At 36.0% G+C, this 252,378-nt stretch overlaps 2 protein-coding genes and 3 pseudogenes across 12 annotated transcripts; 2 read left to right on the forward strand and 3 right to left on the reverse strand.

Moving 5' to 3' along the window:
• The first annotated feature begins 16,803 nt into the window (after positions 1–16,803).
• LOC140599703 (elongation factor 1-alpha 1 pseudogene) lies at positions 16,804–18,410 on the forward strand (annotated as a pseudogene).
• A 3,519-nt stretch (positions 18,411–21,929) lies between these two features.
• On the reverse strand, positions 21,930–22,598 carry LOC140599704 (protein BUD31 homolog pseudogene; annotated as a pseudogene).
• A 217-nt stretch (positions 22,599–22,815) lies between these two features.
• HEPACAM2 (HEPACAM family member 2) lies at positions 22,816–71,630 on the reverse strand. Of its 6 annotated transcripts, none has more exons than XM_072764279.1 (10): positions 71,572–71,630; positions 57,316–57,669; positions 53,676–53,960; positions 45,009–45,305; positions 35,704–35,829; positions 35,590–35,614; positions 35,461–35,498; positions 34,081–34,154; positions 29,140–29,249; positions 22,816–26,044 (listed from the first exon to the last, which is right to left on the reverse strand). In XM_072764279.1, the coding sequence occupies exons 2-10, from the start codon at positions 57,518–57,520 to the stop codon at positions 26,041–26,043; spliced, it is 1,164 nt and encodes a 387-aa protein (XP_072620380.1). In that variant the 5' UTR covers positions 57,521–57,669; positions 71,572–71,630; the 3' UTR covers positions 22,816–26,040. The 6 variants fall into 6 exon arrangements, with proteins under 6 accessions (XP_072620380.1, XP_072620378.1, XP_025859551.2 ...); XM_072764277.1 differs by lacking the exon at positions 71,572–71,630 and adding an exon at positions 64,978–65,118 and having other exon boundaries at positions 57,316–57,666; XM_026003766.2 differs by lacking the exon at positions 71,572–71,630 and adding an exon at positions 64,978–65,118.
• On the forward strand, positions 71,623–204,866 carry VPS50 (VPS50 subunit of EARP/GARPII complex). 6 transcript variants are annotated; one of them, XM_026003769.2, is made up of 28 exons: positions 71,623–71,917; positions 79,158–79,226; positions 94,124–94,246; positions 95,325–95,396; positions 97,377–97,430; positions 98,459–98,529; positions 99,211–99,328; positions 99,409–99,444; positions 100,637–100,719; positions 114,187–114,229; positions 115,543–115,641; positions 117,263–117,403; positions 133,497–133,629; positions 136,525–136,613; positions 144,232–144,326; positions 144,655–144,753; positions 159,073–159,163; positions 162,181–162,357; positions 165,222–165,340; positions 167,236–167,342; positions 176,427–176,548; positions 185,354–185,434; positions 193,340–193,488; positions 194,496–194,592; positions 195,655–195,813; positions 199,753–199,874; positions 201,660–201,849; positions 204,155–204,866. In XM_026003769.2, the coding sequence occupies exons 1-28, from the start codon at positions 71,885–71,887 to the stop codon at positions 204,272–204,274; spliced, it is 2,892 nt and encodes a 963-aa protein (XP_025859554.1). In that variant the 5' UTR covers positions 71,623–71,884; the 3' UTR covers positions 204,275–204,866. The 6 variants fall into 6 exon arrangements, with proteins under 6 accessions (XP_025859554.1, XP_072620377.1, XP_072620373.1 ...); XM_072764276.1 differs by having other exon boundaries at positions 71,729–71,917; positions 79,158–79,242; XM_072764272.1 differs by having other exon boundaries at positions 71,729–71,917; positions 94,127–94,246.
• Positions 204,867–228,795: 23,929 nt separating this feature from the next.
• On the reverse strand, positions 228,796–229,216 carry LOC112923832 (ATP synthase F(0) complex subunit C2, mitochondrial pseudogene; annotated as a pseudogene).
• Between the last annotated feature and the right edge of the window lie 23,162 nt (positions 229,217–252,378).

A 252,378-nucleotide genomic window follows, 5' to 3' on the forward strand; every position in this document is an offset into this window, starting at 1 on the left:
GAATACACATTGAGCAGGAAAATTAGAGTTTGGGAATATATACCCCCCCAAAATATCTGTCCTATTTACCATCAGAAACTAGGGTAACACATGTGATAATAGATCTTAAGGGCATTGCATAGTGGTGTGAGAATGGCAGAATGTAAGCCTGACTGGGGAAATTCATTGCCAAGGGGACACTTTCCTGACTCTAGATTTAATGTCCTGGCCAAGATACAACGTTAAGTTACACTGTAGTAAAACAAGTAGAAATGATGGAATTACCTTAGAGGAATATTGAAAAAGAGATCACAAAGCTCATGGAGGAAATACATTTATTATATGATCCCATAGAACCCACTATTTGTTTATTTTCCCTGGCAACTTGCCAGAGGACACTCCTTTGCTTAAGGCAATATGGAATGCACTGATAAAAGTGGAACCAGCATCTTAAGAAACTGGGAGTCCTGGGATCGAGTCCCACATTGAGCTCCCCGCATGGAGCCTGCTTCTGCTGCCTGCTGTCTGCTGAAAGCCAGCACTGATAGGAGGAGATACAGCCATAGAACTAGGCTCAAGAAGGATGATGGTGTTCTGGAATGGCAGTGTCCTAGGGGCAGCACTTATATGGAGAGGCAAGGTGGAAAAAATAATAGCAAGCAGCAAAAACAGGAGGGTAACTAGGGTCTGTTGTTTGTTTAAGAGATCACAGTGTGTTCCTAGGAAGAAGACATATGAGCAACCCAAAACTATGAAAACTATGACAAATATAACCAGACTTGCATAATCCAGAAGATTAGCAGCTGGAGCACAGATGTCAGTCACCATATTCGATAATTATATTCTTAGAGCCAGTTTTGAGATCTAAATAAACTTTCTCTTCCTAAAGGCCCTGCAATACTACAGCAAATAAGCATGATAAATATTTCCTCAGTTCTCCACACAGGGACCTGCACACATTTACCTGAAAGTGCAGAGAAGAAGGGGAGATTACATAATCTTCTTGAGGATTGTTGGTTATCAATTCTGAGCTGACACTGATTCCAAAGATCCTAAACGTCATTGTGGTACTCTGGTTAGACTGGGGGCTTATGGAGAAAACAGATTAAAAGAGTCATGGGACAAGTCCATCTCACAGGTGGGTCCAATGCATTTGCAAACTCACACCAGTTATTTCTCCAGTAACCAAGTACATAACTTTGATAAATATTCTTATCAGCTCGCAAAAGTCTTACATTGGTTTCATGACCTATTGAACAAGAGCCATTACAGTAGAATGGACTAAGTCATGGGATGCCTGGGTGGCTCAGCAGTTGGACGCCTGCTTTTGGCTCAGGTCATGATCCTGGGATCAGGGATCGAGTCCCACATCAGGCACCCTCTGAGGAGCCTGCTTCTCCCTCTGCCTATGTCTCTGCCTCTCTCTCTCTCAGTCTGTGTATCTCATGAATAAATAAATCAATCTTTAAAAATAAAAAGAATGGATCAAGTCGAAGCTCCTAAAATTGCCATGTATCCTCCTGCGAAGACAGTGTAGAAGCAATATGTCATCCTGAGGAGAGTTGCAGAGATTAGCACTCGTATAAAAAACTTAATGAAAGAATGAGTAGCAGTCCTCATTTCTCCATTCAAATATCCTATATGACCTTTTCGAAAGTTGATAAATCAAGCATATGGTGGTGGACTATTGTAAATTTAACTAAATGGTAGTCCCAACCATAGCTGCTCTGCCAGATTTGGTATCTTTACTGCAATGGATCAACACAATCTCTGTGACTTGATATACAACTATTGATCTGGTTAATGTATTTATTTAGATTTCTATCAGTAATGACAATCAAAACTAGTTTGCTTTTACACTGGAACAAGAGCAGTACATATGTTTGCAGTTGCTCCAGGGTTACAGTAAGTCTCTTAATATTATTTTAATATGGCCTGCAAGAACCCAGATCATGCTGCTATTTCATAGAACATCACATTTGTCCACTATGTTGGTAACATCATGCTATTTAGACTTAGTGTATGATAAATAGCAAGTATTCTGGATTTCTTAGTAAGACAAATACATGCCAGAGGTGGAAGATATAATACACAAATTCAGAGCCCTGTCACATCAACATTTTTAAGGGATTATATGGTCTATTTAGTGTAGAAGAAGAAGAAGGAGTTCTGCCGAAGATCCAAACTGTGGTGTGAGCTGTTCTGCTGTTTAAGTCATGTGGCCCAGGGATGCCTGGGTGGCTCAGTGGTTAAGTGTCTGCCTTTGTCCCAGGGCATGATCCCAGGCGGCACTAAACCGCTGAGCCACCCGGGCTGCCCCACAATGGGAATCTTGAATGCCCAGTGTAGGCAACTGCAAATCTGGCAAACTGAGACTGATAAACTAGTGAAGAGAGAAGAAATATTCAGAACAAGGGAGAAAGAGAATGAGTCCACTTGAAATGAGTTCATAAACCCAAGCAGCTAAGTCAAAAAAATAGACCACAAATTTGATTATGAATTCATTTCAAACAAAGTAACTACAATTTTGATGAGCATCTTTAGGATTGTTAAAGAGATAAATGTAGAAATACTGCCCATAAATGCAACAAGAAATTATGAAAAAGATAGAGAGGAAATAGTTAATTGAAAATCTTGAGGGGATCCTGGGTGGCTCAGTGGTTTAGAGCCTGTTTTCAGCCCAGGGCGTGGTCCTGGAGTCCAGGCATCGAGTCCACATTGGGCTCCCTGCGTGGAGCCTGCTTCTCCCTTTGCCTGTGTCTCTGTCTCTCCCTCTCTCTCTCTCTCTCTGGGTCTCTCATGCATAAATAAATAAAATCTTTAAAAAAAATTAAAAAAAGAAAATCTTGTAAATTGTACACACACATATATTATAATACTTACATATTATATAAGTAAATACATAAATGCAAAACATATGTAAATTTTGTTGCATAGGTATGCTATACATGATCTATGCATATGTAATGTATGTATTAGGCATAATCGAATATGCACATACATTTAATATGTATATTATGTATATATATGTGTATATTCAATAAACATGATAAATTATGATTATACATAAAGAGAAAATTTGCGCATTGAAAGATACTTTTGAGAAATTTCTTCAAATGAAGCACAGAGAAAACAAAAATATATGAAAGAACCATTAAATACATGGTGAATAGTTGGGGAGAGACTTCAACATATGTCTAATGATTCCAGAAATAGTGAAGAGAGAAAATAATGACAACGTAATATTTATTGAGATAATGGTAGATACTTTCCAGGTTTGGAGAAAAAGATGAAATCTTTGGTTGAAAAGGAAAGAGAAATAACAAATAAAAGCAGAAGAAACAAAAATAAATCCATAGCTGGACATAACATAAAAAAACTAAAAAACATTAAGTTTAGATACAAAAAACTTAAATTCCCAAGGGAATTTAAGGAAAGGAAAAGGAAAAGTCCTAAATAACCTATAAAAGACTGGGGACAGAACCATCAACAGAAACATCTGATGAGAAAAGACAATGGGGTAACATATTCAATATTTTGAGAGAAAGTAGACATCAGGCTGGAAATGCACACTTGGGTAAACCATAAATCAAAAGAAAAATGAAATTAAGACATTTTTCAGACATAAAATTTCTGGAGGAAATGTCACCAATTAATTCTTCTTGAAAAAAATGATTACATGGTGAATTGTAATAGCAGTAGAAGTAAACCTAGAGGGAACACACATGACTTAAAAAATTGGAGACACATAGGACCTTGAGAAAAATATGGAGGCACACAAATTAATGAAATATCCCAAAAACTTAATTCTCTAACTAAAACTCTAAGCATCAATAAAAGGATGTGTGTGTATGTGTGTATTTGTGAAGGAATATTAAAGCATTGTATTTTTCAAGGAAGGCTATAAAGATATGGATTAACTTCAATTTTTTAAAAAGTGATTGAAAAAATATAAGGACCACTAAAGAAAGAGAAATACAGTCTACAGCTACTATGAGAGTAGAAGATATAAGTAATGTAGAAAACTTTATCAATTTAATGGGCGACAGGAAAACAAACAAACAAAAAAGAAACAAGAGAAAGGATGATAAACAGAAAACAAAATATGAAGAGAAAATGAAAATATATACTGGTCTCAAGAGAAAATGCACATATATACTGATCACAGTGAAAATAAATGGATTAACCTCACTTAGTGAAATTCAGTCTGTCATGTTAACTATCTGCAGCTTACAAGAGACTCAACTAAAATAAAAATCACACAGATTGAAAACAAAGTACTTACAGGTATACCAAGCAATTAATCAAAGGATATATCAATGTTAATATCAAATCAAATAAAACAGGATATAAGACAAAAGACTTTGATAAGAATGAAGGACATTCTACCAAGAAAATATAATAATGAATTTGAGGGCATTTAAAAACATAAATGCTTGAAACATATAAAGCAAAAACTAAATTACATGGTGAAATTAACAAGACACAATGTAGTTGAATTAAAAACCTAAACATGACATGAAAAAGATTCCAGAGAAATATTGAAAACCTGAGACTTGAAAAAGGACTTTTGTCACAAGGCACAAAAACACAAAGTATAAAGGAAAATATTACATATTTTTACATTAAAAAAGCATTGTTGTAACAGAAGAAATAACCAAACTCAAGAGTTCACCACTTGGGGTGCACTAAATTGAACACTACTTGAAAAAACTACTGAAAGTAAAGAAATTTTTTAGTACTTATTACAAGTAAGGGGACAGGGAGCTAGCTCTCAAAGTACTGTCTCCCATGGGATTAGTACTGGGAGCTTTTATTCAGTGTATTAATTTTTTTTTTAATTTATTTATTTATGATAGTCACAGAGAGAGAGATAGAGGCAGAGACACAGGCAGAGGCAGAAGCAGGCTCCATGCACCGGGAGCCCGATGTGGGATTCAATCCCGCGTCTCCAGGATCGTGCCCTGGGCCAAAGGCAGGCGCTAAACCGCTGCACCACCCAGGGATCCCTATTCAGTGTATTAGATGGTAGGTGTAGGGAGTTTGCACAAGCACTTTGGTTTAACTGTGCATGCCTAGCATGTCAACATTGCATATTTAAAAAAAAATGGCAGAAAACTCTGCCCACAGGAGGAGATCTTAGTATTATGATAAACTAAAGGTAACTTCAGGACAACTCAGTAAGGCTTCTGCACAGGTCCTAAGCTCCAATCTGGCTCAAACTGGCTTATGTAAGGGGCTATCGGGGGATGCATACCTAGCAAGGGGTGATCAGATGAAACACCTAGTTGAGGTCTCCTCTGCTGCAACTATTGGTTCTGCAAAACAAAACACAGTCCTTCCATTCTCTTGTCCCTTCCTCTTTCTTCTGCTTAAAGTTTTCAGCCCTCTTATTTGAGTAACTTCCCACTGCATACTAGGTAAAAAAATATCATATAAGACAAAAAAACACGAGTCATATAACTAAAATAGGATTACAAAATCAAGAAAGGATTAATATCCAGTATGCAAAAACCTTCTGCAAATCAATAAAAATGACAACTTACTAGAAAAACAGACAAAAGATGTGAAAAAGAGAAAATCTGAATGGCCAATAAACATAAGAAAAGATTTCATCCTCACTAGTAATCAGGGAAATATATATCAAAACTATTTCATATCCTTATATAGGGAAAATAATATGAAGAGTTGGTGCAACAAAACACTCATAGGTTCTTGGTAGGAATACAAATTGTAAGGGGAGCAATTAGTATTACAGAAGCTGAAGATTTCTATGCAATTATGCAAGATTTCATGCAATTTAATATTACACAACAATTAAGATGGATGAACTAGGCCTACCTGTATCAGCATGAATAAATCTCCAAAATTTATTAATTCATGATAAAAGTGAGTTGGAAAGTATCTATAATATGGCACCATTTATTTAAAATTTTAAAACTTGAAAACAATATAAATTGCTTATGATTACTGTCAAGTAACAAAAATCCAACTGAATAAATTTTAAGTATATACTTGGCTTTATTAGTTGATTCATGCATGAATCAGGCAGTATCCCATCTAGCAAGTAAAGGGGAGGGTCTTATCATGCAGATTACTTCATCTTCCTTTGGGGAATGAAAAGGCCCATGTGATAAACTCATTGGCACCATCTGAAAATTTCTGACTGACCATTTAAGACTAGATTTTGGGGGGAGGCTGAAATTGAAATCACATTAACTATTAAGCCCCAGTTTGAGGACTCAGCCTAAGAGACACCATTTTGAATCTGCGGTTTTCTTTTTAACATTATAATTTTAAATGAATGTAAAAGAAATTTTAGGTGGGGTGCCTGGATGGCTCAGTTGGTTAAGCATTTAACTTTGGTCTCAATATCAGGATTGTGAGTTCAAGCCCAATGTTGGGCTCCATGCATAGCATGGAGCCTACTCAAAAAAAAAAAATTAGGTGTTATATATTTTTTAAAAAGTAACTCTGACTCCTGGTTTAGTATCCACATGTATAAGGCTCTAAAGTAGTTGTTCCCACCCTTATAATAAAAAAGTGTGTTGAATGAAATAAAAATCAGTGATTTTTTTCTTGGACCCCTCAAAGAACTGAGGCCATAAGACAAATTGCTAAACTGAAATCTGGACACACAGGCAAACGTGGAGAATCGTAGTTGAGATCTGCTTACCTGGAGCAGAAGCCAATGAAGTCATAAAATGATGAGGACACTCAAGTGGTGATTTTGATGAATTGCTGGAGGCTGAGTGTGGACTAACATGAGAATGAGAAACTCTTAGTCTTAGGAGGGACCTACATTTTCATAGGTTTTACCTCTAGGTAAAGAGCCAAGAAAATTCTGTTTCCCAGCTCTGGCCAGGGGAGAAGAAAAGTAACCATTTTGAAATATACCTAGAGCATTCTTCATAACAAAGGCCTACTCTCTAGTGGGAAAGAATTACCCAGTGTTTTACTCCACCCACTAAGAAGGGCCTTTACCCAGCTCCAGCTCACTTTGCCTTAAGTAAGAGGGAGAAGTTAAGAAATAGTTGTGAAAATCACAGCCAAGGAACACAGACTCACTAAAAGCCTGAGATTTAATTACAGAATTATAGAACTTTTTCCCTCCCCCACACCTTAGCACCCATTAACAGGACTCTAGTATAATCACTGTGGATTATAGCTAAAAGAACTTCAAAATACAGACTTAATTTAAGGAGGATGCAAAATCAAGGATACTAGGGGAATTTAAAGTCTTTGAAATCTATAGTTTATGCATTTCCAGGGCCCAGTATATCTGGGCCACTGAAACAAATTACTACAAACTGGGTGTCTTATAAACAACAGAAACTTATTATCGCACAGTTCTGGAGGCCAGAGGTCCAAGATGGGAGTGTTGGCAGGGTTGGTTTCTTTTGAGGGCTGTGAGGAGAAATCTGTTCCATGCCTCCCATCTAACTTCTGTGGCTTCAGGTGTTCCTTGGTTTGTACATGGAGTTCTTCTTGTGTCTTCACATAGTCTTCCCTCTATGTGTCTCTCCCTCCTCACGAGGTCACCAATCATATTGGATTAGAAGCCCACTCATCTTAACAAATTATATCTGCAATGATCTTATATCCAAAGAGGTAACATTCCTACATACTAGGAATTAGGACTTAAACATATGAATTTTGGAGGTACACAATTCAACCTATTATACAGACTAACAAAATAATAAAGAAAACATAAATTGATAATATCAGAAATAAAAGAGAGGTCATCATACACTGTGTTAACTAACTGGAATTAAAATAAAAGTTTAAAAATAAATAAAGAAAAAAAGAACAGTGAACAACAACAAAAAAGAAAGAAGTCATCACAACTTATTCCACTGACATTAAAAAGCTAATAGAAGAATACCGTGAACAACTCTTTTGTTACAAATTTGGGATCTTTAATGAAATGGACCAATTTCTTGCAAGATACAAACTATCAAAACTCACACAAGGAAAATTAGATAATCAGAATAGGCTTATATTTTTTAAGATATCAAATCAATGATTAATAATCTTCCAAAAAAGAAAGCACCAGATCTAGGTGGGTTTACTGGTGATCTCTACCAGATATTTAAAAAAGAAACAATACTGGTGGTAATGCAATCTTTTCCAGAAAACAGAGGTTGAGGGAACACATCCTAACTCATTCTATGAGGCTAGTAGCGTCACTCTAATATCAAAACCTAAAAAAGACATCATTAGAAAAGAAAATTACAGATCACTATCTTTCATGAACATACATGCAAAAATTCTCAACAAGGTATTTGCAAATCAAATCAAAGAGTATTTAAAGAGTTATACATCTGAACCAAGTGGAATTATTCCAGGTATGGAAGTATGGAAGGCTGTTTCAACATTTGAAAAATAATTAATGTAATCCACCACATCAATGAGCTAGAAAAGAAAAATCATACAATCATATCAACTGATACAGTAAAACATCTACAACTAACATCATACTTTATGGTGAGAAACTAGACGCTTTTCCTCTGAGATCAGAACAAGGCAAAGGCGAAGATGTCCTTTCTTACCACTCCTACTTGACATTGTACTAGAAGCCCTAAATAGTGCATTTAGACGAAAACAAATGTACCGATTGAGAATAAGGAAATAAAACTATGAAGATCATTAAAACTAATAAAACTATTGGAGTAATTCAGATAAGAAGTATTGGTGACCTGAATCTATATGTAGTAAAGATGGAGAGAAGAAAATAGATTTAAGAGGTAGGAAATCGAAGTGAAGGAGATTAAAGATAGATTAAGTGTGCATGGTGAGGGAGGTAGAAGCATCAAGGATGACTTTTATTTTTTTATTTTTTTTAAAGATTTTATTTATTCATGAGAGACACACAGAGAGAGAGAGAGAGGTAGAGACACAGGCAGAGGGAGAAGCAGGCTCCATGCAGGGAGCCCGATGCAGGACTTGATCCCCGGACTCCAGGATCACACCCTGGGCTGAAGGCAGGCGCCAAACCGCTGAGCCACCCTGGGATCCCCAAGGATGACTTTTAGAATTTGGTTTGCATAGCTAGATCCGTGGTGGGGCCATTTATAGATCTGAAAGAGGAAATTTGGAAGGAAAATCATGAGTTAGGTTTTTTTTTATATAGATTTTATTTATTGAGAGAGAGAGAGAGAGAGAGAGAGAGAGAGAGAGAGACACAGGCAGAGGGAGAAGCAGGCATCAGACAGAGGAGCCTGATGTGGGACCCGATCCAGGGTCTCCAGGATCACGCCCTGGGCTACTGGCGGCGCTAAACCGCTGCGCCGCTGGGGCTGCCCATGAGCTAGGTTTTGTCAAAGAGAGACTGGGATGCCTTAAAGAATTCTAAGAAGTGAAGAAACATATGTGCTTTTATATGTGTTTCTGGAGTTCAGAGAAGCACTGGACTAGAAATTAGAGTTTGAATCATTTGTGTATAAATGGTAATTGAAACAATGAATAAGAAGAAATTGCCTAGAAGACATTATAGATTGAGAAGAAGGCTAAAGACTGAACCATGATATTTAATGACCAATGGGAAGAGGAGGTGGAATGAAGGAGACGGAGGAGTGGCTAGAAAAGAGGAGAAAATCAGGGGTAGTGAATGTGTGACCAACACAGTGGTCAAGAGTATTGAGTATGGTAAGATACTGCAATGAGCACTGAAAAAAGCCATGAGTTTGGCAACATAGAGGCCATTAGTGGCTTAACAGGTGTTTTAATGGAATGATGGGGTCATATGCCAAACTGGAATGAGTTTAGGGTTAAGCAGAAAGTGTGAAAATTGTGAAAATAGAAATAGAAAATTAAGACCACTGTGAAGTCAGAGAGAGAAGACTGTAGTTTGCTAGAAATTGTGAGGTAGAAGAGATGAGTTTGAGTGAGGAATTATTATTTTAAATAACAGACACTTGTGTATACTTTAACGCTGGGGGAAAACGAAAACATTCAATTGAAAGAAGAGGTTAACTGTACTAATTATAATAAAAGGGATCATGGATAGTGTAAAGTTTTTGAGTAGGAGAGGGGAAAGAAGAGTTGGAGAGATTAGGTTCCTCTAATAACTGGAGAGATGCAGCCCAGGACAGAAACACAAGGTAGGTATGTATTTTTATTTTAGAAAGCTGAAGAAGTTTCCCATCTGGTGACGTCTGTTTTTTCTACAAAGTAGAGACTTTGCCTCATTTATCTTGACTGGTATATATGTATAATAAAATAATATTTCCCAGCATTCAACTTTTTTAGGTAAATAGTAGTTTAGTTTTGTGGGTTATGGATTATATTATTTTGGGGATACTATCACACACTGTAGAGTTACGTACCTCTTTAGGCTTTTATTTTTTTTTATTTTTATTTTTTTCTCTTTAGGCTTTTAATAGTTTATGCAAGACCTAAAATCTTTCTATAAGGAGAAAATTATAAACTAATATAAAACTAATTATAAAATTATAAACTAATATAAATTATAAACTAATTATAAAACTAAGGGTGATTTTTTGGCATATTTTTAAGTGGCTGCCTCATGTTCCATCTTATATATGCATTATAATCATTTGAACATTAATTTCTCTTAAATAAATGCCATAATAAATATTCTTATATGTGTGTCTTTGTCTCTCATCATTTCCCAAACATGAAATTACTGTTAGAGTCTAAACATTTTAAAATCTCATTATGAATATTGTCAAATTACCCTCCAGAAAGATATTCAGTTCATTTAGTCAAACCCAAAAGGCAAAATGCAATTGAGTGATAAGTATGCTAATTTAAAACCAGGTCTGTTTATAGTTTCTAGAATTTATGTTTTAAACGAACACTTTCTAACTTGGAACCATAGGTGGCACTAAAGCATCAAGGAATAGAATCACTTCCAGAATCCTAAATTGGCAGAGATTATGAATGGACATCCCAGCCACTCTTTTATAGGAGGCAAGCTATATTTCTAGAAAAAGAATTCTTTCTGTTCTTAACACTATCTAAAAACCACCTCCTAATCTTATACTTTTAGTTTTAAGTGGCATACTTGAGACTTCATAATAATATAAGCCTATTGGCGTGTATCTCTTCCACTAAGCTGTGGAATACACTTCACCATGCTATTTGCAAACTATTCCTTAAAATACCAATTGTCTTATGCAGAACTTTTCAGTCTTCTACTTCTATAACTTTTGTTTTTTTCCAAGAAGAAAAGATAGGTCATGGGTCAGAAAAGCAAAGAAATCTCACATGATCTGATCATAAAGGTTAGCACTCTATCACTGTGAACGTGACTTCAAGTGACGTATTTAATTTGCTAAATTGTATAGTAGCCTCCTAGTTTTGCATGTGAAAATTGTGTTTTAAACAAAACATATAAATACCAAATGCATGTGTTCTGGTAGAAATGGTTTTTTTGCGTGTTCCCACTGTCCACTGTTTATACTGGTAGCTATTCTCAGCTATTCTCGCCATCCATGTGAGTTCTGACCCAACACATTCTAGATTTCAATAGGCTAATGACTGAGAAGCAAACAGGCTTGCAGAGCACCTGCTTTTCTTACAAAACCAAAAGGCTCCTACTGATACAGACAGAGCATACATTAAATACAGCTAGCCTTGACTTAGTTTGAAATGAAAATCTGGTAGTTGGCTTTCTCTCTCAGTAACTTCCTTCAGCAACGACAGTAGAAAATGGTTTTATCATCCCCAAATTATGGCTGGAAGATAGGAAGGGAAGAGAAGCAGCAGGAAGCATTTGTGTTAGTTCCTTTCGGAAGATAATGTCACAAAATGCTAATCCTTACTACCTTGCCACTTACAAGAATACATTAGATTCAGAGGACACAGGAACTGAGTCTATCCATTAAAACTACTTTATACTAGTTTAAACAATTATACACTGCTTAAGAGATCTTCCAGAATCACATTAAATACACACGCACATACACACAAACACATATCCTTTAGCTGGGCCTTCTTGTTTCTATACAAATAAAGATCTTACAATATTCTGGGAGCAGCTCAGTATCATAGATACGAGTTAAAATTCTAGGTACCCAATTCTAGAACTTTCAAGAACACTGCCTTATCTTTTTCTTTCTGCAGATAAAGTAGTTTACAGGTCTGCTTCACTGTAATGAGAACCTTGCCTGAATACATATAAATACGTACATAGATGTTTAGATGTATAAAAATAAATATATTTATATGTATGTATGTGTATGTATTATATACATAACAAGAGAGACATACTGCTTTTGATTATAGTTTGCTGATTCTGCTCTAAAAATTTTCCACTTTATCTAGTTTCCTTCTGAAAAACGAAAACCTGAGCACTGAACAAATTAAACAGATGATTAAATGGTTGTGGAACTGTTTAATTCCAGAGGGCTTAGAGGCTTTAGCTGGGGACATTGTAAATTAAACACATGGCTTCATGAAGCCTCTCATACAATTTTACAAAGCAGTCTTTGCTGGATTGGCTGAGAGAGCCACAATAGACATTTACTCATCAGTTAATGCCATTGGATGGGTGACCTAACTTCTCTGAAACTCAGTTTGTTCATCTAAAAAGTAGAAATAATACTTCAAGAAGTTATTCTGTTGATTAAGGGAGAAAACTTATATGTTTAAAAATATATATTACATAATATATAACATATATATTTGCCTTCTTAAAATTGAAGTATAATCGACACACAATGTTGTATTAGTTTCTTTCAGGTATACAACATAGTGATTTGACAACTCTGTAGGTTATGCTGTGCTCACCACAAGTGTAGCTACCATCTGTCACCATATAACACTATTGCAATATCATTGACTCTTTTCCTTATGCTGTGCCTTTCACTCTTGTGACTTATTCATTCCCCTTCACTTCTTTTTGCCCATCCTCTCTCCCAAAAAACTTCAGCTTTGTTTGTTCATTCATTTTGGTTTTTAGATTTTACATATAAGTGAAATCATATAGAATTTGTCTTTTTTTTTGTTATTTCACTTACCATAATACCCTGTAGGTCCATCCATTTTGTTGCAAATTGCAGGATCTCATTCTTTTTCAACTGAATAATATACATATACATACCTATATAAATATATACACTATATATAACACACACACATACATATGTATATACACAGACACACACATGCCCCATGTCTTTTTTATCCATTCATCTACAGATGGACACTTTATCCATTCATCTATAGGTTGCTTCCATATCTTTGCTATTATAAATAATGCTGCAAAATATAGGGATACATATATCTTGTAGTGTTTTCATTTTCTTTGGGTAAATTACCTACTGATTTCCACAGTGGCTGCACCAATTTACATTCTTACCAACAGGAAATAAACATAGGGATACATATATTTTATAGTGTTTTCATTTTCTTTCGGTAAATCACTACTGATTTCCACAGTGGGCTGCACCAATTTACATTCTTACCAATAGGGCATGAGGGTTCCTTTTGCTCCACATCATCTCCAACACTTGTTATTTCTTATCTCTCTGATACTAGCCATTCTGACAGGTATGAGGTGATATCTCACTGTGATTTTGATTTGAATTGGGGTGTGTGTGAATATATTGTAAGTACCTAGTAGAGGTTGGCATCTATTGTACCAATAAATTAAATGGATCTATGAAAGGTTTCTTCCTCAGATTGTCTTGTGGGTTCCAATTCAATGTGTTTCAGTTCAATTCCAATTCAATTCAGTTCAATTCATTTCAATAACATAAACTTTTTCCATAAGAAGCAAGACCACAGTGGTTTTTTTATCTTTCACTAACCCTCTGACTAACCTTGCCGTTGCCATGGTAGCCAACAGCCCATACTCTCTTGTTGACAGAGGCTTCTTTACTATACAAATATCTATACACTCTGATGAAGAAAGAAAATTCTGGGTTTCATCAATAAAATTTTGTTTTAAATGGCTTATTGCTGTGCTCTGAATCTTGATGCCCTTCTCTGTCTTGGGCACAGCTCCTATCAGGTGGAGAACCACATAGTTCAGAATCCATTTGGGGATCTCTCCATGCCCAGAGCCACCAGCTGACACAAGTGTCCCTTATTCACACTCTCTGGTTTCTACCTTTCTGGGATCCAGTTTAGGGTCAGGGAGAAAGGAATTAAAGGCAGGAATTAAAACAAGGAGAAACAAAATCAGAAAACAAACAAACCAAGAAACAACAACAACAACAAGCCAGAAAACCAGAAAGAAAATGACAAGGAAGATGGAGAAAAAGAAAAGAAGTTAAAAGAAAGGTCATAACAATGTTGAACAAATGAAATTTTAGTCAGATATATAATTTGGAGTGTTATGTTATCCCTATATAAATGTATTTGTCTTTAATGTTATTATCGTAAACATATATATCAAGTAGTACAAATTTATGTAAAGTAAAAAAAAAATGTAAGCCTTTCCACCCACTACTTCTTCCTTCTTTCCAGTGGTTGCTAACCATTCATAGTTTAGTATGTTTCCTACTGAATATTCTTTTTGCATAAAGAAAAAATTTTCTTTTTTTAATAATAAATTTATTTTTTTGGTGTTCAATTTGCCAACATACAGAATAACACCCAGTGCTCATCCCGTCAAGTGCCCCCTCAGTGCCCATCAACCATTCACCCTCACCCCCCGCCCTTCTCCCCTTCCACCACCCCTAGTTCGTTTCCCAGAGTTCGAAGTCTTCATGTTCTGTCTCCCTTTCTGATATTTCCTACCCATTTCTTCTCCCGTCCCTTCTATTCCCTTTCACTATTATTTATATTCCCCAAATGAATGAGACCATATAATGTTTGTCCTTCTCCGATTGATTTAATTCACTCAGCATAATACTATCCAGTTCCATCCACGTTGAAGCAAATGGTGGGTATTTGTCATTTCTAATGGCTGAGTAATAGTCCATTGTATACATAAACCACATCTTCTTTATCCATTCATCTTTCGATGGACACCAAGGCTCCTTCCACAGTTTGGCTATTGTGGACATTGCTGCTAGAAACATCGGGGTGCAGGTGTCCCGGTGTTTCATTGCATCTGTATCTTTGAGGTAAATCCCCAGCAGTGCAATTGCTGGGTCATAGGGCAGGTCTATTTTTAACTTTTTGAGGAACCTCCACACAGTTTTCCAGAGTGGCTGCACCAGTTCACATTCCCACCAACAGTGTAAGAGGGTTCCCTTTTCTCCGCATCCTCTCCAACATTTGTGGTTTCCTGCCTTGTTCATTTTTCCCATTCTCACTGGTGTGAGGTGGTATCTCATTGTGGTTTTGATTTGTATTTCCCTGATGGCAAGTGATGCAGAGCATTTTCTCATGTGCGTGTTGGCCATGTCTATGTCTTCTTCTGTGAGATTTCTGTTCATGTCTTTTGCCCATTTCATGATTGGATTGTTTGTTTCTTTGGTGTTGAGTTTAATAAGTTCTTTATAGATCTTGGATACTAGCCCTTTATCTGATACGTCATTTGCAAATCTCTTCTCCCATTCTGTAGGTTGTCTTTTAGTTTTGTTGACTGTATCCTTTGCTGTACAAAAGCTTCTTATCTTGATGAAGTCCCAATAGTTCATTTTTGCTTTTGTTTCTTTTGCCTTCATGGAAGTATCTTGCAAGAAGTTACTGTAGCCGAGTTCAAAAAGGGTGTTTCCTGTGTTCTCCTCTAGGATTTTGATGGATTCCTGTCTCACGCTTAGGCCTTTCATCCATTTTGAGTTTATCTTTGTGTATGGTGTAAGAGAGGGTCCAGTTTCATTCTTCTGCATGTGGATGTCCAATTTTCCCAGCACCATTTATTGAAGAGCTGTCTTTCTTCCAGTGGATAGTCTTTCCTCCTTTATCGAATATTAGTTGACCGTAAGTTGAGGGTCCACTTCTGGATTCTCTATTCTGTTCCATTGATCTATGTGTCTGTTTTTGTGCCAGTACCACACTGTTTTGATGACCACAGCTTTGTAGTACAACCTGAAATCTCTCACCACTGCTATTCAACATAGTACTAGAAGTCCTAGCCTCAGCAATCAGACAACAAAAAGACATTAAAGGCATTCAAATTGGCAAAGAAGAAGTCAAACTCTCCCTCTTCGCCGATGACATGATACTTTACATAGAAAACCCAAAAGACTGCACCCCAAGATTGCTAGAACTCATACAGCAATCTGGCAGTGTGGCAGGATACAAAATCAATGCCCAGAAGTCAGTGGCATTTCTATACACTAACAACGAGACTAAGAAAGAGAAATTAAGGAGTCAATCCCATTTATAATTGCACCCAAAAACATAAGATACCTAGGAATAAACCTAACCACAGAGGTAAAGGATTTTTACCCTAAAAACTATGGAACACTTCTGAAAGAAATTGAGGAAGACACAAAGAGATGGAAAAATATTCCATGCTCATGGATTGGCAGAATTAATATTGTGAAAATGTCAATGTTACCCAGGGCAATTTACACGTTTAATGCAATCCCTATCAAAATACCATGGACTTTCTTCAGAGAGTTAGAACAAATTATTTTAAGATTTGTGTGGAATCAGAAAAGACCCCGAATAGCCAGGGGAATTTAAAAAAAAAAAACCCATAGCTGGGGGCATCACAATGCAAGAAAAAAATTTCATTCATATAAAGAACCATAGCATAAAACTGACCTGTGACATGTTGTTTTTCAGCTAATAATAAGTACAGGACTTTCTCCCATGGATTACATACAGATTTATCTCTTGCCTTTTAATAGTCACAGAGTGCCCTAACTCTCTTTGACCAGTATTTACCTGGTCACCCGTTGATAAGTATCTAGGCTGGTTTTTTGTTCTCTTCCTTTAAATAAATAATTTAGCTTTTTTTCGCAACGGGTTTGCCGCCAGAACACAGGTGTCGTGAAAACCACCGCTAAACCTAAACCAAAATGGGAAAGGAGAAGACTCACATCAACATCGTCGTCATTGGACACGTAGATTCGGGCAAGTCTACCACTACTGGCCATCTGATCTACAAATGTGGTGGAATCGACAAAAGAACTATCGAGAAATTTGAGAAGGAGGCTGCTGAGATGGGAAAAGGCTCCTTCAAGTATGCCTGGGTCTTGGATAAACTGAAAGCTGAACGTGAACGTGGTATCACCATTGATATCTCCCTGTGGAAATTCGAGACCAGCAAGTATTATGTGACCATCATTGATGCCCCAGGACACAGAGACTTTATCAAAAACATGATTACAGGCACATCTCAGGCTGACTGTGCTGTCCTGATTGTTGCTGCTGGTGTTGGTGAATTTGAAGCAGGTATCTCCAAGAATGGGCAGACCCATGAGCATGCCCTTCTGGCTTACACACTGGGTGTAAAACAACTAATTGTTGGTGTTAACAAAATGGATTCCACTGAACCACCTTACAGCCAGAAGAGATACGAGGATATTGTTAAGGAAGTCAGCACCTACATTAAGAAAATTGGCTACAACCCTGACACAGTAGCATTTGTGCCAATTTCTGGTTGGAATGGTGACAACATGCTGGAGCCAAGTGCTAACATGCCTTGGTTCAAGGGATGGAAAGTCACCCGTAAAGATGGGAATGCCAGCGGAACCACACTGCTTGAAGCCCTGGATTGCATTCTGCCACCAACTCGTCCAACTGATAAGCCCCTGCGTCTGCCTCTCCAAGACGTCTACAAGATTGGTGGTATTGGAACTGTCCCAGTGGGTCGAGTGGAGACTGGTGTTCTTAAGCCTGGTATGGTGGTCACCTTTGCTCCAGTCAATGTTACAACTGAAGTAAAGTCTGTTGAAATGCACCATGAAGCTTTGAGTGAGGCTCTTCCTGGGGACAATGTGGGCTTCAATGTCAAGAACGTATCTGTCAAAGATGTTCGTCGTGGCAACGTGGCTGGTGACAGCAAAAATGACCCACCAATGGAAGCAGCTGGCTTCACAGCTCAGGTGATTATCCTGAACCATCCAGGCCAAATCAGTGCTGGATATGCACCTGTGCTGGATTGTCACACAGCTCACATTGCTTGCAAGTTTGCTGAGCTGAAGGAAAAGATAGATCGTCGTTCCGGAAAGAAGCTGGAAGATGGTCCCAAGTTCTTGAAATCTGGGGATGCTGCCATTGTTGATATGGTTCCTGGCAAACCTATGTGTGTTGAGAGCTTCTCTGACTATCCTCCTCTGGGTCATTTTGCTGTTCGTGACATGAGACAGACGGTTGCTGTGGGTGTCATCAAAGCAGTGGACAAGAAGGCAGCTGGAGCTGGCAAAGTCACCAAGTCTGCCCAGAAAGCTCAGAAGGCTAAATGAATATTATCCCCAATACCTGCCACCCTAGTCTTAATCAGTGGTGGAAGAACGGTCTCAGAACTGTTTGTGTCAATTGGCCATTTAAGTTTAATAGTAAAAGACTGGTTAATGATAACAATGCATCGTAAAACCTTCAGAAGGAAAGGAGAATGTTTTGTGGACCATTTTTTTTTTTTTTGTGCGTGTGTGGCAGTTTTAAGTTATTAGTTTTTAAAATCAGTACTTTTTAATGGAAACAACTTGACCAAAAATCTGTCACAGAATTTTGAGACCCATTAAAACAAAAGTTTAATGAGAAAAAAAAAATAATTTAAAAAAGAGAAAAAAATCCAGAAATGTTCTAGAAACTGTGTGAACATTTTATTGACATAGTAAGTTTTTGGTAACACTATAGTGTGTACAATAACTTATCAGTGCTTCCACTAAGTTAGTGCTGCATAAAAATGATAAGGGTATAAGTGAGGTGACATGCTGAGTTCTCAAATAAGAAAGCAGACCTTTTATATCTAGTTCCTGGTTCAGTTATTTAAGCAAAGGTAGAGCTTGGTTAAGATTTGGATCTGACAATATGTGTCTGCTAAGAAGATATAGATATTTTTAGTAAGTTAATAAAAACCTAGGCTATGGAATTTAAAGAAATTAAAGAGCTTGTTTGGTCCTACCCTCTTACATTACAGATTAGACAACTGTGGCTGGGCACAAGAAAATGGTGTTTAGTTTTGCGTGGATATATACACTAGTATTTTGATAATATCATGCCTAGGTTTGTAACCTAGTAACTAAATGTTATTTCATTTATTTAATTATTTCATCCATTGTCTTGTAGGGGTAAATAGACATGACAGGGCTCCAACAGAGTTTTGTGGGTAGCACTATGGGCTTACATAAGAGTCTTGGATGTTATTGGGGTAGCTGCATAGCAGAGGTAATATTGGCACTGATAATTTTGAAAAGTAAACAAGAATTTCCAGAAGGACAAGGAGACAGATCATGGAGGTTTTCTATATACAGTCATGATGTATTTTATTGTTCCAACTGGGACATTTTTGAGAGTAGATGGCTTAAAACAATGTAGTTTTAAGTGTGTACGTTGGAACAGTGGGGTGTTGATGAATAATCTCCTTCATGATATGGAAAAATAAATCAAGGTTAGAAATTAATTGATGGATATGGAATCAAGCGAGTGTCTTTGTCTATCAATACCCAATTATGACTACTTGGCAGGTTAGTGTCTTCTACTGAGGGCTTGAAACTAGGAATCAGAACTCCCAGTTAGTAAATTTCTTAATATGAAAAATCATAAAGTTAAAAAATTTAAAAACATATTGAGTTATATGTTAATTAGACTAGTAATATTTCACTAAAATAGAACTGTCTGAGAAAATGTGGTTTTAGGTGGTCATCATTGTAAACCCAGGAACCGTCTTCACTAGGGACAAAAATATATAGGACCACCCTCTTTCTTAGATATTTATGGATACACAATGATAACATTTGTGTTCAATTTCCCTCTCTTGCTGCCTTTTTAAAATGTGCCCAGATTAAAGTTTAAAGTTTCTTTCCAAGTTCTCTTGCTTCTTAACCTTCCTTGGCTTCTCTCTAATTTCCTAAAGTTGATGTTTCAAAATGTTTCCCTCTTTGTTTGCTCTCTATCTCACTCTCTTGCATCCATTTCCACTTGTTTCTCATTTCTATTTAAAAACTTCAATTTTATTCAGATGTCCACTCTTCTTCCACACAACCATGTGCTTCTGGGAGTGTTGACTTCATCTCCATCTCCAGGGGAGTGAATTCTGAGTATTGTATCAATCTAATCTCATATCTCTTGTTAGTAATTCCTTTAGGAGAGGACATGTGGTATAGCCAAGGAAACGCTACTGGAATTCTGGTGGAGGCTGCTAGGAAAGGTTTCCTTACACATAAGAAAACAATCTAGGAAAAAGGTGGTTTTTCCATGTTCTTGATTTTGTGGTGTCTAGATGTAATTTCCGTAATTGATGCAGCCATCTATAACCATGAAGGCAGAGTGGAGAAATGGAAGAGAACTTGGGTTTTTGATGATATTGTTGAGTCGTTAAATTAACCAATCCTGGAGTCTACCTTGCATTTGAACTTTCAATCACTTGGGATATAATAAATTATTCTAAGTCAGTTTTATTCAGAGTTTTCTGTTATTTGCTACAAAAGACATTATAAGTATATAAAAATGATTCAAATTTATTTCTTAAACCCAGGCCTCTCCTTAAAGTTCTCATGTTGGATATACAGCTGTTTATCAGGCATTTCTATTTGGAATCTTAAACTAGTCCTGACAAGTGATCTGTGGGTCACAAACTAGTTATTTTATGAGTGATTATGATAAAATTTTGTAGATACAGTCAGACCCTGATAATTCTCCTTTCTGAAGAACAGTTTGATAAGGTTTTAGTGAACTGCAGGAAAAATAGCTCCCAAAGTTATCAATACCCATGAGAATCAGTCTTAGAGGAACTTGGTTATTGGAAACACAGTAATTTATTTGCCTCTAATAAATGTAGTCTTCATTAAATATACAATGGGCAGTTAATCTAATTGAGTACAGTTCAAAAAACATTTATTGTTGGTGTTCCAAAGTATATACACTGGGATGGATGCCTTAGGGCATACTCAGAAGAGCATGCTATCATGGGTGTCTCTGAAATCCTCACCTCCTGGGATAACTGCTTTATGTAGAATTTAAAGAACTGACTGCTCTGAAGCTTCAGAAACCTTTTGTCATTAAACTAAGGGGGAATTCTGCTGCAGGGAAGAAGCAATCTGTGAGTTTATGCCCTATTGTATAGCAAGCAATTGAACTGTCATCTTCCTTAGGAGCATATTCAAGTGAGAAAGTTCTCAGACACAAAAAACAAATAACCTGTTTGCTGGAGGCCCAATGGTATTTGAAACTAATGAAGTTCTTATAGGAGGGCTAAGAAGAAAATTGGTGTGTACTCCACTCTAGGATGCTGCCCTGTTCAGAGAAATCATGTGATACCTTGGAATAGACCCTGGACTTGGAGCCAGAAGTGCAGTTGGGGATCTGCTCTGCCACTCATTGGTTTGGTGATTTTCAGTCTTTTCACTTCTGAGTCTGTTTCTTCATCTATAAAATGGGCATGCTTGTTTTAGTCACAAGGTTCTCGCGAAAGTCAGCAATGGATAAGAAAGTGTAAACCTCAAGGTTAACATGATAATGCTAATAAACACTATCTTGGACATGAGGAGGAAGGAGAGTAACAGTGTAAAATCCAAGTGCTATGTTTGATTTCCATGTCTGCTCATGAGAAGAAACCTTTGTTTTCTTACTGCCTTATGAAACTAAAACGTACACATTCACATATTTTTGAACATGAACTTTAGAGGAATACATAAGAATTACATGAGAATTCACAGGGATATACAGCAATACAGAAATAGAAAATAAAAACTTTCTAAAAATAAATTAAATCTTTAATAATATAAACTATTACCCATATGTCATGTGCTGTGTTCCCACTCAATTTTATTATCATTATTATTATTATTATTAATTATTATTATTATTATTATTATTATTATTAAAGGTTTAAAGCTTTATTTCTACAAATCACTGGTAAACACTAAAGCCTTTACATATAGAGACCATGCTCCAAATCAGGCCAGGAGCACTGCTCTGCAGGAAGAGCTGCTCCTAGGAAAGAGGGTGGTACCATGGTCAGAAACCCAAGAAGTCCAAAGTTCAGGGTGAAGAGGGGTCAGGGCCTGAGGACCTCAGCCAGAGCAGCCCTGGCAGCTGCAGTGTGTGCACTCGATGATCCAGCCCACTTCCAGCTTGCTTTTGGGGACCCAGTAAATGCAGTTCATCCCAAAATTGGTGTCCCATGTCTGAATGCAGTGCAGACAGCATAAATTCTCATACCCCTGCTTTTTTTTTTTTTTTGCAATCAGGTTTTTATCAGCATAGCCTTCTTTAATACAATATTCATACAGTTCTCTGCTTAAGGCTTTCCGCTTATAAAAGAAGTCAAAAATATAGCGGATTTTCTGGTGGTAGATCCTGAAGATAGGCTGAGATTCCACTTTCCTCTTTCCCTCATGAGGTTCTGTTTCAGCTTCTCTCATCTTTTGATCTAATTCATCCAGTGTTGGCTCCATCAACTCCCAACCATCTGGGGGAGCTTTCCGGCTTCTTTTGACTTTAGGCATTTTTCTCACGAGATAATTTGCAAAGATCGTCTGCTTCCCAAGAATGTAACATAAAGACCTCTGGTCTCTTCAGTTACAGGCTTAGGTTCTTGTCCAGCTCTACCAATTACTATGTGACTTTGGGGGTGTCACATTCCCTTTCTGGTCCTCAGTCTTGTCTGAACCACCATCACCGTCAGGCACCATTTCTCTCAGATTTTATTATTTTAACAAAACTTTATAAGGTGCTATGATCTTGTAAAACTGAGTGATCACATGGACTATCTTTGAATGTATGTATGCAGTTTGTTTTAACTGAAATTGTCTTATTAACATGAGAGCACAAATGTTAGAAAAAGAAGGGAAACTCTTTTATTCACAAGTATTTTATTTTTGTTTAAAAGTCTTATCAGTAGGATATATTCTTTAATCAACGCTAGGAATACAATTCTATTCCAAATTAGAAGCAGCAATAGAAAGTTAAAAATTTTAACAAGAGCTCAGCTAAGATTATGTTTAGTTAATAAGGAAAAAATTTTAGGGTGGTTTTTAAAGATTAATTTGTTTATTAGATAAACATCTGGGTTTGGTTCATCGTTCATTCCCTTGGCAACCTTGATTAATTTATGAGATTTTCATCCCCGTATACTAAAAAAGCAGTGAGTTATCCGGTGTTACACACCATTGACAGCAAGTTAATGGGATTCTAGATCCTTTCACATTTCTCCCTTTAGCAATTCCTTGTTGCTTTGAGAGGAACCATGCTCCAAGAGTGTATCTATGTGTGAGAGAGCAATACAGAAATGAGAAGAATTACAAGTGATTGGAAAGTGATTCTGAAAAAATGAAAATATGTGTTTGTATTTCCTTTGGTTTGTGATAAGATACTCTGGAGGGATACACACAATTAGCCAAACCAAAAACGCAAACCAAAAACTAATATGACTTTTGTCCTGATATATACTCTTTACAGGATTTAAATTTGTGAACCATGTGAATGCATTATTACCTGTTCATGAAAAGGCTGTATAATATTGTCTGTGATTTAAAGTGTTCCAGGGTTGGGTCTTGTAAGGGGGGTGGGGACACAGAGATACAGCTAAAGCTTATTGTGATTAATCTGCTCTCAAGTAAGAAATGCAAGGGCATTAGGGAGGGAATTTGGATTGAAGGGGAGGAGAGGCAGATGGAACTTGGGCAAGTGGTGCCTGGGAAAGCTGACCGGTTCTCTTCCAGCCCTGTGATGGGACTGCAACCTTTCTTTGGCTCTGACAGTTACAAATTGCATTCAGTTTAGAAGTTCCTCCTTAGACATCCACCTGTATATGCCGTGTGATCTCGGTGTTATAAAACAATACTGAGAGGTGAAGGGGAATTCATCATACTGGTTATTAACCTCATTTCTGCTTTCAACTTATCTTTGTAAACTCTCATTGTTCCTTCATCTTGTTTTATCAACTTTATTTTTTGGGCGTATTTTATCTTGTTATATTATGCATTTATGTGAGCTACCATAAATTCTTTCTGGAACTAGAAGGTGTATGAAAGATTACATGCATAACTAACCTAGGGAAACGTTAACATATTATTTCTGTGGAGGTTAGAATACAAGTGATTTTGTATTATTTTTCTAGCCTTATGAGATATAATTGACATATAACATTGTGTAAGTTTAAGGTGTGATGATTTGGTACATGTACATACTGTAAAATAATTTACCACAATAAGGTTAGTTAGCACAACCATCACCTCACATGATTGCAATTTTCTGTTTTGCTGTTGTAAGAATCCTTAAGATCTACTCTCTACAGGTGATTTTAACTATCTTATGGTTAGCCTTATGCATTTCCGAGTATGTAGGTATGCATATCATATATTTATTTACAGAGGGTATTAATTCCTTTTCAAATTAGACTATGTACATATATTTTACCAAATGCAAAAGAAAATGTTTGTGAAAAAAAAGAAAGAAAACGTTTGTGGTAGGACTGGTGGACTTTTCTAGCAGAAAAATACATAAGGTGGTAGAGAAAGAAACCAGAAAGGGGCTGTGGGACTTAATTTTCCTTTCACCATGTTCTTCTGTGAAAAGATGGGAAGAAACAATGTAAATACAGTGGTTCATTTGAAACACTGAAAAAGAAATGCTATTCTTTCAATTTCTTCCTTGTGTATAAAATAACAAGTCATGAGACATAGTTTAAAGTCAGTAAATACAGGTGTGTATCTTTTTTTTTTTTAATAGTTGCAGTGCAACCACTGTATGGATCTAATGTCATTTAAAATTCCCCTACTGTTGAATATTTGGGTTGTTTCTACTTTTATTTGGCCAAAATGAAATCTTACAGTATAGCACTGTCAGGTCAGAGTGTTTGTAGCCAATGTAATTATACATATTCATCTTTCATTTTGAAGATCTACAACACTCAGATGATCATTCTGTCCCCACTCCCTGGGCCTCTTGTGCCCTACACAATTGCCTTGTGCTACTTTGTATACCTGCTTCTCTCTAGGTCTCTGACCACCTTCCTTTCACAGACTTTCTGCAACTTGATCCTTGGTCATCTTGTTTTATCTGGTACCATTTATTTAGAAGTCTTGGCTAATGACGATTGTTATCTGAATCAGTTATTTCACTTAGAGGTTATAAAATGGAATTTTCTAATTCTACCACTTGGTCTCTAACTGATTTTTTAAAAATACAGCAATATACAAGGAGGGAGACCATTTCCAGAATCAGCAATTCAGTCAAGTAAAAATTTTAAGCCTGAAAAAAAAATAGCCATGAAAGAGCAAGATTCTTATTTTTAGTAGTTCTCTGTAATCTACACTTAATTGCACACTGGGAAATAAGGATAAAAAATCTAATTGTACAATTTGACTTTTCTGTAAAATTTTTGACAAAGAGTCAAGGCCATATGAAAATCAAAACCAGAATAATTTATTTGAATCTATCTTTCCATGAACAAAAATAAAAATAAGACTTTAGTATGTCATTTCCTTCAGTGTTTTACATCTTTCAAAAAAAGTTATTAGTAATTGACAACCTAGGAGAAGGGAAGTCTTGCTGTTGTGACAGCCATCCTTATTGTGTGGTACAAATAGCAGGAAGGAAGTCTGGGAATAAAATTATAAAAATTAATATAGTAATTTAACAGTAATGAGAATTAATAAAACAAAGCCTGTTGGAAATTTTACAAATATAAAGTTTCCACATTTGGAAATTAGATAGAAGTGTCAGTGTTGATGAAAGTGAAAGTATAGATTAGAAGTAATTGAGCTTTTTAGAGAAACTTGATATGAAAAGAGTAAGTGGAAAGTCCCATCCTTTTTCTTCTCTCAGTCACTATGATAAACTGTCCACTGAGGACTATTTCCCCACCATGTTTCTCCGTAGCACAATGCATTGTGTATATGCTGGAAAACGTTCAGTACAATTTTTATAAATGACTATTCTGCATTTAAAAGGAATAATGAGTAAGAGGTATTAGGCTTGGTTTCTTCACTGATTCCAGATGAATATACATTTCCACTGTTTTTCCTCAAAATGTTCCTTCATTATTTCACTCCAATGCACTGCTTTACCCATGAATGCTCACCTGGCAAAGAGATGTTACAAGATATATAAAATATTCTACAGATTTCCAGTTCCACAGGTAGAAGAACCTTAAAATCTTTTATTCTTTTCAATAGCTGCAATAAGAATGTTTTGAACTAGTCAAGAAAATTACATTTACAAACAAATAAGTATAAGGAGTAAGCAATCAGTAAATTTTGTAGAAATTTTCCTTTTGAAAGTAGAGGTTTACTTACTCAAATGTCCGGATTTTAAAATACTAACAGCCAGCCAAGGGTTTAAAACAAACAGTGCCAGGAGCATTTAATGAGGTCAACAGATGGCATTTAAATGAATGTAGCCATAAGTTCAATAAGCAAATAACTGGGTAGAGTACTAAAATATGAAAACAGGTTGACTTACCTATTTATTAAACACCAGTCCAATTAGGTAACAGACACATGCAGCAGTGAAAACAACACTGCTAGAATAGTCTAAGAGCCAAAGAGAAGAATTTTTTGGCTGTCTTTCCTATCTCAGAAGCAACTGTCAAACAGTATTACAAGAAGGCAGAAAGTTATTATTCTTTACCCAGAGCTCCCACATTCACTTTGGGAAGGAGGGAGGAAAGAGATTCACCAGCCACCTGTAATACTGCATTATTCATAAAATTGATCTTTGAGTTTAATTGGACTTAAAGAATAAAGCCATGGGCAATCAGGAGGGTAATATGGCCTTTGCATGTTTAGGGAATATTTATTTTATTGAGGAATATTTATTCTATTAAGGACTGCTGCTAGTCTTTGTTACAATAGCAAACAAGAACACACCAAACTATGGGGTCCTTAAAAGACTCAGGCTTTCTTAACCTCTATCCCTAGCAGATAATGTTCTGGAAATGTTTGTAGACTGACTGTAAATAAAATAAGTATAAAACACTTTCTGAAGAAAATAAAATACTCTACTTGTTCATTTTTAGTATATGTGCTGCCAAAGCGAGCACTCTACTTGTTCATTTTTTAAATTTAGGTAAAATAAATCTGTATTCAAGGAAAATTCCACTTTAAAAAATGTTGGCTCTCCTTTAGGATGAGTTGGGGGGAGAGAGGGAGAGAGAGAGAGAGAGAGAGAGAGAGAGAGAGAGAGAGAGAGAGAAGGAAAATTTTAAGAGAGAGAAGAAAGAAGGGAAGATTCAGAGAAGTCAGATATCAAAGGATGGAGGTAAAAGAAGAGAGAATCCTTGGAAGATAAAGATACACAAAGAGAAGCAAAGAAAGACTAGAAAGACAGGAAAGTTGGTGAGCCCAGTCCATGGAGACAGAGGACTGGGAGTGTGAACTGGGGTTGTTACCCCTAGAGGGAGCATGTCCTGAATAGCAGTTTTGAATAGTCCTTTATGGACTTGAAAAAGAACATTTCTGCTTTACTTTCAACCTTCCAAGTTTACTTCTAAAATAGAGTTTTGTATTCCCAAGAAACTCTAAAGATATTGCTTATGTCTGAGAGGACTCTAGTTTCAGAGAGTGATTTTCTTTTTTAGCTTAGAGAATCATGGTTTTTTTTTTTAACAAGTGAAACCAACCTGATCACTCTGTTCTGAAATTGTAGCTGCTATATTCTACAACTTTATAAACAAATCAACACTTATTTTATTATTGGGAGCTTTAAAACATAAACCTAAAGTTTTCATCTGGTTTGTTTGCATTCTAAATAAAAAATAGATAATGCAGAACAAAGGACATATAGAAAACCACGTGAATTTAAGTAGGATAAAAATCTTAATTGGATACAATCTTAAAATTGGGAAGCAGACACACTCTCAAAATTCTTTCTGTTCTTTACATCTAACAACAAAAACAAATCCCTTAATTTTCTATTCCAGAAGTAAAGAGAGTCAGGTGTCATTTGAGAAGAGGTTTATTCATTTGTGAGAGAAAGAGAGACAGAGAGGCACAAAGGGGAGAAGGACAAAGAAGGGGAGGGAGAGAGACAAGCAGACTCAGAGACACGATGAGCAGGGAGCCCTACCTGGGGCTCCTTCCTAAGACCCTGAAATCGTGACCTGAGCCAAAATCAACAGTAGGACACTAAACTGATTTAGGCGCCCAGGTGCCCAGTAATATAAACATTTTCTTTTCTTTTCAAGCCAGAAGTTCCTAGCTCTGTCAAGGTCTGCTCCTTTTCTCACAGTTCCCTGGGTCAAGAAGCAATGCAGTGATGGGGTCCTCTAAGGTATCCTGCCACTTAGCCCTTAAATGACTGCATAGTCCACTGTCCCCACCCCCCAGGACTGGGTCTCATTCCCCTACAATAATTTCCCATGCACTCATCCACTGCTGGCTGTTATTTTTGGTATTTATCCAGAGGTGTGCATGAATTACTTCGCTAGAACTGTTTCTTTTGCCAGAGGGGAAGTTCCTGTGTGTGGTTATTGATGTTCTTTTCAAAGTCAATAAATGACAAATAAAGAAATGATGGAAGATGATTTGTGGCAGTTATGCCTGCAGGAACAGCATGAAAAGGGGAAGTTCATTTCATTATTTCAAAAGGCTGTAGGCTTAATTTCTCCATGGCCAAGAAGGCAGGGCAAATCCTTAGTGTCAGCCCTGGGGTTAACTGGTAAGTAGTTTCCTGGCTTTGGCCTCAGCTCAGATTTTATCCTCTCTGGGTGTGAGGCCAGTGATTTTGTTCATTTGAGAGTAGAGTAGACTGCTTTGAATCTGTAATAGGCTGGGCATTTGATGATAACAGTGCTGTGCATATTTTGTCGGGTTTTTTTTTTTTCCTGGTCCCAATTGTAATGACAGATCATGGGCTCTAAAACCACCACAGTCATTGGAAAATCATCAAGATGACCAAGATGGCTTGAGAACTGGCCTGAAAATCTCTTTCATACCCAGACTCATTGGGGGAAATGCTGGATTCCAAAGCTCTGCATTCTAGACCAGTGGCCCAAGTATGTAACTCTAGAAAATACTTTTGTGTTTGTCTATTTTTTCTCTAAAATTATTTTCTAGTGGGGAAGTGTGTTCAAATGTATAGGAGCTATAATTTCCTGTTTTAATATTTTTCTTCTGAGCCTTCCAATACATTTTGGGGAAAGCAAAGTAGCATCACCAAGTGCAGGTTCATACTTACTCTGGATGGTCGTGCTGTTGGGCAGGGATGTGCTGAATAACTTCATATATTGTACTGTGAAAATCTTGTCCTGATACACCATCAGAGGCTGGAACAGACCTACTTGGCATCTAGAAAATGTGGCACACACAAAAAATTAGCAGACTAATAAATAGTATGACTACTCTGCTGCATAGCTGAAAACAACTGGAAGTAGCGATGATTAGAGAAGTAGATCTGTTTATCTTCCCTATGATATCCATTTTCTCCTTGCTATGGTTTCCTGCACTTACCCTATGGTAGTTTGTGCAGCAGCATAGCTATGAAGTCAGAAGAGGACTTGCTTGACAATACTATCACTTTTTTTTTCTTCATTTAAGAAAAAAGCTGGCAGTACTGTAAAGGAACTATAATAGAAAGAAAAATAGCAAAAGAGTAGATATCAGGACAGTTTAGAATCAGAGCATATACTATTATCTTTTATATTACATCTCAATTAGCTTTTTGACATTATTTGCCAATTATATGTGCAAAGATGGTTGAGAAGAAAGAATAACGTATAGATAAAAGCCCTCATCACACTGCAAGTTGATACAGAGTGTACCCAAAAATACAGAACACATGAAGAGATATGTTTTGGATTGAATGCAGTCACGGGCTCTAACAGAAGGCTTGGAAGAGTGTGGAAGTACTGCAGTATATTTCTGCCTGGTAAAAACCAACATGTGTTTTACTGAAACTGGCACTCATGTTTTATTAACTCCCATTCCTTATATCTGATCATTTTCTTCTTCCAGAAACACTGCTTTCCAATTAGTTAACTGAAGTCTGGTTCCCCTTCTCATCCCAAGCTCTTCCAATTTTCATCACACTTCCAATGGATCACTTTCAGTCCTTTATATTTATAGAGCATCACCTAGAGAACTCTTTGTCCTTAATAAATCATCTGAAGAGTTTGTTATCTCATTCCAATTTAATATGCTATGTTGTATTGGAATATCTTAGCTTTGTGTTTTCTTTGAAAACTATTTCCATTCCATTTGCAAAAGTTCTCACGTGCAGCCTTAGAATATGTAATTCATCCTTGCATTTTTGTGCCATGGAGATTTTTTTTTAATTTAAAAAATTTTTAAATTTATTATAATTATTATTATTTTTTGGAGTTCAATTTACCAACATATAGCATAACACCCAGTGCACATCCCATCAAGTCCCCCCTTAGTGCCCATCACCCAGTAACCCCCTACCCCCCGCCCAACTCCCTTTACACTACCCCGTTGTTCGTTTCCCAGAGTTAGGAGTCTCTCATGTTCTGTCTCCTTCTCTGATATTTCTCACTCTTTTTTTTCTCCTTTCCCAATTATTCCCTTTCACTAGTTTTTATATTCCCCAAATGAATGAGACCATATAATGATTGTCCTTCTCCGATTGACTTATTTCACTCAACATAATACTCTCCAGTTCCATCCACGTCGAAGCAAATCGTGGGTATTTGTCATTTCTAATGGCTGAGGAATATTCCATTGTATACATAGACCACATCTTCTTTATCCATTCATCTTTCGATGGACACTGAGGCTCCTTCCACAGTTTGGCTATTGTGGACATTGCTCCTAGAAACATCAGAGGGCAGGTGTCCTGGCGTTTCATTGAATCTGTATCTTTGGTGTAAATCCCCAGCAGTGCAATTGCTGGGTCATAGGGCAGATCTATTTTTAACTCTTTGAGGAACCTCCACACAGTTTTCCAGAGTGGCTGCACCAGTTCACATTCCCACCAACAGTGCAGGAGGGTTCCCCTTTCTCCACATCCTCTCCAACATTTGTGGTTTCCTGTCTTGTTAATTTTCCCCATTCTCACTGGTGTGAGGTGGTATCTCGTTGTGGTTTTGATTTGTATTTCCCTGATGGTAAGTGATGTAGAGCATTTTCTCATGTGCGTGTTGGCCATGTCTATGTCTTCCTCTGTGAGATTTCTGTTCATGTCTTTTGCCCATTTCATGATTGGATTGTTTGTTTCTTTGGTGTTGAGTTTAATAAGTTCTTTATAGATCTTGGATACTAGCCCTTTATCTGATATGTCATTTGCAAATATCCTCTCCCATTCTGTAGGTTGTCTTTTAGTTTTGTTGACTGTTTCTTTTGCTGTGCAAAAGCTTCTTATCTTGATGAAGTCCTAATAGTTCATTTTTGCTTTTGTTTCTTTTGCCTTTGTGGAAGTATCTTGCAAGAAGTTACTGTAGCCGAGTTCAAAAAGGGTGTTTCCTGTGTTCTCCTCTAGGATTTTGATGGAATCTTGTCTCACATTTAGATCTTTCATCCATTTTGAGTTTATCTTTGTGTATGGTGTAAGAGAGGGTCCAGTTTCATTCTTCTGCATGTGGATGTCCAATTTTCCCAGCACCATTTATTGAAGAGATTGTCTTTTTTCCAGTGGATAGCCTTTCCTCTTTTGTCGAATATTAGTTGACCATAAAGTTGAAGGTCCACTTCTGGATTCTCTATTCTGTTCCATTGATCTATGTGTCTGTTTTTGTGCCAGTACCACACTGTCTTGATGACCACAGCTTTGTAGTACAACCTGAAATCTGTGTGCCAAGGAGATTTTGGTTTACAGTTTGTACAGTTGACTCTTGAACAAATTGGGTTTGAACTGCACAGTTCCACTTATACATGGATATTTTTTGATAAATAAAGGACAATACTATAAATGTATCTTCTCTTCCTTATGCTTTTCTTAGCATTTTCTTTTCTCTAGCTTACTTTATTGTAAGAATATAATGTATAATACAAATATGCATTAGCTAACCGTTAATGTTATTGGTAGACTTTGGCCTCCAACAGTAGGCTAATTGTAGTTAAGTTTTGGAGGAGTCAAAAGTTATAGGCAGATTTTTGACTTGGTAGTGTTAGCATCCCTTATTCCCATGTTGTTCTAGGGTCAAGTGTATTTGAGATCAACTGTTGAGTTTCTTTGGTATGGGGGTGTCAAGAGCTATGATAAAAGCAATCTATAGGTAATAACTAACATATTGACCTAGGCTCATATTGGAGCTAGTGATCAGTAATAAATTTGTTCATTTCATGCCATTGCTTTCTGTCCAATTCCACAAAGAGGTGCTAAATGGACAGTAAAATGAAAATGTACAGCAAGTAGAGAGAGGAGGATTCCACATGTCCATGTATCACAAGCTGAGAGAAGATTCTGATTTTTAAAAACTCAAAAAGTTAGTAATTTAATGTATTTCCCTCTTCCATTTTGAGATCTTGGTTTTATTATTATTTTTCCTTTTCTTCTCAAAGTCATTGCATTTGGCTGCTAATCTTTACACATAACTGCCACGCTGGCTTCTAACGCAGATTATCCTACACATATCCTGTTCCTCATCCTTTTCCTTCCATTGTTGGTATTGATTTCTCACTCCTTCCAGAAGCACCTGTCACTATCAATGAAGAACCTTAGCTGACTCCTCAGGGTTTTTCAGCTTTGAATATGGACATGGATCCAAATTAAGTTATTCTACTTATGACAGAAATAAGTGGGGCTTCTGATCTATAATTAAAGCGTTCATTTCTCTCCCCCAAGTTCTTGGGGATTATAGCATTTTGCACAAATACAGTCCCTCCCAAAACATTTTGAAACTGAGTGCTAATTAATCACAAGGCTAAATTTAAAGTTTATTACATAGATCTCACTCCTTTCTAATGAATTCCTAAGAACAAAAACTGCATTATTTTAACAAAAGAAACCCCCAGCTTCAAAAACTCAATACTAAGTTTTACTGGCTCTTCAGTTTCCTGCTTTTCTGTTTAAAAGCCATACTTGAGAGGGGGCTTTCTGCTGTGGTGAGAAGCTACTTGAAACAATAGATCTACAAATATTTATTTTTGTCTTTTTGGTTGTAGAAGTGAAAGGTGAGCCAATGCTGTCTGAGACTGAATAGGGCAGTGGAAAGCTTTGCAATGCAGTCTCGCCCTTCATTTGTGATGATGGTGTTACCCACTTGCCCTTAGGAGGATGAAATCCAATCAGTCTCCCTCTATTACTTTATTTATTTTTTTTAGTATATGCACTGCCGAGACAAGCATCTTCTTTTACTCACATAGCATTTGCAAAGTAAAGTCTGTATCTAGGAAAATTACTGGATGAATCTTACACATGGACAGAATTCACTAACAGATGAGGTAACCTATCCCTAAGGACAGATAGTTCCTTAAAAAAAAAAAAAAAAGGAAATGAAAATGCCTTGAAGCAAGCAGTCTGTTTATGGCCCCTTCCCTAAGTGAACTATCAGAGGGGAAAAGGAAGCAGAAGTAAAACTGGCCCTACAGGAATCTATAAAGATGCTAACAAGCTGATTAGCTCAGAGAACATTCTTTATGTCTGTTAAACAAAACGGATTGTTTTAAAAGACCTTGTCTTTGCAGACTGAAAAAAATGTTTCAGTGATGTAAAAGCTCCTCTTCTCACATCTCAGGCACCTTTAGGGTAAAAAATAAAGATGTGCACTTGCATACTTTGGGTTTATATGGTACCTTTCTTCTGAAGAGCAGAAGGGTATGATTGTCTTTGCAAGCTATGAGGGGAAAGGAAGGGGAAGCTGAGGAACACAGAGGGAATTCAGTGACATTACAGTCTGTAAACCATCGAGGTGATGCAGAATGTTTTAAATCAAGGTCCCCTGATCCACTATTTGTTTAGATTCTTGAACATCAACCTAGTTCTCTTTTCACTGAGCTTACCAGAGAAAGAATGTTTACGAATTAGTGTAACTTCCTAATTGGTGTTAGCCTTACTTATAAAGGCCAAGAAAGATGCTTTAGCTCCTCAGATCTGGCAACATCATTCATTATAGAACGAGTAAACTCTGCTGAGAGTAGCACAGCCATTTGACCACACTGCCTGAGTGCTTAACTGAATGCTGCTTACACCTGTGGTTAATCAGCCACTAGGAAAACCAACCCTGGGAACACCGGAAGCATCTGGAAAAGCAACAAATTCATATATTCCAAAGTCATCCAGAGCATCTTCATGGCCTGAAATGTAAAACAAATACTACTTACAAACCAAACACCTCAAATTGGTATTGTAGTTTTTTTTTTTAAAGTCTTAACTTACCTTTATTGTTTGCTTCAAGTGCTGTGTGTATAAAACCAATGTAAGGTTTCCTAATCCCCTACCGTCACATTGCTGCTAAGCAGTGTTGGAAGTCATTCCTTCTGAAGCTGAATTGGGACGATTATTCTTAAAGCTTGATGTGGGAGTTGTGTATTCTATATTCAAATGAATATATGGGCAGGCTTGTCCTCTGTAACTCTCAGATATCAAAGAGCACACCAAGGTTTCAACCTGGGAGTCATAGCATAATTTACACATAATATGTACTACACCCTGCCAGATCTAAAACAGAGACCATTAAAACTAATAAGAACATATACTTAAATAGAGCTGCCCATGTGTCCAAAATATAATACAAGGCAATATCAAAATCACCCAAACTATCATCTATAAAATGGTGTGAATGGGGTGGTTGGGAGGAGCCAGATGGTCTCTGGGGCTTGATAAGGGGAAGTAGACCCACATTCACTAAGCGTCCAGGCATATTAGGTACTCTACCTACATCATTGTATTTAATTCTCATAGCAACCCTGGTGTGTGTGTGATGGGGGGGAGGTGTGGATGGGGGAGTTATTATCTCTTTCATATAAATGAGGAAGTCGAGGTCAAGAAAAATTAATTTTCTCAAGGTGACATTGGGGAAAAGTGGCATATATGGCACTGAAACCCAGCTCCATGTGACTCCAAGGCCTGAGCTAAAGCCCTATTGCTAACTTATAACAACTCTGCAGGGAATCAGTAGAGAATGGCAATGAGGGCCAATGGTAGGGACAAGAAGCTGAAAGCCAGTCAAATCTCCCTTTCCTCCTCTCCCTGGGATGGAGCTGCCAGCATTTATCTGCTTTAAGAATGAATAAATTGAGAGGGCCCTGGGCATTTTCAAAATAATGCAAGGATCAATGGATTAGGATTCAAAAGAACTCAGTGACAGTGGACAAGTGACTTAATATCTGAGCCTTGGTTCTCTTGCCTCTAAAACAGAGTTGAGTGCCTTTCAGGCTTATTTTACAGATTTGCATGACTTTCATAAAACCAATAATACAAGGGATAGCACTTTGTAAAGTGAAGGCACTATTCAAAGGCAAGGGATTGTTAGTATTATATTAATCTTAGCTTATGTGAATTCTATTATATTAACAGTAGATTATATATAATAATGAATATCAGTCATATGAATTAATATACATTAACACTGATAGTAGTCCCTTTCAGCATGGCCATTACCTGAAAGTGTTTGAGCTTTTCGGTATTCTGTTTCTGGCCTGAAAAGACAAATAGATGTTTCTGTTAGTAATAATAATTGAGGAAAAATAATTCAAGAAAAAATTATTTTTGTAGAAACATATGCATTACCTGCCTTCTAGCTTCTGTTTTATAACTAAAATCAAGAGAGAAAAAAACATAGTAAGGTACTTTGTCATACATATATACAACAATTTGTAAATTTTCTTTCTAATTTTAACCTACCTTTGTAGGGTTGATATTTTTTCCATAGGAAGAGAAGACACATGGATATAATCAAAAAGAGTGATACTCCTGTTATACTTGCTAAAGGGGACAATGATTTCCCTTTCTGTGCAAGCTTCTCCAGTCCTAAATAAAAAAGACATACTTTAAATAATTTTATTAAAGATCAATAATAAATTACTATATAATTTGAGTTGTTTATGCTTTATCTGGGGACATTACTGCACTTATATATTATTTCTTGTGTGTATGTATGTTTCTACATATATATATACACATATATATGTATATATAGAGAGAGATAGAGAGAGATTGAGAGAGAAAGAGAGAGAGAGAGAGAGAGTGCATTAGCAAGCAAGTGAGAATGATAAAGTCCAAGCAGAAGGAATTTTAGAGTACACAGCCATTTGGCCACAATGGCCTAAACTCTCTAAGAATATTTGTGATTGGAAATGTGGTAAACTGCCTAGGATAATATGGATGTGTTGGACTAGATGTAGCAAATAGCTTATGCCATACTTTCCAGTAGGGTTTACTGTGTTCACTGCCATTAACTTAGATCTGTTTGACCTCATTGTATAAAACATCCGCAGATGGGATCCCTGGGTGGCGCAGCGGTTTGGCGCCTGCCTTTGGCCCGGGGCGCGATCCTGGAGACCCAGGATCGAATCCCACGTCGGGCTCCCGGTGCATGGAGCCTGCTTCTCCCTCTGCCTGTGTCTCTGCCTCTCTCTCTCTGTGACTATCATAAATAAATAAAAATAAATCTTTAAAAAAAAAAAACATCCGCAGATACTGAGTTGTTCTCTTTCCTTCCATCTCACTCTTTCAGTATAATTAGGGTACATGGATTTTCTAGGCAGGTGGTGTGTGATTAAAGGGCCAGAGGGGAGGTGTGTATTTCAAATACACTCTACTAATTTTTGATCAATAAAGAAATTTTAATTCCTAAAATAGAATCTATGTGATTGTCAATAAAATATTCGAAGTCTCACATTGTAACTAAGATTCACTTTGTTTTGCAAGTCATTCCTTTTATTAATATTCCTATGTAAAATATGGGGTAGTAGGTAACATCTGCTGAGTGCTTATAATACATCAGGCTCTGTTCTAAGAGTATATGATATATATTAACCCATTGAATATTCACAGTGATCAATAAGGAAGTGTTATTATTATCCACCTCTTATAGATGAGGAAGCTGAATAATAATTTTTGATGCTGGATGAATATGTCCTCAATTTTTGTGCCATACATAATGTAATGGCTAGGGGCACAATATACTTTTAAATTTGATCTGTATTATTTTCTCCATCACTTTAAGTGTAGACAATTTTACTATAGAACAGCATCCTGTGAGTTTTTAAAAGTAGTATTTTCATGATAATTAAGTTCAAAATATTTTATAATTTTCATTGAGATTTCTTATTTGACCTATGGGCTATTTAGAAGCATGCTGCTTAACTTCCTTTAAGTCCGGGAGTTTTCTAGTTTTGTATTCTGTTGTTGATTTTTGAAAAGTTGAAGTCCACTCTAGAGTGTAGACTCTGTTTGATTTTGATCCTTTGAATGCCAAGATTTTAGAAAAATGACCATACACATGGTTATATGAACACAGAGTGTGTTCTAGAATTGTTGCATGTTATATTCTTTATTATTTCAATTAGGTCAGATTATTTTTCTCTATTCCTACTAAGTTTTTGTCTATTTGTTCTATCAGTTACCAAGAGAGATATGCTAAAATCTCTCACTCTGATTATGGATTTTTCTACTTCATTAATATTTGCTATTACATACACTTTGAAGCAATGCTAGTAGATACATACAGATTCAGAATTTTTAAATCCTCCTGCTGGATAGACCACTTTAATCTTATGAAATGTCCATTTTTTATCTAAAGTAATACTTATCTTTTTTTTCCTTTTTTTAAAAGATTTTATTTATTCATGAGAGACACAGAGAAAGAGAGAGAGGCAGAGAGACACAGGCAGAGGGAGAAGAAGGCTCCATGCAGGGAGCCCGATGTGGGACTCGATCCTGGGTCTTCAGGATCACGCCCTGGGCGGATGGTGGGCGCTAAACTGCTGAGCCACCCAGGGATCCCTAAAGTAATACTTATCTTAAAAAATTATCTAATTCTTATCTAATTTGCCTGATATTAGAGTAGCTATATAAGCTTTCTTGCCTTTTTTTTTTTAAAAGATTTTATTTATTTATTCATGAGAGACACAGACACACACACACACGGAGGCAGAGACACAGGCAGAGGGAGAAGCAGGCCCCACGCAGGAGCCCTATGTGGGACTGACTTGATCCTGGGACTCGATCCTGGGACTCCAGGATCATGCCCTGGGCCAAAGGCAGGCGCTAAACTGCTGAGCCATCCAGGGATCCCTTATATAAGCTTTCTTTTGGCTATTTGTATGGTTTATCTGTTCGGCCTTTTACTTTCAGTCTTTCAGTATACTTACACATAAGATGTATATTTTTATAAGCATCCAATTGTATCTTTTGTATCAAATAGTATTTTTTAAACCAGTTTGACCATATTTGTCTTTTAGTTGGAATATTTAGTACATTTAATGGAATTACTAATATATTTGGCTTAGATCTACAATCTTATTACTTTTTATATATTTCCTCCCTTTTTATGTCTCTTTTCTTGTCTTAATTTGGATTAATCAGGATTTCATTTTATTCCTCTTTTCTTGTCTAGTTACTTGTTAGTTGTACATTTTTCTTTGTCTCTTAGACTTTGAAGATTAAAAAAAGTTAACCAAAACTAATACTTTCACTGCTTACCACTTCCACTGGCCTCCAAAATATGAGAATAAGTTCCATATAAAAGATGAGAAAGCTAAGACTGCAGGAGCTAACAGGGGCTAACAGGGGCCAAGGGGGAAAAGAGGCAAGAGAGCAATAAGGAAGGAGTCTGAAGAGATAAGGAAGTAGAAGTGCCTAGCTGGCTCAGTTGGTGGAGCCTGGAACTCTTGATCTCAGGATCATGGTTTTGAGCCTCATCTTAGATGTGGAGATTACTTAAAAATAAATAAGTTAATTAATTAAAGAGATAAAAGAGAATAGGAAGCGATGGTAAAAGTAACAAGTGGGATCCTCTGTAGGATAGAATATGCAAATTCAATCATTTTAGGAAACAAATTAAAAGGAACAAAAAGTTAAAAACGAAGGAGAGGCAAGAAGATGTCTTATTTAAATATAACATGTCCAATCTGCATGTTAAACTAACTGTCAAGCTTCAGGATCACGGAAGTACCCGGCAAAGAGCTGATGTATGCAAGAATGTAACTTCACCATTAGAATGAGAAGTACTTGAAGTAATAATTATTAGCATATAGGCAAAGAAATAGTCTCAGAGAAACTACAATATTTTCCATAGTCAATAAGTCATAGAACTAAGACTGGAACATAGTCCTAATTTTTTCCATAGTCGAATGGTTTTGTAATGCAGGTAGGCTCCTATATATTTGGCTTTACCTCTAATCTTTTCTAACACCATACTTGATGTGTTTCAGCTCTCTCACTTCTTGACAGACTGCCTTCACCAAAATTTCCCTAACCCCTCACAAAAGTATTGAATTCTAATTTATTCTTGTCAGGTTTCTGCTATGTGTTTACCATGAGAAAAATTGCAGAAAGACATTTTGGTATAGTCTCAGTTGTTTTTCCCTCTCAAGATTGGCCCCTGTTAGTCCTACATTGGAGAACTACCCTGTAGTGACCAGTGTCTGTACCCCAAAACCTTTGCTATAGCAAAGGCCAACCATCATTTTCCTGGAGAATGAGGAATAGGGATAGTATTTATTCTCAAAACAAATGATCTTCCCTGTAGGCCCCCTTCTTCTCTAGAGCATCCTGAGTCTCTCCTCTCAAGATTCTCTGTCCCAGAACATGAAATTTGCTCCCTTTCATAGAATAAAATATGCCAAATATGTCAAGGATCAAACCAAGGGGCACAGTTGCTACAGTCTCAGCTCCAGGCAAGTGTGTTTTGGAGAGATGGACTTCCAGACCCCAACTTGAAAATAAGGCAGCAGGGAAATTCTGATTCTATTGCTACAGAGAATGTACAGGAATTCTGAATGCAGTTCTGGACACTCACAGGAGCCTCATTTTTTCTTCCAGAGAGTTTTCTACTGTTCAGCTTATAGCATACCATTCTCTTCATTATTTAAATGTGACTGACTCATTTACCAAAGCCCTAGTGCAAATGCTATTTGCCCCCTCCTTAGGCAAACACATAAAATGAAATAACATATTAAGTGCAAATATGGGCAAGAGGTGTGGTATCCATGGTATCACAGCCCTGCTGTTTGAGAGACTGCACCCAGAACAGGACAGCCATATGCTCCCAGTCTGCATGTCTATTCCTAGATCAGAATGGAATTCTGAGATCTCTCTCATCCAATCTGTTTGCTGATTATGGTAGCTGTATGGATGTCAGGGTTGTAGTTCTTTCTCAGCCATTTTCTCCAGTGGCCCAAAGTGAAATACATCTCCTTAAGATCTTAACATGAGAAATTTCTAGACAGAAAAAATCGGTCAATTCATTTTACTGTTTTGGATCCTTTTTTTCCTTCTATATTAAAATACGTACGATAGAAATAAATACAAAAATGATAAACTTCTCAGAATCACATGCAAATTTGAGACATTTCTGTTATACCTAAATCTCAAACTACAGCCACATGGCTCTTAGGAACTCCAGTAATTTATATATTTGAATGTCTTCATTAAATGTCTTCATTAAATTTAGAACACTTGAATTTTGATCATAAACATCTTCATTCTAAAGAAGTCCTTAATCAAAAAAAATCATTGATTTTTTTCAAAATACAAGTGGTAATTTTATTTTTTTATTTTCATTTTTTAAAACGATTTTATTTATTTATTCATGAGAGACAGAGACAGAGAGAAAAAGAGAGAGAGAGAGAGAGAGAGAGAGAGAGAGGCAGAGACACAGGCAGAAGGAGAAGCAGACTCCATGCATGGAGCCTGATGCGGAACTCAATCCCGAGACTCCAGGATCACGCCCTGGGCCAAGGGCAGGCGCTAAACTGCTGAGCCACCCAGGGATCCCCAAGTAATTTATTATTCTAATTATTATTCTTCCCTTGAAACTTATATTCTAGATATGATTTTCAGTCATAGGTTTTCATAATTTCCCATTAATATGAAGCATACACATGCCATGAACAAACTAGAGTATCTCTTTTTATATGGCACAAAATTAGTTAAGGGAATGAGAAAATACACACTATCCCATATATGTGATCTATTTTCTATTTTTTTATTTTTATTTTTTGTGATCTATCTTTTAGAAAGACCATAGTCTTATTGATATTCTTAGTCGAGAATGTCAAGGGAGGCAGTTTATATAGTGATTAAAACAAGGGATGTGAATTCAGATATTTTATCACTTACTAGCTGTGCAACTTTGGCCATTGCTCCTGTTTTCTTTAGTGTACCTCCACTGAGACAGAAAGGTCAATTAGTATTTCAAATTAGATGTGAATCATAGCCCATGAGGTGGAAGGCACCATCTAGTCAAGTCCTACCCAGACAAGAAACATGGAGCCCATCATCATGTTCTCCAGGTTTCCTCTTTCCAACTAAAAGAACCTAATAAAACTTTTGATTATTTCCTAACCCTGTTATTTCCTTTCCATATTTGTGGTCTTGGAGTCATTTCTAACTCCTTTGTTGCCCTCTATGGCTCATTGCTGAGACTTTCTGTTTGGCCACATTATTTGCCTCAGTAAAAACAAAGTAGATCATCTATTTTTTACTACTGGCCTCTGGTTGTACCAAATACAACTTGGTTCTGAAAATATTTCAGAGGCTAGTATCTTATCCGTTAAAATTATTTCGAATTCTCCACCGATCCTTTTTTTAAAAAAACATTTTATTTATTTATTTGAAAGAGAGAGAGAGAGCACACAAGTGAGTGGGTGGGGGGTGGAGAGAGGCAGAGGGAGGAGCAGATTTCCCCATTGAGCGGAGAGACGACATGGGGCTCAATCCCAGGACCCTGGGATCATGACCTGAACTGAAGACAGATGCTTAATCAATTGAGCTACCCAGGTGCCCCATTTCCACTGATCTTAACATAGATTGCTTATCACAGTGGATGGTCAGTCAGCGATCAATTGGTAGCTACAAATGATGTTCATTTTTTTCACTTTAGGTTAGTATACACTTTATTGCAGAGATTTGTTAATTTGGAAAACCTTTTTAAAAATCAAATATTTAAAACATATCAATACTACTCACTTTGCCATTTGCTGCCGTCTGAGTTAAAGTTCTGTGGACATATGGGGGTTGAAAAATAGCTCTAAAAACCAAAAAGAGGTCACTAATGTTGACAACTCTGAATCCCTCTAAAAAATAAGCACCTGCTCTTCTTATTTACTATAATAACAAATACCTGGTCTTTGTACAGGTCAAACAGGTTTTTTTTTTTTTATATTTTGCAAAAGGCAATTATTTGATATAAAGACTGTAGCTGTCTTTGGGCTTTGGTAATAAGATCTTAATCAAATATTGGGGGCTCCTGATATTATGAAAATACTTTGGCTAAATATTAATGGAGAAAGTTCAGGCAGTGTGAAAGGTTTCAATGCAGTATAAAACTACATATTGTAGTCATGTTTTCACTTGCAATGAGAATGAGGAAGAAGGCTAAGATGACAACCAGTTTGCTATTAAACGATTTAATATGCTTAATTACAGCTTGCTTTAAAATTATGCTTTGGTTATCTACTGAGGTAAAAATCTGGGTAAGCATATTAAAAGTTTAGTAAAATAGAAAGCAAAGGATGCACCTTAGCTGTTTATATGCTTGCTATTCATATTAGGTTGTAGTCATTTTGTTAGCAGGGATTTTTTTTTTAATTGGCATTCTCAATGCTTACCACATTATTTGGCCCATAACAGGTGCTAAATAATGAATAAATGAGTTTCTGATTTATAGCACTCTAAACACATATATGCTTTGGGGAACTATAAGGGAAATATCCATTGCCCAAATGACACATAATTCAAGTAAAAATTCTAGAATTGCACTGTCCAATATGGTAGCTACCAGACACATATGGCTATTTAAGTTATAATGAATAAAATAAATTCAGTACCACAGTTGCATAGCTAAATTTAAATGTTCAAAAGCCAGATGAAGGCAGTGGTTACCATACTGGCTAGTGCAGATATCAAATATTTCCTTCATTGAAAAAAATTCTGTTGGATAGCACTTTTCTTTAAAAATTTTTTAAAAAAATTTATTTATTTGAGAGAGAGAGAGAGAAATTGAGCATGAATAGGGGGCAGAGGGAGAAGGAGAGGGGTAGCAGGCTCCTGGCTAAGCAGGGAGCCCGACACAGGGCTCAATTCAAAGACCCTGGAATTATGACCTGAGCTAAACGCAGATGTTTAACTAACTGAGCCACCCAGATGCCCCTAGATAGCACTTTTCTAGAAAGTGTGATATTTTCTTCATATAAAAAAAGCACCTCAGAGTGCCAATATATAAATTCATATGATTTCACAAATATGAATACTCTCAACTTTAAGGAATTCTGGAAGGATTCTATCCACTATATATTTCTTCATCAATTTGTAGTTTGTTATGGTCTTAAGAATTCTTGGTGGCTTTTTAATAAGTTCAAAAGACTATAGAGGGAAAAAAACTTAAACACATAATTATCATACTTGTGCATGTTAAATATTCAGATTTCTAGATCCTACCTTCAAGATCTGACTCAACCGGTCTGAGAGGTCTTAATAAAAATACATTATTAGGCCTATCCAGATGATTTTGATGCACATGGCCCAAGGGCCACATATTAAAAAATTTAGCCTAAGAATTGGAAGGATTATTTTCTTGTTTCATTTACTCAACAAAATGTATTGACCCTTTCTATATTATGAGCCCTAATCTAGGCATAAGGGCTGTAAAGATAGAGAAAGAGAAGATATCAACAGAGAAAGTATTGATGGGTGGTACTTTTTGCACACTTGTTGCTACAAACAACACCAGACACCACTCCCTGTCCAAACCTGCTCTTGGGTGTACCCCAGGTGGATACTGGCTTGTCTTTATGTGTAAAGTTGTGTCCAGGAAGGACTTGATATTAGCAGTAGAAGTAGTAGTAGAGGAAGAAGCAAAAGGAGAAAAAGGTGGAGGGTGAGGACAAGGTGGAAGAGGGGGATGAGGAAGAGGATGGGGAGAGGGGAAAGGAGAGGGAGAGGAGAAGAAATTTAAGAAAGAAGGAGAAGAAGGAGAAAAGAAAGGGTTTGAGAGGTAGGAATGAAGTACAATGGATAAATTTGGTGATTGGATGTTAGGGCAATAAGTAAGAGAAAGAGGTGTAGAGTAGCATTTAGCTATCTGGTTCAGGTTGGTAGATAGTAGGGCGGTCATTCACTTAAATAGGGAATACAGAAGGAATAGTAAGGGGGAAAAGAGATGGTTCAGTTTTGATATGTTTGATTTATTTGCTGGCTCTGGCATTTCAAATTGGAGATATCCAGAAGGTAACTGGATATACAGTTTTAGAGCTTTAAAGATAGAGATTTGGGAGACACCAGTGTTAAAATGAAACCATGGGAGTGAATGAAATCATATAGGAAAGTAAAGTTATACTATAGAGAGAGAAGAGAAAGCTCAAAAGGATGGGAATTTGGCAGAAATACATTTTTAGGTAGTGATATTTAACTTTCTGTGGATTGATGAGCTTTGCGAAAAATCAGATGATTTCTAGAGAATGTCAAAGTTCACAGACTTAAAAAATGTTGTAGTTTCCAAGATGTTGAGACTCCTGTTGAGAACTTCCAGATTTTACGTGTTTAAATGATGAAAGAGGAAGAAAGGTCCATGACGGACAGTTAGGAGTCAAATTAGATAATAGGAAAACCAGATTTCCAACTTATAGAGATTTATTCACCTGAACTAATGTAATAGCAGATATAAACCAGTTTAAATGAGTAGCATGTTTCTATTATATTCCTGATTTTAAAATCAGGAAAATATAAACACATATTTAGAAATCATTTATTGAATTGTCTTTTTCTTCATAGTCCCTCAGAGTTAGCAATTGAATTCTCCCTCCATTTTGTTTTGAGCTTTCTTTCTTTGACTCATAGAAGCCATGGATTAGTTAACTCAGGAAAGAGTTTCTTAGAGCTTATAACAATCCACAGTAGTTTTCTTTGCACATAAGTGTAAAATAGGGCTAGGACAGCTTGTATTTGTATTTCCTTGGGATCCTCGCCTTTTATGTCATACTTACCTACAGAGGTGATGATGACTGTGAAATGAGCTTCATCTCGCCGTCCAGTTACATTGTTGTAAGCACAGCACACATAATCAGTTGTCTTCTGGGCTACTTTTTCTGATGCAACTTCCAAGTGAGGCCCGTGCTTAATGACATATGTTGTATTGTCAGTCCTCTGGATCCAGGAGTAGGTGTTGGGGGGATAAGAATCAGCAGAGCAATAAAACAAGATGGCCTCTCCAATATCAACAGTAAACACTTCTCCTACTTTAAGCCCTTTGTCAGAATTAACTCGAAGTCCATAAGGTCCATCTGCATTAATTAAAAAAAAAGAAATAAAGAGGTGGCATAAATAATCACAACACAGTTACAGAGTTTGGGAAAGCTTGGCAGCATTTTATTTTCTATGAAAGTCTTCATGTTAAACCTTGGCAAACAGGTCCTCATTTAGATTCCCAATAAATCATGAGGACCTAAAAATGTGTTATTCTGATATCCATGACAATGGAAATTATCTGAGATGTGATTGAGCTTATCTGAGATAGTGAAAGCCTTGAAACTTAGTATATAATTTTAGAGACACTATTAACTGTGTGTTAAGCTTTTGAGTAATTAATGTATTGATAAATCTCCAATCATGTTAGACAAGATTGTGTTCAGTTTTCAACTGATCATCATCAACCAACATCAATTGGCTACTTTCTATATGAAGTCACTTTAAGTGCTTACACAGACAACCACATTTAATCTTTAAAGCAACCACATGAGGTAAATGCTATTATTTCCATTATAAGATGAAGGAAAAACATTTAAAAAATTAGTTTTCCCATGGTCCATAGCTTTTATATAGCAGAGTTGGAACTCTATAATACATGCATTTGATCATTCTAATTACCTCCCCCAAAATGTATGTGGTATAATTTTCTATATTAGAATAGTTCCTTATTGTGTAACTATAGTATTAGCTCTACAATAAAATTGTCTAATTATATATTAATTCTGTACTCAGTCAAGTAATAAATAAAAAAATTCTTGTTTGAGAGATACTATTAGACAATATACTTAATATGAGCGAAAAATGTGTAAGATACAGTTCCTCCTCTCAAGGAATTAATAAAATGGAAAAGGCTATGGATGATTTGCTCAGTAATAACCTGATCTCAAAGGTTCTGATTTTCTTTTTAAAGTACTGATGAGGGGCACCTGGGTGGCTCAGTGGTTGAGTTTCTAACTTTGGCTTAAGTTGTGATCCCAGGGTCCTGGGATGGAGTCCTGTATCAGGCTCCCTGCAGGGAGTCTGCTTCTCCATCTGCCTATGTCTCTGCCTTTCTCTGTGTGTCTCTCATAAATAAATAAATAAAATCTTAAAAAAATAAAAAAAATAAAAGTACTGATAATTCATTGTTCATTATATGGAATAATAAGATGTAATGATTACATAGTAGTCATTATCAGTTATAACTACATTAAATCCTGATTTTGTCAGTAATTAGTCAAGTGTTCTTCAGAAGTCATTCAAACTTTTAGGTCTCACTTTCCTCACCTTTACTATAAAAAGGTTGACCACAGGAATGGTTGCCAAAGTTCTTTCTCCCTTTGAAATACGTTTGAAAGATTGATGCCATGCTAAAGCTATTTTGGATACTGGCAAGCCAACCTTAAATTTGTTCCCAGAGTTTTCTTTTATGTCAGCATTTTCTGACTAATCTACCATTGCGGAAACACATTTCCTAAGATGAAGCAGAAACTGAGATACAAAACAATAAATGATATTTAACAAGGGAACATGAACATTACGCATATTTGCTTCCTAAAGACACAAACATCTACAGGAAACCTATAGATTTACATTAATATGTATACAGGAGATGATCCTGATTTCAGAAGGCAAATATAGAAGTTAGTACCTTCAAATTTGAAGTATTCAAGAACAGGAGATAGAAGATTAAAGTGAAATAAATGCCCTATCCAGCACTTTATTAGCTGTACTAGAACCCTGTCATATGGCTCTCTCATTCCAGGCTATGATACATTCTCTGGGAAAAACCACTCTTTCAGAGTTGTGTGCTACTTGGAACCCTCTTATTCTGAATTCCACTAAGCCAACCAAAATCAATACTGAGATGTTACTGTGTGCAAAATAGTGTTCTAGGCATCATGAGGGAATCCGAGTGTCATAGACATGATTTCTGTGGCTGTTCTCCCAGGGAGCAGTGGGGTCCTTTCAAGTTGTCAGCATTGACAGAAGCTGACAGAACATTTAAGGAAGCAAAGACCACCAACTGCCAGGTACAAGTTATGGTTCACATAGTGGGAAACCAAAAGAAGGAATCAACTGAAGTTTGGAACAACAAGAGATCTGAGTCTGTGCACAAAAATTAAAGTCTGAGAGAGCTTTTCTGCAAGTAGTGATAAACAAGAGAAGTGTGGTCATAAAAATACAGTCATTCAGTTTAAGTCTCTGTCTTTCACTGGATTTACAGAATGTGACTATAAAAACAAATTGCTTGATAATTTGATACATATTAAAATAAGTAATATTCTTTTCAGTCTGCTGACCTTATTCAAAACTTTTTGAGAACTCCTCAATTGGAATTGCCTTAGGACCCTGCAACATGATGGAGTATTCTCAAAAGTAGTAATTCTTCCATTTTGGAATTTTTAAAGTAAGCCCACAGTCACAGCCAAGCTTGGTGAATAAGGTTGATTACCTAAGTTAGTAATATTGCTCTTGTTAAAAATAAAACGTGCTTCTAAAGAAAGGAGTCTTAGCTTATCTTCCCTATATGTATGCATATTTTGATTTTGCTACTTCCCTATTTGTTGAGTTTCATAATGGGCATAAACTTTTCTCCTCCATCTTAATTATGTGGAAATCTGGCTCTTCAGAGTTAGCCTCAATATCCCTCAAACTTTCACAGCCGCTGTGGGAAACATTTCTTCCAGGTCTTGGAGCCTAACACCTTGAAGCATTTAAGTTCCTCGCTTCTGATATGATTTCTTAAAATGTAACACACTTTATCTGATTATGTAAGAAATACATGTTCATTGCAGGAAACCATGAAATTTAGAGAATCACGAAGATGGAAAGAAAACTCTTGTATTTTTACCATTTGAAGAACTGAATATCTGTATTTCAGTATATGGTCTTTCAATTTTCTATACTACTCTCTTCCTCTCACACACATCTATCTCCTTCTTTCCTTTATTTCTACTTTCTCTCTCTCTCTCTCTCTCTACTGCTTACAATGTTTTTTTTTCTTACTACACTATGATGTTTCCTTTGTAGCAATCCAGTCGGACCCTCTTTTACTTTGAGGTGCAGCCTAACGCGTTATTCATGAGAATGCGCAATCCAATTGAAGACATTTGGAGTGATTCACTAGTGTGGCCTCTTACATTAAAAATGAAAGCAGAAGGATGTTTCTACTTTAACTTTGGATTTTGGTCCAGTTTCTTTCCTGTGGTAAGAAAACTCCCAATTGAAATAAACCCTTTGCCTCAGAAATGGCTGTTTACTATGTGACTTGTAAAATCACATATCATCTGTTCTCTTTAACAATTTATGGCTGGGCGGGAACAGTACCGAAATTTCCATCATGATGCTGCTTGCCACCCTGCTTGGGAGCAGATGGTAAGTATTTACTGTGAATGACCTTTTTTTTTCTTTAATTTTTATCACTTAGAGTACTTCCCTGCAGCAGTACCATATGTTGCACACAAAATGCAGTGGTTACTGGGTTATTATTTACAACGGAGCTAGAAGGCATATACATTTCATGGATTATAAGTAGGAATTTGTCTGAATTACCAACTTGATGTTATATTCCAAACAAGTCCATAACTAGGTTATGACATCATAACCTCAAACATACATGACCAGTCTTGATAGATTCTGTTAAACTTTTTCTGCCAAAATAAAAAAAAAATAATTCCTGCTTTCATGAAGGAAGCTATCACAGAAACAGTGCCTTAGGAAAACAGAATTGTTGATTTATGCTGAAATTCTAAATTATGATGTGGACCTCCATGGAGGAATATTGGAATATGACATTTTTATTGAGGAACTCTGCTAAAGAGCAGAAACTAAAACAAAAACAAAAAATAAAACTAAAGGCCAAAGTACTATAATTAAGAAACTGTCATCTTATAATAGGAATTTAACATCACTATAGCATCACTAAGTAACACTGGAATCTGAAAGGGATATGAAGATCATCTGTTCCATTTTAGTCAAGTTCAAGAAACCTGTATTGAACTCTTAATCCGTGTCAAGTATTGCTCTAGGGATACAAAGATGAATGATGTAGAGCTTCAATTTGGGGTTGAGATGCTTATGAGTAGAAAGACTCTAGTGCAGATAGTACTAGGAAAGAAGGTATATAGGAGCACAGCAAACCTCTTAGTCATACTGAAGAGCTGAGACAAGGTAGGGATAGATAAGCTTCCTGGAGAAGATGATACTATGAAGGAAGAGGAGGGTGTTGCCAGGTGAAGAAAGAGAAGTGGGAACATCAACCAAGGCACAAATGCCCAATTTGTATAGAATGATAAAGATTGCAAAAATGTTGATGCCACATCATAGGATAAATGACCAATTTTCACATTATATATTTTATTTAATTATTATAACCCCAAATTAAACCAAACCCAAACCCAAACCCAAACCCAAACCAAGAACAAACAACAGGGCTAAAATAGCAATAGAATGAAAAATGTAAAAATCAATGAGTCTGAAAAAACTTAATGAGTCTGGGTTATGCTTCTGTATGCTATGTGATAAATAATTGTTTAGCACAAACCAGACCATGATGTTTGATTTTTGAATCAAATAAACTATGAGTGAATAAGTGAATGAATGAAGGTAAGATGAGATTGTTGACTAAAAGCTTTGCATTTGAATGTAAAAATAGTCAAGAATGTAAATTAATACTATATTCACAATTACCACTTTGTAAGAGTAACAGTCGTTGTTAAACTGTCTACATAATTCATCTTTACAATGAGTAAATGGAACATAAATTTGTAAATTTTCTAAATGTTCTTCTTCCTACTATCTACCATTAGTCTTTACTCATGACTGATGTTTCTCTGTAAGACTGCCATAGACTATTTCTAAAAGAATGTAAAGAAAAATGTTTAGTCGATGATAGAAGACATATTCTGTGAAATCTGAATTTATTCAGATGAGGATATTTTCATTCTTTAAAATAACACTGGATAAGAAAGAAGACTTAGGAATTTAAAGGTTTAACATTTAACATTTATATTATTTAACATTTATAGGTGTGGTTATGGTTTTTTCCCTCATTTTTATTCTTTACATACTGTGTATCACCACATTCTATGATAATAATGATATTGGGGCTTGAACTTGTGCATGTTAAAAGAAAAATTAGGGGTGCCTAGGTGGCTCAGTCAGTTAAGTGTTTAACTTGACTTAAGCTCAGGTCATGTTCTCGGGGTTGTGACACTGAGCCCCTAGTCAGGCTCTGTGCTAGGCATGGAGTCTGCTTAAGATTCTCCCTCTCCCTGTCCCTCTGCCCCTCCCCCTCCCTCTTGTGCACACACACATGCATACACGCTCTCTCTCTAAAAAGAAAGAAAGAAAGAAAGAAAGAAAGAAAGAAAGAAAGAAAGAAAAAAAAGAAAGGCATAAAGAGAAAGGAAGAAAGAGAGAAAAGTCTTATTCTCACTTTGTCCAATTAAAATAAACTATATAGCCAAATAAAAGTATATTTAAAGATGCAAATGATACTCTCATGTACCTGTATTTGTTCATGCAATTTCCCCCAGGAATTTTTTGTTTAAATCTATGGCTAGAGTTTAAAGATAGGCAAATAGATGTAGAGACAGAGAGATATAAAAAAGAATTCATGTAAAGAAAGTATTTTCAAGTAAACAAAATAAAGTATGTTAACTACTGATTGTGTTCGGGAAGTAAAATGTTCTTCTCAAGGCATTCTTTCAGTTTTCATTTTGCAGTCATCTTCTAAATGATCCAGGCTCTCCATAATTTCTTGCTGCCATATTCCCAATTATATCAGTCTAGATTTGGCTCACAGGAAAAAAAGCAAGCAAGAAAAAAAAAAGGTGTATGGCGGGGGAGGGAAGAACTAAGATCATTGAGTTCTTCCTATGTGCCACTCACTGGCTTCTTTATTCATAAATCTCACCTAATCCTCCCCAGGGCTCTTTTTTTTAAAAAGATTTTATTTATTTATTCATGAGAGACACAGAGGGAGAAGCAGGCTCCATGCAGGGAGCCCGATGTGGGACTCGATCCCAGAACCCCAGGATCACGCCCTGGGCTGAAGGCAGGCCCTAAACCACTGAGCCACCCAGGGATCCCCTGCCCAGCCCTCTTGAGACAGGCATGAACCTTATACCAAGGACAGTGGAGATAAGGAGATGACGACATTGATGCACAAAAAGGGGGTCTCTTGCATATACTGCTAAAGGCAGAACCAAAGCTTTAGCTCAGGCAGTCTCAATTTTCAACTCATGCTAATAACCACTGTGTTCTCCACTGCATTCCCCAAATGACATGATATTAACTAGAATTTAATGTTGTTAAAACAAAAGATCATCACTTAATAAGGCATGCTCCAGCACAAGCTCCCTTCCTGCTGTCTCTCACCATACTGAATGATGGTTCCTTTGGCTTAATATTCAGGAGATGATATCCGGCTGCTTTAATACCTTGTTTTGCGTTTTGTCCCTTCTATGTGAACGTAAACCATTTAGACCAAGTAATAAAGAATAACGTAAAGATGTATCTACATAGCCCTAGGTTTGATTCACTTTGCCTGCTCATTTTTTTTTTCACTGTTTCAATAACTTCAATGCTTAGGTCTTGTGCTACTTGCAGTTGAATGGAAGTGTTAATTCATGTCAGAATAAACTTATTCAGTCAAGAAGATAACTACACTTATAAAAAGACTGCACCAAATCTGAATATTTCACTCCAATACAATGTTAGTCATGCAGATAGACACAGTTTATACTCTCTTTGTGAATCTGTTTCTCAGTCTGTGCATTAAGGCAGTATTTTCATAATGTCATCTGAATATAAAATTACATTAAACTATAAAAATATAGCTAAAAATTCTGCTATAAAAATAATGACATTGTTAAACACAGTGTAATTAATGACTGTAAGAAATCTCAAGTAAATTGCTTGCAGTGTGTGATGTTTTTGGTGTTTCTTGGTGAAAAACTGTAATTTCCTCCTTCTATGGCACTTTTTCATACAATTTCTTCTGTTTCTACATGAAGGGAATGGTTCATCTCTGAGACAATGAATTCTGGACTACGTTGGACTAGGAATTAATCCTCTTTGGTTCCCCTACACCAAAAAATGAATTATACAACATATGAAGTCTTTTTTATGTGGAGGATTAATTTTCAGAACAAAATATTCTCAAATTGCTCTTAAATATGTTTAATCACTGTATATAGTTCAAAATTGGTGACTTTTCCTTTCTGTATTGTTGGTTAATAAAATAAATATTACTTCCCTTTTTCCCTCTCTTATATATACCATTTCTATATCTGTATGACGTTTGTGATCTATCTTGAAAACGTGCTCTCTTGACAAACATTTTTTTATTTAGCCTAGACTATGTGTGTACAAGTATTAGCTTATAAAAGACTAGACTTTTTTATTTGAACTTTTGTTTAAAAAAACAATTTTTCCTCATTGTTTACCACATAATGCTTGGTGTTTAAAGTTCTCCATGATTCACCTCAAATGTATCTATCTGACTATCTAGTCTACCACATCCCTTGCTGTATCCTACACTCTAACTAAACTGGACCATTGGCCTAAACTTTGACCTCTGCTTTGTGTTTGGGTTCCTGCTGTCCCTATTGCCTGAAATGGTTTTTCTGGACATTGCTACTTGCCCCAATAATACTCATTGTTCAAGATTCATCTCAAATATTACTTTCTGCAATAATGCAAGAAGTAATGTTTTCCTTCTCTGAATTTCCATAGCTTTATAACATTATAGTGATAATAATGGCAAACAGTTATAGAGTACTTACTATGGGTCAGTCACTGTTCTGGGCAATTTACATGTAGTAACAGATTTACTCCTCACAGTAACTCTATGAAGTAGGTATTATCTGGTATTATAATGGTATTATAACCACTATATGGATGGAAAAACCGAGGCACAGAGAGGTAAGATTTGAACCCAGGCCCCCCTGGCTCTGGAATTCTTGTTCCTAGCCACTATGGTCCTTTGTTCACTTCCCTATGGTATTTATGACATTGTATTTCATACATTTTATTGGGCACATATTCTCACTTCTGTTTAACTATAGAATAGCTTCTAGTTTCAAGATTCAATGAAAGGTTAGTGCCTTTGCATGGTTCTGGGTTCTTAAAATTGAGGTTCCTACTTTCCACTGGATATAAGGTCACACAACTGACCAAGTCAGAAGATGTATCCTAAAAGGCCCATGGCTGGTATTTCAACTTATTCTTCAAGAAATAGGATTGTGCTACTAGTTACATTTCATGACAAAGACAGTGTGTAGGAAGCATAATTGCAACTAATACTGTACTACAATAATGTAAAAACAAATGAGTTTGTGTTGATATTATCTGTGAACACCCTTGTGTAAATTTCCCAGAACAAAAGTCATGAATATATATATATTTTAAAAACTTACAATATATGGTAGGCATAATGATGTCACTTTCCATCTCACTGACAGGATTCTTCACCAGGCAACTGTAATTCCCTATGTCTTCTTTGGTCACTGGAGCAATATGAAGGGTATTGTTTTGCAGAGAAAAAGAGGTGGTGGAGCTGGAGTGGACAGGCCTTTCGTTTTTTAGCCACTGATAAACCAGCCGGGTCCCTCCTTCTACGAGGCATGTCAGGGTCATGTTCCCCACATACTCCACAGCTCCAGAGGAAGGCTGAGTCTGTACCACTGGTTTTGTGACAGGATCTGCAATATCAAAAGAGATAGAAATGATTTTTGCTACCATGGAATTATAATACAAGTCTGTGTGGTCTTTCACATATCAAAACCTGGGGAAATGACTCTAAAATTTTACATTTTTATAGATGTAGACAGTTCAGAAAATAATTAAATACCAATAAAAAATAATTAATGGAAAATGCAAAATAACAAAATATAAAAATATCATTTATATTCTAGAATGTATTCTTCAAGGATTTTCTAATGAAAACCTTTAGTTTATAGATAATGCAGTTAGTGTATTATCTTATTTCCTGTTTATTGTACTTTCTCCCACACCATAAAGGTATATGCTCATGGGCAAAGTTTACATGGTATTCCCCTCTCTTGATTTGTTTTAATGTCCCAAGAATAGCTGTTTGGGTTAGATGAACCTAAATTTTTATCCACCATCTGTAAAATATATAGCTCATATATATTATACTCAGGAAATATTAAGGGAAAGTTTTAGATAATCACATTTTCACCACTTACATTTCTTTTTCTATATAAATGAACTAGTGATATGTTTCAATTGCCATGCAACATTATGTTAGTCACTTTACAAACCAAGGTCTACATTTCAACACTGACTCAATTTCAAAACAGGATAAATGTGTCATTGCAGCTTTATCCCATTGGAGATATAAAAGACAAACCCAGTAGTAATTCCTGTTGGAACTTCAAGTCATGGAAAAATAGTTTTATGTCATGAATCTGGCACATGATGTTATCTGTCAAATGAACAAATTTACAAGAATGAGTAAATATTTCTTCCCTGAGCCTTAAATGTAAAATTATTGGGTCGTAGTTGGAATTATATAAGTATCCACAAATATTTTCAGGAAACTTCATTAATCTTTGAAGTTCTTGGCTTTGTTTGATAAAGAGTTACACAGCAGTCAGTGATAAAATGAAGAGGGCTTTATATCTAGCAATGTTTCTCTGCTGCATTTTGGAGAGATATATGTTTAATAATCTTCTATGCATCTTCACAGGACTCAGAGAGGGTGAGATGATATATAAGTGAGAAATGATTGGTTCCAATATTTAGATTTCAATTTCCTATTGAGCTTTAAATTGGGGTTGATGCTTCTCTGAGGTAAATTCCTCTTGACTCATGCACACATTTTCTCACATGGAAATATGTGCATTGGGAAATAAACAGATCCAGTCCTTCAGCCCAGAGACTATAGAAGAGAATGAAAAGTAAGGAGAAAGTAAATTGAAATAATTTGCAAGGGACCTAAGTAGTTCTGAAGCCTCCAGTTTTTTCTTAAGATGGGTATAATCAACTTGTCCATTCAATTTAATCCTTTAGAGTCCCTGGCAAGAACAAAGGATGTGTAGCTTTTGTGTATATTATTGTGATTTAAAAAGAAAAATAAGTTGTGTACATTTATTACACAGGAAAAGCTTATGTTTCAAATATCTCTGTGTAGAAACAGATGTGGTATGAGATAAGTCAAATAAGTAATGTCAAAGGTCTTCTATGGGGAGAACCAATCAGAACAGGCTGCCTTAAACAGTGTGACTCACATGTGGAAGTTTCCCAGGAAGATATTTTGCATAGGCCCTAAACACCTATTAAAACATTTTAGTTGCATTTCCCCAAACAGATCCAATTTTACGATATATTAACCTGCAATGGAATATTCCAGTTAGTTTTGGGGAGAGGTAGGATACTACCTGGGAGAAATTCATTAACATTTTCTCCTTTTCTCTTTTCATAGTTGCTGTGTAGGCATCTGCTTCCACATCCTGTGCTTTTGCTCCTCTCAGTCTTTCTGCTGTCTACTCATTTACTCCACACACACACTGAATGCCTACTAAAGTTCAGCATCAGCTTTTAAGTGCTGAGGACAAAGCAGTAAACAATACAAAGTCCCTGCTCCCACGAAACTCTTATTCTAAGTGGGGGAGAGAAAAATAATCAAATAAAAATATATGATACCTTGGTGGAAATAAGTTCTGTGAAAAGAATAAAGCAGAACTCAAGATAGATAGTAACTCTCTTTTTTTTCCCTCTCTCTCTCTCTTTCTGTTTGGGGGAATCTCTCTCTCCATGTCTCTCTCTCTCTCTCTTTCTTTCTCTCTCTGTTTTTGGGGGATTGAGGTTATACTTTATAAGGCAATCAGGAAGACTTTGGTAGATAAAGTGACATTTTGTCTGAGACCTAAAGGAAATAGGGGAGGAAACAATGCTACTATCTAGGAGAAAAGGAGTCTAGGTAGACTTAATCAAAGGCCCTGAGGTATAAGTGTGTTTGATCTGTTGTAGGAAAAGCCAGGAGGGCAGTATGGTCAGAACAGAATGAGTGAGGGGGAAGGGAGGTAGGAAACGGAGTCAGACAGATGCTGGGTATGCCGAAAGGGATCATGTGGGGCCTTGTAGGACATTGTTAGTACTCTGGCTAACAGAGTACTAAATGGGATAGAAAGCAATCGCAGAATTTAAGGCTGCGGGAGGCAGGAGTAGAAGCAGGGAGGTCAGGTGGTGGCTACTAGGGATAGTCCAGGCCAGAGCTGGTGGTAGGGTTGAGACGGGCAGTAGAGGGAGTGGAAAGAAGTGCCTGAACTCTGCATTTTGAAGGTAAAGCTGACAGTGATAACCTGTGAACTGGATGGGGTGTGAGAGAGGGTCAATGGTAATGGCAAAGTTTTGCCCTGAGCAACTGATGGAATGGAGTTGGTATCTGCTAAATTGGAGGAAATTTTAAGTAGTAACCTGTTAAATAGTCAGGCTTTAGGGGAAAAATCAGATGTTGGGATTTGGACATAATACATTGCAGGAATGCTACTTATATACCTCAATAAGGAAAATAAATGTATGAAATTCAGCTGACTCCATATTCCCCCAGAGGACATTTCCAGCAACTTCCATGGCTCCTTCAGTACAGTCCTGGAGCAAGTCTCATCCTCCCCCAAACAGTGTATCAAAATAAAAGTATTCATGTGACAAAAACAGGGCTCTTCCCAAGGTATGTTCTGATATTGAGAAAATAAAATTTCTTCTATCTTATTGTATCAGCAACTTTATCCTTGATAGTTTCCAGGAAAACAAATAATAAGTTCTGCTTATTGCTTGATTATCTTTAGTTGGGCACTATGCATATACTTTTTTTTTTTTACTATGCATATACTTTACATGTGTGTATTATTTAATCTTCAGAAAGCCTCATGAGATAGATAATGTATTTGTGCCTTGAGACACTTAGGCTTTGGGTTAGTTAATCTGCCCAAAGTTACAGAGCCAGTACCTAAAGCCCAGGTGGTTTAATCTCCTGAGCTGTTACTAATTGCCATGCTACCCAGCTGTCCATGTCACTTATAGTGGACTCACCATCAACGGTCACTTGGATCTTCTGGCTAGCTGATAGAGTTCCATTTCCCTGAATGTTGACCTTCACAATGTAATTGCCTTCATCAGTGAACTGCAGTGGGTTGATGAGCAGAGATGCATTGGGTGGCATCATGGTGAACTTGTGTTGGTATTCCAAATCAGGAACCACAGACTTGTTCACGGAGCTCAGTAAGTATTTGGGCATCGTGTGGGTTCTCTCAAACAGCCATATGATCTGGATGTCTGATGCTGGAGTGTGGAATCCATAGTGCACGGGAAGGTAGAGGGCCTGACCCCTGATACCATGAACGGTATGTGAGGGCACTGCCACTTTCAGCCCTGAGCAAGCACCTGCTATGAAGGAAAGGAAAGTCATAATGACCCTGAGCCACATTTCACAACCTAAGGGGCAATAAAGACAGAATTTGATCTGGCGATAATGCTTGCAAAGAAGAGAGGCTTCTAGGTACTGACCATTCTAGGACCTGTACAGGTAAATATTTGTCTCTGAAACCTTCTGTATTTTAAAAACTCCACCCAAAGACTATGTTGATTCAATGGCTTCTTTAAAGTCAAGATGAAAAGGAAAAGCAGAAGTTATTATCTATGACTGTTAAAGAATAATGGGAAAAGGAGAACTGGGAAAGATTATTAGTTCTAAAGTCCAATGAAACCTAAAAATTATGAAATTGTGTTTGAATCATATCGTATCCTAATTAAACTCTGTGATTCTAGAAACTTGAGAAGCTACTTCCTCTTCAGAATATCCCTCCAAAGTCTTCTGCAATGGCTTACTAGTCCATTATTAGAAGTTTTCCCCTTTAGCCAAAGGCTTGTCACATGGAAATATCCCAAGGAGAGTGGCATTAGATCATTAGGATTCATGATCAGTCATTCTTGCCCAGAAACGTGAATCTGGTTGGTGTGTTTGAGGAATAGCAAGAGGCAGAAGTAGAGGGAGCAGAGGGGAGGAGGGGGAAGAGAGTGTTAAGACATGAGGTCAGCAAGGTGGCTGGGGAGAGATGAGGCAATATCTTAGGATCATGGCAAATCTTTTGGCAGTTTTACACTGAGTGATATGGGGGGTGAAACTGGAGTTTTGTGAGCAGAGAGGGATATAATCTTTCTTCTTAATTTTTTTTTTTTTTTGTATAATCTAGCAACTGTGAGAATAGAACTTAGGGACAAAAGCAGGAGCAGGGAGACCACTGAGGAGGTGACTGCAGTAAAGTAGGCAAGAGATGTTTGTACTATAGACCAGTGTGGTAGTAAAGATATTATGAGAAAGGCTGAGATGCTAATAGGATTTGATGACACACTCACGTGAAATACAAGAATCAAAGAAGAGTCAAGAATGATTCCAAGGTTGTTAACGTGATCAACTGGAAGAATGGATGCCAACTAAGAAATTAACCATGGGGAAGCCTGGGAACAATATATTTTTGTGAGGCAGAGTAGGAGTTAATTTTGGACATGTTCATTTGAGTGCCCATTTGACATCAAAGAGGTAATATTGAAAAGATATACTGGGGATGAAAGCCTGATTAATGTGGGTTTAGGAGAGAATGAGAGCCAGGAGGGCCTTAGGGCATAGAGCTCTGCTCAAAGCATGGCCCTGGCTCCCAGCCTCCTACCTACCTGTGTTGTTTGGGCCCATGTAGTCACTGCTATGTATGCAGGTTTCTTCTTATTCTCTGGCCCCTGGAGATTTCCACACTTTTACCTTGAGCCATGATACATATATTAAAATTTTATTTAGCACTTCTAGTATTTGCAATTAAGAAGAGGATCTTCCTTAGTTCAGACTACCATGTTGCTGGAATCCTAAATTAAAAGCTATGTGTTTTGATATCTTCATTTTAAAAGGGAGCAATATACTACTGACAGCATATGAACATTTGAAATAGTGAAGGAAAGAATGGCAGGAATTTAAATGTGAAGTATTTTGAACAGTGAGGGAAAAAAGAAAGAACAGAAACTATATTCAGTGAGTATTGATAATTCTTCTGGGAAGTTTTGTTGTAAATGGGAACTAGAAAAATGTTCTTTTCTTTTTTTTAAACTTCATTTATTTATTCATAAGAGACACATACACACACACACACAGAGAGAGAGAGAGAGAGAGAGAGAGAGAGAGGCAGAGACATAGGCAGAGGGTGAAGGAGGCTCCATGCAGGGAGCCTGATGTGGGACTCAATCCCGGGACTCCAAGATCATGCCCTGAGCCGAAGGCAGATGCTCAACTGTTGAGCCACCTAGGCATCCCAAAATGTTCTTTTCTTTCTTCTCTGTTCCTTTGGATGGATGCTGAACATTATGTTTGTAGCTACTAAAATGATCCACTAGAAAGAGAAAACTTGATGAAGCTGAATATGGAATAAAATCCTAGATAAGAAAAGAGATTTGGGCATAAATAGAGATATCTTACAATTTCAATTTTCCCATATAAAAATGGTTATTTTCTTTGATTGCTTTTCCTTTTCATCCCTACTAGAAAGAAGGTCTTTAAGCTTTGTCTAAGTGATGTTATAAAAGGCCATCAATAGGGGTGTCTGGGTGGCTCAGTCAGTTAAGTGTCTGCCTTCGGCTCAGGTTATAATCCCAGGGTCCTCAGGTCAGGATCTCAGGGTCCTGGGAGGGAGCCCCATGTCTGTAGGCTCCCTGCTCAGTGAGGAGCCTGCTTCTCCCTCTCCCTCTGCAGCTCCTCCTGCTTGTGCGCGTGCTCTCTCTCTCTCAAATAAATAAATAAAAATCTTAGGGGAAAAAAAGGCCATCAATATTAGGAAAGGAAAGGTAAAAAAGTCTGTGTGAATGATTTCTTTGGAGAAACTAAAAGAGGTAGGTCTGCTACTATGAGGAACCAAGTTCTACCAAAAGTAAATCTCTCTCTTACTTCCCAGGGTGGAGATGAGGGTAAAGATTTCCATCATTTTGGTCCTTAGTTAGCTGTCGGTAGAGAGTGAGACCTGGGTCTGGCAGACAAGTTAGAAAACTTAGGAGAAAGCACAAAGATGAAGATCACAGGAAGTGAGTAGGAGAAGGAACTCCCAGGTGCTAACCTGAGACTGACTATATGAATTGAGAATTAGGTAACTCTATGGGCAAAATGAATATGTGCCTTATAGTCTCCTTGGACTCTGTATTTGTGATGGATTTTATAATTTATTTTTCTGATAATGGGTTGTACCTGCACATTCATTTTAGTGATTTGGTCCATAACAAAGGAGTTACAAAGGTATGAGGATTTACTTCTGTTTTCTTTTCTGGCAAGTGTAAGAATGTTATATTTGTAGTTGGTCCTAGTTTGAATCATTAGAAAAAGAAGGAACTGGTGCTGGGAATTCTAAAGAGGAGGGAAAGTAGATTATGAAAACGAGTAGTGGTTTCTGCAAGGAAATCATTAAGAGAAAAAAAGAGAAAGTAAATCTAGGACCTAGACCTAGTAATGCCTGTGATATGTGAAATAGGGACCAATAGAAGAAAGTGAAGTTCTTCAAGTCACAGATTGAGAAAGACACTGGGCATTTAGATGGGGGACCAGAAAAGGAAAATATTCCTCTTAACATATGTGTTACCTGTACAAAACAACATGCATCTATATGTTTTTCATTGAAGTTGGGGGTAGGAAGTGCCTGACATAATCCTGGTAAGCGAGAAACAAAAACATTTTTTTAATACCCAGGATCAGTAACTTGAGATACATCAAATGTAATTTTCACTGTACTTATAAAGTGTGTTGCTGTCTCCTTTTATACCAGTGAATATGAAAGTATTTATGAGGTTTCATGGTTCACTCTTGGGTTTGGACTTCCTTGTCCTACTCTCAACATTCAGTCATAAATTCATCACTTGCAAATTGCTTTGAAATAAGAGATTTTAGGAACCTAATCTTTAAATTTGCAGAGAAATTTCTGTATTTGACACTTTGATAAAGTTAAAAATCAGCTGAAATGCAAGGTTTTAGTAAAAGTTTACACACTAGGGATAAAATAGCAATTGGCCAGGTAAATGGCCTTAGATAAGTCATTTTAATTCTCTGGACCTCAGTTTTCTCATGTGTGAAAGGAGGGTAATATTAGATGAGGTCTAAGTGTCTTCCTACTCTTTACATTTTGTTCTTGACATCCTTAGATGCTTTTCTCAGGGTAGCAGCTATCTTACATTTGAAGGTGAAGGACCCATTTTTAATTGAGAGGGCCCAGAGAATTTTGAAGTATTGACTCTCAGGTTTTGGTCTGCTTACGTTACAATCCCTGGATGTCCTTTAGTAAGGTGGAAATTCTGTGTTTTTTTGCTCAGGAACTCTGAGGGATGGTGGGAATCCACATCATTGTCTTGAGAATGCACTGGAAAAAGCTGCATGGCTGCTGCCTTAAAACTCGGTAGTTGACTTTGACAGTGAGTTGTAGTTATAGATCGCCTGAATGCAATTCTGGCCAATCAGTTCTTGTTTGGGAAAGTCAGAAGTCCTTATTTATGTCTCTCCCCCCCCCCCCCTTTTATTTTGCTTTGTTTTTTGGAAAAGGGGAAGAACTGTTTTTCCTCTACTCTTTTTTTTTTTTTTTTTGTAGTTGTAGTTTAAAGTATAACTGAGATTTTATTAGTCAGAAAATTGTTGGGAGGCTCTTTACTACTATGGGGGGCTAGCACGACTAGAATAGAAAATGTTGGTGACTTTGGGATCTTGAATCAGAATATTGAGTCTTAAGTATGAAAAGACTAATTGGAGAGTCTATGACTGAAGTTATGGGAAGCTAATTTTATTTAATAAATGGTTAAATACAATACAAATATGGCAGCCCAGGAATAATGAAACTATTTTAGAAGAAAATAACATTTTATATGTCATAATAATTGTCTACGGGGTGTGAACTAGTTCTTTGGGCTATTTTAGAAATTGTGTCATGTAATTGTGCCTTAAATAATACACCACTACCAATATCTCTGAATGCATTCAATATATATGACATCAAATCATATGAAATCATATCATTTAATTTTTTCAAATATATGTAGTTTTTCAAATATACATATGACAGAGATAGTGCAGCTATTACAATAGCTTTTTCCTTAGATTGCCTATACCATTTTATCAGATAAATTATAGATAGCAAGTTATAAGAATATCAGCAAAGAATGTAATTTTCTTTATACAGTGTCTTATCTCAGCTACTAAAATATTTTCATTTTGTAGGAAAGAACCTATTGATATGATGTAATCCTTACTTGTAGTGAACTTTAGTGAATAAACAGATAATTGGATACCTTCTGTACATCTTAAGAACACACTCTTTTGCCATTGCTGTATTTTGCACTATTGATGTGATGAAGCTATGCTGTCATACAGTAGTGTATTAACTTAAAAAAATTACCTTCATTTTGAGAATTTTTCAAGCTTTCTTTTCTAGCTGTATGAGAAAACCTAAAGAACTAAAGCTATTGATTTTAGAAAGTCAACCTCTGAATGAACAAATAAACCTTAGGAAAATAAATGATCAAAAATGGATGAAATTTAATTTCTTTTTGATATTCCAAATAATTGGACTCAAATAAAATTCAATTTTATTATTAGATTCACTAACACCTACTTTTTAAATATAAAAAAGAACCCCCTCCCCAAAAAAGAAAAACCCTTATAGACTTTTTGCATATAAGGCATTATGTTAACTTGGAGGAACATTAATAATCTGAAGTACAACATTATAGCAATAATCTCCCTTTTAGAGACTTCCTTAAACTGTTTAACAATAGCACTATAAAGGAATGTCTGGTGTTAGGAAACACTTGAAGTCATATTGTAAAATTTATCTATATTCCAGCAACAAAAGACTCCCTAGACCAGTTTCACTGTATTGAATATAAACATCAAACTTCACAAAGTGACCTCTAGCTGTACCTCAAGATAGTTGGCATTTACTTCCCCTTTATCATGTATGATATTAGCAAGCATAACACAACTATTGTTGACTGAAAATAAACTCCTGTATCCTTAGGGAAAATAGAAATTATGTTGTGCTTTGAATACACTTTAAAAACTATATTTTGGGCTTCAAAAATTTTAAGATTTTTTTCAAAAAAAAAGAAAAACAGTCAGGTTTCTAATATTCTAAAGACAAAAAGATTTCCACATCACATACGGTCTTTACAACATACTATCAATGGAGAAAAGCGAATTTGCGTAAGAAAGACTTAAGGGATAACTTAAGGAATATGCTATTTCTATGTACTTTTGTACATTTTATTTTAGTCAAATTCCTCAAATAAATTGTCTTTAAGTTCTTCTTAAAGCCAATTTCAAAAATATTACTTATTAAATGACAGCATTCCCGTTGTTATAAAATTAAAAATAAGTGGGGACACTGACACAGAATACTTTCAGAGCCCAGAAAAATGCTCAAAGATAAAACATCAGTTATGGTGATTGTTGATTTTTTCTAAAAACTCAAAAACTAAAAATCTATATAGGTTTGAATTTGACAACATCAACTCTGGGGCAATCATAACTATGGGAAACTCAAACACTTTCTAGAAAAATTTACAAACTGAACACCTCAAAATACGTGGGATATATAGTTACATATAATTTGAATAATAATCGCATTTACAATGAAAACTATAACAAAAGATAGTGAAAGCGAGGCTCTAAACTGCAAAAGGCTAAGACAAATTGCTTAGTTAATCCATTCTTAAAATTTAAAGAATAAAGTCTTTTTTGAGTCCCTATCTGTTGATTATAGACAAAGCAAGAAAGGAACTTGATTTTTAAAACTGATCAATAAGAAGAATGAGAAAGGGAACACCTGGTGAAAAAAAAAAGATGACATTAAAACAATGGGAATGTTAGAGAAAGACTCTTAAACTCTAAGAATGAAAAGACGAATAAAAGGAAAACAGTAAAGTTAAGAAAAAAATAGTTAATAGGACTAGCCACTGGGCAAAGAGAAAGGCTAACGATATTTTGGAGAAATAATATTTTAACACATTTTCTCCCTATTGTGTATAAAATGTTTTTTGTAACTTTGAAACCTCACCTTTCCTCACATTTCATGATAGGTAATTTAAAATGAAGCAGTTTATCATAATAACTTTAATTAAAATCATTTTTATAAATTGTTATGAGTTTCACTAAAAACGGTCACAAATTCATGACCTATGTGAATATTTGCCAAAATAAAATGCATTAGAGGCTATGAAATCTATATGTAAAGTTTGTAAAAAGAAGAAATTCATTAGTTTTTTTTTTTTTAAGGATTTTTTTATTCATTCATGAGAGACACAGAGACACAGGCAGAGGAAGAAGCAGTCTCCATGCAGGGAGCCTGTTGCAGGACTCGATCCCAGGACCCCAGGATCACACCCTGGGCTAAACCCCTGAGTCTCCCAGGGATCCCCCTCACTAGGTTTTTAGAAGGTCTTAATGAGTGCTGTTGACAATAATTGCTGTTCTAAGAAAACCACAATCATCTGTTTATCAAACCTCATTTCTCCTAAATGTTCTTGCTCTTTGCTGGAACAAAGTGTGTTATTGTTTAAAAGGTTCTGAGCTGTTCTTCAATTATCTGAGTGAATCTACAGCTTAGAGCAAATATTTACCTTATGCTCACAATTAAAAACAAAACAAAACAAACAACAAGCTGAAACACAATTCATGCTGTGCCTTACCTAAGAGAAGGAAAGCCCCCAACTGTGCTGCTGAAGGACTCCATGAAAGCATCCTGTCCCTGCATATAATGCCCTGTTCCTGGTGGCAACGTGGTTCATGGACCAGCAGCTGCTGGTTTATTTGCTAGGGAAATTAGCAGTGAGGTAACAGACCCTATCCTGTCTCTTGCTTCTGTGATTTGAATACAGAATGAATGTGTATACAAAGGACACAGGGAGTGGGAACACCTGTTACATGCTCTGCAAGAATAGAGGCTTATGACTTTAGAACAGCTTCTTAGCGGTTATCAGACTATCAGTAATTGTCAGTATATGTCGTGAATCATTCTTGGTTATTAATCACGTGAAGGAAAATATCCTTTTGGGTGACTTTACTGAAAAACTGTATGCTTTCATAATGAGAGCATATTGTGAAATTTCCTGGAAAAGGTAAATTGGTTTCCTATCATGCAAAATTGTGCCATTATTTTTAAATTAAAATTCTTTTTCTGTGAACATTGAAGTATTTCATGTATCTCCTAAGGTATTATAAATCATCATGATGTCATTGAGTAACATGTAAAAGTTATACCAAAGTGTCAAAACAGAGCACCTGAGTATTCTTTTAAAATGTATTTTTTAATGTATTGTTTTCCATTATAAACATCTGGCATGGTTTTATTCAATCTATGGATTCATGCTATTTTTAAAAGCAAACCGCAGGTGTGTTTCCAAGTGACAGTGAATCATGGACCATGCATAATTATAATGAAAACAGATAATATCTGAAGCCACATTTTCACAGCTAAAGCATAGAGGAAGTAAACCAATGGCCCAGAGAAGCTCTTGTCTCTACTGAGGTGTCTGGGCTACAGCTTTTCAGCCTGACTTCTTCATTGCCATGGGAGCAGGAAGTCTTAGCACTTTCACTTAATTTACTAAGTTATAAGTTAACTCCCATTTAATTTCATTTATTGCAAGAAGGCTCTAGTCTAAAGGTTCCACTACATAAAGTATATAGCAAACGTATGTAACATGAAGCATGTAACATAAAGTATGTAACCAAATTTGCATGAAATCAAGCAAAATTCTTTGCATAAATCATTTTTAACAGTAAAGGCTCACTATAGGAGTTCAATGATAATAGGAAAAAAGACTATTCCTCAAGTATATAAAGGTAAAAAAAAAAGGAATAATAGTTATTTTATAATCTAAGTTTGCAAACAGTTTTTGCATTAAGGCTCCCAACTTTTCCAGAAGTGCTCCTATAGGTAAAGAGAGTCAGTGACTTGGAAAACCTGAGGCCTCTTCAGAGTTCATTTTATAATTTCTCCACGATTCAGAAAAACAGCAAGAGCTTCCTCCCAGGTGATTATATCACAAATTTCTCTGTGCTATCTCTAAATCTTGGACATACATCTACTGTAGCACTTATCTCATTAACCTCATTAATTTTGCTGCATGTTTATTTTACTCTGGGCAACTCAAATACAGAAACCATTTTAATTAATTATGGATGCTTAGCACCTTGCTGGTGCGTAACTAGTATTTTTGTTAAGTTGTTCCCCTCGAAACAAACCCCAAATGCTCCTTGGCCACTGTCTTCTGATTCTCAGTTGATGTTAAGAAATGCATATTGGTTTGCACAAAATACAATTCGGAAATACAGACGTTCTACAGATACCACATAGATTCTCCTCACATCTTTTAAATCAATATTAATCTCTAATTGCCTTCTTTAAAATAAGCTCTTTCCAGGGTTTTTTTCAAAAGCAATGCTGACTAATGATGAAGCTTTTTGGCTCGTAGGCAAATGAGAGAAGTAAAGACAACGTAGTGAGTTTTTCTTAATGCTAGGTTTACTCAAATTAAAGGACTGATTTTTATTTTAAGATTTTTTTTTGTTTTCTTTCGTGTTATATTTTAAAATGTCCTTTATTTTATGACATGGTTGATAACAGCCACTACATAAATAAATGCCAAAGTGAATCATAGTTGTGATCTTTTCATGTCACGGCAAACATTAAAAATGACCATACTTGTACCAAACGCCTTGGGAAAGTGCTACGTGGCATATCCTCGACAAAGCCCCCTCTAGTGGCAGGTGGTAGGCATAAAGTCTTACCTGCCAGAGCAATTTCTGAATTCAGGATGTTTACACAGGAAGCCATAGAAGGTAACACTAAAATAGAACTTCAACTGTTGTCAGTTTTTACATGATTGCTAAAAATGATTTAAATGTTTTACTATTATATGAGAAATTTCCCACCATCAATATCTCACATCTGACTTGTAGCCTACAGAGGGGTTCTGCTCTACAATACTGTTCAGGGGACTGTTTATTAATGTTAGTTATATTTACATTTAAAGTGAAAAGTCTGATTAATTTAAGCAATCCATATCCATGGTGATTAAATTTCAGGCAATGAAAGGAGCTGCTGTGTGTGTGTGTGTGGGGGGGCTAGTTTTCTTGGGGGTGGGCTTTTTTGTCACTTCAAAGTTTTTATTTATTTTGTTATTTATTTATCTAGTTTGTTTAAATTGTAAGGTTGGTCTCATTTTGTAAGGCAAGCAGTCACTACACACATTTTATTTTATTTTAAGATTTTATTTATTTATTTGACAGAGGGAGAGAGAGAACACAAGCAGGGGGAGCGGCAGGCAGGGAGAGAGGAAGCAGGCTCTCTGCTCTGCAGTCAGATGTGGGGCTCCATCCCAGGACACAGGATTATGACCTGAGCCAAAGGCATATGCTTAACTAACTGAGCCACCCAGGCCCCCAGCTACATGCATTTTAAACACCTGCATTCATTATTTGTTGGTAGATATGAATATTTTGGAACGGTAAGAATTGGAAAGGTGGTAAAATGCCAGTGCCAAGGTCAATGTAGAATAGTGGAGACTAAGAATGGGGGAAAGAAAGCACTGTCTTATGTCATAATTAGATAGATCCTAGGAAAGGTTATAGTTTACAGGTTACCGGGAAGAGTTGGCTGCTAGAGGACCATCTCATGGTCCTATGCCTCTGCTGGTATTCACTCCTTTACAGTTACATCTACAGTGCTGCCTCTCAGAAGCCTGGATTTACTGATGTGGCTGCTAAATAGCTATGCAGCAGCCTTCCTTCCTGGGCTCCTCTCCAGGTCACCGATTTACCTTCATCAACTGTTTGTTTTCTGCTACTGCTTGCTTAGAAAGTGTAGTTACCTAATCCTGGAGAGGCCACAACTTTGTCCTGCTTTGGTATTTATTTATTTATAGGATGATGTGAAATGTATCTTCTTAATCAAACCAGCTTTTATTTAAGTTTCCAAAGGCTCTTCTGGTTTGGGCCATCAGGAATATGCCCTTATCCTACTTTACTGCTAAAGCTGCTGCCTTGAATCAGAATAACTGAAACTCAGCCCTGATGTTCCAATCTGCAAAAATGGGGCTGGCACTCCTTTACCAAGGGCCTATCATGCAGTAAGCTTTCCTCAAGACTTGTTGGCAGGCCATCCAAACTTTCTGCTAGTTGCCCTGGCCTATCAATAACAACCTTTGCAAATGTAAAAGTCATAAATAAGCCTTACATGCATTTTTGAAAAATGGAAATGAAATAATATGCTTCCCTTTTAAAAAGTATTCTTTAGGGCTATAGGATTTTGTTGTTGTTGTTGTTTGTTTTTTAGTTTAATTTAGGAAGGTAAAAATGCATCCTGTATGTCTCCATTATTTTCTATAATGTCAGGATATATTGGATTAGAAAATCAAGTTTTTTAGACAACAGCACTGATTTACATGTTTTCAATATTATAATTTGAACTTTTAGCAGACTGGATTGTTTATCTATTTTTAGGTTATAATAAATAAGCTAAAACTTAGAATATTAGAGTAAAACAAAGTTTTAATGCTTTCTTGACTTTTAAGCGTCAAATAGACACATAAAATATTAATTTTCCCAATTAGGGTGATAGAAAAAGACAAAGTATACATGGAATAAAAAAGATTTTTGTTTTGTCACTTGTAATTTCATGTATTGTATGAGGGAGAAATTTTGGGTTTGGATCTGGGTTGCAGTTTTGATTCAAGCTCTGATTTTAAGATGTGTGACCTTGAAATCATACATGTATCAATTTTCTTATTTCTTAAGAATGGATTTGAAATGCTAGAGCTGGTTGCCTGTAAGAATCACTGAAGATCTGAAACAAAGAACCTAAAAGAAAACAATAACAATGGCATTCTCTTCAGGTGCATTTGAATGGTTAGGTTTGAGAACTATATGCTTTTCAACTAAATTATAAACTCCTTGAGGACCAAAACTCTATGTTAACTAACTAAAATGCTTAGGATATAGTGTTGCCTAGTGTCTAACAATCAAAAACTGAATTGGGTTTCATTTTACATGCTAATATAGTCAGCAGTTTCTGTTTCTTTTGATGCTTTCAGGGACTTATTATTTTAAAGATTTTATTTATTTATTTATTTATTTATTTATTTATTTATTTATTTATTTATTTATGAGAGAGCGGCAGAGAGGGAGAGAGAGAGAGGGAGGAAGAAAGAATCTCAAGCACACTCCGCACTGATTGAGAAGCCTGACATAGGGCTTGATCCCATGACCCCGCCATCATGACCTGAGCCATAACCAAGAGTCCCCATGCTTAACTGAGCCACCTAGGCGGCCCTTCAGGGACTTCTAAATACTGAATATTTTCACTTAATAAGAACTGCCTGGCAATAAAGACTAGTGTAGGTAAGGAATGGACTAAACCAGAGTTGCCCAAAAGTGCCTGGAATTTTTTTATGGGCTTAGAAATAACAGAGAAGCATATAGGCAAACATAATTTCAAAAGCAATTGTTAAGCCCAATGATAGAAGTATGTACAAAATGATTCTGTTGGAGCAGTGAACTGGGCAGATTTGTGAGTATAATTCTTCATAATTGTAAGGTGCTTAACAATTTATAAATTGCATTCACCTACATCACCTCATTTATCCTTACAAAAATCTTAGGTCAAATATTACAACCTCATTTGTAAAAAATGAGACAAAGACAAACGACAACTCAGAGGTCAAATGACAGAATTTCAGAACTGGAAATAACCTCTATATTGTGGCTTCCAAATTTCAGTCCTTTGCAAACCACTTTTATTATTTTGCTATATCTTACTACCACTCATTATTGTTTACCTAATATTTTTGATTACTTTGGCACACTTTAACACTTTTTCAGTTGTCCTAAGAAATATCTTTGAAATCATGGGCTTTCTAATAAACATTAATTAAATGTAAATTCAAAAAAAATATTGGTACTTCAGGACTCACTCTTCAAAACCATACATGAAACTCTTACTTAAAACAACATCTGGATAATCAGTCCTTCAGTTTCTGTTTGCATGTCTGCAGTAATGTTAGGCAAGTTAGTTTCTCCATTACTTAGTTTCCTCATCTTTAAAATGAAGATAAGTGCAGAGAGAGAGAAAATAAATTGGGGAAAATTGTATAACCCTATAGAATGTTTATGTGGATAACTAGGGTAATATATGTAAAGCTATTAGCAGAGTTCTTTTTGGCAGAAGGAGAAGCAGGCTCCATGCAGGGAGCCCAACGTGGGACTCGATTCCGGGTCTCCAGGATCACACCCTGGGCTGAAGGTGGTGCTAAACCGCTGAGCCACCCAGGCTGCCCCAGAGTTCCTGACATGTGGTAAGCTCATAAATGCTACCTGTTGTTAGCTCTGGATTGCTTTCCGTCCCCTAGTAGTCTCATAATCGGAAAATTCTTCCTCTGGACGCCTGGGTGGCTCAGTGGTTTAGCGCTGCCTGCAGCCCGGGGCGTGATCCTGGAGACCAGGGATGGAGTCCCACGTTAGGCTCCCTGCATGGAGCCTGCTTCTCCCTCTGCCTGTGTCTCTGCCTCTCTCTCTCTCTCTGTGTTTCTCATGAATAGATTAAAAAGATAATAAGAATAGTAAAATAATTTTCTTTTTTTTCTAGAGGTTTTATTTTTTAAATAACCTCTACACATGAAACTCAAACTCACAACCCTGAGATCCAGAGTGACAGGCTCCACCAACTGAGCCAGCCAGGCACCTTTGGGAAGTTCTTTCTCTTTTTTTTTGGGGGGGGGGGGGGCAGTTCTTTCTTTTAAACTCTGAACATCTCTCCTATCACTTTCCTCACTTTAAACGGCTAAAAGTGGAAATGAGAACTTCAAAGTGGCATGTAGACGACGACTATCATTATTGTTAGGCAGGTAGTGAAACGATAGGTGGGGGCTAAATCCTTGGGCTTTAGAGTTGTTTTTTTTTTTGTTTGTTTGTTTGTTTTTTCAGAGATCCCGAGACTGAGGAAGAACAGCCCTAACCCTGGACAGCTGCCTATTAGACCACGCCTTTCGTCAGGCCGAAGTCCAGAGCCGGACGGAGAGTCCCAGCTTCGCAGGTCCCTTCTGGGACAGACGGCGCCTTTCCTAGAGTTCTCGCGTCCTCCCACCCGCCCTCTAGACTAGGTCGGGTTTCCTCCACTACACTCTTAGCGGGAAGTCACGTCAGGCCGCCTTACATACTGTCTTTTCAATGCTTGTTTCTGTCGCTTAGTGCCTGGCCACCTAAGAGCTAAGGTTTCGCCTTACCGAAACGGGGTGACCAAGACCAAGTACCTCCGTAAAGACAGGCGGCCGCCGTGGTCAGAGCAACAAGATTTGCAAGCTAACTGAAGCATCTCGGGAAATGTAGTACCTGAACTGTCCTCGTCGCCTCATTGCCGGTGTCCGTCGCACCCGGAAGACTACAGTTCCCAGCATGCTCAGCTCAGGAAAGGATGACCCGGGTTGGCAGCTCCACGTGACCACTCACTATGGCTTCCTTGTGTCCTGGCCAGCTGTCTGGTGGTTCGGCGTGATTTGTTAGTTCTTTGCTGTAGGGTACCACTTTCACGATTTCGACATGCAAAAAATCAAATCTCTTATGACCCGACAGGTAAGTCTCGAAGGCTGAAACAAAGGCCTCTTTCGTCTCTGCTGGTGGAGGAGCCTAGATAGTCTGTTTCTGGGCTGGGGCGGGTGGAGACCTAGGGTATGGCTTGGTGGCAGGTGTCAGGGGCACTGGGAAGTCGGGGGCTACCTGGAAAACTCTCCTGAGCCACCGTGATTGGAGCCCTGCTCAGGCGGGCTGTCGCGTTCCTTTAGATAAGGTCAATGAATGAGTTTCAATGAGGGCTATCTTTTGTCTCCCTTCCTTTCCTTTTGGCATCTTTCCGGTGACAGCCCCAGACCCTGCAAGCCTCCCTTTATCTAAGCTGTGTGTCGTCTGTGAGCAGATGGCCTGGGTAGGGAGGTGAGGTCTGTGTAATAGAGATGACCTGGAAAGAGTGGAAAAAACGGATGAGTTGAAGACAGAATTGCTAGCTTCATGACTTTGGGCAAGTTCCCAAACCTTGTAGCATAAATTTCCAGATGTGAGCATGAGAAATAATTATTTTTGTTAACCTTATCTTACAGTTCTGACAGTCACAAGTAAGTTAATGCATGTGAAATGATACTTTAAAAAATCTTTGTTATGGCAAAATAGTGGCCTTTTATTTATTTTTTTTGTCACAATGATAATTCATGAATAAAAGCTTTGGCTGTTTTTATTTAATTATTCATATATGTTAGGGACTTCAAATAATGTCTCAGTTTCCTTCAAGGAAGAAGAGGCAGAATTTCCGTTTACATTCTTATTGGTTATAAGTTGGTTTTAGAAGTCAATTATTTATTCAACCCTAATATTTCACCAGAATTGGCCATTCTTTATTATCTTTATATGAAAGAAGTAGAATGTAAAGTTTTGAATCAGAGAATTTTGAGAACTCTGGAGAATATGGAGAGTAGTCATTTAGTGAAAGGTTCATTTGTGAGTTTCGTTGTTGTTGATTAGAAGGAGATTACAAATTCCAAATTAAACTCTTATTTGAAAGGTAATATGAATAGGTTACAAATGGTAGATATCTTGTGAAGAATACATGAGTCCTACATGATTGTTTTACTCCTTTTAAATGATATTGTTAATGTCATGAAAATAAAATTTTACAGATCTATGAATGATAAAGTATTTCAGTAAGTGACGATCCCTCACATTTGTTGAGTACTGGTGTTATGTATGGTTCATACCACTTATTACTTGAGAATATTTGGGTCCTGCTTCATTTTGCAGTAGCTATGTGACCTTGAGGAAGTCACCAAACTTTTTAGAGCATTTGTTTTCACATCTTTAAAATAGGAATAACAACATGTATCTCATGGGTTCAGCCTGGTGGTGATGTTCATATAATATGATGAAGATTAAGAGATATGGGAGGTAAAACATCTTCTGGGTCTTATCAAGGAAGTGCTTGATCACAGAGGTCATCTCAGCAGCTGTGCGGATGCTGGAAAGCAGGAAAGCTGGAAGCAGGCTGTTGCAGTAACAACAATAGATGATTTCAGACTGACTTTTGGTATCTGTTTGATTTGGAGGGGCATCTTTTTGATTTTTAAAACAATATACACTTTTGAACATTTTACCACTACTACCCCCTAACCTGACTTTAGAATGCTGAATTTGGACTTTTGTACAACAGTAAAGTTTGGTCTTCTCTCATGTTGCACACTATGCATTTCTGTGTAATCATCACTGTACAGCAACTTTGGTGTTTTGTTGTTTTTAACCTTATTTTGTGATAATGAACAGTAAGAAAAAATACACAAGTCCAGATACCAGTGATAATACGTTTTTATCTTCTAAATGTAGTGGAATTGTTGTGAAAATGGTGACTCTTCAGCCTCAATCCGTTGCTTATTGGACTTGAGCAGGTCAAATCATTGCTTAATTGGTATAGAAAAAAACTAAGAACACATACAAAAAGCTGGAACTATATTGTGTAAAATGTGAGGTAAAATTAAGAGTTTTATACAGATTTTTGAAAAGATTTTATTTATTTATTTAGAGAGAGAGCATGCGAGGGCAAGAGCGCAAGCAGGGGGCAAAACAGAGGAAGAGGGAAAGAATCTCAAGCAGACTCCATGCTGAGTGTAGAGCCTGACATCGGGCTTGTTCTCAGGATCCCATGATCATGACCTGAGCCGAAACAAAGAGTTGGGCACTTAACTGACTGAGCTACCCAGACGCCCCTACACAGATTTTATTTTATTTTATTTTATTTTATTTTATTTTATTTTATTTTATTTTATTTTATTTTATTTATTTTATTTTATTTTATTTATTTTATTTTATTTTATTTATTTTATTATTTTATTTTAATTTTCCTACACAGATTTTAAAAGTCATCCTTATTATTTATGACTTGACTTCCACATATTTAATCATAACTAATACACGTTTCATGAATCTTTGAGATATGAAAGTAGGGTGCTGCCTGAAGTTACACTGGAGATTTTTAATTAGTACTGTTTATCATTGGGTTAAATATAGTAGTATTACAAATAAATATACACAAAGATGTTTCTTTTTTGTGAGGCTAAAGAATATATTGATAGTATCATTAAAGTGAAGAGATATGAAGGGTCTATGAAACTTAGGTATTTTGGCATTTCAGCTGTAAGGATCTTGGGTTTGGAAAAGAGAGGCTGGGTTTTGTTAGCACTCTTTATTTAGATGAGGTCTGTTGTTCAGCTTTCTCTATTATGCTGGCCTCTGTTCTTTCAATTCATTCAACAAATGTTTACGGATCACTATGTGACAGGCACCATTCTAAGTTTGGGGGTGCAGCAGTGAACAAAACAGACAAGTGCTCAGGCAGACGTAGTGATTAATGTTTGGGAGGAATAGAGGATAGGGAGGCCTGGGAGTTGGCAGTTTGGGATCACTTATAATTTTAGATAGTGTGGCCATGAAAGGCCTCATTGAGAAGGTGACGTTTGAGTTAAAAACCCGAAGGACATGAGGAAGTGAACCATGTGGATATTTGTGAAGAAGCATTCTGGGTGAAAGGAAGAGCAAATGCAGAGGCCTTCAGGCAGGAGCATGGCTGAGCAACAGCCAGAGGCCAGTGTGGCTGACATAAAGTGAGTGAAAACAGTAGGAGATGAGGTATGGGTGAGGTCAGAGAGCTAAGGGCAGGAAGCCAGATCACCCAGGACCTCATCTTGACCTCATCTCCTATTACTTTTTCTAAAAGCAAAGCCATGCTTCTATTTTGATTGAAATAGCAAGCAGAAGATTGATGTCATTTTACGTATATGGACTTCAGAAAGATCTTTCTGGCCTTTTAAAAGAATAGATTGAAGAGGGAAAAAGAGCAAAAACAGGGAGAACAATAAGGATGCTATTGCAGTAATCCAAATGAGAGACAGTATGGGCCTTAACCAGAGTGTTAGTGGTAGAAGGGTTGAGAAGAGCTTGATGGTGGTACACTGTAGATATAGAGTTAACATGATTTCTTGACAAATCGGACTTGGGCTGTGAGAGAAGGAGAAGCATCAGGGTTGATTCCAGATGGCTTGGCCTCAGCAATTGGAATTGCCATTTAACGAAGTGGGTAAGATCGAGGGAGGAACAGATTCAGGGAATGCAGAAAGGTTTTAGACTTGCTCATTTGAAAGCCTCTTTTGAATATTTAAGTGACAAGATAAAGTAGGCACTTGGCTAAGAGTCTGAATTTCTGAGGACAAACGCAGGGATATAGATAAAAATTTGGGACTTATGAATGCATATAAGGTGTAGAACTGGCTAAGATCACCAATGGAATGAGTGTAGTTATAAAACAGGAGTCCACAGTTGGAGCTTTTGAGATTTCAATGTTGAAAGATGAGGGGAAGGAATGCCTGGGTTGCTCAGTGGTTAAGCGTCTGCCTTCAGGTCAGGTATGATCCCGGGGTCCTGGGATCAAGTCCCACATTGGGCTCTCTGAATGGAGCCTCCTTCTCCCTCTGCCTATGTCTCTGCCTCTCCCTCTCTCTGTCTCTCATGAATAAATAAATAAAATCTAAAAAAAAAAAAAAAACATAAGGGGAAGAGGCAGGTTAAGGTGGATCTAGTGAGGCAGATTGAGGAGCAGCCAGTGAGGTAAAACTGCAGCATCTCAAAGACCACCTCACCTGTCCCATATCAGATCCTCAATAAATATTTGTTGGATACATGGTGGATAAAAAGAACAACTAAGTAGAGTGAAGTCCAGAAGCCAAGTAAAGAATTTAAAAGAGGAGGGAGTGATCATCTGTGCTAAATGCTGAAGATGAATGACAGAAGATGAGAATGAGCTTTTGGACTGAGCAGCATAGAGGTTATCAGGTACCTGACAACAGCACTTTTCATGAAGTGATGGGGAGGAAGGCCTGTTTAGAGTGGGTCTGAGAGGAATCGAGGACTAAGTATAACCTCTATGTTGAATTTTACTGAAAAGAGGAGGAAGAAATCACCTCACTTGATTTTTGATCTTTGGGACATTAAGTTGCTGGTCTCGTAAATGGAAATAGAAGATTGATGTAGATGTAACAGAAGTAGTCTGAAGTGTTAATCTGCTTTGGCCAAAGAAATAAAGTACAGAGGCAGGTATTATGTATGCTGAATTTTGTATAAATTTAAATGGGGGAAATTTATCAAAACAAATACCAAATGCAAAAGAAAATCAAATAATGGTTAAAGATTACAGCGGCAGTTTCAATTTCATAAAAGCCAGGTACTGCTTTGTTATAACTCTGACTTCCTGCTTTAGAAAAGTGAGCATAAAAATCATGACTTCATTTTTGTCAATAGAAATTTATAAAGTTGCTAATCAAAGGATTCAAGATGTATAATCCTAAAATACACGTGAGTGTCAGATGTGCTCTGAGACATTTATGTAATTCTTCATTTATGTTTTGATCAAAGAAAAACATTTCTCTGTGAGATCGTAATAATATTCAGAATAATGGCTAGCATGTAAGGAATGCTTGCCATGTTCCAGACACTGTTTTTGGCCTCTCACACACATTATCTCCTTTACTCCTTATTATTGGCCTCTGCATTATTGTTACATTGATTAGAACATAAAGACAGGCAAGTTAGAAAAGTTGTTCAAGACCGCAGAGCCCATTCCGTGTATCACTGAGCTCCCCTACTTCCTAACATATAATAGGGTTTCCAGTGTTTACTACTTTTATTTTGTACATCTGGTAGAGGGTTGCCATATATTAGGAGCATATCATTATTGTTTGGGGTGACTAATTTGGAGGTAAGGCCTTTTCCTATATATTAGTATACATCACTTCTTTACAGCTCAGGTATTGATTTCTTTACTCATTAGCTCTGCGGAAAAAGAAAATTACATGTGATATATTCCTCCAAGAATTTCCTTAGATTAGTTAAACACATCTATATTTTTAAAAATGTTTGTTTAAAAAGGCATGGCAGGGGCTCCGGGGTGGCACAGTAGTTTAAGAGACTGACTTCTAGTTTCAGCTTGGGTTGTGAGATTGAGTCCTTTTTCTTTCTTTCTTTTCTTTTCTTTTTTTTCTTTCCTTTTCTTTCCTTTTTCCTTTCCTCTCCTCTCCTCTCCTCTCCTCTCCTTTTCTTCCTTTCCTTTCCTTTCCTTTCCTTTCCTTTCCTTTCCTTTCCTTTCCTTTCCTTTTCTTTTCTTTTCTTTTCTTTTCTTTTCTTTTCTTTTCTTTTCTTTTCTTTTCTTTTCTTTTCTTTTCTTTTCTTTTCTTTTCTTTTCTTTTCTTTCTTTTCTCTTTCTTGAGATTGGGCCCTGCCTCAGGCTCTGCACTCAATGCAGAGTCTGCTTGATTCTTTCTCTTTCTCTCTGCTCTGGCCCGCCTGCTTGCGCACTCACTCTCTCTCTCAAATAGATAAATCCTTTTTTTTAAAAAAGGCATGGCAGTTATATTTAAAAAATGTATTTTGGAATGGTCATGATTTTTTTTACAAGATTTTATTTATTTATTTGAGGGGGGGAGAAAGAGGGAGAGTGGGGGCGGGAGAGAGGGAAAGAGGGAGAGAGAAAGAGAGAGCAAGAGCAGCAGGAAAGAGAAACAGATTCCAATGTGGGGCTCAATCCAAGGATGTTGGGGTCATGACTTGGGCTGAAGGCATATGCTTAACTGACTCAGCTGCCCAAGTGCCCCGGGATGGTCATGATTTTGAATCAAATTTTGAAGTTTGGCACTTGTGTGTGTGTGTGTGTGTGTGTGACAGAGAGAGAGAGAGAGAGAGAGAGAGAGAGTGAGAGAGAATATAACAGAGAATGAAAATGAGAGAAAGCTGGTGGGGTGTTCTGGGAGTAATGGAATACTTGGGGGTGAGGCAAAGCACCTTGTCATAAAAAAACTGTAGTGATGACTGGTCATATTTTGTAATAGGGAAGATAAAATACAGGGCTCTGTAATTTAAAATTAAGCAAGTTCTGATGTAGTCTCAGTCAACCTAAGTATACCATATGTTTTGTTTACTGAGGACATCAGAGGGCCAATATAGGGCATCTAAAGGACAAAAACACTCTTCAGATTTATGTGCCAGCTAATTTTGCTTACAGACTAATATTACAGGGAGTTTTAGGTATTTGCCTTGAATAGCCAGTATTTAAAAAAGAAGCTTTCAAAGAAAAGTGAGATTGCTAAGCTTCTTTCTGTCTTGATAGCTTTCCCTGGTACAAGTGAGAGTTTCAGAATCCCTCACTTGATGTGAATATAGAAACGACCTAAAGAACAGTAGAAAGCAGCAAGACATGAATGAGAGTTAAGTCTCAGTTATGCAGTATAAATTGGGTGCATTGGTGAGAGATAATCAGGTATAATGAAGGTATTTATGTATTAATTAAGCGATTAGCATTATTTAAAAGTCTTTGATGAGCTCAGCTGGTTGGTGTATTGTATCAGGAAATCATAATACTTGGTCCTTCTTACCAGATGAATTTGGTAATAAGTAATAGATAAGTGCTTTTATAGAATGCTTTTTGTCATCCAATTTTCTTTTCTTTTGGTAGTTTTTAAACCATGGTTAAGTTAGACTTCAACCATTGTTGTGAAGTTGCCATATAATACTTTTATTTTAAATTTCCAAAAGTACGTCTTTACTTAATTTAATAATAGTGCTATATGTAGTGAGTGTTGTTTTTACAGCGTATGTTCTATATATTTTAAAGCAGGAAAATTCTATTTTTAAAAAATAGATTTCTATTTTAATAATTATGTTCTATTATTTTATAGTTCTGCAGCATAATTAAAATTCTTTTTTATTTTATTTTATTTTATTTTTTTTTAAGGGTCTGAAAAGCCCTCCGGAGAGCCTTAGTGATCTTGGTGCCATTGAGAGTCTCCGGGTCCCTGGAAAGGTATTGATCTACATGTGTGAGCATGACTTTTCACTTCCTTAAAAAATAATATTGCCTTTGGGTAATAATTGATTCACAGAAGCTTTTCCTTCCCACAGGCAGATAGTAGTTATGATAAAGCTAGGTAAATTTTTATAGGATAGTAGGCTTGGGGCTTGTTTTTGCTTTCATTACTCATTGAGATACAGTATGATTCATTATAGTGAAGCAGAAAATGCAAAATTGATAAATAGAGTTTATTATTGTATCAAATTCTTAGCATGAAAGCTGTTTTATATATATATATATAAACATGGATGTGAAACTTACTGATTTATCGCTGTAATTTGGAGAAATAAAATAAAAATTACTTTTTATGCTGTAACACTGAACCAAAAAATCATCGTTAATTATGTTTTTGTTATGGTGGAGAGATTTTTGAGAGGGTAACTAAAGCATAATTTATACTAAATTGTAGATATCTTAGATTTTAATCCTCCGATTCATGTGAACTTCTCAGTTTACAAATTTAATAAGTGTTATATGAAAGCTAGCTGGCTTTCCCTCAGAAGAATTATTAACCATTTAAAAAAAAAAAAATAAATACCCGCTGTTTCTCACTCCGGGGTGTTGCCACTTGGAGCTGCCTTTGTGAATAGCAGCTCCATCACACATCAAAGCTTCTTCTTCTGAATGTCTGCTCTGGTGATTTTCAATTTGAGGATCATATTTGAAAGTATAACTTGTTTTCTGTGTCTGACATCTTAATACATAGGGTTTGTTTCTCTTGGTCAGCAATCATAAGGCCTTTCCTGACACTTCACTGTCAGCTGTTTAGGAGAGGGATATCCTATTCCTATGAGGAGCCTTACCCCCTAATGTGAATTTTGTATTTATAGCTTAGCTTTTGTTTTGGGTCAGACTCAAACATATTCTACAAATATGATAAAATTCTAACTGGCCCATATGTATTAAATGACTCAGACAAAAACATCAGATGCATTTTGAACAGTTTTGTATGATATTATAAAAGATTGTTGCATCTGATGAAATTGGGAACTAAGCCATAACCATAAATCCTAATTGAAAAATAATTCTTTTTATTTCTTTGACTCAAGCAAACCATCATGCATTAGGAACATGCCTTGAATTAGGGTGAGTTAGATGGTTCAGAATCAGTGTAAAATTGATGAGAACCTCTTTAAAAAATACATTATTGCATAAGAATGTTCTGTTGTTTTTAAACCTTGCAGGAACTTTGCTTGTCTTTAAACCATGCGCCTTGATGTTTTTCCAGTAGGGGTAGGTAGTGAATTTATAATGATCTCATTACCCAGTCTTCTCACTGTCCCCCCACCCTAGCCCCATCTGGTGCCTGTGGTATGTAATTTGAGATGACTGGCTCTGGGTAGAGAGGCCAGGCTGGGATCACAAGGTCAGCAAATGTAAATGCTTTGGGTGATGATTAAGCTTGGGGCATTGGTCTGATTGACATACACTAAGAAGCTAAGTTAGTAAAACTGTAGAACAGTTCATGGAAAAAGTTATCAATGCAATCAATCAGCTTAAATGTAGCTTCACACTAAGAAAGCTCATAAACCCCTTGTTCTCGTTGTGCATTCTCTTGAAACATCTTAAGTGCTATAGGGTGAGCAGACTGCTGCCTTCTATTCTGGGCATTTTTGAGATTTTAAGAGTTGCTGGGTCCAGAGATTTGCAAAGCTCCAGTCAGTACACAAAGTTTGACGTGGGTTAAGTTCCCAGTCAGGATTGAAATGAAGAGTTAAAGAGACTCATTGTTCGGAAATTCCCTTACCCACAGAATAGCATGATATAACTTTAATGCTGAATGCATGTTTCATAATTTATTTTATTTTATTTTATTTTAAATTTTTATTTATTTATGATAGTCACACACACAGAGAGAGAGAGGCAGAGACATAGGCAGAGGGAGAAGCAGGCTCCATGCACTGGGAGCTCGACGTGGGATTCGATCCTGGGTCTCCAGGATCGCACCCTGGGCCAAAGGCAGGCGCTAAACTGCTGCGCCACCCAGGGTTCCCCTGTTTCATAATTTAGATGTTACTTTATAGTTAGGTGATACGTTTTCTTAAAAAAAATTTTTTTATTAGATCACCAGAACTTCATCTTATCACTTGAAGTGTATACTCTTTGGCCAACATCTCTCCACTTACCCCACCCCGTAGCCTCTGGTAACCACCATTCTGGTCTCTGTTTCTATGAATTTGGCTTTTTAAGATTTAACATACAAGTGATGTCATACCGTATTTGTCTATCTCTGTCTGACTAATTTAACTTAGCATAATGCCCCTACTGATCCATCCATGTTATCACAAATAGCAGGATTTCCTTCTTTCTTATGGCTAAATAATATTCCATTGTATATATGTACTACATCTTCGTTATGTATTCAACTGTTGACTGACACTTAAAAGTTGTTTCCATATCTTGGATATTATAATGCTTCAGGAAACATGGAAGTACATGTATCTCTTTGAGATCCTGTTTTCTTGTCCTTTAGATATATACCCAGAAATGACATTGCTATATTTTTAATTTTATTGAGGAACCTTCATTCTGATTTCCACAGTAGCTGCACCAATTTACATTCCCATCAACCATGTGCAAGAGTTCCCTTTTTCCACATCCTAGCTAGCACTCATATCTCTTTTCTTTTTAATAATAACCATTCTAACAGATGTGAAATGATACCTCATTGTAGTGTGATTTGCATTTCCCTGATGATGAGCAATGGTGATATATATTTTTAGATGATTTGTTTTTTTATACAGTTGCCTTAAAATTAATGTCATGGCTAGTTCTTGATCACTTGAACTTCTATGGCTTCAGAAAATGACCTTTATAATGAGTTTTCCACGTTATGGAAAGTATTTCAACAAAATCTAGAACATTAATTTGAAATGATTATTTTTATTTTTAAAAAATATTTATTTATTTATTTGAGAGAGAGCATGAGTAGGGGGAGAGGGAGAGGGAGAAGCAGACTTCCTGCTGAGCAGGGACCCAGATATAGTCTTGATCCCAGGGTCCTGAGATCATGACCTCAGTTGAAGGCAAATGCTTAACCAACTGAGCCACCCAAATGGCCCTTATTTTTATTTTTTAAAAAATTATTTGAGAGAGAATGCTCATGCATACATGAGCAGGGATTGGAGGGGAGGGAGAGAGAATCTCCAGCAGACTCCCCACTGAGCACAGAGCTGAAGCATGGTGTGGGGGCAGTGCTGGGTCTCACCACCCTGAGATCATAACCTGAGCTGAAATCAAGAGTCAGGTGCTAAACTGTCTGAGCCACCCAGGTGCCCTGAAGTGATTATTTTAAAATTATCTTTTTCTTTAATAAAAAAGTAATATATACTGTGAACAGAAAACATGGTAAACAGAAAAAAATATCTTTAAAAAATCACCAACACAGTCAAAGTTAACATTGCCTTTTGGTCTTTTCCTTATGCATATTTAAAAATTTATTAAACATCTGTTTTCTGTTAGACATTCTGTAGGGACTGAATATAGCAGTGGAAAAACAAAACTCCTCTGTTGCCTGGGAGCTTAGTTCAAGTATAGGGAAGATAGGCAGTAAGCAAGGTGATTGTGAAGTATGACAAATACTTTGAAGGAAATAAGGTGATGAGATAAACCCTGAAGCTGGAGGCCCTTTCACATGGACTACTCAGTGTAGGTTCCTCTCTTCTCCGTTTTTTCTTTTTCAAAAATGGCAATATGTTCTACAAATTATTCTGAAGCTTGGGTTTTAAACTAATCTAGTACAGAAAAGAATGCTTATGGTATAATATTAGGTTTGAAAAGCAAGCTGCCCAATAGTTTGGCTTGGATAGGTATTTTTTGAACTTGATTTATACCTGTCATATTGTCTGTTATCAAAAAGACAAGGAATAACAAGTCAATGAGGATGTGGAATAGCCCATGTGTGCTATTGGTGGAATATAAATTGGTATAGCCACTTGGAAAACAGCGTGGAGGTGCCTCAAAAAATTAAAAATAGATAATAATATGTACAGTTTAACAGAAAAAAAATAGAATTACTGTATGTTCCAGCAATTCCACTTACAAAGAAAATGAAAACAGTAAGTTGAAAAGGTATATTCACCCCCACATTCATTGCAGCATTATTTACAGCTGCCAAGACATGGAGATAGCCTAAGTGTTCATAGATGGATGAATGGATAAAGAAAATGTGTGTGTATATGGGCATGTGGCATGCACACACATACATACAATGTAATATTACTCAGCCACAGGAATACAGTCTTGCTGGAGTACCTGGGTGGCTCAAGTGGTTGAGCATCTGCCTTTGGCTCATGATTCTGTGGTTCTGGGATTAAGTCCCACATCAAACTCCCCACAGGGAGCCTGCTTCTCTCTCTGCCTATGTCTCTGCCTCTCTCTTTGTGTCTTTGATGAGTAAATAAAATCTTAAAAAAAAAAAAGAATACATTCTTGCCATTTCTGACAATATGGATGGATCTTGAGGGTGTTTTGCTAAATAAGTCAGAGAAAGACCATATGATCAAATACGATATGATTTTACTAAAAACTAAACAAGACAAAAAAGAAACAAGTGCATAGATACAGAGAGTAGATTGGTGGCGATCAGAGGTGAGCGAGGAGAGGTGGGGCAAAATGTGTGAAGGGGAAAGTATAAACTTCCAGTTACAAAGTAAATAAGTCGTTGGGATATAATATACAGCATGGTGACTGTAGTTAATAATACTGTTTTGCATACTTTCAAGTTCCTGAGAAAATAGATCTTAAAAGTTCTCATGTAAGAAGAAAAATTCTGTATAAAGTTCTCATGTAAGAAGAAAAATTCTGTATGTCTGGTGATGGATGTTGACTAGATTTATTGTGATGATCATGTTGCAGTATATAGAAATATTGAATCATTATGTTGTGCATCTGAAACTAATTAATGTTGCATGTCATTTGTACCTCTCAATAAAAAAAATGCATCACTGTCTTAGTTTGGGTTCCCCTGATATTCTAATGAAAAAGTAAGAAACAAATCCAATTCATACTACTTAAGTAGTCAATGTAAGTACTTGTATAGCAAAACTTTTATTTTTTAAATTTATTTATTTATGAGAGACACACACACAGACACACACACACAGAGAGAGAGAGAGAGAGAAAGAGAGAAGCAGAGACACAGGCAGAGGGAGAAGCAGGCTCCATGTAGGGAGCCTGACGTGGGACTTGATCCCAGGACTCCAGGATCTGGCCCAGGGCTGAAAGCGGCGCTAAACCGCTGAGCCACCCGGGCTGCCCTATAGCAAAACTTTTAAACGTTAACTTCATCTAATAGCTTTACCTCACTCACGTGTATGTACATAGAACATAAAAAAAGACATCCTTGATCTTTAGGATAAGGACCCATTTCTTTTTCCCCTTGTCATAATGTCTACATTGTAATAAGGAATTGAGATTTCGGGGGGAGGGATGTTGCAAGAAGGAAATAGTTTAGCTTGGGTTGTGTTATGTTAAAGGTTCTGGATGGGGGGCCTGGATGGCTCAGTTGGTTAAGTGTCCGACTCTTGATTTCAGCTCAGGTCATGATCTCAGGGTCATGGGATTGAGCCCTGAGTCAGGTTCCACACTTAGTGGGAAGTCTCTTGGAGATACTCTATCTTTCTTTCTCTTTCTCTCCCCACCTCCATCTCTCTCTTCCTCTAAGTCTCCCCACCTGTGTGCTTTCTCTCTCAAACAAATCTTTTTTTTAAAGTTCTGGTATAATGAAGAACAAATAGAAGGGAAATATTAGGATGAATTATGGGAAATGGCTGTTTGTTTAGGTTAAAAATAAACTAATATTGGCAAATTTCATGTGATGTGACTTCCTAGAAAGAGGAAGATGATGAAGGAAAACTGAAGGGTGTTAGGTGTGCTTGAGAATCCAGAAAGGACTATTGATTGATTGATTTTTTTTTTAAAGAACTATATAAATTTTGAGTGGGAAGAAACCTTAGAAATTGTCTTGGTACAATTTCTGCATTTTATGGACAGGATGATACTGTATCCCATTTTAAGAGATGTGAGTCAAATAATAATCCATATACTGGAAATTAGGAATTTTGGTGGAGAAAATAGAAAGAAAAAAATTAGGATTTTCTCCTGAACTTTCTATAGAAAAGGAAACTGAGAGAGTTTGAAAATCTTAGCTTAAATTGTTCAGAGGCAACATCAATGGTGTACAAACTTTGCTGCATATTAGAATCACTAATAACCAGGGCCTCCCCCATTCTAATTAAGTCACAGTTTGTGGGGTGGAGCCAGGTGTCAGCAAGCAGTGGTTAGAGATCCCCACATGATTCCAGTGTGGGGCAGTGTTTGGGAACTTTTGGCCAAGTGGAGGTCGTGATGACAAGAATGGAGAAAGGGAAACCACAGGAACTGTTGTAGAAAAAATTTCTGAAGTTTTATTGCCAGTTTTTGTGGGAAAGAATAAAGAGTTAGTGATGACCTAAAATTTCATTCCCGGGTAATGGATTCTGTTATATTTCAAATTAATTGGATTTCTATGCTGAGGTAAGGATATAAGAAATTAATCTATACAGTATTTACTGACTAAATTTGTTATCTTTGTAAAGAAATTTATACTTTTTGAATTATATGAAAGGTTTTTATTTTACATAATTGTTTATAAGACTTATGAAAACTTGAAACCAAAATTTATTATAATATATAATAATCACAATAGCTACATAATAATCACAAAATACTACAGGGTTAGTAGTCACAGAACTTATTAAGATTGCACTCAAAAGAGTATGTGTTGAATCCTGATTAAAATGTCAGTAATCAGAATCTTATAAATCTATATCTTGACTTTAAACACTTTCCCATAGTTCTTCCATAATGGTTATATGTCATGAAAAGAGACTGATAAAAAAGAGTACTAATATTAATGTCGTAATTTTTCTGGACTACTGCCTTCTGATATTATTCTTTAAAGATAAAGTGTTTTTGTTTGTTTTTTAAGGCCCTGATTTGACTAACTCATAAATACAAATTGAATTCAGCTAGGTTTGCTATTACATGATTGGTTTAGCTAGGCCTTTGATTCTTTTCACTAAAGAAAAATATAGGCCAAGGGAACAAAAGAAATCTCTGTTGCAGTCAAAACTGGAAAATATATTTGTCTAAATATGAGAAGGTATTTTGTTTGTATACTTAATGCATTCTACACATATTTATTGAATATCTTTTCATATACAATGTTCTGGGAGTTTTCGCAGAATATTTTCTTGCTTGTAAAATACTAATGTGAAGATAAATGGATTTGGCTTCACTTCTTAGCCTGCATGAAAAAGAATCCTAAAAGCACACACTAACTACAAGCTTTTTGTTTTCAGAACTTTACCAAGATATGAGAAAAGTATGCTGGAATAAGAGTCAAGAGAGCTAGGTTCAAGCATTGAGGTCAGCTTAATGAAGGGAAGTTGTCTTAATTCCCTGATTAAGGAGAAGATGAGAGCACAAAGTGTAGGAAATGAAGAAGGGTTAAATTTGAGAGACTAAGAGCAGAATTTAGGACTGAAGATTTTATTGCATGTGGAAGGTGAAGGTATGGGAAAGACTTTGGTTTCTAGATACGGTATTGAAGGTGTTGTGATGTCTTTTCTCAGAATAGATAGTATTTCTTCTTTTGGAGGATGGGTCTGATGAAATGTTTTTAAAACTGATGGAAAAAAATCCAGATTATACGCTGGACTTCTCGATTTTTACTTCAGTTTGTGATGTGTCTTTTCTTTAATATTAGCCTCCAAATGGGCAGGCATGTGGCAGGCAGCTTGATGTTGTTCACTGAAGTTGAGAAATTTTTAAAGATAGCTTAAAAAAAAAAACAAAACCTGATGTCTCTAAAGCTGTTATCTTTAATGTTTTCCTGTTCATAGAAATACATTTAGAAAAATACCTATTAAAGATATAACTGTTGAGGGACATCTGGGTGGCTCAGCAGTTGGGCATCTGCCTTTGGCTCCGGGCATGATCCCACGGTCCTGGGATCAAGTCTCGCATCAGGCTCCCCACAGGGAGCCTACTTCTTCCTCTGTCTTCCTGTTTCTCTCTCTGTCTCTCATGAATAAATAAATAAAATCTTAAAAAAAAATATATATATATATATATATGTAACGAGTAAGAGAAGTAAATAAAAATATTTGGCAGAGTATCACATATGAAAGGTTAGCTTTTTAATTTTGTGTTTTTAATATATGTTAATAGCTATATTTCTGAATAAAATCAATTCTTATTCATGATCTTTTTCTTTAAAAACAAATATGTATGTATTTGGAATGCTATTATTGTGCAAAAAATCATTAAAATACATTATTTCAAACACTTAAATGTTTTATAAAGCTGGATTAAAATAATACCACTTTAATAACCTTCTAGAAAAATCTATAAATCACTTTACAGAAACCTCCCTTGAAATTGTAACCTCACCAGTATTCCACTAGATGGCACTGAAAGCCTGAAAAAAACCCTCAGAAACCCCAGGTAGGCTTTAAAAGCTATGTTTTATTTAAAATACACAAACGCAAATGGATGATGAGCCGACTGCTTTGATGGATCATTATTGTTGTTCTAATGGGATTTTAAGAAAATGTACCATTTCCCCACATAATCCGACATCTGGCAATTCATTAAAATTTATATGGTATATGTATGGTTTTAGGGTATCTGATCTTGAATCCTGTTTCATTTGGAGACAAAACCTATTTTTGTTCAGTGATTTATGATTTTTATGATACTGATTGGATATTGAAAACTTTGTGGTTTTGTTCTTCCTTCTAGCTCTGTGTAGATTTTGGTAGCCAAACATTTTTTGCTGTCATTTAAAACTCTAATATTAATTTTGATAACACTATAATTATTTTTAGAATTTATTATAACAAAGTAGCTTTTTTATGTTGATTGACGAAGAAATGCAAACAGTAAGAAAAAAAACCTTTGATAAGATTTGTCTTGGTAAACCCCAATTCATGCTTTATAAGAATAAAATTTCTTTTTTTTCTTCCTCATTACCTCTCAACACAGTGCATTTTGCCATTCAGGTATGTTAATGTGAACCGTAGTCTAATAAATTAAGTACAGAAATGGAAGTTGATTTCCATTTCATATTTTTTTCTATACATTTTTTTGTGAGGTTTTAAAACTTGACCTGTGAAATGGAGATTTTGCATTCATCTTTTTGTTTGAATAAAAAGCCTACTACTGAAGATTATGTTTCCAAGCTTTCTTGTGAGTTTAAAAATTAGGTTAAATTGCTTTTCAAAATTAAAGAGAAAATTGAGTTTCATAATGGTAAGGAGAACTGTGAAGTTGTCATTACTCACTTTTCATGCTTATGAAAGTGAATAGAATTAAAAAATTTGAACTTGAGTGGGTTCAATTTTAATTTAATTTTTAAAAAATATTTTATTTATTCATGAGAGACACAAAGAGATTTTTAAAAATATATTTTAATATTTTAATTTTTTAAAAAATATTTTATTTATTCATTAATTTTTTAAAAAATATTTATTTATTCATGAGAGACACAGAGAGAGAGAGAGAGAGAGAGAGAGAGAGGCAGACACAGGCAGAGGGAGAAGCAGGCTCCATGCAGGAAGCCGGATGTGGGACTCAATCCCAGGACTCCAGGATCACGCCCTGGGCTCAAGGCAGGTGCCAAACCTCTGAGCCACCCAGGGATCCCGGGTATTTTTAATTTGTGTGTTATTTTGTATAATTTAAAAGTAGTAGTCAAATGCAGAATTCCTAGGCCTTTTTTTTTTCTTCTAAACTTGAATACATTCCCTTAAGAGATGAACTCTTAAGTGGGAAATAGCTGTATAAAGTTATAGCCTAGTTCCTTAGAAACCATAAATATACTGGAAATGTTTAATAACACCTTACACTTGGGCAGCCCAGGTGGCTCAGCAGTTTAGTGCCGCCTTCTGCCCAGGGTGTGATCCTGGAGACTCGGGATGGAGTCCCACGTTGGGGTCCCTGTGTGGGGCCTGCTTCTCCCTGTGTCTCTGCCAATCTCTCTCTCTCTGTTACTCTCATGAATAAATAAATAAAATCTTAAAAAAAAAACACCTTACACTTGAGGGCTCCAATTGTTTTATAAACTTGAATCCCCAGTTCTCATGAACCTTTTGTTATGTTGAGAGGACAGATGGCTTGGCTAAAACAAAGATGTTTACTCAAATTTCTGTTATGATTGTTTTTTTCTGTTATGATTGTTTTTCTTCATTTTTCATAAAGTTACATTTATGATGTGCATTTGATATTTATGTTCATATAGGTTTATCCCAGAGATGATCAAAATGGAAGAAAATAGGCTAGGCAAAATTAGATGCAACTTGCAGTGTATTGTGACTGCTGAAAAAGACAGCCTCTAAAATATTGACTAACCTCTTTGTTTTCTCCCCCTTTCCTAAAATAATCCTGCTCGGTTTATTATGTTAAGAAAATATTGAATATTTATGCTTACTTTTTTGATACAGCATCTGGCATAGTGATATGTGTTAAGATATCTTATTTTTAGTAAAGGCAAAATATTCTAGGATATATAAAAATATATTGTATTAAAAAAAAATCTCAATTGTTGGATTTTATTGCCTCTTGACGTACATGTAGATGCTCCCCTGACATTTTTCCACCCTGGGAAACCACCCTCTGCCATTTAACCTGTTCTGTGCTTTCCTGCTACAGTTTTTATTTGTGTTTTGCTTTGTATATGCTACCTTATTTCCCCAAATTTCTAAGACTTGAAATTTCACATACTGTCTCTTCCCGAAATGGCACCTTTTCCATCAAATGTGAACTCCGTGCCCTTTGGTGCCCTAGGATTTGTGTGTTCTCCTGAATGTGCCGCCTTCCAGGGGATTGCTTATGCATCTGACCTCTCCTTACTTTAGCAGCTAGTTTGTTTGTTTTTTTTTACTTAGCTTTGTTTCTGTATGACTTAGTATAGGGAATTCTTACGTAGTGGGAATTTTTAAAAAAATGTTAAATTGAAATACGTGACTTGATTGAGAAAGGTATGGTAATGGAACTTTGAAAGTAGGCAGGTTATTTCCTAATGATAGTATAGAAGAAGGACTTGTTCTTTTTTGCCACTGTATTTTCTTATCCCCTTTCCCGTTAAGTTCATTACTTTAATTATATTTTTTCTTCAGTTTATTTATTTATTTATTTATTTAAAGGTTTTATTTATTTATTCATGAGAGACACACAGAGAGAGGCAGAGACACAGGAGAGGGAGAATCAGAGGGAGAAGCAGGCTCCATGCAGGGAGCCTGACGTGGCACTCCTGGTCTCCAGGATCACACCCTGGGCTGAAGGTGGTGCTAAACCGCTGAGCCACCAGGGCTGCCCGTTTCTTCAGTTTTAATTTGGGAGTGAGCAATGTAGTTCTTTAAATGTAATTGATTACCACTAATGGGCAAGTTGTGGCGAATTTTGATGGTCTATAGTTTTGGTATATAATCTCTGGATTTTCAAGTTTTATAGAGCATTTATACTAGTCTAATATGTATTTATGAGTTACTATGTGACTTAAAATGTACTATAAAATAAAATCCTTTAAAGAATTGTTATAATAGTCTGTAAGACTGAAATATTTTATTCTCAAACTTAGCTTATCGAATACTATTGTAACTTTAAAAGAAATCACATATTTTAATATGGTATAAGGAATTTCATTTGTTATTCTGGTCCCCTGATTTTGCCTTTTAAATTTTATTGCAGGAAATCTTTTGTTCATTTTGTTTATGTAAAATTTTGCCTCATACATATATATTGGCTTGCAAAGTTGGTTTTAGGTGAAGAATTACATATTTTTATCCATCTCCAATTCTAGGAAACCAGTTTATATAATGGCAAAATTATGGAATAATTGTGGTAAGAATATACAGTCTTGCACTTTCTGTTTATTTTTCTAATTTACATGCTTAATATGTCTCTAAAATTATTTAACATTTGTTGTTATTTCTAGTTAGAAGAAAGATCTTTTATTAAGAGTTTGTGGGAAGTTTTGACTATCAAGGCAACATATGGTCTTTTCCTTTTTTTTTGTTCTTATTTTCATACAGTTCACTGTGTAAATTAATTTTTAGTTAGATCAGTGATTGTTATCTACAACGTGCCTTGGCACTACAGCGCATAATTATGGAGAAATCTCAGTTCTCAGAATGTGTGTGATGGGATTGAGCAGGCCATGCTAACATTAGCAAGACATGCAGAGAATGATCAGGTACAAGCAGAGTCTTCTAGCCTTCAGGTGCAGTGGGAGTAAAAGGAACAAGGTGATCAGGACCTAGTTAGAATGAAGTTTGTCTGAATGAGTTCAAATGCATATTTTCACACAGGAAGCCACTAAGTTGTCTGGAAGGAGAGGGCATTCTATAGGGATATAGTTTTGGGGATTTGTTTTGGATTGAATTCTACTTTGTGTGCTATGTTTCTTTTTCTGCCTTTCTTGGTTTTATCCTTCTTCTTAGTCTAGGTTACTTAGAGTGTCAGGTGTTATGTGTCCATTCTTTGAAATTATACGGGATAGTCTGCTTTCTGATATAATTGCTTAGTTCTCCAAGAAGGAATGGCACTTGACCTTTTATATAAATATACAGATTGTACTCTTTTTACAGATTCATTACTTTTGTGAAATGTACACCTATGAGATATTTATAAATGAAATCATGTTTTCCCTTTGACATTCTTAATAACTTTAGATATTTGTTTCACTGTCATTTTGTGTGTGATGGTGGGGGCAGTGTTTGTGTAAATGTCCTTTATAGGTGAAAAAAAGGAGGCACAGAGAGACTGTGTTAATACCAGTGTCACAACTAAAATCTAAGGGTCTTTACCTTTAGATCAATTAATTAGGTAGTATATGAAAAACCTCAGTGTGGAGTTATATGTCATTGGCATTTATACATTTAAGATTGGAGTGTTCATTCATTGCAGTCTATTTGAATTTTTTGCTTGACTTTGTCCTTGATATTTTCAGTCTTAGCAATTTTTATGAATCTTCAATTTTTTTCTTTTTTTGAACGGTACCAACTACATTTGTTTGTTAGTGGTGCTGTGAAATTCCTCGGGAGGCAACATTGCCATCTCCTCATCTGGGTCTCTTTCCCTGCCTCAGCTTGCAGAGTCTGAAACTGCTATTTCAGATGCCTGTAGACTCTTAGGGAGGGAGATTGCCAGGAATTTCTGATCTCGTTTTCCGTGTCTCACTCATTTCAAATTCTTATTAAATGCTTGGAGGTTGCCCATGAGTAGCCTCATTGAAAACCTTTCTGTAAGTAGCGTGGTTTTAATCCAAGTCTGTTCCTCAGTACCACTGTCTAGGGTGCAGATTAGTATGTGTATTGTCCATAACCATGCCAGCCCCCCAACAGGAATGCAGCTCCCACTATAGGATGCTGGATTTCTTACTTTACTCTTTTGGATTGCATGCTAAATCACTGATTACTGTATCTTACACTTTTTTTTTGTTGTTGTTAATATATTTTATAAGTTGAGTTCTGGTACAAAAGAGGCATTTTCTTTCCTATGCTATTTTAATTATTTATGCAGATTTCATTTTTGTGTGACTTTGCTTTCTCTTTTAAATTTATTAGAATTTTAAATATAAACAGTTAACTATTCTCTTGAGTTTCAGATTTATTGCTCTAATATTTTCTTTTAGCTTGAATCTAAGAGGAGATAATCTTATAATTAATAATTTTACATATTTAAGTTATAAATTAAAGTCTAAAAGATGTATAAGCTAGTTTCTTTTTTATAAATGAAAACCTATGCCCTGCAATAAAATAATCTAGAGTATTTCTGTTTGCAAAATAATGTACTCTAATTGACATAATTTTGCAGTATTTAATTAATAATGATTTATTAAGGATTTTTGTTAAGTATTATTTTAATCACTGTAAAATTATTTTAAATATGAATTTCTTTTGTGTTCTTAAATGTATTTGAGATTAATATGAATAAAAAATCAAAGGACTAAATTATTATATGTCTATAATAATGTGTTGATTAATTAGTATGGCAGAGAGAATCTGAATTAATGATATTTCCCATTTAACTGAAGGTTTATCCAATTATGCAGTGAAATTACATAGGATAAGTATGCTGACATTAAGGGTAGGGATTTGTCTCTCAAGCTCTTTTTAGTTGTGTAAATCCATAGAAGCCCCATTCTGTATCATTAGAAAGAAAACATTTTATCAAATACAGAGCTTTAGATTCATAATCAGATCATTAATTGCAGTATCAGCACACTTTGAAGGAAGCCTCATAGGATTACAGAGCTAAACTTGTGAATCATATCTGGAGCCAGTATTTCTTAGTCTAGCAGTGAGATTTCTAGCACAAGGAAGGATGGATGTCTGCTCTGCTCAGGGTCTCAGTATTGATTGTGACCCACAAGCCATTGAGATATTCCCTGGTTATCTGTGCTGAGGAAGATTTTAGAATGTTAAATTATGAAAATATGTATATATGTAGTATGTATTATGTATGATAGCTAATTACATAACTGTTAAACTTTTGTTAAATTCTTTTTTTCCTTTTGTTAAACTTCTAAGTTCTTTCACCTACCAGTTGGCACATACAGAATTGAAAATAAAACCTGAATCTCCAAACTGCTAGTTTTTTTTCTCCAACAGATGAGTAGTTTTTAGTGTTTTAGTAGTCCTAATTTTCCATGAACTTTCCTGTTTTCTGTCAGTTGATCTCCTAGCTCAGAATGATTCCCAGGAGATGTGTGAGGGTTAAGACAGTGATTATTTATTTCCACACGGGTAGAATTAATTATAAAATGTACAAGTACTATAGTTGTGATTTTTTTTTTTTTTAAGGAGGAATTCCGAGAACTTCGAGAACAGCCTAGTGACCCTCAAGCTGAACAAGAACTAATTAATAGTATTGAACAAGTATATTTTTCTACGGACTCATTTGATATTGTTAAATATGAGCTGGAGGTAAAACAAAATTCATTAAAACCTGTTTAAACTCTGTCTTGTTCAGTGACTGAATTTGTGGATGAGATTTGAATGCTTTTTGGGGTGTTTGTCCTTCATTCCTGCCATCCTTCCTTTTTTTATTCCTTCCTTCTTTCTTTCCTGGAAAATAGCTTTAAAAAAATACTAGGACTGCTTTATGATGACCATACAGTGATTTATTAAGCTGTTCATATTATTTAATCATGAAATTATTGCTAAAAAATATAAGATTAAGTGCAACTATAGAATATTGGTCTAGAAAGCATTTATGTATTTTTTTTTAACTGTTAGCATATAGTATATTGGTATGCTGCCTCTGTGTTATTTTAAATTGTCTATATGTTTAGGGAAATTTTGAGACTTTTAATCATGAATGTATCATTACATAATTATTTACCCATGATGAAGACCTCTATGCCATGATGTTTAAAGTGTTGGTATTTTAAATTTATAAGAAATTCAAAGAAGTAGTAAAATCTGGTTTTAGATTAAAGCAAATACAGTATGCACGCATATTTTACATGCAGTACATACACAGTCAGCCCCCACTCATTCTGAAGTTTCATCAGTCCGTTAACTGAAACTTGGAGTTTCCAGTTTACACAGTGGTATGCACTTTTGTTAGTTTCCTATCCTATTTTCCGAAAGCTTATGTGGAAAGAATGTACTCCAGCAACTGTCACTGTCACTCTATAGTGCTTAGTTACTAGTCATAGTACTTCAGAGGGGAAATGTGTTTTGAGTTCTGTTGTAGACAAGTAGGGCTATACCTGTGGCTTGTAGAGGGAGATGTTAGGGTATGGGACTTTATCTCGTTTCCCTGTACTTTAGGGCTGGGTGAGGGATGGAACTTGAGCATCAGAAGGTTAGGCAACAAAGATGTGTAAGCTTTTGTGTCTGAAGTCTAGTGGAGAAAGTGGAGAGGCCAAAAGGAGTGAATGGGAATGGGATGTGACCCTGTTTTACATACACAGATTCTAGTTTATAAGTCAGAGGTGTGCAGGTAAATGAAACCAAAGTAAACTATTTTCTACTCTTCATTTATGGGTATTTTTAGAAACTCCCTCCCGTCCTCAACTTGCAAGAATTAGAGGAGTACAGAGACAAATTGAAACAACAGCAAGCTGCAGTAAGTAAAAAACACCTTGCTTCCTGACATAAATAAATGAAACAGCGGGGAAGTGTAATGTTTGCAGATTTTATGGTTTAACTTAACATGTTAAACAAATATTATTTAACATGACTCAGACTCAACGATACATTTATATAAGAATTGAATGCCTTTTCAGTTTCCCTCATGTTACCTTGGTATAGATTTGCTTCTAGAACTTAGAGTTTTTTTCTTTGGAATCCTGAATGTGATCAAAGGTTTTTGAACTTTTTTTTTTTAGATTGCTAGGTAACTTTAGGCTCCTTATCATGCATGTATGACTTCCCTTCTCTAGTTTCTTATCTCAGAATAAAGGCCATTTCTAGTTGAAATAGGCCCAAAGAGAAGAGAGAGCTAAGATTTAGAATGTCTCAAATGTAGTCACTGATTAATTGTGTGGCATTGGGAAAGTCACTTAGCTTTGCTAAATCTGTGAAGTGATGGGTTAGGCCTGCATTTTCTCAGATGCTGTAAAATTCTGTGATTCTGTGATTTGCCTTGCATTAGGTTGAGCTTCTTTCATAAAACTCAGACTATACTTTAGAAGATTAAATAATGTTAGTATGTGATCTTGTTAATTTTTTTAATACTTAAGGAGAAGTAGTAGCTTATCTGTTTGAATTTAAGATGTAACTTTTAATAAAACATTTGACAAATAAAGGAATATATACTTCTTCTTTTGTATTACACTCAGTGGTCTCAGTAGGTCTTGGGATCTCTCTGGGCATAACAGCAGTGGTGTGGGGAAGGGACTTCACAGTAGAGGGTTGTGTGGTAAAGGTTTGTCATGCTTTTGGAGAACAAGATTTCGGTGGATGATGGCATCTTTTGCCTTCTGTTGGTTTCAGCATGTTTACATATGTACCCATCTGTCTCTGTACTTGATGTGTGGTAGTATTCTTTAGGGAATGAGTCTCATCGCACGGGCCAGATAGCACAGTGACCTTTGGAATGTGGTAAGCCTGGACTTGAAACCCAGCCTTGCTGTGGGGGCTGTGGGTCAGTTACTACTGTATGTAAGATTATTCATCTGGGAAATGAGGCACCCATTTTAATAGTTTGTCAGGAGTACTAATTGAGATAATGGAGGGAAAGCACTTAGTATACTATCTGACACAGTGCAGACTAGCAACTATATTGACTACTTAAGTAGAAAACCCAGTTTTGGTAAAATTAGATCAGTTTCTGCCTATACATCTATGAAATTCATATCTATACAAATTCAAAGCAGTTAAGAAAATATAGAAGGATTAATGGAATAGTATGTATTGCTTTGTTCTCAGTTGCTTGGGGAAGGGGAAGGGAAACTCAACTAACTGAGTTTCCTGAGTAAAAATTCACTAAATGCTTTGGATGTGCCATGATGGCACATAGTGCAGTCTAGTAGGCGCCTCTGAAACTGTGAAGTAAGAGCCTCATATTCAAAATCATTACAATTCTAACTTACATACACTAACATTTTTCATGGAATTGACCAAGGAAACCTCAGGTATGTTCATAGCATTCCAGAAAAAACCCCCAAGAAACACATTTTCAAGTTTTCAAAAGTAGAGGGCCAAATTACTGTTTGTATGTGGTATAAAGGATGTAAAGGGGTATAGGAAGTTCTGTTTCCCAGATACTGTCTCCATAAGTTCACTAATTATTTATCTTAGAGGTTCATCTTTTAAGAGTAAATTTTGTGCCCTTAAAGATCTTATACTTTTGTGTATGTTAGTAAATGATTTTCATATTATTAACAGTAATAATGACCATTTATTGAGTTTCTATTAAGGACCAAGTATTATGCTCTCTGTTGTATCTCTTTTACCAAGTTCATAGCCCAGAGCATACAAATATCTGCTGTAGAAGTTATTGAAAGGCCTATGGAATATTCTTATAAAAATTCACAATATAAAATGGAATAGGAAGTATGTGGCTTTTTCTTTTACTTCCTTTGTTTGACTGCATTTTTTATAGGTCTCTAAAAAAGTAGCAGATTTAATCCTTGAAAAACAGCCTGCTTATGTAAAGGTAGGATGATATTTGTCATTTCTAATAGTAAAATTTTTAAAATGCCTGAATGACTTACACTTGAAACTGTTGAAGTAATTCATTCTCTTGTCTATAGTTCTATAGCAACATATTGACTCTATTTGGGATGTGGGTGTGTGGGGCTATACAAAATGTTTTTCTCTCTCATTTGGGGGAATTTACCAAACAGAAGAAGTGAGGCTTTAGAATTGATTCTAAAGTAATCTTGGGATGCCTGAGTGGCTCAGTCAGTTAAGCGACTGCCTTTGGCTCAGGTCAGGATTCTCAGATTGAGCCCCGCATCAGGCTCACTGCTCAGTTAGGAGTCTGCTACTACCTTTCCCTCTGCCGCTCCCCCTGGCTTGTGTTCTCTCTCCTGCTCTTTCTCTCTCTTAAATGAATAGATAAAATCTTTTTAAAAAAGTAATCTTTTTGATTTTTCCAAACTTTAGAAGGCCCAGTGAAAATTGCTTCTTTGTGCTTTATAACATGTAGGTTATTAATAATGACTGCTCAATAGCAGTATAACAATCTGTATTTAAAATATAATAAAATTAGAATCTTAGAGCTGAATCTGTCTTTGCATCAGAAAACCAGAGATTCCAAAATCTATTGAAATACATGCCAGTGTTCAAATGAAGATGTTTGTTGTCAAAGCATCTTAGCAAACAGAAATCATACTTGTCATATCCTTGATTATCTTCTGAAGTTCTGTTGAGTAGAAACATTTTAATGGATATATTATTAGTATTTGCTTATGCCTGTATAAAGCAGGTTGGGTCTAGATTTCCTTATAAGCAATACTGACTAAATATTTTATCATATGTCATTGTGGAAATCATTTGAAAGCAGTCATTTTAAATTATTTTGTGAAAGATATACCAGCAGCTTTCAATTTGGGGTATCTTTGTTGCTTTGTTTTCCAAGCAGGCTTTTCTTTGAAACCCACTGAAATTTTTGTTAGAGTATCATATGAATAATAAAAATAAAATGCCTCCAACAATAACTTATACCCAATTTTTCCATAGGAACTTGAAAGAGTTACCTCATTGCAGACAGGTCTTCAATTAGCTGCTGTTATCTGCACAAATGGGAGGAGGTATTGCATTTGATGAATATTTTGTTTTTTTAAGCTGGAAAACATTTCAAGAAAAATTGTGAAACTGTCATTGATAATGGATTTTTTATTATGACTATGGTTTCTAGAATATTGTTCATTAACTGAACATATATTATGATTTAAAAACTGCACTAAGAAGGTATGTGTGAAATGAAATGTCTGCAAATCTAATTATGGCTTTAACATTACTGTTTTTATATTGTTTAGATTAGTGGTTCTCAAAGTATAAGGATCAGATTTTATTCTTTTTAAGTTCCAACTTACTACAGACTATTTTTGTAAAATGCAATAAAAACAATACTAAGAAAATAAAAAATAACCAAAGACATAGAGAATATAGTCTCAATTGTTTTTATTAACTCATCAAACATAAAATTATTATGTCATTTTTTTGCTCTAAGTGGTTTTTTAATACTTATTATCAATTTCTTACTTTTCTTTTGATGGATCAGTAATGGTTTGAAGATTGGCACCAGTCCACCCACCACGCTTTGAGTAATGCTGGTTGAGATTGAGCCGTTGAATAAATTTGTCAAATAGTAGTCACAATCCCTGATTTTAAGAGTAATTGAGGACACCACCTCATCGCTTGCCTAAATTGTGTGAATAGTGTTCTTAATATAATAGAAAAATTTAAGTATTTCTTCTGTTTTTTTGCAGACACTTGAATATTGCCAAGGAAGGTTTCACTCAAGCTAGTTTAGGCCTTCTTGCAAATCAAAGGAAACGTCAGTTGCTGATTGGACTTCTGAAATCTCTGAGAACTATAAAAACATTGGTATATACAGGTTACTATTTAAAATTTAAAACCTAATTTTATGGTTGAAACGGATTTTACCTTTTTTTTTCCCCCCCCAGCAAAGAACCGATGTGCGCTTAAGTGAAATGCTTGAGGTAAGAAAACCAAGTTTGGAAATTTTGTGATCCTAGTACTATTAAATAGAAAAATTGTAGTGAAAAACAGTCAGTAGTGTATTTTTTCAAATTGCTACATGGTATAAAGAACATTTTGAGCCATGTAGGGCTATTTGCTCTAGAGCATTTTTCTGTTGACATGATATTTCATTTAGAAAAATTTATCTGGGGAAATATTTACTTTGTAGCAACGTGGGAATGTTAACTTCAGGATGTTGATTGTATTTGCACCCAAATAGTAATAAAATTATCTTTTGTATCAAACAAATAGGGGTGAGTTAAGGAATATGTCATATTTGAGTTACATTTGGTCTCTCATATATTAATTGGTTTTCTGAGTGAGCCATCTGTTTTCTTTTTGATGCTTTCTTAACATTCTCTATGTACTTGTTTTATAAAGCATAATATAATATTTCCCATAATACTTGAGGTCCTTCAGGTAGGTACTTTGTCATCATCTCAGCATCCCCACTGGTGTGAAGTGCATTTGTCCAATTATAGAGATGAGCCATAAGAAAAATCTTTTATGATTTTCAGTAATCACTGTGTACCTCTAAACTTAGATTTGAGAAATGCAAATAAAAATTTCATTTGGCATTAAATTACAGCTTAGATGATAAAGACATTCCAAGGTATTAATGAATATTTCACTTTCTCCCATCCAAGTAATAACCAGGGTTGACCCTGCTTAACTTCCAAGATCAGTTGAGAATGGGCACATGCAGGGTTGTATTTTAAAATATTTGTTGATTTCTTGGTGGTAGAACTCTTGAGTGTTGATTACAAGTGGAATTCATACTGGTTTGGAACATTTTTATATAAACATCACTGAAAGATATTAACAGTTAAAGAACACCTTCTCTGTGAAGCAGCTTATTATTTTGTGTAGGCTTTTTCCACATGTCATGGTCTTAGAGGGCTGTTACTGTGAATGAACATATGGCTGTTATGTTCATATGAATGAACAGAATATTTTTTCTATGTATATGTTTTAGGCTTGGTCTCCTTATATTTCATTATTTATCTATCATTGGTATCCTAAATTTTATTTAAGAGGAATTAAAATTTTCTGGTTCTGGAACTTTTGGATAGAGAATGAATGGAGATTCAGTTTCTTTAGAGGCTTTAGGAAAAATGTTTCCTTTCTAATGACTTCTGTTGTTATCTTAAGGAGGAAGACTATCCAGGAGCTATTCAGTTGTGCCTGGAATGTCAGAAAGCCGCTAGCACTTTTAAGCATTATAGTTGCATAAGGTAAGGTAATATAAAAATTGTAAAGCTGACTCTGTTGTCAGTTTTTAACATAAGAGATGTGTAACATAATGTTAATGAACATTGAAAATTAATGTTAAGTGCTGTGTTGTAGTTCAGCATTCTTGTTCATAAGTGGGCAGTACAATGAAGTTATAAATAATAATTCTTAAGGCGTGAAAGATCAGATACTTTAATAATCATACCCCTTCTTTTCACCTCATTAAAACTCTTCATATTCCTTACAATTTATAGAGTAGTAGAGAAGAATAAATTTATCTATTTACGTTTCTCTTGCATCTCTTGGGAATTTTTCCTCCTTAACTCTGCCAGCTTATAAATATTGAGAGTGTTACTGCAGTTTGTTTTTCAGAACCAGATGGTTCAAGTGTTTGGCTTACCCTGATAAGAATTCTTTAAGAAAATTTAAGTGTGGTTTAATTTTATGTAATAATCATCTTTGTCATATTTAAGTGATTATGTATTTAATGTGTTATATCTTTTATTTAATTATTTATAAAATGTACAATGTAAAAATGGCCAGGGCATCCTTTGCTATTAGTTTTTCTTTATTAGTGGGTTTTTGGTCTGCTTCAAATGAAGGTTTTGGATTACTGGTGTTAGTTCCTTGGGGAGGCTCAATCCCCAGGTATAATTTCTATCATTCCTGTAAAACCATCTCAAGTAAACATACAACCTAAGTAAAATCGTGTGCTTGTCAAGAAAATCTAGTTTCAAACGAAATTCATACCTATCCTAGAACATAGCTCCTCGATCTCTCCTGTATGGAAATTCTGATAGTCAGTGAGCATGATGCACCCATATTGTAGATGTTGATTATTAGTATCTGAAAAATAAAAGAATTAGGGTAGACCAAAACATTAATACAGCTTTAATAAAATTTTTTCTTCTAATATACTCTCACATCATGGGTCTCTGCAAGATGTAGGATAAGAGATATCTATTTTCCCACTAGGAATGCTATTTAAATATTTATGGTATTTTTTTTCCTTCAGGGTCATGCATACTGAAGGAACACACTTTTTATTTGATTAGGAAATGCATAGTTGTATAATTCCAGCGATATTTTGTTTTTATCCATTGTAACACTGAGTGACTATCACTATTAAAGACTTGATTATGTTATTTAGATTTTTTAGATTGAATAAATAGAGAATTAGCACTAATATGTGGAATGCATTTGAAAATTTCTAACAAGGGCCTTCTGGGTCTTGAAGAAACATAGCACGCATTTATTTTGTTTTGTAGTGATAAATCAGTTACAGTGAGAACAGCTTATATATGACTAGGTGAACATAATTCAGGCAGTTATACATTACTGAGTGCTTATTATATTCCAGGTGCTTTGCTTTGGAATTGGTTGAATAGTGATGAACTATACATAATGTAATCGTTAAAATCCTTGGTTTTCTAGATAATCTAAGTAATCTATCAAGAAGGGCTTGAATTGAAGAAAGCGTAGGGGATGGTGGGATGGAGCTTTAGGGAGACGGGCGTTGAGGAAGTATTGGGATGTAACTACTTTCAGGGTCAGAACTAAGAAGGACTTGAAGGAGGGGCATAGGAGTTAGTTAAGATAAGGGATGAGGGTGGGTGGTAGATAGGAGATGATGGGTATCATGATGAAGTCTTTGTTGCAAAATAACAAGCAAAATGAGGACTGAAAATCTCTGTTGGATTTGTAACAGAGAAATCATAGCTGACTTTCTTGGGACAGATTTACTTGAAGTAAAAGTATTTCATTTGGCATTAAATTACAGTTTGGAGATAAATTTCATCTAAGTATAGGATGAAGAAATTTTATAGAGGGGGGATGTGGAATTGAGGGGGAAATCTGCATATTTGAAAATCTATGGGAAAATGAGAGGTTGAAAATACAATAGAGAATATAATGTTATGCTAAGGCTTTGTAGGGGTAGAGTTGACTTTGAAAAGGTCACCCTCTATTATAATAGGAAAGTATGAGTGTGGAAATTTGATGGCAGGGAATTGAGGTAGTGGGTGACATGTGTTGGCACTTTGTTTTTTCTCAATAATTAGAAATGTTGGCTATGCTAAAGTAATTATCTTAGTTGATGATAGTTAACTATACAAAATATTTTTTAATGAAATTTTTATTTGGGCTTTTTAAAGGTAGCATGAAGTGGTTTCTAAGTACTTTCTCATTAATGTATATAGAGATATGTGGAAGAGCTGTAACTACAGTTATCTAAGCTGGTGAAAAGATTGAAATTGAAAAGATCTGGGCAGCCCCGGTGGCTCAGCGGTCTAGCGCCTCATTCAGCCCAGGGCATGATCCTGGAGACCTGGGATTGAGTCCCACATCAGGCTCCCTGCATGGAGCCTGCTTCTCCCTCTGCCTATGTCTCTGCCTCTCTCTCTCTCTCTCTCTCTCTCTCTGTCCCTCATGAGTAAATAAATAAAATCTTTAAAAAAAAAAAAGAAATTGAAAAGATCTATAATGGTGACTTAAAGTAATAATTGTTTTATTTTACGCTTTTATTCCTACTTGGGAGAGCATGAGAAATTAGCTCACTTCTTGTACTTAATGGGATAGAAGATATAGTGATAGACTTAGTTGACATGTGGGTCAGATTGAGCCCAAAAAATGAAAGGAATTCTATTCTGACTTCCTTTTCTGTTTTTATTAATTGAATGTACTTTTAAGGTTTTGTGCATTTATTTTCCCTTTTGCTCTTTTTCCTCTGGTCTTCTAAGTACAATACTGAACCTGCTTTTGAGCTCTCTGGTTTGGACTGTTGAGACATGATTCATCAACACTTTAAAAATTCATTTAATTTACCTAGAGCTGTGGAATTTAACCAAAGGCAAGATTTAATCTTTGCTTGGACCTGTGTGAATCAGAGTGAAAAATGATTGGACAGTCTGGTCATCATAGGAATCGTAATTAATTACCAACTATTTATATTCTCATTTTCTTTAACATTTAAATTTATTTTCATTTCTGTTGATGATGACTAGAGAATCATGAAGTATTTTCCTTTTAGAAATGTCTGTAAGAGATCAATCCTTGATGCAGGGCATTTCTGGATTCTGGTGTAACTTAAAAAAATTTTTTTTTAGGCAGGTTCATGTGCACAACGTACCTGCTTGTCCACTTCTTAATTTTTCCTATGTAGAGCATATGTTCCTCTTTTCTTTGCTAGTAACATTGTTCTTTTATTGGAAATAAGGGTTTTGGTAGATGGCAGAGATCCTGTGGTCTTAGGAGTAGATTACATGGGGCAACTGAGAGCTGACTTTTAAGATTCTAGTAGCAGGGAAAACAGAATTCATGTATTTCCTTCTTTATAAACAGCCCTTGACTGTAGGTCTCAAGTTATATGACTGGGTAGTTTAATACATAAAGTACCAAGTAATATGATGCCCCCTGTTGATTGAAAACTGAAAGAAAACTTGTACCTCTTCAGTACCTTGTATTTTCCTTGAGATAACAGTGTTTCAACATCTTTAATAAAAGATACTGTAGCACCAGTTTTGTTCACTTTTATAACTGACAGGGAACATTTTTACATTATTTGACATTTCTTGAGTTGATTGACAGAGTCATATATTTGGGATTCACTGGGAATAGGAATCAGCGTGTGTTTATTTAAAGTGTGTCTGTGAATGAAGCGTTTAATTTATTTTTCACTTGAAACTTATCTAAATTAGTTTTAAGAAAAGTTATTTTTTAAAGTCAAAACTACTTTATTGTTTTTTATCTCATTTGAAATAAACTACTTGAGGGAATCTGAGAGCATTCTGGATTATGCATTGAAAAGTTTATATACCACCAGAGCTGGAATATCTGTTGAGTACTATACTTTAGCATAGACACTTAATTTAATTGCTCATGATCTTCAAAATACCTTTTTTTCCCCCTCAGAATATGAATTTATCAGTTGAATAAAAATTGTAGGTTATAGAACTTCTTTGAATCATAAAATAGTGAACACAGCTTTATGGAAAAAAATACAATACTAGGAACTATGTATACTTCTTCTGTTGCCCTTGATTCCTTTCTAGTAAGACCTCATGCTCTGTCTTTATTTGGGTTCAGGGAACCTAGGAACCTTGCCTGGGATAGTGTTTGAGTGGTTAAGTGTTTTGGCTGGGTCACCAGGCCAGCTAGCTAGACCCATAAGCAGATCTGGAGTCCTTATTGTGCCATTTGCATCAGCCAAATTATTGACAGCATGCTATTCACAAACTGCCTGCACTTCTTATCTTCTATTTTAATTTTTTTTCTATGTCTCCTGCCCCCATGCAGCACCATTTTGAAATAATGTAAAATGTACTGATGGCAAAACATAATATTTAAACAAAAGTGTCTTAAACAAAAGAAGTTTCTTTCTGCCTTACCTACCATTCTCTTTCCTACTCACTGGAGTAAAACACTTTCACAGCTTATTAGTTTGTAGATAGTTGTTGATTCTCTGTTTACTCCTCATATTAAAATACCAGTAAGAGATAGGAATTTGGTATACTTTCTTTTACTTTTCTGTCTTCCAGGATATGTTAGTGAAACTTATTTTTACTTGGTCAAGTTTATAACGTTTATATTCTTTTTGCAGCTATAATTAAATCTTCGATGTTTTCTCCGTAGGTTACTTCTAAAAAAAATTAGCCTAATAGAAATTGTATTTACTAAATCATGATTATATAAATATTATCTGTAGGACTAAGTAGAGTGATTGGACTTATAAAAAAAGAAAAGTAATCCTTTGTCTACATGAAAATCAAAATCCATTAGTGAAAGGGAATATAAAGGAAGGGAGAAGAAATGTTGGGAAATATCAGGAAGGGAGACAGAACATAAAGACTCCTAACTCGGGGAAACGAACTAGGGGTGGTGGAGGGGGAGGAGGGCGGGTGTTGGAGGGGAATGGGTGACGGGCACTGAGGTGGACACTTGACGGGATGAGCACTGGGTGTTGTTCTGTATGTTGGTAAATTGAACACCAATAAAAATTAATTAAAAAAAATCCATTAGTGTTTGTTTTAATTTATTGAACATTTTTCACCTTTTAATAAAGATTTTATTTATTTTTTCATGAGAGAGAGAGAGAGAGAGAGAGAGGCAGAGACACAGGCAGAGGGAGAAGCAGGCTCCATGCAGGGAGTCCAACATGGGACTTGATCCCGGGTCTCCAGGATCACACCCTGGGCTGAAGGCGTCACTAAACCGCTGAGCCACCTGGGCTGCCCCATTTTTCACCTTTCTTAGGTCCTACTCAATTGCTGTCATTTCTATAATGTTTCCTTTTTTTAAAATATGTTCCTTTGTCTTGTTTGTTATGGTTTTGTTGCAGTTATCTCTTTGAAAATTTTTTTTGAAATGGGAAATGTGGGGGATCAATTTTCATATTTTGAAATGATGTTAATTTAATCCATACTTATGATTGAAGGAAAAATTATTTTTTCCTTAGAAAGTGGAATGCATTGCTCAGTTGTTTTCTAGCCTTTCACTTGTAGGACAGATCAGATGCTATTCTTATTCTCTATAAATAGTGTTGTTTTTTTTTTTAAGAAATTTTAAGGATTTTTCTCTTTTTATTTGGTGTTCTGAAATTTCACCAATTGTTTAGGAAAGTTAACTGTGTCAGACTCTTTACTCCTAGATGATGAGACAAGAATGAAGTATTATTTAATCCTTATCTGCATGAGATGCTGTGTTACTTGTTATACCAAGAGCTTTTGAAATGCATTTGTTCTCTAGGAGCTTATAATAACAGTCAGTTAACAGGCAGGACTGTGGAATAATATGCCAGTTAAGAGCACAGAATATATAAACAAAAGGCCATCAGAAGTGTTCCTGCTGTGAATGGCTTGCTTCTTATACTCCTACAGGAATGGAAATATTGACACGTGTAAGAGTGTGAATAGCAGCGAGACACTGTTAGCTTTGACAGCATTGACTGACTGTACAGTAATTCTAAATTAGATTTTAATTAGGTTTTTTTTCACGAAAGCTTTTATTTTTTAGCTTTTAAAAATTGAATCTTGATGGTGGTGATAGTGTTGATGGTTGTGGTAATATTTAACATTTTTTGAACTTTTCTTTGTGTCAAGCACTGTACTAATCACTTCCCTTACCTTTTCTTATTTGGTATTGATAAAATAGTCCACAGAGGTATTATTATTGTCTCTGTTTTATAGATGAGGAAATTGATGCTTTGTAAAATAAGTGGCAGAGCCAGGTTTTAAACTTAAGTCTCTTGGAATGCAGAGCTTGTTGCTTTTAACCACTACTACGCTATACAATGATGTAGTAACTATTACGTACTTCAGAAGCTCTGCCTTAGGAGGCCAATTTTTATTAATCTGCTTTAGTAGCTGAGTTAATTGCATTTTTTTTCCCAAACCTTTTTCTACCAGTTGTATTTGTTACTGGAATTATGTTAAGTAAATAAACTAATGAAATGAAATAGATTGTTGAAAGTAGATGAGACAATTCATAAAAATTGGGGGATAGAAGGTAACTAAATGTGATTTGATATACGGATTGTTTTGCATTTATCTTTAAGTTCCTACCTTATCACAGAGAAACTGAAACTTGAAGTTTTAGACAATTTATGTGTGATTTGGCTCACATAAAACCAAAAGTTAAAACTCCACTCAAATGAGAAGATTTTGGGTCTACATCAGAGATGGGTAAATGAAGTACCATTATACAATTTTAGTTAAAACATTCACTATTCATGTAAACAGATATGCACACACTACGTATAAATATTTTCGTTTTAACTCTGATTAACTGACCAACTGAAAGGTCTGCTGAACTTGAGCACAGGGTGGGCAAACTGTCTTTAAAGAGCCAAATAGTAAATATCTTAAGCTTTGTGGGCAGTGAGGTGCGCTTACTTCAACTGTTCTTCAACACCTTCAACTGTTCAGCTCTCCCCTGGCAGCCTGAAAGCAGCCATAGACAATATAAATAAGTTTGTGTGGCTGTGTTCCAATAAAACTTTATTTAGAGATATAGACTGTTGGCTAGATTTGGCTCCTGGGCCTGATACTCTGCTCTTGAATTATAATTCATAAAGTTTGAAAATGTTTTGAACATCTGTAGTATTAAGTAGTGGACTCTGATTTCTGAACAGAGTAAGAACAGAACTCTGGGTAGATTCAGAGTGATCTTAGGAGTTCTTTTATAGTCTATTAGTGGTTAGAAGGGCCATGTGGACACTTGATGGTATCTCACCGTTGTTGGTCTAGCTTCAAAGTGTTTGAAAGTCAGGTTTTCTCTGAAGTATGTTAATAAACTCTCTTCTAGCTGTGCCTAGATTGAAACCACTGGAATAGATCTCTGATCTAAATACCTGCAATATCCAGGGTCAATTAACATATAGTATAAACTTGGGAGTATAAATTTTACTTAAGATAATTTTATAAGTTTTAGCACTCTATTGAATCATATACAAAGATGTAGTAATTGGGTAACTGATATTTAGCATATAATAGAATCTTGAAAATTTAGAGTGGGAAGCGACCCTTTGGATCTAGCACTCTTTTGTATAGGAAACTTATGCCCAGGAATATTAAGAGACTTAAATCACATGACTCATTAATAACAGACCAGGGAAAGATCATTAAGATGTTAATTATCTCTATACCATGTTGTCTTCCTATATGGTCAAATTTGTACAAAATTTTGATTTATATGCAACCTTTCCAGGACTCATTTTATGAGTGTATATGTCCTAGATCAGCTATTTAAAAGAAGAATATTAGTTATTTATGGATATATTATACTTAATATCTTCTATAGTGATGTTAAAAATGCCCCCCAGGGACACCTGGGTGGCTCCGCGGTTGAGCCTCTGCCTTTGGCTCAGGGTGTGATCCCTGGATTCGGGATCGAGTCCCACATCGGGCTTCCTGCATGGAGCCTACTTCTCCCTCTTCCTGTGTCTTTGCTTCTCTCTCTCTCTGTCTCTCATGAATAAATGAATAAAATCTTTTAAAAGAAATGCCCCCCAAAATTGTTTGATTAATTCTATTCAGTTTGCAAATAGCCTTTAGCAGCTTTTAGCCTTCCATCTTAGAACTGGTAATTTTTTTTGACTGTAATGTAGCTTTTATTTATCCAAATGTTTATGAACAGATCCTTTTAGCATACTTTGATTAACTGACTGAAATGCCTTGAATTCGTGTTGCTCTAAATGATGGCTAAAGGTTTCTTTGAAGGCTGTATAGTCAATATATATACGTATAGTATAGTCATATATAATATATATGATATAGTCATATATATATGATATATAATCATAATATATATGATTAATCATATAATTTTTATATATGTATTTTCAATTAGTAGTAACTCGTCAAAATGCAGTTGTAGATTTTGAAAGCATTTTTTTTAGTAGTGGGAGGGTGGAGAAAGGTGGGGGAGGGGCACTGGGAGAGGGTGAGAGAATCATAAACAGGCTCCACACCCAGTGTGGAGTCTGACACAGGGCTTGATCTTACAACCCTGAAATCATGACCTGAGCCAAGATCAAAAGTGGAATACTTAACCAACTGAGCCACCCAGGTGCCTCTTGAAAGCATTTTAAAGCCCAAATGTTTGATTTATAGATTTTATATTTAAAGTATTATACATGCTCTTTACATTGCCATGTTTACATTAACTTTTTTTTTTTTTTAAAGATTTTATTTATTTACTCATGAGAGACACAGAGAAAGAAGCAAAGCCATAGGTAGAGGGAGAAGAAGGCTCTCTGCAAGGAGCCTGATGTGGGACTCAATACTGGACCCTGGGGTCATGTCCTAAGCCAAAGGCAGACCCTCAGCCACTGAGCCACGGTGTCCCTTTACATTAACTCTTAATACATAGGGTATAGAATCATTTTAACCATAAATAATACAGGCAATAAAACTATCCAGATTTGTGATAATTTTATAAATAGTAAAACCTATTTTTTTCAATTGAGTTGAAGAAACCATTACTCTCAACTGTGAGTAAGCTTAGATATATTTCTTTTTCACCAAACTCAAGATACTTCCTGTTGGAATATGCTTACCAGTTCTAACTTACTTATTAATCCAGGTGTTCTTGCCTTTCTATATCTGTATCTCTATCTTCAGCCTTCGGTGAACTTCTCAGCCCTATATGATAGAGGAGTAGAACTGCTTTAGTTCTGCTTAACTGTCTTTTCCTCTTGTTAAGCCACCTGTAGATCCAGTTTAGGAAAGTTCTTTTTCTTCTAAAACAGTCTTCTTTCTCTTTTTCTATTTCTGTAGTTTTATTTATTGAGGTAGAAAATAGGAGCTAAAGGAATGTGATGGGAAAATTTTACCCTTTTTGTTTAAAGTGCAAATTTGACTCAGCAGTGAGTCAGACAGTGAGTTTAGTTAGTCCTGGGGAATCTTGGAGAATAAGCCAGTCTCTGCTTATGGAGACGGTCACAGATATTTGGGATGCTGGAAACAGAGCATTGTGAAACTGAGCGGAACAGTCTACAGGGGAAGACTTCCCAGAAAAGATGACATTAGGATGGACCTGAAAATACAGATGGACATTTGTGAGTAAGAAATGGAGAAAATATGTTCTGGTTCTCATGAACCTTATATACAAGAACAGAGGGTGTGAGGTCTGGGGTTATTAGGGGAATTGCACCTAGTCTAGAGACGAAAATGTAGGCACTCTCACAGGTGAGAGTAATGATTTCTTCAACTCCTCAATTGAAAAAAATAGGTTTTACTGTTTATAAAATTATCATGAATCTGGATGGTTTTACTGCCTATATTATTTATGGTTAAAATGATTCTGTACCCTATGTATTAGTTAATGTAAAGGGACACCGGTGGCTCAGCAGCTGAGTGTCTGCCTTTGCTTGGAAGGTAGTATTTCATGTCATTGTTAAGAATCTTGATGCTGTACTAATTTGGGGCTTTACCTTTGGTTTATTGGGGGGAACCACCAAAGGTTTTAAAGCAGTGGATTAATACGAATTTATTTCTGCTTTCATTAGGAGCTGGAAACTCAGATGTCTTTAGGAACCAGGCAGGTAACTTATATGAAGCTGACAGATATTAGATAGCAGGAAATGGTCAGACCCACAGAACTAGTCAGGCCTGACTGAAGCATTTCACATATAAGTTGGGGAAAACTATGTCTGCCAGGTCAAACAGAATATTGACCAAATCCAATCTGAAGTGAAGACCCTGCTCAGAGTTATCCCTGAGAGCTTTTTGGAAGATGTTACACAATGCTTGGTATATAGTAGGTTGATGGTGTTTGTCAAATAAATGGCTGATGAGATTGAAGGGTGGGTGTGGGTGTTGTGCAAGATTCATTAGGAGGCCATTAAGATAATTCAAGCAAAAGGTACTAATGCTTGAGTTAGGATACACAGTTGAGAAAGGAGAAGCATAGGTAGATATGACAAATACTGAAAGGGTAGAACTTTCAGATTTGATTACCAGTTAACACATAAAGAGAGGGAAGAATTAAAGATGACATAGAGATTTCCAGTTTATATCGAATGGGTGGTGATGATGTGAATCAAAACAGGGAGAAGGTGGGAGAAAGAACAACCGCAGGCGAAGATACTGTTTTGGGGGGAAGAGGTGGAGGTGAGGAATGTTTTAATTCTTTCTAAGTGCCAAGGTACTTATCATGACTATCATTTTTGGTATATTATTTTGGGGCCTTTAAGTCTCATTCTCATTCTTCAATCATTCATCCATTGTTCTTTGAACAGAAATTATCCCAGAATCTTTTTTAGGTTTTTAAAAAAAATTTTTTTAAATTTTTATTTATTTATGATAGTCACAGAGAGAGAGAGAGAGAGGCAGAGACACAGGCAGAGGGAGAAGCAGGCTCCATGCACCAGGAGCCCGACGTGGGATTCGATCCCGGGTCTCCAGGATCGCGCCCTGGGCCAAAGGCAGGCGCCAAACCGCTGCGCCACCCAGGGATCCCTTAAAAATTTTTTAAAGGAAAATCTCAGTTCTTCCTACAAGTATTCCCTTAACCTCTATCTGTGGCTGTGGCTATTTTTCAGGCATAAACCCAGAGATACCTTAATTTTTCCGATAAGATAGCAACCCGATACTGTTGATTGTCAAACTTCATACTTTTGTTTACTCTCAGTTTTTACTAGAGTAGTCTCCAATTCTCAACCTTAATCAAAAGTGTGCTGGGATCCCTGGGTGGCGCAGCGGTTTGGCGCCTGCCTTTGGCCCAGGGCGCGATCCTGGAGACCCGGGATCGAATAAAAAAAAAAAAAAAAAAAAAAAGTGTGCTTATGATCAATAGTATTTGTAGCAAATTGTCTAATTCCAACATAGTTTGGGCATATATCACTGAGACCATCAAAAAATGGATTACTTGTATTATTAGTTTTACTTTTCTGATACATTGCTTTTTATGTATCTACATCTGTATCTACATGTATCTACATGAAATAACACCAGAGGGATGATATTTCCTTAGCTTGCATTAAAGGTTTTGTAAAAAGCAAATGCAAGGAATCCATGAATCCATCATTATATATTTTATAAGACTATTGTCAAGGGTGTTGTGCATTAGGAGATAAAAGGTCATTGTACCCTTTTCTAGGACTCCGGTAAAATATTCTCCCAGAACTTCAATGCCAACAAAAGTGATTTTTGTTTCCTTGGGCTTTTTTGTTTTGTTTATCCCTTGAGTGCTGGTATGTTTTGATATTATGGATACTGAATTATGTTGGACCCTTCCTGTTTTTTTGGCTGCTAGGACCTTGAGAGTCAAATTTATAAACAGTTGTAAAAAATACCTTGTATAAAATTATACTTTTCACTTGTTCTATTAGGTTTTAGTTTGTTTTAATTTTGTTAGAATATTTTCTCTTGATTGTATTTATTTTGTTAGCTATCACAGGTCCTTTCTAGTAATTAGATACTATAATTCAAATAATATTGGTTCTAGTTTTAAATTTTTTTAACTGACCTAGGGAAATTAAAGGGAACAAAGGCAGATTCAACAACTAAGTACATTTTTCAAAGTGAACATAGTTGTGTAATTATAACCCAGAAATGCAAATAGAACATTTCTGTTATCCCAGAAACTTTCTTTGTGCCCAATCCCAGTCATTTTTCTTCCAAGATAACCACTGTTGTAGCTTCCGTCACTAAGTTAGTTTTGCCTGGTTTGAACACCATATAAGTGGTATCATATACTGACTTCTATATAGTAGACGTCTTTTGTCCAATATGTTTTTGAGGTTCAGGTGATACATTTTCATTGCTATAGTATTTCATCATATAATTATGTCACACTTTAATTGTTCATAAACAATTGTGTTTCTTTAAGTTTTGCCTGTTACAAGTAATGCTGCAAGAGTTGTGTATGCATTTCTGTAAGATATATGTATCTAAGACTCCTGGAATGTAGAATAAATATATATTGAGTTTCAGTGTTAGAGTTTTTCAGAGGTTATATCAATTTCCCCTTCCTCCAACATTGAATTCAGTGTTTCATTTGTCCTGCATCCTTGCCAACATTTGTTGAAGTCATTTTTTTTTAATTTTTAAAAAATATTTTTAGCCATTCTGATCGTTTGTTATGTCTTCTTGTAGTTTCAGTTTGCATTTTTTGAATGCCCAGTTGGAGTACCTAATATATATTTACTGGCCAATCAGATATCTCCTTTGTCAAGTATCTGTTCAGGCATTTTGCGTTTTATTTTTATTCTTGTTCTGTTGATCTGTTTGTGTATTCTTCTGTTTGTACCATGCTATCTATTTTAGTATATGTCCACCAACATTGTTTTTCAGATATTCCTGCCTATTCTTAACCATTTGAGTTTCCACATAAATTTTAGAACCAGCTTGACAGTTTTCATATACACATACAAAGCAAAACTGGCCAGAATTTTAATTAAAATTTCAGTTATTCTAGAAGATCATTTTGACGAGAACTGATATAAATGATATTACAGGTTATAGTTTGTTTAAATGGTATATATCTTCATGTATTTATGTCTTGTTTTAGCTCAATTTTGTATTGTATATTTTAAATTAGATTTATTCCTTGGTATTTGTTTTTTTTTAAATGGCATCTTAAAAATATTCGTCCTCTAATTTTTTGTTCTTAGTAGATAGAAATTGATTTTACTTTTGAAATTGTACTTTTTATCTATATTATACTTTTTAATCTTTAAAACTTGCTATCAATTTTGAATTCTTGAATTCTTAGTTTTTATCTATAGATTCTTTCAGAGTTTCTACCTATACAGTTCTGTTGCTTCTAGTAATGACTCTTATTCTTTTCTAATTCTTTTCCTTTCATTTTTCTTGCTTTATTGCACTGTCTGTAGGATCAGCATATTTTACTGTTCATACTGTGAATTTATGAATTTTTTATTCAGCTAGTATATATATTTATATTTATATATATATATCCCTTAGTTTGTCCTTAAAGATAGTCACATCTAACTCTGTTTTATTTGATAGTGAATTGAATTCAAAGCTTCAAGATACTTTAGAACAAATTGAGGTAAGAAGGATTAATTACATCATAAGTTAAAATGGTTTTCTCTTTTCAGAGGTTTTTGAAAAGTGCATATGCGTCTTATGTTTTGATTTTTGTGTTATCATCAGTGTTATAGATCACAGCACTTTATTGTTTTTTTATTTGGGATATCTGTGCATGGTTAAGTTAATGTTAATTTACTTATAAACTCAGTAATACTTTTGGAGTTATGCGATCTGAAAATGGCATTTTGTTTCTAAAAACACCATATCCAGAAAGATCCCAAAACTGTTAGTCATACGTATATTTTCATGTAAATTATAGCCAAAACATTTACCATGTATTGATTATTTTTTGATTATTAACGTTTTTAGTTCGGTGAACTAATTTGTTTAAAAATGATTCTTGACCAATGAACCTTCCTAAATTCCTAAACCTTCTAATAAATGGAAAGGAAAAGATATGTCATTATGAGCATGAAGTCTTGCTTTTCCTCCTGCATTTATTCACGATTCATCTCTTTCCTTGGCAATCTTTGCAAAGCAGGGTATTAATTCTAATAAATGTAATAAGAATTATTTGTTATTTTCTGATATTTTATAATTTTCTAGATGAGAATACTTATAAAAATTGAAGTTGGACTTTCAAATGACCTTTTGTGAAAGTAGTTTTTCATCATAAACACAATTATTTACTGATTGTGAGAATGACAATTTATTTGATAAAGATAATGCTTTGAAAATCCCTTAAGTAAATAAACACTTGAATATTGAAGACTTTCTTTTGAAAGCTCAGTATTTCTTTATTCTCAATATACAATATTATTCTGTGCTTATGTAGAGAATCATTATTTTGAAATGAAATAGTTGAAATAGAAATCCTTAAACAAAGTTGGTGCATTTAGACATATAAGGTCAATGTAGTATCATTGTGAATTACTTTTCAGTGATTATAGAAGGGCTATTATTATTTTTTAGTAGTCCTACAAATTCAGTTCATATAGTTGTAAGATTTTAGCAGATGCTTGAGGAAACATAAAGTAAAAGTAAAAAATAAAATTCCATTAGTAACTATTATTCTTTGTCCCTTGAAACACAGGCTTGGGTCTTTAGATACTCATATATTAATAACATCTTAGTAAATCTGATTATAGTTGGTAATACATGAGAATTATAATCTATTTTTATTTAAATTTGTTTTTGACTGTTAAGTCTAGTGTAAGAGTAAATATCTTTAGATATTAATTAAAAGTGACAAATTAGTCTCAACACTTTCTTCTCATTGCCTTGAATACATAATTCCTTAACTGCCTCTTGCCTCCTCTCTTAATTCCATAGGAACAGTTGGATGTAGCTCTTTCCAAAATCTGTAAGAATTTTGACATTAACCATTACACTAAGGTTCAACAAGCTTATCGACTTCTTGGAAAAACACAGGTTAGTTTTGAAAGAATGTTTGCTTTTTTTTTAATTGGGAATCTGTTGATCTTTATGAATGCTCAGATCTGAGTATTACTAATGTAGCATCCTTAAAAAGTTGCATTTAACAAAGTACATTTTAATGCCATATTAATATAGATTCACATAGTCTCAGTATATGGACTGTGATTGACACATTACAGAAGTTTGTTTTGAGCTATGAAGTGTTTGTCAGGTTTAATATTTTCACAATTTTAGGTAGGTTTTTTTTTTTTTTTAAGTGTATTAGATGAGGATTCATTTTGGAAGGGGTGTGTATGTTTTTACCTCAGCTCTTGGTCCACAGTGAGAATTTCTTAATTTGAAGCTTCATGGTTCCTAGATAGGCCAGCATGTTTTCCTCAAAGTGATAGGTCAGCTTGTGTATATTGTGTATGTTTATTTATAAAAAAGGTCCATTTCATTTATCAGATTTTTCAAAGGATTCTCTTATTCTCCAAATGTCCCCACTATTCCCATGTTGTATAGGTTTACCTACTCTTACTGCTCAAGGGCTTCCTTTCCTTGAAAAATTTGCCACAAGTGTCATTGTTTGAAAGTTAAGTATACCTTCTGCATATGCAGGATATACATTTATCTATAAAACAGCTAAACAGGATAGATGTAAATGTTTTCTTCCTTTAAATGGTCTCCTACCTTAGAAGGAGATCTAAGAATTTACCAAACCATTGAAACTTCGTTTACTTTTAAAAACTGAATAAAGAAATTTGGTGCCTGGAAAAATTACAAGAAGATAGACTCTTGGTCATTTTGGACATGTTTAAGGACCCTTGAGAATATGATCGTAACTTCTAATTTCCTTTATTAAACTAATTCTTATACTTATTAAATATTTATTATCACCTAATGTGTGCCTTGCTCCAGGCACCTCAATATGGGCCCTCATCTATCTTATCTTCTAGTAAGGGAAGCAAACGTTAAAGAAATAAATGGGGCAGCCGGGGTGGCTCAGCGGTTTAACACCGCCTTTGGCCCAGGGTGTGATCCTGGAGACCTGGGATCGAGTCCCACGTTGGGCTTCCTACATGGAGCCTGCTTCTCCCTCTGCCTGTGTCTCTGCCTCTCTCTGTTTCTCTCATGAATAAGTAAATAAAATCTTAAAAAAAAAAAAAAAAGAAATGGACAAGAGGTTGGGTTGCAATAAGTGCTATAAAGAAATATATATCAGGTAAGTGGATCAAGTCATAAAAAGTACTTATTTATATAGGATAGTCAGGAAAGGGTTCTCTGAGAAGGTAACCATTGAGAAGCATCCTGAACAATGTAAGGGAATGATGGCAGAGGGGTTCCAAAGGTGTGATTATGCATGACATGTCTAGAAAAGGGCAGGATGGGTACCAGTCATAAACACAAAGCAACAGACCAGTGTTCACCATGAAGATTTATTTTTAGGGATATAATGTGGTTATTTGAAGGGATTATTTGCAAATAACAGTACAATTATAATTTAATGAATAGTATTGATCTTTGTGCTATATCTATAATTGATAAAGATTTTTTCCTGTATTTTTCAAATCCATTGAAATTTATCTATTTTAATAACATGAAATTATGTTGTGTGTGTTTTTTCTTTCCACAGACAGCAATGGATCAACTTCACATGCACTTTACTCAAGCCATTCATAATACTGTATTTCAAGTTGTTCTTGGTTATGTGGAGCTATGTTCAGGAAACACAGATACAAAATTCCAAAAGCTGCAGTATAAGGATCTCTGTACAGTATGTAGCAACTTAATTCTATTCATATTGCCTCTCTTTTAGTTTTTAAATTCATATTCCATTTTTCATAGCACATGCTATTTGAAGATGCTACTAAAATAATAAATGTTTGCCAAAAAAGTTTTTTCTCCCATATTGTTCTTTTTCTCATAATGGGAGATTCAGTCACACAAATGGTAAAGGTAGATGAGATGGTACAGATTTATGGAGTGCAGTTACTTCTAAATGGACTCTTTACTCTGTCATATCTTCTTTTACTCTTTTCTCTCAGGTTTTTAATTCTCTTCTGTGATTGTATGTAAGGTACTTCTAAGCAATCATCTTAGCTGGTTTCCTGTATACACTTTCAATCAGCCTTTCTGTGTGTATAGGTGCTGTAACCAATTTCTTTTCATCCTTAAAGAAACAGGCGTCTATAGGAAATATAACCACAGGTGAGAAGTGAACTGATTTGGACTCTGTTTTAGAATTGGTCCTGCTGATGGATTGATGGAGGGTGTGAGGAAAAGAGAATGATGAACAACTGGGAGAACAGTGAGTGGTGTCATTTGTATTTACAAGGAAGACTGATTTGTAGTGAAAAGGCATGAATTCTGTTTCATACCTATTAGCATTCAAGGGGACTTGTTCAGGAGGCAGTTGGATAAAAGAACTTACGGAGATGAGAGCTGAAGTTATAGAGTCATCGGAATCTAATTGTACTTAATGCCATGATATTTGGTAAGAAGATTGAGTGTAGATAAAGGACCTCGAGGCCCTTAGGCCTTGTGATGTTCAGAGGTAGGTAGGGAGGAGAGACCAGTTAGAAGGATATGAGAAAGAATAGCTAGCTGTGTGGGAGAAAAACTAAGAGGTGGTGGATCAGCCTACAGAAGGCAGTATTTCCAGAAGAATTGACTGTAAACCTATGTCAGACGTTTCTGAGAGTTTGTAGCAGGTGATATAACAGAATTGACAACGTGGAGGTCATTGTTGACCTTGGTCTCTACTTCTAGTTCAAGAATGTTTTGTATCTCTCACTGGAGGATTCTTGAATTATTTATAAAATCTACTTGGAAAATAACAGCTCTAGGAGGTAGATATCTATTCTCTACTGTAATTATGTCCAGGAGTTAGTATAAAATTAAGCTAATCTTCATTCTTTAGTGAATTTATCAAAAAGTTACATGTTCATTGGAAACTGGAGAAATCTTATTTGAGCAACAGCAGATATTCCAGGAGGATATGATTATATATGATAGATTAAGGATTAAGTTAATAATGGCAGTGGATGGTTGTTAATATAGCTGAAATTTTTATTTTTTATTTATTTATTTATTTTTTAATTTTTATTTATTTATGATAGTCACACAGAGAGAGAGAGAGAGGCAGAGACACAGGCAGAGGGAGAAGCAGGCTCCATGCACCGGGAGCCCGATGTGGGATTCGATCCCGGGTCTCCAGGATCGCGCCCTGGGCCAAAGGCAGGCGCCAAACCGCTGTGCCACCCAGGGATCCCTATAGCTAAAATTTTTAAAAATCATTTCATAAATCCTGAGGACTGTCACAAATACAATAATTGTTAACTTAATGTCTGATATAGTTGCATAATTACATTTTTAAATATCCAGTTTTAAGTACAGCCATCATTTGTTAAATTTCAGTGATTTTGAAATGTGTTGTTTATCTTCTTATTCATATATTTTTTTAGGTTGATAGCATATTTAAATTAAATATACAAGCAATCAATTTCATTTTTTGATTCTTTTAGTTTTGTTGTGCTGAAGAGATGATTTATTTGGTAAAGCAATTTATTACAAGGTAGTGATTTCTCTGTTACAGCAGAAAATAACTTTCAATAATTAAAACAAACATTTTAAACTAATTAGGCTTGTGTCTTTCAGTTGTCTTTGGTTAAATCTTGTGTGTGTTTGTGTATATGCATCGTGTACTTGGTTACCATTAAACTTTTATATATTTTTAAAAATCATAGACATATTTGTGCTTCTGCTTCTTGAGAAAATCCTCTATACCTTTACTTAACACAAAACTAAAAGTTGTACTTAACTTATAAATGTTTATGAACAAAACTTTGTGCTTAAAGTGTTCATCATAGCTTTTTAAAAAATTTTTCACTTTTTCTCAAAGTTGACTTTTGAAGTAGCTGTGTATATTTAAATTATCAGATAACAAGGGGCTTATCTTTCTTAATTTTGTTTTGAGTTAATGTTTGTTAAAAGGACTCCAAGAAACATCTGGTAATTCTTTATAATATTATCCATCTATGTGTGATAGTGGTGGAATTTAATTCCTTAAATTAAGGAAACAAGTGATTTATTGGTATATTAGAGCTTAGTCATAGAACACCCTTGCCCCCCCCGAACAGCTGGCACATATGTTATTATTCATCCAATATAGTTGTACACTTCTGGTTTACATTCAAGCTGTGCTAAGATATGTGTTGAAGGAGTTTTGAAGTGCTAAGAATAGTAGCAAATATTGATGGCTTCATGAAGGAATTTCATTTGAGGAAAGGATATAACAGAATTAGGTATGGTAGACTGTGTTGAAAGAACAGACTCAGAGGAGTACAATAATGAAGTGAAGAATGTGATACATTTTAAGGTGGCCCATTTTCTTTGGAATGATTCTCAATAAAAAATTAAAGAAGTTCAGAAATTACCCTGAGCCTCTTAGAAGTATTTACATCAGTGTTGCTACAAGCAGACAGGGATGTGGATAACTCTGAAACCTAACAAGTTTTCATTTGTTTTGTAATACTGAATTCTGTTTGATCTATCTATCTATCTATCTATCTATCTATCTATCTATCTATCTATCTACCTACCTATCTATCTATCTATGATTCTATTTATTTATTCATGAGAGACACACAGAGGCAGAGACATAGGCAGAGGGAGAAGCAGGCTTCATGCAGGAACCTGATGTAGGACTCTATCGCCGGACACCAGGATCACAACCTGAGCCAAACGCAGGCGCTCAACCACTGAGCCACTCAGGTGCCCCAAATTTGACATGTTTAAGCCAGGGAAAATTAGGAATAATTATTTCTCATCTTATCTATTTATCTATCTATCTAAATCTATCTATCTATCAGATTGATGAAAAGATGTGGCCTTTTAGTAACTGAGTTCTATAAATGGAGGTAACTATCTCAGGAGAGGAAAAATGGAAGCAACCCTTAGAAATTTAATAAACTAATGAAAGGAAATTTAAATATGTTTTCCTGTTGAGATCACATATAAAGGATCTGGAATGGCACAGTTCAGGCAAGGGAGATGATTTGTGAAGGAGTCTTTAATTAGAATGTAAGGTTCTTGGTTTTTCAATACATAGCAATTGGGAATCATTTTAGCCCTGATTAAAATAATTGATAATACTTACTGAGGTTGTGCTAGTGGAAGAGTATATGTGACAATGGAATGTCAGGTAAGAAAGAAGCAAGAGTCCTCTGGAGATGTGTATAAGGTGTTGACTGGTAGATCTTAGAAATGAGAAGAAAGAGTTCAGGCATTTGAGCAGTTGGTTTTCTTTGTATAATAGTAGTATTTTGAGGAAGTCCTTAATCACAGAGTTTCAATATAACATTAAAAAATAAAATACATAAGGGGCACCTGGGTGGCTCAGTTGGTTAAGCATCTGCCTTTGGCTCAGGTCATGATCCTGGGATCCTGAGATCAAGCCCTGAGTTGGGCTCCCAGCTCAGCAGGGAGACTGCTTCTCTCTCTGTCACTGCTCCCCTGCATGTGCTCTCAAGCGCTCTTCTTTCTCTCTCAAATAAATAAAATATTTTTAAAAACTGAAGTACATGAAATAATATACTGATCAGAGTTGAAAGGAATGGAGTTCCTGTAAACAGGGAACAATTGTGTTTCCTTTAAATGGAAAGAGATTGGAAATGAAGAGATCTAATCATCTGCTTGTCCCTGTTCATAGTATTTTTAAAAACCACTCATATCTGTCTATTACTAAATGGGCTAGAATGAAATTGAACTAAAATTTTTTGATATCCCTTTACAAAGAAATCTGGGACAAAATTAGGGTTCTATTTCTATTTACTCTGGTAAACGGAGAACTTCAGAGTTCTTAAGACCATCAGCATCCTATCCTGTTATGACATTTCTGCCATTTGTATCCTGTCAGCCATTGCTCTGATAAAAGCTTAGTTGGCTTTGAGCTTATTGAAATTATTTTGTTATTGAATGTACTTACTTTTCTTTCTTTACCAAACAATGTTTTCTGAATGATTTAATTAGAAACACAATTTTTCTTTTTATAGTTTATCTTTTAGTCTGGTTTTCCTGTTTTTCTTGAATGTATTGGCTTACAGCTGTTAGATCAGTAATTTAGGCTCTTTTAAAAATGTGTACATTATTTTGAAGCTCAAATTCTGATACTTAGCAAAATTTTCAAATGAGAATCAAACCTCATTCATTTCTGGAAAGGGCCGATGTAAAGGTTTATTTACTGAAAAAAATTAAGCCTTGTTTGTGATAGTATTTGCATAGATGTACCTTTAATGTTTATACCAGTCTGTGGAGAGATTTATAGACAGTGGATGCTCTTTATTTAGTGATGTTTTAGAGAAACTTTTTGTAGATTTTTTGAAAGTTTATGAACTACGCATCAATTTAAAAAAATTTTTTTACAACCTTCTTTGGCAGGCTGTTGGATTTCCCTGGGAAGCTTATACTAAGATGTTAATTAGGATGTTATTGATTAAATTTATGATAATAGAGCTGGCTAAAGCTGGTTGAAATTTTCCCAACCATTTAAAATTTTTCATTTCCAAATGAGCGTAATGAGTTTTGAGTTCTGTTTTTGAAATGAACTTGATAATGTAGTAATACTTTGGTGAAAAATTGAGTTTTGTTTTTTTTTTTTTAAACTTTATGAAATAATTTCAGTATGTGTGTGTTTTTTTTTTTTTAAGATTCATTTATTCATGAGAGACACACAAAGAGAGAAGCAGAGACATAGGCAGAGGGAGAAGCAGACTCCCTAGGGGGAGCCTGATGTGGGATTTGATCCCAGGATCTTGGGATCACCACTTGAGCCAAAGGCAGATGCTAACCACTGAGCCACCGAGGTGCCCTTCAGTATGTGTTTTCTCAGAGTCTGGCACACTGGAGGTATTTAGTAAATGTTTCTTGAGTAAATTGGATTGTCCTCTTTGTCTCAGACTAATTGGTATAGTGTTGACACATTCAAATTTAAGGTAAGTATGAGGGAAAGAGAACCAACATTGTGTACCTTCTGTGTACTGTGTACTTTTTCTAAAGTTTCTATTTATTTATTTGAGAGAGAGAGAGAGTGGGGTAGGAGAGGCAGAGAGAGAGAGACTCTCAAGCAGACTGAGCTGAGCATGGAGCCTAACACTTGGCTCCATCTCATAACGCTGAGATCATGACCTGAGCTGAAATAAAGATGCTTAACCGACTGAGCCACCCAGGTGCTCTTCTGCCATGTACTTTTGCAAATGGTTTATGTGCATACATCATAGAAAGACAAACTGAAGGCTGGTTTAATGTTTCATTCTTCTAGGCTTTAAAAATTTTATTATAGGGATCCCTGGGTGGCGCAGCGGTTTGGCGCCTGCCTTTGGCCCAGGGCGTGATCCTGGAGACCCGGGATCAAATCCCACGTTGGGCTCCCGATGCATGGAGCCTGCTTCTCCCTCTGCCTGTGTCTCTGCCTCTCTCTTTCTCTCTCTCTGTGTGACTATCATAAATAAATAAAAATTAAAAAAAAATAAAAAAATTATTATAAATAATATCTTGATATTGAATTATAATTCAGTGTCAGTTTCTTTGACGGTTAGTAAATATCTTTAGTAAGATCTTTGAACATACCGTTTATTTTGATGTTCATATAGAAACCTAAAGAAAATTCCTCTTTTTAGCAAAAAACATGTTTCTATTCCCAAATTCTCAGAACATTTTATGTTATGAAGAATATATTTTTTCTCATCAGTTAAGCATGTTTTTGCTTCTCTGTAACTCTGTAACTGTCTCATTATTCTTTTACTGTTATCTGACTTAAAATAGTCTGGTATTTATATGTTATTACATTACTTAGAGTCTTTATAGAGTTAGAATGTAGATTATATAAGTAGTTGCTCAAATTAAGCAATCATTAATTAACATGATGTTTACTTTTAAAAATATACATATTTGAAATCATAGAAGTAAAACATTAATAGTAGAAAAATATACATAAGCAAAAAGAAGAAAATAAAAATTAATATTTATGCATGCAAAACTGGTTCTTTTAATGTGTATGTAAGTGAATAACTTTTAAAAGTAGGATTATGCTGTACAGTTTTATAACATTTTCCCCCACTTTCTATGTTATAAATAATTTTTCATTTAAGTAAATATGCTACCTGCATAACTTTTAATAGCTTGACAATATTTCAGTGTAAGATCTTCTGGATTAATTAACCAATTTTCTATTCTTAGATATTTGTTTTATTTCTAGCTTTTGTCATTATGAACAACACTGTAGTAAATATTCTTAAAGCTAAATCTTTGCACACATCTTTAATTATTGAGGGTAAGTGAGAAGAAAGGAAATTGCATTGTCAAAGGCTTTGCATTTATAAGGTTTTGGTTCATTTTTTCCAAAGTTGCCCTCTAGAAAGTGTTTCAATTTATACTCCCCATCAGTGATGTCTGCTTTTATCCTTTCCCTGTACTCATGAATGCTGATTATTTTGTATTTATTAGCTTAATTGTCAGATACCAGAAGGTAGCATATCAAGAATAATTTATGTTGTTTATCACACAGGAATATTTAGGATGTAGACGAAATTAAACTGGGATATTTAATTGATTGTTGGGGTTAATTTGGTTGATTTGTTGGATAGGTGAGTAGATATTTCTCTCATTGGAAACTACATATTTGAACATTTGGTCAAAGAGAGAAGTCTTTTCAGTTAGAAGAGTAATATTATACATTTCCTTGAGTGGCTTCCGCAGGTCTGTTATAAAATACTCCAAAGAGGGATCTCTGGGTGGCACAGCGGTTTGGCGCCTGCCTTTGGCCCAGGGCGCGATCCTGGAGACCCGGGATCGAATCCACATTGGGCTCCTGGTGCATGGAGCCTGCTTCTCCCTCTGCCTGTGTCTCTGCCTCTCTCTCTCTCTCTCTCTCTCTCTCTCTCTCTCTCTCTCTCTCTCCCTCTCTCTGTGACTATCATAAATAAATAAAAATTTTAAAAAAATTAAAATAAAATAAAATACTCCAAAGAATAAGGCTGTCAGATTTATTATCACATATTTGTACCATCACGACTCCTATATTTTCTTACATATGAATATATATTGATTTCTATATATTTAAGATAAAATAAAAACTAAGCTTTACTAATTTTTAAAAACTCAAACTTAATGATCAAAAAGACAGGTAAGGAAAAATCTTCTATGCTGTTTATTCTCTGAATTGTCAAGAACCATGAAGGTTCTGAAATTTCATCCTACTTACAAACTGACAAGCTAGCCTGTTACCCTTTCATGGATGCAGGCATAAGACACAACGCTCCATTTTCTTAATACTCTGACTTGCTAAGTATAAACCAGTTTCCTTATCATTTCTCTGCTTTGTTAATCAAGTATCAGTTCAGTTCAACAAGTATAGATACGGCTTTACAGAATATATAACCCAGTAAGGTGTCAACATTAATTTTGGTCAGAGGTAGGATAAGAAAAGTTCAAACAGCATAAAGTGTCATTGGGCTCAACACCTTTCTTTAAGGCATCTAAGGAAGGTAAAACTATCTTATTGTTAGGAGGTTGCAAGTTTTGAGCTAGGTCTTAGATTTCAATAGGCACAATGTATTTGGCTGGGTCCAAGGGATAGTAAGGTACTATCCTGAGCAATGGCATGAGAAAAGTAGAGCATAGAGCAGGCAAAAGCAACCATAGGTTGTCCAGCTTGGTTTAACTGGATTTTCAGTATTGAAGATTTAGTTGTTTACAGTGTTATCTGGGACTGTGAGTGCCTCTGGAGTGCACGTTTTGGGCTGTAGTTATCTGGGTAGCCAGTCTTCCCTCTTTGGCTGGAAATGGAAGGGTTTTCTGGTCACTTGTGTGGCAAGGCCTCTGGGCTGTCCAAGTCGAAGAATCTGTCAGTGTAATGTAGACTCCTGGATGAATTGTGTGTGTGTGTGTGTGTGTGTGTGTGTGTGTGTGTGTGTGTGTTGTTGAGGGAGGGTTGGGAATAGATGTTAAAGAACCAACCTGTTTTTAGGGCATGGCATGCACTGCCAGCAGAAACAAAAAAATAATTTACTGATAGAAAGCCATTCTTGAGATCTGTCAAGAAACCCTATTTTTAATTTGATAGTGTTCTTACATTTAAATACTGTCCCTTTTTTGGGTGCTAATCTCAGCTTAGAGGTTCACAGCATGTTATAACCTGTAATTTTGAAAAATAAATTATGTATTCTAATTATACCTGCTTTGCTTGTTTTATTTGTATTAAGATGTCTAATTTGATTCAGGCCATATTTAACAGCAATTCGAAAAACCTGAGAATCATTTAAAGGCAACCCTTCTGTTTTAAATTTAAAAGATGCTAGTTATTTGGTTCCAAGTTAGCATCATTTATATCATACAGAAAATATGATTTAATGGGTATATACAATTTTAGTATTAATGATAAAATGCCCTGGAGATGGGAGTGACTATTTTCTCACCATGATATATTTGTGTTTTTATACCATGAATGAATCCAGTTTGGTACAAGGAAAGTTGTGCTATAGCATATGTATAATTGTTGTCTTTGGAGAGTCATAGTGTTTAAAGCTTCAGAGAGAATGTAGGTTATTTGTTTCATCCCTAGAGGTGTCTAGATGAATGAAGTGATATTACAGCATCATGACCAAGTAAGTCACAAAGTTGGGCCCTAAGCCCAAACGTGTGCTATCTGCTCCACTATACTGTGCACGTCTCTGGCTTCCAATGGCTAGAAAGTACTGACGATGTTCAATTTTATACAGCTTGGCCTTTAATAGACGTAATTAGAGGTTGGAGAGATCTTGTAATTGCTTGGCTCAGCCACTTTCTTAGGTCCAGAGTTCAGCCTCCCCAGAGATGTTTCTAGCTCCTGGGCCTAGTGCTGTTTGGATCTGCAGCATACTTCCTGAAGCCTCCCAGACAAGCCATGGTCCTCCCCACCAGCTTCTTCTACATCACTCACAGTGTTAACAGCATTCATCTGAAGATACTGCTAACTCTTTGTTGTTTTTTGAAATCCATCTATCAGTGTGTATATGAAGTTGGGGATGGGGGATGGCAGCCCTGGGAGTTTTGGATCTCTGTGTGGATGCCAAGACATCTGTTCCCTTTATGTTTGTCAGGATGTGATTAGAGTGTTAAATCTAAGTGAAGCAAGAACAAAAAATACCTTAAGGATACTCCTAAGAATTTTTATTTTGACGTTTTAACATAAAAATCATCTTCCTGAAATTTTTTTAGGTATTTGGTAATAGATTTCTGATCAGGGTAAAAGTAAATTAGTAAGAATTAAAAAACTAAATCTAGTAGCCTCCTTTTTTCATATGAACCACTTAGCTTTGCACTTAATCCACTTTTAAAAGGTGGCATTTTTTTTTTCATTGTGTGCTTCAAATTGGGAAAGGCTGCTTGTATTCATTTCACATTTTTTGAAAATAGCCTCTATATTCTTACTTATTGTTTATAATTAAGGCTAAGATGTTGCTGGTTTTACTAAGCTGATTTTATGATTTAAATTTTGACCAGGTAGGTAGGTTGAGATGGTTAAATAGCAGAAATGGAAGATGCAAAATGTTACTTTTAGCTGACAGTGATGAAATAGGTTATCATATCTGTGGATTTTTTGAAAGTGTTAGGATTTGATTAAGAAGCCTATTTTGATGTTTGAATAGTGAAGCATAATGGAAATGCAGTGTTGAACTTTTTACATTATAACATCCAGATTTGTGAATATCCTCCAAATCCTGCTCCTTAGGATATTTGTTACCTTTTACAGTCCTCAGGGTTACTAGATGTATATGTTATCTGTATAGAGGTTATGGATTAAAAAAAATAGATTACTTAAAATATTCTTTCTTTTTTGCATATTTTTTGAGATATTTCTAAAGCACTGTACTTTTTTTTTTCTTTTCCCCTCACTTCACAACTTTTGCTGAATAAATTGATACTAGCTTTCAGCAAAGAATGGCAGTGGAGAATAGCTCTAGAACACCGTAATATTTGATAATTAAATTTCTACTTCCTATATATTCTCAATATATTCTTAATTTTTAAAACAATTTAAGGACATGTTATTTTAGTTCTTTGGGATGTCTCTTTGTGAATATTTTCTAAATTGACCAGTTGAAGACTTTCATTGCTACTACTGATAGGTAATACAAACATGGAACTGGAATTGCAATATGGCACTCCTCTGCCTTCAGTATTCCTGGTCTTATTCTTTTTTTTTTTTTTTTTTATTTATTCTTGAGAGATAGAAGGAGAGACAGAGCCAGAGACACAGGCAGAGACTGAGCCAGAGACACAGGCAGAGGGAGAAGCAGGCTCCATGCACCGGGAGCCCGACGTGGGATTCGATCCCGGGTCTCCAGGATCGCGCCCTGGGCCAAAGGCAGGCGCCAAACCGCTGCGCCACCCAGGGATCCCCTCCTGGTCTTATTCTAAATGAATCCTCCCTTAATTGAGACTTGAACTGTGATGAAATGTTAGTATTTAGTGATTGGTGGATGGATTAAACTAGTGGCAAGGTAGGCAGAGCCAGTAATCTCTAACACTGTTTTATGAAAGGTGAAACTTCAGTCCTGAGTGGTTTGTTGTTTGAGGACATATGACCACTAAGTTGTGGAACTAGTACTGGCTGAACCAGACAGCTCTTCTCTAGTCTTTTTTCTATTATGCCCTGCTGGTGTGAAGAAGAATAAATGCCTGAGTAGAAGTTTGATGGGCTGTTAATTAGGACACTCAAAATTCTCTTCTTGGCCTGCCTTTTATTTTTTGATTATTTATGCAGTTATTTGTTTATTTGCTGTTTTCCTTAAATTTCTTTTGTTATAGTTGTGATTCACCTATGTCTGTGTGATAAGATTCTCTACTTGAAATTTAGAGGTGATTTTCATAAATTAATGAGAGAACACTAGTTGAAATGATTTTAGTAATAAGGTGTTAAAAGCATAACAATCATTTGTTGCAATTAGAGTTGATGCCAGTTGGTTATATGGTATACTGGAAAGCGGTTTTGGAGTCTAGTTTTAAAATGAAATGACACTTTTAACTTATTGCCAGCATTGTCTTCAAATGCAGAAATTAACATATCCAGGCTTAAATGCACCAAAAATGATATCTTTTTATCTATTCTACCTTGCCCTCTTTCCTTAAACTATATACTGTATATGTATGTAGTACAATGAATCTCTACATTTGTTTATATTTTAGAGTATAAATTTAGGCAAGAGTCATCTTATTATTTGGTGCTCAGTATGTCATAGTCTTAGGTTTGTACATATGAACATATTTGTGAAGATAATAAAATTTGGATTCTTTTGGAAGACTTTTTAGGCATGTGCAGTGGTTTAGCTAGATTTGTGAATTTTTACACTTGGAACTATTTGGTGAGAAAAAGCTTTCTGTAACTTCAATAATTTTGACTTTTTTGGAAAGGAATTTACATATACATCTCTTTGTATCTCTTCCAAACTCATTAAATTTCAGCAAATCATCAAGAGGTAACATAGTAAAAAACCTCCTTTCCCTCAAATAACTAGGCAAATAATGTAGCTAGACAGTGGCTGGGTTGAAAATAGAAGGTAGCAGTAGTTCTAAGATTCAATTTTCTGGTTTGTTAAACTGTGACAAGTATAATAAAAATTAATTGGTGAACTATAACAATTATTTGTATAGTCATAATTTTTCTTTGGGAAGAAATAAGACTAACACTGTCTTCCTTTTATCTATCCAAAAGAATGTTGGGATATAATTATATTAAATTTATTTGCATAATATAAATATAAATTTATGTAAAGTTGAGTTTATGAAGATGAAAAAAATTGACTTGTAAAAGAATACCTTTATTCAGGTGAATGATTGCTAAGTTGCAGCCCAGAACTTTTTTGTGATTTTTTTTTCCCCTCTGCTTTAGCTTTTTCTTGACCTTGTGCATCAGTAACAAGTTTTTTATTACATGTGTGCTTTAAGAGATACATAATGATGGGATAAAAATAAACCAAGGGGGAAAAGAATCAAGGCTGGTTCATTGTATAGGTGGTAATTACAAAAGTAAACATGGAAAGTAGACATAAAAAATCACTTCAAATTATGGCATAAGTAAGCAAAAGTATTTTATATTAGCCTCTGCAAGCTATGTGTAAATCTGGATGGTCATTCTAATACTTCTGTGAATACGTACCTATAGCAAATGTGGTGTATTTAGAGAAATGTCACTTCCTCCTATGTTTCTTTCATTATTTCATCCCTGACCCCACCTTGTAAAGGTAACTAACTACAGTGTTTTCCCTGTTTATCTTCCCTATGTTTATTTTTGTTATATCAGATATGTGCATTAAATTTTTCCTATTTCTTATGTCTATAATTTTAAATATATTTTATATATATATATCATATATATATAACTTATACAGAGAAGTTAAAATTTTTCCCTTTCTCATGTATGTATGTATAAAGGGGAAATTTTTTTAAAAAGTTTAATTCCAATAGAGTTAACGTACAGTGTGATGTTAGTTTCAGGTGTATTGTATGTTGATTCAACAATTCAATATATTACTTAGTGCTCATCAAGATAAGTGTACTCTTTTTTCTTTTTCTTTTTTTTTTTTTTTGAGGGAGAGAGAGAGCATACATGGGAAGAGGGGAGGGCAGAAGGAGAGAGGAGGAGAGAATCTTAAGCAGGTTCTACACCCATCACAGAGCCTGATGCAGGGCTCGATCTCATGAACTGAGCCAAAACCAAGAGTCAGGTGCTTAACCAGCTGAGCCACGCAGGTGCCCCAAGATAAGTGTGCTTTTAGTTCCCTTCACCTATTTCACCCATCCTCTCACCCACTTCCCCTCTTGGATGGTGCTAGAGAAGATAATGCCAAGTGAAATATATCAGAGAAGAAATTTATGTGGAATAGGAAACAAAAAAGAATGAGCAAAGGAAAGAAAAGAGACAAACTAAAAAACAAGTGTTAAGTATAGAGAACAAACAGATGGTTTCCAGGAGAAATTGTTTTAATTAAAAAATTTAAGTATGCATGTATCAGCTTATTATTTTTCATAGTTGCATAGTGCTCTTTTGTGTGTATGAACAGTAGTTTATTCAACCAGTCTCCTGTTTGGACATTTAGATAGATTGCAGTATTTTGCAGTTATAAATAATCCTTCACAATGAATAACTTTGTGTATATGTATTTTTGCATTGTTTGAGGTGTATCTTCAGGACAAATTCCTAGAAGTGGGATTGCTGGGTCAAGGGGAATTGTACATATGTGATTTTGTTAAACAGTGCCAAATTCCCCTCCATAGGGTTAGATCATTTATCATTCCCACCAGCAATGAATGACAGTGGGTGCTTTTTCACAGCCTTGACAATAGAATATATAGAGTGTCAAAGATAAATAAAGCCAAATGCTAATTAAAGTTGTATGGACAGATTTTAACCATTGTTTACTGTTGAAACAGGGAAAAGAATCCGGTGTGAAACAGGCTCACCTTCCATTTGTACAGAGGTGACAAGGGCATTTTAAAGGGAGGGGGATGAGATGGGCCTCAGAGTCAGAGAATGAAAACTTACAGAAAACAGGAAGTGGAGGTTAGTTCCTGTGAAGCTCATCTGGGTTTGCTAACTGTGGCTTCTTGAAGTTAGGCCCCCTCTTTCCCTCAGAGGCTGGGAGACAGGGGACCTATCTTCAGGGCTTAGCTTTTGGCAGACTTGAGTTTTCTCAGGCAGGTACTTTAACAGGAACTAGGGTCATCCTAGGGATCTAGCCTTGAGCTATTAGAAGCTATGTTAGTGGTTTTTTGTTTGTTGTTGTTGTTTTTTTTAAATTATTTATTTATTCATGAGAGATGGAGAGGGGCAGAGGGAGAACCAGGCTCCCTGTGGGGAGCCCGATGCGGGACTCGATCCCAGGATCCCAACCTGAGCCAAAGGCAGATGCTCAACCACTGAGCCACCCAGGTGCCCCGATGTTAGTATTTTATGCAAGTCTTTATAGGCCAAGAATGAGGGCTAGTTGAAAAGAGAGCTTAGAGGATCTTGGCTAGAGTTTGGTCAAGGAGAGAATCTTTGATATGGTCAGCTTTAAAACTCTCACCACTCTGATGAATGAAAATTTGTGTCTTATTTTAATTTTAATGTACATTTGCCCTATTAAAGAGTGAAATTGGACGTGTTTTCATATGTTCAATGGCCATTTTTGTATCTCTACTTGTGCAGTTTGCTTGTGACTTCTTCCCATTCTTCTATAGGATGTTTGGTCTTTTTCACCAAAACTTTTAAGAGTTCTTTATAAATGCAGCATATTAATTCTTTGTCATGATATATGTTGTGAATATCTTTTTAAGTTTGTCATTTGTCTTTTGATTTTGTTTATGGTGTTTTGTTTTGCCATGTAAATTCTTTTTAAAAAATTTATGTATTAAATGTATCACATCTTAAATTTTATTATCTCTGGTATTTGAGTCCTAATTAAAACAGCTTTCCCTGTATCAAGCTGATAGAAGACTTAAGTTTTCTTCTAGTGCTAGTTGAGTTTTAGTTTTTACATTTTAATCTCTTAATAACTTGGAGCTTATTCTTATGTATAGTATGAGGAGTGGGTTATTATTTGTATATATACATGTTATTTTTTTGTATTAATTTTATAACCTGCTACCTAGCTGAATTATTTTATTTTTTGATTAGTTTTATTATTGGTTCTCTACGAATTATATTCTAAATATATTAACATGTCATTTTAAGATAGAAATAGTTTGATTTCTTGTTTTCCTGTTTATTTGCTTCTTACTCTTTTCTCTAGTCTAATCACATTGACAGATACTTCCAGAACATTGTTAAATAGGGGTGGGGATAGTGGGCATCCTTATCTTGTTCCTGACCACAGTGCTTATGCCATAGTTTCCTTATCTTAAGGAAATATCCATTTTTATTTTTTAGGAGTTATTATTAGGAACAGCTGTTGAATTTTGTCAAAAGGTTTATTCCAGCATCTATTAGGATAATCATTTGGTTTTTCTTGTTAGACTGTTAATATGGTGAATTATATTAATAAATTTCATAAGATTGAACCATCCTGCCATTCTTGGCATAAGCCCAACTTGTACAGTCTGACTCTGGAGTTTAACAACTCCTTTATTTTACAACTTCCTAGTTGAGTTTCAGAGATTTGACATGCTTGCACAGAAGTGAACTGAGCCATACAAGTTAGTATTTTTATTAGTTGCTTGATGAATGTTTTAATAAACAAGGAGCTTAGAGGAGGGAAAGATCATTACAGAGAGAAAAAGCATTTTGAAAGAGAGAGGACCACTACCAACCTGTGCTATATTAAACGTCAAACACACCATAGCTATATTTACTATGTAGTTTATTTCTACTAGCTATTTACTTTGGAGGGCTTAATATACCAGTCTTACTAGCCTTTCAGTACTTTATCAGCATGATTGGTTGTGGTAGATTGATTTAAAAAAGGAAAAAAAGCTATGAAATCTTAAATGATGAGACAAATGCTCCATTATAACATCCAAAAAACCAGAAAGCCAACAAAATAGATTGGAGGCATCACTCTACCTGCAGAACAAAAAGGGCAGAAAAACAAGCTGGTAGTTTATGCAAAGGATGGGGGGGGGGGGCGGAATTCTACTTATTTTCATTAGTGAGATTTGAGACCACATAGCCATGTTATATAAAATATTATTTAAAATGTTATTAATAGATATGGAATATCTATAATATCCTTGTGATTTCTAGAATTTAGAGATTGTCAAAGGTACTTAATTTACACAAATGACATGATTGATTGATTTCCCTTTTGCAAGTTGTGATAATTTTTAAAGTTGACTTTTTAAATTTTCTTTAGCATGTTACACCAGACAGCTATATTCCATGTCTTGCTGACCTATGCAAAGCATTGTGGGAAGTTATGCTCAGCTATTACAGGACTATGGAATGGCATGAAAAGCATGACAATGAGGATACTACTTCTGCTTCTGGTAGGGTATTATTTTATTTAAAGACAACTGTAAATATGCCATATTGCTGGGCTAAGGAGAAAGAAAAGGGATAGCCATGCTTTTAGGATTTCAGGGACTTAGGTGACCATAGGTGAAATGCTCACCGAAGAAAGTCATTCAGCTTCTATAAAAGCTCCATTACCTTTGGGGATTAACTGGGCCAAAGGACTTCTTAAGTACAGATATTACCAGTTTTCAGGAATATGTAATGATAGCTTTAGGACTAAATTATTAACAAAGAGCTTTTAAAAAAATTAATTGTAAACTTCGTAAGGCATAGGTCTGTCCAATTTGCTGTAAGATTAATGCTAATGTTTAATATGAAATCTATTTGCTAATTTTCAAGTTGTACTAATAAAGCTAGATTCTAAGAATTAGTAATTATATTTTTCTGGGGTGCCTGGGTGGCACAGTTGGGTGAGCCTTTGCCTTAGGTCACCATCCCAGAGTCCTGGGTTTGAGCCCCATGTTGGACTCCCTACTTAGTGGGGAGCCTCCTTCTCTTTCCGCCTTCCCCCCCACCACCATGTTCTCTTCCTCTCTCAAATAAATAAATAAAATCTTTAAAAAATACAGCAGGACTTAAATTTCATAAAAAGCAAGGTTGTAAAATATTAATCTTTGAATGGAAAACACCACTTTAAATGACTATGGTATTGTCAGCTACATATAAAGAACAAATATTTGAGAAATTATATTAACTAGACAATATATTTAAATTACTTCATTTGTATAATTATATATCTTAAGTGGTTATCCTTGAACAATAGCTTAGATTAAGTATTCAAAATAGTTTTATTGTTTCTTTTTATTTTTTTTCAAAATAGTTTTAAAAGTAATAAATGTTTTTATCCGTGTTCTGTTTAATATGGGCAAAATAAATTATACTGCACAAGTTTTTTGTATTGCATACAATTTAATGTAGCTAATCAAATTATTTTAGTAACTTCTAATTTCTGAGGTCTTGGTTTCTATGTTTGGGTGGATGGAAGAATACAAATGGTATTGTAGGATTCTGGTAGTACAGAAGACATAAGTTTAATATTTGTCTTGATTCTTAAGAAGCTTATAAATATAGATAGCAAAAAATAACAGGAAAATTTTATAGAAGGATTTTCATCCTTTTGCTGGGGGGGGGGGGGGGATGATAAAGGAAGGGAAAGAGGGGAAAGCAAGAGAAGAGGTGGGCATTGAGTCAGGTTTCTAGGTCAGACTGTTTTTAACCCAGCTCCTATGCTGTCATCCCTGTAACTACCTCTTTGAGCCTGGGCTTTACAGTCAGAGATACCTGGCTTCGGATTTTACTGCTATTTTCCAAAGATGAGAAATGAGACCTCAGTTTCTTTTTTAAAATGGTAGGTAAAAAAACCAAAACAAACCTCAGGAACACATCTACCTGTAGGTTTGCTGTAAAGTTTAGGGAAAATGTAAAGTCCTTACACTGTAGATTGTTAATATCAAAGGAAATAGGTCAAGAGATGATATTAATAATGATGGTTGATGATGAAATGTCCATAAGCCCTTTTTTCTTTTTTTTTAAATCTCAGGTGACTTAGGGAATTGCTTGCTGGGACTCCAGATCTTCACAAGTTTATCCTTTTTTAGCAACTTTTATTTTTTTCTAGGTGCAGAAACTCTTAAGACATTTCAGCACCTCTTTTCTCTTTTCTAATACATCATTTAAGGAGAAACCAGAGACAAAATTTGGAACGAAATTAATACACACTTCAGATACAGGATGAGAGTTTGGGGGACAACACATACTCATCATAGTGAAGTTTGCTTTTTTGCTTCAGGCTCATAGTTTGTGTGTATTGTTGTATATATGGATGTATTTTCATTGGGGTGTAGAGTCATACTTAAAACACTATTTGAGCCTTATATACTTAATCCTCTTCACTACAATTCCTTGCTTGACCCGATTCTGTATATCTTAAGAAGGTCAGGACTCTGATTAGCTTAACAGGTGACAATATATAGAACTCTAAAAACTCATTTGTTCACCTGAAATTATTCCTTTCATATTCACATTAAGAAATATAATTATAGGAGTCAGTACTTTGAAAATTTTTCTCCACAGAACTTCATAAAGCTGATAGGGTCTTAAGAGGTCAACTGCTGTAGCTCCATAGTGATACTACTGGTATCCTAACATTTTACCATTCTAAAGTAAAACTCTAAAACTGTTGTCCAGGTGAACTGTCCTGAGCTGCTGGGTCCCTAATAGCCAAACCATACAGTTAATAAGGCTTAAGCTGTTGGAGAGTGGTCAGATGTACATTAGGCATGAATATGGGACCTGGCCAATGCAAGGGCCTTTTGCTGGTTACCAGTGGTCATTATGCTAGCCTGAGATGAAATAATATCCTCAGTTGTTCCACACAGTTCATTCCATACAGTTCACATGCCTTCAAAAGGGCATAATCTTTTTAATATAAATGTATATAATTGTATTTCAGTTGCTTTTATGAGGAAATTTGTTTTGAAACAGGTCTACCTGGTAAAGTGGGGCATTGTTAGATTATCTGGAATGGATAAGATTATTCTGGATCATGAAAAATGTAAACCATATGCATCATTACCTTACTGTGCAAGCAGTTCTGCAGTCTGTACCCTTGTCAACATAGATGTTAACTGATAATTAGGTTAATGAGTCCTGTAATGCCCTGGCAGTAGGCAGTATATAAATCATTGAGGACCCTGTCTCTGGGATCACCCTAATCCTAACACCTGTTTTAGACATTGTTTTGGTTGTATAAATATTAAACATATTTTCTGTATTTTACATAGGCTTACAATATATGAGAGTTAAAATGACTTTTTTGGAAAAAATGTAAAGCAAATCTGAAAACATGTATTCTCTTTTATTTTCAGAAGGGAGTAATATTGGTACTGAAGAAACTAATTTTGATCGTGGCTACATAAAAAAGAAATTAGAACATGGACTTACACGAATATGGCAGGTTTGGGTTTTTTATATCTTTTTTTTACAAATGCAATAGAAAGTTTCATGTCAAAGTTGTTTTAGAAATTCAGTGTTTGAATTTTCTGTTACTTGTATTCCTTATAGAGTTAATTCTATGTTAGTTTTTCTTTGGACTAAATCTATCATTCAATTTCTATACTAAAGTTCACAATTGTATTTGACTATAAGTCTTTTAATTTGAAAATCTCCATTGGAAATATACGTGTATTCCTTGATTATATTTCTGCTTTTAGTGTCCTAGCAAATATATGCTTTCCTAAAGAAACTGCTTTCTTGTTGAGATACTCTTTATTTTTATTTCATTTATTTGTGTTTTCTATTATTTTTAGGAAAAGGATAACTAAATAGGTCCCATAGTTGGGCTGAATCTAGTATAGAATGAAAAAAGATTTTCGCAGGCAATGATTTTTGTCCCTTGAGGGCATCTTACATGTTTATTGGCAGAATGTATCTACTTAACTTTTTTTTGGCAGTTTAATAGCATAGTTGTTATCAGATAATTAAATTTGTTAATTTGTTAAAATGTATTGCTTCCTAGATAAAAGTGTGATTTCTTTGAAGATAACTTTTTTGTTCTTTTTGGACTGTTGGTAATTCTATTTTTAATTTTTTGAGGAACCTCAATACTGCTTTCCACAATGGCTGCACTGATTTACATTCCCACCAGTAGTGCATAAGAATTCCTTTTTTCCACATCCACACCAACACTTGTTATTTCTTGTCTTTTTGATTTTAGCCATTCTAATAGTTCTAAGGTGGTATCTCACTGTGGTTTTGATTTGCATTTCCTTGATTATTAGTGACATTGAGCATCTTTTCATGTGTCTGTTGGCTATCCATAGGTCTTCTTTGGAAAAATGTCTACTTAGGTCCTCTGCCCATTTTTAATTGGATTATTTGGAATTTTTGGTGTTGAGTTTTAATAATTATATATTTTGGGTATTAACCCCTTAATATTTTACATAAACTTACAATATATGAGAATTAAAATGATTTTTTTTTGGAAAACAAAAATGTGTGAAACAAATCTGAAAATGTATCCTTTTTTATTTTCAGAAGGGAGTGATATGCATTTGCAAATATCTTCTCCCATTCAGTAGGTTGCCTTTCCATTTTGTTGATGGTTTTTTCACCATGATAAAGTTTTTTATTTTGGTGTAGTCCCAATACCTAGTTTTTGCTTTTGTTTTCCTTGCCTGAGGAGACATATCTGTATACCACCCAGGCAACCCTATTTTGAGTTTGTTTGTGTGTATGGTATAAGAAAGTGGTCTATGGGGCGACTAGGTGGCTCAGTTGGTTAAGCACCTGACCCTTGATTTTGGCTCAGGTCCTGATCTCAGGGTTGTGAGATTGAGCCCTACATCAGGCTCTGCACTCAGCAAGGAGTCTGCTTGGGGATTCTCTCTCACCCTCTCTCTGGTCCTCCCTCTGCTCTCTCTCTGTCTCTGTAAAATAAATAAGTAAATCTTTAAAAAAAAAAAAAAAAGGAAAGTGGTCCACTTTCATTCTTTTGCATGTAGCTGTCCAGTTTTCCTAGCATCATTTATTGAAGAGATTATCTTTCCCCCATTTGTATATATATCCTTGCCTCCTTTATCGTAGATCAATTAAATGATCATTTATCATACAAATGTAGATTTATTTCTGGGCTCGCTATTCTGTTCCATGATATATGTATCTATTTTTGTGCCAGTACCATACTGTTTTGATTACTATAGCTTTGTAGCATATCTTGAAATCTGAAATTGTGATACCTCCAGCTTTGTTGTTTTTTCTCAAGATTGTTTTGGCTATTCCTAGTCTTTTTTGTGTTTCCTTACAAATTTTGGTTTACTTATTCTAGTTCTGTGAAAAATTCTGTTGGTGTTTTCATAGGGATTGGATTAAATCTGCAGGTTGCTTTGGATAGTAAGGACATTTTAACAGTATTAGTTCTTCTAGTTGATGAGCATGGAATATTCTTCCATTTGTCTTGTCTTCAGTTTCTTTCATCATTGTTTAATAGTTTTCAGAAAAAAGATCTTTCACCTTTTTGGTTAAGTTTATTCCTAGGTATTTTATTCTTTTTGGCACAATAGTTAAGTGGAATTATTTTCTTAATTTCTCTTTCTGCTACTTTGTTATTAGTTTATAGTAACACTTCCAATTTCTAGGTAATAAGTTTGTATCTTACAATTATACTGAATTCATTTATTACTTATAGTAGTTTTTTGGTCTAGTCTTTGTATAATATCTATGAATAATATCCAGTGACAGTTTAAATTCTTTCTTACAAATATCAATGCTTCTTATTTCTTCTTCTTGTCTGATTGCTATGGCTAGGACATCTAGTACTGTGTTGAATAAAAGTAGCAAGAGTAGGCATATTTGTCTTTTTCTTGATCTTAAAGGAAAAGTTCTCAGTTTTTTACCATTGAGTATGATGCTAGCTGTGGGTTTTTCATATATGGCCTTTATTATATATTAAACTACTTTTTAATATACCATTAATTGTAGGTTTGGGCTGACTTTTTTCTGAATATTATGTATACTGGAAAGGGAAATCTCATACTAATTGAGTATATGTCTAAGGTCAGATATGAGTTGTTTCTTATTTAATCTCCTGATTTAGTCTCCTACTAATAGACACTAATTGTACTTAGTTGAAATTGTAGTATCTATGATAGAATTTCTGGTAATTCAGTTCCTTTGAAATATTGTCCTTGCATTTTATATAGCTAGTTTTCATTCAGTCTGGCAACTTGATATTCCTTGATGTGTTAAATATGAGGTTTAGTTTAGAGCTGTTCTTATTTAAGCATTTGGCCATTTGGAAGTGATCATGCTTTTGAGTATAGATTATTGTGTTGTAGGTTTCAAGCTTTAGAATATCTTATCTCTACCACTCCCAAGTCTCTTTGGGCCCCCACCCGCATTCTCAACTAGTTCTAAAACAGTATTTTGCATACTTTAGGAACTCTTTTGAGTATTTGTTAATTGAAATTACAAAGCTCAATTCAAATGCAAAAAGTAAAAGCTCTGAAAAACAAATGTTTCTTTCATAACACATTCAGCAGGCAAAGCCTGACCAGATTTGGATTCTTTCAGCAGTAGAACCAGAAGAGTATTGTTATAAAGCTTTTTTGTAGTATTTATTTATCTCATTAAAGTGAACATTTATATGTCACAAGAGTATTAATGTGTTTTGTTTTGAGATACTGCCTTAGACCCCAAAGGGTGTTAAACGTATATGCTATAATATGCCATAATACATTTTTAACATCTGAAATCTTGAATTCTAAAGCACAAGTGAGCATGTGACAATTTATATACGTTTATCATAAATTTATTATAGAGATAATGAAAAATGATTGAAAAGCGTTAGATATTTAACCTTTTGACATAAAAACTAAACTCAAAATCAGAATGACTGATTCTTTATATGAAAATTTTATTTTCCATGCATTTTTGACTCCAATAGAAAATCTGTAAGAAGAATAGTTGTATCAGTTGTACCATTTGGTAGACACTGTGGATTTAAGAACACTGGTGAACCCATGGTACTTGACCTTATGGAGCTTACAGATCTAACTAGATGGAAAGTCTCGATCTTCCAAGATTTCCATTTTCATCTTTAAGCATTTGATATGTAAGAAATTAGTCATATTATTCTTATGCATCTTATTTCTTTTTACTATAGAGAATTGGGGTTGCAATGTTCTTTTTTTTTTTTTTTTTTTTTTTTTTTGGTGAACTTGAGATTTTCTCTACATCCTAGAATGCCACCCACTTTAAAATTTTTTGCTTGAGCATTTGGAAAATAACCATGTATTTCTTCTTTGTGGTGGGAGTTAATTTCTAAGTATATATTAAAGCAAGCTTATCATTAATTGTATTATTCTAATCTGTATCTTTATTTTTTCTTTGTTTCTTTGGCCTGTGTAATTCTGAGGGAGGAGTTTTAATCTTCCAGAAAGATTGTAATTTTGTAAGGTTTTTGTTTTATTTCTAACATTGGCTTTTGCTTTTTATACTTGGATGCTATGTTGATTGATGCTGCTATGCTAATAACCACTTTACCTACCTTCTTTGTATGTAATTCCCTTCATTAATATAAAAAAAAAACATATAGTTCTTTTGTCCTGAGGCATTTTGCTGTGAATTCTAGTTTGCTTTATTATTACCATTGCTGTTTATTTTGTTCCTTTTTTTCTTTGACTGTCCCTTTATTTTAAATGCTTTTGGATCATGTTTTAGTTGTATCCTCTATAAATGTAAAAGAAACGTTATTTTGAGACAGAGACTTTATCTTTTAATTGGGCAATTAAATCTGTTTATATTTTTATTAGTGTTTTACTTTTTTATTACTATTTTTTATTAGTGTTTTAATTCATATTTCTTTGTTAGAGAAGCTAAACATTTAAAAATCCTTTATTGATTGGTGAATTATTTGCTCATTTTTTGTTTATAAATTCTAAATGATCTATGTGATAATGAGTAATCTTTTGTATGCAATCATATATTTTCACTTATTATATTTTCAGTGTGCAGATGATCACCATTTTTATGAGGTCAAACCATAACCTTTATTCTTTGTGACTTATGGTAAATTTCTTTTTCTTTTTTTTTTTAATTAAAAATTCCTTTATTTTTTTTCCTGGTACTGCTACCACAATTTACAGGGCTATATACTTGATGTAACAAAAAGGAAAAGGAAAAGAAAAAGAAAAAGCTACAACAGTAAAGGGCTCAGAAATGTACATCTAATGGACACTACATTGCATTAATCAATAGCTGCACTTTTTGCAAACTGTACCTATGGCAGTCCTGAGCAGCAGGCTTTCCTGTTAAAGCTGTAGTAACTTTTCTGACTATGGATCATTGTTCCCTCTATGGCAATTTTTTACAGTTCCTCTAATGTATTTGGGACAACTGTCTCAAAGTAACCTGCAGCCTTCCTGACAACTCTTCACTCTCTCTCCTGCTAAGATCCGTAGTCCATTTTTCTGAATTGTTTTAGAACCTTCTGCTACCGTATCCACCGCTTCCACCACCAGATCCATAACTACCACCATAGAGACTGCCTGAGCTTCTTCCACCAAAATTGCCCCCCGTCATGGGTCCATGATTTGATTACTGTTGTCCATTATAATTTCCAAAATCATTATGATTCCCACCACCAATGTAGTTACCTCCAAAATTTCCTTCTTCATTATAATCATCCTATCTTCTACCACTGCCACCATATCCACCTCCTTGGTGCTCATATCCACCGTAGCTTCCTCTACTTCTATAACCAGGACCACCATCATAGTTATCACCATCATCTCCAAATCCATTATATCCACTATCACCTCTTCCATAACTACCTCTGCTGCCACCACCTTTACGTGACACCATAGCCTCCTCTTCCATAGAAGTTTCCACCACAACCCATAATGTTACCAGATCCACCTTCATGATGTCTTGTGATCCAGCAGATGGCATTTCTTATTTATAAAGAATAAGAAATTCACTTCACAGTTATACCCATTGATAGTGTGGTACTTCTGAACAATTTGATCAGCTCTATCATGATCATCAAAAGTTACAAAAGCAAATCCTCTTTTTTCCACTCTGCCTGTCTTCTATAACTTCGATGGTTTCCATCCTGCCATACATTTCAAAGTAGTCTCTCAAATTATATTCTTCTGTATCTTCTTTAATACCATCAATGACAATTTTCTTCAGTGTAAGATGGGCACCAGGCTTTACAGAATCCTCTCTAGAAACAGCTCTCTTTGGTTTGACTACAGGACCATCAACCTTGTGTAGTTGAGCACACAATCCTGCATCCATCTCTTCAACACAAGAGTAAGTCACAAAACCAAAACCCCGCAACATTTTGTTTGGGGAAGTCTCTCATCACCACACAATCTGTAAGTGTGCTCCATTTTTTAGAATGTTCTCTTAAACTATCATCTGTAGCTTCAAAACTCAAACCACTAACAAACAGTTTTCTCAACTGCTCTGTTCATTTGGATCTTGGCCTTCTTCCCCAGCAGTGGTGGCAACTCCCCAGGAGTTGGGCTGAGGGGCATGACTGGGCAGCAGTTTTACTTCTGTTTTGAGCCCAGACTTACCTCTTCCAATTTGAATTCAATATCTGTGCTATATTTATTCTTAAAATACTTTTTCCTATGTAAAGCTCAGATCAATATTCATCTGGTAATTATAGATGTTTATCTAAGCTTTCTATTAATTGCTATCTCCCTAATACCTAGAGTACTGTGTAGGACATTTAATAAATACTTGGAAAATATTTTTGCTTTATTGGATTAATTTTTAATGTTTTACAAACATACAAAAACATTTAATCCATTTATCTGTCTTTTGATATGTGATATAAAGGAAGGAGAGAGGAGTTTTTTACCCCAAATCTAGTTGGTTTTCCCTTTGCTACTTTCTAAATAATCTTTTTTCTTGTCTTTATGTGTGATGCCTCCTTGGGAAAAGGAGACTGAAGGCAGGGAGATCCGGATTCCAGTTTTAGCCTTGTCATTCATGAAGCATGTGAATTTAGGCAATTACTTGACCTATTTGCGGTTTTTCTTCTCTTAGGAGGATAGTAAATGCCTGCTCAACAGAGCTGTTTTAGGATTAAAGATAATATGTAAAGTTCTTAGCATAATGCTGACAAAGAGTAAATAATCAGCAAGCAGTAGTTTTTACTGCTGTTTATTAAGCTCTTGTATATATATTAACACTATTTCTGAGTTGTTTGTCCTATTTTGTTGATTCTTTGGGAACTGATAGTATTCTTCTTTTAAAAAAAAGTTTTTAATATATTTAATACAGGTAGAAAAAGTCTTTCAACATCACTTATAACTTTTATTTTGTCTTTCTGAAGCTTTATAATTTAAAAAGAGGTTATGCCTGCCTTATTTATATTTCCAGTGAATTTTAGAATGCTTATTCATAGGAGAAGTTTTTTGTGATTTTGGTTAGAAATTCACTGAACCCCCACATTAACTTGGAAAAGTTGACATGTTTACACTCATTCAGTCCCTTGACTCTCATTTTATTGAAATTTCTTTTGTATCCTGTTAGAATTGTTAGTTATTTAGGCCTAATGTTGCCTATTAAAATTATTCCTAAGTATATTTTTAATATTCATTTTAAATGAAGTCTCTTTTATTTTAAGATATTACAGTAGAAGTACATGAAAACTTATTTTTATGTATTGCACATAATCACTTCACAGAGTTATTAATTCTAATTATTTTTTAATTGATTATTTTAATTATTTTTGATTTGGTTATTTTGAGGTTTCTAGCCTACCAAGTCACACATAAATGATGATGATTTTTATCTTCATATCCAACACAAGGATATAATTTTTATTTGCATATGTATATGTATTAATAGTAATGATTATCGTCATTACTGTTTTTATATCTGATGTTATGGAATTGTCTCTGTGATATCACTGTAAGGATATTGGTTATTTGCCTAAATGTATATTCTTAAGAATGTATTTCTGTCTCATTTTAATGTATAACTGTAGAATAAATGGTTCTGGGAACTTACATTCTATATTTGGGCTTGAAATATTTTTTTGTTTTGTTTTATAGGATGTTCAGCTAAAAGTAAAAACCTACTTGCTTGGAACAGATTTGTCTATATTTAAATATGATGATTTCATCTTTGTTTTGGATATAATCAGCAGGTACTATGTGAGATCTTGTTTTATTCTTTACTTCGGTTTATTCAAACATAATAATCAAAGAAATCATGAATCAGTGAGTTATCACGTATAACTTTTTCATGGATATGAAGACATTTAAACATTCATAATCAAATTTCTGCTGGGAGTTTGTGTGTTTAAATATTTCTGCCCTTCAGATGTCTGTGAACTATAGTGAATTTGTGAACTTTAGAATTTCTCCAAACAACCATTTTTATGGTTTGTTACCTTTGAAGAAAGATGACCTGGACTACTTTTGTTCTGTAATAAGGATGTTGCTAAATTTATATAAATCTTTTTATCCACCTAGGTTGATGCAAGTTGGAGAAGAATTTTGTGGTAGCAAATCTGAAGTTTTGCAAGAATCCATTAGAAAACAAAGTGTCAATTATTTTAAGAACTACCATAGGTAAGAACTCTAATAAAATATGAACAGATTTACTTAGGTAATAAACTTACTATGTCTAATGCTTAAACCTTATAGCATTAATTAGTTTAAAACAATTACTTTTGAATTTGAAAGAATTTGTCCTTTGTAGTTCTTTTTGCTATGGTGAAGGACTTTTTTTTTTTTTTGCCAAAAATATTATAAGATATTCTCCTTATTTATTGTAAATTTTGATAGGTTGCTTATCTTGAGAGTCTCAAAATGTTGAACTAAATATTGAACCAATTTCTTTATGGGTGAAAGATGATTATTATTGCAGTGTTCACCAGAAGAATTTGGCCACTATCCTCTATGGTGTGGGCTAGTAAGGAAGTTAGATCAGTAGAAGCAGCATTCACTGAGGGATTACTTAAAGCATCTGCATTTTATTTATTTATTTTTTAATTTTTCTTTAAAAATTTTTTTATTGGAGTTCAATTTGTCAACATTTAGCATAACACCCAGTGCTCATCCCACCAAGTGCCCCCCTCAGTGCCCATCACCCAGTCACCCTAACCCCCCGCCCACCTCTCTTTCCACTACCCCTTGTTCTTTTCCCACTACCCCTTGTTCTTTTCCCAGAGTTAGGTGTTTCTCATGTTTTGTCATCCTCACTGATACTTTCACTCATTTTTCTCCTTTCCCTTTATTCCCTTTCACTAATTATTATATTTCCCAAATGAATGAGACCATATAATGTTTGTCCTTCTCTGATTGACTTATTTCACTCAGCATAATACCCTCCAGTTCCATCCACGTCGAAGCAAATGGTGGGTATTTGTCATTTCTAATGGCTGAGTAATATTCCATTGTATACATATACCACATCTTCTTTATCCATTCATCTTTTGATGGACACTGAGGCTCCTTCCACATTTTGGCTGTTGTGGACATTGCTGCTATAAACATTGGGGTGCAGGTGTTCCGGCATTTCACTGTATCTGTATCTTTGGGGTAAATCCCCAGCAGTGCAATTGCTGGGTCGCAGGGCAGATCTGCTTTTAACTCTTTGAGGAACCTCTGTACAGTTTTCCAGAGTGGCTGTACCAGTTCACATTCCCACCAGCAGTGCAAGAGGGTTCCCCTTTCTCCACATCCTGTCCAACATTTGTTGTTTCCTGTCTTGTTCATTTTCCCCATTCTCACTGGTGTGAGGTGGTATCTCATTGTGGTGTTGATTTGTATTTCCCTGATGGCATGTGATGTGGAGCATTTTCTCATGTGCTTGTTGGCCATGTCTATGTCTTCCTCTGTGAGATTTCTGTTCATGTCTTTTGCCCATTTCATGATTGGACTGTTTGTTTCTTTGCTGTTGAGTTTAATAAGTTCTTTATAGATCTTGGATACTAGCCCTTTATCTGATACATCATTTGCAAATATCTTCTCCCATTCTGTAGGTTGTCTTTTAGTTTTGTTGACTGTTTCTTTTGCTGTGCAGAAGCTTATCTTGATGAAGTCCCAATAATTCATTTTTGCTTTGTTTCTCTTGCCTTCATGGATGTATCTTGCAAGAAGTTGCTATGGCCAAGTTCAAAAAGGGTGTTGCCTGTATTCTCCTCTAGGATTTTGATAGAATCTTGTCTCACATTTAGATCTTTCATCCATTTTGAGTTTATCTTTGTGTCTGGTGTAAGAGAATGGTCCAGTTTCATTCTTCTGCATGTGGATGTCCAATTTTCCCAGCACCATTTATTGAAGAGACTGTCTTTTTTCCAATGGATAGTCATTCCTGCTTTATCGAATATTAGTTGAGGGTCCACTTCTGGATTCTCTATTCTGTTCCATTGATCTATCCAAATACCATGGACTTTCTTCAGAGAGTTGGAGCAAATCATCTTAATATTTGTGTGGAATCAGAAAAGACCCCGAATAGCCAGGGGAATATTAAAAAAGAAAACCATAGCTGGAGGCATCACAATGCCAGATTTCAGGTTGTACTACAAAGCTGTGGTCATCAAGACAGTGTGGTACTGGCACAAAACAAACATCTGCATTTTAAAGTAAGAAGGCTTTAAAAGAAGGCATGATATTCAGAATCTAGTTACAAAGTCAAGATTATGTATTACATTGCAAAACAGTCATTACTGACTTTAGAAAGGGGGATTTGGAATGGTTTTGGGAGTGGAGGAAGGTGAGAAAGAATGTTTAATTAGCAACATGATTGTATGCTTAAAGCAGCATTAAATTGAGAGAGCTGTATATTAGACCTTTCCTGATATAAGGTAGAACCTATACTATATCCCTTATATATATTTTATCATTTTAATTTATATCTTACTTTTTATTCTATTTTTTTTCCAGAATTTATTTATTTATTTGACATAGAGAGCACAAGGAGGGGGAGCAGCAGGCAGAGGGAGAGGGAGAAGCAGGCTCCCTGCTGAACAAGGAGCCCCATTCGGGGCTTGACCCCAAGACTCAGGAATCATGACCTGAGCCAAAGGCAGACACTTAGCCAATTGAGCCACCCAGGCACCCATGCATTTTAATTTTTAAAATTAAATTTTTATTTTGTTGTTGTTATTTGGTGCCAAGGAGAGTAAATATTTTGAATTCTGCTTTTTCTCCTTGTTAAGAGTCAATAACTGATCACAGTAATAGGTGCCATGTCAGAAGAGAGATTATTGGGTATCAAACCATTGATGAATTAATTATTAAATAAATTTAAGTACAAGTGTTCTGTGTTATTATGAACTATTAAATATGTTTTGGAAGAGATTTAAATTGATCCTGTTGCAAAGCTTTTGAGTTGTGTAATTGAATTGAAAAGAATGTTTAGAAAAATTTTTAAAAAGTTTAATTGATTAAACCTCAGGAAAACAGCGATAAGGGGACAGCATGAAACCCTAACACTGCCTTTATTTGTATATTTTTTTCCTGTTAAAAGTTAAGCCCTGCTGAAACAGATGGCTTGGCTTTTACACATTGCTGTACTAAAGGAAGAGTTTGTGAATCATAGATGGGAAAGGATAAGGAACTATGAAGGAACTAGAAGCCTCACTTACCTGTTAGAATGAAAGCATGACAGATGTGCATTTCCCAAAGATTACTTTTAGTAAGATAACCAGGAGATCTTTTGGTGTTCTTAGTGATTGCATGATGTATACGGTGGAAAAAATAAAAACTACCCTGATTTATTTAATAGTCTCCATTCTGCATTCTATTTTACTTGTCAAAAGGTGTCTGTCATCTATGGCAGCTAGGTCTGGGCATTTCTAGACCATGACCATGATGGAGATTCCTCACTACAATTCACCTTGGTGAAATTAGAGATTATAGAAATGAATTATTAAATGTTTCCAAAACACTCAAAATTTTAATGGACTTCTCTTGAGAAATATTTATGAAATTCATTTCCCATTGAAGGGGCTGTACAGTATTCTTTAAAGGAGAGCTGGACTGAGAGGTAGTAGACTTGGGTTCTTATTCTACATTTGGTGTTTACAAGCTCTCTGACACTAGACAAATCATTTAACTCTCTGGGCTATGTTTCTATCAACTGTGAAATGAGGTGACTAGACAGAAAGGTCTCCATAAATGTTGCCTATAGATCTTGCCCTTTTTTCTTGCTGTGTTGTAAATTAGAATATCAGAATAGGTTAAAAAGTAAAGACTTAACTTTTTTTTTAAATTTTGTTTATTTATTCATGACAGACACAGAGAAAGAGGCAGAGACACAGGCAGAGGGAGAAGCAGGCTCCATGCAGCAAGCATGACATGGGACTTGATCCCAGGTCTCCGGGATCACACCCAAGGCTGAAGGTGGCGCTAAACTGCTGGGCCACCGGGGCTGCCCAAGACTTAACTTTTCTTTTCTTTTTTTTTTTTTTTAAGATTTTATTTATTTATTCATGAGAGACACACACAGAGAGAGAGAGAGAGAGAGAGAGAGAGAGAGGCAGACACACAGGCAGAGGGAGAAGCAGGCCCCATTCAGGGAGCCCATCGCAGGACCCGATCCCGAGTCCCCAGGATCACAACCTGGACCCAAGGCGGCGCTAAACCACTGAACCACCCCGGCTGCCCCAAGACTTAACTTTTTACAAAGTATTCTTCTCTATCCCCGGTATCGAAATGAGTCTAGCTTATTATATACTGGCTATGGTCATTATTTCTCCAACAGCTGCCATTTGGCAAATTATGATAAAAATCACTTCGTAAAGTTAGTGCCAACCATTAATGTGTTCTGAAGTAATCTCTTTCTTTATAAACCAAGATAAACTTAACAGGTGGTTTAGAAATGATGCCAATATACCTAATACTGAATTGACATTAGCTAGTGATGAATCTAAATCTATTAAATTCCAATTTAATATCATCTCCACCAGATCATACTACATAAATGTTTAAAAGCACTGTGAAACATGAAATATAGATCAATTGGGTTTTAGTTTTGTTAATGAAAGTGTTAAAATATGCTTACAATTTGTTTCATAGTCCTCTATGGCCAAATAAAGCACTTGAGAATGAAGAAATTCTTAGACTGAATTATTCTTGAGTCCACTTGGGCTATTGGTATAAAGATGGTGGCATACTAAAAAGGTGAAAATATTAACATTTTACTCTTTGGGTGGAACATCTATTTATAAAGTATAGTCATGTTGCTTATGGTAGTTGTATAAAAGTCATCTTTTTCTAGGGCAAAATTATATGATACTGTGAGGGAGCACAGTCTCTATCAATGTGAATTCTCATCTTACAAAAATATAGGTTTTATTTCCCCAAATTCCTTTATGTTCAGCACTGTTTGTATACATCCAAAGCTATCATTCTTCTGTCAGATGTTGCAGAAATCCCTAAAGGTCCAGCAACAGGTGTGAAAAGAGGGGAGAAGTCACCTATCCTAACTCCCATTTCCTGAGTAAGAAAGGTTTATTTTTTTAAGCATCTTTAAAATGTGTGTTCTGGGATCAAGTTTATTATCCATATACTTCTCTTTGTTTTCTACCTGGAACAAGTGATTTAATCTTTGTATTTTGAGTACTGGGCCTTATATTTTCTGGAATTCACTTGCTTTTTCTCCCCCTATATATTTTTCTGCCAAATAAGCTCTTTTGGTTAAGGTTTCAGAGAGGGTAGTAAATAAGTGATCAGTAGTAGTAGTTTTTTTTATGATAGATTTCAAGGGTTTTTTTTTTTTTTTTAAGGAAACAATCTAACAAATAGATTTAAATTTACCATGTCCAACTTATGCTTTAACTACTGTTTTTATGTAACAAACTATCCTAAAAAGTAAGGGTTTAAAACCACCATCATTTTATCTTTATTTCATGTAATCTATGAGTTGGGGTTTAGGAAAAGATGAACTGAATGAATCTTCTGCTCCTCGCAGGATTGGCTGAGGTGACTGAGTAGTACTCAGCTGATGGTAGGGTTTGTCTAGAGGATCCAAGTTGGTTTGCATGCACCTTAATGGAGATGCCTAGAAGGATTTACCCATTTGGGTTTGTTAGCCAGAGTGCCTATACATGGCTTTTCCAGCATGATGATCTCAGAGTGTTTGGACTTCTTATATGGTAGCTGGCTTCCCACAGCACTAAATTGTCCAAAAGACCCAGGCAGAAGCTTCATGGCCTTTTCTGATGTAGGCTTAGAAGTCATGCAGTCTTTCCACCATATTCCACTGAATACAAGCATGTTATAAGACTACCCAGATTCAAAAGGAGGGAAATTTGATGGGGGGTGGGGGTGGTGAGGTCATGTTGTAGGAGAGAATGTGTGCGAGATAAGAGATATTGCTATAACTCTCTTTGCTATATTCCTTGGGAAAGTAAGAGAAATATTTTTTAGTAAACAAGTGTTCTTGGGACTTGGTTATAATGGTGCCAATAATTAAGTTATCTTTAATATTTAAAATATTGTAAACCAGATTATATGAAAGTAGAAACATTTACATCTAAACTATAAAACAGGTGTTAAATTTTGGGGTTAAAATGAAAACAAAGTCTTCATGGTGTATATCTGAAATCAGACTAACTCCTTCTGCAATAGTATATAATAATAGGGGGTAGATCACTATTTAACTCTTCTTAGTTTGTACCGTTATTATTGATTTTGAGTTTTCTTTCTGTTGGTAAAGTGTTTGGGGCAGTGTGGTGTTATCAGTGGCCTTGGGTTCCTACCTCTTTTCTACTTACTAGCTTTATCATCTTTGTAATTTGGTTTTCTTTCTTCTCTGAACATCAGTTTCCAAGGCTTGGGGATCCCTGGGTGGCTCAGCGGTTTAGTGCCTGCCTTTGGCCCAGGGCGCAATCCTGGAGTCCTGGGATTGAGTCCTGCGTCGGGCTCCCAGCATGGAGCCTGCTTCTCCCTCCTCCTGTGTCTCTGCCTCTCTCTATCCTGAGTGTGTTTGTCTATCCTGAGTAAATAAATAAATAAATCTTTAAAACAAACAAACAAACAAATAAATAAATCAGACAGGCTTGTAGTGGAATGTTTACCTTCCTTGAAGTACTTAATTTTATCATTTGTTTTTGGACCCTACCTTTTATTGCATCAAGTCTTTTGTCGGTTAATTAAAAGATCTAGATTTCACACAGTTCTAATTCATAGATTTTTCCCCCTTTAATCTGAAGGTCAGCGTATTTGAGATGCCTCTTAGATTGGTTATTGTCTTTTTTACTCTATTTGCCCTTGGAAATCTTTTAATTTTATTTTAATTGTACCTATTCTTTTGTACACCACAGGAGCTTCTTTGTATCCTATTTGTCTTGTTTCTTAAAGACATAGGGGCACCTGAACTGCTTAAATAGTAATAATTAAGGTTGCTTTCCACATAACATGTCAGCATTCATTTCTGTTATTCAGCATTTGATTGCAGTTTGTAGTTTATGTACTTACTGCTTTTGCATCATAACTTCATTCTTTATCTGTATTAGTAGAGTCAAATAGAAAAAAGTAAAATGCAAATCTTCCAATTTGTGTAAAAATGTTCTTGGGCAAAGAGATGTAAAGGAAATTTTCTGTAGCTCTAGTGAATCAATTTGGATAATATTAACCAATTTATCATTCACAGTCACAAAATAAATAGCTGTTTGCCTTTGACTATGTTTTTTCAACAGTGGTGCAATGAAAAGAACAAGATTTGGAAATCAGAGCCCTTTCTTTGCTGTCTATTAGTCATGACCTTATGATCCATCACAAGTGGATTGATGTTGCCTAAGGCTCTCTGTAGCCATATTTTCAAAATAGGCCTGCCTTTATTGCAGACAGTTTAGTTAGGGGAGTGAGAGGATTATTAAGGTTTTATTCTCTTGAAAAAAATTTATTATGGTGTAATATAAAAGTACACACATCTTAATATACAACTCCATAAATTTTTAAATATATGTATACCACATAAATGAATCAGGTTAAGATACAGAATTTTCCACTACCCTCGAAGGATCTCTTGTGTCCTTTCTCATTCAGAGCCGTATTCTGAATGTAACGCTATTCTGACTTATATCACTATTGATTAGTCTTGCCTGCTTTTGAACATTGTATAAGTATTATTTTATGCCATTCTGAATTGTTTTGCTTTTTATTTAAAGTTTCCAATCGTTTATTACACATACCTATACACACACACACACACACACACACATATACACATATATAAATATGTTGATTTAGTTGACCTGAAATTCCTGTGACCTGGTAATTGGGTCATTCTTTTGAATTTTCTATGTATACAGTTATGTCATTTGTGAATAATGATGGTTTTGTGTATTCATTTCTATTTTTTGTACTAGTTAAGACCTCTGGTAGAATTTTGAATAGAAGTGGTGACAAGGGGTGTCTTTATTGTATAGTGCTTTGTCATTAGGTATGATATGTGTGGTTGGCTTTTGTACTTTATCTCATATTAAAGAAATTCCTAACTGATGAAGTATACTTTAAGTCAAAAAGTATTGCTAAAAATAAGGAGAATACTTTCATAATAAGAGTGTATTCACTAGGAAGGTATAACAATCCTAAATTTGTATGCCTCTTCTGACGTAACTCCAAAAAAACCCAAAATATTTAGACTAGAAGGAGAAATAGGTCTATAATCATAGGAGTTTTTTGTATGCCACTTTTAGTGATTGATAATGGAAGCAGAAAAAAAATCACTGAGGATATGTGTTCGACTAACATTTTATAACATTTGCCTCATTTGTGTGTGTGTGTGTGTCTGTGTGCGTGTTAGAGAGACACAGACACAATAATTAGAGAGTACATATTTTTTCAAGAGCACTCAAGAAGTTTATCAAAATCGATCATCCACTGTGCCATAAAGCAAGTTCTTTAAAAATGTCAAAGGATTGAAATCATAGAGTTCATATTCTCTGACCACAGTGAAATTAAACAGGAAGTAAATAGCAGAGATACTGAGAAAATCTACCAGTTTTTGGGAATTGAGCAACCTATTTCCAGTGGTGTAAGAAGAAATAATATTGAAGGTTACAAAATCTTTTTAAATGAATACTGATAAAAACCATGGCATCAAAATTGAGAGATTTACCCAAAGCAGAGGGAAGAATTTCTAGCTATGAGTGCAGTTTTTTGGAAAAGAAGAATGTTTGAAAAACAGTGCCATAACCTTCCATTTCAAGAAGTTGCAAAAATGACAACAAATTAAACAAAAGAAAACGGAGGAAGGAAAATGATAAGAGTAGAAAGCAATGAAGTAGAAAGCAAATGTATAATAGAATTCTATAAGTTCCTCAAAGAGTTAAAAATAGACCTGCCCTACGACCCAGCAATTGCACTGTTGGGGATTTACCCCAAAGATTCAGATGCAATGAAACGTCGGGACACCTGCACCCCGATGTTTCTATCAGCAATGGCCACAATAGCCAAACTGTGGAAGGAGCCTCGGTGTCCATCGAAAGATGAATGGATAAAGAAGATTTGGTTTATGTATACAATGGAATATTACTCAGCCATTAGAAACGACAAATACCCACCATTTGCTTCAACGTGGATGGAACTGGAGGGTATTATGCTGAGTGAAATAAGTCATTCGGAGAAGGACAAACAGTGTATGTTCTCATTCATTTGGGGAATATAAATAATAGTGAAAGGGAATATAAAGGAAGGGAGAAGAAATGTTGGGAAATATCAGGAAGGGAGACAGAACATAAAGACTCCTAACTCGGGGAAACGAACTAGGGGTGGTGGAAGGGGGAGGAAGGCGGGTGTTGGAGGGGAATGGGTGACAGGCACTGAGGTGGACACTTGACGGGATGAGCACTGGGTGTTTTTCTGTATGTTGGTAAATTGAACACCAATAAAAATTAATTAAAAAAAAAAAAAAGACTTCTAACAAGACTGAGCAAAAAAAAAAAAAAAAAAAAACAAACCACAAATTACCAATACCAGCAGTTTAAAAGAGGATATCTAGGGAATCCCTGGGTGGCTCAGCGGTTTGGCGCCTACCTTTGGCCCAGGGCATGATCCTGAAGTCCTGGGATCGAGTCCCACATTGGGTTCCCTGCATGGAGCCTGCTTCTCTCTCTGCCTGTGTCTCTGCCTCTCTCTCTCTCTCTCTCTCTCTCTGTATGTCTCTCATGAATAAATAGATAAATAAAAATCTTTAAAAAATAATAAATAAATAAAAGTGGGTATCTGTAGATCCTAGACATTAAAAATATAATAGTGTATCAACTATACTTCAATTTAAGAAAAAGAATACAACAAATGGGTAGCGATATAGATACATAATAAAATGATAGGAACAACTTTATGCTAAAAAAGTTGGCAATGTAGATGAATTGACCAAATTTCTTATAAAGTCAAACTTAATAGGCTGACAAAATAAAATATAGAATATTTGAATAGACCTGTGTCTTTTAAAGAAATTGAATCTGTACTTTTTAAAAACATTTTCATCTCTAGACCTGCTGCCTTCCCTGGTAAATTCTACCCAACATTTAAGGAAGAAATATCAACACCAACTCTTTTAGGTAATAGAGAAAGAAGGAATGCTTCATAACTTATTTTATGAAGCCAGTATTACACTAATACCAAAATGTAACAAGGACATTACAAAAAAGAAAAATTACAGGGGAGTTTCTCATAAGAACATAGATGGAAAAATTCTAAACACATATTAACAAAACACATTCAGTGGTATCTAAAAAGGATAATGACATCACAAACAGGTAATATTATAGGAGAACAAGTTTGGCTAAATATTTAAAATTAATTTAATTTACTAATTTATAAAATATAGGAAAAATCCCATAAGAATCATCATAGTAGGTAAAGAAAAAGATTTGATAAACAAATTCCACCCTATTTCATAATTGTAAGAAATCATGTTTGTGTATAATTTTTACTTTCGATCTAATTATAGCCTTACATTTAAAGTATGTCTCTTGTAAACAACTTACAGTTATCTTGTTTTGTTTTGTTTTTAAATCCAGTCTGATGATTTTTATATTTTGTTTGAACTGGGTTTTTTTTCTATTTCCATTTAATGTATTTATTGGCATAGTTGGGTTTAAATCCATCATATTGCTGTTTTATTTCTAAAAGTGTTATTCTTTTTCCATATATATTTTGTCTTTCTTTCTTTTGGATTGATTATGCATATTTTTTATTTTAATACTATTTTTTTCTCGGCTTTTAAAAATAGATTTCTGTAGTAGTTACTGTCATTTCAGTATGTACCCCTATTTTGTTATAGTTGACTTTAGGTTAATATACTTCCAGAATAGTGCAAGAACCAACTTTGTAACTGCATTTATCTTCTCTTATGCATTTAGTGTTTTTATATGTTCTTATCTATACTTTTACTTTCTATCTTATATCCTGTATACTGTTTATGTAGGGAGTTCCCTAAGCTGCTTTTGTGAGAAGTTTATGGGAGGGCTCCAGCTCAGGGGAGCTGGTACCTTTATCACTGTAATAGTTTTATATTTTTTTTTATAATAAATTGACATGAGCTTAACAGCTTAAAACAGCATCCATTTATTATGTCACAGTTCTGAGGTTAGAAGTCTGGATCAGCTTGTCTAGATGCTCAGCTCTTAGGTTTCTCACAGGACCAAAATCAAGGTATCAGAAGGGTGGGGCTCTGATTTGAAGGTTTTGAGGAAGAATCCACATCTGAGCACATTCGGGATGGTGATAGAATTCAATTTCTTGTGGCTTTTAGGACTGAGATCCCTATTTTCATGGTGGCTGTCGACTAGGGAACATTCTCAGCTTCTAGAAGCTGCTGTCTAGTCATTACACAAGACCACTTCCATCTTATTTCTTAAATTTTTTTTTAAGATTTTATTTATTAGAGATCGTGAGAGAGAGAGAGAGAGAGAGAGAGAGGCAGAGACACAGGCAGAGGGAGAAGCAGGCTCCACACAGGGAGCCCGACCTGGGACTTGATCCCCTGTCTCCAGGATCACGCCCTGGGCTGAAGGTGGCACTAAACCGCTGGGCCACCCAGGCTGCCCAGACCACTTCCATCTTAAAAGCCAACAATGGCACGTAAGTTTTCTCATGCTTTGACACAGACAGGGGTATTTGACCCAGACACAGAGACATACACAGGAGAAAGTAATGTGAAGATTGGCAGAGACGAGTGCTGTGGCCACAAGCCACAGAATGGTGGTAACTACCATAAGCTGAAAGAGGAAGGAACAGATTGGTAGATGATGTACAGTGCTCCCTGGAGAGAGTGTAGCCCTGCTGATACTTTGATTTCAGCCTAGTGATACTAGTTTCAGACTCTGGCCTCCAGAACTGTAAGAGAATACATTTCTCTTGTTGTTGTTTTAAGTCACTCAGTTTCTGGTGGGTTGTTTTTTGTTTGTTTGTTTGTTTTTTGTTTTTTAAGATTTATTTATTGGGCAGCCCGGGTTGCTCAGCAGTTCAACGCCGCCTTCAGCCCAGGGCCTGATCCTGGAGCCCCGGGATCAAGTCCCACGTCAGGCTCCCTGCATAGAGCCTGCTTCTCCCTCTGCCTGTGTCTCTGCCCACCCCCCTCTCTCTGTCTCTCATGAATAAATAAATAAATCTTTATTTATTCATGAGAGACACACAGAGAGAGGTAGAGACATAGGCAGCAGGAGAAGCAGGCTCCTCGCAGGGAGCCCAAAGTGGGACTCGATCCCAGATCCCAGGATCATGCCCTGAGCTGAAGGCAGACTCTCAACTGCTGAGCCACCCAGGCATTCTCTGGTGGGTTGTTAAAGCAGCCACAGGAAACCATACAAAGTAGAATTGTTGGGTTAAGTAGTAGCTCTATATTTAACAATTTGAGGAACTACCACACTGTTTTCCAAAGTGGTTCTGCCATTTTAAATTTCTACTAGCATTGTATAAGTGCTCTAATTTCTCTAAATCCTTATTAACACCTGTTATTGTCTGTCTTTAACTATAGCTATCCTAGTGGATGTGACGTGATGTCTTGTTATGTTTTTGACTTACATTTCCTTAATGGCTAATGATATTCAGCATCTTTTTATTACATTTCCTTAATGGCTAATGATATTCAGCATCTTTTTACATGCTTATTGGTCATTTGTATATCTTTGCAAAAAATGTCTGTTTAAAGCCTTTGCCCATTCTTCAGTTGGATTGTTTGTCCTTTTATTGTTGAATTGTAAGAGTTTTAAACTTCTGCAGTTTTAGTTTTTAGGTCTCTGATCCATTTTCATTAATTTTTATATATGTAAGGTTCAGGCATAGTCACTTTTAGAATATTCTCAGCCGTTACCTCTTCAGAATTGCTTCCGTTCATCCCATCTTCTCCATTCAGTTGCATGCATTCTAGATGTTTTAACTGTGTCTCATGTATCTTTTATGATCTTTTCTGTTGCTTCCATTTTTGTTTCAACTTGTGCTTCAGTTTATATAGTTTCTATTGATCTGTCATTGAGTTCTTTAATCCTGTCTTCTGCTTTTTCTACTTCATGAGTTTTTAATTTGAGGTCATTGTATTTTTCAGTTACAGGATGTCGGATTCTGTTTTTGTTTGTGTTCATGATTGCAATTGTTTGAAATTCTCCTTTCTATTCATTTTGTACATCTTTTTCTCTATTTTATTTAACTTAATTATAATAGTTATCTTAAAGTCCCCTTCTGTTAATTCTAATATTTGGAGCAGCTTTTGCTTTTTACAGATTTGCCCACTTATTGCCTCTTTACTTTACAGATGTGAATTAAGAAAAAAGAAATCTAGATTTTTTTATTTATTTTATTTTTTTAAAAGATTTTATTTATTTATTCATGAGAGACATAGAGAGAGAGAGAGAGGCAGAGACGCAGGCAGAGGGAGAAGCAGGCTCCGTGCAGGGAGCCTGATGTGGGACTCGATCCTGTGTCTCCAGGATCACGCCCTGGGCTGAAGGTGGCACTAAACCGGTGAGCCACCCAGGCTGCCCCTAGATTTTTTTAAAAAGCAGATTAGTAATAACAATGAAGCTGTTACAAGAAGGGGAAAAGTAGGGCAGGCCTGCCCTTTTGTTTCCTGTGTCAACTGGAAGGAAGTAATTTTTCTGAACTGTCTGTATAATGTACTGATTATTCAGGATAGACAGTAAACCACAATAACATTAAAAAAGAAGAGATCAATGTGATGTAAGTGATTAGTGCAGTGCTGGCTATGTTAGTGCCTTATTTGGTAATTTAATTTGTAAAAGCTTTGTAGAGATAGGCACTGAGCTAAATATATTTGGAGAGTGATAATTATCTTAATCTTGTGGCTTAGTAAGTATGATTAAGATCTTTGCTATTTAGCATAAAGCTTTTATTAGTATTAATGATCTCATAAACTTTGTAAATTATTTCTCTGTGTTTTGGCATTGATATATGATTAGCTAGGGATATTTTAAGTACGTGAATTGGTGAGTAGCTTTTAGTTTCATCCCTTAATAAAAATACCATTTCCTGTACATTCATTATTTTTGTAATATTGTAGAGAGATTTGAAGTTTAGTAAAGACTTGAGAATTTTTTTCTCTTAAAGATGATATTAACAAGTAGAAGTAGGGATGCCTATGTGGCTCAGCAGTTTAGCGCCTGCCTTTGGCCCAGGGAGTGATCCTGGCGTCCCGGAATCGAGTCCCACATCAGGCTCCCTGCGTGGAGCCTGCTTCTCCCTCTGCCTGTGTCTCTGCCTCTCTCTCTCTTCTTATTTTATTTTAAAAATAAAATCCTAAAAAAAGAAAAACAACCACATAAAAGTAAATGTGTTTGCTGTGTTGTTGGATGGATTCTCAAAGTTGATCATGATTATGATGATAATTCTCTAACTGTATTCTATTTTCCTAGTTCTTGTGTGTAGTGTGTTCTTCCTCTAACTTTTTGGAGTGTTTCTTTTCTTTTTTTTAAGAACACGGCTTGATGAACTGAGAATGTTTCTAGAGAATGAGACCTGGGAGCTTTGTCCTGTTAAGTCAAATTTCAGCATCCTGCAACTTCATGTAAGTGTTTCTTAGGAACAAATGGATCTTTCATTTAGTTGTCTTTAAAAAAAAAAACAACAACATATTACTAAAAAATCATTTATAAAATCATTAAGAAATAGCACCTTTCCTTCCTTGCTTAAAAGTGATTAATAGCCAGCCTCTCTTATAAGAGTGATGCTTTTATGTAAAGATGACAAAATCTGTCTCTTTTTATAAATTCACTTTATATACTTAAGGAAAACTCTTTTGCCTGATCATTTCCTTTGGTTTCAGAAGAAGATCTACTGCTTTAAGTTTTGTAAAAAATTAATCAGTTGTATTTTGATGGTCTTTAATGGAAAAGCTTTTATTTTCAGGATGCTTGTGATTTCTTGTTTGTTTGTCATTTCTTAAAGGAACTAGTATCTTCTTAATTTATGTTGCAGCTAATAAATGTGCCAATAGTAAGACAATGCCTCAGAAATAAAAGAAGTACTTATAAAAGATACCCTTAACTCATTTTTATTAGTTAACTGGTTCCTTGAATCCTCATAGAATATGTAATCTGTGAAAATATTAACTGATTTGTTTTCCCTTGGTTGAAACACATCATAGATAAACACTCCTTGTGTGATAGATGGTGCCCTACAAATACCAAATGTCAAAACACAATGTATAAACTTAGATCCCTGTGTAGAAGGTCCAGTATGCTTAGATTTGCTTTTGGAAGGAATGGTTTTTTTTAGAAGCAATTTTCTTATTCTAGATACATGTAAAGAATACATGATTTAAAGTTTTTAATAAGAATAGTTTTCATGCTTATATTGTATATAATAGTTTACTTATCTCTTCTATCATATTCTTTTCCTAATGTGGAAATAGTAAATACGGTGAATTAATAAATGCTTTAAAGACAACAGAATTAACATTGATTTTAACGTTGTTTTAGAATTCTTTTTTTTTTTTTTTTTAAGATTTATTTATTTGAGAGAGAGTGTGCACAGTGTTGCAATGGGTTGGGGTGGGTGGAGAGGCAAAGAGAAAGGGAGAGAGAATCTCAAGCAGACTGAGCTTGGAGCTCTATACTGAGCTGGGAGCCTAATAATAGAGCTCTATCTCACAATCCTGAGATCATGACAGGAGCTTAAACCAAGAATTGGACCTTCAACCAATTGTGCTATGCAGGTGCCCCAACATTATTTTAGAATTCTTAAATAAAATGATTCCTTAACATTATTTAGAATTCTAACATTGATTTTAGAATTCCTGTTTAAATAATTTTATTTGAATTTGTGTTTAACCATCTAATTATATCTGTGTGTATGAGCACATATACTTGATATAATTACAGAACATTTTTTAATGATACACACTTGAAATATTTTCACCCAAGTAAGCATTATCTCCTTTAAAGTAGTTACCTTGAATTTCCAGTTATGCAAGGTAGGTAAAGATCTACTGTGTAAGATTTTGCCTATAGTTAACAATACCTTATTCACTTAAAATTTTTTTAAGAGAGTAGATCTTTAGGCTCCTGGCTGGTTCAGTCACTGGTGTGTGCAACTCTTGATCTTGGGTTCGAGCCCCATGCTGGGTATAGAGGTTACTTAAAAATAAAATCTTTAAAAAAAAGAGAGTAGATCTCAGATTAAGTATTCTATCAATAGTTTTAAAAAGTAGTTACTTTGAAAACTATTCACAACTGAGATACTGTTCTCTTGACACATGTATTCCTGTAGAGTCAGTTAAAAAACAAAATCAACTCATTAATTTATAAAGTTGTAAAATAATGTTTAGAATTATAAAGTAATGGCATAATTTTTAGCATTATGATGGATCTGATTTAATGTGTAGCTTCAGTTTAAAAAGAAAATAAACATCATTTGAAACTTAACAAACGTAGTTTTTATGAAGATTATCTTTGAATATGAAATATTTTAAATTTGGGATTAATATTCAAAAGATTAAAAGGTGTAAGAAAATGTATACTGGGACACCTGGATGGCTCAGTCTGTTAAGCATCTGCCTTCAGCTCAGATCATGATCTTCAGGTCCTAGGATCGAGCCCTATGTTGGGCCCCTTGCTCAGCGAGAAGTCTGATTCTCCCTCTCCCCTCTGCCTTTCCCCCCTGCTATGTTCTCTTTCTCTCAAATAGATAAATAAAATCTTTTTTTAAGAAAATAAAAATGTATACCAAATTTTTGTGAAAAATCATCAAGAGTTTTGTAATTCAGAGGAACTTTAGGGATTATTCCATCTCTTGCACTAATGAGCAGTGTGCTCTTGAACTTGGCCCTGAATTCATCTGGACTACCTCAGTTTCCTCATCTGGAAACAGCTCTTTAGTTTTAGCATTGTGATTCTCTTACTGTATGTAGCTTGACTCTCTCATTTTATTGAAGAAATTGAGGCACAGAGAAGCCAGGTGACATTCCCAACATTACATAGGAAGTTAATAGAATATAATGGATTAATGGCAAACTATAGGACTAGATGACATATCATCTGACCTCAGCATGTGTATTTGTGTTGTCTGCAGTGTGAAGAAAAAGAAATGAAAGTTTATAGACAGTTTATAGAAAGTTTATCAATATAATAAACATTTTGATGTATTTTTATAGAATACCTTAACTGGTGAAAACATATAGTTAATTATTATTAACAACAATTAATTTTTATTGTTACCTTTTTATTGCTTAAAACCATTTTCTGCTGGTCTTTGCTGCTATGCTAAAATGTTTAGAATTATTCAAATTTAAGTTATTTTCAGAAATTTTCTGTGCAGTTTCATAAACCAAGCCAAAAGTAGCTTGATACAGATAACACTTTTAAAAAGTGATATCGGCAACAGAGTTGTCTTTAGGGAAACCTTTGAGCACATATATTCAAATTTCTGCTTTCAGATAACTTCCAAGATTTAAAAGTGAATAACCTGAAGAATCAAGATTAATTTTTTTTCACTAACTCAACATTTTTATTGATGGAATTATGTTATGTACTTGGATTTTATTGTTGTTGCTAAAAGGTATCTGGTTCCTTTTTTCATGTCCAGGAATTTAAATTCATGGAACAGTCTCGTTCCCCATCAGTTTCACCCAGTAAACAGCCAGCTTCAACTTCCTCAAAAACAGTGACCTTGTTTGAGCAGTACTGTAGTGATGGGAATCCCTTTGAAATCCAGGCCAACCACAAAGATGAAGAAACAGAAGATGTCCTGGCTTCTAATGGGGTATGTAGTGTTTTTAAAACCTACTGTGAAACATAAGTGAGATTTTCATATTGAAAAGTGTTCTACCCAGGAGCAAGGTAATTAGCTAGATTTATTTATCCATTCGCTACCCACCTTCCTACCTATATGCTTAAATACCTGTGATAACACTTATATAGTAATGGCTTTACAGCATGCTTTGTTGAAAATGTCCTTTTAAACAATACATTTTGCCTTTATGTTTACTTTGTGCTCTTACTAGATTGCTGTATGTTCTTACTAGATTACTAAATCGGGCAGGAGTATAGTTTCTTCACTCATATTTCTGTGATTTGTTGTTAGATGGATGAGGGAATAGATCATCTGCACTTCCCAGCTTCATTCACTCTTGGGCATCCGAATCATTTTGCTCAATTCCCTTTATCTGAGAAAGAGTAGTTACTGTCTTGCTTGGTTACCCAGCAGGGATGCTTTTAGGATTAGAAGACAATTTTTTAATACTTTAGCAGTTCAGAAAACATAATATAAACCAGAGGTTGTGTGAGTTAATGGAAAGGATTTGAAGATAGATGAATGAATATGACCTTTATTATTTATTAACTGTGTGACCCTCAGCAACTTATTTTAACTTTGTGAGCCTCAGTGTTGCTGTATTTACAATGAGTGAATGTTTACTTCACAGTTACCTGTGTTTTTTCAGTATTTAATTTGGATGGGTCCTTCTGATCTGCATCATTTCTAGAGGGGCCCTGTATGATTTTTATTTTATATTTGATGAAGCTGAAGTGAAAACTATTCAGATTTGATGAAATTCTGTTGAATTTCTGTATGTATTTTAGTTTTGACATTTTCTTTTTTTGTTTGGTGAAGATACAGTTTAAAAAATATTGCCATGAAGTATATCGTTGTCATATTTTATTGTGAAGTAGAAGTTATTTCATAGTAATCCATGTTTATAATTATTATTTAGTGATTCTTAGTGACACTTTGCCTCTCTAAAGTAGACTAAACTGAAAGGAAAAAGTCTTTTCAGTATTTTTGAAATAATATATCCCTCTGTACTGATAATTTGCTAATTTAAATCTCATATAGCATTTGATTCTCATTATCCAAGCAGTGGTGTTCTATAAAGTCTTCTCTGAACACTGAATTAGCAAATACAGAACCATCGTTCCCAAGTGAAATGCAGGATTAGGTTCCTGTGAGCCTTTGGTCACAACGTTTTCATTAACCAATCGGTGTATAACCTTGTTTTATATGTGTCTTTGTTTGAAGACTTGTAAGTCAATGTATAGTATTAAACATTGAACTCAGAGCCAACAGTACTAGAATTCCTGCCTGAATGAAGCTTATTTAACCATGTATTTTTGCCATAAGGCATATTACAGTCTTGCACTTTGGAACACTAGACAGAACTTTAGTCCTACACTTAGGGGCCATTCTAAATAGGAAATCACCAGCAAAAAGCACAAATATTTTAAAAATGTGACACTAAATACATTATGAAAAGGACACATTTGTTTAAGTAGGAAAGCTGAAGCAAGAAGGCAGAGGGCATCACCTTGTTTGCGCTCAGCTAGGAATGTGCATTTTAGATAAGGATAACTCAAAAGTTTCTGCGTACTCTGTACATAATCATGAATGACTGTGAAAGTGTCACGAAGTATTAATGTTGGGGTCACAAATAAAATTTAGAAAGTAGGGAAATTTGCAAATACAGAATCCTCAAAAGTGAGGATCTCTGGTACTGTGAGAATCATGAAGCTCTGTCATTATAACTAGGAGATCCTGGTTTGTGTGGATCCCCTTTATGAATATTATCAGGATCACATGGTGTACATGTGGGTGAGAATGCCTCTAATGCTCATTTGCAGTTATTAATGTGTAACCTAATCTTTCCAGGTATCACGTAAGTCATTGAGGGTCAGAGTCCACATCTTTCTATGGCCTGTCACACTGCTTTAGGCTCTCAAAAACTGGTTATTGAATTAGGGGACCAATTTCTTTCCATGTTGTCTTCATACTGGTCTCCTCAACTGGCATATGGGGTAAAAACTTTGTTATAGAATAGTTCTGAAGATTCAGTGGGGAAATTCATGAAAGCACTTAATACTTAACATTCAAGAAATGCTAGCTATGATTCTGTCATATTAATTTATACTATTAAGCAATCATGCTGCTGCTGCTTTCTTTCCTGTGCATGGATTCCACTGTCCTCCCCATGCTGGCACGGGGCCTTGGTGCCATAAAGATGATGACAGTGTTAGGAAGGCAGCCTTCCTTTCAAGAGGAAATCCGCCATTTTTGTCCTTGCTCTCAGTAGTTGCTCAGTGCTCAATATAATTTTCTAAGGCTCCCTTGGAATTAAATCTGATCATAATGAATTAGATGAGAATTAGCATGTGTGTTGTAAGAGTTTATTATGCTGAATTAACATTTCCACAGTGCCAGAAATTGTATACTCAACCTTTTTATAGTGAATTAGCAAAATGGAAGTAAGTATGATGAAAACACTTGAAGGCAGAGAAGAGATTTAAAAAATAATTTTTTTTAGTCAACTGTACACGCTTTTCCTCTCCTAAGGCATAGCATGATGTTTGTTTTTGTTTTCTTTACATGGAGATTTGATTTTTTGGGGAGACATTTAGAAGCTTTTGTGGAGATAAAATGTTTGTATTTCATGTTCCTTTTTTTTCTTTTGAGCTGGTTAAGATGGATGAAGGAGAAAATAAAAAGTTAATATTCCTGATGGCAAAGTTAGAGATAAGTTATTTAGAACTTTCTTCCCTAAACTGCTTCTTAAAAATTGGTTACTCTTAGTGTGTTAAAAGACTCCAGAAAAGTTGGCTGTTCATACCCATTACTTAATATACTGTATTCTTCAGTATGAATCTGATGAGCAAGAAAAAAGTGCCTATCAGGAGTATGACAGCGACAGTGATGTTCCTGAGGAGCTGAAACGAGATTATGTGGATGAGCAAACGGGTGATGCACCTGTGAAAAGGTAATTGTTCTTAGATTGTCTGGTATTCTGGTATTTCATATTTTATGTTGTGCATTTAAATAGAGGATTTTATTTAAAGGTTAGAAAAAAACAGTCAAAACAAATATTTCTGTAGGTTATAATGTCAGGTGATAGAAATCAATATGCTTTAAAATGATTCCTGAAAGGTTGACAATGTCGTTTTTTGTTTTTTGTTTTTTTTTTGGATTGAGCATCATCAGAGGACTCCTAATTAGAGAGTAGTGGTTTTTGCAGAAAACTTCTGGTTTATAAAATTAGTACTGCCATTTGGAGCAATTCCTGCTTTGTGTAGGTTAGAAAACCTCAAAGAGGGAAGTAGTTATTTGTTTTGTATGTGGAATTCCTGCCTCAGTCTAGTAAATACAGAAAGTCTCCACTCACCTTTCCAAGGTTAATTACATTCATTGATTGGGCCTTCTATTAAGCTCCTTCATTGTTTTGTTTCTGTGATAAACTGTCCTCTTCAAAAACTGTGATAATTACATAAGAATTTTTTGTCACCTTCTCCCTATTAAATGGCCTGATTCTTATATGTAAATGAGTTACCTTCATGACTATCATACATTTAGTATACTTACTTAATTTTTAATGATAAATTTAAATATATTTTGCCCCAAAGTACCTAATTAGTACCTATTTAATTTGAAACCCTGTTGTCTCCTCAAAAATGAGCAACTCATGTGATTGTAGATATTTTAATTGGGAAAAATTGTTTCCATTGGTTTTTATGTATGTGTGATGTTTAAATCCATCTATGGTCCATTATGAACAGAACAGAACTGTTCTGTTAGACTTCTTCCTTGGAGGTTTCAGGTATATTTTGGCTAAAAGAAAAGCTGTAACTGAAATGAACACATAAGACAGTGTCTGCCAGTATATGTGTATATATTTGCATTTTTGGTAAGGTTATGTGGTTACCTTTCTAAAGTGTCCTAACTTACCACTAAGAACTATGAATAATATAAACTATGAACTGCATTCAAACAATATCAGTTCTAACTTCAAAGGGTCTCTTGAATTTATAAAAATATCTTATATTTCACTGCTACCATCCAGGCTCATGCAGAAATTATCTCTGCCAGATTATTGGATCAGCCCCCTTACCCTGGCTCACTGTCTCTATCTAGTGTTGCCCCCTCCTAATCCCTCTTGTATACAAATTTTAATTTTTTTTATTATTATGTACAGATTAGTTCATGTCATTTCCCTGGTTAAAATTTGCTTTCAAGTTTAGGTTCATACTCTCTACATTTGATTGCCTTCAGTGGTCTGGCCTCTCCTTACCTTTTTTCTTGTCACTTTGCCCTCAGCCCACTGGTTCCCCATGCTAACATTGTGAACTCTGTGCTTCTCCAAGCACACTCACTTCTTCTGCCTCTGACCTTATTACACATTGCCCCCCCTTTTTTTTGTACTTACCATATAACTTTGACGTTTTCTTTGAACCTGATGTCATCCCCTACCCCAGACTCTATCATCTTACCTTAGACTTTAGATATTAGATTTAGATTATAAGGAGGGTATTTTTCATATTTATAAGTCTGAAATCAGGATACTTGGTACATTTGATATATAATCTCCCTGGAACATCTGTTTTTTTAAGGTGACATAACTTCTTTTAATGGTTGATAATTAATGTCTTAGGATCAAAGAAATACAGTATAGTACTTTATTTCTTTGCTTATGAATTTCTCTTCCTCTCTGGACTGTGAGCTCTATAAGGACAGGAGGATCATCTCTATATCACCACCTGATATAGGGTAACACTTTCAGTAACTGATTAGTGAATGAAGGATAGATTCTAATCTCAATAACTTACTGATTTACTAGTTGACAACCCTAATTGCAACTCTGTTTTGTTTTTCTGTATTAAGCGTTTCTAGAGAAACTCTAAAAAGCAGGAAGAAATCAGATTATAGTCTAAATAAAGTGAATGCACCCATCTTAACCAATACAACATTGAATGTAATAAGACTTGTTGGTAAGTAGCCACTTTTTTTAAAAAAACATTATTAGTTAAATTCGTTGACTTTTGTTACTTTATTGAGGTTTTCATTGTACATTCCAGTGCTCATCACGAGGGAGGTTTAAAGATTGTCATATGTCAGTGCTTTCTCATCATAATTATTCCAAATAATATAATACTAATATTATTATTAGTTGTTCTTTTTCAGTTAGCTTCATAGTATTTGTGTCTTCTACTTTTTCTAAAATATTCCAGTTAATTGAAATGTAATGAAAAATTCTCTATGTGAGTTAGAGGTGTGTGTAGGATAATGATAGTACCCATTTTACATTTACACAATATTTTGTGCTTAATTGTTTCATTGATCTTCACAATCTTCCTGTCAGATAGGCAGAGTGAATAGTGATTCTCTGGCATTTTCAGACACAAGAGTTCTAAAAGCTAAATGTTCACACCATAGGAAGAGTTGTTCTTATTACAGATAAGACCTTTATTGATGATTTTATAGAAACAAATAACATGAAGAAATGCCATTTAAAATATTTAGGTTTGAAGGTGATGTGGAATCTTTAATGTCAGTATTTCAGTATTTTATATGCCATCTTAACATTTATATCTCACAAGTAAGCCTGTACATTTGACAAATAAGTCATAGAGATGTCTTCTCAAATTAATTAAGTCATCTATACCAGTCAGGAATTTTAATGTGTTCTATAAAAAAAATCTCTGTATTCTGTTTATATGGAGATGATAATGGCCTGCTGCCTACTTTGATTACTCTTGGCTCTGATAAAATGGTCTGTGTTATTGAAGATAATTTCTAAATTTCATTAATGAATAGGGTAAAGTACACAAAATGTTTCGTAGGAGCCCCACTTTCTTTAGGAAAAATAGTGGAAAAGAAGTAATGAGTTGGGAGGAACAGAAAAAGTGTATATTTTCATGATACACAGAAAAATGTCAAATTCTAAAAAAGTGTTTTTTGGCTGATCATTGCCAAAGAAGTTAGTTTTTCTTCTTTATCCAAGAGAGCTAACTGAACATAGCATCATGAGTTACTATCTGGAATTTATAGAACTAGAACTGGAAAGGTTCTGAGAGGTCATCTGGTATAAACTTCTATAAAACTTAAGATTTCTTTATCTAATGCACCTAAGTTTTGGTGGCCAACTAGCCTTTGTTTCATGTCTCACAGTCACTGGATACATATTATTTGGCAAGACCACTCATTCTACTATGAGACTGATTTAATTGGTAGAAATCTCTTCCTCCTGATAAACCAGAATTTCTTTTTCTCTGTAATTCTATCTGTTGGCCTTAGTTCTACATTTAAAAGCAAAAAAGAGTAAGTCAGTCTATACTTTCTTCTCCTATTCTTCCCTGTGATTACTTTTCAGGCATGGGTGGTAGTTACACTGTCCTTCCTTTCCTCATGCGCCCACAGTTCATTCTTCAGGGTCAGTAACAACAAATTCTTATCTAAGGATTACTGATTGACATAGTGGACATTGTTTTCTAATAGTAGATTTAAGCAACTGAGAAAAGTTGCATTCTTATGGGCCTTTGGTAGGTCAACCCTATAAAGCAGAGCAGTCCCGAATAAATCTTCACTCAGTGAAGAGAATCTGACCATTATAAACTCAGCCTTCACCACCACCAGATCTTTTACTAGAATTGCAATTAAGAAACAATGCCTAGTATGCTATTTTAATTCTCATGTCTTCCCATTGAGACCTGGGATTAGGTGCTGTCATTTATTCCCTCCAGTAGACTTTTATGCCTACCATTTTCTCTCCCTGGGATGTCTTTATCTTCAGTTTGTATATATTCATAAAATAGAACTTTAAGAGAACCACTCGCTAGGGGGTCTCCAACCAGTAAATGCTATTCTATTCCCCATTATTGCATAGAGGTGCTTGAAGATAATAAACTGGCAAAGGTAATGTCTTTTCTTATAAAGCCAGTAGTGCAGTTGTGTAAATAAGATTGATTAATTTTGGGTGCCTGGGAGGATGAAGGAACTAATTATTCAATAGTTGGGAGGCACATTTTAGAACATTAAAGGCATATTTAAAATGTCCTTTTCAAGTAGTATTTATTTGGCAGATACTTAGGAGAGATTAAACAAAAAAAGTGTTAATGGGGCTTCCCAGCCCCAGGTGGTACCTAAATCTGTTAGAAAGGCCCGGGGAGCCATTCACAAGTGTGGAGAACTAATCAGAATGCTTGCTTGTGTAAAGAGAAAATTCTGTCAGCCTGACAATTTCTTGCAGACAGAAGCAGAGAAATTTTAAGGACTGTGTCTCATCACTGAAATAGCCTAGCTATTAAAGATTCTCTCTCCTGGAGGCAGCTTTTTTTTTTTTAAGATTTCATTTATTTATTAATGACAGACACACACACACACACACACACACACACACACACACACAGAGAGAGAGAGAGAGAGAGAAAAGCAGGTTCCATGCAGGGAGCCCGATGTGGGACTCGATCCCAGGTCTCCAGTATCACACCCTGGGCCAAAGGCAGCGTTAAACCGGGGCTCCCCTGGAGGCAGCTCTCACTTGAGCAGGTGTGATAGGTCTGAGAGGGGCAGAAGATAGGTTGCCAAATTCATGCTTGTGAGAGCTACAGACCTTGGGACAAAATTATTACTTTAGCAGCTGAAAAAAATAACATACCAACACATCATGTGTCCGGATTTAACATGAAACCAGAATAAAGTTATCTTTTAAGAGACTTAATAATTTCATATTAAGGAAAAAATTTATCATTGTGTAATGTAGAATACATTCCAATATATCTATTTCTCTAAAAATACTTATATTTTATTTGTTATTCATATGAAATATTTTTAAGCCATTTTAAAACACTTTCTGAGCTGCTAGCTGTATATACAACATGATATTTTGAGACAGAGATCCAAGAAGTGTCATCTTTCAGTACAATGTACAAAAAAATATTGGGAGATTTGGGGGGCTAAGATAGAATATGCAAACAATAATAAAAATAAACAACAATAAAGTAAAAGAATAAAAGCTAGCAGCTAGGGACTTAGGTAACACACTTACTAATTTATTACTTTGGTCCTCACTTTATTGTTCCATGTGTTCTTCTGAATTGTTTGAGCTGAGCTGACTTTTCCTTCCTTGCTTTTATACCTCGTTTATAGCATTTTCAGTTGCTTTTATATGCTGTTTATATCCATTGATGATGTCTCAACTTTGTGTGCTGTAATAACTGACATCTTTTCATCTCAGATTCTGCTCTTGCTATTCCTCATCAGATCGTCAGCTCCTACAGATGAAAACAGTTGGAGTCACCTTTACAGCATGTAGAGTATCCAGCTGAGCACTTTTCACTTTTATAGGTGCCCAATGTACTGGACTGACAAACCTTACTTTTTAGAATCTTGAGTGTTGGAGAAACACTTTTTCCTCCTGTCTTGTCCTGATCCACAGTGGAAGAACACACGTTCAGCACCTTCTCTGTACCCTCGTATTTACTCCACTACGTAAGAGTGTGGCTCACTACTTGAGTTTCCCCCAGGGCCACTGTTCAGGTGGCATGTCTCTCTCTGTGCCCCCTGCTGATGAGCTGTGTAGGGCAGGTCCACTTTTCCTCTTGGTTGTTCTCCTCCATGCTCTTCCTTGGTTGGTTTCTTTGCTCGACATCCCTCTGTGGCTTCTCCCCATGACTGTACAGGACTCACAGTCTAGATTTTAGGACGATCGTTTAAACAGTGCTTCCCCTGTGAAGCCTTTCCTCATCAGATTGGGTTTCTTTTACATAGCACTCTATCCTTCTCCCTTATTGCATTCATCACAAGCATACTTATTTTAAAATAACAGCAATAGCTAAGATTTCTTGCTCCCTTGTCACAGGCTCTAGGGTATGTAAATTCTTTACATGCATTTTTTCAGGAATTCTTCATAGTACCTTTTTTATACACCAAGTAATTAAAGCCTCGATTTAAATAATTCGCCTTATGTCACACAGTTGCTAACTGATAGATTAGCAGACAGATTGTCGGAATGATCCTAGAGCCAGTAAGCTCTTTTCATGCTTCACAACCAGTAGAGGAAATCAGGAATGTTAATTCTTATTACCTGGACAGAGTTCAGAGAGGTTACAGTATAGATTGGAAATAAGAATAAGAACTTCTTGGGATCCCTGGGTGGCGCAGCGGTTTGGCGCCTGCCTTTGGCCCAGGGCGTGATCCTGGAGGCCCGGGATCGAATCCCACGTCGGGCTCCCGGTGCATGGAGCCTGCTTCTCCCTCTGCCTGTGTCTCTGCCTCTCTCTCTCTCTCTCTGTGACTATCATAAATAAATAAAAAAAAGAATAAGAACTTCTTGCAGATGATCATTTGGGAAGAGCTGCTTTTCTTAGTTATCTTGAGGCAGGTGGGATGGAGGGCTTAGGAGACAAGTTCACCAAAGTGAAGCCATTTTGGTTTTAGGCTGACCCTTAACCTAAAAGTCAGTAGGTCATGAAGAGTCACAAGATCAGACTCATGAGGACTGCAGAACCCGTTCCCTTTGGCAATAAAGCCGCACAGCCTGGACATTCTTAAAATTGCTCTCTGAGGGTAATTGCATAACCTGAAGACAATGGAAAAACTTAACTGCCTGATGTGAATGATAAACCCAAAGTTAGAGAGTAAGCCCTTCCGTATAACAGTAGCTAATTTAAATAAAACATAAAATCCTTTGTTAGAGGCAAAGGGGGATCTTCTTCACCTGAGAGGAGAGACTGCTACCTTGTCTATGAAGTAGTTCCTGTCTTACTTCTACATTTAATAAATCTTTGTCCCTCCCTCTAAATTGCCTGCTCTTGAATTCCTTCTCGCATGAAGCCAAGAGCCCTCTTAGCAAGGAACCTGAGGCCCACGCTGATGGGATGTCGGCCAATCTGGCTTCAGTCTGGGCTGTGTATTAAATAACTTTCCTCCATGTTGCCAAAGCATGCTGTGTCCACTCCTGCACACCTGCAGTAGGGAAGTCTAGAGGGAAGAAAGGGGAAGGTGAAGTGCATCTGAACCACATCTCGATCCACTGACCACATTCTTTTAACTAAGCAGGTTAACTTCAGAGCCATGCTTTTATGTTTTTAAGTTAGTATTCTCAGCATTACACAGTGAATAGTAAAGAAGAGGTTGTGATGAAAAGCAGCATTCCCCCCCCCCCCCCCCCCCCGCCCCAGGTCTCCCTTCTACCAGCCTATAGGCAATTTCTTGGTCTGTTTCTGTTTGTCTTTTCTCCTAGTTGTAATGTCTCAGAAAAGGGTGATGGGAGGTAAATGTTTTTGAATTCTTGTCAGTCTGAATATGCCTGAATTTTGGCCTTCAACTGAATGACAATTTAGCTGTGTATAGAATTGTAGATTAAAAATTATTTTTCCTCAGAAAGTTGAAAACTCTAGTGTTCTCTTCATTTTATTGTAGAGGAATTTCTTTTCTCTCTTACTCTGAAAGCTTTTAGTATTTATTCCCTTGATGTTTCAGAATTCTCTAGTGATCTGTCTAGGTGTGAGTTATTTTTCATTAAGTGAGTTGGGTAGTTCGTGACCCTTTCAGTCTGAAAGCTCTTGTCCTCCTACTATTTATTTGTTGATTTCCTCCTCCCCATTTTCTCTACCTTCTTTTTCTTTGATTTCCCATAGCTCAAATGTTTAGTCCCATAGATTGGCCCCTGCCTGTCTCCCATATCTTCTCTGCTGTTTTACATATTTTTGTCTTTTTGCTGTATCTTCTAGGAGACTTCTTTTTTAATTTCTTTAATTTTTAATTTTAAGAATCACCTTAAAAATCTTTAAGAGCCCTTCCATATTCTCTTTCTCCCCCCTATATTTTTCTGTTAGAGGATTTTACATAATTATTATATTTGTTTAGCTTGAATTAATTATTTTCTCTGGGATCACTTTTTTTTTTTTTTTTTCTCCTATGCTCTTCTGAGATTTCCTCCTGGGCCTTGTTTTTTGTTTTGTTTTTTTTTTGTTTTGTTTTGTTTTTATGACCTATTTGTATCAAAAATAGAAGGCCTAAGTAGCCGCTGTGGGTGTCCCCTGGTGAGTATTGAGAGCTATGCTGTTGCTGCCCCTCTTTGTAGGAATCCTGACTGGGAACTTTGTATAGAGCAGGGCAGGGCTGAGTGTACTTACTACCAGTCTTTACTTAATGGGGAATAGATCCCCAAATTTCTAGAATAGGTAGATTTTAATCTGTGGTTCAACATCTACCTAGAAGGCTTCACCTTTCTAATTTATTATTTTTAAAAGTTTGCTCAATTTTTGTTGTTGTTTGGTTTGTTTCCTTCTTTTAGAGAGAAATCCTAAAGTTTTTGCTTTCCTTTGTTTTTGTCTGCAGGAACATTCTGAAAGCCAGTGCTCTGATGTTGGTGGGGGGATAGTGGGAGAGGAGGGCATGCTGACTGGTAGTTCATCCCGTACATGGGCCTTCAATTAATCCATCCTTTTTCAGCTCCATTTCTTGTTCCTGCCCTTTTGCTTTACCCACTGAGTCTAAGCAGCCACTATCCTATGGAATAGCTTTCACCTCCTTTGTGATCATCTTTGCATTTTTCCATCAACCTGCTCCCATCTCTTATCTGTCATCCAGGCAGGATTTGGGACATGATAGCATGCAGGTCAAATCAGTTAGGCTACCTATTTTTATAAAATAAAGTTTTATTGGAATACAACCATTGTCATTTGTTTATATGTTGTCTGTGGTTGCTTTTGTCCTGCAAAGACCAAGGTGAGTAGTTGAAACTGAGACCAGCAGAGCTGAGTAGTTGCCATGGAATGCAAAGCCAAAACTTTGTATACTCTTTGTTCCTTATAATAAAGGTTTGCCAACTCTTGGTTTAGAAAGTTTTTGAGATTTCTCATTTTCTGATGATCATACCTACTCGCCTTTATGTCTTCATCCCTGTCTCTTCTTAGGTACAGGCTTAATCCACTGTAAAATTCTTTTAATTCAGTAATTCTGAGGAGGTACATAAGCCTCCTCATGCCTACAAAGGTTTACTATGCCATCGTAAGCTGGAAAGACAGCTTATGGAATATAACATATTCTTACATGTTTTAATATGCTGGCAGCCTGCTTACCAGTTGCTACCTTCCTTGTATGACCATTTAAGGTGTGAGGATAGGGACTCTAATTCTTTGTCTTAACACAAAGCCAAGGACATAGTAAGCCTTCAGAAAGTGTTTGTTGAATATTGAATGAATAAATGAATATAAATATGTTAAAAAGTTTTTTAGAGTGATGGGTTTTTATCTAGGTTTTTTTTTTTCTTTTGAATCCAACATTTAAAATAGCTTTTACTGGGATGCCTGGGTGGCTAAGGTCATGATCCCAGAGTCCTGGGATCTAGCTCCACATCACAGTGACAGGCTCCTTGCTTGGTAGGGAGCCTGCTTCTTCCTTTCCCTCTGCAGTTTCCCCAGATTGTGCTGTGTGTGTCTGTGTGTGTATATGTGTCAAATAAATAAAATCTTAAAAAATAGCTTTTACGTATTAATAATTCATTTATGTATTCTTTCTTAAGATTATTTATATGACCAGTAGCTAATCTTATTATTAGTACTGGAGAGGAGCTTTGTGTTCTGGATATGTATTAACTCAGATATTTATATTCTACCTCATTTTACTTGTTATCTCTGTTTTTTTTTTCTTTTACAGGTTAAAGTAACAGTATTTTTCCTTTTTTTGTCATATTGTCACATTAATTTATGTATAAATAGTTGCAGTTTAAAAATTACATGTTTGCAGTTGATAAAATATCTGCATAGTGATTCAGAATGTTCTAAGAGCATAATTTTCAAGTATTTTTCAATTGTGATTTTTAAAAAAATACCTGTGTGAAATAGTTATAAAAGATGATTCTGAAGCAAAAGACTTGCAAATAAGAGTAAGAATAGAATTTGAATTGAGTGGTGTTTACTTTTTGGTGTGTGTTTCTCTTCCTGACTATCTGAATATTATTCAGAATCATCTTTCATTTAAATTAAGACAACTGTACTGAGTTCTTAAATAATAAAGAAATGGTTTAGATAGTAGACATTTCCATTAGAGTAAATTTGTCATTTTTTCTACTGCAGTTAATGTGTTTCTCTTGAGTCACGGTGTCTTTAGTAGTACCAATTTAAAATTTATAACAGTTATATTAAGTAGAGTGAGTACCTGAATTATTTGCTCATTTGAAAATTAGGCAAATAGCCTGTTTTAACATCTTCTGCAGAATAGCATTTTTTATGGATGTGCTCCTTTCCCTATTATTTCCCTTAAGACAGAAACACAATTAGGGACTTATTATTTGTTACTTGATTCAGCCCATCTCCCATGTACCCTTCAAATACATTAACAAGTTTATAAATGCAGAAGTTTTGGTTTTTAATTTTTTTTTCCATAACTGTATCATATGTTTAGAGAAAAGAGAATGTAATATTGACATCTCCCAAAGGAAGGAATGAGGAGGACATTTTCTTGGCACTTTGAGAGTATTGAGCTCTTGAGTGATGTGGTGATAAAGAAATATTCTTGGCCTCTGACACAAGATTTCACAGGTCCAGGATTCAGGGGAATAGAAAGACGCTTCCATGTACCTTTTTTCTTCTTGCTTTTTTACTTTTGCTATGTTTATATAAGCTTATGAAAAAAAAATGCTTTTCCTGACATATATTGTCTTATTTATTTATACCTAAACATTTTTGAAGAAATTATTTTACATCTCCAGGAATATGGAACTGTGTTATGTGTTTGTGCAGTGTCATTTGTAGAAGAATATAGATGTTACATGAATATTTGACAAACAGTAAAATAATAATGATATAAAAACATTTTTGTAGGTATGTGTATCAGTGCTGTCCAGTATTACTTTCCAAGATGATATAAATATTCTGTATCTATGTCCCATATAGTAGCCACTAGCCACAAATGACTATTGAGTTTTTGAAACATGGCTAGTGGGACTAAGGAATGTAATAGTTTATTAAAAATATGTATTTTGGTAAAGAGTTTTTTTTATTATCTCTTTATAATGACAGGCTAAGAGATTGTAATTTTTTTCTAATTTTGATTTTTTTTCTTTCCAGGTAAATATATGCAGATGATGAACATTCTTAAGCCAATTGCCTTTGATGTTATCCATTTCATGTCTCAGCTATTTGATTATTACTTGTATGCAATATATACCTTTTTTGGTCGGAATGATTCAGTAAGTCACCTTTGAGGGGAAAGTTTGTTTCTTTTAAAATTTATTTATTTTTAAAATGTAAAATTTTTCATTCTCTTTATATAAAATACACAAATAGTATTATTTTGAAAATTATCCATCAAATCTAAAAAAATTTTTGCTGTCAGCTTTTTGTCTGCTTAATTACCTTATTTATATATTAATTTTAAAGCTTTCAACTGCTAAACATATTTTATGTTATTCAGATTTTTGGCAGAAAAAGTACAGCATCTGTTTTTAACCTTGACATATTTTGGCAATGAAAAATGTGTGGGTTGCCTTGTTTAAATCTGGCCCAGTGTGTAATTGCTACACAGTAAATGAGACATTTTAAATATTGGCTTACAAACCTTAGCAGGCAGAAGATAATGGCAAATATTTATTAAAAGAATGGAAAACCTTTGAACTAAACCTTCTGTTTGCTACAGAATTGTTTCTTGTACTTCCTTTTTGTGTTTCTAAAGCTTTTATTGATTTTATCTTTTTCTACTCTTAAAGAACACAACATAATATTAGGCAGATGACTTATTTGATATTTGGTAATTATGTGGCTCACCTTGCCACATAATAATTTGATAGATTTCTATGTAAAAGCATACTGTTGGGTCCTATGACTATATAATGGTACTAACTTTCCATATGCTATATTTTGTATCTTTTTTAAAACGTGTAAATTTTAATGGATAACTACATTCATCACATAAATGTTCATATCCTTGCTGTGATTATAGTTATATCAAAGACATGATCTTTTATTCGTTTTTTTTAAAGATTTTATTTATTTATTTGAGAGAGAGAGTGTATGTGTGTGTGTGTATGTGCACGTGTGTGTGTGTGTGTGTGTATGTGTGTGAGCAGGGGTAGGGGCCAGGGCAAGCAGACTCTATGCTGAGTATGGAACCTGACACAGGGCTTGACCCTATGACCAGAGATCATGACCCAAGCCAAAACCAAGAGGTGGATGCCCAACCAGCTGAGCCACTGAGGCACTCCAAAGACATGATCTTTTAATATGAGATCTAAATTTTCTGTTCTTAATCCTCTAAACTATTTTAGAAAGAATACTAATAAAATCAGACACAGAATGTTGCTATAGAATTTAGGTTACTATAAAATATGTACTAATTTGTTGCTCTGAATTTCAAATGTCAATAAATAAATATTAAAGAAAAAAGACATTGTAGAGTTTTAGCTAATTGTTAGAATATTGAAGTCGTCCAGATGGGCCTTACTTACTCTCTCTCTTGGGCTGAGCCCCCAGGCTAGCACTATCCAAGAGAAGTTTTGCAGTCATGAAAATGTTCTAAATTTGTACTATCAAATATGGTAGCCATTAGCCACATGTGACTATTGAATACTTGCAATAGATTAGTGTATCTGAGGAATGGAATTTTTTTTTTTTTTTTTATGATAGTCACACAGAGAGAGAGAGAGGCAGAGATACAGGCAGAGGGAGAAGCAGGCTCCATGCACCGGGAGCCCGACGTGGGATTCGATCCCGGGTCTCCAGGATCGTGCCCTGGGCCAAAGGCAGGCGCCAAACCGCTGCGCCACCCAGGGATCCCCAGGAATGGAATTTTTAATTGTATTTAATTTTAGCTAATTTATCACTAAATATAAATACCCACATGTGGCTGATGACTATCATATTGGATGGAACACTTGTGGATCACATTGTTGATAAGATGTGTTAAAATAGGGTCCTTTGGAGACTTTTAGAAACTAATGCTTTTGGACATGACTTTCTAGCTAATTATATACTAGCACAGATTTGTTTACAGTGGAGTTCACTAGGACCTGAGAAAGTTAGCAAAGTATATAGTTAGGCGCTTATTGTAAAATGTGCTGCAAATTTTATTTAAAACATACCATGTTTTAAATAACACATTAACTTTATATTTTGTATTAAAGGCATTTTCAATCTTATAAGACTCAGTAACAGCTATTTCATCAAATAATTAGCTGTCAGTTTTAAGCATTTCTGACCTTAATCTGGGTGTCTACCCATATGTCATATTAGAAGCATTTTGTATTATACGAACCAATACAATGTGCTTATGAGTATGTATGAATAAATATAGCACTTTGACTCTTGTACTTTTTAAGAAAGATTTTTCCTATTGTTAGAGTATGCTTAGTAATACTAGCTTTTATCTACTGTGTGAATATTGAAAATATACACTTCCTCAAATAGAACCCTACTATTTTTGATTTATAACTTGGACCCTACTATTTTTGATTCTGCAAAACTGAAAGAAACACTATTTAAAGCAAAACAAAAACTGAATCTCTATAAAAGGGAGTTTTACAAATTTGTAAAAGGAAACACTCCATCTTTCTACTCGTATTTTGCTTTGCTTAATTTTGAAGGTTAGTTTATTTTAGAGAGAGCTTGAGTCAGAGGAGGGACTGAGAGAGAGGGAGAGAGAGAATCTCAAGCAGACTACCCACCAAGCATGGAGCCCAATGCATGGCTCCATCACATCATCCTGAGATCAAGACCTGAGCCAAAATCAAGAGTAGGATGCTCAACTGACTGAGCCACAAAGGCGCCCCTTGTTTTGCTTAATTTTATATATATTTAAAGTTTTGGGGTTTTTTACCTTGAAAGATTATATTCTTAATTACCTACTTTAAATTCCTTTTAGAGTAAGACAATCTAAATAAAGAGCATAAATAAGTATATGCAAACATATAAGACTGAAGAGGTAGCTTTAATTTTTTTTCAATTAAAAAATTTTTTTAAAGATTTTACTTATTCATGAGAGACACAGAGAGAGGCAGAGAAATAGGCAGAGGGAGAAGTAGGCACCCTTGGGGGAGCCTGATGCGGAATTCAGTCCCAGAATCCTGGGGTCACAACCTGAGCCAAAAGCAGACACTCAGCCACAGAGCCACCCAGGTGCCCCAAAGAGGTAGCTTTTAATTTGCTAAGAAAATAAGCTTTCAATCCATCAGAAATCCTAGAAGTTTTGATATTCAAATACATACATACATACATACTCCAAATTGCCCTGTTAGCTGTTGAGTTTTAGGTGGTGGGAGTGGAGGATTAATTAGGTAATGTGTAGAATGGGAAGAACATGGTGGGACATGGTTGTTCGTGCTTCTCTCCCAGGGAAGAAAGACACTTGTATAAGTGAATTTAGATGGACGCTGCCTGTGGAAGAATAAGCATATGTTTCTCAGGGTTTCTAGAAAGTCATTGGGGTGGGGGGAGGGGCATACTATATGCAGTAGGCTAAGGAATTATTCCTGTCTGTACTAATTCCTTCAGAAGCTCTTGCTCTTCACTGAACTGTTTATAACCTACTATATCACTCTCTATTATAAATCTAATTTATTTGGTTCTATTATAATAATGTTACTTTTAGTGTTGCTTTATCTTGCCTTGCCCAGCCTTCCATTATTCACCTCTTGAGCTATATTTTCTGTGGTTCTTCCTGTTCATATTCTCTCATGAAGACCATTCTGTATCTTACCTTAATACAATAGTAAGCATATAGTAGGTTCTTAGGACATATGTATTGATGTCCTAATTATTTCTTATCCAAGTAAATCTAATGAGTGTTCTTACTTGAAAACAGTTTATGAGCATCATTTAAAGTTACCTTTCATTAATGAGACTTTTGTTTGTTTTTATAGAGCGTCTGTGATTCAGTTTTTAAAATTTTAAGAATGAATTAACTTCTGCTTCTGGCTAGAAGACTAAGATCTTACTAAATGATACTCCCTGTAGAAAATAATTATAAAAGCTTAATGTTATACAAAAGGCAACTACCAATAGATACTGGAGAGTGCACAAAGCATAATGACTTGGGTGGTGGGGACGCAGTTCATGTTAGTGTATAGGTTGGGGAAAGAGGAGTTATAAAAATAAATTCCATCTCCATGGCCTTTTAGCCCAGGATTAAATACAGTTCATACAGCACAAAGGTGGAGGGAAGCATGGGAAAACCTTCAGTCTTTATGGATGGGGGAATCAGAAAAGTAAAGCCAGGAAACTGGGAATACTGAAAAGAGTAGGGGGAAGTTCGGAAGAAAAAGAGGCAAAAAGGGGATCCCAAATTCTTTTATCCCCATTTTTTATTAACCCATAACCTGTTTATATGAAACAGACAGACTACAGCCAAAGAGAATGAAGCTGTTGCATAAGAGACAGTTTGTAGTTCAAGCCTAGCCAAGAAAATTGCATATGGAAAACAAAGGAAACAGTACCCAATAGAAAAAAATAACAATCCAAAGTCTCCAGAATTAAATTGATGATGCAGTCTAGCTTTACACTACATACATAGAACCAAAAAAGTGGAGTATATCCTTAAGTAAAAAGAAAGTCAGTTTTTTAAAAGATTTTATTTATTGATTCATGAGAGACAGAGAGAGAGGCAGACATAGGCAGAGGGAGAAGCAGACTCCCTGCAAGGAGCCCAGAATGGGACTCGATCCCAGACCCCAGGATCGTGCTCTGAGCCTCAGGCAGATGCTCAGCTGCTGAGCTACCCAGAGATCCCAAAAAGAAAGTCAATTTAATTTGACTCCAAGATGTTGGAACTAAGGGATAAGGATTTTAGACTATTAGAACAGTCTTTAATAAAGTAAAACAAAAGATGTTTTAAATGTATGAATATCTCAGTAGAGAAATAGGAAGTTCTAGTAGAAACAGTAATAAAAAACAAAGGGAAATCCTAGAACTGAAAAATACAATTTCAGAATATAAAAAAAAAAAAAATTACTGAATGTACTTTATAGCCAAGTAGACATGGCAGAGGAAAGAAAGAACTTGGAGATAAATTAATAAAATTAATCAAAATGAAGAACACAGAGAAAAAAAATTGGAAAACAAAATGATTAAAGCCTTAGGGACATGTTAAGTTATATAAAATGATCAGATATATGTGTAAAATGATCAAATATATGTGTAACTGGAATACCAGGTGGAGAAGAAAGATAGAATGAGGTAGAAAAAATGTTTGAAGAAACATTAGCCAAAGATTTGTAGATTTAAGATACTAAATGAACAGCAAGTAGAATAAGCATAAAGAAACATATAGCGTGCAACCTCATGGTGAAACTGTCTTGAAAAAATAAAAAAACAAGATGAAATTAAGACATTTTTAGATAAAAAGAAAAAAAAACTAAGAGAACTTGTCACCAACAGATATGTAATAAATGAAATGCTGAAGGAATTTTTTTTTAAAGATTGATTGATTGATTGATTGATTGATTGATTTAAGACACAGAAAGAGAGACAGAGACATAGGCAGAGGGAGAAGCAGACTCCTCATAGGGAGCCTGATGTGGGACTCGATCCCTGGACCCGGGATCATGACCTGAGCTGAAGGCAGACACTCAACTGCTGAGCCATACAGGCACTCCTTGAAGGAATTTTTTATAGGCTAAAGGAAAATGATACCAAAAAACTTGGATCCTCAAGAAAGAATCAAGAGCATTGATAATGGAAACTACTTGGGGAAATGCAAAAGTTTGTTTCTTTTTCTACTTTCTGTATAAATCATACAGCTGTTTAAAAGTGAAATCACATTTTCTGGAGTTCATAATGTATGTAAATGTATTACATGTAACAACTATAACAAGATATATAGGGGAATATGGACCTATAATATGTCAGGATTTCTACATATTATGTTAAACATAACTGCTAAACATATGTTTAACATATTATGTTTTAACATATTATGTTAAAAATAACTGTTAAACATATGTTAAACAGTAAATGGGTTGTGAAATATCAAGAATGTATATTGTAATTCATGAGACAATGAAAAATAATTTTGAAGACTTTACCTCTTTTACCAGTAGGAAAATGAAATTAGAATTCTAAAAAATAATACTCATATAATCAGGAAAGACAAGAAAAGAGGAACCAAGGAACAAAAAAGAGATATCACAGATGGTATCTTTAAATTTGGCCAATAATCACATTAAATGTTAATGGACTAAACACTCAAAGTAGAAGACAGAGATTGTCAGAATGGATTAAAACAAAACCAAAGACTTTAAATATAAAAAACACAATAAGGTTGAAAGCAAATGGATTGAAAAGATATGCCAGGTAAACAGTGTTTGCTGCAGTAGTTGGGGTGCCTGGGTGGCTCAGTTAAATGTCTGTCTTTGGCTCAGGTCATGACCCTGGGGCCGTGGGATCAAGTCCCCTAGTCAGGCTTCCCGCTCAGTGGGGAGTCTGCTTTTCCCTCTCCTTTTGCCCCTCTCCTGCTCTTACTCACTTTCTCTCTCTCCCTCTCAAATAGTCTTTTTTTTAAAAGCTCCAATAGCTATGTTAATATTAGATTAAATTAGAAAACAAAATATATTACCAGAGACAGAGGCATTCATAATAATTTAAAGGTCAATTCAGTTGAAAGGGATAGCAGCTTAACAGCTTCAAAATGCCTAAGACGATAATCAACAGAATTCAAGAGAAAACAAAACAAAACAAAATTCCGCTGTAGCTGGAAATTTTAAAACTCCACTGTAACTAATATAACAAGTATACAGAAAATCAGCAAATACATAGAAGATTTGAGCAACACTTTCAACCATTTTCAGTTAATTGATATTTATGGGACAACACACCTAACAACAACAGGATATATATTCTTTTCAAGGGCACATGATATGTTTATCAGGATAGTACATATTTTGTGGGCTATTAAGTATGTTCTAGTGAATTTAAGAGATTGAAATGATATAGAATATATTATCTGATAACAATGTAATTAATATAGAAACCAGTAACAATGAGATAACTAGGAAAAATCTAAGTATTTGGAAATTAACATACTTCTAAGATTTGTTTAAAGAAAACATAAGAGAAATTAGAAAATATTTTAAAGTAAATAATGAAAACAACATATCAAGTTGTGTAATGCAGCTAAATCAGTGCTTAAAGGGAAGTGTCTAGCTTTAAATGCCTGTAGTAGAAAAAAGAAAGTCTCAAGTTAATGATAAGCTTCCACCTTAAGAAACTAAAAAAAGAAGTGTAAATTATGTGCTATGCCTCTTAAAGGGCATCAAACCTATTATGGGAGCCCTACTCCCCTGACCTCATCTAAACCTAATTACCTCCTAAAGGCCCCATTTCCAGATACCATCTCATTGGAGGCTAGGGCTTGAGCATATGAATTTTGAAGGAACAACAAATATTCAGTCCATAAGTAGAATAGCTAAAATTTACATACATTGTTTATGGAAATGCAAATTGGTACAGCCACTGGAAAACAGTATTGCAGTACCTTATAAAGTTAAAATTAGTCCTATTATATAAACCAGAAATTACACTTTTAGATATTTACCCCAAAAAACAGAAAATGTATATCTTCTCAAGGACATATACATGAATGTTTGTAGTGATATTATTCAAGTAGCCCGAAACTGGAACCCAAACGTTCATCAACTGGTGAATAAGTAAACAGATTGTGATATATCCATGTTATAGAATACTATTAAACAATGAAAGAGCATGAATTACTAATAGGCTTACAACATGAATGAATCTCAAAAAGCATGTTAAATGCAAGAAAGAAGTCAAACACAAAAGACTACATGTATTTGAGTCCATTTATATGACATTTTAGAAAAGGCAAAACTGCAGTGACAGAAAGATCAGGGATTAAGGGTGGAGGGAGGTAATCAGTACAAACGACATTTTTAAAAAGTGAGGGAAATTCTGTATCTTGATTGGGGTACTGGTCATAAGACTGTATACAAGTACCAAATTTCATCAAACTATTTTTACTTGCAGTGTCTGAATTTAACTACATAAAAATAAGACCCTAATGAAAAAAGAGGGGAAATGAAGGAATAAAGTTTATAAAACCTAATGGAAGTAAAGCATATTTAAAATTACCATGTAAGAGACACCTGGGTGGCTCAGCAGTTGAGCACCTGCCTTCGGCTAAGGGCATGATCCTGCAGTCCAGGATCGAGTCTCACATTGGGCTCCTTGCAGGGAACCTGCTTTTCCCTCTGCCTATGTCTCTGTCTCTCTCTTTGTGTGTCTCTCATGAATAAATAAATAAAATCTTTAAAAAATAAAATAAAATAACCATGCAAAATGAGTTCATGTTTTACTACACCACACCATCATACAACTATTTTAGCTTATCATACGTTGTATAAGTAATTCCTTGTTCTCATCCTATCTCAGATAGGAAAGGGTGAGGAACAATAAATGTGTGTTCATGCCATATACAAGTATATATAATATATATATTATGAATATATGAATGAATTGGTGAGACTATATATTTTATAGTTTGCTGTTCAGAATGTTTTACATTTTTTGGCTCATATAGAACATTTTAACAATTTTCCAGATGTCTGTATATATCTATGATTACCTCTAAATTAAATTTATATTTATCAATTTAATCATCACCGAAGGAGCCAACTAACTGGCTTTTCATGTTTTTTGTGTTTTTAAGATTTTATTTATTTATTTATTTGAGAGAGAGTGTGAGTACAAGCAGGAAGAGGGACAAGCAGATTCCTCGATGAATGCAGAGCCCAGTGTGAGGCTCTGGATCTCGTGACCCTGAGATCATGACCTGAGCTGAAACCAAGAGTCTGATGCTTAACCCACTACATGACCCAGGCGCCCTAGTCTTTCACATTTTAACAGTCAAGAGTCCCTTCTCATTTGTGTTCTTGCATGGGAATGTTTATAAATGCTTCGGCTTTGATGCAGTAAAGCGAATTCTATACTGTGAAATGTTTACTGAGCCTATCTTCAGAGTGATGTAGCATACCTTTCTTTTTCTTTTTCAGCTGGAATCCACAGGACTAGGCCTTAGTAGTAGTAGATTAAGAACAACTCTTAACAGAATACAAGAAAGCCTTATTGATATGGTAAGTAATGAACTGGAAGTAATTCTTTTGGGTTATAGAAAATAAAAATCAGCCACCTAATCAACTATGTATAAATGTGTGTCTATATGTATATTGAGTTCCTGAGTCCTCAGTATTACACTATATGCTTGTAAGGAAGTAAATGGAAGTTTCTTACAGTCTGTTTGGAGAGAAAAAACTTACATACATGGAAGAGTATGATGTTGGCTATACATCCAGTATGGCTCAAGGAGAGGAAAAGTTTATGCGAAGACTTAATTTCAGAGAATGACTAAGAAAGAAGTAAGACTTACTTGTGCTAGTTTCTGAAGAACAGGAATGGGGTTAGTGGGAAAAAGAAAGACCTACATTCAAATTAAGGTTCAGAAGCTGAGAAAGGGTCTTGAGGTGGGAGCAGGCCTGGCCCAAAGTTCGGTCATCTTTGTGATTGGGATACTGGTTATATACCGAAGAGTCGTATTACAGAGAGTGTTTAGGACCATTTTATAAATGACTTTGAAATTCAAGGAAGAGGTTTGGATGTAGTCAGCTATGCAGTAGGGGTCCAGATTCTTGAATATTGTGTTGCATGATATAATACATATTTTAAGAAAATTGATTAGGCAGCAAAACAGGGCTGAGCCTTTGTAGTGTTTAAGCTAACATAAGCATTTAAAGTAACAGTTTTTTCCTGCGATGTGTTACTGTAGCCAGAGATTTTTGTTGTTCAGAACATTCCTCTGCATCTACATTAACCCTTCGACTTTTTATTTCTTCACTTACCCAAACAAGCAGTCATTTACATCGTTTCTCATTATGTATATACTTCTGCTACTGAAGTTTTTAATAAAAGAATGTAATCATTCTTTTAAGAAATACTTACTGAAATAATTATTTGCTGGGTGTGGTAGTAGTGTTGGGCATTCATCAGTGCACAGGACAGGTAATTCCTGTCTTGGAACTTACATTTTATTGAAGCAGAGAGACAGAAAAGCAGATCTGTAATACAGTGTCAGATACTGAGAAGCACTAAGAAGAAAGTGAAGCAGATGATTAGAACACTGGTCTCTGAGCAGAGATGTGAATAAGATGAAAGAGGCATAGGTTCCTGTCTCAGGTGAGTACTGTTTACACAGAGAAAATCACATACTATCCATCTCATCCATCTCCCTTATAATTTGGAGGTCTTTCTGCCCAGTACATATTATATATATATTTTCATAGCACCTAACTTAGTAAACTGCATTTCATGGTAAATGTTTGTAGAATAAATGAAGAAAATCCAATCTATGAGTTTCTTGTCTCCTGGCTTAACCTGGCTTGTTTTCTTGGCTTTGCTATCCATTTAATTCTGATCTTCATGTTCAGCGTTAAGACTCCTTGTTTGACCCAGCCACTTATGTATTTGTTTTTTGTCTTTGTTTTGTAAAATCTGTTGGCTTTCAACCCCTTTGGAAATTATCCGTGTTTCAGTTTTGGTTTTCTTTGTTTGATACTTAGCATAACCTTGACATAACATCTTGTTTTCCAGATCTTAGTCCACAGCTTAAGTTTTTCTTGTTTCTGGCTGAAAGCCTTGAAATTGATGGACTGAATCAGAAAGTCCAGAGTGGGGTATAGTTACCTCTAGAACCTATTACTCTTAACGTAATCTGGGCTTCTTGAGAGTTGTATGTGTAGATTCCTTAATAATGAAATAATAATATTACTGTTAAAAAGATTGATTGGTCAAAATTTACCACTAGGGTCATTCACTCTCATTATCATAAGCTAGTTACTAGCTTATAATGATTGTCAAACTGCAGTTCCAAATTTGATCCTTAAGGCATGGATTTGATGCTTCAGGTTTTGCTGTCTGGTGTGTAATGAAGTATCATGATGGAATAAACAATGGGACCAAACTAGTTATTCAAACCAGTTCCTGCCCATCAATGGGTAACAGTGTATCTGTAGCATCTGTCTGACCAGTTCTGTGTTTATTAGATACAGTTTTTCCAGAACTGGTAGTTAGATTTAGAAACATGGTTTTAAAAACCCCTCCCCAATAAATGGAAAGATAGCTATGCCTGCTTTTTTTCTTTGGCACTTCGTATTTTAAAGATATATTTTCTTCAAGTCCTCATCCATACCATCTCTGAAATCAAGATTGCATCTCGGATTGGAAGGGTATGCGAGCAGTCCTTCCTTCTCCAGTTTGTGAGGCGTGCTGACCTTTTTTCAGGGTCTCTCCAGAGTGTTTACTGCTTCTGTAGCAATACAGAAGTTTTTCTCAAATTTTCTCTTGGTTTCCTATGTTTTATGTGTTCAGTTATTACTCATGCTGATAAGCATTGGTTTATTATTTTAGAAAATATATTTGTCATTTGCTAGACCTTGATCTCAGGTTTTTGTAAAGCTGGTATATTAATTTTTCTTCACTTCATTAATTTCATTAATTTGCATCTATGTTGGCAGAGAACATTAATTGGTTTCTTGCTACTCAATACATTCTTTGGCCATTAAAGTAATTTATAGGCTAATCAATCTGGAACCACTAGATGAAAGTTGTACTTTCTCCTCTATTTCCCCTATGTGTTAGGTAAAAGTTTAATAAGCACATTTCTGGTGATTTCATTTTCTCAATATATATTTTCTAAGCTTTGCTTCCCTTTCAAGTTGTAAAAGGTATCATGGAATCATTACAGGTCTTAATGCCACCTGAAATCGTTTATCGTATATATTCAATGTAAATAAGAAAATATGACACATCAAATAGAAGTTCAAGAAAAGGAGTCTGGTGTAAGTCATAGTGGTACCAGAACTGAGAATTTTTAGTTATCTACTTGGTGATGCTAAGTTTTTTGCTTTAAGATCTTTGGCTAACTTAAAATCTTTGATAATAAAAAAATATTTTAAATCAACCCAGAAAAGTCCACAAAATGGCTTCTCTTTATAGTAGCAAATTATTAGTGGCAGCATTGTGGCTTTCACTGTGAAACTAAAGGTTTTGATTGAGGTTTTATTTCTCAAAGTATTCAAAGGGTTTTATATCTTTTCCTTATTGTACTGGTATAATCTGAAACACTGATCCTGTTTAGGAGCTCTTCTGTTGAAGTGTGCCATAAGCCCATACCGTTTATTTATATCAGCTTGACATTTTTGTGACTCTCTTCAAGCATATTTCCCTAATGTAAACACAGGACTTTAGCTTTTAAGCAGATAATTACCATAATTTTTATGCCTAAAATGCCAGTATTAACTAGAAACAAAGAATGGCATCCTAATGCAAACCCTTTGAAGTTGGGGCAGCAATTGCAGTGATCACTGCAAGAATGTTTTATGAAAGAGCTCCGTAAGGAAGGAATTCAGCACATTTGTTCTGGAGGCGGGTAAGGAGTAGGTAAGGACGAATGAAGTGGGTGAGTGCTTGTGGCCTTTCCTGTCATACCCAGAGATAAACTTAATTTCTCTCAGGCTATAGATAGAATCTCTCCTTGCCTTCTACCACCTTCTAGCACCACCTCCCTCTTCTATCCCAAATTAATTAGTATCTGCATTCACAGAATCTTTTAGTTTTTAAATAAATTTTATATCTATATGTAATGTATATATAGAGAGAGTGATACTAATCATAAAAGAATGAAATTCAGAAGTAACTCTGCTATTATAAATGTGTAATATTCATGGTTATCTTGGAGCTATTTTGAGTGCAATATTGGCAGAAAGTTCACCAGTTTTTGTCAGTTTAATCACAAAATATTTTATTTTACTATATTTTTTTTACTTTTTTTTACTTTTATTTTATTTTATTTTATTTTTTAAAAAGATTTTATTTATTTAAGAGAGAGCACAAGTGAGAGAGGGAGCATGAGTTGGGGAGGAGGGGCAGAAGGAGAGGGAGAAGCAGACTCCCCGCCGAGCAGGGAACCCAGTGAATGGATGTGGGGCTTGATCTCGGAGCGTGATAATCATTACCTGAGCTGAAGACAGGGATTAACCCACTGAGCCACTCAGGTGCTCAGTTAGAAAATATTTTAGAAGAGGGTATGTTTGATGCTTTATATATACTTGTAGAGCATAATTCTCTAAGTCTCTACTCAGAAAATAGTTCAGAGAGGTAGATTTGGCTGCATCACAACAAAGCACTTTCTATCATGCAGAAGTGTAAGGCAGAAAGGATTATAAGTTCCGTATTGGAAAGAGGTTCAATCTGAAGCTCACAGCTAGCTACTCAGAATGTATAAAAAATGTAAAGGTTAAATGAGCATAGATAAGTTTTCTTCTATGATTTTATGAGTTACTCCTATTCCTACAAAATTGGACCACTTTGGTGAGCTTAGCCATTATGCCCAAGTGAGTTAACTCTTCCTCTAATTCCTTTATTAGTTTTTCTTGTTTCAGGGTTTCAGTTCTCTTCCTCACTATCCATTGATGTGCTCGGAGATGGATATGCATAACTCTGAACTAAGAAGAAAATACAGAGTATTATAGGAGGTATTGGAAGTAGATAGAAGGCAGGGAGCTATGTGAGGAGAGAGTATAAGACTCAAGGGATACAGATAGCTATCTTTATTATTAATTCATTCAACAAACACACCTTAAGTGATGAAGTACTTTGTAGAAGATCAGTGAATGGTCCTTCTGGTACAAGAGGCAGGTAAGGAATAAATGAATATCCAATTTAATGTCAGATCACATCAGGAATTACAAAGAACTAGGAAAGGATAGGAAGAGGAGAGAAGGGGTATGATTTTGTTTAGGTGATCACACATGCCCTCTCTGGGAAGGTGACATTGAAGTAAATCCCTGAAGGAAGAAATAGGAGTAAGCCACCTGAATAAGAATTCATTTATTTCACATTTATTTAGTGTCTGTTTATTGAACACTTTATATATGATGCTAGACTCTGTCTGGGAGTTGAGGATACAATTTTGGTGAGGAGAGGGCAGTCAGACAAAACTCCCTACTTATGTGCAACTTGTTTTCTAGTAGAGAGGGAATATTTTAGGGAAAAGTGTTTCATGTGGAGGGAACAAGGAGTGCAAAGGCCCTGAGATGGGACCATGCTTGGCCTATTCCAGGAACAGCACAGAAGTGAGTATAATTAGAATGAAGCCAGTAAGACAGTTAATGATAGATAAAATCAAAGAGGTAGCCAGATCCTAGACCATATAAGGCCTTTGAACTTTACTCTTAGGAAAACCAGAAGGTATTGAGAAGACCAGAAGCTATTTAAGCAGAAGAGTTGACATGATCTGACTTAATTAGGTAAAATAGAATTATTTTGGTTATACTGTATAACAGTTAAGGAAAGAGATAAGGTGGCTTGTACCAGTGTTAGAGGAAGTAGTAGTGAGACATGGTCAGATTCTATATCTGCTTCGAAGGTAGACCCATCCATAAGTGAGGAGTCAATGATGGCACCTAACTTCTGCAGAATGGAGGTGCCATTGCTGGATATGGAAAAGACTTTTAGGAGGGACACATTTGAGTTCAGTTTTCAGATATGTTAAATGAACTGAGTGTAAGAGAGAGGTCAGGGCTAGCATGTAAATTTTGAGCTTTTGGCATGAGGATATTTATTATATTATATATAATAATATTATATTAATTATAATTATATAATATTATATAATAATTATATTAATATATATTAATATATTATAATATATTATATATTATTATTTAAAATGGGGAATGAAATCATTTAATGAGTGAAATGTGAGTGAGAAGACTGAGGACTGAACTCTAGGACACTCGAGTGTTTAAAGGTCAGGGAGAGGCAGACAAACTAGCAAAGGAATCTAAGAGGTGACTCATGGTGTAGGAGAAAACTAGGAGAGTATGTACTCTGGAAACTAAGCAAAGGAAGTTTTTCGAGAATAGCCATGTGGAATGCTACAGTAGGTTAAATAAAATGGGTAATCAGAATTAAAAATTGGACTTGGCCATAGAATGCCACTGAGGACCTTGATAAATGTTTCTTTGGAATAGGGCAGATGAAAGCCTGACTGGAATGTGCTTGAAAGAGACTAATAGGGGAAAGTAAAGACTCTTTTATCATATCCATCATTTGAACTATTTGGTGGCCTGCCAATGCCAGAAGGCATGCCAAAGTCTTGAGGTATAAAGATGATGAAATTGATCTCAACCCTCCCAAGAACTCAGAGAGAGGTGGAGGGATCAGGAAGCAACTGACAAAGTGCACTTTATGCCCTATAAAGACATAGGTACATGTGTAGGTAGCATTAACGCATTAACACAAGTAAGATACTAATTTTTGGGAGACTGAGAAAGCTATAAAAAGGAGGTGAATATGACCTCAGACTTAAAAAACGAGGAGTAGAGAGCTAGGCAGACAAGGAGCAGAGAGCTGTTAAGAGTGTCAGTAAGATAGATGTAACAGTAGTCCAATGCATTTAGACTCTAGGGGCATAGAAGATTGTCTGGAAATGAAGCTGGCAGGGTAGCTGGTATCACTGTAGAGGAGTAATATCATGGTGACAAGTTTAGACTTTTGTCCATAAGGGATGGATAATTAATTGAGACTTAAACTGGGGAGTGGTGTGATCATATCTTCATTTTAGAAGGACCACTTGGATATTCTAGAAAGATCAGCCAGTGAACTGTGTGCAGAGTGAAATAGAAATAGGAAAAGCCAGAGGGAAAAGTCTCAGTTCAGGGACTATTAGCCCTGTTAATAATGCTGTGGGGCCTTGGTCCTGATGCTCCAGTGACAGGGGAAGAAACAAAGGAGAGGTGTGTGTTTAGGCATGATGAGGGTGGGGAGGCATGAACGATCCAGGGTTTCTAACTTGGGTGGTGTGGTAGATAGTGATTACATAACCACCAGCATTAAATGAAATAGCACAGGCAACCAGTTGGTACCAAACAGTATGAAATTTTGTGACATTGTGTGTGTGTGTGTGTGTGTGTGTGTGTGTGTATGCAGTAGAGGGTGATTATTTTCTGTTTTAGTAGAAGGAAGTAAATAATGGAGCAGTGACATTGATGAACTTGCATAGCTTCCTTATCTTGATTCTCCCTTAGAGAAAGTACAGTTCCCCAAAAAACTTTTAAATGCTAATTAAGTAATTAGAGATTGAAGAGAAATAATATCCTTAGTAGAAGATAGGATATAAAAAAAAAAACTAAAGAAGAATAAAAGTATTTTCTAACTTGGAAGTTTTGCAATGTTTTAATTCCATTTTGCTAAATTTATAAACCTGTTATGCTTCCAGAGTCCTGTGCATTTGATGTCTTTTTCATTTATAAGGCAAGTGTTAGAGATGTGTGACTATGTAATTGATTTAAGAAATAATCTAGATTTACATTTTGTATACTTTTAGATTTGTCTGTATCCAATTTTTGTTCCACAGTTTTCTTGGAGGATCTTTTAAAGCTCAATGCACTGTGCTCTCCAGGCATCCCTTTCTTTTATTCTCATTAACCATTAGTAATGTGGCCCCAGACACCTACAATGCAGTTAGGTCAGTTTCAGTTTATAAGTGCATTCCAGTCCTGCCTTCTTGAGATTATACCAAAGTTACCTTGATTAAAGTGTGGATGTGAAATGGTTAATCACATCATAATTTTGGAATGTACCAGCTCAATCCTCCAGAGGCTGTCTCTCTTTTCTCATTTACAGGTTCCTGAGGGGCATCTCACTATTGTTTCTATAAAACATCTGCCAATTCATAAAGATGGCTTGTGTTGGCCAATTCTAGGTCATGTGCAGATAATAACACGTGGAGCTGGATCGTTTTCACTTAGTATAAAAAGAAAATTTCCAGCAGTTAGAAAATATAAAAGAAGGAAAAGAAAAAAGAGAAACTAAATGTAATTAACATGTATGCCTAAAAGTGTTTTAATTATAGGTCCAGTTTTGCAAAACCACATGGTTTATTGCTATTAGATTTGATTTCAGGCTGTGTGTTGTATTTTCAGGAAGTTTCAGCTGATCCTACCGCCACCCTTACCGCAGCAGAAGAGAGAAAAGAGAAGGTACCAAGCCCACACCTCAGTCACCTAGTGGTTTTGACATCTGGGGATACGTTATATGGGCTGGCGGAAAGAGTGGTAGCCACAGAATCCTTGTAAGTTCTTAAAAACAGTTGTTTTGCCTTTAAGTATTTAAGAAAAGTTATAAAAGTAAGCATTGTAAAACTAGATTTCTAGCTTTATCCATCCTCCACTTCTGAGTGTCACTTAATGTATTTCTGAGGAGTATGTCCTAAAATAGATTACCAATCGATTTTTAAAACTGCATAGTTGGTTTTCAGTTACATATATGGAAGAAAGGAAATCTTTTAGGTTTCAGTCTTGAGCAACATGATCCATGCTTTAAAGTTAAAAGTTAAAAAAAAAAAACACACTATAGCATATTTTATATTTTCCTATTAAATTGTGATTCTGAAGAAACTAGTTACATTGTCAGTTTAGTGTTAAATATAGTCAGCCCTTGACATCAGCAAGAATGCTTCTTGACCTTTATTAAATCCTCCAATTTTTAATACGGGTGAAGCGCATGATCTTCCATAAAATGTAGTCCAGTAAACTTAAGAGCTTTTGTGTACATAACAAAACATAGGGAAAAACAGGGCAGCTGCTGGCAGTCCTCTGGGCAAATGACTTACACTCTTGCACACCAGCCTCCTGACCGGAAGTTCACATGTATGTCTCAGCCAAGTTACGGTTGGTTGCATGAGGTTACTTATAAGAAATGCCAGATGTTAAATCTGTGAATTCAAGTATCTGTTCTCTATAATTTAATGGGATCCTTTACAGGAAATCTTTGTAAACAATACTGTTGTATTTCTTCTTCAGTCTTTCATGTGGTCTGTGCCCCTGTGTTGCCTGCAGAACAGCATAGCTCTGCACCGTGTGGTTCTCAGAGCAGTTGATTGGAAGTTACCCTTCTTCCACCTCTGCTCACATTCCGTGTAGGTTGTAAATGAGCTACTACCAGATAGTTCACTCAAGTGGAAAAGAACTGTAATGGTTGAACTTTTGCTTAGAGATCTTAATGATTACTTATATAAAAGTATTGACAGGCTATGGATCCTGCACTTTGCTTTCATGGTGGGTTATTTATTCCCTTTAGGGTATTCTTGGCTGAACAGTTTGAGTTCCTTCAGCCTCATCTGGATGCTGTGATGCCTGCAGTCAAAAAGCCCTTTCTCCAGCAGTTTTATTCTCAGGTCAGAGATACTCTTGGATGTCACTTCAGTTGTGAGCACATTATCTTGGGTTTTTTCACTAATGACCAGTCTCCAAATTCCAGGAGAATGATTAGAATGTGCTTATTCACTCATGAATTCTTGTATTAAATACTTCCTGAGTACCTTGCATAACTTTTAGTCTAATGAGAGAGAGAGAGAGAGAGAGAGAGAAAACCCATTAAAACTATTTACAATAAAAAAAAACTATTTACAATAAAGTATGATAAGAGGAAAGAAACAGCAGCAGGGTATTTAATCTTGGCTGGAGAAGGAAGGGAGGTGTAGTCAGGAAAAGGTTGCCTAGAAAGACTGTCTAGAGGAAGGATATTTAAACCGGGCAGCCAGCTACATTGGTAATATATTCCAAACTAAGGGAATGGCTTCTGTGAAGACCAGCCAGTGAGCCAAAGCATGATGCATGTAAGTGGCTGAGGGGAAAAAAACTCTGATTGTCACAGCAGGGAAGAGGGCTAGTGGTGCTAGAGATGGCTGGAGTAATAAAGCAGGAGCCGCATGGTCATGGTGCTCTCAGCCAGGAGGTGGACTCTATTTTGAGAGTACTGGGAAGGTCCCAGAAGACCTGAAACAGTTTAAGTGGTGTGACAGTGTGTTTTAGAAAGAGTGGTTGGCAGCAGTAGATGGCAGGCCTCCAGGCAGGGAGACCGGCTTGAAGGATCCTACAGAAATATGGTTGAGAGATGATAAAATCTTTAGATCGGGCAGCTGGAGTGGAAATGGAGAGAAGTAAAAAAAAAAAAAAAAAAAAAAAAAACATGAGAAATATTTGCTCGTCTCTGAAAAATCCACAGTTCTTTATTGTTATGCTATCAGTGGCCTCAAGTTGATTGTATGTCTAAAAATTATGTTTTTTGAGACCTTTGCCTAGAAATGAAAGTGTTTTCATAATTTAAATCTCAAGATATATAGTATATATATTTTATTTTTAGATGTGATGTATGCTAGAAATAGGCATAAAATATTTTTTATAAATTTGATACTTTTAGAAAATATTTGTCTTCCTTTCTGTGAAATTTATTTCAGACAGTTTCAACTGCCAGTGAACTACGCAAACCAATTTATTGGATCGTAGCCGGTAAAGCTATTGATTATGAACAGATGCTGCTCCTAATGGCTAATGTGAAGTGGGATGTAAAAGAAATTATGTCACAGCACAACATCTATGTAGATGCACTGCTAAAGGCAAGTATGCGAGAAAGGCCTTTGTTAAAGATGAGTCTACCAGGAAAACTATTCCTGTCATTGTACTTGCTCTCAAGTAGTGAGATTATAGTTATTACATCACTAACATCATGATATTAAAGCCCCTGAATTGGAACAGATTTGCTTTTTGAATTTTGTGTTCTTTAAGACCCAAGAAATTTTTTGTTTTTGCTCACTAATTTCCTGTCTTGAATTAGAGTTTGATTGGCATGTCTTGGCTGACTTTCATATTAAGTAATTTCAATAACGATGGCAATGATGACAAGAAGATATTTCTATTTATTAGAAGTTATATCTGTAGTTATATGGATTTATTAGCAAGAGACCAGGCCCCTGATGATTCGGTGTTGTTGTTGTTATTTCCAGAAATCACATTACTTTTGCAACGTGTCACGCAAAATTTTTGCATTTAAAACTCACATTTAAAAGTTTTCTGGGAAAAAATAAAATAAAATAAAAGTTTTCTGGAAAGAATTGTACATTTTTTTAATCATTTATGCATCAGGAGATATTTGTCGATCACCTGACACGTGCAATACACTGATCTAGGTGCTGACAGCATAGTTGTGAATTAAGGAACTTACATGCCCTCAAGGAATTTATGTGCCAGTAGGGAAACAAGTTATGATAAAATATGTCAGATAATGAATAGTCTTGTGAACAAGTAAATAAGCAGCAGAAGAGGGATAGAGAGTGGCAGGGGGTGGGTTAGGGGCAATATTGTTTATTTACGTGTGGTCAGAAAAGGATTCTGATAAAGTGAGAGTTGGGTAGAGGCCCGAAGGAAGCCAGGAGATGAGCCATGTGTATGTCAGGTGAGGAAAGGGCATCTGAAGAGATGAAAACTGCTTTCAGAAAAGTCTTGTTTTTCATATTTGTCAGTGAAAAGAAAATTGGCCCTTCTTAAGATCCTGACTTTTATCTTGTTCACACAAACATTTTTACTTGCTTAGTCCAGGGCAACAGATGGTAGTTGGGGACACTTGCAAACCAATAAGCAAAGCCAAAGATCAAAACAGATATCAGGGGGCACCTGGGTGGCTCAGTGGTTAAGTATCCGCCTTTGACTCAGGTCATGATCCTGGAGTCTTGGGATTGAGTCCTGCATCAGGCTCCCTGCTTCTCCCTCTGCCTATGTCTCTGCCTCTCTCTGTGTCTCTCATGAATAAATAAATAAAATCTTAAAAGAAAAAAAAAAAACAGCAGTGGAATTCATCTCTCTGCCTGGTACCTTTTTGAGCTCTGTGATGGAGACTGCGAGGTCGTCCCCGGACTGGGGAACTAAGGGTGGAAGATCAGTTAGCAGTGTCTAGGGGTTGGTGTCAGGTCTGAGGGGTGAGTGACAAAGGTGCTCTGTAATTGCCACCTTGGGAGAACTTTGATTTCTAGGACCCCCATGATATTTCAATTGGGAATTTTAATTTGGAATGTGATACAAATATAATTTATAAATAATCATGCATCTTTTTTTTTAAACAATTTTGTTTTTGAAAAGTTGATTTCATTTTTTAATGGCATGCTAACCATGGTACTCATAGGGATGCAAGAAGAAAGATTTCTGCACTCAGTGAATATGTATTCTAAAGGAGCCTACTTGCTTTGGTTATTCTTTTTTTTTTTTAAGATTTTATTTACTTGAGAGAGAGAGTGTGTGTGTGTGTGTGTGTGTGTGTGCACGCGGGGAAAGGGAGAGAGAGAGAGAGAATCTCGAGCAGATTCTACACTGAGCTGGATGGAGCTTGATCCCACGACCCTGAGATATGACTGAGCCAAAACCAAGAGTCAGATGCTGAACCAATTTGAGCCACCCAGGTGCCCCTAGTTATTTTTAATTATAAGAAACATTAATATTGTAAGAAAGAACCAATGTTATTCAGATTATTAACATGAACCCAGTTTTTAGGAGTTTCAAACCTTCTTTCCTAAGAAAGCTTTTATATAACTTCTATTCATGCTATTACTTTTCCAAGTCTAAACCTTTAGGTAAAAAGCAATCTGCATTTGTTGGCCTCCAAAAATCTTAAGTAAAATGAAGTGTTTTTATTGTTCATTTAACAAGCATTCTTGAACATTTAATTTAGCAATGAGTAGGATGACATTGTTTACAGTTAGCATATAACTTTATATTTTTTAAAGATTTTATTTATTTGACAGAGAAAGAGAAAGTGAGACCATGAGTGAGAGGGAGGGGAAGAGGAAGAAAGAGAAGCAGGCTCCCCACTGACCCTGGGATCCTGACCTGAGCAGAAGGCAGATACTTAAGTGACTAAGCCACCCAGATGGTCCAGGATATAACTTTATTTTTAAAATATTAGTGGAAAATACTGAATCGTGACTGGAAATCTAAAGCAGAGTTTACTGCAGTGAAGCATAAATGCAATAGCAAATACTAGTGTTCTACTAGATTCATAACATGAAGAGGATAAAGATACTTAACTTTGGTTTTCAAAAGTAAGCTTAGTGGACTTAAAATTCACTTTTTCATATAATTAAAAGCAATTAACTGTCAAAAATAAATCATCAAAAAATTGTGATTAGCAAAAGAGCAGAAGGATAATAAGTTATCATGTTGTAGCTTGAGTGGTGATGGTTATATTAGATTTTTTTCCCTCTGGTATGTTATTAGAGAATTTGAACACATATCAGTCTTGACTTGTTAAGCATTGTGTAGCTGCTGTCCTGAGGAAACTAAAGAAAAAAATCTCATTTTTAAACCTATTAAATATATTTGAAATGTAGCTTTTTTTTGTTTTTTAAAGATTTTACTTATTTATTCATAGACACAGAGAGAGAGGCAGAGACACAGGGAGAGGGAGAAGCAGGCTCCATGCAGGGAGCCCGATGCGGGACTTGATCCCAGGTCTCCAGGATCACACCCCAGGCTGCAGGCGGCACCAAACCACTGCACCACCAGGGCTGCCTGAAATGTATTGTTAAGGAAGGGTCGATAGCATTTACTTTTGTAAATGAATGTATTTAGAACGTTTATTGAAGGGTAAACCATTTGCTTTCTTTCTTTTTTTTTTTTTTAAGATTTTATTTATTTATTCAGGAGAGACTCAGAGAGAGAGAGGCAGAGACACAAAAGCAGAGAGAGAAGCAGGCTCCATGCAGGGAGCCCAACACGGGACTTGATCCCTGGTATCCAGGATCACACCCTGGGTTGAAGGCAGCGCTAAATCGCTGAGCCACCCGGGCTGCCCTGCTTTCATGTAATTGTTAGAATTTGTCTAAGTTAGTTTCATATATTTTTATTTTTAGTGGAGTGGTATCATAAAAGTTACTAATAAGTAATAAAAATACTCAGTTTTCCTGTAGGAAACAGGAAGTATTTTGTTTTATTATTTCCTTTGTATTTAAAATTTGCAGCTATTATATGACTTTCAAATCATTCAGAATATAATAATATATTTACTTGTAAAGAATGTTTAGGAAAGAGGATAATTTATCCAATTGTTCTCTAAGGAGTATAGCCTCAAATTACAAATGGTTCATGATTCACTCTGAGTTGAAAGCTTATCAAAATATTTCTTTAACCTGGGTTTCTTGAAGATAATTTTAAAGACATATTAGGTTATTAAGCTCTTTTAATCCATGCCGACAGTCATGGAAAAATTTGAGATGAAGAAGCATTTGAACATGTTAATCTGTTTACATGTTAACATTGTTTAATCTGTTAATGATATATATCTCCTTTGAGATGAAATGTAGTGTACTCTGTATCACAACATAGTTTATTCAATTTGATATACTTAAAAAAAAAACCCTCTTCATTCTAAGTTCAAGTTATCTTTTGCATTCTCTTTGTTTTACTTGGTTTGATTCTGAGTCTTTCTAAATCTTTTTGTTTGCTGGTAAGATTGGAAAGCAATGTGACATAATTATATTCACATATGGCCATGATTTTTGTCTTCTTAGGAATTTGAGCAATTTAACAGGAGGTTAAATGAGGTTTCTAAGAGAGTTCGGATACCTCTGCCCGTGTCTAATATACTTTGGGAACACTGTATACGGCTGGCCAACAGAACTATTGTGGAAGGGTAAGTTTTCATGAAAGCATTATCTGAGTCTTCAATGATCAAGCATAATACATAGAAAACATTGCATGTTATCATTATTGGAGAGAATAGGTAGAGAAAGTCATAAATAGCAGACAGTCCTGTAATAACTGAGGTTTGACTTTAGAATATAATTGAAGAACCCTTATACCCCAGTGTGCCTTCTCCATCTGAGCTTTCTTTTCTAGGTGGTTACCTAGAACCACCTAGTAGAGCAATGTAGAAAGCAGCATCTCATGGTTATCTGAAAATTAAACTCATAATAGTTATTATTACCTAATAATATAATTATTATGATGATGATTATCCATGACATTTATTGAGCACCACGTGTCATTTACTGGATCAAATACCTCACAGGATTTTATCACTGAACCCTAACATAAACTCTTTGATGGAACCATTATTCTCTGTTTTCTCAAGGAGAAAACCTTGCTTCAGAAAATCAAGGAGGTTAAATAACTTGTCTAAGTTCACATAGTTTTCCAACACCAAGAAGGTTTATGAACTTCTGATGGCAAAATCAGGCTTCATAACCACTGTCTGTTAGTGGTATCATTATATCATTCTAAACTGTATAAATCTTTCATATGTTGACTTTAAAGATCTATCAGTACTAATTTTCCCACTTAGAGACTATGCTTACATCTAGAATATAAGAAAGCTTATAAAAGCTTGCTGGAAAGCAAGCTGCAGTCTCAAAGACTGTTCATAGTGGTCTGGAATTGCACATCAGTTGAATTTCCACATTGTCGTTTATTTGATTTCTTTTAAGCTCTTCTTTGATATAAAGAAGAAGGTATTAGAGAGTGGGGAGGTGAACAGTGACAAGCTGCCAACACTTTTGGCACTCTGTTTTGAAACCAACAGCGCTGTAAATCACAGAATGGCTCAGTGTCAATAGTCATGACTGAAAAGTATTTTTAATAAATTTGTTTAATAAAGTAGAAAAGTGAATAATGTTATATTTCTGTGCAAAACACTTTTTTATCAAAGAAGAAGAAGAAGCCTGATCACTTCAAATAATATGTGCTTTAGCTTCCTTGCAAATTTCCTTAGGGGAAGTGCCGAATTCTTAGGGTTGGATTCTCCATGTTTTGTATTATTGAAGGATTGAGGCACTGACTTATGAGTAATCACATGTCGTACTCTTAGGGTTAATACATTCTTATTACTACTCTATCCTGGAACACACAGTTTTCAGGAGTGTGGGGTGTCAGAATAAGTCTATAAAGTGTATGACAAGTTATGTATGTCCTTTTTTTGCTTATATGCTCACACGTTTCTTAGGTTTAGATGACTGTTCCTGGGGGAATTACTGCATTTGTTTCCTCTGCATCCAGTAGTTACAATATTGAACAGTTTTATGAAACTAAGATTACTTTGGAGTGTTCATAGCTTAGTTCTTATAAATAAATCTTGGCAGCCAGATTTCCGGGAATACCAGTTTTACTTTTTTACAGATAATTATGTTAATTGACAGGGGGAGAGAACTGTAGAGCAGACAAAAACTTAAGCAGTTAGTGGATCTCTTTGCTTTGCAAACGGGGAAGCTGAGGCCTCATTGGTAAAATGAGTGTGGAGTGCTGGGGCCCCAGCTGAACCCAGTCCTTCTAACACAAGACTCCTGTGCTCTTTTTTCCTATAATCCTCTCATTTCTGGAGAATCTGTTGAGATATGGGTTAAAATAGAGTTTAAGTACCTACAGATTTCTTTTTCCATCCTATCATTTCTGTTTTTTTTATTATTATTATTGTATATCTTAGATATGCCAACGTCAAGAAGTGTAGTAATGAGGGTCGTGCCCTGATGCAATTGGATTTTCAACAGTTTTTAATGAAACTTGAAAAACTAACAGATATTAGACCCATTCCTGATAAAGAATTTGTGGAGACATATATTAAAGCCTACTACCTAACTGAGAATGACATGGAACGCTGGATCAAAGAGCACAGGGTGAGAGCTGGAAAGCAGTCCGTTGGATTTCTATTCCTTTTCCTCTGTGCTGTTCTTGTCTGCTGTATTATATAATTCAAAATTGTGAGAGTGCAGTGTAAAGCAACAGCTGATTCTTTACCATATTTGCACTGTGTCTATGCAATGCCCTTTGCATAATCAAATCCTTTTGAGACCTCTCCAAACTGCAACAGTAATTATCTGAAAAGGTAGCCAGATCCTGAACTTTAGCTGTGTTTATCCTGCAGCTGTGTTGTGGGAAAAGCCTGGCATTGGTTAACATCAAGACAAATTGAAGACAGCAACGTTGTCTTGTGATTGACAAGCTAATGTCTATTCTATAACTTAAATCTTACTGTCCTCAACAATGAATTGACATCATACTGACATGTATTAGTGATGATTAGGTGTATTAATATTTAAATAACTAAATTTAACTTCTTCCTGCATTAGATTTTACCTTGAGTATAGATGGGGTCATTTTTCTTCTGTGTGGATATATAGATAAGTAGAGAAAAATATTATTTATTAAGTGTTATTTAAGATGCTGAATTTTTGGCATAGTTTAATGCAACATTTCACCAGAGCATGCTCAATATGGGGAGCTTTCCTATATTATTGTTCTACTGTTTGTCTAGGTAAGGCAATATGTGGAGATAGAAAATGAAAATATGGCAAAAAAAAAAAGAAAAGAAAATATGGCAAGTATTAAAATTATCACCTAGTTTTATTCCTTCACTAACTCTAGTGATCACATTTACTTATGCTGTAAACATCATGGGTAAAAGCTAAGTAGATTGTTATTTCATCTGGGTAAGGAAATAAGGCATTATTTATATTTGCCTTATCAGCCTCATCCTATCTGATTTTAATACTCTAGAGAAATGAAATGAATATTAGCCTGAGTTTTATGTAAATGTGCCCACTGTAGGTCAGTTCCAGATCCTTAGGAACAAAGTAGAAATGTACATATTATTTTCAATGATTTTTATTAGTACATCAGAATTGAGAAAAATGTCATCCCTTTTAGTCCCATTGACTTCTGACATTTGAAAGCCAGAATACTAAACCAGGAACAGATGGACTGCTGAATGTTGCTGGAATCCATTTAGTAAAGTAAGCTGTAAACACTTGGAAGTCACTCCTATGGAAGGGGTCTGGGGGAAAGAGGACAAGTAACCAAGGGGATTAAAGCATAGGTCTTAGACATATGTTATTTGATGCAAGAATGATCCCCATTTTTGAGTTTTTTCTCTTAATATAGTGAACCAAAATTTTTAGCTTAATATCTTATGAGAACTTTAACTGGTATTTGTAATTCAGTGAAATTTTTTTGGGAGCCGACTGCCCCCATCTTCTAAGACAGTGTCTAGCCCAGTGCTTGATGACAGTGGATACTTGTTAAATGCTGACTGATTAAGAGAATTTACTAGATGTTACCAGATGCTCTCAGAACTCAGATACAGAAACTGAGTAGCTTGCTGAGTTTTTAAAATGAACTCTTTTTCATATTTTGAAATTGTCCGTTTAGTGGTTATAACTCCAATGACAACAGGTGACTTTTCTTATTAGATGGTAGTATAGAACTCCGTTTCCATATCTGAACCCTTGTTGTTCATCCTCCAGAACCAGATCAATATGCAAACCTTTCTGATAAATCCTTATTCATTCTTACCCTAGCAACTCGTTATCTGAAATTTGGGAACCAAATAGATTTGTACAGCATAAAAGACATACAGTCTTAATTTTACTTACTAGCTACAATGGCAACATGAGGGTTTAAAAGCCAGTAACTTTCTGATCCTGGTTACTCTACTCATTTGTCATATCTTAGAAAAGTTGTTCTGTGGTTAGAGATTTTTTTCTTTCGCCTAAAATGTTTGTAAAATGTAGAGTGCCAGAAAATAATTACTTAGTAGCATTTTAAAAATTTGAGAGGTCAGTATATTTTAATAACTTAATAAAGACTGCCACAGAAACAAGCATAAAGTGTCTGGTCTTAAAAGTAACAAAAGCATAGGCACTGCAGATTATTTTGCCATATTGAAGAAACTCTACTCCTTTCTGTTTCAAATGTGTCCTGCAGTGTCCTTATTACAGCTCAGTAAACAATTTGTCTTCCATGTTTCAAAGTATGATTTACCCTGCTTTTCACTGACTTGTAGTGCTCAGTCACTGTCCACTGAAAACTAAATATCTGCCTGTTCTTTTCTGTGCATTGGTCAAATATGTCTTTCAGTGTACTAAATTCGGATCTTTTTTTTTTCTCTCCTCGCCCCCCCCCCCCCCCATGTACCTCGAATAGGAATATTCAACGAAGCAGCTGACCAATCTGGTAAATGTTTGCCTGGGATCTCATATCAATAAGAAAGCAAGACAAAAACTCCTCGCTGCTATAGATGATATAGACAGACCCAAAAGATAATAAATACATTCTTCTTTCTCAATGGCATTGATCTTCTCTCAACACATATGACATGAAAGCCAGTTTTCATGCACTCTTGACTATTGTCTGCTAAGAAATCTTTGTGCATGTACTTTCCAACTGGAAAGTGGAAAACACTGAAATTTGTGTGGTGTTCTGAAATGACTTTTATATGCTCTGGTCCTTCTCTTCAACTCTTAAGTCTCATTTGTTGTATTATTTTTCTGAAAGTATATTATTGCCTTGTCATAAGTATTGTTCTGTGACTACAATTACACATTTTACTGAGGAATATACTGTAAGTATATGATTAGTGATAATAATACATCCATGGGCAGTTTTTGGAGAATGAATTTATGTTGATATTTTTTGCCCTCTCTACTTGGTTCTTAATATATAAATGAGAGGGTTTATGTATAGCATCTCCTAATTATGAGCTCTGCATGAGAATTGAAAAGTATACATAAGCAAAATAGTTGAAAAATCAGTATGTTCTCTGTGTTTTTAAATGTCAGAGTTTATGTTGGGGTTAATTTGGTTATAACAGTGATCATAAATGATGAAATTGAATAAATATTATACTCTAACATGATCTGCCTATGTGAGACTAAATTTTGATATTTTTCCACAGTAAGCAGAGTTTATGAAACTGTAATGGAATTTTTCGTTGTGTTCTAATTTTAATGATCTTATGTCCTGGTACCAGTGGTGAAAAGTAGTTTCGTCTATCTTTTCAGAGCCTGAGTAGCACCTAGAATAGTGATTATAGGATTTTTTTTTCCTTTTTCTTTTCTCTTTTCTTTTTTCTTTCTTTCTCCTTTCTTTCTTAGTTCCTTCCTTCCTTCCTTCCTTCCTTCCTTCCTTCCTTCCTTTTTTAAATGTGGGACATTTTTTCACATAAGCGTTGCTCTCTTTGAATTCTGCTTTTATCTTAGGACAGGAAAACCTGGTTTAGCTGACTTAGGGAAAGAACTGATAATAGTCAAGCATAAGTTTATGATCATATATTCACCTTACTTAGATATCTGCTTTGTATCACAGACGTAAAATAATGTGAGCTAGCAAGGAATAAACTTTGGAACTCAGTTAATTAGTTTTTAGTAACTGTGTACTTTGCTTTGAAACCAGAGATCTATCAACATATATGACATAAAAGTCAGTTTCCCATGCACTCCTGCCAACTGTCTGATAAGGAATTTTTTGCATGTTCTTTGTTACTGGAGGGTAGAAGACTTAAATTTGTGTGGTATGGGTACAGGTTTGCTGGGTATGACCTGTAACATGAATAGCTCACAGAATTCTGAAGCATCATCTCATGAGAAACAGGCCTTGTGTCCTCTGTGAATCTTCCTATCACAGGAACTGAGATGCTGAAGTGGAGGGCAAAGGGTGGCGTGTGATCAAGCACGGAGGTGAATAAGGAGGTGATTGCCACTCAGTGTCTGCCAGTCCCTGCAGATGTTCATAACTGGCATGATATAATGCAAAGCGCTTTTAAAATATATCTCTGTGTGGGTGTTAGTGTGTGTGTCTGTACAATGAGTATTTTGTTTTCAGCCTCATACTTTGTAGTTCATTTACTGTCAATATTGTCAGAAAAACTTCCTTCTCATAAAAAGATATGAGCTTGATGCTGTAATGGTCTGCTTGTGGCATTAGAGTGTGTACTCATAAGGCAGATTTTGCCAGTAGCCATTATCCATATGCAGCCACTGGAAGAAAACAAATATGAAATAAGCTTGGTCCCCATGCTTAAATGACATATTCAGCTGGACACAAAGAGCTAATCAGTCTCATTTATTTCTCAGTTGATTAGGAGCTGCTTATTTCTTCTCTTTAACATGGATGTTATAGTTGGCTTTCTTTAATTTCTAGTTTGGTTTGCCCTAGGTAGTATGAACAGCAATCACCTGCCCGGTAGAGTGTTTTCCAGGATGATAGGAATTGATAGAAAAGAATTACTTGTTAGGGAATCAACCATGCAGTTTGACAGACCTTTTAACTTACCTCTTACTCTGCTTTGATAAATACTTTTGAAAAAGCTTTTATTTTTTTCCCCATTTCAAAGTAGCTTAATAAGTGCTCATTAACATCAAAACAGTAACAGGATACTTGAGTTGTGAAATTACGTAATAACAAGAGTTACCAGACATTTCTCAGATACATGATGCAGTGATAATGAATTATAACCGTATAATATTTTGTGAGACTAATTTTAAGATAAATAGAATTGAAAAGCTTGAGAATATAAGTGGAATTGCCTGTGTTCCAAAATCTTTACTATTATAAAATTTTTTTTTGTGCCTGAGTTTTCCTTAACTTTGACATTTTATGTGAAAGTGTCCTATGAAATTCAAGATTTTAAGTTGATATGGGAGCATAGTAAAATAGCATCCCCTGAAAAAGAATGATGATTTCTATAAATGCATTGTCTTGCATTAAAAGATGCTAAGGAGATATATAGTAATCATATGAATGAGTTTGCTTCAGTTTATAAAGCCCACAGAGATCTTATAAGTTCACTCTGACTAGTAAGCTCATTTGCTCAACTTACAAAATGAAACAGTATTTTGCTTGAAGCCAGGACCATAAGGTATTTTATCATATCTTTAAGCATAATTTCCTTTGAAAATTTCTATTTAGCTGAGTGCTAAGGTGAAACGTTAAGTTAGATTGAATAGCTGCTGCTTTACCTGCTCACTGAAATGTAGTCATAAAAAAAGACTTGTAATTCAATTCACTTTGAAAGCATAGTTATCTTTTGTAATGAATAATTGGACCTGAAGATGAAATACAAATTGTGCCCAGAGCAAAATCAAGAAGTCCAGATGAAAAATATTTATATTTCTATATTAATTCTTATGGGTAATTTTAATACAGACTTAGTAGTTAAAACAAATGGTACTTAACTCTTGAGAATGCTTAATGACAAAAAAATTATTAATACTCTGGTATGATCTTTATAAATATTAAGATCATTGCAGCTTTCTGCATATTTTCTTTTTTAGTATTATGGAAAATATTTGCTCAATTCTTATCATCACAAATTTTTAAAGGCCATCAGAACGTCCAAAGTGCACAACATTCCCAATGTCAGATTTTATACGTGAGAATTCTTAAGTGGTTCAAAAATAATGGGGGGAAAACAGTCCATTAACTCTGATATAATTTTTTTGATTGGTGCATCCTTTTGTGAATACTGCTGAGGATACTTGCATCATTTTTTCAGTTTGAAAACAAATCCGTAATTAAAATCTCTCTTTTGGGGATCCCTGGGTGGCGCAGCAGTTTGGCGCCTGCCTTTGGCCCAGGGCGCGATCCTGGAGACCCGGGATCGAATCCCACGTCGGGCTCCTGGTGCATGGAGCCTGCTTATGTCTCTGCCTCTCTCTCTCTCTCTCTCTCTGTGTGACTATCATAAATAAATAAAAATTAAAAAATAAAATAAAATAAAATCTCTCTTTTATTTCTAGAGATGTTGAGGGAAGGAGCAGGAATTTGGGAAAGAAGGATAAATAATCTCTCTCTGGGATTTTGGTACTTTACTGATATGATTTATCTAGAACATTTTTTGTTTTGCTTTTTGTTTTTGATGAAGAACCGTTTTTTTTAAAGATTTTATTTATTTATTCATGAGAGACACACACACACAGAGAGAGAGAGAGAGAGGCAGAGACATAGGCAGAGGGAGAAGCAGGCTCCATGCAGGAAGCCCGACGTGCGACTCGATCCCAGGTCTCCAGGATCACACCCTGGGCTGCAGGTGGCGCTAAACTGCTGTGCCATTGGGGCTGCCCAAGAACTTTTGGTGATTACATCTGGATCTCAAGACTGAGAAGACTCCGTCCTGCTGAGGGTCTCCAGATTTGCTCTTTACAGAGTTTTTCACACTGAACTGAATCTTTCAATCCAGAAAGGAAATTTTTTAAAAAGTCTACAACCTAAAAAAAAAAAAGTCTACAACCTATATTTTAATCTGTTTCTTCCCCTATCCCTTGTTTCCTTATTCTGACTACCAGTAACCAAAAGGATTTATGTTTTGAAGAAAAGATATTTCCATACTGTGAGTACTTTGGTCCAACCACCACAAATAGCATGCTAATCTTTGCCTTAGACAGAAGAGACATGTTAGTCAGAGTTTCCATTTCAGCAGAAGTCCTTTCTGGAGCCTCCACTGAAGTGCAATTATACCCTCGGGTAACTATTAGAAGACAATTTTTGCTGACTGCCTCCTGTGGTATCTTACTTCTGTTATCCCTACTTCCTATCACAATTCCATCTTTAGAACCCAACCAAGATGTTATACTTTCCATGAAACCTGTCCTTCTCAGGAATAGGTGCCCTAGGGAAGAAGTGACAGGGAGTGGTGGTTGTGGTTGTTACAGAATTTTAACAAGGAAGATTGCAAAATATCTCCCTTAGAATGAAATGAGGAGGCCAGCCATGCAGTTATCTCAGGTAGAGAGTTGCAGGCTAAGGGAGTAGTAAACAAGGTGAAGGCTTAGGGTGAAGGCTTCTGCTCTGAGAACTGTAAGGAGACCAGTGTGGCCTGGCACAGCCAGTGGGAAAGAATAGGAGTGGAAAGGATATGATAGGAGGAGTCGCACAGAGTGAAGGCCTGTGAACCACAGAAAGGACTTTGGATTTTACTTTCAGTTAGAAAGCATTTGGAAGATTGTGAGCAGAGTGGATACCTGAGTTCTGACTTAAGTTTTTGCAAAATTGCTCTTTTGTGTTTGAGAAAAGGCTATAGGGGGACAAGGATTGAAGCAAGGAGACAAAGAACTTATTATAGGAAGCCAAGAACAGCGTAACGGAGACTTAGACTGCAGGAGTTTTGCTGGATGTGGTGAGTGGTGATCAGATTCTAGATGTGTTTCAAAGTTAGAAACAGGGTTTTTTGATTGGTTGATGTAATGTTTGCAGAAAGAGGAATTGAAGATGATTTTTTTTTTAAGATTTTATTTATTCATTCATGAGAGACACACAGAGAGAGAGAGGGAGGGGCAGAGACACAGGCAGAGGGAGAAGCAGGCTTCAAGCAGGGAGCCTGATGTGGGACTTGATCCCGGGTCTCCAGGATCACACCCTGGGCCAAAGGCAGGTGCCAAACTGCTGAGCCACCCAGGGATCCCTTAAAGATGATTCTAATGAGGAAGTGGAAGCCTTTGGGAGAACTGGGTTTGTGAAGATGATTGAGAGAACAGTGGACAGCTGAATTTAAGAGAGACCATTGGAAGTATCAAAGTGGCTGTGCACCTGAGTCTGGAGGAGAGCTGTAGATGTAGGAGTTATCAGCATATAGCATAAACCCAAAGCTTTCTTTAGGAAGCAGGAATCATACTTGGCCCATGAATATTGTTAAGCATTGTTCATAGAGGTTTTGTCCCTTTAGAGTTGCCATCTGCATTGCAATGGAGCTTAGGACAATTTCCACATCACACAGAACAGGTTAAGGAAGATGCTTTCTTGGGGAAACTCACAAGCCTGGGACAGCAAGAAGAGCAGTCATTGACTCTCACCCCCTTGGCATTGTCACTGTGAGAGGTGAGACAGGGCTGGGAGCATGTAGAGATTTTGTGTGGGGCTGTGTTAACAAATGTGAGAACAACTCGCCACCTAGTGACCTGAGGCCTGTGGACAGTATAGTTATTTGGCTGGGAAGCAGAAGCCATCTCTTCGGGGAAGATAAGTTCTGGTGCAGCCCTTTTCCTAGCTAGCTCATCATTCAGGCAACCAGAGTGAGCACCAGGGTCCTGTCTTGTGTCACACACTAGCCAAGCTCTAGTAGATTGGATAAATCGTTCCTGTCCTCAGGAGTTTAAATCTAGTAGGATAAACAGATGTAAGACAAACGGATTCCATGCGGGGGAGTACTCCAAAGGAGAATTCTGGAATGGGAGGAAAGACTACACAGAGGAATATATGTTCCAGTGGAGACTGAAAAAAAACAGGTGTTGGGGAGGAGGCTGATGGAACAGAAAAGGCAGTGTGGTTGGCACACAAGGGGCAGGGAGAGGGTCACTGAGAAGACCGAGGAACTATGACAAACTTAGTTTGTGTAGCCAAGCAGGAGACAAGGATGAATAAAGCAGCAGATCTTATTCAATAATGCATGACAGGCATTTTGAGATGGGGACCGTGCGGGCCTGTCTGTACTCTCAGACACTCCAAGTAGAATTTTGTAGAATTTTAATCTCTGCATCCAAAGGAATGAATGACCTCCACTGGTCCAATCAGCTATGGGGAGAAGAGAATCTGTATAGAGGAGGGAATTTCCCAGAACATCTATCTACCTGTGTGTTCCCCTGTATATCTTAACAGCACTTAGCCCCGACTCTTACTTAGCTCAAAACTATATCATGGGTCAAGTGGTCAAATGGAATGCAAATACTCCCACCCCTTCAAACTAAATTCCTCTCAACTGTCCTAAAGTGCTGCTTTGTTTCTTTGGGGCAAGACTGTCAGAAGTCTGGGATCCAGTCCCACATCAGACTCCCTGCATGGAGCCTGCTTCTCTCTCTGCCTGTGTCTCTGCCTCTCTCTCTCTGTCTCTCTCATGAATAAATAAATAAAATCTTAAAAAAAAAAAAAAGAATTCCTTACATTTTTAGTGCTTCCAGATTTAATAGCAGAGCCTATTACAGGTGAATGATGTGTCTTGACTTGGGGAAGTGAGAATCAGTATTTATGCCATTATGACAGGCACCTGCTCAGGAGTCTTTTCCTTCATTCATTCTACTGGTAAACCATCCAAGGGATCTTCTGACTCTTAAGAAATTCAGGTGTGATTCATGTGACAGTGGTAGTGTTTGTGCTGCCATATTACCTTCTAGGAAATTCCAGGTCTTCTATTCAGTTCCACCTCAGGTGTGGGGAAAGTTTTCTCCATGTGGAAGTCTTAAGTCTGGGGCTCTCAAGTGGTAGTGGTGGGTGGCTCACATGTAATAGCAGTGTCCACACTGAGCAGCTCAGCACTTAGTCCCTTCTTTGCTCTCTTGCCCATGTGCGGGATTCCTTTCACCATTTTCTGCTTTGTTCTGCATTTCTTCCTTTCTCATCCCAATCACCCTATTGCAACCTCTTTCTCTAGCCCCAGTCTTAGCAAGTGTTGGGGAACAGAAGAAGTAGTTCTATAAGTGGGCACATTTTTGTTCACACTGAAATTAAGAGTGCCTTAGACTCATTAGTTCAGCTTCTTTGAGGGTTGAAGGAGGAAAAATGGTACTTGGATGTTAGTGAGAACCAAAGAAAAGCAACAGAAGCACAGAAAAACAACAGTGGCATTACCAGAGGTATAACCTTGCCATTTATCAGTATCTTAAGATTGCCAGGAAAGTACTCTCAGTTCTCTTAGTAGATTTATTTGTCGGTTGTAAATTTACAAATGCAAGGACCAGATATTTTCCTCTCCGGGCTCATATGTTCACACAGATCTCCCTGCACCCCGATCTTCATCGACTGAACAAACAAATGTACTACCTGGTATCTGTTTCTTCAGATAATGGAATGGTTGTTTTAAACTTTATTTGGGCTGAGGTCCATTGGTTACCTCTTCTGAGTCATTAATCTTTGAGACAAGTCTTGTTCCAAGCTAACTACCTGCAGTTTTGTTTCTGAGACTTAAGTGTGTGTCAATAATAAAATTGTAAATGGGATTACAATTAGCGCACACCATGGACTGAGATTTGGCAGTACCTGATATATTTTTCTCAATAAGTACTTTGTCTTTATGTTTAAAAACTCACTTGTTGGACGCCGGTTTAAATGCTTTTCTAAGCATCTTGTAGAGGAAAGCCAAGGTGATCCTCCTAGGTGAAGCTCCATTGCTTACCATGTGCACTTTATAGCAGATTTCAACATATTGTCAATTTGAAGTGTTGTTTGGCAAGTATTTAACCATAATAATGGGAACTTGGCTCTTGCGGCTTAAGGCACTTTGATGGCTGCTTTTTTCATTTTAAGCCAAAATAGACTTGGGTTTTTTTGTTTTGTTTTGTTTTTTGTTAGAAGTTGAATCCTCCTCTTTTTTCTTCGACTCTTCTTTTGCTTTCTTAGCTCTTAGATTTCATCTTCAGGAGAACTTTGGGAAGACATCATGATGTAATCAAAATGATGGTGGCATAGAAGACTTTGTGCAGAGGTCCAGGTGGGCAAGTATTGACCAGTTGGTGTGATGAGCTGCTGTACCCTAAACTTCAGGAATAATGCATAAATGGAAGAACTATAGAATTTGAAATAGGAAGATTTAACAGTGACCGCATCACACTAGAATTGTCCATCTGGCAAGGTAGAGTTGGAGAGTCAAAAATACTTTAGTAAAAACAGGTAACAATTGAGCATGCAGAAAAAAGACAAACGCTAATCTCTTCACCGTGACTTGAGGAGTCCACAGTGGATCTCATGGATTTGGGAGAGTGACAAGTAGGCAGGAACTGTCCAGGAGTCTGTAAACCCAAAGTCCAGTAACATCCTGTTCACCTAGGATCCAGTGAATCTATATTGGAGGCAGCATATGCACTCAGCAGCAGGCATCTTAATATGTAGCCCCAGGGAATAAGAAAACAAAGTGCTGAGAAGCTTCCAGAGTAAAATCTTAATAGTTTTAAAGCTAGTAGGGAGCTTAGAGGTTACCTAGTGCAACCTTCCAGTAGGAAAGTTAGGGATGTCCTAACCTGTTGGTATTCACAAAGGAGGATAACTTTTACAGCATTCCTCCTCAGTCTTAGCTACTAAGTGAGAATTTCCAGCAACAGATAACTCAATTTTTCACAAGCTCTGATCATCAGACATCTTCCCGGATCTGAAACTGCACTCCATGGGACCTACTCTCATTGTCTTCTGTTATACCCTATAACCAGGAAGAACATAGAAACCTGTCTGTCTCCTTTCCATTAATGCTATGAATATCTGCATTGACTGATGATAACCGGATCAGATGCAGAATGTCAGCTCATTTTGAGCTTATAGCCAACTAAAGATCTTAAATTTATTCAGTGCCGTTAAAATCCTGTCCTCTTTAGCATTTGTACAGTAGATTGTTTTAAATGCCAATTTAAGATCTTATGTAATTTTCATCTAAGAAATATTATTTTGTTACTTTGGACCTTGTTACAACCTATTTGGAATTTTTTGGTTCCAGATTCTATCATTTAAAACATGAAACATGTCTTACTTTGTTGACCAAGTGACAAGGAAGTATTTCTTATAGGTCCTTAGTCAGGTGGACAAGAATGTGAGTGGGACAGAACCAAGGACAGAGCTCTCAGCCCTGGCACAAGGCAGCTCCAGTAATCAGAACTCTGAACAAGTGTATAAGAGCCATGAACGCACTACCTTTAATCACTTACCCCATGTTTTTCCAGTTTGACCATAAGGTAATATGAAATTTTGTGAAATTTGGGGATATAATACTAGCAACGCCTTCAAAATGGGAAATGAAAATATTGTGATATTCCTGTCCTCAACAAAAGCCTCGCATAAAGGCTTTTGATGATAACCTTTAAATTTCATAAGTGCTCACAAACTATTTTTAATATTTTATTTTTGAATTCTGCCAAGTATTCTATGGTAAGCTCACCAAATGATCATGTGGGAAGCCTAATTTCTTTCGATACATTAGAATATTATTTACCAAATTCCAGACTTCAGACATCTCTCCACCATTCAAATAATTGTGCTTAAATTTCTGCTAATTCTTGTTCCTTTTCTCACCACAGGAGGAAAGCTTGAACTCATGTAAATCTCTAGGTGTTTGTGTACTTCGGAATATTATCCATCTCTGGTTTCCATTTGTCTTGTTTTTAACTTAAATTCAATTAATTAACTTATAGTATATTATTAGTTTCAGAGGTAGGATTCAGTGATTCATCAGTTGCATATAACACCCCAGTGCTCATTAAATCATGTGTCCTCCGTAATGCCTATCACCCAGTTACCCCATCCCTTCTCCCCCTTTCCTTCATCAGCCCTCTGTTTGATTTCCATTTATCTTAATCATGTTTGTGTTTCCCTTTCTCACTCTAATGAACATTCTTTTTTTTAAAAAAAAAAAAACTAATTAATATTACTCCATATGCTCCAAGCAGTGATGTTTCCCTCCTTCTTTCTCCTGGGAACACATATGTAGAAACCCTTAGAGTTGTCCTGAAGTTTCTTTTATCTCAGGTCATACTATGCTTTAACCTCCTGAAAAGCCCCATATCACTCTTGTATTTGACTCTGGTTATACACCTACCTTTCTTTTCATCTTTCGTTATTTTTTGCAGTGAGATGAGGAGAATATTCTTGCGAAGGCACCCAATCATCTTTAGACAACTCTGTCTCCTTCAGAATGATTGCTAGGAACTCCATAGTCAGATTTTCTTTCCTTTTTTTTTCCTTTTCTCTTTTTCTCCCTTTCTTTTTAAAAATATTTTTCTAGAGCTGGATTCCTTTTCAGTCTCTGGACACAGGACTGTGATATCTTTTCCTGACCATTTTCTCACACTTGCTCTGTTTTAGGGGAGACAGTATACAAAATAGTAGTTAAGCATCTCAGCTTCAGAGTATAGCATGCTAGGTGAACCCAGAGAAGTTACTTAACCTCCTGTGCCTCAGTTTCCTCATCCATAAAATTGGAATAATTGAATAATGTCACATTTTATGGAGGATTAAATGAGATAAAATATGTAAAATTCTTAGTAAAATGCCCAACATGAGATATTATATATTAGTTATTATTATTGCCCAGGAGCTGTATTTGACTGTGCTACCGTGAATCCTAGGAATTTGGTTCTGTTCTTCCTGCATTTTCATCATCTCCACTTTATTAATCAGTTCTTGAAGTATAAAAACGCTGCCTCCAGGGCTGTGTGTTGTGCCTACACAAGTGCAGTGGGCAACACTCAAATGGATCATGCTGGTAATAGTGCCTCCTACAGCTGTGTAGTGCATGTACACTGGTCCTTGTTCCTTCCTGAAGGACGAAACCGTCAGCAAGGCAAAGCAAGAATTCCTTAGGTGCCTCTGCCTCTAGCAGAATAAGCCTTATAGAGCATGTCTTTAGAATCGAGGTCCACTCCTATGCTGTACTGTCATTGGAGCAAGTGGAATCCAGATTGTAAAGAAGGGGGGATAGAGTTGATGAAGGACGGATTGGAATATAGGATATATGTACAAATATCACCTGCAGTTGGAAATAGATCTTTGACCTCTCTTGGGCAAGTTGCCTTCTCACTAAGTGTGGTTTGATTCCTACTTTGATCACCTCAGCCTCTCACTTTCAGGCTGTGCAGCTGAATACGTATGGGATGCTGTATGTTCCACAGCCTTGCAGGTGGATAGTAATGAGTTTAGCTGACTTTGTGTCAATTTCCTAGACTTCTCTAAGAAGAATGTGCCTTTATAGTAAATGAGTGAGCCATTATGATGTCTCTAAGATATGTTAACATTTTTCTGAGTCACATAATAAACACTTTTAAACTTAAGCCTGTGTAGGCTTTCTCTTTGTTTTAGGCAATCTCCATATTTTCCATCAGCATGAGAGTATGGAAGCTGCTACATGGGGCAAGGTGTTCTTCAAAGTGCCTAGTACACCACCAGTTCAAGGAGATGACAGGTTAGGAAGGACTCATCACATTTGCTCTACAACAGTCATTATGCAGTTTGATTTAAAAAAAAATGGTGCTTTAGGATTTATTCTGAAAGCAAGCCTTATCAGCTAGTAAGTTGGTATTATTATTATTAACCCTTAATTGGGTGTTGTTTTCTGTTTTCCTTTTAGCTTGCTTTCTAATAGACTTAGTCACTATATGAGTTGATAATTTTAACCTACAATAGAGCAAATAGGTAGCACAAGCCTCAATGCCTTGACCACTTACGGTATCTTAGGAATCTTACAAGGCAGACCAAAACTCAACCCTAAAGTGCCTTTGTGTTGACATGTCTTTTCCTAGAGCCTTTCCAGGTTTGTAATGTAATTGTACCTCTGACTAGTAAGATTAACATAACCCACATGTAATTTTTGCTTTAGCCTGTGGATGTGTACATTGCACTGATTTCTTTTGAAATGCTGAATCAGCCATTTATTTCTGGAATAAACCCTATTTTGTCATGGTGCCTAATTCTTTATATCTATCTATCTATCTATCTATCTATCTATCTATCATCATCATCATCATCTATCATTGAATTCTATTTGTTAATATTCTTGGTGGCTTCTCTGAATGTTCTAGGAGAGGAGTGCAGCTACTTACATACCCTTGACCTAAAGAATAGTCCTCCTCTATCGAGGAAGGTCGTCCTCTTCTACCCAGCATGCAGCTTCAGGAGGGATGCCCACGGAGCAGTGAGGGAGGTAGAGAACACCAGCTAAGCCAGCCAGATCAGCCATATCAATCCTGGTGATCAGTGTGGTGATAGATGTCACCCTTCTATCCTATTGGCTAATATTCTTAAGGATTTTTGCATGTCTATGTTCATGAGAAGTATTGGTCTATAGTTTTCTTTTTTAAACTTTGTAAAGTTTTGATATCAGGATAATAATAACTTTATAGGAGTTAGGAAATATTTCGTCCTCTTCCATTTTATGGAAAAGATCATTCAGAATTGGTGTTCATTCCAGTGAAACAATCTAGGCCTTGAGATTTCTTTTTTGGAAGATTTTAAATTACAAATGCAATTTCCTTAACATTTATAGGTCTATTCCGATAATCTATTTTTTTTCTGATAATCTATTCCAAAATGAGTTGTGTTTGTGTTTTTGAGTATTTGCTTCATTTCTTGTAAACTGTCAAATTTATTTGTATGGAATTCTTTATAACTTTCCCTTATAATACCTTTGGTGTCTGCAGGGTCTATAGTACACCTACTATTTAATTCCCGATTCTTTTTTCACTTTTAATTCTTGTGTTAAGGTTTGTCCATGTTACTGATCTTTGCAAAGAATCAGCTCTATTTCATTGACTCTGTTTTCCTATTTTCAATTTCATTGATCTCTTATTTTGTTATTTCTTCTTTCTGTTTGCTTCAATACGATGCATTTTCATTTGGTTCAATTTATCTTTTGATTTTCCTTGAGAATTCCTCTCTGACATAAAAATTATTTAGAAGTATGTTGGTTAGTTTTCCAAGTGTTTAGAGATTTTTGTACTATCTTTCTGCTATTGATTCCACTTTGATTCCATTGGAGTTGATTCAGTAGAGAAAGGACAATGCACAAAAAGCATTTGAAAAAAATTCATTGTCCATTCATGATGAAAACTGTCAGAGAAAGGAATAGAGAGGAATTTAACTCAGCTTGATAAAGAATATCTACAAAAGTGCTACAAGTAATATTACAGTTAGTAGTGACAGACTGAATTCATTCTCCCTAAGATTGGGAGCAAAGCAAGGATGGCTGCTCTTAATAGTCTTATTCGCTTTGACTTCAAGACTTCTCATATATCTATAGTAATCAAGATGTTTTAGTAGTGCTGTCAATATAGACATATCTACCAATGGAACAGATTGGAAATTCCAGAAATAGACCCACACTTTTGTGGTTATATGTTTGTTGCTTTTTAACAAAGTGTAGAGGCTATTTGCTGGAGAAAGTCTTTTCCACAAATGGTGCTAGAGCCGTTGGATACCTATATACAAAACAAAACAAAAATAATTAATCCATAGCTTTCATTATATATAAAAATTAACTCAAAGTGGATTCTAGATCTAAATATAAAACCTAAAATTTTTAAAGTTCCAGAAAGAAACATAGGAAAAATTCTTTGTAACCTTGGATCAGTCAAAGATTTTCTAAATTAAGTACCAAAAGTGTGATCCATAAAAGAAATTTACAAATTGTACTGCATAAGAATTAAGAACTTTTTGAAAGACATTGTTAAGAGAAAAAAAAAAAAGGCCTATAGACTGAGGGAACATATTTGCAAATCACACATCTAATTAAGGAATTGTGTCTAAAATATATTAACCCTCAAAATTCAATAATTAGGAAATAAAATTCCATTGAAAAAGTGAACAAAATATGTGAATTTATATTTCACCAAAAAAGATATATTGATTGCCAATAAACATGTGGAAAGATGCTCTAATTCATCAGCTATTGAGGAATTGCAAATGCAGTTTATTGTGTCAATTTTGCCTCATAAAGCTGTTAAAAAACTTAAATATGTTTATGTTCCTACTTGTCAAGAAATTAAAAAGTTCAATTTCAGTTATGTTTCCTGGATCCCTTGTCTCTACTAAGGCTGTGGAGGAATTATAGGGACTTGCGTGGCTTCAGAAAGCTGGGTTAAGGTCAGTTGACCCTTGGCCATTACAGATGCTGCTGCATGGTTTGGTTCTTGGTCTGTGTTCTTGGACTTCATACCTGAGTTTACCGCGGAGACAACCTACTTACGTTTCTTTTGTACAAATCAAAGGCTCAGACCCAGAGGCTTCCACAGCACTTGAAGGCTCTATAGCCACCCTCCACAAGCTCCTCACCTTCATATCCCCATCCAAAGTCTTGCACAAATTGGGACATAAAGGGATGACCTACTCTTTCCTAGGTGAGGACATTTCTTCCTTCATCTGCCCATGGAGTCCTTTCCTCTTTTGGAAAGTCAGCTTTATTCCCCTTCCTGAGCCTGAGACCAAGCAAAAATCCCATGGGCATTTGTCTTTTGAGAAACAGCTAAACATGAAGACCCTTCTAAATAGCTTGCTCCACTTGCATATGTCCTGATGTTTGATATCACAGGCCTATCTGACTCTAAAACTCAAGCTGCATCTCCAAACCCTTTGAGTTCAGTATTTATTGACAAGATATTTCTAGACATCTCAGTCTGGTAAATGCACACTCATTGGTAGATAATCCAGGGGGTTTTGTTGTTTGTTTGACAATGATTAAAGATGTTATAGTAACTCAGAGTCATCACTCTCAGAATTCTCATTCAAACATGTCAGTATAGGTGCAAGAGATCAACTGTTATCTGTCTTCTCTTGTGGTTGACATTTTGACTAAATGACATGATTTGTGCTTCATTAACTGTGTTTTGCTTCTTCTAAAAGAAATATAGAAATAGAAAATACTATTTAATCAAAGCTTCTGGTTGATATTTTACTTTTTTTTTTTTTTTTTTAAGATTTTATGTACTTATTTTAGAGAGAGAACAGGGGGAGGGTCAGAGAGAGAGAGAAACTCCAGTGGACTCTGTGCTAAGATGGAGCCCCATGCACGGCTTGATCCCATGACCCTGAGATCATGACCTATGTGGAAATCAAGAGTCGGATGCTTAACTAACTGAGCCACCCAGTCACCCCAACATTTTATCTAATTTTTATTCTGAGGCTGGACACCTAGGCTATTTGGTTCTTTAAAAAAAAAAAAGATTTTTTATTTATTTGAGGGAGAGAACACAAACAATGAGGAGGGGCCTAGGGAGAGGGAGAAACAGACTCCTTACTGATGCATCGCTCATTTCTGAGATCATGACTTGAGCTGAAGGCAGGTGCTTAACCAACTGACCCACCCAGATGCCCCCGGCTGTTTGGTTCGTCATAAAGTTTACAAGTTTCTTAATGTCAGGGACAGTATAAAGAGAATCCCCAATTTCAAATAACCTTAATAAGTCTTAGTTGCACAAAATTTCATGAGGTATAATCCAGATTGTACCAAAAAAAATAATCATAACATAGAACTTCCAATATTTATGAAAAGCACACCTATCCCTCTGAAAATGTCCTGAGAAAAGTTGTTACTGAACTCAAACTTGTCTGTCTAATGCACCTGAATCACAGTAAGCCAATAGCTGAGACACTGGTTTTAAAGCAAAGAAAACTTTATTATCAGAAGGACAGGGGATCACTCTGAAAGCTGCCTTGTCCCATTGAGTGGAGGGACAATTCACATACAAGAGCGAGGGATAAGGGGTTTCTTGAAATCTTGTAGGGGAGCTTGAAACAATTAGGAGGTATGCGTTCTTCTGGACAGTGAGGCTCTATTCTGGACCTGGTACGATCAGATACAACAGATAATTTCAAGACAGATGTTATAGTCTGGTCCCTAGTAGGTTTCTACAACCAGGTAAACAGACGGTAGGGGTGAAAAGTCATAGTTGATGATTGATTGTACATAAGGTTAAGAGGTGCATAAGACAATTAGGGAACAAAACATAATGTAGAGCTAAGTTAATAATGCAACTAATACAACTATAGTCCTGCTTATGCTTTCCAAACAAGTCCTGGAACCATGTGTCCAGACTCAAAGTAGCAGTAATATTTGATGAGAAAAGCAACCCTCTGGCTCCATAACCTCTGTCAAACAATTAATATTGGAGTGTGGCTTAAGTTATAGTTATATTTGTAAATGTGATGTTCAGTTTTATGTGTGAACCTGGCTGGGCCATGGGGTATCCAGGTATTTGGTCAAACACTTTGGGTGTGTTTTTGTAAGGTCATTTTGGGATTAGGGTAACATTTGAGTCAGTAGATCTAGTGAGGCAGATTGTTATCCCTAAGGTAAGCTGGTCTCCTGCCATCAGTTAAGGTCTGAATAGAACAAAAAGGCTGACCTATCCTCCAGTAGGAGAGAATTCTTCCCACCCTACTGCTTTTGAACTAGGACATTGGCTTTTTTCCTGCCTTGAACCCCAACTGAAATATTTGCTCCTTCTGGGTCTCAAGATAGTAGGCCTTTGGACAGAAACTATACCTTCAGCTCTTCAGGGTCTCCAGCTTGCTGGCTCACTGCAGATCTTGGGACTCGTTAACCTCCATAAGCATATGAGCCAATTCCTTATAGTAAATCTGTGTGTGTGTGTGTGTGTGTGTGTGTGTGTGTCTGTATGTGTGTAGATCTCCTACTGGTTCTGCTTCCTTGGAGAACCATGATTAATGTAACTTTTCCTTATTTTAAATATATCTTGTTGGACCCTATAGAAATATGAATGTTGGCTAGTTTCTCTGGTCTATGTCTCCTACTAAGTGCAACTGCTTTAGCATATAAAATAAGCAGTTTTAGGAAAAGATTGGTGATTTCAGAAAATCCTGACTGGAGCCTCACATCATATGTTAGCTACAGAAAGGGGTTCCCAATCAGAGTAAACAAAAACCTCATGACTGGCCCAGAAAATAACACATTTTTCCAGTGCCATACAGGGTAATGTATATGTCTATTTGGACTGATAACACCATTCATTTCTATTTGGGTAGCTAGCAATCTTTTTAATAATCAGCTTAAAAATGAAAAAAATATGAACTTAACCTTTTTTGGAAACTCCTGAGTTGACAAATAAACCAGATCTAGTTGGGCACATCCAATGTAGGACATGTTCTAAAACAGGTTTGCAAGTTTGGGAAGAATGCTTTGTTCTGCTTTGCTAAACATCCTAAGAGGGCCCCTTGAAGATTTATGGTTTGAGGACGTCTTGAGTGGATGGGAGATGGGGCTAAAGAAGGTAATTGGAAGTAAAAAGAGAAATCACAGGAGTTCCTGAGAGTGATTCCTTTGGAGTTCATACAAAGCCTAAAGTTAGAGTATCAGGTCGTTTTCCAGAGGGATGCTCTTTGGGGTTTCCTTTGTGTGTCTTAGGTTGTGAAGCGAGGACTTCTCTTTTCATGGAGAGCAAAGTGTTCAGAAGAGCGCATGTGAAGAAATGCCATGATGCTAAATTTCTGGGCAGGCCCGTGGTGAGACTTTCTTCCCCTGGCCTTCTTTTCCATTTCTCTTGGTGTTCAGTTCACCCGCATGATATGAGGCACCTATTGGAGTTAAAAGATCATTCACTGCTAAGGGGGCATGCCTCTTTCCCCTGCATGATTTTTTACACAGCAGCATTTTTCATGATGACTACAAAGGGAATGAGTCCAAAAAAAAAACCCCACAAAATGTTCAGCAAAGAGTAATATCTTCAGCAAGAGACTGGTTCTAGTCTTCCAAGTCAACTGCCCCATATCATGATAAACTGAGGGACGAAAACCTCACAGCCCATCTTTAGGGGTTTGCATTTGCTTTTTCTGTGTCTTCCAGGTAAACCTGTGCATGTGAATGCATTAGAGTGGACATTCCAAAATAAATATTGAATGCATTAATGAATTCCAGGCATTGTGTTTAGTTGGTAGAGGATTTTTAGCCTTGGGAAGTCATGATTTACCAGAATTTCTTCATTAAGGTAATGACAAATCTGAGACAAAGCACAGTCTTCCCACAGAGCTACAGCAGCCCCTGGAAGTCTGCTAGAGAAAGCCTCAGTCTTTTAGTAGAAGGAGCTCTGGGGTTGGACAGGCCATGGGTTCAAAGATTTGTGGCCTTGAATGAATTGCTGGGCCTCTCAATACTTTAATTTTCATAAACAAAAACCAAGATGCTAATGATAATAGCTCTGACACTGACCATTTCACCAGATTACCTTGCATACTATGGAGAGAAACATAAATTTCAGGTTCTCATTAGGTAAGAAACGGCCCTTTGGTTCTTTCTTCCTTTTGTGTCACAGGGAGTTTGTAGAGGTTTTGTATCAAAATTTGACACATATTCTTTTTTTTTTTTAAGATTTTTTTTATTCTTGGGGAGCCCAGGTGGCTCAGCGGTTTAGTGCCGCCTTCAGCCCAGGGCGTGATCCTGGAGATCCGGGATACAGTCCCGCGTCGGGCTCCCAGTATGGAGCCTGCTTCTCCCTCTGCCTGTGTCTCTGCCTCTCTCTCTCTCTCTCTGTGACTATCATAAATTAAAAAAAAAAAAAAATTAAAAAAAAATTTAAAAAAAATAAGATTTTTATTCTTAAGTAACCTCTACACCCAACATGGGGTTTGAATTTCCAATCCTGAGATCAAGAGTCACATGCTTCACCAACTGAGCCAACCAGGCACCCCTGACACATATATATTCTTGAGGTAAAATAGCTTCTCTGAACCATGGATTTGTTTCTTGACCTTCCTTGATATAGAGAAACTCCTGAAAGGTCTAACTTGCACTGTAATAGAAATGACTAGGCCTAGAAGGAATAAGATGTAGGGTCTAGAAAAATATTTTCTGGTGTGATATTTATAAATATCTAAAGCATTTTAATATTGTATTTTGTTGTAACATATGCCCCATTATGCCTCCAACAGTAATTTGAAGCTTTCGATAAGTAAAATATACATATAAAAGATAAGTCAGATATCACATGAAGAGAGAAAAGAGCTAGCTGTACAGTTTCACTTACCAGAGTATTACTGAAATGATAACAGAAGAATGTGTGTCATCTTTTTGGCAGCCAAAGAAAAAGAAAAATGGGTTTTATCACATAGATACCAACTCTACCTTGGAACTAGGGAGAAAGAGAAGCTGGAAATGCCCGGGATTATTAAATGAAGAGGGCCTTGCCAGTGAACAAAGCTAACACAGAAGGAAGTAAAACTCAGAGAGGAAAAAGGGAGATTAAGGCCAGATGATACCTTGAACTTCTGGATCTTTCTATGCCTAAACCTGTTCCAACCTTGGCTTTTTCAGCTATATGAGCCAATCATTTTGTTTTCCTCTCATACTGATTTGAGTTGACCTTCTGTCACTCGCAACTAAAATCCCTGGTTAATAACAATATCTGGGGTCAGCCTTACATTAATTGAATATGAAGTGAGTGGGGAGGAAAACCCCAAAGCATCTTTACTCCATAGACAAATTTAGGAATTTTCTTATGCTGGTTAGTCCTCAAGTCAAAATGAGTCACCAAAAGGTAGAAAACCAGATTTAAATAAACTGGAGACTAGCAACATGGAACATTATTGATTAATGTCTACCTAGAAATACTTTCTAACTTCTTTAGTGAGAATGCCAACAATAAGTCACTTATAATCAAACAGTGCTATTTACACCGTCCATGGGAAGAATGAATTAACTGCAGTATATATCTTTTTTGTCAAAGGCACAGGAGTTAATTTACTTTATACTCAAGTCTTTCTTAGGAGGATGGTTGGTGATGATCCATTTTTGTTATACTTGATCTATTTGGTAATGAACAAAGAATATTGTGAAATCTTTGGGCTAAAAAATGAATCAATGCTTCAGTTAAATGAAATGAATCAATGTTGCTCTTTGACAGGGACTGACCTGTGACTTATTTTTTTTAAGTGGAAAAATATTCCTTGCCAGATCTATTTAGATAGATATTTTTCTGATATAATTTCTCCTTTATGAATAATTCCTTAGTCCTCATTCACTGTGGATAAATATCGTGTTTATTATCCAAAGGCACCATTTGCAAATGTTTTAAGGCTCAACTGTGACTGACAGCTTTTCCTTATCACATCAGGCTTCTTGTTTCTGAGAGTTCTTTTTATGGTTTTAATGACTGTGTTTCCTTCTTCTGGTAAAACTTTTGGTCTTTGGTGGATTGATGTCTGTCTCTGCTGCCTGCATAGATAAGAAGATGTTTATTTGTTTGCTTGTTTTTTGTTTGTTTTAATGGAACCAATGGGCTTTTTCATTTTTACTACAACACGTACTTTCTTATTTAAAAAAAAGTCAGTAAGAACATATCCCTTGGGAATTCATAACATTCTTTGTAAAATTATTTTTAATGATTATTTCACATTGCCTAAAGATTCTAAAAGTATATGAAATTCTATAATTCAAATTGTCAGGAATAGAATAATCACTCTTAGGTATGATACACTTAAGAGCTACTTTCCCAACAAAACAATTGAAGACTATGTAAATTGCAAAGCGCTTTGTTATTTTAATGCTATGTCAAAGCAAAAGGTTAATTATAATGCCTTTCAATCCTGTTTTTAAAAGGTAATCTGTAGGAATTTGTTATGTAAATAAATTTTGCATTCTCTAAACAAGATGATTTCTAATAGGGTATTCCTAAAAAGAATTCACTTTTTAGAAAGTACTTTTTTTCACTTATGCAAAATTTTGGTCACGTTCAGATTAAAAAATGACTTTTTGAAAATTGAAAAATTAAGAATATTGAAATGATACAAATTATATGATACTCTCTAAAAACTGAAGCCAATCCATCCAGAGAAATATTTTCACAAATAACTTTTGAACTAGAAAAATAAACCCAGAGAACAAAAATCCAACTGAAGTTATTCCTACACAAAAAAAATAGGAATTTACACAAAGACTTCAAATCTTAAATGGGAGATGGATTTTTTTTTAAGTTATTTAAAAGCATAACCCAAGGAATTCCATCCTTTGGGGAGGCAGTATGTTCCTTCCATCCTACTCTGATGAGTAATGTGTTCAGTCTTGACCGTCTCATTACCTGAGAGATAGAAGCAAAATTGGAAGGAGTTTAGAAATAAGTAGCAGACATGACCAAAGGGCTTGAAAATCTAATCCATAGGGAAAGATACAGCAAAAGGCTGCTAACCTGCCTGGAAAGACTGGCAAGGTTTTTGAGCAGACACTGAGGGTATAGTGTCCTGTCACAAATGAAAGTTGGCTATATGCACAGAAAACTTAGTATCTTATTTTTTTTACGGATTTTATTTTTGAGGAATCTCTACACTCAGTACATCAACTCACAACCCTGAGATTAAGAGTCACATATTTTGGCAGCTCCGGTGGCACAGTGGTTTAGCGCCACCTGCAGCCCTGGGGTGTGATCCTGGAGACGGGGGATGGAGTCCCGTCGGGCTCCCTGCATGGAGCCTGCTTCTCCCTCTGCCTCTCTCTCTCTCTCTCTCTCTTTCTCTCTCTGAATAAATAAATAAATAAATCTGTTTTTTTTTTTTTTATAAAAAAGAGTCACATATTTTACTGACTGAGCCAGCCAGGCATCCCGAAACTTAGTATTTTGATCATTATCTTAGGGGAATTTCTTACGATTTAAGGAACTCTCTAGGGAATGCTAAAGTAGAGGTCTTTTTAAATAACATAATTTGTCTTACTATAGTTTCTTGGCTCCTTTCCTCCAAGATGAAAATGGGATGAAAGTGTGAAGAGTCAACCAACAGTTAGTATTTGGGGGAAGGAGTAACACTTTTTGGGTAGGAAATCAATTCTCTTATTAACTGGGAACTCATCCACTTAGGAATTGGAACTTCCTGGCAGTAAAATTGTTCTTTCAAGGGATGTAGGAAATTACAGATTTTGGAACGTACTTGCAGATGTGCAGATACAGCTAGGTTTATTATCAATCTCATATGAACAATTTTCAGAAATACAGTATACCCTTGACATGATAGACTTTAAAACATGCCATTTGGACTGCTCACAAGCAATTCAAAGGATCAGAAATGTATGGTTTGCTGAGGCACAAATCTGAGTGATTTTCCACTGGGAGTATGAGTGAGGAAGGGTATTTCTTATCTATGTAAATATATTAGCAGTTATTCAGGTTGGGGAAATGAAGGGCAGAGTTAAGTTCTTAGAACACAGGGGCTCAAAGGAGAGATATCCCTGCTCCCTCCAGAGTTGGTGCCTGGACCTTTGAAGTGAGAGCATGAACCAGTGGTGCTTGGATCTTCCAGGAGGAGAACATAGCAGAAGGTGTACACAGACTGGCCCATGCTGATGTCTCTGGGACCCACATTGCATAGTGCTTGGATCCCTGATGCAAAGCAGCTGGCTGGTGTTTTGGATGGTCTTAGTGTTCCTGGTGCTGGGAGGGGTGCTAAGAGAAGCTAGAGCTGGAGGGTCACCTACAATGGAGATACAGTTTAGGCACAGATGCTGAAAGAACCTAGAGACCTTCCAGTCACCAGCAAGTGACTCCTACTGACGAATCTTCATTGGAATCCAGCTGGCAAGGAATCTGGGATATGTAGTTTTTAAAGTCCCAGACTCAGCATCCCAGAGCAGAATAGAGACGAGAGCCTTAGGGATACCTGGGTGGCTCAGTGGTTGAGTGTCTGCCTTCAGACTAGGGCGTCATCCTGGAGTCCCGGGACTGAGTCCCACATTGGGCTCCCTGCATGGAGCCTGCTTCTCCTCCCTCTTCCTGTGTCTCCGCCTCTCGCTCTCTGTGTTTCTCATGAATAAATAAAATCTTAAAGAAACGAGAGAGAGAGAGAGAGAGAGAGAGAGAGAGAGAGAGAGAGAGGAAAGCCTTAGTCCTAAGAGGCAGTTAGCCAGTAACCCATACAGTAGCTCCACCATATGTGTAGAAATGTTAGCTAACTTGCGCAAAGTTGGACGTAGAGGGATTGGGTTCTTGGGTGAGCATATGGGGAAGGAAGAAGACATTCTTTTTCATGATACCAAGCTTCTAAATGAGGAAACTGTTCTGCTTTTAATTTGTTTTTCTGAAAAGAAATATCAATTAACCACATCAAAAATGCAACATATCTCAATGGTAGCACAGATGGCTATTAATAGTATATGTGCTTTTTTGCTGAGGTTGAATAGGGAGGAAATTCTTCATGGGTGCTGTGTAATATATATTATTGAAAGAATTATGGTCCACTTTATTTATGTTTCAAATTTGAAATGGCATTTTATGAATGTAGGAGTAATATGTGCTTACTGTGGAAATTCAGGAAAAAGCAACAGTATTTTAAAAAGAAAATAAAAAAAATAAAAAAAATAAAAAGAAAATAAAAATCGCTGAATAGTTTGGTCCATCAACCAAGGGTAACCTCTTCTAACTTTTAGTAACATCCTTTCAGTATGGTGTGCTATAAAATAAAAACAGTCACCACATTTGTTCATTAAATAACTATTTAAAATAAAATGGGGAAAGTACTTAGTGGGGAGATCAGGCAGAATCGCAGGAGGGGCAGTGATGCCTCAAAATTCCTAGAGTCACTAAAAGAGCAGGTACGCCTAGCAGAGCTGCCTTTACCCCAGAGCCTGGCAACAGACGGAGGTGGCTGTAACCCATTCCCTTTGGGAGAGGCAGGCCCCAGGAGCATGGGTCAAGCAGTGCGGGACCCCAGATCCCAGGGTGCCCAGACAGACAAAGCCGTGATCCTTTGTTCCCCCTGGGACAGGTGGACATGAGGAGGGCACAGGAAAACAAGATCTCTCCTGCCACTGATCACCTTGCAAGCTGTGCAGATCTCAGTGCACCCACACCTGCCCTCAGGAACATCTAGGCCAGTGCGGACTGGGAAACTGCAGTTAGTTACTCACAAGTTGCTCAACTCCAGAGCAGGAAATCTGCCGCCACCATTGTTGTTTTTCATCTTTGTTTCACTTTGTGCCTGGGAAAGGTGGGTCCTCTAGGGAACAAAGGTCTCACAGGATAAACAGCTCATACTGAGACCGGCACCTGGCAAGGGGCAGGACATCTCTACCCAGGTACAGACACCTGAGAATCAGCACAGCAGACCCTTCCCCCAGAACTGGGGGAAGTACTACTGGAAGTACAAGGGAAAAGCAAGTTTACTGAACAAGCAGCACTGGAAAGCCTCAGGACTGAGAGAAAATAATATATAGAACTAAAGGGTCCTTTTATTATTTATTTATTTAAAAAAATCTTATTAATACAGTATTTACTTGTCTTCCCTCTGTCAAACCCTGAGCCAACCACTTTCCCCAGGCTGCCTGGGGAGGTATAGGAAAAGGAACATACAGGGCAGACAAGACGTGGGAGAAAGACCTATGGGAGGTGGAGACGACTCCTTCACACGGTGAAGAGGATGAGAAAGGCCACCATCAGGCAAGAGTCCCATGGCCTCTGAAAGGGCAAAGCCCAGAATGGCGTAGAAGAGCTGTTGGTTCAGAGAGGGATTCCTGGCATAACTGATGATGAGGCTCCCAAACACAGTCCCAATTCCAGCCCCAGAGCCAGCCTCCCCTACAGTGGCAACCCCAGTCCCAATGAGCTTGGCTGCTGTGTCAACGTCCCTTGAAATGGCACTGGTTTGGAAGCTGGGGCTAGGAATAAGTGAGGTCAGGGGACATGGGGCTGCCAAGCTGCTGAGGCTCTTATCTGTCAGTGTCTCCGGTGGTTTTAGCACCACTGCAGACAGTGATCAGCTCAACAACTGAGAGGTGCTCTGGACCAAGAAGGAAGTGGAGACGAACTTTGCGCAGGCGTACATTTTCAGGGGGTGAGGGGCTGTAGCAGGAGAGCTGCTCCCAGTGCGGAGATGACAGACAGTGGAGGGTCTTTTTTATTTCCGTTTTCCAACGACTCGTTTTTATATCAGACTAAATTTTTTTTAATAAAATTTTATTTATTTATTTGAGGGGGGAGAGAGAGAGAGAACGTGGAGGGGGGGCAGAGGGAGAGGGAGAAGCAGACTCCCCACCGAACAGGGAGCACTACATGGGGCTCGATTCCAGGACACCTGGATCATGACCTGAGCCAAAGGCAGATACTCCACTGCCTGAGGCACTCAGGGGCCCCAAGACTAAAAATTTCCAATATTTATTGGAACTACAATATTTTCCATACTCTTCACATTTAAGTTTTTTCCTTTTTGACTTTAATATTTCTACAATTACATGTCTTAGATGTGTTTTTCACTTCTGGAATTCCCTTCAACATATTCAATTTAATTTTGGTAGAGATACAAAAAATTTGTTTTTTGTTTTTCCTGCCTCATTTTGTTTTACAATGGTGGAAGTTAGTACCTTCTAAAACATGACCAACATACACCAAGAACCAAGTGGAATACCATGTTGGTTCATTCTGTGAGACTATGTTCTCTCTTCCTTCCCATTCTGCCTGCCTCTTTTATCTTGTTTATGTTTTTGTGGTCAATGTTGGGACTTTCTATAAGTATTGTTGGTTTATATAAATTTGGGATTGAGCGTCTAACAACATACAGAACAAAATACACTCAGAACCAAGAGGATAACCTTCCAGGACCCCTCAGCTAGACTACATTCTCTCTCCACTACCATTTCCTCACCACCACCATCCCCCCCCCCGCCTTTTTTTCTCTTTTTCTTACTTTTTTTTTTCTTTTTCTTTTTTCTTCTTCCTTGATTTTGGTTTTTGGCTTTTTATTTTTACTACTTTGTTTAAAAATTTTTCACTTTGGTGGTCCTTTTGTTTTATTTTGTTCCATTCTTTTTCTTTTATTTTCTGGTCTCTGACCTCTTTGGAATCATCTAGGGTGAATTTTACTTGGGTCATGGTTGATATTTTTGACTCAGCCTGATCATACAGCCACTCTGCACTGGACAAAATGACTAGAAAGAAGAATTCACCACAAAAGAAAAAAAACAATATTCTCTTCCACAAAGTTACAGAATTTGGATTTAAATACGATGTCAGAAATTAAATTTAGAAGTACAATTATAAAGCTACTAGTGGCTCTGGAAAAAAGCATAAAGGACTCTAGAGACTTAGTTACTACAGAATTGAAATCTAGTCAGGCTGAAATAAAAAATAGGTTAAATGAGATGCAGTCCAAACTGGATGTTCTAACTGCTAGAGTTAATGAGGTGGAAGAGAGTGTGAGTGGCATAGAAGACAAATTGATGATAAGGAAGGAAACTGAGGAAAAAAGAGAAAAACAGCCCATGAGGAAAGGCTCAGGGAGATAAATGATAGCTTGAGAAGGAAGAATATACATCTAATTGGGATTCCAGAAGAGCCTGAGAGAGATAGGACCACAAAGTATATTTGAACAAATCATAGCTGAGAACTTCCCAAATCTGGGGAAGGAAACAGGTATTCAGATCAAGAGATAGAGAGGACCCCCCCAAAAAAAAATCAATAAAAACCTCGACATTTAATAGTGAAACTTGCAAATTTCAAAGATAAAGAGAAAATTCTTAAAGCAGCTCAAGACAAGAGATTCTTAATGTATATGGGGAGAAATATCAGATTAACAGCTGACCTCTCCACAAAGACCTGGCAGGCCAGAGAGGGATAGCATGATATATACAGGGTACTAAATGAAGAGAACATGCAGCCGAGAATACTTTATCCAGCAAGACTATCATTCAGAATAGAAAGAGAGATAAAAAAAGCTTCCAGTACTAACAGAAACTGAAAGAATATGTGACCACCAAACTGCTCTGCAAGAAATATTAAGGGGGACCCTGTAAAAGAAAGAGCCCAAAGAAATAATCCACAAAACAGGGACTGAATAGGTAATACGATGACACTAAATTCATCTTTCAATAGTTACTCTGAACGTGAATGGGCCAAATGATCCCATCAAAAGACACAGGGTATCAGACTGGATGAAAAAGCAAGACCCATCTATATACTATCTACAAGAGACTCGTTTTAGACCTAAGGACACCTCTAGCCTGAAAATGAAGGGGTGGAGAACCATTTGCCATTCAAATGGTTCTCAAAAGAAAGCTGAGGTAGCAATCCTCATATCAGATAAATTAAAGTTTATCCCAAAGACTGTAGTAAGAGATGAAGAGGGACACTATATCATACTTAAAGGGTCTATCCAACAAGAGGACTTAACTATCCTGAATATTTATGCCCCTAATGTGGGAGCCGCCAAGTATATCAATCAATTAATAACCAAAGCGATACTTAGATAATAATACACTAATAGTAGGAGACTTCAACCCAGCACTTTCAACAAATGTTCTTGGAAGCAGAAAATCACAAGAGAACAAGGGCCTTAAATGATACACTGAATCAAATAGATTTCACAGATATATACAGAACTTTCCATCCAAATGCAACTGAATACACATTTTTCTCAAGTGCACATGGAACTTTCTCCAGAACAGACCATATACTGGGTCACAGATCAGGTCTTAACTGATACCAAAAGACTGGAATTGTCCCCTACATATTTTCAGACCACAATGCTTTGAAACTAGAACTCAATCATGAGAAGAAATTTGGAAGGAACTCAAACACATTGAGGTTAAAGAGCATCCTACTAAAAGATGATGGGTCAACCAGGAAATTAGAGAAAAATGAAAAAGATTCATGGAAACTAATGAAAATGAAGATACAACTGTTCAAAATCTTTGGGATACAGCAAAAGCAGTCATAAGAGGGAAGTACATGGCAATACAAGCATCCCTCAAAAAATTGGAAAAAACTCAAATACACAAGCTAACCTCGTACCTAAAGGAATTAGATAAAGAACAGCAAGTAAAGCCTACACCAAGCAGAATAGGAGAGATAATAAATATTCTAGCCGAACTCAATGAAATAGAGACAAGAAGAACTGTAGAACAGACCAACAAAACCAGGAGTTGGTTCTTTGAAAGAATTAGAAAGATAGGTTAACCCCTCGCCACCCTTATTAAAAAGAAAAAAGACTCAAATTAATAAAATCACGAATGAAAGAGGAGAGATCACAACAAACACCAAGGAAATACAAACGATTTTAAAAACATATTATGAGCAGCTATATACCAACAAATTAGGCAAGCTAGAAGAAATGGATGCATTTCTGGAAAACCACAAATTACCAAAACTGGAACAGGAAGAAATAGAAAACCTTAACAGGCCAATAACCAGCAAGGAAATTAAAGCAGTCATCAAAAACCTCCTAAGATACAAAAGTTCAGGGCCAGATGGCTTCCCAGGGGAATTTTATAAAATGTTTAAAGATGATATAATACCTATTCTACTAAAGCTATTTCAAGGGATAAAAAAGGAGGGAACACTTCCAAACTTGTTTCATGAGGCCAGCATTATCTTGATTCCAAAACCAGACAAAAACCCCACCAAAAAGGGGAATTATAGACCAATATCCCTGATGAACATAGTTGCAAAAATTCTCACCAAGATACTAGCGAATAGGACCCAACAATACTTTAAGAGGATTATTCACCATGACCAAGTGGGATTTATCGCCAGATGCAAGGGTGATTCAACACTCATAAAGCAATCAACATGATAGATCACATCAACAAGAGAAAAAACTAGAACCATATGATCTTCAATAGATGCAGAGAAAGCATTTCACAAAATACAGCATCCATTCCTGATTAAAACTCTTCAAAATGTAGGAAGAGAGGGAACATTCCTCAATATCTTAAAAGCCATTTATGAAAAGCCCACAGCGAATATCATTCTCAATGGGGAAACACTGAGAGCCTTTCCCCTAAGATCAGGAACACCGCAGGGATGTCCACTCACCACTATTATTCAACATAGTACTAGAAGTCCTAGCCTCAGCAATCAGACAACAAAAAGATAAAAGGCAAGAGGCAAATTCAAATTGGCAAAGAAGTCAAACTCTCCCTCTTTGCAAATGACATGATACTGTACCTAAAAACCCCAAAAGACTCCACCCCAAGAGTGCTAGAACTCATACAGCAATTCAGCAGTGTGGCAGGATACAAAATCAATGGCCAGAAATCAGTGGCATTTCTAGACACTAACAATGAGACTGAAGAAAGAGAAATTAAGGAATCAATCCCATTTACAGTTGCACCCAAAAGCATAAGATACCTAGGAATATAAACGTACCCAAAGAGGTAAAGGATCTATACCCTAAAAACTACAGAACGGGGATCCCTGGGTGGCGCAGCGGTTTGGCGCCTGCCTTTGGCCCGGGGCTCGATCCTGGAGACCCGGGATCGAATCTCACGTCGGGCTCCCGGTGCATGGAGCCTGCTTCTCCCTCTGCCTGTGTCTCTGCCTCTCTCTCTCTCTGTGTGTGACTATCATAAATAAATAAAAAAATTAAAAAAAAAAGATAAAAAGGTGCCATTTGGTAACCTTTAAAAAAAAAAAACAACTACAGAACGCTTCTGAAAGAAATTGAGGAAGACACAAAGAGATGGAAAAATATTCCATGCTCATGGGTTGGAAGAATAAATATTGTGAAAATGTCTATGCCACCTAGGGCAATTTGCACATTCAGTGCAAACCCTATCAAAATACCATGGACTTTCTTCACAGAGTTGAAACAAATAATATTAAGATTTGTATGGAATCAGAAAAACCCCGAGGGGGGTTGAAAAAGAAAACCAATGCCAGGGGCATCACAATGCTGGATTTCAGGCTATATTACAAAGCTGTGATCATCAAGACAATATGGTACTGGCACAAAAAGAGACACATAGATCAATGGAACAGAATAGAGAACTCAGAAATGGGCACTGAACTCTATGGTCAACTAACATTTGACAAAACAGGAAAGAATATCCACTGGAAAAAGGCAAGTCTCTTCAATAATGGTGTTGGGAAATTTGGACAGTCATGTGCAGAAGAATGAAACTAGACCATTTTCTTACAGCATACACAAAGATAAACCCAAAATGGTTGAAATATCTAAATGTGAGACAAGAATCCATCAAAATCCTAGAGGAAAACACAGGCAACACCCTTTTTGAACTTGGCCGCAGTAACTTCTTACAAGATATATCTATGAAGGCAAAGGAAACAAAAGCAAAAACTTCTTGGGGTATTGGGACTTAATCAGGATAAAAATCTTCTGCACAGCAAAAGAAACCATCAACAAAACTAAAAGACAGCCTACAGAATGGGAGAAGATATTTGCAAATGATGTATCAGATAAAGGGCTAGTAGCCAAGATCTATAAAGAACTTATTAAACTCAACACCCAAGAAACAAAAAGCCCAATCATGAAATGGGCAGAAGACATGAACAGAAATTTCACCAAAGAAGGCATACACATGGCCAATGAGCAGATAAGAAAATGCTCCCCATCATTTGCCATCAGGGAAATACAAATAAAAACCACAATGAGATACCACCTCACACCAGTGAGAATGGGGAAAATTAACAAGATAGGAAACAACAAATGTTGTAGAGGATGTGGAGAGGGAGGAACCCTCTTGCAGTATTGGTAGGAATGCAAGCTGGTGCAGCCACTCTGGAAAACTGTGTGGAGATTCCTCAAAAAGTTAATAATAGAGCTACCCTATGACCCAGTAATTGCACTACTGGGTATTTACCACAAAGATACAGATGTAGTGAAACACCGGGACATCTGTACCCCAATGTTCATAGCAGCAATGTCCACAATAGCCAAACTGTAGAAGGAGCCTTGATGTCCTTCGATGGGTGAATGGATAAAGAAGATGTGGTATATATATGCAATGGACTGTATTACTCAGCCATCAGAAAGGATGAATACCCACCATTTGCTTCGATATTGATGGAACTGGAGGGTATTATGCTGAGTGAAATAAGTCAATTGGAGAAGGACAATCATCATATGGTTTCACTCATATGGGGACTATTAGAAATAGTGAAAGGAATTATAAGGGAAAGGAGGAGAACTGAGTGGGAAAAATTAGAGAGGGAGACAAACCATGAGAGACTCCTAACTCTGGGAAACAAAGTGTTGCAGAAAGGTAGGTGGATGGGTGGGGTTGGAGCAACTGAGTGATGGACACTAAGGAAGGTACTTGATGGGATGAGCACTGGGTGTTATACTATATGTTGGTAAATTGAACTGAAATAAAAATGTAAAAAAAAACCATTGCATAATAACATATTTTAAACTATATTCTCCAAAATAAAAGAATTTAGGGAGAAGATCAACATTTCACATTTTTGCTGATCTCCCCTGTGACTAGCTTAATGAAGACAACTGGATTCTCATATCTGCATCTGCATTCAACCTATTGAAATTGTTTTTGGTTGAAGTACATAAAGAAAATCTAGCCTCATATAGATATGTAGTAGAAAAAGGAAGCATATTTTAATAGCTCTTTTAGATAATTGTGGCTATTTTTGATTCATAATGTATTAAAGGTTAGGTGTAACACAATCACTGTTTATATTTTTTGAAGTTTTATCATTGCTAATGAAATTCTTCACACAGTCTAGAATAAAGCCAGGAGGAGCCTTATCTCAGATATGGGAATCAAGACCTAGGATGGGACCGAGCTAGGATGAGAAGACTGGTATTGGGACTCCCAATCCATGACCCCTTAAACAGGCTCCCCATCACCTCGGGTTTATGCAGCATGATTTTTTGCCAAAAGAAATCTTTGTTTTTCAAGAAAATGAAAATGTTATTGGTAAATTGTATTCTTTAAAATACTAAATTTCATTTTTTAAAAGATTTTATTTATTTATTCACGAGAGACAGAGAGAGAGAGAGGCATGGACACAGGCAGAGGGAGAAGCAGGCTTCATGCAGGGAGCCCGTTGTGGGACTCGATCCCGGGACTCCAGGATCACGCCCTGGTCTGAAGGCAGGCGCCAAACTGCTGAGCCACCCAAGGATCCCCCTAAATTTCATTTTTCATATCTGCTTCCTCCAAAGTGATTCAGCTTTTTGAAGGAAGCAAGAGAGTTGGTTGAGTAATGCAGACTCTGAATCAAGGTTTTAGGGCTCTCATTTCTACAATAGATGAGGCCCCATGGTACAGTACCATATTTGAACCACTAGTAGGCACACAAATATTTGTCAAGCTGAATGTGTCTTTCCCTAAATAAATAACAGATTGAAATTACCATCTCAAAATGTCTTTTTAAAACGATATTATTTTTAAGTACTTTCTACACCCAATGTGGGTCTTGACTTACGATTCCAAGATCAACAGTCCCGCACTCCACCAACTGAGCTAGCTAGGTGCCCCTGCAAAATGCCTTGCTGATAGAGTGCATTAGGAAGTTAACTTTATTCTTTAAAATTCTGTCAACTAACAATTAATATAATTAAAGTAGAATGTTTTTGTGGAATTGAGAATATCTTTCAGTTTTACTGTTGCTCAAGAAGAAAAATTTTAAAACATCTGGATTCTGCTTTCTTGGCTTATGATATTAATTATGTTGCTTTATTTTCTTGTAGATGGTAAAATAGTGATTCAAAGAATAGGAAAAAATACAAATGTGACTCTTTTTTTTTAAAGATTTATTTATTTATGATAGACATAAAGAGAGAGAGAGAGAGAGAGAGACAGAGACAGAGAAGCAGGCTCCATGCCCGGAGCCCGACGCGGGACTCGATCCTGAGGCTCCAGGACCGCGCCCTGGGCCGCGCCCTGGGCCAAAGGCAGGCGCTAAGCTGCTGAGCCACCCAGGGATCCCCAAATATAACTCCTTTTTATAGGTCCTTACTAATAGAGAAGGGGATCTTTTCCAGCTTTTTAAAAAAAGATTTTATTTATTTGTGAGAGACACACACAGAGAGGCAAAGACATAGGCAGAGAGAGAAGCAGGCTCCCTGTGGGGAGTCCAATGTGGGATTCAATCTCAGGACCCCGGGATCACGACCTGAGCCAAAGGCAGACACTCAAACACTGAGCCAGCCAGGTGCCCCTTTCTAGATTTTTTTTAAAGTTGTATTTATTTAAGTAATCTCTACACCCAGTGGGTGGCTGAACTCATGACCCTGAAATCAAGAGGTGCTCACTCCACCGGCTGAGCCAGGCAGGTGCTCCTTCAGATTTTTAGAGGGCTAGATTATTCAGCAACTTTGTCAATATTTAGTATTCAGTAAAACTCAATTTGGGTTTGGTCTCATACTCATATTTGTAATTTTTGTAATTTGCATCACTTTCAGGGTTAATGTGATATGTGTTTTTGATTCATGAGCACTCAAAAATCCACACACATAAATTATGACAGAATTTGAAGCATGAAAAGCATTTCTATTAATAAAGATAAGGATTTTGCCTTCAGTAAATAAAGTATGACATGGGCTTATCTCCCCCCAGAATCTGTTCAGAAATTTCAGAATTTGAACACTGTTCATTCTCTCTTTTGCTTCACATTCCTTTTGGGGAAATTCTTTGAACTATAATCTAAAGAAAGTGAGAAATGAGGTAGTTGTATCTTAAGACTGGTGATATTTTCTTCCATTTAATTGATTTTCAAAAATCTTAATTGGAAATAAGAATAACTGCTCTCTCCTAGTCAAAATATCTCTTGCCACCTGCTGGTTGTGTGTCATTGAGCAAGGTAGCTGGCTGAGCCTTAATTTTGTGATCTGTAAAATGGGAAAAATGGCTTCCCTGATAGGGTATTTCAGGGGATAAAATGAAATAACATATGTATTGCACTTAGCATAGCATGTGGTCAAAGTAAAATCTCATTTGTCATTATTAATGAAACTCTCCTGATTTTCCAGATGAAACCGTGTTCTTCCTTTACTGTGTAGAGCACACTAGCAGATGCCCATGGTGTGCTGAATGCTCTCGGCTAGAAGATATTCAAGAAGCTGTGGTCAAGGACTAACAGCATGGGGATCACTGGCATCACCTTGTTAGAAATGCAGATTTTTCGGGGTGCCTAGTTGGTTGAGCATCAGGTCATGGTCTCAGTGTCCTGGGATCAAGGACCCCCCCATCAGGCTGCATGCTCAAGAGGGAGTCTGCTTGAAGATTCTCTCTCCTTCCCCCCTCCTTTGCCCCTCTTCCTGCTCACATGCTTGCTCTCTCTCTAGCTCTCTCCAATCAATCACTCTTTTTTTTTTTTCAATCAATCAATCTTAAGAAAAAAAAAAGAAAAAAAGAAGTGCAGATTTTTAGGTTTCAAATCCAAAGCTGCTGAGTGGGCATCTGTATTTTAATGACCATAGCCCCTTTCCCCAAGTGATTTGGAAACACATCTAAGTTTAAGAAGCACTATGATAAGGACACCTGCTTAACAAATGTTTGCTCCCAAATCCTGTGATACCAGTTTTTCTTGCTTTTGTAGTTACATAACTTAATCAAGCATCACATAAAGCTACATAAGCATATGAAAAGAGAGTGCTTTAAGAAAACTAAGTTAAGTGCTTGGGAACCACAATAATGATGAATGAACATAAAAAATACTGTTGATATAAGTGGGGGTGAGACAACTCTGAAGATTGAAAAATGGTACAAAAAAAATCAGATTGGAGCTTTGAGTTTTTCTCTTGCATCTAACTTCACTTTAAAGAAATGGAGTCATTTAGTCACTTAATCATTGGGACCACTCTGAGAAGAGTGTGTGCTCAGCTCAAAAGGTAAGAAGGATCTGGAATTAACAGCTGGAAGCTGCCAACTAACCACACATCTGGGCAACCAGTCGTTTCCTAAACGAAGAATCGGACAACACTCGGCAATGTCTGCCACAAGTCCAATCTGTTTCTGTTTTTGCTTTTAAATTTGTAAACTGATGGACACATGCGTGGTATAAATAATAAGACTGTGAGACCAAAATCTTATATACTTTGTTGGGCAAAGACTCCCACAAATGTGCAGGCTCTGAACAGCCTGAGTCCAAAAATAATTATGCATTTTAATGATGGTATTTGAAGCTTGACAGTCATGCTCTCTGCATGCCAGTCACTATAAATATAGTCATCAACAGCCATCCCCAGAGCTACGAATTAAATCTTAACTGATTTTCAAATTATTGTGAATTTACTAATCAAAATTTTTCACACAAAGGGGCTCACTCAGAATGCATGAGACATATCTAAACCACCAAGGAAGTATCTGAACCGAGTCAACAATTTGTCTTCCAGTATCTCTACTAAGTTTGAAGACTAGGAATAGCCAGTGGAGAAGGATGTTATGGTATGCAAACGACATATCTGATAAAGGGTTAGTATGCAAAATCTATAAAGAACTTATCAAACTTAACATCCAAAAATCAAATAATCCAATTAAGAAATGGGCAGAAGATATGAATAGACAGTTTTCCAAAGAAGGCATCCAGATGGCTAACAGACACACGTAAAGATGCTTAACAATACTCATCGTCAGGGAAATACAAAACAAAACCACAACGAGATACCAACTCACACCTGTCAGAATGGCTAAAATTAGCAACACAAGAAACAACAGGTGTTGAGAAGGATGCAGAGAAAAGGGAACCCTCTTGTACTGTGGGTGGGAATGCAAACTGGTACAGCTGTTCTGGAAAACAGATTGAAGTTTCCTCATTTTAAAAATAGAACTACTCTATGATCCAGCAATTGCACTATTGGGTATTTACCCAAAGAATACAAAAATATAGATTTGAAAGGGTACATGCACCCCAATGTTTATAGCAGCCTTGTCAACAATAGCCAAACTATGGAGAGATTCCAAATGTCCATCAATTGATGAATGGGTAAAGAAGATTTTATATATATATAAAATCTTATATATATATATATAAATACACACAATGGAATATTACTTAGCCATCAGAAAGAATGAAATCTTGCCATTTGCGACAATGTGGATGGAGCTAGCAAAATATGATATACAAATACTATGATCACACTCATATGTGGAATTTAAGAAAGAAAAGCAGATGAACGCATGGGAAGGGGGAAAAGAAAAAAAGGAGAGAGAAATAAGCCATAAGTGACTCTTGATAGAGGGTTGCTGGAGGGAAGTCAGTGGGGATAGGCTAGTTGGGTGATAGGATTATGGCACTTTTTGGGATGAGCACTGGGTGTATGTAAGTAATGAGCCGCTGAATTCTACTCCTGAAACCAATATTGCTCTGTATGTTAACTAAACTAGAATTTAAATTAAAAAACAAAAACAAGCAAGAAAAGAAGGATATTATGTGAAACATCTATCAAATCTCAAGCTTTCTCACATGAAGGCAAGCTGATGTGGTAAAAATAGTGAATAGTGACGCGAAGTGAGAAGACCTGTGTTCGAGAATGGCCTCTATTATTTAGTTCCTGACTTAGTGTCACTAGGAAAATGATTGATTAGTTTTTACAAATTGGCTTTGCACAGGAAAAACCACCACCAAATCAGTCTGGCTAGAGATTCCAGCGGCCGGTCAAACCTTTTCTGTTGATGTGTCTTTTCTGGATTTGTGTGTTTAAATTCTCAATGAGAGGGATTTCCAACCCCCCCCCCTCCTACCCCCCCCCACCCCGCCCCGTCCCGAGTTTGTGATCTCTTCCTCCCTCTGGTGTCTGTCTGAAGTACTGCAGGCTCCCGGAGTATTCTCCCATCAGTGCCCCTAGCGTGTGAGAGAGACAAGTCTCTTGGGTATTCCCTGGCCCCAAAAGCTGGAACATTAGAGGTATGCTCCAACTTTTTTCTTTCCCAGGGAGAAGCCTCTAGCTAAGTTGTTTAATGACCTTCCCAGAATAATTCTGTATTTGGTTAATTTTCAGAGTTCTGAAAATATTGATTTTGACAGCTTTTGCCAGTGTTCTCATTGCTTTGATGGAGGAGCAGATTTTTGGAAGTCCTTACTCTGCCATTTGGGATGTGCCTCTTGTCTCTTTTCCCTTGATTCTTAAAAGATCTTTGAATTCAAGCATAGTCTAGATAGATATTAATTTTATTTTATCTTACTGATTCTTTCAGTCTACTATCTTCCATTATTAATGTTGAGAACTAACTCTAGTGTGTGCTCATTAGGAAGTTAGTCTGTTTATTGTCATTGGTAGCTTTTTAAGAGTTCTTACTTTTGGATTTTTGTGACTTTATTTAGTCTATGACTGAATTTCTTTTCTTTACTCTTCTTGGCTTTGTTGCGCTCCTTATGTCTGTGGGTTGATGTGTCTCAAGTTTATGGAAAATTCTAAGCCATTATCTCTTCAAATATTACTTGGAATTCATTCTTTTTCTTCATCATATTTGGAGCTCTGATTAAACAGATGTTAGAACTTCTCACATTTATTAGCTTCTCTTCTGTCTGTTTCTCCTCTCAATCTGTGTGAACTCCAGATATTTTCATCTCACTCTTCTGTTAGTCCATGAATCCTCTGTATCTCTGCCTTATCATCCACTAAACTCATCTACTGTCTCTCAAATATTATTATATGTTTCATTATGCAAATTATTTTGATTCTTTTATATACTATTTATATTTTTATAATTTTTTATTCTCTGTAGCTATTTCCATTCTTTTTCACATGTTTAACATAGTCAGCAAAATTATTTCATAGTCTGTACACAGCAATTTCAATATCTGGTGACTGCAAGTCTATTTTTTTTCCTGTTCTCACAAAACCTACTTCCTATGTGCCTAGGCATTTTTGACTGTGTATTGCACAGTATTTTTGATTTTTTTTTTACTTTTGGCAAAACTTACATTAAAAAAACAGAATATTGAGTTCGCCAGAACATTTGAGTTTGCTTTTGCTAAAGCAAAGGTGGGGAGCACAAGTGTTTCTGAAGAACTTAAACTAAATTCAGGAGTTGAAATTCCTTAGTTTATCCTGAAGAGTAAGATGGGATGTAATTCCATAAATTATTTCACTTTACTTCACCCTCATCCTGAATCCTGACAGTATGGCCTCTTAGGGATGATAGCTTATTATGGTTAGTTGTCTTGCTTCCTTGTCTGTCAAAATCAAGGTTCACATCAGCAAATGCCCTCAGTGTGTGAGTGACTTCTGAGAGCACTTATCTTTCTGGCTTATTATTTCCCATTCACTTTTGATTTTGTGCCTTGGCTCTTTTCTTGTTTTCATTTCTATGTTTTTAACAAGATGATTTTAATATTTTATCAGAGTTTAAAATTATTTTCTGGAAGAATTAATCTGAACTACCTAACAAATCACTAATAGAAATAAGAATTCCAGGGGCACCTGGGTGGCTCAGTTCATTAAGCATCTGCCTTTGGCTCAGATCATGATCTCAAAGTCTAGGGATGGAGCCCCATATCAGGCTCCTTACTCAGTAGAGAGTCTGCTTCTCCCTCTGCCCTCCTCCCCCCACTCATGCTCTCTATTTCTCTCTCAAATAAATAGAACTTAAAAAAAAGAAACAGGTATTCCAGTTGAATATATTTCTTCATAATGTGCTGTATCTCAGAGAGCTTTATGGATACCATGCTGATTTCCTTAGATGCTCTTTCCTTCCTCACTAGGTCCATTATTGGTTTTACAGGCATATCAATTATTTTTCCATATATTCTTGATATACTCTTCTGGTCTTTCATTTCTTTGATAGTTGAGTTGAAAATATATGTATATAATAAATATATATGTTTGGCATCATTTTGCACACACACACAAAATCACGTTTCTATTGTCGACTCTCCATCTTTCTGTAACATCCATGTGACAGTACTTCTCTATTTGTATTAACATTTCTGATTTACTTTGTTACTGCCATACCTCACATTGTCATATAGTTTTTGTAGGATATAAGAATTATTTCTGACTTTCCTCCTAGATACTTTTTTATAAAACATATCCTATTCTTCTTCAGTTTACTTTATTTGGCATGCTGGGGTCTTCCAGAGAAGGTTGTGGAGCTATATCTGGGGATTATTACTCCTTTTGTTTTCATTTTTCAGTTCAAAAAATTTTTTTTATTTTACCAGTAGGTTTTTTGCCCAGTAGAATCCCCTCAGCCTTTAGGACCCTCAGGCAGGTCCTCAGCAGAGACTCAATGTGCTGTTGTAATAAGATTCAGAAAACCAAATTCATTTTTCACTCATATCCTCTCATTTTATCTTCTTTCCCTGACAAAGCTACTACCATCATTTGGAAGAAGAAATGAAAACCATCTGTGCTTCCATGACCCTCAGCTTCTTACCTAAACCCTCTGACAGGGATCATTTTTTATGACATTACTATTCATTCCTATAGGAGTAAGAAGAGTATGTCTGGTGCATTTAATGAGCGTTGGCAAGCTTTTGTTCAGGGCTTAGACATATGTTCTAAGAAGCCAATTATCTTAGGGCACATTGTGATATTTGGACAGGAATCCAGTGAAACTATTTCAAGGAAAAGAGCAATTAATTGTAAGAATACATGGCAATATTATAGAATCCAATTGTTGGAAATTCAGCCAGGTCTCTTGAGAGATAGAAAGCAATCAGGCAGCTATTTTTTCCATTTCTTTCTTCCTCTCTCTCTCCCTTTTCCCCTCCCAGCCTCCCTCTCTCTCATCATGGTTCCTTGTCTCTATTCCCTCAATGTGTCTGTTTTGTTCTCCTGATTCTCTTTTTTATTTATCAGTGTATATCTGGCTAAAAATGTCTGCCAACTCAGAATCTTTGTGGGCTTTTATCTCCAAGGACTTACTTCCTTACTTGTAATTTATCTCCAAAGGCCATCCCCATATAATTAATAATGTTCATGTCTCTTAGGATTCTTGAGACAGAGGGAATTTGATTAGTTCAGATCAGGCTAGGTATCTACTTATGGTCCAAGGTGCTCTGGCAAAGACAGTGAGATCATGTGGTCTAAATATAGCTGCCAAAACATGGGTGGGAGATAGATTCTCTTACATGGTGGTGTGAGTGGAAAGGTGATGATTGGCTAATTAGTTCATTAACATACTCACTGTTCTAGAATGGAGAATTATCCACTTTTTAAATGCATGAAGTATCTTCTATGATTCAGTTATTTCAACATATTTCAAGTACAGGGGTAGACAGGCTGTTTCTTGTTATTGAGTTTTATATTGGTAGGGTTTTTGGTTGTCATTGCTGATTGCAATGCATTGTTTTAATTTCACCCTCGTTGACCACACAGTTGTCTTTTTTCTTTTTTTTGTCTTTTGGTTTATGCTATTTGTTTAAGAAACCTTTCCCTGCCCTCAAGCTATTTGTTTACATATTCTTTTCATACATGCGTATACTTTCTTTTATAATTAGATATTTAATATCCCCCAACTCTGCTTCTTTATGTAGGATTAATAAGAGATTCAGCCTTTTTTTCCATGTTCTGAGCCAGTTTTTCCAACAACCTCTATTAAACAAATCATTGTTTTTCCATGATTTGTAGTACTATCTTTGTTATATATTCTGGAAAATCTTGTATTTTTGGAAAATATTTTATGGTAGAAATTAACAATTCCTCAACAAATTTGATATAACTTATCTATAAAACCATCTAAGACTGTGGTTTTTGACTAGTTTATTCAAGTATTGTATTTTTGGTCCACTTATATGTATTTTTCTGGAAATGTAGTTGTTTCATATAAGTTTTTCAAATTTATAAGTGTATGGTTTTATGTTGAACATACATATATAGACATTATAATGGTCTTATTGTTTTTATAATCTCTGTGCTTCCTAATTATTCATCATTTTATTATATTTTTTAAACTAAGCATTGTCTCTCTTTTTTCCTTGATCAGTCTCATTAGAGGCCTTTTTAAATACTTTTTTTCAAAGAACCAAATATTTGGTTTTGTTGCTCTTCTCTTTTTTTGTTTTTTATTCTATTGACGTCTGCTCTGCTTCTGCAATACATGTTTGATGAGTTAGTTAGAATATTCAATTCTTCCATAGAGGACAAAGAAAGTAAATGAGAGGTATGAATAATGAATAGATTAGTAACCTGTGAGATATACTATATACTGTATACAGAGAGTAATACTGTGAGATATTTGATGTAGAATAATTTGAATAGAGCATATATGTGTTTAACATAGACTATAAGATATGGAGGAACCACAAGATACCAAAGATTTATGATATACTGAAGATACCAAGGCATGTAAACCCCAGTATTAATGATACACTATATATGCATGGGGCTTCTAAGACATTCAGTAGTCATGAGATTAAATATACCACCCATGGTGACATCTATTCTAGTTCCTATGTCCTCTGCCCAAGAAATGCAAATAAAACCCATAGCTGTTAATTAGGGTAATTAGCAAGCTACAGTTATAGCCATAAGTATTTAGTCCTGCATCTCCCTGGTAGAGCAAATACAATATGTTGGCTCTAGGCATCTTCCATCTTTTGTGCCCCTTTGCTCAAATCTCAACTCTGGTCCTCATATCTATCCCTTCAGCAGAAAATATATTGGCCTAGAGAATAAATGTGAACACTGTCTAAGGATTCAGGTAGTATAGTTAGTCTATCCTGTTGTAATATATCCTGAGATGATCTTCTTCAAGCTTCCCACTGAGTGTTTTCAGTTGGTTAAATAAACTGCATGATTTGAGCATCTTAATTTGGTCTATAAGCCTTTGCAGGCCAAGACTTCTGAGATAGCTTGCCCAAGTGTATACTTGGAGAATACCATCACCTCTGGGGAATTTCTCACATAACATTTTCTTTCTTATGTTTTTCTACTTTCATTCTGTTACTCACTTTCTTATTTCTTCTTGGATAAACATATCTAAAGTTTAAGTGTCCTCCCACTACCCAGTGGGGACCACAGCACTGATTTGGATTATGGCTGCACATAGGCCAGAAAAGTACATGGGACCTTAAACTCACCTTCCTTACTTGTATCAAATGATGACCAGCATACTGATCTTCCATCTCTTTGCTTATGGCAGGAGATGGCTTAAATAAATTACTTAGATTGGAAAAAAAAAAAAACAAGTTTAAGTGTCCTTCAAGAAACTGCTTTAGTATGTCCTGTAAATTTAGAAATGTAGTGCTAAATTAATAGTTAATAACCAATATGCCATAATATAAGACAGTTTCCATTCTATACTTTTTAAAATATTCTTTTAAAAGTAAGGGTTATATTAAAATATTTATTATTTCCAACATCAGACTGCTGAACCAACAAAAGTTTTTTAAAGATTTTATTTATTTATTTGGCAGAGAGAGCACAAGCAGGAGGAGTGGAGGCAGAGGGAGAAGGAGAAGTAGGCTCTCCACTGAGCAGGGAGCCTGATGTGGGGGATGCTTTCCTAGGACTCTGGGATGATGACCTGAGCCAAAGGCAGACACTACTAACTGAGTCACCCAGTCACCCCATGAGCTGACAATTTTGTTAATAATTTCTAATGTTACTGCTTTATTAATACCATTCAGAAGGTCAGAGATCTTTTGAATGGTATTAATCATTTGGAATTAATAGAGATTTTCTTTATGATCATAGAGATGGCTGTTTTTATAAACATTCTGTGTATACTCAAAAAGAATGCATATTTCCTTTTTTTTGAGCATAGCTAATATATTTTTAGTAGCTTGAGTTTGGTAATTATATTTTCCAGATATTTTTATAACACTTCTAACATTTTATTTGCTTCACCTATCAGATTCAGAGGCAAGTATGTTAAAATCATCAACTACAATTGGGGCACCTGGATGGCTCAGTCAGTTAAGCATTGGACTCTTGATTTCAGTTTGGGTAATGATCTCAGGATCATGATCTCAGGGACATGAGACTGAGACCCGTGGCAAGCCCCATGCTCAGTGAGGAGTCTACTTGAGATTCTTTCTCTCTCTCTCTCTGTGTCCTGCTCCCCGCCCTCTAAAATAAATAAATAAATCTTTTTAGAAAATCATCAACTACAATTGATAAATTACATATTTCTTCCTGAAGTTCTTTCGGTATTGATGTGTTTTGAGGCTGTATTTTAGGGTGCATATGAGTATGATAGTTATAATCTTCTGGTTCAATTATTTCTTTTACTAATACATAATTTCCTTTCTGTTCTTTATGGGTTTTTTGTTTGTTTGTCTTAAATTCTATTTAGTCAGAAATTAAAGACAACCCCACCTTTCTTTGGGTTCATATTTCCCTAGCAAACTCTTCCCATCCATTTTCAACCTTTAGTTTTCTTTTTTGTCTTATGTGTATTTCTTGTTGCTTGTACACTGTGGGGCTTTATTTTTTTTTTAATCTGAGATTCTTTGTTTTAAATTGGTGACCACAACCACTGTATTATAGTTAATATTATATTAAGACTATTTCACACATGTTAAGACCCATATTCATGTTTATTTATCCATATTGCTTTCTTAATTATCCCAATCTCTATCCCCCTTTGTCCCCCAACCAAAAAACAAAAAAACAAAAAAACAAACAAAAAAAACCACAAAAAACAAAAAAACAGAAAAGCTTTAGCCTGCTTGCTTGTCCTGTTGATCTTGTCTCCAATCTTGTCAATCTTAACAAGAATTTTAGTTTGGGGCATTTATTTGTTAACACAAATTTTATTCGAGGTCTCTTTCCTTAATTAATTAAAAAAAATATTTCTTCAAACATTTCCCCTTCTGGGGGATCCCTGGGTGGCTCAGCGGTTTGGCGCCTGCCTTTGGGCCAGGGTGTGATCCTGGAGTCCCGGGATCAGGTCCCACGTCAGGCTCCCGGCATGGAGCCTGCTTCTTCCTCCTCCTGTGTCTCTGCCTCTCTCTCTCTCTGTGTCTCTCATGAATAAATAAATAAATAAATCTTAAAAACAAAACAAGACAAAAAAACCCCACAACATTTCCCCTGCCCCATTTATATGTTTTTGGTATCCTTCTGGGACCCCTGTTGTCTACACATTGGCACTTCCACCTCTCTTTTCTGTTTTCTGTGTTTTATCTTTTCTGTTTTCTATCTCTTCATTCTTTCTTGCTTCCTCTGGGGGAGGGAGAGTCCTAATCAGATCTTCTTACTTACTAATTCCTTTAAAAGCTGCATCCATCTTACTAATTAACTGTTATTCATTGCAATTATTGCATGTAGAGTTATTTTTTTCAGCTATCGTATTTTTTCATAAGCAGTATGCCCCCGGATTCTTTTGTATTGTTTCTTGTTCCTTTCTGTATTGCTAATAATCTTTATTTATGCCCTTCAGTATATGTTTTCTAATTCATTTGGAATTTTTCATCAGCATTTCCTAATCACTCTGGCTTATTATATACTTTGTTTAATTTGTTGGCTCTTCTTTGGAATGGTGTATTTCTGAGATGTCTAGTTGTCTTGATCTATGAGCTCCTGTCTTTGGAGTAATTGGTCTCTAATTACTTGGGGAGTGGCCAAAGCCATGGCTTTGTGGATGCTGGTGGATTTAAGGAGAATGGAGGGAGTGAGTCCCAGGGTAAAGACCAAGTTACCCTGCTCTAGCCTGAATGCTTTCCTGTGCTGCTACTCCAGCAGGAGAACTTATACCTGGCCACTGGTATGTAGCATGGGGACAAGACACTCCCCACCCCACCCCACCCCAGTTATAAGACCCTAGTCTTGTGGTGTTGGAGAAGAAACGAGGGGCAAGAATAATTGCCCAGGGTGGCTGCTTAGTGTTTTCATGAATTCCTTACTCCTTTAGGGCTTTTGTGCCTCCCTGAGAATATCCTGTGGACACTGGGACCAGCAGTGAGGCCTGTTGCTGCGGGTAAATTCCCAGAGCCCTGAGAAGGTGAAGAGCAGAACACAATGAAGCTCTTTTCTCTGTTCCACTCTTTATTGCCATGGCCTCCAGCTGTTCTCTAGACCCCCTCCTCTCTCCTCAAAATATGCACTCATTCGAGAAACCTAGAGTTTCTCATTTTTGTTTATTAATTTTTTTCTTTTTCCTTTTCCCCCCCTCCTCATTAAATACTAATTCCTGAAATGCATATGTGCCCTGTTTCTGTAGTTTCTCCAAGGTTGATATCTGGAGTTGGGGCCAGCAGCCCTAACTACTTTGCCCTCGTGGTTGGCCTTGCAGTTCCTTGAGTCTCTTCCTTCTCCACTCTCTGCCTCTCTTCATCACCTGATGCCTATTTCCATAGATGAATTCATGTTCATGGTCTTTATTGTCCTATCTGTGCAGGCCTCCATTCTTGAAAATCAGTGAGTGGAAGTCTTACTACAAAGAGTGCTAAAATCAGCCCTACTGCTTCCCTTTCAGCTCTTCCACAGGCCTCAAGTTAGGCCTGGGACATCCATTGAGAGTCTCCCAAAGCATGTTTTGTCTCCCAAAGGTCTGTACAAAGACCACATCTGAAATGGAAAAGGTGCAACCAGCACTGTAAAAAAAAAAAAAAAAAAAAGAAAAGAAAAAAAAAAAATCTCTGGGTAGAAAAAGAAGTCATAACTATAGAAAGAAACTCTTTAAACTATAGAATGCTGAATTTCATCTAAAGACCCCTCATTTTTGAAGGAATCTATGGACCATGAATTAGGTTAATTCTGGACCAAAAAAGATACATGTTGCAACAGTTTCTATCTTCCCAGTCAACAGGAGACAACCATCTGGTATCCCTTACAATTAAGAGGGCAGAGGTCTTACTTTGAGATACAGGACGGTGCAGTAGGTCTAACCAAGCTGGCAATTTAGAGAGCAAAGGCACCAGGTACTCTGGATTCAAATTCTAGCCCTGCCACTTACTACCAATTGTGTGACCATGGTGGATGCATTATTTAACTTCTCTTCCACTTAGTTTTCTCATCACTAAAATGGGGATAAAAACAGGTTTCATTGTTACAAAGAGTAAGTAAACTAGTGTCTGTAAGTCTGTTCATATTGACTCTGGTGTTTCAATGACTGGTGTTCCTTTCTTTCTTTCTTTCTTTCTTTCTTTCTTTCTTTCTTTCTTTCTTTCTTTCTTCTTTCTTTCTTCTTTCTTTTTTTTCATAAATCATCTTTGTTTAAGGAATGCTCTCCATGACATTAAGTCCCCATGACAATACCCCTCTAGTGATGACAGCACACAGAAGCTCTAATGCATGGGCACAGAAGGGAAATGCTTGCAGCCCTGAGAGTAACTACCCACCAGGCTGTGCACACATTTCGAGAGTTTGCAGCTGGGTGTATGTTCTGATGCAGAGGCTCTGCGTGCACCAGCCTTGACTAGCCAGTCATGGCAAGGGTAGGTGGGGAGTGATGGAGACAGCTTTCCTGAACTATTCTGGATGTATTTTTTCCCCTCCCCTCATTGAGCACATCTCAACTGGTTTTACTGAATTTCTGTTCACCATTTCACTTGTTGTACTCTGAGATTTTGTTTGGAAGCAGCTTCTCAAATTAAAATAAGAAGTCTCTTAAGTAGAGGAGATGGCAGTGACAAGCAGCGGCACTGCTGGTCAGTCAGCTAAGAGCTAGGGCACACTTAGAGTCTCAGGGGAAGAAGGGTTTCTGGAAAGTAAGAGAGAAAGAAGGCATTGAATTTCCGTAAGTGGAAAATGGACACTGATCAGTGAACTGAGAGCCTGGCTGGTCAATGCTTAAGATAATGGAAAATCTCTGAAATCTTTCAAAGATGCTCACTGATCCAAATGGAGGAAGATATGCTATTAGAAAATCTTCCTGACCTGAGTCAGACTGCATTTTAGCTCTTTCAATGCTTCATAGTGTTCACAGATGGTAAACAGATGTTAATCCTATGTCCAGAAGAACAAAAATAATCCTAACAATAGTTTTTACTTTTCAAATGTGTTTTTTCCACTTTGCTTGACTCTCACAAGCACTTATAATTCTTTCTTTTATGTTTCTAGTTATGTACCCCCCCCCCCAACTACCCTCTGCACACATGTAAATTATCTATGGATTAGTTCAGAAAAATCAATTTTATGTAAGCTTAAGCTAGGAGTGAGGCATCTTGACTCCCCTCTCAAAATAATAAATGGACTCTCCTTCTGAATTTACCTGATTGCCTTTCTAAAAATGGCTTCTAATCTCCCCTTTTCATCTATAACCTTATTTTAAACTCTATAGTGTTAACTTCCCCAATAATCAGTTGCAGGTAACCTATCCCATGAATTCTAAAACAGAATCACTGTTTTAGACCATGTTCTTAAGAAAATGAATCCTTGCTAAGTGCTTATGCAGAGATCTTGTTCTGAGAATGTTTCTTATAACTTGAGCTTTCCTACCCAGCACTAATGAGAAGGAAGGTTCACATTCAGCTACCAGTTCCAACCACACGGGTCCTTTGTTTTCCCACTCCAAAGATATCATGGTTACGGTTTTAGGGTAATGATTCACTTCGAAGGTTTTGATTTGTGCCATTGACACAGGAAAGAAGCAGCAATCACTGCCAAGAAACTTTGCCATGATAACTCATAAATATTTGTCGTGGAGCTAAATAAGGTCTATGAAATGTCTGTTGAATCGATGATAATGAATGAAGGAATGAATGACCAGGTTGGAGCTCCACAACGATAGTGTTTCTGTCATTTCTTTTTCAACACCTTTCCTTCTTTAACAACCATGATATCTATGCATACTCAAAGGTCTATTTTGGAGCATTTTGTAGTAGGGATCAAAGCAGGTGGGTAACTGACCATCTGAGTTCAAGTTGCCCTCTGGAAGAATCAGGTTTATGGTATGATGGAAAATAACTTTTGTTTTTCAAGATCACAAGGGTAATAATATCTATCTGTATTGCCTCCTGGTACAGAAAGGGAAAGATGTAGCCCTTATGTGTCTTTTCTGAAAAAGTTCTCCAGCTCTCACGAGGACAATAGTTGAATAGTGTGCAGAAACTACAAATTGTTCCTGTTCCCCTTTATTAGCTTATCACAGTTCTCATTTAATCCTCATTTCTTCCATTTCATGCTTTCCAGATCTGAAAATCTTTCCAATAGTGGCCTTTATGCATTCTAATGACATTTAATTAGTCGCCTTTTATCCTGCCTTAGTCTCTCTCCCAAACTATATTAAAAATCAATGATTGTAACAATTCTAATGATCTTATGTGATGTTGGACAGTTCAAGTCTTGTCCAAAAATAATGAAAGAAAAAAAAAAGTTAAGAACAATAAAAGGATGTGATACTCCTTGCCCTAGATTTCTTTGCTGTGCTTCCCAAACTTCCACCATAGAGATCAACA

Source organism: Vulpes vulpes, chromosome 7, assembly GCF_048418805.1.
Source record: "Vulpes vulpes isolate BD-2025 chromosome 7, VulVul3, whole genome shotgun sequence".
NCBI lineage: Eukaryota > Metazoa > Chordata > Mammalia > Carnivora > Canidae > Vulpes > Vulpes vulpes.

Coding starts and splice junctions, on each gene's coding strand:
- HEPACAM2 (XM_026003765.2), bottom strand. CDS start 65,029: ATGCTTTCATGGAGTCCTTCAGCAGCACAGTTGGGGGCTTTCCTTCTC. Junction 35,615..35,703: donor AAAATATCAACCCTACAAAG/GTAGGTTAAAAT, acceptor TCTTGATTTTAG/TTATAAAACAGAAGCTAGAA. Junction 35,499..35,589: donor AAACAGAAGCTAGAAGGCAG/GTAATGCATATG, acceptor TTGTCTTTTCAG/GCCAGAAACAGAATACCGAA.
- VPS50 (XM_026003769.2), top strand. CDS start 71,885: ATGCAAAAAATCAAATCTCTTATGACCCGACAG. Junction 79,227..94,123: donor GTCTCCGGGTCCCTGGAAAG/GTATTGATCTAC, acceptor TTTTTTTTTAAG/GAGGAATTCCGAGAACTTCG. Junction 144,754..159,072: donor TATTTTAAGAACTACCATAG/GTAAGAACTCTA, acceptor CTTTTTTTTAAG/AACACGGCTTGATGAACTGA.